This window comes from Equus asinus, chromosome 20 (assembly GCF_041296235.1).
Source record: "Equus asinus isolate D_3611 breed Donkey chromosome 20, EquAss-T2T_v2, whole genome shotgun sequence".
NCBI classification, from domain to species: domain Eukaryota; kingdom Metazoa; phylum Chordata; class Mammalia; order Perissodactyla; family Equidae; genus Equus; species Equus asinus.
The window spans coordinates 43,278,661-43,506,209 of record NC_091809.1 but is presented as its reverse complement, the minus strand read 5'-3'; the positions used below and the strand labels follow the sequence as shown (position 1 = coordinate 43,506,209).

Sequence of the window (227,549 nt, the reverse complement as noted above, 5' to 3'; positions counted from 1 at the left end):
AAGGGATTTCTAGGCAAAGGGTACAATGTAGGGAAAGGCACAAGGGACTGCATCTGAGACACCAGCAAGCAGTGAAACCTTCCTGCAATTTTCTGCCATTTCGAATCCCTCTGACTTCTAATCTCCACAGCCCTCCCCCCTTTCTTTTCTTTCCAGGTTCCCCCAATTACAGGTTGTAGTACTTGCTACTCAAAGTGTGGCCAACAGACCAGCAGCTGTAGCATCACCTGGGAGCTTGTTAGAAATGCATATTCTTCAGTCCCACCTCAGACTTGCATCAGAATCTTCATTTTAACAAGATCCCAAGATGGGTCATATGCACAGTAAAGCTTGAGAAGTGCTTCATTATAACACTGGTATTAGGCGGAGGACTAATAACTTGCCTTATAACTTAATCAGCCAGATGAACCTTTTAATAGTAAGTTTTTCAGAATATAAGTTCACCAGCAGAAAGTTTATTGCTTGCACCATCTACACTTTTAGATTGCCTTCTAATAGCGCTATTTTTCTTGAAGATGTGTTTTATCTCCCTAATTCGACTGTAATCAAGGACTATGTTTCCTAGATTCATGGCTCTTGAGCACCTCGGGCAGAAAGGAGATGCAGAGATGACAGACAGAATCTTCCATTTTGGAGCCTGTAATCTAGTAAGAGGATAAAGTTTACTATGAGCTGCAACTCCGAGCCTCAAGCCTTGCTCTGCTCCTCGCCAAGGGTATCCCTGCACAAGTTTCTTGATGTCAGTGAGCCTTAGTTTTCTTATCTATAAAAAGGAGCTAACAGCTAAATTGGAGGTTCATCGTAAGGATCAGAGATGATGTATACAAGCTGCTCAGCACAGGACCTGGCACAGGGTTGGCATTCCATGAATGGGTGGCATAAAAGAGAGATAAACACTCCCATCAGAATGAATATAATTAACAAGACAGGAAATAAGTGTTGGAGAGGACGTGGAGAGAGGGGAGCTCTCACACACTGCTGGTGGGAGTGCAAACTGGTGCAGCTGCTATGGAAAACAGTATGGAGATTCTTCAAAAAGTTAAGAACAGAACTACCATATGATCCAGCTATTCCATTGCTGGGTATTTATTCAAAGAACATGAAAACATGAATGTGTAAAGATACATGCACCCCTATGTTCATTGCTGCATTATTCCCAACAGCCAAGACTTGGAAGCGACATAGATGCCCATCAAGGAATGAATGGATAAAGAAGATGTGGTATATATACACAATGGAATACTACTCAGCCATAAAAAAGATGAAATCTGGCCGTTTGTGACAACATGGATGGACCTTGAGGGTATTATGCTAAGTGAAATAAGTCAGAGGGAGAAAGTCAAATACTGTATGATCTCACTCATAAAGAGAAGATAAAAACAACAAACAATCACATAGAGACAGAGATTGGACTGGTGGTTACCAGAGGGGAAGTGGGGAGGGAGAGGGTGAAAGGACTGATTAGGCGCATGTGTGGTGATGGATGGTAATCAGTCTCTGGGTGGTGAACATGATGTAATCTACACAGGAATTGAAAGATAATGATATACACTTGAAATTTGTATAATGTTATAAACCAATGTTACTGAAATAAAAAAAAAAGAAAAGGGAGAGGTTACATCTAATTGAGGGAATCAGAACAGGCCTTGCTGAAGAGCTAATACTAGAAATCACAGGTAAGCTTCCGACAGGCAGAAATTGTAGAGAGAGAGTTTGGTAGGTAAAGGAAATTAAGTAAACACACTCTTAGAGATGAGATTGCACAAGGTATATATGGGAGACAAAAACTCACCTGATTTTTTTTCCCCCGGATTTGTGAATTTATTCACAGGGACAGTTTTTAAAAGGTAAAACAATTAGATCACTTTTTAAAAAATATGCGTGCATTTAACAAGTTGCCTTTACTGTAAAGATTAAGATGATGGGAAATAAGATCGCCCAGAAAATCTGGACCATATGGTTACTTCCCCTTGTGGCTGGACACGCAGATTCAGCCATTGTGCTGGCTGCCTGCTGCCCAGACTGAGCGGGGTGAAGTCAGGACAGAGCCCCAGCTTCTGCGTGAATGCCTCTGTCTTCTCTAGTGCTAACACATTCCCTCCGCCACTTAAGAATGCTCAGAGCATTTGCCAGGTCGGGATGCCTGGCTATGACAGCACTATTTGCAAAGGAAAGAGTCTATTTATGAAGATAATGGCAATACCCAGGCCAGGCCCACTGTGGGAGAACCTTGGCTCCTAATTAGCAAGAGTGGTGCATTTTAATGAGGACGCCTTGGTAGGCAGTTGGCTCCTGTCTTGACTGCCAATGAATCTGGGGCAGAGCGAGTGTTGGCAGAGAGAACACAAGCAGGTGAGGAGAAAAAAAACAGAGAAACGCACTCATCTCTTGGAAACTTCAAGCCTTACAATTATTTGATTTCCCTATTATCCTGGCTGTCATCCCATAGGCTGTTTCTCTAAGAGCAAGTGGCTCTTAGAAGAAGCCGCAGATCTGGAGTGAAGTAAGGTAAGCAGATGCATCAGTTTTAGCAACCCTGGACCTATTGCTGGTACCGGGAGCAGAGGCCTGAGGCGGATGGAGACCCAGAAACGTGGGCATTCGCTCTCTCTTGGAAGGCAGTCAAGCAGCTGCTAAGAGGCCTGAGGAGAAATCCGGATCCTTTGCATTTTTCTGATTGGGCAAGAGAGAGCAGCAATGGCTCGGGCCTCCATGAACCCTATGGAGATGATCTAATATCCTTGAAGGTAATTTAAGCTAGAACTGCAGTCTGTCAATGAATGCTGATGCTATACTGCTGTGGATGACATGAAGAAAGAACTCCTTAGCATCTGTGTTGTTTCTGAATTCTCTCTCAAGGAGAACGCTCTCCCTACTCAAAGGGTGACGGATCATTCACAAGTGGGGGTAGATGCTCCGAGATGCATGAAGAACTCCCTGGTGCTTTAAATGACGTCAGGTCTTGAGCCTCCGCAATTTACACCAACAGAACCAGTAACTCAGAGAGCTGGACTCTAGTTGACTATCTCTGATGCATCAGGGATGACAAGAGAAGGACTGGAAGACTGAATTATTTTCAGAAATAGAAAAGATTCCTAGAACTACTGACCTGTGCTTCGACAATGAGCCCAAGCAAGATAAACAACGGAATTTTCAAAAGAATGCTTGTGAACAACTTGAAGATAAAAAGGTGATCTTTAGGAATCTGCCTAAGAACATTGCCAAAAAAAAAAAAAAAAGTCATGGGAGATACCACTAATTATCCCCCAATCTCATTCTTTCCTGTTTCCATAGTAACAGAAATTTTAGCAGAGCAAATGGATCCTATATTAGTTTCCTATTGCTGCTGAAACCAATCACCATGAATTTCGTGGCCTAAATCAACACAAATGTATGATTTCATAGCTATCTGGGCCAGGAGTCTAAAATGGGTCAGCAGGCCTGCATTTCTTCTGGAGGTTCCAGGAGACAATCTGTTTCCAAACCTTTTCTGGCTTCTAGAGGCTGCCTGCATTCTTTGGCTTGTGGCCTCTTCCTTCACTTTCAAAGCCACCAACACAGCATCTTCAAATTTCTCTCTCTCACTCTCTCGCCTCTGCCTCCATCCTCTGCCTTCTGACTCTCCTGCTTCCCTCTTAAAAGGACCCTTGTTATTATGCTGGACTCACCTAGGTAATCAAGAATAATCCCCCCATCTCAAGATCCTTAATTTAGGGGCCAGCCTTGTGGCCTAGTGGTTAAGTTGGGCACGCTCCATTTCAGAGACCCAGGTTTTGTTCCCGGGCACAAGACCTACACCACTTGTCGGTGGCCATGCAGAAGTGGTGACCCACATACAAGACAGAGGAAGACTGGCACAAATGTTAGTTCAGGGCAAATCTTCCTCAAGCAAAAAGAGGAAGATTGGCAACAGATGTTAGCTCAGGACAAATCTTCCTCAACAAAAAGAAAAAAAAGAGAAAATCCTTAATTTAATCATATCTGCAAATTCCTTTGCAACATAAGGTAACAACATACTCACAGGCTTCAGGGACTAGGACATGGGCATTTTTGGAGGCCGAGGAGCATTATTCAGCTCACTTGCTACTAGATTTAGAACATGTGACCAAGTTCCGCCAACGCATACAAGGAGAAGTGAGTATGCCCCTTCTGAGTCATGCCCTAAAGCAAAGATGCACGTTATTTGCTAAAACGTGGATGAGTAAGTCCTTCTGGACAATGCAGATGGGTGTGGTTCAGCAACAAGAGCCTACGGTCTCTGACAATGTTTTGAAGCAGAGCCAGCATACCGGCTTGGACTTTTACGCTTGAGAAAAATAAACTTCTGTCTTGTTTAAGCTGTTCAGGCACAGTTACATCCTACTTAAATACATTATTTTGGTAGACCAGGGAGCTATAATTGACAGTGTTTTGGGACTTCAGCAGCATTTATCAAGGTCTCCTATATATATGCTCAAGATGGAGAAATATGGATTAAAGCCAAAAATTAGGTGGGTTTGTAACTTTTTGAGTGACCATAAAGGTACAGACTGACGGGCTGGCCTTAACCTCTACAGAGAGGTTTTAATGTTATGGCCTTGTTACAGTCCATCCTTTGGACAGGTCAGAACACAGCTAAAACGTTTGATTTTCTTCTAAGGGCCTCACTTGAAGAGGGCTATATGGGAGGGTATATCGGGGATGGCAATGAAATGTCGAAGGGCCTTGAAACCACGTCACACAAGGAAGAGTTGAAGAAGCAGGAATAAAGATATGAGAGGAGAGCTTCAGAGATTTATTAAGCATTTATTAGGCGTAAGGTACAATGCTAAGTGACATGGGGGAGAAAAGATGAGAAGGACACATTTCCTTGCCCTCTTCTCATGGGGGATAGGAGGCATTTATATAAACGAATACAAGGTAACCCACCTCTTAGCTTGCAGGGTGGTCCATTTTATGGGGGTTCTTTCGTTTGTTTCTATTTTCTTGCTCTATTTGGTTGATCCACCAGCCCCTCTGGCCACCCCTCCATAGATGATGACTCATCAGAAAGGGTTGGAAACATTGTGTAAAACAATGTTTCTTCTGGCAGGAAATCAGGGGCCTGCCCTGTGGTGCAGCGGTTAAGTGGCACGTTCCGCTTCGGCCTCCCAGGGTTCCCCGGTTCAGATCCCGGGTGCAGACATGGCACCACTTGGCAAGCCATACTGTGGTAGGTGTCCCACATATAAAGTAGAGGAAGATGGGCACGGATGTTAGCTCAGGGCCAGTCTTCCTCAGCAAAAACAGGAGGATTGGCAGCAGATGTTAGCTCAGGGCTAATCTTCCTCAAAAAAAAAAAAATCAACTTGTATTTCTAGGAACTGGGTCTTCTTCACCCTGATGTGAGGGCAAACAAGTTTTAGGGTTTAGTTTAAGGGTTGCACAGACTTTCCAGTCTACCATCAACCATCAAGCTCTTTGAGGGGAACCAATAAACCCTTTTATGGTTAAAAAAAAGAGTGAGTGAGGAGGTTAAGGGCTTTTGAGAGTGAGGCCAAAAAAGAGAAACAGAGGAAGGGATAGGGAAAGGGGCCCTGAGTCTAGGGGTGTTTATTCCTGTGAGTTGACCCAGGTTGGCAATGGCCCAAAAAGTGCCAGGGGCAGTGAGACCCCAAGAAGCAGCACGGTGAGGGTAATGCGTGAGAGTCCTATGCATGCCCAGGAACTAGAAACTCCAGGACCTCATCCTAGAAGCCCTCCATCAGGGCAGGAGTGGGATGCTGGCCCTGTCTGTGCTTCAAGTGCTCACCTGCAAACTCGCTGCCCACAGTCCCCCAGGACCCCCATGAGCATCAAGGGACCACCATAATTGTTCTTGGTGCTGACCTAGGGTGCACATCCCTGTCGCACAGGTGATCACAGCATAGGAATAACACAGACTCCCAGAAGCAGGGGCATGTGCCTTGAAAGATACCCACAACCTAGATGAGCCGATATGTTGTTCGAGTTTCCCTTTATGAACAGGCTCTGGAGAAATGTCTGCTGTCTTTCTCTTTCCATGTCCAGTTCTTAGGAAAGTTCAGAAGAGTTTCAATTTTATAAACCAGTTGAACGGCACCTGCCTTTGTCCTCTAGTCTTTCTGAACCCTTTCCTCCCTTCCAGAACCAGTCGGTCTTCCTCTCCCTCCCTGGGAAGTCTTCAGCCTTCTTCCTGCCTCCTGAGTACGGTTTTGCCCTCCTGTAGTTAGGGTGGGATGCAGTCTGTATGAAAAGATGCTGTACACCAATTTGCCTTAGGATAAATGCTAATTAGAGACAATTAAAAAAAACTTCATGGGCAGAAAGAGTGTTGACCCCTTCTTGCTTCCCAGCTCATGAAGGCGGTCATCTGTTTACTTGATAGAACACTGGGGAAGGATGATAAAATGGGACAGGATCTCTTATCGGCAACTACTCCGAGGCCCCTGCCAAAAATTTGGGCTGAGGCTCCAAGTTGCGCAGGAGCAAGAGCTCATTGACAGAGTTAGGAAAAGCGTCTTTTCTTCAGAAAATAAATTTCAAGTGATCTCAATGACATTATCCCAGCCTACAAGTTTTGTATTGAGTCCTGCCGGTATTCCGCAAACATAACTTTAAGAGCTCTCATTAATTGGATGCCCGCTGTGTTTCAGGAGCTTTCCGTACAACACATTGTCTCTGTCCCGTAGAAGAGGAAACCGCAGCTCAGAGCACTTCATGCTAAGTGCAGTGTCATTTGGGTTAAGGTGTGAAGCTGGGATTTGAACCCAGTTTGTCTGGTTCTTTTGATGACGCCTCCCCAGTAACACGATAATAACAGCAGAGAGAAAGACAGCTGAAAAGGAGTTCCTTGAAATTTTCCACATTATCCAATGCGTTACTGTCCGTATAATCACTTCCTTCTGCCACTCTCTGCTGTAATGGCTGAGAGAGGTTTTACATCAAGCAGTTGGCCCTGGCCCATTTGCAGGCACACATTCAGAATGACAAAGATCCCAAGGGCATACATTTACCTTCACGTGTATGGTGCTTTGTGCGAAACCCAACCCCTCCCACACAAACTGTGCAACCCTGCTTTGAACAAATGGGCGTTCATTCGGAGGACAACTGCCCATTGTTCTCCTGGAGAACTGCAGTCCTCCCCAGGGTCTGGAGGGCAGGTACCTATTACTATGAACACCTCAGTCTTTTCCGAGGTACACAGAGTATTTGTACACCCTGGAAAGGGCAGCAAAGGAGTGAAGAGTCCCAGGTGTTATATAACCCCTATGCTCTCTTTCTCAAAAGGGAGAAATAGGCCCACTACTCAATCCACTCTATAACACACAAGAGAGAGGCCAAGTAAATGTTTGCTAACTCATGAGTATTAATTAAGCACCCATAGCGTGTGGAGCAAACCAAAGGACAGGATCCATGCTCTCTTACAACCCGAGCCCAAATCCAAAGCATCGAAAAAGGATACATAGTTAGAAAGTTGGGTCGCTGACAGAATTGGTTATTTCAGCATCACTACGATACTGATAGAATTCTGACCTTTCTCCCTGCCTCAGTTTACTTGGGTGTCCGATGAAGAGTCTGGATTGGGTGATCACTAAGGTTTCTATCAGTTGGGTTTTATAATGTAATATATCATTTTTAGGGGAAATAAATAACAATGCATTTTCTCACCAAGAAAACTTTTTCCCGCTGAGCTAAAACAATTTAGAGAATCGAATCTGAACTACTTCTCACTCAAGTATCTGATTTTTTTTGGAAGCAAACTGGCAGAAATGATGATTTTAAAACCTAGAACAAAAATTAAGTCATTTCGCAAAATTAGATCCTTATTTTCAGTGACACATTAATAATGGAACGACGGTACTGAATAAATTGCATTGACTTTGTCACTTCATCACAATAGGACACCAAAGGGGTGATTAAATTTACCTTCTTGACAGAAGTGATAACCCCATACCAAATGCAGTGTTATATTGGGTAGAAAATGGCATCTTTTCTCTTCCTGTTCTAAAATGTTACGTAATGACACATAAAAAGTAATTAGCAGATTCCTAAACTGGGACTTATTGGGCAGCTCAAATTCAGCCAGGTTTCTTTTTTTAATTAATGCTTGTTTTTTTAAACAAAGTAGTATATGCACTACTTAGTATTACAAAAAAAACCAAAGCCAGGTGATAGTGAATGGACAGAGAAAAAAGCTGCTGTTCCCTGCCTGCACGCCACGCCTCCTGTCCAGGGCCCCACTCCTCCAATGCATTTACTTTCAATTCTTGAGCTGTTTCTTCCCGTATTTATTTCCGTACTTGCAAATGATTTGTTTATACTATTATATCTTGGTTTGCCAATTTTAGGTAATAGCTATTCAACTTTCTATTTTAGAAGATGAGGATTTCATGCTCTTCTATTTCTCTCTTTTCATCTCTCATTTTTGTTAAATCTGTACTCAGTACTTACATTATGATAGCTCTATAAATAGCATTCATTACTATTCATTATAGTACTGTACTACCAGCATACCACAAGGAATTAGAGTAGTATACTATTATTGTTTCCTTTGTTACACAACTTTGTGTTTTTTCCAGAGTTAATTATTTTGGTTCTTTTTAATTTGTTTACTTTTTAAAAATCTATGGGGAAAGTTATAGGTAATAGTAGATTAGGTGATGAAATCCTATTGACATCCTAGAACCTTAGGCTAAAAGTAGTAAGACGAAAAGTAACAGGGATAAATGTACACGCAATGCATTCCAGTTCGTAAAATCAATTGCGTAACTATAAGAAGGAGCCCTAACTTGACCTGGGTCTGAGAGTTGTGCTCTTTCTCTGATCTCAAACTCCATGTGTCAACAGTATAATTCAGTTATTAAAACACAATTTAGGCTATATTAATTGAGATATACATACTCTCCAGAGCAGAAAAGATGATGATCCTATTCTATTCATGTTGCATACCGTACCCTCTTCTGATTCCGCATTTTGAGAAAAGCAAACACACAAGAGAGTGTATCTGTCAAGATCACGAGAATCTGAAAAACATGTCATATGAGAAATAGTTAAAGGAAATTGAGATGTTTAGCCTGGAAATGTCTTAGGGGGAAGTTACAATTATCTTCAAATATTTGCAGGGCTATCACGTAGAAAATGAGATAGATTTATGCTGCTTGAGTCCACGCAGATGCAGGACCAATGGGCAAGTGACAGGGAGGCAGACACAGTTCAGTAATCACAGAACTCTCTAGCAACTGGATCTACTAACAGTTTCGGTGGATACTGCCCTTGAGCCTCCAGCATCCATTCTCCTATTGTTTCTTTGGTAACAGCAGTTTAAGCTGGACCCTTGGTTGTCCAACTGAAGATGGCATTTTCTACCCTTCCTTGATATGACTGTGAAATTAGGTTCAGGCCAGTGGGATATAAACAGAAGTGATGTGTGCCACCACTCATCCATGCCCTTGAAAGGAAAGGAGTGTGCCCTCTTCTTCTCTCTCTTCCCCTCTACAGCCTGGAATGCCATTGTGATGAATCTTCTTTGATCTTGCGGACAAACCTAGAAATTGCAGAGTGACAAGATGGAAGGAGCTCGAGTTCCCAGTACCAATGGATACCCAACAACCTTTTCTCAGTCTTGGACTTCTTGAACTGTTAACTAAGAGAGAAACTTTCTATCTGGTTAAAATTTCTACCTGTTGAAGCCATATACGGGGATCTTTGTTAGACTAGTTGTAACCTGTATATTAAATCATAGAGATATCTTCCAAATTATGGTCTACAGGAAGTCAGCGCTGAGTCCTCTCTGTGCCTTATTTCACTATTTTTTCCAACACCAAGCAATTAACTCAGTTCTGAGACTCTCTACTTGGAGTTAGCATCAGATCCCAGAGGTTAAGGGCTCAGTCCTAAATGACTGCCTCCCCCATCCCCCACTTTAGATGCCAATCACAAGTCCAGGTTGTTACCTGTGCTTTTAAGCTACTGGCTATAGATCAGAGATTCCCACGACCCCATCCTTGGGTTCAATGAATTTGATAGAGTGGCTCACAGAACTCAGAGACACATTTACATATGTTTAACAGTTTATTATAAAGGATATTATAAACGATACAGATGAACAGCCGGATGGAAGAGATGCGTAGGGCAAGGTATGGGGAAAGAGCCGTGGAGTTTCCATATTCTCTCTGAGCGTGACACCCTTCCAGCACCTCTGTGTGTTCACCAACCCGAAAGCTCTCTGAATCCTGTCCTTTTGGGTTTTTATGGAGGCTTCATTACATAGGCATGGTTGATTAAATTATTGGCCATTAGTGATTGAATTCATAAACTCAGGCGTGGTTGAAAGGGGCTTGTGAATAACAAGACATTCCCATCATCTTTACGGCTCTGGAGCTATTTCAGGACCAAAGGACAAAACCCAAATACTGTAACAAAAGTTGTCCCCATTACTCTTATCACTTAGCAAAGTCCCAGGGTTTTGGGAGCTATGTGCCAGGACTAGGGACAAACTGAATAAATATTTCATATTATAAATCAGAATATCACACACTGTGTCAATTGCCTTCTTAATATCTCTGTAATCTGGCCACTTTTCTTCATCCCTACTGCCACCACTTTGGTTCAGATTGCCGTCTTCCCTTGTCTCGATTGCTGGAGAAGCTTCAGCAATGGTAGCCCTGTCCTGTGTCACATCCTCTCTACCTCATCTACCATATCTGAAATAAGAGTTTGTAAACCCGTGTCTTGTCATGTACCTACTCTTCTTGAAATCTTTCCGTCATTTCCCATTATATTTAAGGTAAACAGTAAATTCTTCTTTTGTTTGTTTGTTTCTTTTTTTTTTTTTAAAGATTTTGTTTTTCCTTTTTCTCCCAAAGCCCCCAGGTACATAGTTGTGTATTTTCAGTTGTGGTCCTTCTAGCTGTGCCATGTGGGATGCCGCCTCAGCATGGCTTGATGAGCGGTGTCCTGTCCATGCCCAGGATTTGAACTGGCGAAACCCTGGGCCACCAAAGTGGAACGGGTGAACTTAACCACTCAGCCACCGGGTCGGCCCCTATTGAGTGTTTCTAAGCACTCCCCTTGAGGAGTTAAACGTGAGGAGTTGGCTAACTTATACACTTTTTGTGTGCGTGTGTGTGAGGAAGACTGGCCCTCAGCTAACTTCTGTGCCAGTCTTCCTCTATTTTGTATGTGGGATGCTGACACAGCATGGCTGATGAGTGCAGTAGGTCTGCATCCGACATCCGAACCCGTGATCCCGGGGCACCAAAGCAGAGCATGTGGAACTTTAACCACTTGGCCACAGGGCCAGCCCCTAACATACACATTTGAAAGGACTGCTGGGATCTAGATGGATGTGGGGCATGTGTGTGCAGGAGTGCCTTTTGTTTCCACTTGGAAATGAGCCGAAAAGCCATTGGCATGAATGGCATGTTTTATGATTTTATTGTTTTATGGATAAGCTCCCAGTTTTTTGTTGTTGTTGTTGTTGTTTTATTGAGTTAATGATAGGTTACAATCTTGTGAAATTTCAATTGTACATTAATGTTTGTCAGTCATGTTGTAGGTGCACCACTTCACCCTTTGTGCCCACCCCCCACCCCACCTTTCCCCTGGTAGCCACTAATCTGTTCTCTTTGTCCACATTTTTGAATTCCTCATATGAGTGGAGTCATACAGAGATTATCCTTCTCTAACTGGCTTATTTCACTTGACATAATTCCCTCAAGGTCCATCCATGTTATTGCAAATGGAATGATTTTGTTCTGTTTCACAGCTGAGTAGTATTCCATTGTGTATATATACCACATCTTCTTTATCCATTCATCTGTTGATGGGCACTTAGGTTGCTTCCACGTCTTGGTTATTGTAAATAATGCTGCAATGAACATTGGAGTGCATAGGACTTTTGGAATTGCTGACTTCAAGCTCTTTGGATAGATACCCAGTAGTGGAATAGCTGGGTCGTATGGTAGTTCTATTTTTAATTTTTGGAGGAATCTCCATACTGCTTTCCATAGTGGCTGCACCAGTTTGCATTCCCACCAGCAGTGTATGAGGGTTCCTTTTTCTCCGCAACCTCTCCAACATTTGTTACTATTAGTTTTAGATATTTTTGTTATTCTAATGGGTGTAAGGTGATATCTTAGTGTAGTTTTGATTTGCATTTCCCTGATGATCAGCGATGATGAATATCTTTTCATGTGCCTATTGGCCATCCGTATACCTTCTTTGGAGAAATGTCTGTTCATGTCTCCAGCCCATTTTTTGATCGGGTTGTTTGATTTTTTTGTTGTTGAGTTGTGAGAGTTCTTTATATATTATGGATATTAAGCCTTTGTCAGATATACGACTTGCAAATATTTTTTCCCAGTTAGTGGGTTGTTTTTTTGTTTCAATCCTGTTTTCATTTGCCTTGAAGAAGCTCTTTAGTCTGATGAAGTCCCATTTGTTTATTCTTTCTATTGTTTCCCTTCTCTGAGAAGACATGGTGTCCGAAAAGATCCTTTTAATACTGATGTCAAACAGTGTACTGCCTATGTTTTCTTCTAGAAGCCTTATGGTTTCAGGTCTCACCTTTAGGTCTTTGATCCATTTTGAATTTATTTTGGTGAATGGTGAAAAAGAATGGTCAATTTTCATTCTTTTGCATATGGCTTTCCAGTTTTCCCAGCACCACTTGTTGAAAAGACTTTCTTTTCTCCATTGTATGCCCTCAGCTCCTTTGTCAAAGATAAGCTGTCCATAGATGTGTGGTTTTATTTCTGGGCTTTCTGTTTTTGTACCAGTACCATGCTGTTTTGATGTACTGTAGCTTTGTAGTATGTTTTGAAGTCAGGGATTGTGATGCCTCCTGTTTTGTTCTTTTTTCTCAGGATTGCTTTAGCAATTTGGGGTCTTTTGTTGCCCCATATGAATTTTAGGATTCTTTGTTCTAATTCTGTAAAGAATGTCATTGGGATTCTGATTGGGATAGCATTGAATCTGTAGATTGCTTTATAAACAGTAAATTCTTAAGATGGTATGATAGACAAAATAATGCTCCCACTTCCAAAATGTCTACATTCAAATCCTGGAACCTGTGAATGTTACTTTACTTAGAAAAAGAAATCTTGCAAATGTTGACTAAATTAAGGATCTAGAGATGGGAAGATTATTGTGGATTACCTGGGTGGGCCCAATGTAATCACAGGGGTCCTTGTAAGGGGAGGCAGGATGGGGGAAGCATTCAGAAAGGAGACAGAAGCAGAAGTTGGAGTGACGTGCTTTGAATACTGCTGAGGGTCCTACAAGTCAAGGAATGCAGACAGCCCCTCAATCTTGGAAAAGAGAAGGAAAGAGGTTCTGCCCTGGAGCCTCCAGAAGGAAAGCAGTCTTGCCAATACCTTGATTTTAGCCTTGTAAGTCTCATTTTGGACTTTTGGCCTTCAGAACTAGAAGATAAATTAGTGTTATTTTAAGCCACTAAATTTGTGGTGATTTGTTCCAGTAGCAATAGGAAACCAACCCAGAAGGCTTTCATCATCTGACCTTTGCTTATTTCTCTTATTCTGTCTCTCATCACTTCCCTGCTTCCACACCCTATGCTCCAGAACTTTTCAATGATTTGTGGCTCCCTGTAAGCAGAAGTCTTAGTTTACACGTTTTCTCTATGAAATTTCCTTGTCCCCTTTCCTTTCCTTTGTCTTACTACTTTTTAAGTCTGGGCTTTGATATAAATTCCTCTGGGAAAACTTCTCTGATCACCAGGACAGGGTTTGGTGCCCTTCTTATGGACAGACCCCCTTGACACTCCTGTTTATCACCATCGTAACACTTAGTTCACAGTACTTTGGAATTGTTTCGTTTACGGTTATCTCAGAGCTTAGTATATATGTTAACATGTATTTGTAGGATGATCTTTCACTAGGAGTATCTAGCAGAGGTTAGTTAACTGTTAGAGATACTATAGAATGAATGGACTTCTACAGTGGTTGGGGAAAAGGACCCTGTCCTTTGAAATACTCTCAGTGGAACACTACCCATCCCTTCCCTTGCAGCCACCTTCGCCTGATCAACGCCTATTCATCCCCTCAGCCTTTTTTTTTTTTTTGTAAATATAACAGCTTTGTTGAAATATAATTTACATACCATATAATTCATCCATTTAAACTGTAAAATGTAATGGTTTTTAGTGTACAGTAGTTTCCCTTTATCCGTGGTTTTGCTTTTCACGGTTTCAGTTACGCGCAGTCAACCACGTTTAGAAAATATTAAACGGAAAACTCCAGAAATAAACAATTCATAAATTTTAAATTGCATGCCATTCTGAGTAGCATGATAAAATCTCGCGCCTTCCCACTCCATCCTTCCTGGGATGTAAATCATCGCTTTCTCCAGTGTATCCATGCTGTGTGTGCTACCCACCACTTAGGTACTCAGTCGCAGTCTCAGTTATCAATATCTTGTTAAAGTATGTTGTTAAAATTGTTCTATTTTGTCATTAGTTGTTGTTACTCTCTTACTGTGCCTAATTTATAAATTAAACTTTATTATAGGTATGTATGTATGTATGGGAAAAAACATGGTATAAGTAGGGTTTGGTGCTATCTACAGTTTCAGGCATCCGCTGGGGGTGTTGGGACATATCCCCTGTGATAAGGGGGTACCACTGTATTCACAAAGTTTTGCAACCCTCACTACAATAAATTTTAGATCATCTTCATCACCCCAGAAAGAAACCCTGTGCCTATGATCAGTCACTTTCCATTTCTTCCCAAGTCTCCCGCCCCTAGGCAAGCACAAGTCTACTTTCTACTTCAATATATTTGCCCATTCTGGATATTTCATATAAATGCAATCATATGATCTACGGTCTTTTGTGACTGTCTTCTTTTGCATTTTACAATGTATTCATCAGTTGATGGCCATCAACTGTTTCCACTTTTAGGCTATTAAGAATAATGCTGCTGTGAGCTTCATGTACACATTTTTGTGTGGATATATATTTTCATTTCTCTTGGGAGTGGAATTTCTCTTACTAGGAGTGGAATTCCTGGGCCATATGGAACTCTAGGTTTAACCTTTTGTGGAACTTTTGACTGTTTTCCAAAGTTACTGCACCATTTTATTTCCCACTTACATTGCATGATGGTCATCATTTCTCCACATACTTGTCAACACTTGTTATTATCTGTGTTTTTCATTATAGTCATTTTAGAGGGTGGAAAGTGGAATCTAATTGTAGTTTCGTTTTGCAATTCCCTGTTGGGTGGGCATTGTTTCATGTGCTTATTGGCTGTTTGTATATCTCTTTTGGAGAAATGTTTATTCAGATCCTTTGCCCATTTTATAGTTGCATTGTCTTTTTATTATTGAGTTGTAAGAGTTTTTAAAATATATTCTACATACAAGTCCCTTTTCAGATATACTATTTGCAAGTCTATCTTCCATTCTATGGGTTGCCTTTTCATTTTCTTGATGATATCCTTGCAGGCACAAAAGTTTTTAATTTGAGGTAGTCCAATTTATCTATTTTTTCTTTGGTTGATTATCTTTGGCTGATTTGGTATTATATCTAAAAGACTTTGCCTAATGGGAGGTCATGAAGATTTATGCTTATATTTTCTTCTAAGAGATTTATAGTTTTAGCTCTTACATTTAGGTATATGATCCATTTTGAATTAATTTTTGTGTGTGGAGTGAGGAAGGAGACCAACTTCAGTCTTTTGCATGTGGATATCCAGTGGTTCCATCACCATTTGTTGAAAACACTATTTTTTCTTAATTGAATTGTCTGAAGGTTTATTTCTGGACTCTCAATTCTATTTCATTGATCAGAAAGACTGGCTTATTTCAGTACCACACTGTCTTGATGGCTTTAGCTTTGTAGCAAATTTTGAAAGTGGAAAGTATGAGTTCTCTAACTTTCTTCTTTTTCAGGACTGGATTGCCTATTCCAGGTCCCTCGCATTTCCCTATGAATTGTAGGTTCCCCTTCTCAATTTCTGCAAACAAGTCAGCTGAGAGTATGATAGAGTTTGTGTTTCATCAGTAGATAAATTGGAGGAATATTGTCATCTTAAAAATATTAACTGTTCCAATTCATAAACATGGGATGTCTGCCACTTATTTAGGTCTTTAATTTCTTTTCAGTGATTTTTTTTTTAAAGACTTTATTTTTTCCTTTTTATCCCCAAAGCCCCCCAGTACATAGTTGTATATTCTTTGTTGTGGGTCCTTCTAGTTGTGGCATGTGGGACGCCGCCTCAGCGTGGTTTGATGAGCAGTGTCATGTCCGCGCCCAGGATTCGAACCAAAGAAACACTGGGCCGCTTGCAGCGGAGCCCGCGAACTTAACCACTCGGCCACGGGGCCAGCCCTCAGTGATGTTTTGTAGTTTTCCATGTATAAATCTTGCATTCCTTTTGTTAATTTTTTTTTCGGAGTATTTTGATGCTGCTGTAAATGGAATTATTTTCTTAATTTCATTTTTGATTTTCATTGCTAGTGTATAGAAATATAACTGATTTTTGTATATTGATCAACATGGTTGAAGCCCTGTATTAGTACTAACAGTTTGTGTGTGTGTGTGTTGATTCCTTAGGATTTTCTTTACACAAGATCATGTCGCTGATAATAGAGATAGAGATAGCTTGACTTCTTCCTATCTAATCTGGATGGTTTTTTATTATTTTGTTTTTATTATTATTTTTTTTCCTTTTTCTCCCCAAAGCCCCCTGGTACATAGTTGTATATATTTTAGTTGTGGGTCTTTCTAGTTGTGGTACATGGGATGCTGCTTCAGCATGGCCTGATGAGTCATGCCATGTCTGCGCCCAGGATTCAAACTGGTGAAACCCTGGGCCGTGGAAGTGGAGCATGAACTTAACCACTCGGCCACAGGGCCAGCCTTTATTTTTTTTTATTTTTATTTTTCTTGAGGAAGATTAGCCCTGAGCTAACATCTGCTGCTAATCCTCCTGTTTTTGCTGAGGAAGACTGGCCCTGAGCTAACATCCGTGCCCATCTTTCTCTACTTTATATGTGGGATGCCTACCACAGCATGGGCTGACAAGCGGTGCCTGTCTGCACTAGGGATTCAAACCGGTGAACCCCGAGTCCCACCCCCGACAAAGCGGAACGTGCTGACTTAACTGCTGTGCCACTGGGTTGACCCCCTGCTTTTTTATTTTTAATGTTTTGCCTAATTGTCCTGACTAGAACCTCAAGTACAATATTGAAAAGAAGTGGAGACAGCAGAGATCTTTGTCTTATTCCTGGTCTCAGGGGAAAACTTTCAGTCTTTCATCATTAAATACAATGTGAGTTTGAGTTTTTCATAGATGCATTTATCAGGTTGAGGAAAAACTCTTTTATTCCTAGTTTGTTAATTGTTTTTATTATGTAAGTGTATTGGGTTTTGTCACATCTTTTTTGGTGTCAATTGAGATGATGTGGTTTTTGTCCTTTATTCTACTATACTGTATATTACATTAATTAATTTTTATGTGTTAAACCAACCTTGAATTCTTGGGGTAAATCTCACTTAGTCCTGTATATATATATAATCCTTTTTCGATAATTGTGGCTTTGGTTTGCTAGCATTTTGCCAAGGATTTTGCATCTATATTCATAATGAATATGGTTCTGTGGCTTTCTCTTCTTGTGATGTCTTTTTCTGGATTGAGTGTCAGGGTAAAACTGGCCTCATAGGATGAGTTGGGAAGTAATCCCTCCTCTTCTACTTTTTGGAAGTGTTTGTGTAGAATTCACTGGTGAACCCATCTGGGCCTGGACTACCCTTTGTGGGAAGTTTTTTTTATTGCTAATTCAATCTCTTTACTTCTTACAGGTTTATATAGATTTTTTCTTTTTTTTTTTTTGGAGTCATTGCTGACAGTTTGCATTTTTCTAGGAATTTGTCCGTTTCACCTAACTAATCTAATTTGTTGCCATACAACTGTGTGTTCATAGTGCTCTTTTATAATCCTTTTCATTTCTGCAAAGGAAATAATAACATCTCCTCTTTCCTCCCTGTTATTGGTATTTTGAGCTCTCTCTCTCTCCAGTCTAGCTACAGTTGTCTAAAGTCTAGCTAAATTGTCAATTTTGTTGATCTTTTCGATAAATCAGCCTTGGTTTTATTGGTTTTCTAGTCTGTACTTTATTAATCTCTGCTCTGATCTTAATTATTTCCTTCCTTTTGCTTGGTTAAGGTTTAGTTTGTTCTTCTTTTCCAGGGCCTTAGGGTGGAAAGTTAAGTTATTAATTTAAGATATTTCTTCTTTTTTAGTATAGGCATTTACAGCTATAAATTTCCTTCTAAGCTCTGATTTAGCTTCAATCTCTAAGTTTTGGAATGTTGTGTTTATATTTTCATTCATCTCAAAGTATTTTCTAATCTCTCTTTTGATTTTCTTTTTTGATCCTTTGGTTATTTGAAGTGCATGGTTTAACTTCCACATATTTGTGAATTTCCCTAATTTCCTTCTGTCATTGATTTTTAATTCCATTCCATTGTGGTGATCAGAGAACATATACACATATACTGTATAATTATTATTTCAATCTTTTAAAACTTACCATCTTGTTTTACGACCTCACATATGGCCTGTCCTAGAATACAGGCATACCTCATTTGATTGCACCTCCCTCTATTGTGCTTCACGGATATTTGTTTTTTACAAGACCCTCCACCAGCCCTGATGGCCTAGTGGTTGAAGTTTGGCGCTCAGCATTTTGGCAGGCAGGGTTCACCTCCCAGTCGCAGAATCACACCACCTGTCTGCCAGTTGCCATGCTGTGGTGGTGGCTCACATAGAATAACTAGAGAAACCTACAACTAGCATATAGAACTATGTACTGGAGCTTTTTAGACATAATGCTATTGCACATTTAATAGACTACAGTATGGTATAAAAACTTTTCTATGCATTGGGAAACCAAAAAATTCACAGAAGTTACTTTATTGCAATGATCTGAAACCAAACCCACAATATCTCCAAAGTATGCCTGTATGTTTCGTGTGCTTTGAGAAGAATGTGTATTTTGCTGTCATTGGTTAGAATGTTTTATAGATGTCTGTTAGGTCTATTTGGTTGATAGTATTGTTCAAGTCTTCTAATTTCTTGTTGGCCTTCTGCCTAGTTGGTCTATCTATTATTGAAAGTAGAGTATTGCAATTTCTAGCTATTATTATTGAATCATCTATTTCTACTTTTAATTCTTTCAGTTTTTTCTTTTATGTATTTTGAGACAGTGTTGTCAGGTACACATATGATTATAATTGCTATATCTTCATGATAGATTGATGTTTTTATCATTATAAAATGCTCCTGTTTGTCTCTAGTAACATTGTTTTGTTTTAAATTCTATTTTGTCTTATATTAGTATGGCCACTCCAGTTTTCTTATGGTTTCTGTTTGAATGATATTCATTTTCCGTCATTTTATTTTCAGCCTGTATCTTTTAATCTCAAGTATCTGTCTTGTAAATAGCATACCGTTGGATATTCTTGATAGTTGATAATTCACCAAATCGGGAAGACTATGGGGAAATGGCATTTCTGTACATCGTTTGTGGTTACCTTTTCTAAATAAATAATGTTTATACTATTACATAATAACATGATGATACCAATAATAGCTACCACTTACTAGTTCCGGGTGTGACTAACAAAATAAATTCCTTAAAAGGCAGCTCTAATCTTAGCACTTCTCTGCTCAAAAATTCCTTCTTCATAGGATCAATGACAAATTCTTGTGGCATTCACAAGCACTCCACTATTGGCTCCAAGTTCCTTTTCTCTGTTTACTTCCCACATTATGCCCTACGTACATCCTACACCCCAGCCACACTAGAATCTTTGCCATTTCTCGTTTTAAGATTTTAACTTTCATGCCTTGGCTCACGATATTCTCTTCCTTTAGAGAAGTTTTCACCCCACCTCATCATCCATCCTTAGCTGTGCACCAGCCCCCAATCCTGACAATACTTAACACAGTGTGGAGCACTTAAAGTATTTAAGGTGTGGTAAGTAGTTGCTGAATAAATAAGAGAAGAAAAATGGTTCATTGACACCACTCCCAGGAGAGGGAGTAAATGGACACATTTGGTTCTGAATAAAGGCAATGGGGATAAAATGTGTGTTTAAATAATGCAGGCAAATCCCCTTAATTGGCAGGCCTCTTTGGAAACAGATTGTCATAATGAGTCAAACCCACAATCATTCCAATTTTAGGAAATTCAGAGAAATCTAGTAATTGTTGGGCATTTGTTTGTTTCCTCTATTATTTACTTATAGAAGTATAAAATTTTTTAGTATATAGATGATCAGAGAAGATTTGAATTGATTTGTTGATTAAAGTATCCTCCATTATAGCCAACGGAGAATTTTGAAATTATCTAGACAAGGAGCCTCAAATCTATTGTCATAAATTTGTCCAATTGATATAAGATGTTGTCATATACTCAGGGCTGGCTTCATGGGCAAATGACCCGTGCAGTTGCATAGGGCCCCGCACTTGGTTTAATGCCCTGTTGTTGCTGTCTTGAAGTTCTCATTAATTTTGAACAAAGGCCCTACGTTTTCATTTTGCACAGGGCCCCACAAATTATGGAACCAGTCCTGCACATATCCCCTCATTCTCCTTCATTTCCTCCCTCTGTGTACCTCTCCATCCATAAGACTGGAGAGAGCTGGAAAGCATTGCATGTGGAATCCTGGAGGCTGCATCTCCTCACCTCTCCAACCTTTAGGATTCCCTCTAAGTCTTCCCTCTATGATCCCTTATAAGATAGTCTGGAGACTTCTAAGCTAGTCCAAGTTTCCAATTTCACATTGAGAAAACCAAGATCCAGAGAGGAACAATCCTCCAGCTACCACTTAAATAATTTAAAGGAACAAAATCAGGAAAGTTAATGATCAGTTGCTCAGGCATAGCAGGATACAGGATAAGGACCTGTTTCTATCTTGGACAAAGCCTGGTTCTAATTCTAGGGAGAGCTGCATGTTCCCGATCTCTCTCCCCAGCAATATTCTCACCTCCATCTCCACTTTAACATCATAGGTTCTAAAGAATTGAAACCAACCTGGTTTCAACCTGGTGGCACAGCAGTTAAGTTTGCAAGTTCCAATTCAGTGGCCTGGGATTCACTGGTTCAGATCCCAGGTAAGGACCTACACACTACTTGTCAAGCCATGCACGCTGTGGCAGGTGTCCCACATATAAAGGAGAGGAAGATGAGCAGGAATGTTAGCTCAGGGCCAGTCTTCCTCAGCAAAAAAAGGAGGATTAATGGCAGATGTTGGCTCAGGGCTAATCTTCCTCAATAAATAAATAAATAAATAAAAAGAATTGAAAGAGTCTTTGAGGTAATATCCTTCGCCCAAGAGTCCTCAATGACAACCTCTAAGTCTCTGGGAATCTCACTTTCTGAGTGGAGGCTTGTTTCATTTTCAGCACACTTTGGTTATTACAAAGTATTCTCTCTCTATAAAGAACAGAAATCAGACTCTCTATTAATTCCAGCCATGGGAATTAATACCTCTACAAAATGACAAGCAACAACTCTACTTCTTTCTCCGCATGACAGCTTTTCAAATAATTGCAAATAGTTTTACTTCCACCATCCCTTCTGCTGAGGCTGTTTGTTTGCTTGTTTTCTAGTTGAACACTCAATTGTCTGCAATGCTCCATAGTGACACGGTTTCTGAATACCTTTCTGTCTTCATCTCCTCTTTCTTGTGACTCTCAGAGCCATTAAAAGATCTTTAGGTTATAAAAAGAAAATAGGACAAAGCAAAAGCATCATGGCATGTCTTTTATTTTGTTTTGTTTTAATTTGCTGATTAAAAAGCCAGTAATGAAGTTATAGGACCAGAAAGACTATGGTCAAGATTACAGGAAAAGAGTATGGATATAAGTCAAGGCTTTTGGTTGCAAGTGACAATACCCATCTGGGAGTTGCTTAAGCAAATATGAGAATATCTTGATTGAAGAGCAAAGAGTCCTTTTCCTCTTCAATTCCAAATGGAAAAATCCAGGAAAGGGCTCTGATTGGCCAGATTGGGTCATGGTCCACCCCTAGGTCAGACAGTCAGACAAGGAAAGTTCTACTCGGATCACATGGCTGGGGGAGCGGGGCAGAGCTTTGCTAGGAGAAAGGTGAACACTCCTCCCAGAAGGGAAAGATATTGGGCAAACAAAGATAGATGTGCCCTACAGTGGGTGAACCAAAAATTCAAAGAAAGATATTAAGGATTATTATTCAAAGGAAAAGGAAAGTAGAGACAATTACAATATTATAAGAATGGAGTTGATAAGACATTAGCAATGGGGCTGCCCCGTGGCCGAGTGGTTAAGTTCCCTCGCTTCCGCTTTGGCGGCCCAGGGTTTCACCAGTTGGGATCCTGGGCGCAGACATGGCGCCTCTCATCAAGCCATGCAGAAGTGGCATCCCACATGCCACAACTAGAAGGACCCACAACTAAAATATACAACTATGTACCAGGGATCTTTGGGGAGAAAAAGAAAAAAATAAAATCTTAAAAAAAAAAAAAAGACAGCAATGCTGGAAGAAAATTGTTAATTAGCTAATGAGTAACATACAGTTTTTTTACTTTTTAAGGGAGATAAATGAGTAACGAGGAAATAGCAAAATGTTGAGTGTATTGAGATTTTAGTTGATATCTACTAAAAAGAAATTTAATATTTTGTGGTGGAAAAGAATCATAATTATTTAGATACATTTTATGTGAAGTTCTAAAACCCATGCTTATGACATGAGTTAATAGATGTATGAAGGTGCTTTGAAAATTGAAACAGAAACAACTTATGACTGCATGAAAGTGGAAAAGAGCTGACTGCTGAGGTGGGAGAATCTGCCTGAAACACCCTGTCGTTCTCCTGCCCTTGGCCACACTCCTAGGGAAGAGGCGCACAGGTCACATGCGGTGGGTGGATACTCAGACTGAATTTCTAATGCACTGTTTTCTGGAGCACTGGGAAAACCCCAAGGAAGACACTTCATTTGTCCAATTAAAGGTGGGCTGTCATGGACTGCCACCCCAGAGCCCACAGACCACAGACATATATGCATTAGAGGCTGCCCAGACCCAATAAGGCAGCTAAAATGTCAGCCGGCAAGGCCAACGAGTGGTTCTAGTTTCCTTGTGGTTGGTGTCTGTTGAGTTAACAGGCCGAATCTGACCACACAGGCCTGGAAGAGCATGCTAGGGAGCAAGTAAGGGGAAGTTAGCCAATGATGGATCCCAGCCAACCTTCTAAGAAAATGTGCCAGCAAGGGGCAGGGGAGACCCTTGCCAAGAGGAGGCTTGCCTCCTGTGACTGTTTCTCATGGAAACATAATACATTGCCTGACCAAATGCTCCCACTGGACTGGCCCAACATAAACGCTGCCTGTTTCTCCAAGCTTAGAGAGCAATTGTCTGACTATGGTCTCTTGAGCTGAAGAAAGATCAATATGGCTGCCGAATAGATAATTGTGACTTGAGGCTCTTTGGATAGCTTGTCATGTGCTCTCAGAGGGCTTTGGTTGTTTACACAAAATGGAAAAATGCTGTTAAACATCGAAACTTTTGATATTTTATTTCCAAAGGGAACCACTGTAGGCATTTTAAAATCAATCAGCAAGTATTTATCAAGCAGCTACTGTCTGCGAGGTGCTGCGCTAAGTGGTTGTAGAGTCACAGGAACGGTGTCATTAAGCTGCACGTGTGAGGTTAACTATTTTATAACCAATACAGCTCCATTTATATATCAAATGAATATTGCCTTCTTCAGAAAAATTACTTCTTAGTCCAATGGTGTTATCCATGTAGAAAGAATTTTCAGAAAAGTTTCCTTTGGGTATCACCTTCAGAACCTATGGTATATTCTTTTGAATATTTTCAATGTTGCAAAGCTATTGAGAGTAGCGGCAAGATAAAATTACGAAAGAAATGTATTTTCTGATAAACAAGAAATGAAGTCCACACAAAGACTTCTGTGTGAATGTTTAGAGCAGCTTTATTTATAACAGCCAAAACCCAGAAATACCCCAAATATCCATCAGCTGGTGAACAGATAAACAAACGTGGCACATCCATACAACAGAATATTATTCAGCCATAAAAAGGAATGAAGTACCGACACGTGTGACAACATGGACAAACCTTAAAAACATTATGCTAAGTGAAATAAGGCAGTAACAAAAGATCATATATTGTACGATTCTATTTATATGAAATATCCAGGAAAGGCAAATCTGTGGAGGCAGAAAGTCGATTAGCGGTTGCCAGGGTTAAGGGTGGGAACAGGTGATGGAAATGTTCTAGAATTGGACTGTGGTGACTATTGCGCAACTGTGTAACTTTATTAAAAATCACTGAAATGTACACTTAAAGTGCGTGAATATTATTATACATAAATTATACCTCAATAATTCCTTAAGAAAAAAGAAAATGAAGTTTGATGAGTATAAAGTATCCAAATTGAATTTGGGACTTGTGAACCAGTTCTAAAGTAAATTCAGTAAATGGAGAGAGCTAGAAAAGTCCCCCTTCCGAAAGTTCCAAAATCAACTGAGCAATGGCAACACCTTGACAATGAATGCACATCACCTCCAGGGTGACTGACAGCCAGATCTAATTTGCATACAGTCTGTGAACACCACCCCTGTGGTGCTGTACCTATGACAGAGCGACTGCCTTTCCCCAAGCTTACAGTCCAGCGGGGAGATAAGACACATATAAAAGCACTACCATCTACCAATGGATGAAGTAAAATTAATCAATGTCAAACTAGTAAAGGCACTTTTCCTCTTTCAAAGTGTGAGTTGATGGCAGAGTAAGAAATAATGAGGCTGTATTTTTCATGGCTAATTTGCAAAATCCCTACATACAGGAATAAGAAAGAGTAGTTATGAGGAGAGAAAATCATCCAAATGAGGGACATATTGTTCTCCCCTTCTCCCTCAAATGTTGCTGTAGTAATGGGCGACCTTCCACTCAAGTCCTTTTGTCCCAAGCCCAAGAGAAATAGCACCACAGTTGATATTGCGTTTTCAAAGTCACAGATACATAGAAATAACTCCAAGCTACAGTCCAAATGAATGACTGCATTTTAGATTTCAGTTGACATAGGGTTGAAATCCATCTCTCTTTGGCTTTAGTCCCCATAAATGCCCCGTAGAGCTCAAGTCGGCAGCCTGAGGCTTTTCTTTAGTGGGTGCACCAACGACACCTCTCTCCCTCTCCCTCTGTTTCTTGTCTTGACATTTCTTCCCTAAAATCCAGAATGATTTTCCTATTGCACTCTGAAGGATGAACCCACGTGAAGTGACTGTGACACCAAGCTCCACGCCAGGGTGTGGAAGTGGAATTAGGAAATTACAGGTCCAGCTTTGTGTGGTTTTGAAAAGTTTAGCACAGCAGGGAACTGGGTTTGTTAAACTACTCGGATGAATGCTAGTTGACCTGTAAAATGCAGGATTAAGTTGTTACGATCTGCTCCAACCGGCGGTATGGAAAGATGGAGGGACTTGCACTGTGGTTACAGTTCTCCTGAGGGATGAAGAGATGCATGCCGGTATGTGCTGCAAAACCAGATGGGGTTTACATGTCACTGAGGGGCCTCTTAGGGGATATCTGAAGAATATGAAACGTGGGCTCGATAAAGGTACCTTGTGGAGAATGAAGTTACTGAACACATTCTAGCCAGTTGAAACTTAGTATTGAAACAAAACATCAAGCTACCGGTCACTGAGGAGGGATAGCCAGATTCAAGCTGTCAGAGGACCAAATCTAAGACTTGGGAAGCTGTCACTGAATTCTCTCATCATTATTGGGATCAGTGTCTGAGCACCAGGCAATTCTAATGTATTTCAGTAGGTCTGCTAGGATGGGAGGTTCAGTACTTCGTTTCTAAAGCTGTAGCTCGGAAGCAATTGTGAATTAATCATTATAACACATGAGCATATTTCATGGTGTTGTGTTAAACTGTTTTGTGTCTGTGTCAGCTTTGGAATATAAATATTCAGAGGACACTAAGTGTATCCATTTGAACTCAATCGCTAGTGTTTAGCATAGATTCTACAAGGACGCTTACACGATATTATCGGATTTTGCTGACTTTGCACAGGTCAGCAAGCTCAAGTGAAGATTAGAAAAACACAGCCTCTCACGCCAATAAAATAATTTATGCTAGCAAAGAGTGCCTCCCAGCTTTGTCATATAAGTTAGCAGTAAAAATATATATCTCCCAGACAAACTGAGCCATCGAATCAAATCCCCTTGTCGGTCACCTCTTTTCTAATTATCACAAAAGTGTGACTTGGCTGGATGAACCATAGCTCAGGAGGGAGCATTAAAGCACAGACATTAATCATGGTAACTTCTCCAAGCCATTAAATAGAACGGAAACGTATCTCTAAGACTGAGCGGTGGCCTGAAGATACTCTAGATTTTCATTGAGGACTACCAGGAGCAAGAAGAACTGACGCAGTGGCCGAAAGCAAACAAGAGAGAGCCTGAAGTCTACAAGAATGGTGCTAAGGCAGAGCGAACCTCGAGAAAAGCAAATAGTTCTACCAAGAACCAACCAATGTCCATTTTCTAGTTATCAGAGGGCCTGAGGAACACGGATCAGACTGTTTGAGCAGAGAAACCACATCTCAGGCATGGCAAAGAGAAAACTAGGTAAGGAACAAAGGGAAGGGACGGACTTTCGACTCAGAGAAAGAAGGAGAGGGAGAGAGAGAAGAAGAGGGAAGAAAATTATTTTGGGTGGATGATTTGTGCCTGGCTCTTAATTTATCAAGGTGACTGAGTGATGACACGGAGAGGTTAATGCCACTGAAAGATGTTTTGTTACTTACAGTTCCTGAGAGAAGGGAGCATGGCATGGCACGGCCAAGCAGCAGGTTTGGTGAGGAGGCAGAAGAGGAGCGAGGGGAAAGCAGAGGCCACAGGCTTTACTGGGGTTTCTGTGGGAACGACAAGGTAGGATAAGGTAAACAGTTTAGGATTGACTAGTTTGAATAATTCCTGTGAACTTTGGAGCATAGAGTCTGTCCCTAGTTGTCTGGTATCTGGTCCTTGGATGATTTAAGGCAGGGGAAATATTGGCTTGGCGTGTGAGAGTTAGATAAAGGAGGTTGTTGGGAGTATGGCTTCAGGATTGGTTTGTAATATGTTTTTTGTGAGTCCACTTAAGCTGGATCACAGGCAAGATGTAAACTACTTTGATCATTAGCTTGGCTCTGTGATTAATGAATGCAAATAGACAAATACAGAATCTAAGAAAACACAGAACAGAGGAGTCTTACCCATCTGTATATATTCATCGTACCCAGTCCATCTCTACACGTACAGTCATGTGCCATATAATGTTTCAGTCTACAACAGACCACATATACGATGGTGGCCCCATAAGATTAGTACCACATAGCCTAGGTGTGTAGTAGGCTCTACCATCTAGGTTTGTGTGAGCACACTCTGTGATTTTGCAAGATGAAATCGCCTAACGATGCATTTCTCAGAATGTATCTCTCTCGTTAAGCGACGCATGACTGTAGTAGAAAATCAATAAATATTGGTTGGTTGGATGAATGGATGGATAAGCTTTTTGGTAGTTGAGAAACTTGGAGAGAGAAAAGAGGGCACTTTCCTATTTTCCGTGAATCATGCCCCTCCTGTAGCAGAAATTGTCAGCTGCAGAGATTGTATCCCAGGTTGCTCAGTGGTGAAATTGCTTGGGTAAGAGCTACGTTGATATCTTTTTGGCCTAGGCAATTTTTGCTAGAAGGTACATACACCCTTGTATCTTCATTTTATTCTTTTTGTGTGTGTGAGGAAGATTAGCCCTGAGCTAACATCTGTCGCCAATCTTCCTCTTTTTGTTTGTGGAAGATTGTCACTGAGCTGACATCTGTGCCAATCTTCCTCTATTTTGTATGTGGGGTGCCATCACAGCATGGCTGATGAGTGAGCGGTGTCTAGGTCTGCACCTGGGGTTCCGAACCTGCAAACCCACGGCCACTGAAACAGAGCGTGAGAACTTTAACCACTACACCCCTAGGGCCAGCCCCTTTATTTTATTCTTGATCTACTTTTTATGCTTCACCACAAACTGGCCAGGGATAAAACTTTTCCTCATTTAATAAGAACAAGAAATGCAAATGGGAATCTTCAATGGGTCCTCAATAAATGTAGAAATGCTCCAGTGGCTCCCCGTCTTACTCATAGTCAAATCCATATTTCTTAAAATGATCATATAAGGCCATATAAGACCTGGCCCCACTACCTCTCTGACCCCATCTCTCACTGCACTCCCCCTCCACCACTCTGCTCCAGTCACACAGGCCTCCTTCCACTCTGGGAACACCACAAGCTGGGCCTTTGCACTTATTGTGCCTTTGCCTGGAGTGCTCCCAGATATCCGTGTAGCTTGCCTTCTCACCTCCTTTAGCTTTCCAATCAAATGTCACCTTCTCATAGAGGCTTTGCTCACCATCATATATAAAATAGCAAACCATAACCCTTACACACATTTAATTTTTTATCTGTTACATTGCTTCATTTTATTCATAGCGCTTATCATCACTTGGTATATTATGCAGTAATTTTTGTGCTCACTACCCTCCAACCTAGTAGAATATAAGTTCCAAGACAGCAAGAACTTTAGCAATCCCAAACCTAGAAGAGGGTCTGGCACGTGATATATATCTGTTGAGTGAATGAATGATCCCAGTAAGAACATACATTCCCTCTTGCTTTCTATCTTGTTTTTTTTCTCAGCTCCATGCCCAGAATTCCCATTGGATAAGAGAAACTGGCCACTGAATGACACACAAACTTGTTCTGCAAGAAAATGACCCTCCTACGAACACCAATGTTTCCGCTGTTAGCCCTTATCTGGGTAAATGGCACCACCATAGAGAAACCCAGAGTCACCTATGACTCCTCTCTTCTGATCTCCCATTCTCAGTGCATCAGCAAGTCCTATAGTGTCAACCTCCAGAACATATATTGCTGTCCACATCTCCAGACTAAGCTACTATCCTCTTTCATTTAGTCTACTAACCTGTTTCTTCTCTTCCGTTCTTGACTCGTCCCCACTTCCCACCCAGTTTGTACACAATAACCAAAGAGGGCTTTTTAAAACTATCTAAGATCATGTAACTACCCTAAAAACCCTTCAACATCTACCCAAATTTCCTATCATAGGCCCCAGAATTCTGTGTGATCCTGCCTTGCTCACCTTTCGGGCTCATCCTTTGTCACTCTCCCTTGCTCCCTTTGCCTAGTGGTTTTTGTACAACTTTTTGAGGAGCCCAAGTTGATTCTGGCCTGAAACTTTCTTACCTGCTTCAGCCTGCTCCTCTTTGTATGGCTAGTTCCTAAAGACCGTTCTTTGGATCTGAGCCCAAATATCCCCTTATTAGAGAGGCAGGCACAGACCAGTCTGTCTAGTGCAGGTCTCATGTTTTTTTCTATCATACCACTCTGTCTGTTACTTCAAGTACTTCACAATTAGTAATTCTTTTACTTAGTTGTCCATGGATCAGTTCTCTCGGTTGGGCCCTGAGAAAACCTCCCTGGGTAATGGTGACATCTTAGAAAATATTTCAGGCAGAGAACTTGCACCTTTTTGCTCCTGGAGCCCTTTCTCACCTCTACATCCAGCAAGGAGTGCTTCTTTACTCTCTTCCTCTAATCTCCCCCTAATCCTCTCATCAAATCCTGCCTTTCTACAAGACGCCAGTGTCAATGAGGTCCACGTTAGCACCAGTGGACAAGCTCCAATTGATTAATGTCTATCCAGTGTCTGTCTAGACTCTAGCGTCTGTCTACAGTCCTGTGTTGAGAACTCTGAGGTCCACTGCAGGCTGAGTGGGACACTCTACTTTGACCAATTTACCGTGTCAATCACTGTAACGGACGGAGCAGTGATGGGATGTGTAGCTGTATATATATCATACCTGGCAGAGTGAACGTATTTAACTTCATTGTTACTTGCCCGGTGATTATTTACAACTTCAATCTCATTTCTAATTTGGCATAAAGGTTTTGTCTTCTGGAAAAGAATTTCAAATGTCAGCAACATATGAGAAAGACATTTCATGGACTCAGTAGCTTCTACATTGATATCACTAAGGAAACAAATGCTTTTTAAAGGATCTAAAAGCATCCTTACGTGCTTTTGAATGCATATCTTACTTAATTATCACACAAACTCTCAAGAATTTATTATCACTTTTTCAAGTAAGAAAAGTAAGCTTTTTAAAACGGGTCCTTTTCTCCACAAAGCTAGTAAATAGCAGAGCTGGAACTTCATCTCGGCTCTAGCAATTTGCAGAGCCCATGAACTTTCACTACACGAGTAAATAAGTTCCTCATTTGTCTTTGCTTAAAGCCATCCTGGGGATGAGGAGAAAGGGAAGAGGTGGATCTATGGACACAGAAGAGAAATTTCTGCCCAAGAGTTGTCACCGATTTAGGAAAGCAGGAGGTACACCCACATCCCAGAACTCGTGAAACTTTAAATCCATCTATGGACAAGAGAAAGTGGACCTAATTGGAATTGTACTCACTACTATTGTTTACACGATGAAAAAATATGTAATTAGATCTGGAAGTGATTAATCAAGGAAGACATTTCTCTGGAAAATTCTATGATGTTCTGTTTAAATGGCTGAAAATCCAGGGGGTCTGCAAAAGTTATTTTTTTTAATTGGTCATGAAATTGAAACTATCTAGGAGATGAATTATAAAAGCCAGCTGTCAGAAAACCCCCTCATGTGAAAAATAAGGGGGCATCATGGAGTTAATACAGAGGAATTAAGAACAATACGGTCATGGTCTCTTTTCATTCTGTCTTTTTGGCTTCACCCCAATGGAAAGAAAAAGCAGATTGGGGAACTGAGAGTACGAAAGAATAAACGTGGCTGTTGATCATGAGCAATCTGTGCTAAGACACTTTCTTTTTCTGTCTCGCAGGTGTGTCTCTAGTTGCTATCTGGGGAGGGAGGAGGGTAGGTCGGGGAGGTGGTGCAGAGTGACCCTTCCGTTTTTTAAAATCTAGATTGTAACCGCTAGGTAGATTATCATCAACCAGTGCTCCATCAAGAAGTACAAAGAGTTCTGAGAGTGACCGGGCAGAGATGACCTTTGACCTGTCCTTGAGGCCATCGAACCACACAGTGCTCCTTTTCCCAACCTGAATACACACCAAATTCCATAGGTGTTTAAACTGCTTTTAATTCAAGAGTTTAGAAAAATATTCATCCAAATGGAGTTAGGAGCTATAGTGGATAGCTGTTCTCAATCTTCCTTCCCGGAAACGCACTTTCTTTACACCATGTGATTATCGTGGGCACATGTCTTCAGATAAACCACCAGAATACCCCATCCTCCTGGACATAGAAAGATAGGCAAGTGACCTCACCAGGTTCCTCTTCAGAAACTGATCTTGACTGAGTGATATGCTAGAGTGAGAAGGTTCTCTCTTTTCTCCTTAGCTTTAAGGATAATATAAACCAGGGAAAAATGAAGACATCATTTGCTGTCACTTGGAGAAAATCTTATGGAGCCAACAGAACCAGCTGCCTGTAGAACTAAGAGGTGGTGAAAAACAGTCCTTATGTTGTAATTTGAACCCCTGGAGCCAACTAGGCCTGGAGTCAGGGCACCTCTTGGACTTCTTGATTATAGAAGTGTAATATTGTGATTTATAATAGGAAATATTTGGTTTTCATCCTCATTTCTGACACAGAGCTCCTAAAATCCTTGAAATTTCCTAAATAAGAAAAGAGATAGGGGCTGGCCCCGTGGCCAAGTGGTTAAGTTCGTGTGCTCCGCTGCAGGCAGCCCAGTGTTTCGTTGGTTCAAATCCTGGGCGCGGACATGGCACTGCTCATCAAACCATGCTGAGGCAGCATCCCACGTGCCACAACTAGAAGGACCCACAACTAAGAATATACAACTATGTACCGGGGGGGGGTGGGGGGGGGGGGGGGGGGGGGGGGCTTTGGGGAGAAAAAGGAAAAAAATAAAATCTTTAAAAAAAAAAAAAAAGAGAGATAAGTGTATTTTGTTATTCATAATGAGCTCTTTTCAACCACACCCAAGTTTATGTTAATGAGGTGATTTTGGAAAGCCCCTAAGGATGGGGGTTGGTTGCCCTGAGAACCAACCATGTGAATAGATTGCTGGAACTTTTAATTCCAACCCCTTGACCTCTGGGAGAGGGAGAGGAGCTGGCGGTTGAAATAATCACCAATAGCTAATGATTTCATCCATCATGCCTATGTAATGAAGCTTGCACAAAAATCCAAAAGGACAGGGTTTGGAGAGCTTCCGGGTTGCGGAATAAGACCTGACCAATGTGCTGTGAGGGTGGTGCATCCCCAGCTCCCTGGGGACAGAGCTCAGTGCTTAGGACCCTGGCAGACCTCACTCTACATATCTCTTCATGTGACTGTTCACATTTGTATCCTTTAATATCCTTCGTAATAAACCAGTAATCTAGCAAGTAAACTCCTTTCCTGACTTCTGTGAGCTGCTCTAGCAAATTAAGTGAACCCAAGGAAGGAGTCCTAAGAAACTCCCATTTGTAGCCAGTTGGTCAGAAGTACAGGCAACAACCTGGACCTGTGATTGGCATCTGAAGGGATGGAGGGGCAGTCTTGTGAGCCTGAGCCCTTAACCTGTGGGATCTGATGCCATCTCCAGGTAGACAGTGTCAGAACAGAGTTGAATTTTAGGACATCCAACTGTGTTGCAGAATTGCTTGGTGTGGGAAAAGTGCTGCCCCCCCCCGCCAACATTTGGTGATCAGAAATGTGGTAGTAGTGGTGAGCAGAGGAGGAAAACAGAGAGCTTTTCCTTTATAAGAAGTCAATAAATTCTCTTTAACACTTAAGCTAGTTTAGTTTCTACTATTTACATCCCAAAGTCTCCAGACTAATACAAGGGGAGAGGGAGAGTGGGAGAGCAAGCATTGTGCCTATTCTAATTTGAAGCTTTGTACTATTGTCTTAATCAGTTTGGGCTGCTATACAGAATACCATAGACTGGGTGGCTTATAAACAACACAAATTCTTTCTCACAGTTCTGGAGATTGGGAAGTCCAAGATCAAGGAGCTGGTGGATTTGATGTCTGGTGAGATTTCACTTCCTGGTTCCTAGACGGCCATCTTTTGCTGTGTCCTCACATGGCAGAAGGGGCAAGGGAGCTTTCTGGGATCTCTTTTAGAAGAGCACTAATCCCATCATGAGGGTTCCACCCTCATGACATAATTACCCCCCAAATGCCCCGCCTCCTAATATGATCACATTGGGGATTAGGGTTCAACATATGAATGGTGGGGGGGGACCCAGAAACATTCAGCCAGCTCCACAAAGAGTTGGACCTTATTGCTTAGGCTTCCAGAGGGTATCCCTCATGGACATTCCCTTGACCCTAACTTTCTCTCTTCTCTCTCATTTTTATTAGCCTTGTTCCTTTAACACTTTTCTCCTTCTGGTTCCCCATCCCATCCCCCTTTCTCTTGGAAGCCACCATCTTCCCTAGAGAAGTAGTCAAATTTCAGTCCCCTGAAGTTTTTTCTGGTACATAGTAAATTTCACATCCTCAGCCATCATGGGCTATGAGTGGTTTTACTCACATATTCGGTACTGCTGCTCTGCAGCAAGGAGGGGAAGGTTCCTGAGTTAGAGCTCACTGCCTTCCCCAGGAAAGGAGGCAGGGTAGCATCAGTCCTGAGGATGAGGGGATGGAGCAGGAGAGCAACATTCCACACTGGGCTATGGGTGCCTTTGTCCTAGAGTATCTTAGCCAAATACAGGTCATGAATTCCACAATTAATTCAGTATAAAAACTTTCCTATGCTCTAAATAGGAAATTCATATTACCCTATTATCATAAATTTGACACTTTGAGAGCAATAATCCTGGCCTCATTTTATTTAGAAAACATTTATCCCTTCACTGTCCTGAGTTATATCTCAATTTAGTGGACAAAAATCCCCAAAATAAACAGACAATAAAAATACTCTGGGCCCAGACGACTTCTTCCTCACTGACACGTTCCGTTGCTGGGGTAGGGTAAAGGCGAGAGGCTGGCCTGGGAGGGAAAGTCTCAGTTGTTCTACCACGGTGTTAAAAAGATATCGAAGATCTCATGCAGGAGTATGAGGAATAAAATATTCAAGAAAACTTGCTTGAAATCGCTTTTGACCCTAAGCTGACCCATGCTTAAAAATCAGAACTGAAAACAACCATGCATGTGCTCAGGAAGGCTTTTGAGTTCAAAAATAATGTCAGGATGGAGTTAGAAGATTCTTTTCTACCTAAGCTTGGAGGAGATCTAAAAGGAGTTTGAGAAGAGACAGAGAATAATTAAAAGGAAGAAAGAAAGAATCAAATTATACCTAGGAATTCACACTTAAATATTGTTGATGTGTTAACACTTACAGCTTGTAGCTATGTGCCAGGTACTGTTCCAAGCACTTTAAAAATATTAACTCATTTAACCTTCATGAAACCTGATGAGATAACTTACTTTAAAGTCAGTATATCATTATTCTAACAACATTTTACTACTATTATTTCTTTTTTTTTTAAAAGATTTTTTATTTTTTCCTTTTTCTCCCCAAAGCCCCCCAGTACATAGTTGTATATTCTTTGTTGTGGGTCCTTCTAGTTGTGGCTACTACTACTATTTCTAATAGCTGGCATTTTTTGAGTGCTTACTGTACTCATATTTTATGTACACTATCTCATTTAAACTTCACGACAACCATAAGAAGTAGGTACAGTTATTATGACAGTTTTATGAATGAACAAAAGCAAGACAGAGAAGTTAAATGACTTTCCAAGCCACTCAGCTAAAAGGTGATAGATTTGAATCTCTGCTGTCTAACTTTAAAGCCTGTGTTCTGAATTACTATACTCTAGCCTATCAATATTTAGTTATTCTCAATATTTTACTGTTTCAGTACAGTTTTGGTTTTATATTCTCACACAACTCAGTAAAAAGAAAAAGGAAGCATTTCTAATACCTATACATATCTAACAAACTATTACCTGGTACTACCATCCATCTGAAAGCAGCTTATTCAAATTGGAGGCATAGTATTTAGGATAAAATGAAGAGCTTTTGACAGTTCTCTTTGCGATAATCTAAGGTAATAAAGTTCGAGGAAAAAATCCCAGGCAGTATATAAACTTTCCTTGGGGCTGGTTATTCTGATCTTAATTTCCAGGCAATCAGTTTGACAGATGTTGATTGATTCTCAGAAGTGTTCTGACATGGCACATGTAATTGGATATTTTAAGGAGAGTTTAATACAGCTACAATTTACAAAGCGTGGAAAATTTGTGAGGAATAGTGCAGTATTCTGGGGTAATCACATTGGGAAACTCTTACCTCCCTTAGGCCTGAATGGACAAGAAGTGGATACTGGCACCCAGAGAGGAGAGCTGTGTGGAAGAGGGCTGCCCAACAGAAGCGGGGACTTCGGTCCAGGGACATGGCTTACCCACAGCTACCTGGAATGTAGGAAATTGTGGGAATAACTACGCTGACCTCTTTTCTTTGCCACACTATGATCTCCTGCCAGTGCCTCCAATTGGCCAAAGACAACTGAAAGCCAGGAGGTCAAGGATTCTATTGACGTGGTCCAAACTGCCTGCCTCTGGGAGCACAGAGCAAGGTGAGAAGGGAAGGACACTGTCTTAAAGACAAATGGATGATATCCAAGAAATTGATAATGTCCCAAATCAGTACATGTACCTTGATAAAACTGAATTTCTGGGGCTGCCAAATTAAGAACCACTTCCTGGATCTAGAAAATCCCCATTGAGTGTGGATCCCTGGACCAGCCTAAGTAATCGGTCAGTGTGACTATGGTAATCCTCTCTCAATCTCTCTGCCCATATCATTTAAACTCAAAAAGGCCTCTGATCCAAACTGGACCAGCCCATGGCTTTGGTCCCATTCATGCTCTTCCTAACTAGCTGGCACAATGAAATGCAGAGTGCTGAAGGTCCCTCTGAGCTCAAATGCCAGCACAGCATTCACAACTTGATCTAACCTCCGGAGTGGCCCTGTTTGTTGTTCTAGTCAAAGTCTTCCTCCAGAAATTTCACAATCCTGTCCGCTCAACAGATATCTGCCTAGAGGTAAGCTGGAAAGGTTACAAACTTAAGCAATGGCCAGAAAACTTGGTTCCTGTTTCTGGACATGTGCAAAACACATGTGGTTATTGCATCAGCAACAAGAAGAGAAGCTGGAGCTGGTGTATTCGTTCAAGCTGTCAGGGGAGAGAAATGTCAACATCTTGGTCCAGTTCTGTTTCCTTTCCTTAGGCTTCCTTAGAAAACACTTGAGGCAGGTGTTATACACAAATGGCTCATCCTTTTTGCCTTCACTTGTATGTGATTTTCTGTGGCTCACCTTCACCAGGATGTCCCACTATAATGCTCTGCTCAGCTTTGCTCTCCTGGGTAAAAGTCTATGCACTGGCTATTTCTCTCTGCTCTTGTCTCTATAAAAGTATACTTGTCCTGAGTCTCATTTCTCACGTCTGGTTAAAGGAAATGGAAATTAGGTTAAAGGAAAAAACTGACCAAGTAACTGTTGCTAAGGTAGCAATGTAGTTCTCAGTGTGTACTCTGCCCCTTACCAGCCTTTGGATCACAGCTTTAAAACCTCCCACTCACTAGCTCTGTGCTCTGAGACATGTTGGGTTGCAACTTGAGGACTGAGGTCAGTCTCTTGAGCAAGGAGGCCCCATATTCTGGGTTCTCACAGCACCGTTTTTGAAAACAAGGATTTCCCTGAAATAGTCACATGCACTAAAGAGAAGGAAGCAAGAAGAGGAAGAAATGAGTTCCTAGTAAGTACTAAATATATTTGACATGGTTTTAGTTTATTTAGACCAAGGAGAGAAGACTATTGCAAAGCTTCGGCGTAACATTGCTACAATTTCCTGCTCCCGGTTCTCACGTCTGCTAGATTAGTTCCTTGTATTTTCCTTGGTTAGACCAGAGCCTCATGCTACAATGTGCTCTACGGCCCACCGTGCTTACACCTTAATGAGAAGGAACCCATTTCCCCATCCCTTTAACGAACATCTGCTTCTTGCCTCATCATGCCCCCTTATCAGTCTCCCTTTATATGGCTCTGGACTACACTGCTATAGAAACCTGGCAAAACTCAGACAAATAGAAGATGCACCAGAATATTTAAAGTTCTTATTCCAGCAGTTTCTGCATCCTTCTGCTTCCACTGAAATTATAAGTATAAATGGAGCCTTAAACTCATCTACTAATGATAAAACAGGAGTAGGGAGGACTCAGATTAAATACAAAGAAGAGCGCCCTGGCTGAAGATGTTAGAGACACTGGAACAGGTTACTGAGGAATGCTATAGACTCCTCCTCTTAGATAACCTGGAAATAACGGTACAGAAGATTGTCAGTTTGGGCAGGTTGAGACCTGGAATCAAGAGACAGAGCACAATAATTTTGGCAATTCCTTTCCAGGACATGGTAGAGCATGGTGATTAACAGCGTGGACTTTGGAATCAAACAGACCTGGAAATGAGACCCAGTTCTATCATTTACTAGCTGTGAAATCTTGGGCACACTACTTAACCTCTCTACAGAGAGTTATAATGAGGATTAAATAAGATTAATGGATACAAAGTGTTTAGCATGGAATCTGGCACCAGAGAAAGTACTCCATAAATATTGGCTTCTGCATTAAGCCTTGAGTTTCATTCATCTTTTTCTTTCAACCCCACATGCCTGTGGCACCCACACAGACTCATTCTCGTGGAAACACAGAGCTTGGTCTCTTCATATCCAGCCCTGAAGCTGCAAGTCTCCAACTCTACACAAGCTTGACAATCTCAGCTGGCTCTTATCAGGCAGCTGAGTGCCCACAGAAACGTGTCCCCGAGGTTATATTCTTCATTTGGTTCACCTCATGTAGAACCTGATGAAGATGTTACTGCTGATGGCTTGACTGCTTCTCTTCATTCTTCAAGTCTGGAGTTCAAGGAGCTAGAATCTTTGAGCTGGAAGGAACCTTGCCATGGTTTAGCCTAGGGTAAACTTAGGATGGGCACAGAACTCAAACTGCCGGGAGTAGTGTTCACAGGGAAGTCATAGGTGGTGTGCTGTTGATTTCTGCATAGAATCTTCAAGAAGGGGCAGAAGTTGATGAGAAGTGGTGGTGGGGAGGATGTTTAACAAAGGAAATGTGCAAACACCACATGTTCTGAGATACAGGAACATAGAATGGCTAAGGGCTTGGGTGTCAGGAGGGAAGTAGAGATAAGGCTATATAGGGGAATAATTTCAGAAAAGAAAAAGAAACAAAAACATTTAAAAACCCTTTAGGGGCCAGCCCAGTGGCACAGCAGTTAAGTTCCTACATTCTGCTTCAGTGGCCCAGGGTTCGCTGGCTCAGATCCCGGGTGCGGACATGGCACCACTTGGCACGCCATGCTGTGGTAAGCATCCTACATATAAAGTAGAGTAAGATGGGCAAGGATGTTAGCTCAGGGCTGGTCTTCCTCAGCAAAAAGAGGGGGATTGGCAGATGTTGGCTCAGGGCTAATCTTCCTCTGGAAAAAAAAAAAACCTTTAAAGTTTTTGGTAACATAAATTTCCTTACCTATGTTGAGTGCTCTAAAATAGAAGATGAAGACAGGTATTGCCTTTTCTGAAATATATGATTAGATCAGTATCACGTATATCAAGGTCTTAAAATCTCAGTTTTTTTTTTTTTAATAACTTAATCTGAACCCGCCACAATACCTCTGACAAGCATTTAGTCTAGTCTGAATACTTCCAATGTCAAGGAGCACAATACCGGGAGAGGCAACTCATTTCGTCTTTTTATTCATTTAAATTCATTTTTAACTCAGGTACAATTACATACAGCAAAAGGCACAGCCCTTGAAGTGTACGCTTTAATGAGTTTTCACAAATATACTTGTGTATCCAATGACTTAATCAAAATGGAGAAAATAGCCATCACACAGAAAATTTCCCCACGCCCCTTTCCAGTTAACCACCCTCCTTCCTTCTTCGCATAGGCAACCACAATTCTGATTTCTATTCCCATACGTCAATTTTGCCCGTTCCTGGACTTCACAAAAGTGGAGTCATTCAGTGTGTGTACTCTTTTGTGTCTGGCTTTTTTCACATAACATAATATTTTTGAGATTCATCTATGTTGCTGTGTGTATGAATAGTTTGTTCCTTTTTTTTTTTAAGATTTTATTTTTCCTTTTGCTCCCCAAAGCCCCCTGGTCCATAGTTGTGTATATTTTTAGTTGTGGGTCCTTCTAGTTGCGGCATGTGGGATGCCACCTCAGCACGGCCTGACGAACGGTGCCATGTCTGCACCCAGGATCTGAACCGGCGAAACCCTGGGCCGCCACAGTGGAGCACGAACTTAACCACTTGGCCACAGATCGGCCCATAGTGCGTTCTTTTTTATAGCCAGGCAATATCCTACCGTATGAATATATCTCAAGTTGTATATCCATTCTCTTATTGATGAACATTTGCATTGTTTCCAAAGTCTAGTTATTAGAAAGCAAGCCACAGTGAACATTCTTATACAATCTATTTGTAAACATATGATTTTATTTCTTTTGAAATTCTTGCATCACAAAACAGGTGAATATTTATAAGAAAATGCCAGTTTCCCAAAGTGGCTGTACCATTTTATACTTTCACCAGCAATGTATAAGAGATCCATCTGCTCCACAGCTTCTTCAACACTTGGTATTGTTAGCATTTAAAAATTTTAACCCTTCTAGTGGGCGTGTACTGGTGTCCCTTTGTAGTTTTAATTTGCGTTTCCCTGTTGACCGACAATGCTGAGCATCTATTTTATTAGCTTATTGGCCACACATACATTCTCTTTTGTGAAGTGTTTGTCCAAGTCCTTTGCCCATTTAAAAATATTGTTTGTATTTTTATGATTGATTTTTAGGAGTTAATTTACATATTCTGTTTATGAATCCTTTGTCAAAGATAGATATTTCTCCCAGGCTGTGTCTTGCCTATACATTTTATTAACAGTCTTTTGATAATTAGAAATTTTCATTTTAATAAAGTACATTGAATCAGTTTTGTTTTTTGTGTCCTAAAAAATCTTTGCCCACCACAGTCTTTGCAAATATTGCATCTCCTATGTTTTCTTCTAGAAGATTTATAGTTTAGTTTTTACATTTAGGTTTATGATCCATCTCAAATTAATTTTTGTATATGATGCAAAGTAGGGGTTGAGGTTCATTGATTCCTTATAAATATCCAATTATTCAAGTCCCACTGAAAAAATAACTTTCTTTTCCCCACTGAATTTCATTGGTGCCTTGGCAAAAGTCATTTGACTTTATATGTATAATTCTATTTCTAGACTCTCTATTTTTTCCCATCTATCTGTTTATCTGTTTATATCAATACCACATTATCTTAATTACTATAGCCTGGCAGTACGTCTTGAAATCATGTAGTATAAGTCCTTAAAATGTGTTCTTTTTAAAGATTGCTTTGACTATTCTAGGTCCTTTACATTTCTGTATAAAATTTACTATCAGCTCATCGATATGTTTCTTTTTTGAATAACTTGATTGTTTGAAGTTCTTTTTTAGAGGGCTGGCTCAGTGGCACAGCGGTTAAGTTTGCACATTCCACTTTGGTGGCCCAGGTTTCACCAATTCAGATCCTGGGTGTGGGCCTACACATCGCTTGTCAAGCCATGCTGTGGCAGGCATCCCACATATAAAGTAGAGGAAGACGGGTACAGATGTTAGCTCAGGACCAGCCTTCCTCAGCAAACAGAGTTCTTTTTAAATGTGAACTTATCTTTCCAGCTCTCCTGTAATGCCTCAGTCCTGCTCTATAGACAATACGAACATGTCGACCTCCTCTTTCATAGAGTAGGCAGTATGGTACTGTGAAGAAAGCTTCCACTTTGGAGCAAGGGTTTGAATCTTGACTCTGGTTGTATGTCTTCTGCAAGTAATTCAATGTCTCTGATCTTCAGCACCTTTGTCAGTGAAATAAAACTAATTCTCACCACGTAGGATTGCTTTGAGAATTTGAAAGAGTACATGTAAAGCACTGAGCCCAGTTCAGGTCTTGGCACATAACAGACACTTAAAAGAAAATTTAAAGGTGGTGATCACTCTTATAAATGTTTAAAGATGATGGCTGAGCTGTTCCCTCTGCCAAACACCCTCTATTTTGGGTTCAATATCACTAGTTCTTCAACATTTTCATAAAATATGATTTTAAGACATTGCTCCCATGCGTTATACTTGAAATATTTAAAAATCAATTAGGGGCTGGCCCCGTGGCAGAGTGGTTAAGTTCATGTGCTCTGCTTCAGAGGCCCAGGGTTTCACTGGTTCAAATCTTGGGTGCAGACATGGCACTGTTCATCAGGCCATGCTGAGGCAGCATTCTACATACCACAACTAGAAGGACCCACAACTAAAATATACAACTATATACTGGGGGGATTTGGGGAGAAAAAGTGGGGGAAAAAAAGAAGATTCGCAACAGTTGTTAGCTCAGGTGCCAATCTTAAAAAGAAAAAATCAATTAGACAAGGGAACTGACCAATCAGAATGGACACAGGCCACTGGGCAGGGGCAGGGTCTGGGAGACCCTGGTAGACCAGGCATTAATTAATCTTTTAGTTATTGGATCCCAGGGGAAGTCCATGTTGTCCTGTGGCAGCATCAGGGAGGCTGGGATAGGGGGACACCAGTGATCAGGGGCTAAAGCAGTGACTATTACCAATGGATATGCAAGTATTGCAATGATTTTAGAACCAGAGCACCAGTACTGGAGCTTTCCTGCTGATTCTCAGCCCTGTTCTATCCATTACTACTCTCTGATTTTGGAAGGGACGATTGGTAGTTTCCCAGTTTGTTTTCCCCTTGGGAACAAAACCCCTGATTTGTAGGTGGGTACACCAATGCTCAGAATAGCACTTCTACCTCCCAGCATCATTCGTGGTTAGGTGTGGCCATATGACTGAGTTCTGGCCAAGGGGATGTGAGCAGAAGTGAGGCGTGCACTTTGGGTTTGTGCCCTTTCTCTTTCCCACTGTCTTGAATGAAGATGTGCTTGTGAGCCATCATGGATCATGCAGACAAGGGAGGCACCCTGGGATGGCAGAGCAACAAGAGACAAGGAGCCTGAACACCTGACAGTTTTGCAGAGCAAGCCTGAGATACTAACTTAGGTGAGAGAAATAAACTTCTGTCATGGGTCAGCCACCATCATTTTGGGGCTCTGTGCCATGCAGCTGAAATTTTACCACAATTCTTGCACTGATCCTGAGAACCTATGACCTGCTACCTCCCACATGACCCTAGTTTTCCAACAGAACCACTCTATAACCACGTTAAAATTGACCTCAATCAGTTTGGTTATGCCTAATCATTAGTTCTTTTTGATAGACAAGTGTAACTGACAAGTTAGAGCAGGTACAGGTTAGTTACTCCATTAAGGGCTGAATTGTGTCTACCTGCAAATTTGTATGTTGAAGTTTGAACCTCTAGTACCTCAGAATGTAACCATATTTGGAGATAAGGTCTTTAAAGAGATAATTAAGTTAAAATGAGGCCTTTAGGGTGAGCCTTAATCCAATACGACTGGTGTCTTATAAGAAGAGGAAGAGACAACAGGGGTGGGCATACACAGAGGGATGACCATATGAGGCACAGTGAGAAGGCAGTTACCTGCAAGCCAAGGAGAGGGTTCTAAGAAGAAACCAACAAACTAACACACTCCCCATAACCTCACTGCTGGATTTTAATGACAGCAAATCTCATGGCAGACTCTGCCACACACATAAGCATTTATTAAATGTTTATGGAGTGACATCAGCATCATGACATGGTAGATTGTTCCCTTAGTCTCTCCCAATTAAGTTACAACCAAATGGATATTCATTAACCAGCAGAGGATTACCCACAGATAACAACAGGACATCTGAGAGATCCACACAGCTATACATGTGAAAGTGGGTGGACATGATCCCCAGGAGGCAGTGGAACTAGGTGAGTGCACCCTGCCCCCTCCCCAGTGGCAGGAAGCCAGGCCATGGATCCTTACATGGCAGCCAGAGCATCTGTAAGAGGAGGCGAGAACAATGCTTTCAGAGTTGCAGCCTAGCCTGCAGGAGTGCTACTGTGCTGCAGTGGCCCTGCTGGTGGGAATGCTCTACACCAAGTGATGGGGGCTCAGCACCTGTGAATACACCTTCCTGCTGAGAAGAGTGTGTGAGAAGGCACCCCTGCCCACAGAGCATAGCAGCCTGCAGGATCCACCAAGTGGCAGCTCAGCCCCCTGTGGGAGCCCCTCCTGCCTAGTGCAGTACAGGTGAGAAGGCGCTCCAGCTGCTCAGAAGGTGACCTGCTAGTGAAGCACAGCAGCCCACAGGACCCACCAAGTGGCAGGCCAGCCACCACATAGGTGCCCCTCCAGTCTAGCACACAGCAGCTCAGCTGGTCCCCTGCTGAGCATAGAGACCCCACCTATAGTACCCAACCCACCTGCCCAGCACAGAAGCCCCACTCACATTAGTGCAACCTGCAGAGTGGCTGCAGCTAGCCCAGGCAAACACAGAGTAGCTCTATTTGAAAAACTTCAAGCAGATGGGGTAGGATCAGAAAACACAGCTCCTGCTCCCCCTCAGAGGTGGCAGATGGAATCTATGATGTGACACTACCACAAATGCTCCAGCAAAGGATCACTTCATGAAACACCATGAAGAACTACATTAACACTTCAGAACAGAAGGAAAATGAGAAATCTCCAGAAACCAATCCTGAAGTCACAAAAATTGACAATCTAAATGACAGAGACTGCAAAATGGTTATCAAAAAGTATCTCAACAAGTTACAAAAAACTCAGAAAAAACAGTTCAATGAGCTCAGGAATAAAATTAAGGAGCAGAAAGAATACTTCAACAACAAGACTGAAACTCTTAAAAAAAAATCCAAACAGAAATCAGAAATTCTGGATATGAAGAACACAATTAATGAGATAAAAAATAATCTAGAATCCATAAAAAATAGATTTGACATAATGGAGGACAGAATTAGTGATTGAGAGGATAGAAATATAGAAATGCTTCAGGTGGAGGAGAAGAGAGAACTAAGATTTTAACAAAATGAAGAAATTCTTTGAGAAATATCTGATTCAATCAGGAAAAGCAACATGAGAATTATAGGTATTCAAGAGGGAGAAAGGAGCAGGGAGCTTGTTCAAAGAAATAATAGCTGAGAACTTTGCCAAACCTGGGGAAGTAACTGGACTTACAAGTACATAAAACAATAGAACTCCTAAGTATATCAATGTAAAAACACCTTCTCTAAGGCATATACTATTAAAACTGGCAAAAGCCAATGACAAAGAAAATATATTAAGGGCAGCAAGGCAGAAGAAAATAACCTACAATGGGACTCCTATCAGGCTTTCAGTGGATTCCTTGGCAGAAACCTTACAGGCTAGGAGAGAATGGAATGGTATATTCAAAATACTGAAAGCCAAAAACTTTCAGCCCAGAATGCTTTATCCAGTGAAACTAACCCTCAGATACAGTGGAGAAATAAAAACTTCCCAGATAAACAAAAGCTGAGGGAGTTCATTGCCACTAGACCTCCTTACAAGAAAAAATGAAAGAAGCCCTCCTACCTGTAACAAAAAGGCAAAGGTTTACAAAATCTTGAGCAAGGAGATAAATAGACAGGTAGCATCAGAAAATTGCAGCTCTAAATCAGAATACGTCAGTAAACAATTATAACAGAAAAGACAAAGGGAAGGAAAGCATCAAAAATAACTATAAACATTTCAATTTATTCACAAACTCACAACACAGAAAAGAACAATTTGGCATAACAATAACTCAGAAGGGGAAGAGTAAAGGGAGGAACATGCTTAGGCTAATGAAGATAAGAGGCTATCAGAAAATGGATTATTTCATCTGTGAGATGTTTTGTACAAACCTCATGGTAACCACTAAACAAAAAATCAGAGTAGAGCCACAAATTATAAATAAAGAGAAAACTGAGAAAACCACCAAACTGAAATGGCAGTCAGAAATACAAGGGAAAAGAAACAACAGAAATATGAAGCAACCTGAAAACAAGAGATAAAATGGCAGTATTAAGCCCTTGTATATCAATTAAATGGATTGAGTCCCCAGTCAAATGATACAGAGTGGTTGGATGGATTAAAAAACAAGACCTAACAATATTCTGCCTCCGGGAAACACATCTCAGCTCTAAAGAAAATCATAGGCTCAGAGTGAAGGGATAGAAGCTGATACTCCAAGCAAATGGCAAGTAAAAGAAAGAAAGTGTTGCCATACTTATATGAGACAAAGCAGACTTCAAGATAAAAAAGACAATGAAAGACAAAGAGGGGCAGTCTTAATGATAAAAGGGACATTCCACCAAGAGGACAAAACACCTATGAATATATACACTCCTATCACAGGAGCACCAAAGTATATAAAACAACTATTAACAGATCTAAAAGGAGAAATTGACAGCAATACAGTGATAGTAGGGGACCTCAACATTCCACTGACATCAGTGGATAGATCATCCAGACAGAAAGTCAACAAGGAAACAGCGGCCTTAAATGAAACACTAGACCAGTTGGACTTAATAGATATATATAGAACATCCCATCCAAAAACAGCAGAATACACATTCTTCTCAAGGGTACATGGAACATTCTCAAAGATATATCACATGATGGGAAAAAAAGCAAGCCTCAATAAATTTAAGGAGACTGAAATCATAGCAAGCATCTTTTCTAACCACAATGCTATGAAACTAGAAATCAACTACAAGAAAAAGGCTGGGAAAGTCACAAATATGTGGAGACTAAACAACATGCTACTGAACAATCATTGGATCAATGAAGAAATCAAAGGAGAAATTAAAAAAATACCTGGAGACAAATGAAAATGAAAACACAACATACCAACTCTTATGGGATGCAGCAAAAGTGGCGCTAAGAGGGAAATTTATGGCAATACAAGCCTACATCAACAAACAAAAAAATCTCAAATAAACTACACCTAACAGAAATAGAAAGATAAGAGCAAACAAAGCCCAAAGTCAGCAAGAGGGAAATAATAAAAGTCAGAGCATAAATAAATGAAATAGAGACTAAAAAAAGAGAAAGGATCAATCAAACTAAGAGTTGGTTCTTTGAGAAGATAAACAAAATTGACAAACTCTTAGCCAGACTCACTAAGAAAAAAAGAAAGAAGGCTCAAATAAATAAAATTAAAAATGAAAGAGGAGAAATTACAACAAATACCACAGAAATACAAAGGGTTATAAGAGAATACCATGAAAAACTATATGCCACAAATTTGATAACCTGAAGAAATGGATAAATTCTTAGACTCATACAACCTCCCAAAACTGAATCAAGAAGAAATAGAGAATCTGAATAGGCCAATCACAAGTAAGGAGATTGAAAGAGTAATGAAAAACCTCTCCCAAAATAAAAGTCCAGGACCAGATGGCTTCTCTGGAGAATTCTACCAAACACTCAAAGATTTAATACCTATCCTTGTCAAACTATTACAAAAAATTATAGAAGGCAGAATGCTTCCTAACTCATTCTATGAGGCCAACATCACCCTGATCCCAAAACCAGGCAAGGACAACACAAAGAAGGAAAATTACAGGCCAATATTGCTGAGGAACATAGATGCAAAAATCCTCAACAAAATATTGGCAAACAGAATACAGCAATACATGAAAAGGATCATATACCATGATTAAGTGGGATTCATACCAGGGATGCAGGGATGGTTCAACATCCACAAATCAATCAATGTGATACACTACATTAACAAAATGAGGAATAAAAATCATATGATCATCTCAATAGATGCAGAGAAAGCATTTGACAAGATCCAACATCCATTTTTGATGAAAACTTTCAATAAAATTCGCATAGAAGGAAAGTATCTTAACATAATAAAGGTCATATATGACAAACCCACAGCCAACATCAAACTTAACGGTGAAAAACTGAGAGCCATCCCTCTAAGAACAGGAACAAGACAAGGGTACCCACTCTCACCACTCTTATTCATCACAGTACTGGAGGTTTTGGCCAGAGCAATTAGGTGAGAAAAAGAAATAAAAGGCATCCAAATTGGAAAGGAGAAATTGAAACTTTCACCATTTGCAGATGACATGATTCTATATATATAAAACCCTAAAGAATCCACCAGAAAACTATTAGAAATAATCAACAACTACAGCAAAGCTGCAGGGTACAAAATCAACCTACATAAATCAGTTGCATTTCTATATACTAATAACGAACTAGCAGAAGGAGAAGTCAGGAATACAATCCCATTTACAATTGCAACAAAAAGAATAAAATATCTAGGTGTAAATTTACCCAAGGAGGTGAAAGACCTATACACTGAAAACTATAAGACATTATTGAAAGAAATCAAAGACACAAAGAAATGGAAAGATATTCCATGCTCATGGATTGGAAGAATAAACATAGTTAACATGTCCGTGTTACCTAAAGCAATCTACAGATTCAATGCAATCCCAATCAGAATCCCAATGACATTCTTCACAGAAATAGAATAAAGAATCCTAAAATTTATATAAAACAACAAAAGACCCCGAATAGCCAAAGCAATCCTGAGAAAAAAACAAAGCTAGAGGCATCACAATCACTGACTTCAAAATATATTACTCAAAACAGCATTGGGGCTGGCCTGGTGGCACAGTGGTTAAGGTGGCATGTTCTGCTTCGGCAGCCCGGGGTTCACCAGTTCCAATCCCAGGTGCGGATATGGCACCACTTGGCAAGCCCTGCTGTGGTAGGCATCCCGCATATAAAGTGGAGGAAGATGGGCACGGATGTTAGCTCCTCAGCAAAAAGAGGAGGATTGGCAGCAGATGTTAGCTCAGGGCTAATCTTCCTAAAAAAAAAAAAAACAACAACAACGACAGCCTGGTACTGGTACAAAAACAGAGACACAGATCGATGGAACAGAATTGAAAGCCCAGAAATAAAACCACACATCTGTGGACAGCTAATCTTTGATAAAGGAGCCAAGAACATACAGGAAAGTGTCTTCAATAAATGGTGTTGGGGAAACTGGACAGCCAGATGCAAAAGAATGAAAGTAGACAGTTATCTTATACCATACACAAAAATTAACTCAAAGTGGATTAAAGACTTGAAGATAAGACCTGAAACCATAAAACTCTTAGAAGAAAATATACTCTGACACCAGTCCTAGCTACATCTTTTTGAATACCATGTCTACTCAGGCAAGAGAAACAAAAGAAAAAATAAACAAATCGGACTACATCAGACTAAAAAGCTTCTGAAAGGTGAAGGAAACCACGAAAAAATGAAAAGACAACCCACCAAGTAGGAGAAAATATTTGCAAACCATATATCTGACAAGGGGTTAATTTCCAAAATATATAAAGAACTCATACAACTCAACAACAAAAAGCAAACAACCCAATCAAAAACTGGGCAGAAGATATGAACAGACATTTTTCCAAAGAAGATATACTGATGGTCAACAGGTACATGAAAAGATGTTTAACATCACTAATTATTAGAGAAATGCAAATCAAAACTACAATGAGATACCTCCTTACACCCATCAGAATGGCTATAATTACCAAGACAAAAAATAACAAGTGTTGGACAGGATGTGGAGAAAAGGGAACCCTCATACACTGCTGGTGGGAATGCAAAGTGGTGCAGCCACTATGGAAAACAGTATGGAGATTTCTCAAAAAATTAAAAATAGAACTGTCATATGATCCAGCAATCCCACTATGGGGTATTTACCCAAAGAACTTGAAGTCAACAATTCAAAGAGATTTCTGCACCCTATGTTCATTGCAGCATTATTCACGATAGCTGAGACTGGAAGGAACCCAAGTGCCTGTCAATGGAGGAACAGATAAATATGTGGTAGATATATACAATGGAATACCAATCAGACATAAAAAGAGACAAAATTGTCCCATTTGCAACAACATGGATGAAACTTGAGGGTATGATGTTAAGCAAAATAAGCCAGACAGAGAAAAACAAACACTGCACGATTTCACTCATATGTGGAAGATCAGCAAACACATGGATAAAGACAATAGATTAGTGGTTGCCCGAGGAGAAGGGGGTTAGGGGGTGGGCAAAAGGGATAAAGGGGCACATGTGTGTGGCAACGGATAAAAATTAGACTATCGGTGGTGAGCCCGATGCAGTCTATACAGAAACTGATATACAATACTGTACATCGGAAATTACACAATGTTATAAACCAATATGACTTCAATAAAATAATTGGAAAAACGCCCAAAAACCAAAAAACATTTATTAGTGACAGGGCATACTATGACTCATCTCTCTCGTAGGTGCTCTCATCGCACCTTACTTGAATGTGCTTTACTAGATGCAGAGACAACATCGAGTGGCAACATTTGTTTAAACTTAGGGTTGATGACAGGCAGCCAGAGTCCTCAGACCCCTGGACAGAGGAGGAGTTAGAGAATAAGGTTCTGCCGCCATCTCTGAGGCTAGAGGACTCGCATTCCTACACCCGGTTCATGCAATGGCTGGGTGTGTCTATAAGGTATTTTTGACAAGCCATATGTCTTGAGTACTTCTGAATTCACTGAAAGCACATTTCTAATACTCATGAAGCTAATTAACAAGCCACTAACGAAAATCCATTTTTAACATTTCTTATGATAATTAGTAAAAGATCGCTTGTATTGATTGAGATTGGAATGACCAAAATACTTGTAATAGCTACATCTGGACTGTGGGCTTTCTGATTAGAATGCTAGCTGACCACCCCTGAGGTGTGAATTCCTGATCAGGGTGCAGGGGAGGAAGACATTTCCTCTACCATCTCTGGGTTTGTCTGGCCGGACAAGGAATTAAATTCACATGAGACAGAATAGCAGGAGAAACTTAAACAAAGCTTTACGAGGACCATGGCCCGGGGCCTTTCTTCCTGAAGGAAGAAAGGGCACCAAAGAAGTGGGGTGCACAGAGTGGTTATATACCCCCAAACAGGATGTTTCACATATGATTGAAATGTCCCTCCCACAATAGTCACAAGATTGCCCTGTTGGCACAGCGCTTGATGGACACAGCAGGTAGTGGGTCTGCTCTCTCGGAGGGGGTAGCAGGAGGCAAGTCTATGGTCTCAAACTGGGTGGTCACAGGTGAGCACAGCAATCAGTTTCTAGCCTAAGGAAAGATGCTTAATCCTTAAGGAAATGCCAATGTTGGGAGGGGGAGGGAAGTTGCACCTTTATCTCAAGGGCCTTTGTTCTTGCCATAGGGAATGTCTAAAGCAGACATACAATGCGTGCTCAATGGCCACAGTCAGGCCCTTTTGGAAAAAATAGCAAAGTCAGGGCGAATTAGGTTTACACCAAATGGCTTCCTCATATACTCCAACATATCCTATTGCTTGCCATTTCTATTTGTCAATATATACATGGGAGTTGCTCAGGCAAGCTGAGCAACTCGCCAAAATGGCTGAAACCACCACAGCTGAAATATCATATCCAGCTGAAGAGAAAGGAGGACGTTGGGGGTGGGGGAGTCAGTTACAGGAGGTTACCAGACAAGCACAATAAACAAATGCAAATTTAAGTCCTTGCCTTCCCCACTGATTAAGGGTTTCTAGAGATAAAGTCAAAGAGACACATCTTGGGGTGGCCAATTCCAGGCCCCCACAAGGGCAAATAACTGCCCTAGGGTGCTGCCCAGATTCATACGGTAATATTCACTGCCCAGGCTGAAGAATCTTAAGTAAATTACAGGCACGAACATTCCTGCTGAAGGAGAATCCACTGTTCTAAAGGAGAACCACACTCCTCGTGTGTTTCACTTTATATCACATACTCCGCTGCAACACACTACACTTCTGACACCAGATATGTGGGTTTTCCACACACTGAGCAAATCCGTGACACCAGCTGGGTGCCCTACAATTTAACTCAGTTCTGGAACTATCCCTCTGGAGATGGCATCAGATCCCCTAGGTCAGGGGTTCAGACTGGTCCCTCTCCACTTCAGATGCCAGGAGCAAGTCCCGGGTGTCACCTGTGCTCTGACCCACCGGCTATGGATCAGCTGTTCTCACAATCCCTTCCTCAGGTTTGATTAATTTACTACACAAATTTGTTTATTACAAAAAGGATATAACTCAGGAACAGCCAGATGGAAGAGATGCACAGGGCAAGGTATGGGGAAAGGTACAGAGCTGCCACACCTTCTCTGGGTGTACCTGCATCTCTGCATTTTCACCGCTTTCGAAGCTGCCCAAACCCCAACCTTTTGGGTTTTTATGGAGGCTTCATTACACAGCCATGACTGATTACCTCATTGGCCACTGGTGATTGACTTAACCTCCAGCCTCTGCCCTTCCCAGAGGTTAGGGGGTGGGACTGAAAATTCCAACCCTCTAATCTTGGTTGCTTCCCCTGCAACCAGACCTCATCCTTACTTACCTAGGGGCTTTCCAAAAGTCACCTCATTAACATAAACTCTGGTGTGGTTGAAAGGGGCTTGTTATGAATAACAAAAGACACCTTTATTGTTCCTATCTCTTAGGAAATTCCAAGTGTTTTAGGAGCTCTGTGCTAGAAATGGGATGAAGACCAAATATACATTTACTATAAATCACAATACTTTACATCGCACTCCTGCACCATGGATGCTGGAAGCTTTTCCTTATCCATAGTTGCTATATTGTCTGTAGTTGACTTTTAATACTTTAATATAGGGGCTGGCCTGGTGGGGTAGTGATTAAATTTGCACGCTCTGCTTTGGAGGCCCAGGGTTTCACTGGTTCAGATCCTGAGCGCGGACCTACACACCACACATCATGCCATGCTGTGGTGGCATCCCACATAGAAGAACTAGCACTTAGAACTGGGATATATAACTATGTCCTGGGGCTTTAGGGAGGAAAAAGAAAACCTTAATATAAACAGTGTCGTGTACCTGTGTAGATACTGACTTGAATCCATGCTGGGGGCATCCAGTTAATTTGAAAGGTCTTAGTCAGGAATCTGTGTGCTCTGTGTGCCTAGCGTTTGAAGCACTTTGCTCAGGAATCCATTGCAGAGGTGGCTCGCTCCACCAAAAACGTGCAACATCATTGTCTAAATCTGAATCAAATGATGCAGGAATTAGCATAAAGGATATTGGAAATAACTTTTCATTGGTGAAATCAGTGCTGCTTAGCAATCGTGGTTGGCTGGGCTTGGTTTGCACAGACAAACTCTAAGAATCCAGCAGACAGCGGGCTGACTCCTCCTCCAAGGCTGTGCTCAAGGGGTGGCGTTCATCTGGTCTTTTGTCCCTCTGCTTAGTGGGAAACTGTGGGCCTGATTTGACTAGGAGTTTGGTGGATCCCTGGCCTCAGGACACTGCTACATCTTCTAGGGGTCCAGGTTTTCCTGCAAGGGGCTTGGGGGTGACACCAAGAAAGGCCGAGAGTAGGGCTGTCTGGAGTCGCCAGGTCCAGGCTGTGGGACTGCCTCTCTGTTGTTTGCTGAGAAATGTGTGTGTGTGTAGCAGAATGAGATGCAAGACTTGCTTTTATAGCAACATGTCACCCAGTAGTGAGGTTGAAGGGTCACATACAAACCTGAATAGGAACTGACAATTGACGAATGGCTAAATTGATTTAGCAACAATATCTCACCTGAACTTTCCACAAAAACCATAGGTATCATTTAGTGGACAAGTTTTATGTGCCAGGGTTTGTTCTAAATCCTGAGCATGTATAATCTCATTTAATCCTTTGAACCTGCAGAGGCAGGCAATGCATTTACAGGTGAAGAAAATTAGGCATGGGGCAGGTGCCTGAGATGATCCAGCTGGTTGGCAGCAGAGCTGGGCTATAAACCCAGGTCACTCGCTCGGGAATGTCAGGCCTCTAGTCGCTCCACACTGTTCCCAGGTGCAGGTTAAGCCCATATCAACCTCTTGTTCTGTTTTAGGTGATTAAATGATCTTGGCAAGATTAAATCCTGAGGAGGAAGAGGGATGGAGGGTCGAATCTGACTTTAGTGGGCAGGAAAGAGCAAGGATGCAGCGCGTGCCCCCCTGCTGGGAGACAAACAGGGCAGATGGGGGAGCAGGAACCACACACCGTGCTTGGCAGACTGTGAAGTATTCCATGGCGTCATTATCACAGAATAGCAGGCTTTGAGAATTAAGAATAGTCTTAATTTGCACTTCGTTGGGTTTTTCATTTACATAATGTTAGAATGCAAAGAAAATTCATACACAAAATCCACTGCTAATTTAGCATTGAAATTCTTGTTTAAATAAACCCTGAAAGGAAAAGGATTTTTCACTTAGCCCTCAGTTTAGGTGGTTGGGCAGTTTTCTGACTCTGGCGCTGTGTCAAACCCCAAATGAGAACGTATTTGCCTCTGAGTAGATCTGTTGGTATGATCCAAACCCTAATCACCGTTTCAATAATTTATTCGGTGTTGGAGGATTTAATATAATTTGTTTAAGGGCTCTGAGAAAACGTATCCTTGATGCAGGGCCTCATTAAAAGCGCTGGCAGTTTTGAGTCTGGTGGGAATGATCATTTTAACAGGTGTTAATTCAGCCGATGACACCATGTAAAATTTCCAGCGTGATGGGTTTAGGGAGAAGCATGATCCGTGGTGCCCTGTAAAAGGGCCCAGGCACGATAAACATACTCTGGGTGTTGGAGCAGGAGAGGGACAAAAGGGGCAATTTGGAGCATGTGTTTTGTTTTTGGGTGAAATGGCTGACTCCTGAAGAAGTGCTTTCGGGCCCCCCTGGGGCTGCACAGTCCGGCAAATCACCCTCCATCACAGTACTGATACGAATTAGATGAGGCTCTCCATTCCAGGTTCCCCCTCTCCACATCTTGCCCTTTGCCTTCCCCGCCTCCCGCTCTGGGCACCACCCTACCTATTTGCTCCCACACCCTACCTCGCTGCCACCCTCCTACCTTGGAGCCTTTCCTCATTCTCCTGACACAGAAAACACCTTCCTGCTCCTCCTGGACACAGAAATTTCAGCCTCTCTCCTTCCATCTCCCCTCCTCCCTGGTACACGCACTTGAAACCACTGCTCGAAAGATCTTGTTCTGCAGAAAGGTTTCCCCAGTTCACCTTCCCCGAACCCATTGATCATCATTTTTTTCCCCCAAAACAGACCTCTTTCTGTTGTTAAAAGATAAACTGGGGCATATTACAAATTTTAAGAGTTTATTTGAGCGAAAATTGATTCGAATGGGGCAGCACCAAACTTGAAATGGTTAGGAGCGCTCCCCAGACAGGAGCCAGGGAGAGACTTATATAGAGAAGGTATGGAAGCAAAGAAAGGAAACTATTTGATTGGCTACCGCTTAAAGCCTAGTTGGCTATTTGTGATTGACTGTCCTTAGGTTTGGATTTCTTAACCTTGGGGCAGAGACACACGTAGATTTGGGTTTGTTTAAGTAGGCCGCCACTGCCTTAGAGCCACTTCAATCTAATCGCCTTCTTGTCTAATTAACACTACGTTCACATATTTCTGCTATTTTTGTTTATCCGTCTTCACTTTCTTCAAGTTCCTTGCGGGTCGTGGCTGGATGCTTTACAGACACCCTATTATCCCTATCATCAGGCAGTCGGTTAAGACTAGGTCATACATAAAAGGACATTGCAACAGAACGACTCTCTTCTTGGCTAGGCTGACTGACCTGGTGCTGCCATGACCCTCAGCCTTCTTTCTAGCATCCTTTGGCCAGGCCTCTAGGATGGGAAATTCAGTCTCCCAAGAGCAGTGATTCAAAATCGATCTTCCTTATAGAACCAACTGCCAATGGGTGTGAGTAACGGGGGTGGGGTAATTCCACCCCCTAGCTGTTCCTTTCAGCCCAACAGGATATAATCTATTAAGTGCAAGACAGGAGAATAGATCCATAGATTTAATCATAATTTAGAAAAGAAGCTAAGTACCAAGATAAAGGAAGGCAGAACCTCATCGACATCTCAAGAGAGGCATAAATCAAGGTTGCAGGGCTTGGAGGGGGGGTAGGGGGGAAAATGGGCAGAATCAAGAAGTGACCTTTTAGTTGAAGAGTTAACAATGGCCAGAGGGGGGAGGATTTTTATGTTCGTTTTTCCTGGGGGCAGGAAAATGGAAGGAGGGTTTCTGGGGATTCTGGATTTGGCCCAGAGAGAGGTGGGCCCAAAAGCCAGCATGGGCATCTACTACCCTGTCTTGCTGGCTGCAAGAGTGCTTCGGGCATCTGTTGAACTAAAGTGAGTCTTGCCCCAGCTGCCTGACAGTGCTTCCCGTCACTCCACTGCCCAAAGCCGTGCTCACTCAGTTATTGTATTGCAAAGACTCCAGGGGAAGGGTACATAGCCTTTGACACGTAATTATTCAGGGGTTTTCAAAGAATCTCTAGTTTTAGTTCCTCCCATTCACTCCAAACTCAGGAGGGAGAGTCCTATTCTTCTGTATTCACACGGAAGGAGATCATTTCCTAGCGACCCTCCGCAAGCCATTATCTCACATCAGGAGGTTTTATCCTTGCGTCTACATAACAACAGACGTTTCTAGGTTTTTGCTTCACACACTTTGTGAGAAAGGTCTAAATACTTTCTTGTTACAGAAGTTCAAGTTGATTTTCTGAGAGATCATGGCGGGACACCCAGGGTCAGCAGTGCAACCAAGACTCGCGGGCAGCCTCTAAAACCTGTGCTTCTTCACAGATTTTAACCCAAATCCTTCATTTGAAAATTTGAAACCAAATCCCTCATTAAATTGATCTTCTAGAAAAGGACAGAAAACAGGATTGGATTTGTGAGTTTTGTGACATTCTTCCCCACTTGAGCATCACACCTTGGCTAGGCGCCCAGGGCAACAGTGGGGTTGAGGCTGAGGACCTGGACAACTCAGTCTCTCCTTCCTGGTTTGGTTCACACTGCCCCACCCCACACAGGACTCAAACACCAGCTCTTCTCTCTTCCTAAGGGAGGTAGCAGATGTGGTAGAAAAAGTCAGAGAAGGGGCCGGCCTGGTGGCCTAGTGGTTAAGTTCACGAATTCCACTTTCGTGGCCTAGGGTTCGCAGGTTTGGATCCTGGGCGTGGACCTGCACACTGCTCATCAAGGCACACTATGGTGGCATCCCACATACAAAATAGAGAAAGAGTTGCACGGATGTTAGCTCAGGGACAATCTTCCTCAAGCAAAAAGAGGAAGATTGGCAAGAGATGTTAGCTCAGGGCCAATCTTTGTCACTAGAAAAATAAAAAGAGAACCTGGGTTTGAATCTAAACTCTTACACTTACAAACTGCAGGACTTTGGGCAAGTCACGTAATCTTCCTATCTGAGCCTTAATTCTCAAACTCTGTAAAATGGGGGTGTCAATAATGCCTGCTTTGGCCCACTTCGAAGGGTTGCTGTGAGATGAAATCTGACAGACACTGCTGTTAGAATGCTATGCAAATATAAATCATTGCTATGCAAAAGTAAGTTACTACTATTTCTAGAACCTCCTCTTTGAATTTAATTTATTCAAGAGTGAGAATATAAGTTACTTGTTCTATGTTCCGGGTACATCTGTATTTAAACCTCATCAGTGATCCTAGGCTTTGCCCTAACTAAGGAATTTTTGGCAACAGCAAGAGAAAGAGTTATTTCTTTGGGGCAGGGGGGGTATTCCTGTCCTACCCTGGTTGGTGAGGTCAATGGTAGTTACTTGGCTAAAGTGATGTGGAAGAGGGAATAAAGTTCACCGCCAAGTGCTGGAGGGCCCCTTTTCTGAATTTCAGTGACTTAGAGGTCTGGTTGTGACTCAGAGAGGCAGCTTTGGGAGAAAGAAGTGGAGGGCATAGAGCAGTAAGGAAAGTTCTGAGATTCAACTACACTGGCCCCTTAACCACGCCCCAGCCCTCACCACAGGGCAAAAGGAGGGGTCACCCCTCCCCTTCATTCATATACACACGTCCTATAAAAATCACGGAGCACCCACCATGGCCAGGGTTATGCTGGGCACTAGGAACATGGCTGAGCAAGACAAACTTGGTGTTGCCCTCCGCTGCTTGCAGTTTAAGCGGAAGATGGAGTGAAGTAATGTGACCAGAGAGGAAGTATCAAAGACTGCAGGGGTCTTAGAGTCTTAGAGGGAGGGGGTGCAACCTAGGCTAGGCGCAGAGGGAGGCCTCTGGGAACCTGAAGGATGAATAGGAGTTGCCAGGCCAGATGCTGGGGGGAGGGTGAGCAGAAACACCCCGGCATTTAGGAAGGCCACGAGGGGAGAGAGAGGAGAACAGAAAGAAGTCCAGCCAGGTTTTGGGATATTTTTTTCCCTTCTCTTCATGGCTGTCCTTTAAATGTGACTCCACCTGAATAAAAACGTGGGATGCTGTGACCTCTGGGTGGTTTTTCCCTAGCCTCATCTCCAGCCCTAGCTCAGGATGGCCTGGGATGGGCAGAAGGACAGGGGGAGGTGGTTTAAAGTCTGACCACAGGCTCAAGATGTTTGTAGACACAGCTGTGAGTCCAGTATGAAATTCCTATGCATGTTGACTTTCCTCGTGATGTTGGGGCACATCAAGAGCCAGGCCACGCAAGTTGGGGTAGAGGGAGAGGAAGGTCCTGCCTTCTCTCTGTCTACATTCCCACCCCAACGCAGATGTTACTTTGGAGGCATGGAGGAAGTGTTGGCTTGTTTACAACCCAGATCGGGTTTTGAAGCTGGGAGGAACACCCCGCTCAATTGCACAATTCAGCTCCAACCCCTCTCCTGGGCGGCCTGGCCTGTGGCTGCTCCCATCTCATGCCCAGGTGGAGGGGTCCTAAAGGGGGTGGGGAATGATCAGGGCTGCAAGGTCTCTTTTCATTTCACATATGAAGAAACCAATCCCCAGAGAGGTGAGACGACCAGGACAAAAATCGCACAGTAACTTGGTTGCAAAGCCAGGACCAGAATCCATGTCTCCAATGCCACCTGCATACGCAACTCCTATCTGGAGCCTTCACGATTTGCACAGTTATTTCATTTTACATATATTATCTCATCTGGTACTCTCAGTAGTCCTTTGTGATTGGTAGGGATTAAGATCCTTATGTTGCAGAGGAGAAACTAAAGCTTGGAGAGGTTATTTGGCCAAGTCCCCAGAGTAAATGTGGACCTTCTGACTCAAAATTCAGCATGCTTTCCACTGTGCCCTGCGGTTAGGAGGCACACACGGTCTCGTGGTTTGCTGATTATCCACCTGGGAACGGCTTGGCACGTAGATAATGATTACAAAGGAGGGCTTTCAAGGAATAAATGAACTATGTTTGAGCATTCTTGCCAGTTCTCCAGCATCAAGTTGCAAATCAAAATCAAAATCAGCGAGTGGCTGGCCCTGCTCTAGGAAGGCTTCCCCGCAGACTGCCATCCGAACCTCAGGCCAGCGGTCTGTGTGGGAAAAGCAGCTCCCTGTCTTTAAATCCACACTTAGGGTGCACGTATCTCTGTTATCTGCTGGGACTCTGACACTTGCTCTTGTAGAGAAGGTTCTCATTAAATACGTGTTGGAAAAAACAATAATTGAACCATCTACAAGGTGTTCTGACTTGAGGCATGTGCCTCTCATTTTCCTTTGGGGATTAAATGGCGCTGGAGGCGTCTCTGCTGCCGGTCTCCGGAGGCCACAGGGTGGTCCACTCCCGGTATGATGATACTGACGAGACGGTGCTGGTCTAGGTGGAGAGTGGCGGCTGGCAGCGGTTTGGTGGCTTTCCCAGAGTATAAGTGATTTGCTTGGTGGGGAGACCTGGGTGGTTCTGTGATTATGCTGGGATGGACAGAAAGACTGCAGGAGATCTGACTGCGGGAGGAAGTGGGGGTGGAAGGAGGTGGGGACTGCAGAACCTGAGGCCAGTCTCCAGCAAGTCTTGGTATGGGGTGGGGGAGGGTGGTAGAATGTCGGATTTAGGGAGGTGAGGCAAGGCTGTCCCTCCTTTGGCAGGCTGTCACCCATGGTGCTGGGTAGGGGAAGGGGGCTATGTGAGCTAACCGGAAAGTACTAGAGACAGCAGGGGTAGGAATCAAGCTACTGTGGTTTGGTGAGGACGTGGAGCATTTTGGGGGCCCTGAACTGGCCACCCCCTCCTCCCTCTAAACCAAGGGCTTGTATGCGGGGGTAGACGTAGTCTCCTTCAGCCCTGCTCCCTGTCTTTAGTCTTACCAGAAAGCAGGATCTGAGTCCAGAGCGCAGTGAAACACAAAACGAAACAGAGGAGGCACGGTGGATAGGCCTTGACTGCTCCCACAAACCTGCAAAAAAAGATTTACCTTGGGTGTGCCTCAGCAGTTCCAACTGCAGAGGTTTTATCTCCTTGTGTTTCAAAGAGAGACTGGATCTCCAAGCTGAATTTAGGGTTAAAGTGTGTCCTCCCCACTCTTTGGGTGTCTGTCCTAGTGGCAAGCCTTATATCCCTGGGGTAGAGTACTTGCAGCAGTGTTGGCTGCGGGCTGAAGGGATTGGTATATATGCCCATTTTCTGGCTGTGGTAGGGTGGCTCAGTGCTTGGTCACCCTGGAGGGGTCACCAGCAAGCCACTGTGCTGCCGGCCCTGTGTCAGGCACAGGTATTCATATGTGCAAGCAACCACTGTATAGCTGTTTAATTGTCCAGGCGTGGCAAGTCCCCGGTCAACTGTACCCTTGCTTTTACTGCCTCCGTGCAGGGTGTATATTTACTGTGCTTGGGGCAAGGGCAGTTTAGCTCGATCAAGGGTAGTTTTTGGCTGTGGCCACTTCAAATGCGTTCCGGTGCCCGGAGTAGTTGGAACTCTGTGAGTTTCACAACGGGGAAGGGTTCATCTGGACTCTAATTTGCACTCTGCTCTCTTGGGCTCTCGGCTCTCACTGGGAGCTGGGGATGCAGCAGGAGGCGGGGACGGTCGTCATGTGGCGGGACAGGGGGCCGTGGAGTCAGGCAAGGAGCCTGGCCACGGTTTAGGATGACCTCCACACGACCCGGCAGGGCAGGTAACTAAGTCCAGCGAAAACGAGCAAGCCGCACGTAACTCTCGATTGCCCCAGGGCGGCCGACGAGGTGTCCCGCGGGCGCTCGCTGCCTTGACTTCCCCATCCCCAAGTGGGGGAGGGGCCGGAGTCGCCGCCGAGGCGGCCGAGCGGAGAAAGTGCGCGAAGGCGACGCGGCTGCGAACCTCACACGTGACGGCGCCGCGCCGAGCCGAGCGGGACCCGGTGGCGGCGGTGGCGGCGGGCGCAGCGGGGCGGCCCGGAGCGGCGCGGGCGGCCTGGAGTCCCGGGAGCGGCGCGCGCGGCCCCGGCCCGGCCGCTCTCTCAGCCTCGCGCTGCACATTCTCTCCTGGCGGCGGCGCCACCTGCAGTAGCGTTCGCCCGAACATGGCGACACGGAGCAGCAGGAGGGAGTCGCGACTCCCCTTCCTATTCGCCCTGGTCGCGCTGCTGCCGCCCGGGGCTCTCTGCGAGGTGTGGACGCAGACCCTGCACGGCGGCCGCGCGCCCCTGCCCCAGGACCAGGGCTTCCTCGTGGTGCGGGGCGACCCGCGCGAGCTGCGGCTGTGGGCGCGCGAGGCTGCCCGCGGGGCGGACGAGAAGCCGCTCCGGAGGCGCCGGAGCGCTGCCCTGCAGCCGGAGCCCATCAAGGTGTATGGACAGGTGAGCAGTTTGCAACCCGCCTTCCCCCTGCGCCTTCCTCTCCCTGCGCTTCCTCACCCCCGCATCCATCCTTTGCAGTCGCCTCCCAGGTGCAGGCACCACTGGGGACTTCCCGGCTTGCATTTGTTTTTTCCCCCTCACATGAGTACAACCGTCAGCACTTGAATTGCATTGATCTTTCCTTCTTCCTGTCGATTTTAGCAAACGTGTTCCAGGTAACTCGTGGGGTGCAGTGCCTGTTTCCCCGGGATCTGTGCACTCTGGTGTAGTTTCCGGCAGGTATAGGAGGGCTGCAGCTTCATTTTACATATGGATACAAAACGGATTTTCTTTAGTGTATCATCAGTTGGCAGTAGGGGCGAGCGCCCTGCGGTTGCAGTACACTTACACAGAACAGTGAGAGGAGGGGGTTTCCACACTTAGCATTTTTAACCACAATTAAGGTGGGCAAACCTGGAGTGGAAGCTTGCCTGTCTTGGTATAGCCAAAGCAAGAGGGGAGTGTGTGTGTGTAAGGGCTGAATTTTTTGGGGGGGGGTGGTGGTGAGGTTCTATCCTTTCCTCCCTCCCCTTCAGGATATTGACATTATGTTGGACAGGAGTATCCCTTATGCCACTTGGATATGAAAGACTCCAAGAATTTGGTGGGCATTATTATTCAATAAGTGATTTATTTCTACCCAGGCAATAGGTTTATTATCTCATAAGTAATGTGAATTTCACTTTTATGGCCAGACTTACTGCTAGGAATTGCAAGCCGAGTTTGTAGGTTAGTATCAGCTTTGGCAAAATTAATTTGACCATGTTATTGCCTCACAAGACTCCCAGTCCGGCGGTTAAGATTGACATCAGCACAACCAGCAGGTTGGTGGGGGAGAGAAAGGGGGACCACTGGAGGTGGTAAATTGCACCATTTTTAGAGTCAAAATGCTCCCTTTTAAAGTAGAAATTAAAAGATTAGTCTGGGTTCTGCCTCTCTTCCCTATTTTTCTTTTAGCCGTTTCTTCAGGAAATATATAGAGTTAAATTTTCAACCCTGGGAGCCAGGAAGAACCTTATAAACCATCTTATGCTGCTGTGTCATTTTGTTGATGAAGAAACCAAAGCTGGGAAAGGTGAAGTGACCAGCCCGAGGTCACACGGGGCAGGGTTGCCTGCTCTTTAGTTTTTGTCTGCATTGTCTCAGTGACCTTTGGGGATCAAATAGTTGCCCTGGCTTTATACAATGCTTCTTAAATACTTCATTTTAACGCCTATGAAATATATATATATATATATATATAAATTATAAGTATTATATAGATATATAAAGGGGGAAAGGATAGTGGCGAGAAGCTGGCAGCATTTGGCGCCCATCCGCTGTCAGCCCCTGGGCAAGAGCGTGTGCCAGTGGGCATGGAACTGCTGGTGAGCATGGGCTGCTGGAGCCTGCATACTCTCTTCCCTTGCAGTCCAGATCCTTGTCCCCCACCCCCACCCTACCCCATCCCATCAGAAACTTCTTTTTTGTATTGTTGAAAAGAAGTCGGCAGGTCCTCGCTCTCATCAGGGATGCCAGCATCCCGATGGAGGGGGAGGGAGCAGAAGAAGCTCTCTTGTTCACTGAGTCTTCAAGTCAGCCCCGCTCTGCTGTGGGCTTGAATCAGCTCTCTGGGGTCTGGAGGTGGGGAGGGATGGGAGACAGTCCCTTCCAGAGCTCAGGTCCCCCACAGCTGTAGTTTGGGCTGAGGGAACAGCTTCTTGGTCTCAAAAATAGGCATACAGGTGCTATATCTTCCTTGGGTTTGGTTTGTGAAAGACCCTGGGGATTTGGGGCAAGATAAAGATGAACTGCGTTCTCACTGGGAGTGACTCCGAAACCCTCAGCTTTTTTATTGTGAGCCAGCCAGATTGAGTTTGATTCAGATGAAGGATGGAGAACCAGCAGTCAGACTCAATGAGGAATTCCTACCCACCCTTCCAAGGGTGAAGACACAGGGCAGTATTTTTTCTTCTCCGAGGCTGCCTCCCTAGCCATTGTTCTCTGTTGCCCTGAGGTTATTAAAAGTAGGATTAACTTGAATCTTTAAGGATTTGAGTTAGATAGAAGGAAGAACTTCCTGGTACTGGGTTTTCTGCTACAAGCACTATCAGAAGTAGACCCTTCAGACCACAGGCACAGGAATCAGTGACTGAAGGGGCTTGGCGCGCCCCTCCTGGTGCTCCGGAGGAACTCACATCTATTTGGAATGACCTTTCTAGCAAGGGTGACCATTTACCTCTGCTTTCCCTGGGACCGACCTGGTTTATAAATCGTCCCTGCTGGTTAGGAAAAGCACTGCTTTCACTCTCAAAAGTGTCAGGATGTGGCGTATAAATTGTGGCCCTTCTACGCCTAGCCCTAAGCCAAGCTCCAGTTTATACACCAGCCCCCTGCCCTTTAACTTTTAAACCTAAGGAATTGCAGTGTTTTTCCATAGTATCGCTTGAGTTGAGTGTGGTTTTATATAGGCTTGGGGGTGCAGATGGGGGCAGGGAATTTTTCATCCCTGCTTTTAGAAAACGGTTTAAGGAGACGTTAAAGCAGATGCAAATACAGGCATGTAAATGTGCCGGACGGGACAACCACAACTCTACAGTGAGGTGTTAGTGGGTTGTATGATCTTGGGGGGCATGGGAGATGGCGCGATAAAGGGTCAGTGGGCTCAGACACTCTGCAGCTTCTTGCCCTCTGACCTTTGAGTGGGGTTAAGAGGATGCCTAGCAGCACAGATTAAGGCTGGAAGCAGATGCTGCCTGATTGAGGTAGCCCTAGGGGTGATGCTAAGGCCATGTGTCAGAGATGGAGCTTCAGGGTGAGGAGCAAGGAGAGCCTTTGCAGGGAGGTACCTGCATCTGAGAGAGAGCCCTGTGCTGGAGTCAAAGTGGGTTCTTTTTGTCTGGCTCTGCTAACCTATGGGGTAAACTCGGCTTAGTAGTTTTGGTCGTGTTCATCCTCGTGTTGTCCAGGGTGGGAGACTAGTTTCTGCCATGATTATTTAGAGGCATCTTTGTAATAATGAAATACAGTAGTAGTGGTGAAAACAGTTTGCTATCAGATATTAGAACTTTTCTGCCCAAGTTCAGAGTTCAGAAGTTGAGCCCCTTTAAAAAGGGCCAAGTCCAGGAAGGGGGATTCCATAATTCTTGCCACACTGAATTTCTTCCTGATTTTATGTCACCTTCCTGCCTCTGTGCCGTCATGCTTGCTTTTTCCTCTGCTTGAAATGGCCTTCCCCCGCTCCTGTCTTTCCTGTGAAACTCCTATTCCATTCGTTAGCATCTAAGGAAGACCCCCTGGCATTCCCCGGCTCCAGTGGGCAGAGTTCTCTGGAGCTGGGTTCCAGCACTTAACGTCTTGTGTTGGAACTGCTTGTTTCACTGTCTCATCTCCCTGTTTGCTCCTTGAGGGGATGTGTCAAGTCTTTCTCTTCTCTGTGTCCCTGGCTCTTGGGAGCCCCTTAGAGAATATTTGTGGACCGACTGCCCACCTGGAAGAAGAGAGGCCAGGGGGTAGGAAGCACATCCAAGTGGTAGAAAAGGTATTCAGAGCCCACAAATGGCGAGTGAAAATGAGTTGGCCCACTTGGGGGTGAGGATGCGGGTGGCAGAGCCCAGATTTTCCTGTGCTGTCCTGGGGTTATTTTTAAAGAAAAGCTGGGATTCTGTTGTGCAGAATCCTCCCTTTTAGGGCCATGATGGTATTGCTAATGGTATTGTTTTGGGGAAAAATCCTTTGGAATGGAAGATAGAGCCTAACAGGATTTACAGGTTTATTTTCCTTCCAATGAGCTCTCTCTTCATAATTCCTGCTTTTTAGAGGCCAGGGAGTATTCAGTGTCCTGATTTGAGACCGAAAATAAAGTGTCAGTTACAGCACAAGGCCCTGGGACAAAGAGCCTCCTTTGGGCATGGAATTCTGTTTAGCTTTGGATCTCTTTGGAGTAAGTTCTCGCATGATACACTTGCTTGGGAAAGAATTGGCTGGTTGATTCTGAAGTTAGGATGTTTGACCTGTATGCTTCCAAAATATGAGAAGGCCAAGCGTTTGCTGTTTTTCAAGTTGGCTTCTACGGAGGTGAAGAGTTGCTTGGCTTGTTGGGTTGGCTCGATAAGGGATGTGACCTTGGAAAACTTCCTGGTTCCACTTGGCATCTCTTGTTGTGTGCATTCTTTGCCCGGTCTCTGGTCACTAGTTCCTTATAGCTTGCATGTCTTGGGGCATGGTGGGTGGAGGCTTTGAGAGGTGGAAGGAATGGGGCGAAAGGGGATATGGAGAGGATTGAGGAGATGGAGAAGTAAAGGGATGAAGTGAAAAGCCATCCAGTTTGTTTATTTAGCCTTCAGTAGGTAATACATGCTTACAAAACAAAATTCGTACAAAAGAATACGTAGCGAGAAGTGAATTTCCCTCCCTCTTGTGGCTCCCATTCACTTAGTGCCCCTTCCCAGTTGGCAACCACTGTCATCAGTTTTTCCTGTGTCCTTCAAGAAACATTCTATGCGTATATAACATATATGTACATAAAATTTGAAACTTGAAATATCGGTGGTTTCTGTTATCCCTAGCCCCTGATATCATGAGTAATGAGATTAACTCTAGCTCCAAAATATATTTATAGCATTATAACTGTCAATAGGAAGGGAGTCACCTAAGTGTCATAGTATGAAATAGATTGTTACTTTTTTCTTCAGGCCAAGTGAAAGAAAACTCATTTTCATTCCACTTTGAGGGTTCCTGCGGGCCAGGAGAGCAACATTATGTAGCCCTCTCGTAACTTGAAAAGATGCTAGGGGGCACTTCCCTCGAGATGTAGAGCCCAGATTTGTGAGAATGTCAGAATGTAGAGATTATGGATCTTGGTTTTAACTCATGTTGTTTTCGAGAATGTTTTCTTTATACTCTGTAAAATGAAGTTAATGGTATGCTTAATAAATTGCTTTGAGACCTGGGATCCGGGAGAAAGATGCTAACAGCAACTAACATCCCAAAGCAAAAGACAGATGTTGCAGGAACATTGCATTGTCGTGTTTTGGTCTGTTCCTCCTTAGAGATGACAGCCATCTTTGTATTGTCATTGTTTAATCCCAGGGCCAGAGATATATAGAGCCATCCTTTTTCTGTCCACTGTAATGGACAGACACAGGAGCATTCTAATTATCTGGAGAGCAAGTAATCTAAAAAATAACTTAATTGTCTCTGCTATGTAATTATTTAGTCTCTCTTTTTTAAAGCATCAGTTTACCTTCCTAATTAAATTTTGCTTAAGTGAATATTAAAATGTTTGCATTCTTTGAGCATCTCATATGTGAAATGGCTGGCATAAATGTCCTCAGGGAAAGCCAGTGTGGAGTTTAGAATTTTTGACAATAATTCAGATGCAGATAATTGATAGTTGGCTGCATAGAAATATATTAAAGCTGAGGTATTACATTAACTTTTCCTCCATTTTTTAAGATTTGGTTGTGATGGAAAGTAAAGGAGAGCTCAGTGCATTTTGGGTTTGAATATTCGTTGATTAGTATTTTTCTAGAAGTGGTCTGGGCTGCAGGGGTAAGGCGTTGTCTTTGTTAAGCACAGAACGTTCCTGTGCATTCTCTAGGTACGCCAGAATCCATTGGCACGTGGCATATTCAGTCCAGCCACGTAGATGCAAAAATCAATTTCCCTCCGTTTAAAATGAGCCGCAGTTAATTTCGACCTAATTTATTGGTTTATCGACCTGTGAACCTTGGGCCTTCGAAGAAGTGGCATAGGCAGCCTCCTAGCATTGAAGTGGCTGATGGTGCTATAAATCAGAGAAGGCAGGGTGGGTTGCTGATCAGGATCAAGATTTGGGATTCATCCTATGATATTATGAGACCCTCATTTTTTATTGCAACGTGAGGAATGCTTTGTGCATTTTGGGGTGGGTTCCGTAAAAATAGGACTTTGTGACAATCACGACTACTACAGTAGCGAGTTAAAAATAATTACCAAATTCTGTTATCCGCTGGCTAATTGTTAGTAATAATGGTCACAGTCTTATCATATCACTGCTACTAGTCAAGAGCCGGAAGATCTGATCTTCCCGGCTTCATGACAGATCTAATATAGCGCCGTTTGATAAATCTTTCTGCGATGATGAAAATATTCTATATCCGTGCTGTCCAGTGTGTCCACCAGCCATATATGGCAGTTGAAATGTGGCTGGTATGACTGAAGAATTTATTTTCTTTCATTTAATTTTGATCAATTTAAATTTAAGTTTAAATGGCCACATGTGGCCCTTGGCTACTGTATTAAATGACTTTGACAGGATGTGGGAGGCCTCCTTTTCCCAGTGGTCAACAACCTCTGCTTCACTCAGGAGATAAGCTGTGGTTACAGCCAAGGCGTGCATTTGTTCCCACCACAAATGGAGGAGGGAAAGCAAGAATTGCGGGTGGTAGTCTGAACCCCAGGTTTTGGCGGTTGCTGATTGCCAAATTGAGTATTGGGAGACGGCGGCCTTTCTCTTCTAGGTAGGAATGCATCAGGGGGCCGTGGAGGGAGCCGTGGGTGCAGTGGTTATCTCAGGGGATGTCTCTGCACTGTTGCCTCCTTCTGTCAGTGACTTGGGTGATGAAGGCTGACCTCTGTGCCTTCACTTCTGATGTGGCCTCCCACAAACAGCCCACTTGTACCGGGCTTTGCCGAGGGGTTGTGCAGACCCTGCACGTCTGTTTAGCAGTGAAAGATGTAAACAGTGCCTTAACAGTGGGGCCATCTCACCACCCCTGCCCTCCGCTTCCTGTGTTCTTGTTGACTTACCTCCATGTGGCTGGGTCTGTCTTTCATCCCTGCAACCCTGCAGGCTGGCATGAAGACAAACAGTACAGGCGTGTGGTCTTCATCACTGCATATAACCCCCCCTTCCCAGCTGGCCCTTTAACTTAGCATGCCATTGCTGTTGCTGCCGCTGCAGGCTCTTGGCTTGGAAAATCGGGACCTTCATGATGATTTATCTCCACTCCCCTGAATTAGATTAAAAACACAGCTACGGATTCTCAGAAAGGCAGGCTGATGTGATTACGTCCCAGATCTGAGTGGCAGACAAGGGCAATAAAAGATGTACGTATATTAGACGCATTTTGTGCCATGTTGGGGCTGATGTGCTGTTTATTATCTCCTTCCCCTTTTTTTGTTTTTAAATGAGGAAGGTAACTAATATGGCTTCTATTATTTAGAAAAGAGACTAGCCTGTTGAGTAGAAACCCTCTTCCCTCATACAGCTGCGATTGAAGGGGATCTAGGGGGAAGATGGCTAGAGTGATTCGTACGTGAAATAAACATGGGTTTGAGCCAATGAGTGGGTCCTGAATCGAATGGGTCCTGAATTGGGATTTCGATGTCATAGTTGGTACTGGGGTGAGATCTGTCCTACTTGGATGGGCTAGAGAGGTGAATAGTGTCTTGATGAAATGTTTTAACTCTTAGGAAACCTCTGTGCCCAGAAGAAATTGGGAAAAGCTAGGATGACCTGATTGAGCTTGGAGGGCCTGGGTTAAAAGCTACCTTGGAAGACAGGCTAGTTTAGGGGCTGTCCCTGGGGAGACGCAAGTGGGTGCTTATGAGAGGAGCCATATGTGGGGTTTGGGACCCGGATAAAGGACCCTGTTTCTCTCTCAGCCATGGGGAGACTTTCCAAACAGGTCCCTGTGGGTCTGCCTAGGGACATGGGGAGAAAGACTAGCACTGGCCTGCCCAAAGATGTCCGCAGAGGAACCTGCTGATGGCAGGTAGTGGGGATGGAGCAGAGATGGTTGAGTGGTCCATGAAACTGGGAGTGTGTTGGAAGAGACTTGAATATTTTAAACCTATACTCAATTAATTGAGTGACATGAGACTGTGTACCTATTCCTTACCTCATCTGTGTATATTTAGGTCCCTGAAGTTTTCTTACTGAGTACAGTCATTTGTCACTTAACGATGGGGACACATGAGAAATGCATCATGAAGCGATTTCATCATTGTGCGAACATCGTAGAGTATACTTACGTAGACCTAAATGGTATAGCCTCCTACATACCTAGGCAATATGGTGCTAATCTTATGGCACCATCGTTGTATATGTGGTCCATCATTGACCGAAACGTCGTTATGCGGTGCATGACTATAGTTTAAAAAATAAATCCTGCAGTTAACTGTGCATGTGGTTTGCTGAATTCGGCAAGGTGTGCTGCTGCTGGTGGTGATGGAGGGTGACTGCAGAAACAGGGCCTTGAATCTTTAGAGGAGAAGAATTAAGGAGTGGATGTGGAGAGTTGGAAAGAGGCGCAAGGGTCATCAACTCAGAGTTGGGGGAGTTAAGCAGAGGGGTGACCGGGGGCCTCCGCTGGGCGCCTTGCCCTCCTGGGAGCTGAGAGGGCATCTCATGTGCCTGAGAAATCGGCTCTGCTGTTGTGTGTGAGGTGCTCTTTCCTCTCTGTTCCCTTCCCTCACAGTGTGGTAAAGATGCCACTGGTAAGGTAAGGTCCTGAGGCTTTCTCTTCTGGGATGTAATGTTTAAATTCTTTCCCTTTGGGGCAAGGAGAGTGCTAGGAATCTGATTACCAATGTGCTGGGGCCTTGGGAACCGGCGCTTGTGTTTCCCGGGTTTCTGAGCTCGGCCATGGAATGCAGGGCAGGCGACCTGCGTCCATACTTGGCCATGAGTTCTGAGCTTGCTTCAGGCCTGCAGGGTTTCATCATTTTTACATGTGTCATTGTTTGCTCTTAGGCCTCAAAGTCCCAACTCTGGTGATGCTTGTGTTATTTTTTTATATGGAGCCATTTTGTGAAGAATGGTTTATTTTGGTATAAAGAATATACCAGTAACAAAAGGAAATAATATATTAGCATTTTGAAGTTTATGAAATATATTCATCGACAGCATCTCATCTGATTCTTATAATAGTTGTGTAAGATCGGGAAGATAATTATGATTATTCTCCTTTCACAGATGAGTATCTTGAGGTTCAGAAAGGCGAAGTGACCTACCCAAAGTTATGCAGCTAGTGAGTCGTGGAGACCAAGACTCAACCCCAAGCCCCTGACTGGTCTCATTTACTCTGGCGTATTTGCCTCTTGTAAATATTCCACTGAAACCTTGCTTTCGGCCGCAGTCCACAACGTTTTTGCTATGAACTCTTTTTCCCCCCTTTACAACCTAGAGAGCTCATATAATTCTGCCCTCTCCTTGGCTCTCCTGGCTACACTAATTTCCTTTTAACTTTTCAGCTGTGACAAGTCCCAGGTCCGTCCCTTTCCTGGCGTTTGCCCCTCCCCTGGATCTCTCTCCATCCCCTTTTCCCTCCTTCCTCCGTCTTCATCCTTCTGGGACCTCCTGTAGCTCATGTCTTCAGCGCAGCCATGCTCTTTCCCCAACACGAAGTTATGCACCTCCCCCCCATTTAACAGCTGTAAGTTAACCATTATTCGGGGAATTAATTGTTTAATGTTTGTTTCCCCTACTAATTTAAGAACCAGGAGGCAGGACCTGGAAGTCTGCTGTTTTCCTAACACGTAGCTTGGCATCTGGTATATAGTAAGTGCTCATATTTATTGAATGAATGAAGTGGGGGGCTATTCATGGTGAAGCTGCAGAGCCAAAAAGGAGCGTCGGGGAGAGTGGGTGGTCTGGAACCATCCTAAAGAGCTCATAGAAATGGCTTTGGGTTCATGGGTGAATCCTCATTTAGGGCTAGTCCTGGCTCAGGTGCTCAGCAGCCAGTTAACACCAGTGAGGGGCCTTGCTGTGCTCTCTCTGCCTGTGGGCTCTGCCAAAAAGCAGCGTGTGGAATGCCGCCTCTAAGTCTTCATGTGGGCTTAACCTCATCTGCAGAATGTGGAAGTTGGTTTAGATGTTCTCCAAGGTTCCTTCTGGCCCTGATATTTTCTTCTTTTTCTTACTTACCAACTGGTAAATTAAAATGTGATTATTTTCGGGGCTGGCCCTGTGGCCGAGTGGTTAAGTTCGTGCACTCTGCTGCAGCGGCCCAGTGTTTCTCCACTTTGAATCCTGGGTGCGGACATGGCACTGCTCATCAAGCCATGCTGAGGTGGCGTCCCACATGCCACAATAGAAGGACACACAACTAAGAAAATATACAACTAAGTACTGGGGGGCTTTGGGGAGAAAAAGGAAAAAATAAAATCTTTAAAAAAAAAAGAGGTGATTATTTTCATGACAAAGAGATTTTTTTAATAGGTTCTTTTTAATAGGGAGCCCTCTTGGGACAGTGAAGCATGTCTTTTGCTAAATGACAAAGTGAGGTTCGCTAGGAGGGAGTGGCACAGAGGGGTCAATGGTGGATAGATTCTACTTGACAAAGCTCAATCAGAAATAAAGATAAGGGGGCCAGCCCTGTGGCTGAACTTAGCTGAGTGGTTAACTTAGCACACGCCGCTTTGATGGCCCAGGGTTTCTCCAGTTTGGATCCTGGGCACAGACCTAGCACTGCTCATCAGGCCATGCTGAAGTGGCGTTCCACATAGCGGAGCCGGAAGGACCTGCAACTAGAATATGCAACTATGTACTGGGGGGCAGTGGGGAGAAGAAGAAAAGACAAAAGGAAGATTGGCAGCAGATGTTAGCTGAGGGCCAATCTTTTTTTAAAAAAGAAAAGAAATAAACATAAGTCTCACTGAACTGTTATTGTAAGTCAGAGAAAAGATGATTATCGCTCTTTCTGTAAAGAGAAAGGAAAATGTGTATATCCATCTGTCTTCTACAGAGCTCATGACTCCAGTTAAGGAGACTGTAGTGAAATGCTGTGTCTTTTGGTCCAAGGTCATTTCCCTTTTGTGTTCTCATCTGTAAAATGGGCAGTCTGAATTTATCAGCAAAGTAGTCAGTGAGTTCTGTGGGTGAAGCATCGTGAGCAAACACAAAGTCAAATGAGTGAGCTGAGACTCCACGAGCAGGGGCTCTCTGCAGGGAGCTCTTAAACTAGATTTCAGCTCTCCATGCGAGGGGGGCGTCCAGGGAGCATAATGAGTTTACTAAATATAGTGAGGACACAGTCTGGAACGGGGACACGGAGGGGCGATTTGCATACCTAGCATTTAGGTCGTGCAAACGGATGGTTTGAGAAAACCTTGTTATTCTTGGACCTCTCTGTCCGTCTCTGGTTTCCTTGGGCCCGTCCTTTAGTTCACGGGATTTAGCAGTGCCTCTGTCCTGGCAGTTGAAGGACAGGATATTTGTTTTATTCTTCACTGTAGAATTTTAAAAATGCTGTCTTTGTATTTCACTGCTAGTGAGCCCGAGAAATGAACCAGATTGCCTTATTTGTCCTCCTTGTACTGTGTTCTGGAGAGAAGCTGTGTAGGAGAGATGAGGACGACAGGCTGTAGGTGTCGAGGACATCCTGATCTCTGAACAGTTTGAAAGAGGTGATGGCAGAAGAAATGAATGGAGACGATACGTGACTCATTCTGTTAAGGGCTCCCATCCTCCTGAGTAAGCCTCAGTGACTGCACAGATTTTGGTGGTTTTATTGTAAATTTCTTATTGCCGTCAGACTTGCAACACTTGTTTCCCCCAGAAATGCTCTGTATACTCTTGACAGGTAAGAAATGAATAAAGAGCCTCAAAGGGTGCCTGGCACCTGGTAGGCCTCAGTGCAAACTTACTCGGTCAGTGAATGCAGGAGCAATCAGTACCTTCATTCAACAAGCAATTTCTTGGTCCGTCCTTCTATTGATAACAAACCAGGGCTTGGAGCTTGGGCAGCCGCAGATTCTTCCCCTCGCCCTGAATAATGAGGCAAATCGTATAACCTCTTTTGAACGCCAGGGCAAGCTGGGGGGCTGAGAGTCAATGTGGGATGATGTAGGGGGGGTGGTGGCGAGTGTTGTGAGCTGGGAGTAGACGCTTGCCTGGAGCACATGGCCATTTCTCCAGCCAGGGACCGGGGCCAGGGACTGGGGACCCGGAGGCCTGGGGGGATGCTGCGGCTCTGCAGATGCTGCTGACAGCTCTTGAAGGATTGCTTTGGCCAGAGACCCACTCCTCAGCCTGGCTCCTCTGACTCATTCTAGCTGCATGTTTTGGTAGCATGAAGGATGGAGATGAGATGAAAGAAGCACTGAAGAGTGGGAGCTCTTGGAGCAGCACCTGAGAAGTATGGTTCTTTACACGTCATAGAGGCTTTGTTTTTAATGGAGATGAAATTCACATAACATGAAATTAACCATTTGAAAGTGAACAATTCAGTGGCATTTAGTAATTTACAATGTTGTGCAACTCCTACCTCTATCTAGTTCCAAACCATTTTCACACTCCAGAATAAACCCTCTTACCCATGAAACAGTTACTCCCTACTCCCCCCTCCCCTAGCTCCTGGCAACCACCAATCTGCTCTCTGTTTCTATGGATTTACCTGTTCTGGATATTGCATATAAATGGAATCATGCAATATGTGACCTTTTGTGTCTGGCTTCTTTTACATAGCATAGTGTTTTTGAACTTTCTCCTATATATCTATATATATCAGTAGATATACACTGGCGTATAGCAGTTATATCTAGTATATATCTATGTATATAGATATATACTGGCATATATCAGTATATACAGTGTACATATATATATAGGTAGGTAGATAGATAAGTACTGGCATGTATCAGGCATATATCAGGAGATCATAGAGTTTTAACAGCTACCCAGAATACCCAAAGACAAACCCCCCGCAAAGAGTGAGTCTTCTAGCCGCTATTATGTCCTGGATTCTGCCAGGAGGAAGGGGAGTGGACTCGAGTCATCGTTCCCCACATAAGCTGCATTAGAGACACTGGGGGTGCAATCTTTTAAAAGTGCTGATTCCTGGGCTCCAGTCAGCGGGATTCTGAATCAATGGGTCTGGAGAGGGGCCTTTCTAGTGATTCTGACCATTAGCCGGGTTTGGGACCCCTGAACCCGGGACCTCTTGGGGTGGTTATCTTGACTCTTAACGACCTTCCTGTGAGCCCAGCAGAGCCCGGAGTACCCCTGAGACGCTGTTGTTTATGATGCGGTTTCTGTGGGCAAAGGTCTCCGTGGCATGGGATTTTTCTCTTTTTGCCTTCTGAGGGGAGGCGTTTGGCCCCTCCCTGCTGCTTTGATAGCTCCAATTAATTGTGTTTCATTTGTCAAGCTCCAGCTACGTCCTGTGATCTAGAGATGGGAGAGGGAAGGTTGTTCACACCCCGGGGTGGTGGTTATAACTGACTGCACATCAAGGTTATGTTCCTGGAAAAGCCACCCTTGCAGCCCCTCCCAACCCAGCGGCTTCTGGGTCTGTGTGCCCGCTCCTGTCCACAGCTGTTTGTGGCACTTGAGTGAGCAAGGCTCTTAAGAGTGATCTGGAAACCTGCAGCTGAGGGCTGGTGAGGGGGAAGGCTGGGGGTCAGGCCAGGGGATGGAAAAGGAACCAAGCAAAACGGAAACCACCCATTAAGTGAGGAGACCTAGCTGAGGGACCTGCCAGTGTTCTTGATTGCTAGGGGCTGGCCTGGGCCTCTGGTTTCCTAGTCACTTTCCATGGAGAGCAAGCTTTGACGTCTTCCTCTTTCCCCAGGAGAGGGTGAGGTGGGGGGTGGAGATGAAGACAGAGGGGAGATGGAGAGGAGGAAGGTGAGGCCAGAGAGCAGAATGACGTCTTTGCGTTAATAAAATTGCCAGCCTGCCTGCTGGCTCCACCATCCTCTCAGTGGTGTGTGGATTCCTGTGGCTGACTCTAGGCTGGTGCTTTGGGGGGATGGGCACCTGGGCTGCCTTGGGGATCAGCGGTGACTCAGCCACTGCCGGCGCTCCCCAGGGAGTTACTCCCATGACCAGGATGTGCCCAAGCTGACATCTGGCCAAGCGAAGGAGCTCAACTGTTTGCATGAGTTGCCTAGTGGCCCTCTGACAAACCATTTCTTGCCAAGGATTTTTTTTCCTCCACCCTGGGCTGCCCTTTTCCAGTCGGCTGCTGTTAGGAATAAAAGGGACATCTAATAAAGTAAAAAAGTCTCTCTGTCTCTTTTTTGAAAGGTGTTTCACCAAGCTTCCCTTCTCGGCTTCCTGTGTGAAAAAGCCCTTGGATGTTCGGAGGCTCGTCCTTCATTTTGCTCTCACCCCGTCACCTCTCTTAGGATTGGTTGAGGGGCCTCATAAATCTCCTGTCCTCTGAGTGGAGAGACTTCAGCAGGCTGTGTTCAGACCTCTTCCCCACTCTGAGCACTGATGGCTTTGTGACCTGCTCAGAGCGTCATTTGATTGTTACCTGACAGAGGGGCCGTTTTGAGGTTGCCCACGTCGAATATCGCTGGACTTTTTCATCCCAGACCCCAGATGATTCTTCTAGGGCAATTCTTCTAGCTTCCAAATGCTTTATTGTATTGATGTTTGCAAAAGTTCTGTTTAGCCCCCTCTGGTTCTAAGGGTGACGGTGTTTTGGAGGGGAAGAAGAAGAAGAAGACTTTAACCTGAATTCCCAGGGCACTGGGCTGCTGGGCGTCCGATCCACAGATGCTTCCAGATCCTTCCGTGAGGCAGGGGCTCGAAGGAGAGGAGAGAAAAGGGAAGGCTGGAGTAAGGTGGCAGCGGTTGGTGGAGAGTCTCTTAGCCACATTCTCTCTGCAGTGTTCTAGGTTAGAGAATTTATTTATTTCTATTTTGTATTTGCACTTCTCTTTCACTGTTTGTTTGGACTTATCTCTCCGGGAATGAGAAGGAACATTTTGGAATGACACATTTTCCTAAAAAATATCTACAGTCTTTTTCTTTAAAGATGTCTTATTTCAAATATTTTCCCAGAGAGTTTGGATGTCTGATCAAATTAAATGCAGGTGCTTAAGACCCAAAGCAGAAGAGTTAAGGATTAGCTCCTTTGTCATTCTGTTGGCCAAGTTTGTGGCACAGGTGTTTCCCTTCTCCCTTGTGACATCTGAAAGCACCTCAAGGAGTTGGTGGGGGAAGTGAAGGCGTGCTGGGATGGGGAAGGGAAAGAAGGAGAGAGAGAAGCTGCTGGGAGGGGAGGGTTTTCCGCGGCAGAGCCTTGGTAGGAAGACAGCTGCGGGGGGCAGGTGAGCTCAGGCTTGTGCGTTGTATCAGTTTGAGACTGAGACGGGAGGGTGGCTGGGTGGGTGGGGGAATGTGCAGGCTGGACCATGCAGGGGCTGCTCAGAGCCCAGAAGCTCGATTTCCTTCTGTGTGTGCCTGAAACAGCTGAGGTTGAGGAGGCTGATGGACTAGGCTTCTCCTAGACTTTGCTCGGCAAGAGGCAGGGCGCATGCTCCTGATTTGAGGGGGCCTTGTCCTGATTCCCAATGTTAACATGAGCTATCAGAATTTTTGTTAGTCGGGACATCAGTTTGCTCTTTACCCAGGAAGGTGAAGCGTATGGCTCAGGTGTCCTAAAATGCCAGCCTGTCCATCAGTGACTGATGAAATGGGAAAAATAAAATTAATGTAGTTTTTCATAAAGCAGAAGCTATGTAAGAGAACTGTTCTTCATTCCGAGATTATATCCTGCCTCAGTTTTTGGTGTTAAACTTTCCTTTTTTTTAAAAAAATGACAGTGATTATAGATGGTGGTCATATTGTTTAGGTGGTCATATTGCTACTAGCTATGTAACAGGTGAATCCTGGAAGCTCCGGGCTGTAAATTTATCTCCCAGTTATGGGAAGTTCAAAATGAGTGGTACTGGTTGGTGGAGGGCCTTCTCCTCTGGGACGTGGGCTCCTTCCATCTGTGGTTCTGCTCTCCTCCTGACCCCGGAGTCCTGAATGCAGCCTGCGGATAGAAAAGAAAGCAGAGGCTATATGGGGCCGGTGCTAGTGGCACTGACCACCTTCTCCCTCATTCTGCTGGCTGGAACTCGGTCCCAGGGCCACATCCCACTGTGAGGCAGCCTGGACAAGAGTCTGCTGTGTCCTCAGGAAGCAGAGGAAACATTCAGAGTCAGGGTCTGCCCCAGTAGTTGTTTTTGTTACAGTCCTTACCTGGCACAATAGACAGTGGCCAATCAATTCTCTGTTGGCCTTCCTAATTTATTTCCATTTTACTGGTTTATAAAATCCAGAAGTCTGGAAACTACTGTTAGTGATAATCCAAAGGTCATTTCTGTGGAGTCCTGGAAAATACTTCCTTACTTGAGACACTTCGAAACTACCTAAATGAAAGTGCACTGTGATGTTCTCTTTTTCTCCCTTGTGACGAGCTGAGGGTGAGCAACGTCACCTGTAGGCCAGAGAGAGCACCAGTTTGAACAGAGGTGTGAAAGCGTGGCGTCTTTCTGGCCTCTGCACTATTTTTGAATGAGGAAGATGTTTCAGGGTTTTGTTTTCCAGCCTTGTGCGCACATGTCCCATATATGGAGTGAAAATGAGATTAACCAGAGATTCATTTCACAAAGGACAAAAATAAGCAAAATAATTGGTTATGCCAGTGAGAGCCTGAGAAGATTTTTTTCAATCCAGTTGTATCCAAAATAGCAGAGGACTAGTGTTTCTTCTAGGAGACGTTGAGTCTGGTGGCATCTGCACAGAGGGGAAAAATAGGCCACCGTGACCTAATGCTCCAGATTCAAGAATCTTTAGTCATTTCTGAGTGACACAGGAGGAGAGAGAGTCTTGCTTTAGGAGGTTTATGGCATCACTCCTCATGGGTCCTAATTCCTGTGTTTGATCTCTTTCAGGTTAGTCTGAATGATTCCCATAATCAGATGGTGGTGCACTGGGCGGGAGAGAAGAGCAACGTGATCGTGGCCTTGGCCCGAGATAGCCTGGCGTTGGTGAGGCCCAAGAGCAGTGACGTAAGTATTGGTGTTGCTCTGGGCGCTCCAGTGTGCCGACCGCATGCCCTTTTCTAATCCGCCGGAGTTATCGTGCCAGAAAAAACAGTGGGAAACTGGAGAATGGATGGGATGAATTAGGCGATGGGGAAGAGAATCGAGAGAATAATACATCTCCCTGATTTACCGAACACGGGGTGGTGCAGTCGGTGTTGCAAAGAGCTGCGTACAATGTGTGCTTATTTTTGTGAAGTGATAGGGTAGGAGCTGGATCGTTGTATCTGCTCAACAGAGTGCCAGAAGTGCGCTACTGGGCAGAGCTGCCCCTCTGCAGCGGAGCCCGATGGCAGTGCCCTGGTCTTTCCCACGTGCTGGTCGCTTCTCACCGGTCCCAGTGGGTGAGATGTTGAATCGGATTCAATATTGCTCATAATTCTTATAGCTCATATTCTTAATTTCCACGGCTGCCTTCCTACGATGTTTAATACTTTAGGTGCTTTGAAGGCATGAGACCAAGGGTCACAAACTCAGAGGCCTGTGAGAGGCCAGGTGGGCAATGGGCAGGGTGAAGCTGCCTCCACATTTACCACCCTCTTTACCTCCTCGAAGAAAATGGTCTCTCCCATTTTTCTTGGAGTGTGTGGCCCTCTGGGACAATATGTCATTTTCCTACTTTTAACAGAGGTGCAGGTTTAAGAAACCTTCACCTGGCTCTTAATTTGAGGGTGGTGGTTGGTAACTTGGTCTCAGGGTTTGAGAGACGCTAGGGAGTGGAAGGGACTGACAAACTGGAGAATAACCGCCTCTGAGGGCGCTGCTGTTAGCTGCTCTGGGCCCTGGTTGCCATGCAGGGCCCAGTGTTGCCAGGTCTGATTTATCAAGAGAAGCTCCGAAGTCTGGATTTTTATGTGAAAACTGTTGAGTCTTACAAGTTGGCAGCTAATGTATAATTTTTACAGACACCGTGTGGGCCAAGTAAAACATCCATGAGGGCCAGGGTTGGCCGTGGAGTCCCAGCCGGCAGTACCTGCTCCAGAATGCCCTTTGTGGGAGCAGGAACAGTCTCCGCCTTGGATCAGGGTCTGATGTGGTGACGGAGTGAGGCTGTGGACCAGAAAACATGCTATGGGCCTTTGGTCACTGTGCTCTGGCCGGAAGAAACCTGATGAATTTGCTAGCACTGTCACATCATCCTTAAGGACGCACTTGTAATTCGTGGGTGTAGATTTGGTCTCCGTGAGGTCCCTCTCTGTGTCTCCACGATCTGGGCTGGATGTGCTCTGAGGCAGGTGACTGGAGGGAGCCTTAGGGGCTGATTTCTAGTGGGTAGAATCGGGGCAGCCACAGACAGGGAGGGCTGAAGAAGGGCTCTGGTGATGTCTAGCTTTGCCCAGGGCGGTGCTGAGCAGTGGCAGGTGGGAAACCGCTTCAGCTGACAGTAGTCTGGGTGTAATGCTCTGGAGCAGGGCTAGACTTGTTTGGGGCAGTGACTTTGGCCCACTCGTAAGTGCAATCAGGGTTTGCAAGCACAGATGGCAGCACACGGATGCCTGTTGGCCCTGTGTATGTATTCAGCATAGTTATTGCCCATAGGCATCCCTTCTGAGCACAGGAGACTGCTCTATGCCCTACTGTGTTGAGGAATCCCCAGGGTTTTTATGCACTTAAAAAAATTATGTTTCCAGATAAAATTTTTTGCAAGATAGGTAGAAGACCCTAACCATTGTTTTATGGTTTTTTGCTGGACAAACAGGAGCCTAGAGAAATTAAGTGACTCAGCATGTCTGTGGGAGAGTGGGGGCTTATGAGAATTAAGACCCCATCACAGACTTGGTGTGTGAGGATGTGGTGTTGCTAGGGTAACCGACTTGTCTGAGTTTTAGCCCTGAAAGTCGCACATCCTGGGACCTCCCTCAGTCCAGAATGGTTGGTCATCCTCAAAATTGTCAGTCTACCCAAAATGAATTCTCACTGTGTGCACATATTTGAGCCTAACTTATTAAGAATCCATTGAATATTAGAAGTGATGAACTGTTCTGGAATGAAATATATGATAAGATTAAATAGGAAAGAAACTTCATGCTTGGAGATAATAAGTGAATGGCAGAGATTTCCCCCATTTGTATACAAGCTACATTGAAGAATTGGCTCGTGGAACTGCGATGTTCTGATATGAAAAGTTAATGCAAAAATAAATTATGACTCAGGCAGGAGTTGGTGGTGCCGGAGTAGTAACAGTCCAAATTTTCTTTAAAGAAGAGGGGAAGCGTGGTTCCTAAGGCCCCATCAGCAGTCCAGAAGGGAGAGGACCTATACAAATAAGGAGCTGTGTGAGTGTTGGAGAATGGCCAAGTCAAGCATACTCAGTGCATAAAAGAGGGATGGATCTGGAAGCTGAAATTCCAGAAGGTTTGCTCTTACACAGAAAAAAAAAAATGAATAATGTCCTGATGAACTTGTAGCCGGTGTGATTCTTTGAAGAATGGCTCCTGCAGGACCCGTCTTTTTCTGTGATGAGTCTGGTAGATGAAAGGAAACAATAGGTGTTATTTTGACCCTTCCCACCTCTGTCTCTGCCCTCTCCTGACATTTTACCATGTAATCAGGTACAGAATTGGCCAAAGGGCTGTCCAGAGATAGTGTCCACCAGAAGATCAGAAGCAGCCAGGGAAGGTATCAGGAACGGTAGGACTCACTGCCCTTGTACCCAGAGTGAGGTGACATTATGATGGGTGCCTCTCAGGATTGACTGGGCAACAGGACCTATACTTGCTAACAGTGCAGAATTTGGTAGTCTGTGGAAGCTCATGTCTAGCTGAGCCTTGGCTCTGAAATCAGAATGCCTGGGTTTGAATCTTAGCTCTGCCATTCATTAGCAGTCTGACCTGGAGCCAAGTCATTAACCTTCTCTTGATCTTCTTATCTATCAACGAGATGGTAATTGTAGAACCTTGCTCCCTGGGTGTGATCTGTGGATCAGCAAGCAGCCATGGGTATTTTCTGGCAGCTAATTAGAAATACAGAATCTCAGGTCTCACCCCAGACTTCCTGAATCAGAATCACCATTTTGACCTGTGTCCTGCCGGGTGATTGGCAGGCGTATGACAGTTTGAGAAGCACTGGTGTAAAGCACGTAGAACAGAACCGGATACAGAGAGATTTTCTGTGCATTTTAACCCTCTTCCTCACCGCCCCCTCTCCCTGCTCTTTCCCTCCCTCTCATTTCCTCCTCCCTCCCATCCACCTCCTAATTATTATCATACGGTTTTGAAGTACAGTGGGAGAGTTGAAAACTGGTCAATTCGAAAGACCATCTTTGTAGGTAAGACAGTGGTCTAACTAGCAACCTAGCAACTGTTGGCAGTTGAGTAACTCCTCTGCCCTGTATTTCACTCGTTAGGGACTAGTGTCATATCTAGATCAGAGACGACTGATTAGCGCAGAAACCTGGGTCTGGATGAAAAACCAACTGTAGAAGCACAAGATGAGCGAGTACAGGGTGTTTGGCCAAATTCACCTGGAGGTCACAGAGGGCAGTGAGTCATAGCCTAGTGCCGCTGTGAAGAACAGCCAGCCCGAGCCAGAACGTACCCGTGGGGGTGCCAGGTGGAGACCATGAGGCATCAGCCCACTTGGCATTATTGAACACTGGCCTTTTCTGGGTTCTTCAGTGTGGAGGAAAGTAGATAGCTGTGCATGGCCCTGAACTTTGCCCTGTGGAGCTAAGGGTCTATGTTAATCAAATAGGAATAAGAATTAAGATTGGATAAAAGTGTTGTGTTGGAATTGTTCAACCTGGAGAAGGGAAGGAAGGTGGATGAGTAATTTACAGGAGCATTCAGGCATCGGATGGACCCTTACATACTGACTCCACGTCTATGAGGTGTAAGACCCAAAGAGATGGGTTTGGTTTACAGGTGAGAATTAAGGAAGAGCTTTTTGGTCGTGAGGGTTGTCGTAGCTCTGCGTGTGAGATGGGAGAGGTATGGCTGAGGATCTCGGAGAGGCTCTGTGCTCTGTGCAAGTCAATCTTTTGTCCCTGCCATCCAGCACTCCTTCCACTGCCTGGCACGTAGATTTGGAGTATGACCTTCCCCTTTAACAGAGAATCAGAGCACATAGAGGAGAACATTCTCCTAGAAGGTTAACTTGCAAGAGGAGAAAGACAACTGGACTTGGAGTTGGAGGAGCCTGTTACAGTTTTGTCACTTAGTCGCAGTATGACCTTGGGCTAGTCATTAACTTCTCTGAGTCTTAGTTTTTATTCCCTCTTAATGGAAATCATGATTCACTCAGCCGCTTACTGAGTCATTCCCTTCACTCTCTTATTCATTTATGGGACACACTCATTTACTTGCTCTGTGGCTTATAGTGATATTTATTCATTCCTGAAATCTTTACTGAGTGTCTCTGGTGTTTCAGGTACGCTGAGGGAGGCAAAGGAGAGACTAACTCAGAGTTTTTAAAGATGAAGAGAGAGAATGTATACAGAAGAGTGTTGCATACTGAAAAATGCTACCCTAATGTGAATTTAAGATCACATTTGGGCCTCTGCAGGGGTGACTCACAGGGGAGTGTGTCAATTTATGAGATGTTAGAGCCAAAAGAGGCCCGCGTTCCCTTTTCTAGAAGCCGTTAGTTTGCTCCGTATGACTTCTGAGCCTAAAAGGGATGCTTAATATCCAGTCTCAGCCGGGAGAACGGAAGTGAGAAGGAACCACTTTGACTTTGTACCCACTCCGATTGTCTGCAGACTCTCAGCTGCTGGGTTTCTGAAGCCTCGGCTGTGGCTGCCCCTCGCTGCGTGTTTGGTAGCTGGGAACACAGGCCATGTTTAAGCATTTTTGTTCGTAGCAAGGTTTCTTCTGCTGTGACCTAGGTTCTATCTGTGCTCGTCTCCAACCTTGACAGCTAATAAATATTAGTGACCCGCGTGTGTTCTCAGTTCTCTTGGTACATACCTTGTGTAGTTCATTGTTTACATGAGGCCTTGTTTACAAACATTTACATGTTTACAGTGTATCTAAAGGCCAGGTCTTTATCACTCTGGTGCCTCACACAGGACCTGGCTCCTGTGAAACCCTCAGCACACGTTTGCTGTTGAGTCAAGGGGCAGTGGTGGCAATGCCCTTTCTGGGATTAGTCCTGTAGTTCCTGTTCTTCTTGGGATTCACCTGTCATTTTTCTTTAATGCTTACCCCACTTCTAACTAAGTATTGGTAATATTATATTCACCTATCAGGCTTGTTTTTAACCCTCTGATTCTGTTAATTTCCTATTGCATATAGTAAAGTCTGGGTACAAGATATCAGACCGCTTCCATGCTACCTTCCATTACCCGAGGTGCAACGGTGTTGAGATTCCTGCTTTGGAGGCGGGTGGTTGGGCTGGACTCCCTGCTGCTACTTACTTTCTCTGTTTCTTTGGTGCATAACTAAGCTCACACACAAGCCCCTGTTGCTTTATCTGTAAAATGATTTTAATAATTGCATTTGCACCTGAGCTCCTTTCTTTGGAGAGGTTGCTGTAGTATCTGGCACCTGGTAAACAGGCTGTGAATGACAGTTATTGTTATGTTTCAGTACTGTGGTTACTACATGGCCAGAGACCCGGAAGCAGGAGAGAAGTCGACGCCGTTGGCATGTGCCTGGCTGCTGCTCTTCTCTCCCACACTCAGGATCTCCTGTGCTGTAGAATTAGGGGACGCGAGCGCTGGAGACGGGATTCTGGTGCCCATCTATGTCACCTCTGTGCATGTTTAGTCACTTAGCACTCTTTCTTTTTCATCTCTTGGGCTACTCCATTGAGACCCAGGAGGGTTTTCTTTTTTCAACTTCTGGAATGCTGTAAGATCAGAACTTCTCAGCAGAGGGATGAGGAGTTAGATTACCTTTTGGGACATGTCAACAGATGGCCAAACAAATTCTCAATTCCTTCCTCTCAGACAACCACATTCTCTCTGCCTCTGGATGTAATTTGTTAAACACTTAACCCGGCCATGGTCAGGAGCTTATCACTGTTTCCATCCGTTTGTCTCCCCCTCCAGGGACTTGTCCTGGCTTCAGAAGAGAGGCCTGTGTATTCCAGGCAGCAGTGGCTGTGGGGCTCTCACGCTGTCTGCCCCCACCTGTTTGGGGACAGGCATAGAGGTGCCCTGCTCCTCTTTGTGGATTATCTTTCCACGTCTGTCATTTCATGGCCTCCGGGACCTATTGGGAACCATGTTCAGGATCTAGGGCAGGACCTTTCGAAGTGAGAGATCTTTCTGCCGCATTTCTCACCTACTCTTCTCCTTTTTCCTCCCCTCCTCTGTATTGCAGGTGTACGTGTCTTATGACTACGGAAAGTCATTCAAGAAAATCTCAGAGAAGTTGAACTTCGGTGTGGGAAATAATAGCGAAGCTGTGATCTCTCAGTTCTACCACAGTCCTGCGGACAACAAGCGTGTAAGGAAGCAGCTGTGCTGCATGGTGTGACTTCGTGGGGCTGTGTTTTGGGAAGATGGCTGTACTAAAGGGGGCCTGGGAGATGGAGCCCTTTGTCGTCTCTGCAGCTGACTGGTGACTTGTGGCTGGTGACAGTTTTTCTGCTAACCTGGGAGTTTGTGACAGAATACAGTTCTCAGGGTGGAACCATATATAACCAAGCAGGTCCAGTACTGGCCAGGCAGGATTTCTAGACAAAGGGTGACAAGTTAAAGCACAGGAAATCTGCCAACTAATAAATTGCCTGACTCATAGGTGGCAACAGTGTTACCAGGTCCACGGGGACTTAGATTGCAGTCTAATGCATGTCTTCCAGGGTGGCTGCTGAACTCCTGTCTCCACTGGCATCACTAGTACGTGTGTGTGCGCACGTGCGGGGGCATGCTCGTGCGCTCACACACCCCCCTCTCTCCAACCTATACCGTATAGAAGTGAACCGTGGAGTCAGATGCTCTGTGCTTCCGGATTTGTTTTCCCAGCTGCCTGGCCTGGGGCTGTGTTTCTGCGGTAGAACCTGGCAGTTTGATTTGGAGGAAGCATGGACTTGAGATAGCCCTGGGCCCCAGGGAGGTGCGGGGGTTTGGGGGTGGGTAGGAATCAGGCAGCCTGCAAGGCTTTCCTGCTGGTTAAGAAGGGAGCATTGCATCTGATTGCTTTCTTCCCCACTCTGGTGATCCCTGGCTCATTTCCAGGGTGGGAGGGCTGCCTCGAAGGATGCCGAAAACTCCTTGGTAGCAAGAGTTTTCTGAGGTCAGAGTAGGGGCTGCTCTTTGCTCATCCAGAGTGGACTAAGACAGGGAGACCCACAGGGTCCTCTGGCTAGGTGCCTCTCAGTGCTGGCTTCTCAGGTTGCCTGTGGTCTGTTAGCAGGAACTGTATTCAAAATATTGAGCCACTGGAATGGCACTGACCAATCGGAACAGCCCCAGTCTGGAGGGAGCTGGTCCTGAAGGCCACCCTGCTGGGCCAGGCATTAACCTTTTAGTTGCTGGATGGTGAGGAAGTCCTGGGGAAGGGGCCAGGCCTTTGGGGTCTTAGGAGGGGCCCCTCAGGGTTTCTGGGAAGCAGCTATTCACTAACAGGTACAGGAGCAATTGTTTTTTTAACAGCTAGAATAGTTAGTACTGGTACATACTGGTTAATACCAGCCCTGCCTAATAATCTCAAAATGGAGTGGGAGATAGGAGCAGACTCCCTCTTAAGTAACTCCAGGGTGACAGAGCAACTTTTCCTCCTGTGATGGAAAGGAAAGAAAAGGCGTTGGAGGGGATTGGCTCTGTAGACAAGACTGCCAGCCTTTGCGCCACTCCCCACCCACTGCGCCGTGGCCAGGCAGGTACTCAGGACTCCCAGAGCTGGGGGGAGCCCCTGTTTGCTTTGCTCTTGGCTCCTGTGAGGTGAGGAGCCCTACCCCGGGTTCAGCTCGCTGGCTGTGTTGCATCTCCCGTGGATCATTCTGTATGCCCCTGCCTCCCAAGAATCAGATAACACTGGGGTTACTCATGTCGGGTCAGGTTGTACCTATCTATTATTATCGTCATTATCTTTACACCTTGTCCCCGGGCTAATGCTTGCTGAAGTTGTGGCCTTGAAACCCCTCTGTTGTGTCTCTGCGGTCTCCCTCTTTGGCTCCATCTCGCCCCTTCTCACCTCCTACCACGCGGCACAGATGTCTGTAAGCAGGTTCTGTCTTCCTTCCTGCTTGTCATGGGTTGTGGTGAGCAACTGCTAAAGCCGCACGTCGGAATAGTCAGAAGACAGGAAAGATGATGTGATGAACTTGCAGGGGGAGGTTTGGTGCAGGGAGAGGATGTGGGGCTATTGGAGCATTGGGTCTGGAGAAGGAGCAGGGCAGTGGCCAGAGCGTTGGCAAGAGGGAAGGAGGATGGGGGATGGTTGCAATGGGGAGTTTCTAGGTGCTGCAAGGTGAGACGGGAGCAGCTTGCATGCAGCCTGAGTGCCGTCCACCTTGAGGAGTGGTGCATCTTGGGTTTCTCACAGTGGAGTTGCCTGTGTTTTACAGTTGGTGGAGAGACTGAGGAGTCTGCCTTGTTGGAGAACTTAGTGGCGGTTGCACCTTGGCCCTGGGGCAGGCTGAGTGAGGTTAGGGATGCAGCATTCTCTGAGTTTTTTTTTTTTTTGAGGAATATTAACCCTGAGCTAACTACTGCCAGTCCTCCTCTTTTTGCTGAAGAAGACTGGCCCTGAGCTAACATCCGTGCACATCTTCCTCTACTTTATATGTGGGACGCCTACCACAGCATGGCGTGCCAAGCTGTGCCGTGTCTGCACCAGGGATCTGAACCAGCGAACCCCGGGCCGCCAAAGTGAAACGTGCGCACTTAACCGCTGCGCCACCGGGCTGGCCCCTCTGTTGAGTTTTTAATTCCCCGGAGGAGGCGCCTCGTCCTCCCCAGACTTCTCAAGAAGGAAGTGATGCTCTTATTGTGCCGCTTGCTTTGTTACCTTTGTCTGCTGGAAGGCAAATTGCCCCGCCAGACTACCACTTCCTGAGAAAAATCACACAGGTGCTGGCCCTAGGCCGGTCACCTGTGTGAAGTGTTAGGTAGGCTGTCAAGGAGCGTGATGTGAAATGACTGTTAGCAGCTGCTCTGAAAGGTTCCGATGTCACAAAAGGGCCACATGGAAGCCTGGGGGGTGTGTGCCTGTGAAAGGGGAGAGAAGGTACAAGTTAGTCAACTAGCTCTGGTCTAGTGGCCTTGCCATGTGATGGTGGCGTGGTTGTGGGGTCTGGTGCGTGTTTGCATCTGTTTTCTCCTTAAGCAGTGTCTCACTTCCTTCTCTGTCCTGTGTGTGCTGTCTCCTGAACCAGTGTGCAGCTCTAGACACCTGGCAGTTCCACCCGCCCCCTAGCACACCCAAGATCAGTCAGGCACTGTCTAAATGTCTGGGACTCTTTTAAAAAGGTCACTGAGTGTATAGTTGGCTTCATAACCTCAGCAGAAGCAAGAGCTGATCCTACATTTTTCCAGGCAGAGATTGGTCCTGGGTCAGTCTGAAAGACAGCTCTCTCTTTTTCTGTTGGTTCCCACCGCCTAGAGGTATGGTCCTCCATTGCCTCCGCTGCCCTTCCTCCTCTCATTGTACTCTTGGTGTCTCCACTCAAAACTGGAGGATCCCTTATGCTAGCATGGAGATAAATTCTGTAGCTTATTTTGTTATCTTTCCAGAGGTATTTGTATTTTAAGAGGAAACATAGCTTTAAGCTAAAGGATGAAGCTCCTCTGGAATATTATGTGATTGTGCATGGGGTGGAGATGTGGGGGTCGGTGAGGATGCTCCTGAAATCATACACTTTAGGAAGCACCTAGTAGGCCAGGTCTGGTCTGCTGGCAAATCTGTGGGGTTGGCCTTGAGTGGATTTGATAGCCAGGCAGTCTAGGGACTAAAAAGCAGAGTAGGACCTTCTGTGCCTTCCTGGTATGTGCGTATATGATGTGGTTCCATAACAGCATGAAGCAACACATTCCTAAGTGATGGATGGAAGCTGACATGATGAGAGCTGGAGGATTAAACGAGGTTGGTTGAAAGCAGTGAAGTCTTCATGGGGTATTTGGGATTAGGGATGGAGCTTCAAAAATGGGCCCGATGTCAATAGCTAGAGCACAGTTGGTGGGAGCCCTCGAGGAGGAGAGAGGCGTGGGCAGAATTCAAGGCACGTGTGTGGTTTCTTTGTGGGCAGTGAAGAGATTCACTGGAGGGGCTGGAGGGTTGGCACTGTGAAGCTTTGTGATACCGGTCAGGCCCCGTCTGATGGAGGAGTTTTCTATTTGCCTCGAGGTCTGTAGGGAGCCATGGAAGATTCATTGAGTAGAGAAGTTGCTGTGAATAATGTCTTTTAGAGAAATGTTTCTCCTGGCATATGCAGGATGGACCGGAAGGGAAAGATTACAGAAAAGTCAGAAAAGGAAGCATTGTGCCAATAGAGGCATGAAGTTGCCCAGTCACTCAACCAACCATAATATCACCCTGTAAATACTTCACATCCTGCTGGAGCCTAGAAGATGTGAGGATGAATAAAACCCAGTGCCTACCCCCAATTTGCTTATAGTCCCTAGTAGGGGCATGGGCCACATTAGCAGTCTTGGGAATAAAAAGGAAACAGATTGTGAAAACATTTTAAAGGAAACCGTAACAGGGTAGGCGGCTGATTGAAATCGAGGGCTGGAGGAAGGCAGTGGAGTAAAAACCCAACTCCGTGGGTTGTGAGGCCGGGAGAAGGTGGAGCATGGCTAGACGTGGGATGTGGGAGGGAGAGTTGGGTTTTGGTGGGAAGGTGTTGAAGAATTTGGTTTTGGATGTGGTGAAATATCCTGGCATAGCAGGGTGGAGATGCTGAGAAAGGTAAAGAGGTAATGAAACTAGACTCTCCGGGAGAAGTCAGGGTTAGACTGTAGATTTGAAAGGCATGGAATGCTGGTTCTCGGAGGCACTAGTTGAAGCTGTGTGGAAGGATAAACCAAGTCAGCAGCAGAGGATGGAAGAGTAATGAGGTTACGGGAAGGTGAGGAGTGGACGAAGACAGAGGAGCCAGCAGATGATAATCAAGGACAGAGAAGGTCAGGGGTGGGGGATGAGGGCTGAGATGAGTCAGTGTCTCAGAAGGCAAGGGAAGAGAGGGTTTCCAGTAAAAGCTTACAGAGTGGATTAATGAGGAGCCCAATGGTACAATGTAAGACCTGTGAGTTAAATTCAGGAAATGCTGCCTTTTTGTTGGAGGGAGAGAAGTAAGGATTGATGAACTGTTAAGAGATGGCTCTGAACCAGCCAGACACTCATGTCAGTGCTGCCTACTCCTGGGTCACTGTGGGCAGTTAACCTCTCTAAGCTTGTGTCTGCATTAATAAAAGAGGAGATAATATGTAACGTGTTGAGTTGCTGTGAGTACTCGGTGGACTAAATGAGATGCACAACTTTCAGCTCAGTGCGTGGCACATGCTAAGTGCTCTTGAAAAATTTTAGCCAAAAAGTCATAACAATACAAAGCCCTGTGACTGGGCACATCGTTTTTAGATTCTCAAATGTGAGACTGCAGAAAGCCATGGAATAGATTTCAGGAGAAATCTTTTCAAACTGGGAACACTCCCTTCCCTGATAACCAAGATGCTTTCAGAGCAGGAAGATGGGCTAAGTTATTTCTAGGGAACACTTTTATGCCAAAAATGATGATGGTCCTCTTCTCATCGTAATTGTTTTTATAACATTGCATTTGCTTATAGTAGCTTTTGCTTTCAAAACATTTACTACCCTTTAGAGTTAGATTTAATTAGGCTCCTACAGAGTTTGGGGTTTTATATTAGATGCTGTGAAGGAAACACAAGAGAAAGGACACGTAAAACATGTTCCTGGGAAGTTTACAGTCTAGATTTGGGGGGAGAATGAAAAATGAATGACATGAAAAGGAGCAAGAACATATGAAAGCAGGATGCGAACAAGTGCCAAGTATTCGTGTCCGCCGGAGCTGTTAGACGTGTGGAAAGGGGTCAGCTGAAGGGTGAGCTGCATTGGGTGGAATCAATTAGGGGAAGTGTCCTTGCACTGAGTCCTTTGGTTATTGGTTTCTAGGATTTCAGTGATAGGTTGTTGCTGGAGCTAGGTCCTGCTTGCTCTGCTTTATGGTTCCCAGTGGTCCAGCGAGCCACTCTCGTTCTTCTGGGAGCAGGGGCTGTCCTCCAGATCTCTCGTGTGCATTCAAGGCCTGCCATCATCTGTGCTTTGCAGCCTTATTTTCCAGTCATTTCTCTCAGGCCCTCAGATGTCATCAAACCCACGCTGTATTTTTTTTTTTTTCCCTCTTTTGTTCCCAAACTCACACTGCTCCAGACTTGGAATGTTCTTTCCCTGTGGAAATCTTACTTGCCCTTCAAGGCCCAAATCTGCCATGGAGTCATTTCTGATCTCCCAGCCAGAACTAATGTGTAGTCTCTGCTTTCACAGGACTCTGTCCGTGGTCTCTCATCTAATCTCATTTTCCCTTGAGTTACCGTTACTTGTGAACCTCTTTCTCCCACATTCCATTGCAAGCTACGTAAGAGGAAGGAGCCTGTGTTTTCACGGTGGCGCCCCCAGCGTCTGGTCCGTGGTGAATATTCAGTGCATGTTCGTTAGTTAAGTTGAGTTGCCACAATCCTTTCCCCTGGAGAACTCTCTCGGTCGGCAGTCGCTCTCCAGCCAGGCTCGACCACAGTCACTCGCCTGTGTGGAAGCAGAATAAGGTGAGGGCCCTGCTCTCCAGTGCTGCTTCCTGCTGTGCCCCAGAGTGAGTCTGCCAGCCCCAGGGGCACCTGGTGTAATGGCAAGAAGGAGACGCCAATCTTCCAAGATGGGTGTGGTCTTAGGGGTTTTCCTGGAAAGGCCTGTCAGGATGCAGGCATAGACATCAGTCCCTTCCGTGTGCAGCCAGTCTGAAGAGCAGGACTTCTTTGACCCTGCTTCCAGTAGCCACCCTGTAACTGTGACCGAGGGACTCCCCAGAGGGTGAGAATGGCCAAGTCAGTTGAAAGAAGAAGTAGACAGGCTTGACTAGCTTCATTATACCTGGTTAAAGGAGAGTACCATGTGGCTCACCCCAGCCCATTGCTCACCTGTCCCTTGACTTCACTGTGCCTCTATGAGTGGACACCAGCATCTCTTCATTGTCAGGAGGTGGTGAGAAAGCTTTGTGAAAGTCCTGCCAGCCCCTGGCACTGCGTTGGTGGCGGTTGGCCCCCTGCATGTGCGTGCACTCAAACACTGTTGGGGGGCATGAGCTGGGAGGCTCTGGCCAGGTCCTGCTCTGAGCTCACCTCTTTTCTCTTTGCAGTACATCTTTGCAGATGCTTATGCCCAGTACCTCTGGATCACGTTTGACTTCTGCAACACGATCCAAGGCTTTCCCATCCCATTCCGGGCAGGTGATCTCCTTCTGCATAGTAAGGCTGCTGACCTTCTCCTGGGCTTTGACAGGTCTCACCCCAACAAGCAGGTAAGAGAGCTTCCGGAACACAGTGGGAGGGGGCTCCTGGAGTTTTCTGTTCTGCCTGTGTGGACTGTGTGTCCTTTGAGTGCCCTCCCCCCTGGTCTCCCACCACCGGCTTAGCCTTTTTGATTACTGTTTCATTTCCCATGGCTAAGGAAAAATAGATCCCCTGGCACTCTCAGCCTGTATCCCAGCCGAGGAGCGACACCGAGCACTTGGTGGGCCCTGTCAGTTAAGCATCGTGGTCTTCTCGGTGCACACGCACCTGTGTTAGTCCTGGGGGTGCATCGAGGCTCTGGAGTTTAATCAGAGAGAGGGAGGTAGAGAAGTCTGGAGCCTGAGTTCTGCTGGGACCTCTTGTGGAATTTCCGTTCTCCCTTCCCCATCCTCCACTTTAAACATGCTTTTGCCTTCTGTTTATTTGAAGTTACCATTAACTTTAATATTCTTCCTTAGTGTGTGTGTGCACGTGCATATACTATAAATGTGTGTATTTTCCTTCTTTAATCCCTATTCGAAGGAAGGGTGAGAGACTGAGGAGGATTTATATCTCAAGGTTGAAACTTGCCAAATCCAAGACTGTTGGTCTGGCATCATCCTGCGAATCCTGTAGATCCTGTAGGATTGGATTTATGATGGGTTTTGAATGGCTTTGCTCCGAGGAACCTGGGAGCATTTTTTTCTCATTTGCAGGTCCTTTAACCGAAACATGATCTGGTTACCTTCACTGCCTTGGGGAGTAACCTAAGTATGGGCTGGGTCAGTTTACCAGTGTAGGTGGATTATTGTTATTTTTGGTCTCCTGCTTCTCAAGGCAGGGTCTCTAGGGCCAGAGGAACCTCCGGTTATGTCTTTGGAAGTTGAGGGGCTTTGGCCGAGATCCACAAGTTAATTCCTCGTGGTCGCACCCTGTGGACTCAGTTGGTTCCCTTTGGTAGTCTTCTGCACTTAGCCGGTGTCCTCTCCATTCAGCTTTAATCACCGTGGCCTGCTCTGGGGTTTTGAAGACACTGTTTCCCAGGCAAGAAGTTCCGAGTATAACACTTTTCTTTTTACTGTCATCAGAGGGCTAGTCTTGAATGAAATATAATTTCTAATAATCTGTAAACGGAAGACAAGTCACAGTCATTTTTCCTTCCATTTGCTATTGAGACCTCAGTAAGTTTGGAGAAGAACTCAAAGGTGCACATCTCTTCTTCCCTCCCTGCGCTCGTGTGCACTGGAGTAACCCAGCCGGCTCTGGTGACCTCGCTGCCTGTCTGCACAGGCAGCCTGTTGTTTAAGGTGGGGCTTCAGAGGGAGTTTGATGGCGATGCCCTTCAGGTTGTGCAGGCCTCTTGCATCATGACCACGTCTTGTCCTTGGTCTTTGCAGCTATGGAAGTCAGATGATTTTGGCCAGACCTGGGTCCTGATTCAGGAACATGTGAAGTCCTTTTCTTGGTAAGTCGTGCCAGCTAAGAAATATGCATGACATAATCTCCTTTCTTCAGTCCTAGCTCCTTCCTGGAGGACAAACCTATCCTCAGCTGAAATGTGAAGCATTTGGTTCAGGAAATACAATTTCCAGACCTGGGAATTAGAGCTGCAAGTATAACAGACTCCTGGGGGTGGGGGACGAGGGTGTGAGGAAGGAAGGTGATTTGTGAGAGGAGTGACAGAGCTCTTGCAGTTTTCAGTCCCTCAGGGAACCCAGGGAATCGTGAAGCTTTTGCATGTGTTAGTGTTTCTAAAGACGATCATTTTTAGAGCATCATAGCAGGAATGGGGATTTTTCTCTCTATAAAATTCATTCATTTGTTCATTCACAACATTTATTTTAGTGTCTGCTGAGTATAAAACATGCTAGATGCTTTAGGGTGTAAGAAGTTGAATAATTTATGGATGTAGTTATTAAGGAGATTGCAGTGTAGGAGGGAAGAAAAGACGTTTTCTGCAGATAACACACATTAGGAGAGAAGCACGGAAGTCGTGGACCTAGCGTGAGAAGCCAGAGGAGGGACGTATTCCTTCCAGGTGGGAGGATCACAGACAGCTCCATGGAGGAGGTTGCTCGTGATCCAGGATGTGCACAACAGGTAGGGTGTAGCTGTGTGGAGGTGTGCAGGACAGGAATTCAAGATGAGAACAGAACGACCAGAAGCAGGGAGAAGGTGGCGCTTGGGCGGGGAACACTGAGTCTTATTTTTGGACGGTGTGTTGGGTGAAGTTTAGAAAGGGACGTTGGTATCGGAATCTGTAGTGCCCCATAAAGGAATTTGGACTGAATTCTGGAAGCAGTGGGGAGCTGTTGTAGGTTTTTGATGCAGTCTGTAATCTTGAATCTGAGTTTGTACGTGTGCAGGGGAAGATGTGGAACAGACTCCAGGAGCGGACTTGCTGCGTCGGTGGGTCACTCAGCCCATTCACACATAGCAAATTTGGTCTTCACCACCCCACATCAGCTCCGCCCATATCTTCCGCGTTTCAGTTTCTAGTTGCTCAGGCCAAAACCTTTGGGTCATCGTTGATTCCATGTTTGCTTCTTGTTATCAGGAAATACTGCTGGCTCCACTTTCAGTGTATATCCAGGATCTACTGCTTTACTCCAAGCACCATTGTCGCTCGGTACTCATCCAACTGGTCTTTCTGCTCCACTCTTGTGCTTCTATAACTAATTCTCAGTACACGGCCCAACTGATCCTTTAAAACAGGTCAGATCGTGTTGTTTCTCTTCTTTGAACCCTTCACTATCCATCATCATTTCTCTCAGATTAAGTGCCACGTACATTCCTACTACAGGGCCTTTGCACTTGCTATTTTCTCTGCCTAGAATGTTCTTACCCAAGATAGACTTATTGCTACTCTCTTACTCATTTGTCTGCTCAAATAACACCTTCTAAAGGAGGCCTGTCCTAAGGATCATATTATATTTTTTTAATTTTTATTTTTTTGAGGAAGATTAGACCTGAGCTGACATCTGCCACCAATCCTCCTCTTTTTTGCTGAGGAAGACTGGCCCTGAGCTAACATCTGTGCCCATCTTCCTCTACTTTATATGTGGGACGTCTGCCACAGCTTGGCTTGGCAGCAGTGCATAAATCCATATCTGGGATCCAAACCTGCAAACCCTGGCCCGCCGGAGCGGAATGTGCAAACTTAACCGCTGCACCACTGGACTGGCCCCCTAATGATCATATTAAAATTGCAACTACTCCCCTGCCAGTCCCAATTTGCTGAACTTTGATCTATTCTTTTTTGCACAGTACTTGTCATATTCTAATATACTATATTATGCTTATTATTGGTTTTTCTCTCTTCAGTAGAATAAAAGCCCCACAAAGGCAGGGGCCTTTGTCTGTTTTGTGCACTGATATATCCCCCGTGGATGAAGCATTGAAATTGTAACTGTGGTAGAGATTGCCACATTTTCTTTTTTTTTTACTTGTGTTTTCTTTTCCAGTTTTATTGGGAAACAATTGACATCCATCACTGTATAAGTTTAAGGCATGCAGCATGATGGTTTCATTTACATGTATTGTGAAATGATTACCCAATAGTTTCTGCTAACATCCATCTTCTCATATAGATACAATGAAAAGAAGAAGGAAAGAAAAATTTTCTTCTTGTGATGAGAGCTCTTAGCATTTACTCTCAAAACTCTCCTGTGTATTACACAGCAGTGTTAACTGTTGTCATCATGTTGTGCATTACATCCCGAGTACTTATTTATCTTATAACGTGAAGTTTGAACTTCTGGCCACCTTCCTCCAATTCCCCCTCCCTCGACCCTCCACCCCTGGTAACCACATGTCTGATCTCTTTTTCTATGAGTTTTTATTCTTTTTTAAGATTCCAGTTATAAGTGAGATCATATAGGATTTGTCTTTTTCCAAATTTTCCATAGAAAGGGTCAAATTTTGCACTCATCTCAACAATATAGGATTGTGCGTCTCTCCACAGCCAGTGTGTTAGGTAAGAAGTAGTATCTCAGTGTTGTTTTAATCTGCATTTTTCTTATTACGAATGAGTTTGAGCATCTTTTAACCTGCTTACAGGTCATTTTTATTTGTTTTTTTTTTTTTTTGTGATATGTCTGTTCATGCCCTTTGCCCTTTTCCTATTGGATTGTTAGTCTTTTTTTTTTTTTTTTTTGAGGAAGATTAGCCCTGAGCTAACATCTTGCTGCCAATCCTCCTGTTTTTGCTGAGGAAGATTGGCCCTAGCTAACATCTGTGCCCATCTTCTTCTACTTTATTTGTGGGATGCCTGCCACAGCATGGCTTGACAAGCGGTACATAGGTCCGCACCTGGGATCTGAACCGGCGAACCCCGGGCCGCCAAAGCAGAATGCACAAACTTAATCACTGCACCACTGGGCTGGACCTTGGATTGTTAGTCTTTTTATTGTTGATTTCTAGCAGCTCTTTATATGTTTGAGGTTAGCCCTTTGTTTGAGGTATGAGATAGCTTGTATATGTGTATTCATTTATATTTCCCAGTCTCTCATTTGATTTTTATGTGTATTTTTAGTCCTCATTAAATGGCCCAACAAGATAATAGATACTGTCTGTGCTTTTTTTAGCTCTCTGAAGAGGAATGTCTCTGAGTTGGTCTTGCTTCCTTAGTAATTGGGGACAGTGAAGATGGAGGGAGCACAGGGAGGAGCCTTACAGCTGAGTGTCTTTGGGCCCCAAAGGACTTCCTTTTCGTAGAGGGCAGCTGTTTCTGACCCTTCTGTTATTTTCCTTGGGCAGACATTGTAGAGTCTTAGTGAAATTATAACCACAGTCTTATCCAAGTATAACTTCTACCCAAGGAATACCATTAGAACTTTCTTTTGTTTTATTTGAATTTTAAAGGGACAAATTGCTCTTTTATCTGTTTAGGGAACCATATATTAAGAATGCAAACCAGCAGGATTACTGAATAAGGGAACTTCACATTTGGGACTTTGTATGTTGTGTTTTCTGCCTCTGTGTAGGCATGCAAATCTCTTAGGGGAGAGGACTGGCCTATCTTATTTTATTTTATCTTTCTTCTTCTTCTCCCCAAAGCCCCCCAGTACACAGTTGTATATTCTAGTTGCAGGTCCTTCTGGTTGTGCTATGTGGGACACCACCTCAGCATGGCTTGATGAGCAATGCCATGTCCGTGCCCAGGATCTGAACCGGTTAAACCCTGAGCCACTGAAGCAGAGCATGCAAACGTAACCACTCGGTCACGAGGCTGGCCACAGGCCCATCTTATTTTAGATAATTGCATGTCTAGTGTCAGGGAATTTCAAGCTGTGTGGGGGATTTTCCCCTAGGATTCCTCATAATAAGTGAGAGTGTTGTCTAACTTCTCAGAGAGTGATGGCATACATGTGTTCAGCAGCGCTTAGAAAGCAGGCCAGTGTCAGAGCTCTGGTTGAGGGGCTCAAGGATGCCCTGTGGAGCATCACTGAAGGCTTATGAGGCGGATGAGCCCAGATGAGAACCGATGACTGTGCTCAGAGATAGAGCAAGCCCTGGAATTCCCAAATGAGGGCAAAAGAACAGGAAGTAGGTGTGAACGAGTATAAGAAGTGGAAGGCTAGCGATTGCAAAGTTCAAGAACTTGGAGGTGGAGTGGCTCTCCGAAATGGGAGGTCCTAGTATGGATTATGGAAGAGAATTGGGATGAATGTCACAGCTCTTTCTACCTCTAGATGTTGGCTGCTGCTTTTGGCAAGGCAGGAATAATAGAGGGGAACTTGGTCTCAAAATATCTGAATAAAGGTCCCTTCCTCTCTGCCTTTTTAAAAATATCTAGCAGCCTCGTTTTAATTTGCATATCCTCTGGGGTAGAGGAAGCACTTTAATCAGTACTTCTAATTGTGGAAAAGAAGAGAACATGCCACCACCCCCGCATACGTGCACACAGAGCATCTGACGACGAACACTTAGTCTCCCACATTAGAACCAAGGCCGATGGTTTCTCCAGCGCATTGCTAAGACTCCAGATTGAAGGGCAAAAGTCAAGTCTTTTGTTTTCCTATTTCTTATCTCCGTTCTTCCTTCCTTCCTCCCTTCCTCCTGCTTCCCACCCTCCCTCGTTGCTTTCTATTTTTTTTGAGAACATGTTCTTGACAGTACATCTTTGAAGGAATTTTATATCATTACCTTCATTATCCTGAGATCCAATTGTGTTTGTGGAACTGGACAAAGACAGTCACGTGAATGAGTCCTTCTGCCTATCGTTGGGTCCGCACTGCGTCCTCACTGAGAAAACTCTTCCTGAGTTTTCCAAGTACTTTTCCCTCTTGCTGACTGGTCTGCACGGCCTTGCTGTTCTTAGAGTGTTGGGAAACCTGGGGCCGATTAGTCATCCTCCAAACTGCTGTTTGCGGCCTTATTTAGGGGAACATCAGTTCAGAGATCCTTCTTCAAGGAAGTTTGACCTAGTCACTCTGCAGTTTTTGGTTTGGAAGCGCGTCTGCGATTATGGTCCAGGGATCCAGTGCGGCAGGGATCCATCAGCTGGGATTTCTGGAGGGTAAAAAGAAATACAAGACATGGCCTTTAAAGGCATCTGTACTCTCTCTAGGAAGCTCAGACAAACATGTACGGTGAACAGTCTAACACTGAATAGGAAGCACCTCTGTGGAAAGTAACGAGAGTGATTCAATATCCACTCATCCAAAGCAGTTTTCTACCTTCGTTAGAAACTCAGAAAATTCATATAAAAACCTTGAAATTGAGTGCTGCAGAGAAGCATCGCTAGTGTCGGGAGAAGGGAGAAAGAGCATTGGGGGAGGCTTCCTGGAAGAGGGGACCTTGAACTTGACCTCGGAAGATGAGTGGGATACAGGTGTGCACGTGAGGGCCTCCCTGCAGAGGCTATAGTGTGGACAGAAGCGCAGAGGGAGAAGTGAGCTCTGCGTTTCTGAAGGACAGCAAGGGGGTCTGGCTGTGTGAGAAAGACTTTGTGAAGGAGCCTCGCGGGAGATGAGTTTGCACTGGCAGAGTGACTCCTGACTGCACACATCGGTGACAGCAGCATGAGACAGAGAAAGGGCTGTGTCCGTTAGAAAGATCAGGCTCGCTGGTTCCTTGTGTGGTTTCCTGTAGAGCTGTTCTTCTGAGAATGTAGCATCCTGGGGAAACACTCTCCTTTATTCCTCTGAGGTTCAGAACTTGAGGCCAGAAACTTGCTGACAGCCTCAAGCAGTTCATTGCTTACTGATCCTTTTTGTTTTTTTTTTTAAGATTTTATTTTTCCTTTTTCTCCCCAAAGCCCCCCGGTACGTAGTCGCATATTTTTAGTTGTGGGTCCTTCTAGTTGTGGCATGTGGGACGCCGCCTCAGCATGGCTTGATGAGCGGTGCCATGTCCGTGCCTGGGATCTGAACCGGTGAAACCCCACGCCGCCAAAGCGGAGCACATGAACTTAATCACTTGGCCACGGGGCTGGCCCCATGCTTACTGATTCTGAAATGTTCTGCCTTTTACTTTCTTTTTCTTTTTGTTCTTCTCAGGCATGGCCAGAGCGTGCCTTGAGTGAAACCCAGGATGCTTTGAAAACAGCAGGAACGACGCAAAACACTTTATAAATGGCCATTCCTTTTCTCCTGTATATATGTTTGTGGCACAGAGAGTATCATTCATAGCTCCCCCCATGGTGGCCCTGAGTTCTAGCTGATTGTCTGCAGGGCAGCACCTCTGTGCCTCCGTTGATTAAACATGGATAAGATAGCAACCATCTTTTTCTTTCCAGGGGAATCGATCCCTATGACGAGCCAACCACCATCTACATTGAACGCCATGAACCCTTTGGCTTCTCCACAGTGTTCCGAAGCACAGACTTCTTCCAGTCCCTGGAGAACCAGGAAGTGATCCTTGAGGAAGTGAAAGACTTTCAGCTTCGGGACAAGTACATGTTTGCCACGAGGGTGTTGGTAAGTGGAAGGCACTAAGGAATAATAAACTGCTTTGAGTTTCCTTTCTGAGGTTTGGCATTCTGTGATCAAGCAGGTGAGTTTCCCCAAGAGGAACTGGATCAGTGTGCTGGGGGAGCTTGACTGAAGGGTGTGGACATAAGTGCACCTCCCAAAGGGATGTGGACGGTCCTGGGAGGTCGAGGAGTGGAAAAGCTTAGAGAAGCATTCAGGATATCTGTGCGCTCTGGGAATTTGGTTGTTTTCTGGTAGCTAAGCATCCTTGACAAACACATATGTCTTTGAAATGCCAATTAAAAGAACACGGAAAGGAGGGAGAGGGCTCAGTGGCTTTTTTCTTTAATCCCACTGCCTGATTTCCTTTCCTTTCCTTTTTTTTTTTTTTTTTAACACTCTCAGAGCACTTTCCAAGTTTTACCAATCATTTTCTCTCTCTTTTTTTGTGGGGATGATGGGCTCTGAGCTAACACCTGTTGCCAATCTTCCTCTTTTTTTTTTCTCCCCAAATCCCCAGTACCTGGTTATATATCCTAGTTGCAGGTCATTCTAGTTCTTCTATGTGGGATGCTGCCACAGCATGTCTTGATGAGCAGTGCATAGGTCCGCGCTCAGGATCTGAACTGGTGAACTCCTGGGCTGCAGAAGCGGAGTGCGTGAACTTGACCACTCGGCCACAGGGCTGGCTCCCCTGATTTCCTTTCAACTTAGGCTGATTTCTTTGTGGATTTTGGACACATGCTAATTTAAATGGCTAATAGAAAGTGTAGTCATTGGCTAGTGGGAGTTAATGCTCTAAGAAAAGCAGTAATTAAGCTTCCAGCTGTCAGTAAGTAGCTTAACTCTCAGCCTTTGGGAAAATCTTCCCCTTGATTTGATGTGTTGGAGCCAGATGCTGAAATGGTGGGCTTGCTCATTTAAAACCAGAGTTGATTATTTAGCAGGACTTGCCTTGCAACTGTATCAAGTTGCAACTGTACTGCCCTTGTGTAAAGGAACAAGCCAGGCCCTGCCAAGAGCAGGTTGGGCTGCTTTTCCTGGGGGGCTGTAAGCTTGCCTTCATGTTGGCAGCCATTCCCTCATTGACCTCTGGCTCTGTTGAAGGCCCCTGGACACTGATAGGTTGCGCTTCTTTCTGTTACTGTTAACCTTAGGGACCAAAATCAGATGTAATATTTTCTTCCAGGTTCTCATGTAGCCAGCCGGGTAGAAGCAGGTCAACCCCCTTGGTAGGATTCTAGGATAGAGAGAGGATCTCCCCAAGAGGGGAAGCAAGGAGTAAGGTTGGAATGACAGAAGTGGATGGCTAAAGGCAAGAGGAGTTCCCTATTATGTACCTTGCAAGATGTTTATTAAAGCCACTAAGCTATGGCGATTGGTCTTATGTCAGGCTATTTGCATTGTCACTCCTGGATCCTTTTTTCCCTGCCTTGCCTCTTTCTGTTTATCTGACACCCACACCCACCCACCTACCCTCACACACATACACACACACACACACACACACACACACACAGCAGCCCAAGAACACAAGCATCCTTGAATTGTCTGGGGCGGCATGTGATGATGGGAATGCAGAATGGCGAAATCAGGCCTGAGGACTGGTACCTGGTGACACCCTACTGGGCAGTCCTGAGTTCCAGTACTGTCTCCAGTCCTCCAGTGTTCATAGGTCTTTTCTGTTTTAGGTCCTTGGGCCTGAATTTGTTTGTATGATTTTAAGACGCAGCGGCTGATTCCCAGGTTTGTCCTACTGACTGAGTTGGGGCTGAGGTAGAGAGCGGTTGTGCGTTTCCCTTGACCCTATTATTTCTAGATCCCACACCCAAGAGTTTAAGTTATATCCTAGTTAGAGCTTTCTGTGCCCTCTCTTCTGACCTAACAGCTATGGCTGTTCTCTAGATGTAGCTGATTTGCAGAGTGCCAGTGGTAAGTGTTTTTTTTTAAATTCCTGGCCAGTGGTAAGGTCAGTGGCCATGTCTGTTTTGATCATCACTGATTTAGTACCCAGGATCTTATATAATAGCCAGCCCTGATGGTCTGGTGGTTCAGAATCAGTTCTCTCATCACTGTGGCGCAGAAAGGGAACCACACCGTCTATCTGTCGGTTGTTACGTGGCAGCTGCTTGTTGCTTTGATGCTGAAAGCTCTGCCACTGGTATTTCAGATACCAGTAGGGTCACACATAGTGGACAGGTTTCAGCAAAGCTTCCAGACTAAGACAGACTAGGAAGAAGGACCTGACCACCCACTTCTGAAAAAATTGGCCCTGAAAACCCTATGAATAGCGATGAAGCACTGTCTGATACAGCACTGGAAGGTGAGAGGATGACGCAAAAAGAGTGGGCAGGGTTCTGCTCTGCTGTACACAGGGTTACTAGGAGTCGGAATGGACTTTGTCGGCACTAACAAATGTCTTGCACAATGCTTGATACATAGCAGATGTACAATAGAGTTGAATGAATGCCATGTTTGCTTGCCTAATTTAGACTAGGAGATTTTTTTGGGGGTGGGTGGAGGATATTGAATTATTGGTACTTTTATTGTCAACTCTCTCAACTTTCTGTGTGGTTTATTTATGTGGTATTGGTGACAAAATTGTAGTTATGTTTTGGCTTCTTCCTTTAGGACGTGGACGGGCCACCAGATTCCAAGGTCAGTGGTGTTAGCTTAGCTAGAGGCTCTAGGTAAGATGAGCTAGGCCACCACGTGGAAGTGTTCTCAGATTGTTGTCTGAGGAGCACCTGCGGTACCATCGCACGTGGCACTTCTTACAGATGCAGATTGCAGGGCCCAAATGTGTTTTTTTTCCTTAAGCATCCCTAGGATGCCTAAGAATCTACAAAATTTGAGAAACTCTTACCTGAGGCCTTCCATAGGCAGAAGGTTTTGATAATAGTCCATTATTTGATCAAAGGAATGTTTCTCAATGGATAGATTGATGAGAGAAAAAGCGCAACTGCAGTGGACGATAAAATGGGTGTTTTCCTCCTTTTTATTAGATTAGACCACCAAGCTATGAGGATAAGCAACATTGGCCCTGGTTGGATGGCCCTTTCAGCAGGAGTGTTGAGGCTTGCCACTGTAACCTTTTACTTATCTGCGGTGTGCCTAGCCCTCAGGCTGCCTGGGTTTGGGGAATTCCGACTGGCTTTAATGTTAAATGGATTCAAATCGAATTAGGGAAGTGAAGGACCTATTGCAAAACCACAGAAAAGAGTGATTAACTCTATTGCTTTCTACCAGCACCACGAATGATTACAACTGTTTGCAAGTTAGTTTTTTTAGACAGGAGCTGATAGCTAAGTCTTCAGAACCCCCCTGCTGCACTGTTGGCCTGGCTCTTATTTCATATATGCTTTGTGTCTGATGCCTTTTGATTTTTTTTTTTTTACCCACGTTTAAGTTTTTTTTTTTTTGAGGTGAGTTCACTCACTTGTCTTAATAGTTCATATCAAAATGATAGGGCCATTAAAGCAACAATGAGGCACCTCTGCAAACTGACATCATGCTGTTAACTTGGTAATATATAGCTGTTAGGTTCTTCCTGGTAGATAACAATACTTGCCAAAAAGTTGTAGGCATGTGAGGGTTAGCTGCTCCTCTCCGGCTTCACTACCAGTTTATTATGAAAGCCAGCTCAGACATTTCTTGCCCAAATGTGTATCTGTAAAGCAAGGACCTGATGTGTGCGCTTGATGATGGAGTCTCCTCTCTGTTCCTGCATGATGCAGATAGAATGTTCTAGGGCAGGGATTGGCAAACTATGGTCCTTCACTTGTTTTTGCTGATAAGTTTTATTGAAACACAGTCATGCTCATTTGCTTATATATTGTCTATTGCTGCTTTCATGTTACAGTAGCAGAATTAAATAGTTGTGTAGAGGCAGCATGGCCCACAAAGTAAAATATTTCTATACAGACCTTTAAAGAAAAAGTTTGCCAACCTTTGTTGCAGAGGCAGGATTCTGTTAACCTTTCAGTTGGCATCAGGCAGCCAGAATCCTCTAGTGCCGGAGCTTGACGAGTCTTAGGCGTTACCCCTAAAAGTTCAGGTTGCAGACCTCCCTAAGTTGTTATGCCCTGTTCATGTTATCTTTAGGACATTTCGGCCACTTCAGGTATCTTGCTTGCCACGGGTCTCCCGAGACAGCTCCCTTGTACTTCACTCTTCTGACTCACCAGCCAACCACTGATTTCACTATTGAAGACCAATTTCTGACCTTCATTATGCTAATTTAAAGTCTTTAATGTGGATCGAGATAACAGGAAAACTTAGAAGTTGCCTCACGATTATGGTGTTCTGTATGAGAAGTTAGCTGATGACGATTAGGGTGTGAATTTTAGGATAGCTGACCAAAACTATTGATAAATTATTTTAATTATAACATTACTTAAGTGTATGCAAACATAAAGCTACGTATAAGCACCTAATGCTTATTAACCCCTGAACAACAATAAAACCAAAACATATTAACAGATTAAAAATAAAACTATAATGCCAATAAATTTAAAGGTATTTTTTATAATACCTATATTGAGATATCATTCACATACTATAAAATTCACCCTTTTAAAGTGTACCATTCAGTGAGTTTTAGTGTATTCACAGGGTTGTATAATGCTCATCACTAGCTGATTCCAGAACGTTTTTATCACCCCTAAGAGAAGCTCCATACCCATTAGCATTACTTCCCATTCCGCTCTCCTCCCAGCCCCTGGCAGCCATGAATCTACTTTCTGCCTTATGGATTTGCCTATTCTGGACATTTTTTGTAAAGGGAATCATGTAATATTCCCTTTTGTGACTATTTTCTTTCATAGTGTACGGTTTTCAAGTTTCATCCATGTTGGAGCATGGATATTCAGAATTAATGTGTTTTCAAGTTCATGCTTCTTTTTCTGCCAGTTCAAATCTCTTGTTGAGCCCCTCTAGTGAATTTTTCTTTTGAGTTATTGTACTTTTCAGCTCAAAAATTTCCCTTTATTTTGGACTGGCCCCGTGGCTGAGTGGTTAAGTTCGTGTGTTCCGCTTTGGAGGCCCAGGGTTTCACTGGTTTGGATCCCGAGCGTAGACATGGCACCACTCTTCAGGCCATGCTGAGGCAATGTCCCACATGCCACAACTAGAAGAAGCTACAGCTAAAATATACAACTATGTACTCGGGGGCTTTGGGGAGAAGAAGAAGGAAAAACAGAAAAGAAGATTTGCAACAGATGTTAGCTGAGGTGCCAATCTTTAAAAAAAAAATTTTCTATTTATTTCTTTTCCTATAATTTCTATTTCTTTATTGATATTCTTTATTTGGTGAGACAATGTTCTTATACTTTAATTCCTGAGACATGGTTTTCTTTAGTTCTTTGAACATATTTATGATAGAGGATTTAAATTTTTTGTCTAAATAGTCCAATGTTTGGCCTTCCTCAGGAACAGTTTCTGTTGACTTGTGTGTGTGTGCACGTCATGTGTGTGTTTGGGCCCATACCTTGCTGTTTGCTTGTTTGCATTGTTTTGTTGAAAACTGGACTTTTTAAGTGATATAATATGGCGACTCCTCATAGCAGCGTTTCTCCTTCCTAGGACTTTTTTTGTTGCCTTGTGTTATTGTTTTCTTTGTTTTGTTTTGAGGGTTTCCTGCATTAATTTTGTAAAGTTTGTATTCTTCATTGTGTATGGCTACTGAAGTGTTTGATAATTTAGCTTAGTGGTCAGCTAACGATTGAATGGAGATTTCCTTAAATGCTTTGAACCAGTGAGTCTGGCAGCCTTTGCTGAGGGCCTCTGAGTGTGTGTTGGGGGCATGCCTGCAATGCAGCCTTCAACTCTGCCTTAGCCTTCACTTCATGCTTGTGCAGAGTCTCAAGGTTATTAGCCAGATGTGAGAGCGTGGGCCCTTTTCAGGTCTATCCTGAACATACGCACAGGTGATACTTGTGTGACCTTGTCGATTCCTGGGAATATTTCAGAGCTTATCAAAGCGTCTTATGGACATCTTCCCCAGTTTTTCCTTTTTATCCTTCTTATGCTTTTAAGTTAGCCTTTTGTTAGCTCCAAGGAGTCGTGCTTCTCCGGCACCTGTGATGTGAAATATTTGCCAGTTGTCCCTGTTGTCCATGAATTGTGGGTCTGTGTACAGTGTGCTGACTCAGGTTGTGTAGACAAAAGACCTGAGGACGCAGCTTTGAAGCAAACCACCAGGCACATCGAATAGTGACAGTCCTCTGGCCGTGGCGCATTTTGGAAGCTCCAAACCTGTTCTGTGCTCTCCGGTGGCTGCTAGGCTGCTGATTTTCACAGCTGTGGAGTTGTGAAGCTGTGGGCTTCCAAGGCTCCCGCCGAGCTAGAGAGAAAGGCTGGGATTAGGGCAAGTACAACATCACCAAGTTGACGGTTCTTGCTGAGCTTCAGTCCTTGTTCTTGAATAAATGCTCCTTGGGTTTTTACAAGCCTTTATTTAATTTTTAGAATTCTGTAAAAGTTAATTTTGAGAATTTTTATCAGTATCGTTTTTGCTTTTATCGATGAGTGGATTTTCAGAGTTCTTTACTCTGCCATTCTGGAAATGCTTCTGATTAATGTTAACTTTGTAAACTTTTTTACTATGTGCGTTTTCACATCTGCATAAAGGAACAGTTTATACTAATATGTCCTCCCCATGTGCCCTCATTCAGCCTTAGTATTATCTGTTTGCTAATCTCTTTTCAGCTGTCTAACCACTGCTTATATTTTTCCCAGAATATTTTAAAGAAAATCCAAGATATATCATTTTATCTATAAATATTTAAGTATAAATGGTATTTTCTCCTTCTTCTTCTTCTCCCCAAAGCCCCTCAGTACATAGTTGTATATTCTAGTTGTGAGTGCTTCTGCTTGTGCTGTGTGGGACACTGTCTCAGCATGGTCTGATGAGCAGTGCCGTGTCTGCGCCCAGGATCTGAACTGGCGAAACCCTGGGCTGCTGAAGCGGAGCATGCGAACTTAACCACTCGGCCACAGAGCCAGCCCCTAAGAGTAAACAGTATTAATGTGGATGATGATGTTTTGCTAAAACTTTGTTACTGCTTCAGAGGAGAAGATGGCAGTGAATGCTGTAGCCGAGGTGCTTCTCAACTGGTATCCTTGTCCACCAGGTGCCTTGGGGGCTCTCATTCTCCCACCAATTTTCTCTGTGGAACTTTCAGTTGAATAGCTTGGTGTGATGTCCTTTGGTCTTCACTTGGCAAGAATGTGTCATTTATTTAGTTTCTTTCTGTGCTTTTCTCTGTGACCTCTCTTTTCCTTTTGCTGTTGACATAATCTCAAACCTAAATGTAAATGCCCTCTCTGAAATTCAGATTATTCAGATACTTATATTATTTGTATTTGTTAGAAATGGAAACACCAAATAAAAACAATCTAATTTGTAAATTCTCAGACTCCATAATATTGGCATAGGGTAAAGCATTTAAATAATTCCTAGTGGCTGGTGAAGGAGGGCTATTTATATTATCTATCAAAAATGAAAATTTTCAGGGGCTGGCGTGGTGGCATTGTGGTTAAGTTCACACATTCTGCTTCAGTGGCCTGGGGTTCATCGGTTCAGCTCCTGGGCATGGACCTAGTGCTGCTTATCAAGCCACGCTGTGACAGGCATCCCATATATAAAGTGGAGGAAGATGGGCACAGATGTTAGCTCAGAACCAATCTTCCTCAGCAAAAAGAGGAGGATTGGCGGCGGATGTTAGCTCAGGGCTAATCTTCCTTAAAAAAAAGAAGGAAAAAAAATTTTGACCTAGCACTTCTAAGAATGCATCCTACAAATACTCTTGTGTAGTTATGAAAAAGTTAATATATATCCATTGAAGAGTGCTTCTGGAAATAACCTTAAATGCCCATCACTAGCTGTTAAATGAAAGATGTCTAAGTTATACTGTTAATGGAAAAAGTTAACTTGTAGAACAGCATGATATTCTGTTAAGGAAAACGTTGAGTTGCACAACAGTATTTCTGTTGTGATCTAATTTGTATGTGAAGAATACAATTGCATGCATCACTTTGGCATTGTGTTAGTCTACTGGTAACACACTACAAATAAAAGTGGCTTAACCAAGATGGAAGTTTATTTTTCTCTCATCAGTGCTGCCTGGAGGCGGGCGGTCTAGGGCTCGTATGTTGGTACCCTCGTGTTATTGGGGGCCCACCCCTCTATCTCTCTGTTTTACCATCCTAACTAATGATTTCTATTCTCAAGGTTCTCTCATGGTCCAAGACATCTGTACTAGCCTTCGAGTCTTCATTGTAGTTAGCAAGAATAAGGACGAACAGAAAGGCCAAACTAGGACCCCTTCCAGCTGGTTCAGTCCCTTTAGGCAGCCTTCCTAGAAACCGACCACAACACTTCTGGTTGCATTTCAGGGACTACTACTCAGTCACATGACCATCTGTAATTGTACAAAAGGTAGAGAACTCTATTCAGGTGGCAGTCCGGGTCCTGTTGCTAAGGAGGAAAGGGATGATGGATGTTGGGGTGAGTGTAGCAGTGTCTGTCATTATATAAGTATGCTCATATGAGATGGCACAGACCATTTCTGAAAGAATGCACAAGAGCCTGTCACCAGTGGGCACTCTGGGGAGCCGAGTGGGAGGAGTGAGTGGAGAGGAGGGAGCAGAACTTCTGCATTTTATTTTATTCCCACCTGTACTGTTGGATGTTTTCCATGAGCATGTTTTACTTTTATAATAATGGTAAAGAACATCTCAACAACAAGAAAACCTGTGGCTTATTAAGAAAAGTATTAGGGGCTGGCTTTGTGGCCAAGTGGTTAAGTTGGGGTACTCCGCTTCGGCGGCCCAGGGTTACACCGGTTCAGATCCTGGGTGCGGACATGGCACTGCTCATCAAGTGATGCTTAGGTGGCGTCCCAAATGCCACAACTGAAAGGACCCACAACTAACATATACAACTGTGTACTGGAGGGATTTGGGGAGAAAAAGTGGCAGGGGGAGAAAAAGAGAAAAGTATTAGGGCCTTACAGTACATCCTACAATCAATAGTGTGTCATGGTTGAATTACTAATATTTTTCTTGATGGCAGTAAAATATTGCAAAACTCTTCATGACTACATTAAGAGTGAGCCTGCATTGTCCAGGTTTAGGGATAAGTCTCCCAGAAGCAAGTGGGCTGGATGTGTTTTGAGGCTTTTTTATGACCTTTGTATTCTGTGATTTTTGCATTTATGGAGTAAGGCTGGTCTTGGTATGTATTCTCAATTCTCAGGCCTTCCAGCAACAATCAAGGACATTGAACTATGATGGGCCGGGTGGCACTGAGATAAATGGCGCCTTTCTAAGGCATAACCACAGTAGGAAGTAGTGAAAAAATATAAAGCATAAAAATACATGTTTCAGTGATATCTGTATATTTATAATATATTCATAAGGATTTATACAGGGTGACTTAAACGAATCATCTGACCTTTATACATAGCTATAAAATTTTATTGACTTAAGGAACGCTTTTGGAATTTATACGTAATTTTGCTGGGACCTGTTTTCTCATTCAGATAACACATTCTACATTTTTAATAGATCGATCATTTCCTATGGCCCCATACTGAGTACAAGCTATTAACATGGATTTCAGGCTGCCACTTTGGGAAGGCAGTCTTGTATAACTCTCTACCTGGCTTCTTCAAAACAAGCTACTTTTAACCATTTTGTTCAGTGGTGGTTAAAAATATATATATATATATACACACACTGTTCAAATGAATCAAAAACAACTTTGTGTTCATCACCTTGCCTTTCACATAGTATTTGTTGAACGTAAGTGAGCACAGGGTATTCACTGTTGTTACATTACAGTTAGGAGAAATTGGCATGTTCCTTACTCTATAGGAATTTAAAATCTACGATAAATAGTAGCAACATAGTCAAGGTAAATGAAGCCGAGTAAACATCTTCTGGCTGGGGATCCCAATGTTCGAATACATTTAATAGTCGTGGGTGCCATTATGTCCACAGGAGAGTGTGCCTTCTTGTCTGTCCTCATCGATTTTGCCTTCAGTTCCCAGACATGTATTTTTAGACCTGGAAAACATCACATAGAGCCTTTACCGTGGTTCTTATCATTTTTTTGAACATCAGCCCTTTTGAGAATCTGGTACAAGGTATACACCCTCCCTAGGCGAGTGAATGGGTGCATCTACACAAAAACTTTGTCTTTATATTTACAGGGTTCCTGGACCATTTAAACCCATCCACAGAGAAGTCCTGATCCACCTCAGCTTCTCATTTCGTGGGTGAATAAACGGAGACCCAGAGAGATTTACTGATTTCCTCAGGTGGTAGAGCCAGCTCTTAATCTAGGGCTTTGGTACACATTTTCAAGATTCCAGCCGTGGTTTAATATCTCTAAAATGCAATGTGATGTGGTCACCATCATGTGGAATACTCTATACTCTACCAAAGAAAGCATAGTCTAGCAAAAGACCTTAATCAATGAGAAATAGTAAAGGTGGAAAAATAAGATCAATGAAAATTCCCTCAAATCTTGGTGTAGATTAAAGCCCCGTAACTCGAATATCCTTGTAATCTGAAACTAGGAGTAGAAATGCGAAGAGAATATGTTTTGTATGCAAGGTGTGTGGTTGATCTTACCCTTCAGTGGTTTGGGGCTGTAGGCTCTGCCCCTTGCTCCCTCTTCAGCCCCATACAATCCTCTCCTTCTCTCTCTGCTTCACCTTTGGCAGCCCCCATCCTGCTTCCCAGACCCAGGTTCTCCCATCATTCCATTGTCCTTCCTCCTTATCTAACATCTGTATCTAGTATCTATTGCACACCAGGTATCTAAGATGATGCAGCACAGCGCAAGCTGTCCTGTTATGGTAGATGCTGCAAAAATATGCATTTGCCATCACACTCTCCATTTGTGTCTTTAGTAGAATCTGAGGGGTCTGACTTGTTCCGTTTCCTTTTTTGCTTATTTTGAGTGGCTGTAATGTGGCACAATTGATTTCTTTTCTCCTCTTCCTTGGCAGCCCTTCTGGGAGAGTCCAGAGCCGTCTTCTGTCCAGCTCTGGGTCTCTTTTGACCGGAAGCCCATGCAAGCAGCCCAGTTTGTCACAAGACATCCTATTAATGTGAGTGGGGTCCTCTTGGGCTTGGGAAGAAGTGTTATTGTCCCCAAGCAGGGGTCAGGGTAAGGGTGTCCTGCTGGGGTGGGTATTCGACGGAGGCTTCCTGAAGTCACTTTCCACATAGGTCTCTAGAGAGAGCCTTATGCTTTGGGCATCTTGGTCTGTTTTTTCCCTCTTTGCTGTTTGAAGTAGAGCTGAGCAGGAGGCTTAATTTGATTTTAGTGGAGAGGGATTGGCAAGTTTAGAGCTAGAGTCAATGGGCTCAGTGGGCCAGTCCTGAAGGAATGGCAGTGAGTGACAGCAGCCATTATTTATTAAGTACCCGCTGTGTTGCTCACAGATGGCTAGGTTCCAAAAGGGGCTAAGATTTGGGTCCCACCCTTTTAGCAACAGATAGGTTGGAGAGATAGAGAACTGAGCAGAGGAAGAAACCACATATAGTCCACTGCTTGACTGTGCAGTACGTATTATAACATGGAGATGGATAGGAAAGATCTGTGGGATGGTGTCAACAGAGAAGTGGCCGCAGGGACAAGGTGGCATTTGGAGGTCTCCACGCTAGCAGTTTGGTGTGGTGGAAGGTGAGTAGCTTAGAGGAGTATGTGATGGAGGACACTCGTGTCACATCTTTTCTGTCGGTTCCACCTTAGAGAAAATGAAAGGAAAGGAAATGCACATAATCCATATTGTACTTTGTACTGTGATAGGTCTCATGGGAAAAAGAGGGAGACATTATTAACTAAAAAGAAGTTTTTAGGTCATTTATGGAGTTCAGTGGCCCATTCTTATTTTGTGTCCCATTTGCCAGTAAGGGGCCTGCTTCAGCTACAGGGCAGCCCCAGATTCTCCACAGAGAACGTCACCCAAATCTTTACCAAGATTTGGAACTTTTTTGTGGGCTCCAGGCCCACAGTCATCCCTGGAATAGAATTGGAAGTTGCTGCTTTAGTATGCAAGGGGGAAGCCCACAGAGCGGATGTGTGTTTTTGACTTGTGTGTTTTTTCACTTTTGATTCCAAAGGAATATTACATCGCGGATGCCTCTGAGGACCAGGTGTTTGTGTGTGTCAGTCATAGTAACAACCGGACCAACCTATACATCTCGGAGGCAGAGGGGCTGAAGTTCTCCCTGTCCTTGGAGAATGTTCTGTATTACAGCCCGGGAGGGGCAGGCAGTGACACCTTGGTGAGGTAAGGAGACCACGAGTCCTCCTCGGCTTTCGTACATCAGTGCAACCACTAACCTCTAGCCGGATGGTTTTTATCATTAGCTGCTCATATGGATGCATCTGGGGGCGTTTTCGGAAGCCCCGATGTCTAGTTCACATTCCCAGAGATTACAGTTTAACTGGTTTAGGCTGTGGCCAGGATATGAGCATTTTAAAAAGTTCCCCGAGTAATTTTTATGTGACACCGGGGCTGAGCACTGTTGCTCTAGGTGACATTTAGGGTCACAGACCCTGCGTCAAACACTCCCTTGAGTTCCTCTCTTCCACTTATCTGATTTTGTGGTCTCTGAGCCAGTAGCAAAGAAGACTTGGAAAATGTCGTCAACTCGGGGTGAGCTGGTGTATGTGGCCGTGGGGCCTTGCCTCTAGGTGACTCAGGTTAATTGACATCATCAGTCTTTTTCTTATAGTAATTGCAAGATACTGTTCCGTGGGCATCTGCAGGAAGACACCAGCATCACTGATCCTTTATCAGTAAATCATGTACTTGTCGTTGTTTTGCAGGAGAGGGCGTTCTCTGGGCTGTGAGGAACCCGGGGTTCAGAGAGTTGAATGCCGTGGGTGGGTGGCACTCTGATCCATCAGTGCCGTGAGTCCATTTATTCTCATTCGTTGTGTGAGAAACCAGACTTTTGTGAGGTGTCTGTGATTAGGATCCCTCTCTGCTCTTGGAAAGAGCCGTGTGGTGAAGCTGACTGACTGCCTGGTCTGCAGCGAGGTCTGGTTCTGAGGCCGTGACCCCCAGGTCAGAGTGCCCGTCATTGCTGTCCACTGTGTCTCCTTGTGCTGGCAGTTCATTCGGTCATCAATTCATTCATCAGTGCGCTGCTGCTCTGTGCCAGATGGTGCTCTGTGTCCAGCAGTGAAGTAACACACACAGCAATGAAAAATCAGAACGAGGTTCCTGTTCCATGGAGCTTTTGTTCTAATGGGGGGAAGACAGAATATAAACAACTATGTAATCTGCCTGGTGATGCTGAGTGCTGAGAAGAAAAATAAAGCTTCAGGGGCCAGGGGATTACAAGGGTGTTATTTTCTCTTGGCTGGTCGTGGAAGCCTGCTCCAGGAGGGTGACTTTTGAGCAGGTGCCTGAATTACGTGAGGGAAGGAGCCAGGCAGATACCTGGGCAAGAGCACCATAGGCAGAGGGAACAGCAGGCACGGGGACCCTGAGGTGAGGTTTATTTTAGGAGTGGTGAGGAGGCCGGGGGGGATCACCAGCTACAGGAGGGGAGAGAGAGGACCCAAAAGACCAGATCCAGGAGAGCCGGGCTCAGATCAAATAGGGCCTTCAAGGGCATGGAAAGAACTTAATTTTTTCCTTCTAAGTGGGATGGAGAGTTTTAACCAGAAGGTGGACACCATTTGATTTAAGCTGTTAACATTTTTTCTTTTTTACCGTTTAAAAAATTGTGAATTGCATTATATAAAGAAAAATGCATAAAACATGAATGGACAGTGTTATAAATAATTTTAAGTGCACACCCATGTGACTTATCTTTTAAAGAAGCCATGCTCAAAACATTAGGCTACTGGAGGGGACAAGAATTGAAGCCGGAAGACTGGTTGTGACAGTCTTGGAGATATCCAGGCTAGTGGAGAACGATGTTTGCGGGACCCGGGGTGGTGCAGTGGAGATGATAGAAATGATCCAGTTTCTATCTGCTGATGGATTTGCTGATGGATTGGACGTGGAGTGTGAAAGGAGGAGGAGTCAAGGGCCCACTGCTTGGTCTGAGCAGCTGCTAGAATGATGACTATGTACTGAGTCAGGACGGGCTGGGCGGGGTGCGAGTGTTGGGGGAAAGATCAAGTTTGGGTTTGGACTTACTGAGTTGGAGATGCCTATTAGTTATCCAAGTGGAGAACTTTTTACCGGGTTTCTAAGACTGCTTTTCCACTTCCTATTTCTTCTTTGAGATGCTGTCATCTTTTATTCCTTACTTTTTCCCCCCAGTACAGACTCACAGGTTATTTATTATTCAATGTGTTGTAAGCCATTCCTGCCATGATTCAGCATCAGGTTTGTTCTGGTTTGTTCAGTGGCAGCCTCTTTGGGCTAGTTCCTGTGACCTTTTGTTTTTTTTTAAATAATTTATTGAGGTGAAAGTTGCGTAACATAAACTTAACCATGTTAAAGTGAACAATGCCAGTGGCGTTTAGTACTTTCACAGTGCTATGAAACCACCAGCTCTCTCTGATTCCAAAACTTCATTTCCCCAAAAGAAAACCCCTTTGTGTTAAGCACTTTCTCCCCACTCTTCCCTCCCTTTGGCCCCTGGCATCACCAATCTACTTTCTCTTTCTGCGGATTCAGCTTTTCTGGGTATTTCATATAAATGGAATCATATCATACATAACAAATGACCTTTGTGTCTGGCTTCTTTCACTTTGCATAATGTTTTCAGGGTTTATCCACCCATAGCCTGTGTCAGTACATTCTTTTTAGCAGGTAAGTAATAGTCTCTTTACTTTTTTTTATAATTAAAATCGTGAACCGTTGTCCCTCAGGCCTTTCACTGACTCTTTAATTTATTTTTCACCTTTGGACGCCTCTGGCTATGGGGTGGATAAGTCAAGCTTGCCCAGGGTTTCATTGTCGGATATTCAGGATGAAGATCTCGTCATGGGGCAGAGAGGAGCCGAGGCTGCAGAGGGCGGCTCCCCAGGAAGTAGTAACCTCAGTTACACGAGCATATGGCCACCTCCCACGTATAGGTGGCCTTTATGCAGTTTCAAAGGTCCCTCCCACCCGGCCTGAGCATACAGTCCAGTTAGGAGCTTGAAAGTACTTACATCAAGATTCGATGCCCAGCGTCCTGCTGGGCCTTCTTCTTTTTTTCCTTCAGATTTTATCTCGGGAGGGGAGATGTTCAGATGTGCTCAGCTGAGTGACCTTTTGTCATCTGCATCTCCGTCTCAGCAAGATGAAATGGGATAACGGCAGATTACGTAGGCAGGCTGGTTTAAAAAAAAAATCTCTGTGGTATTTGAAATGAGCTGTTCTTTGAATTCAATAGGAAAGTGTGGTGCCAAGAAACTGGTTCTAATTTACTTAGAGAGCCGGGGAAAGAATTCTTAATAAGGGGTGACCGTGGCATTGATGAGATGTGCCAAGTGAAAATCTCATGGAAATCGGTGTCTAGAGGGAGGAACAAGTGTGGTGATGAGAGAGATGTCAGGCCTGTGGGGGAACCTTAGGAAGACCTGCTCGATGGGCTGCGAATGGCTAGGAGGGCTCTGATTGTGCACTTCAGGGCCCGGGGGGGACCCAGTGAGCTCTCTGGCCGGTTGCGGCCCAGGACACTCTGAGAAGCTGGGGAGCAATGCTGTCATGAGGGCCAGGGAGAGAAAATGAGAGAAAACAGACTCTCAGGGAGAGGGCTCAGGGTGAAGAGGATTGCTGCAGGGCCGGTCACAGCGGAAAATGACAGGAAAGCCTGGGCTCTGAAGGCAGCGGAGCGTGTGAGGTACAGAGGACAGGTTGCTGCTTAGAACTAAAAGATAAAACTCCAGGATAGTGACCAACAGTAAGAAACAGGGCTCGTGGAAATGAGAGAAACTCAGACCTCCTAGGGATATGAAAGAGGCCAATAAACCTGAGGATGCAGGCTTCATGATGACAGAATCAAGAGCAGTAGGACTGAGGTAAATAGAGAGCAGGAGGGTGGTGGACCTTGGGCTGATTCCTCAGGAAGCAACTGAGAAATCACTAACATAGAACTAAGGAAGCCACATGTCGGACTAATTTGCTCTCAGCTCGGTATTTTATGTAGGATTCCCTCAGTCTCTCTGTCTGAAGGAGCTTTGCCAGTGCTGCTGATTTTCCCTTTCTGTTGCAGAGCCTGTGGTATGCGTCTTTGTGTCTGAGGAGGCAGAGCAGTCATCCAGCTCGAGATTTGTATGGTGGATAATGGAAAAAAAGCAGTTCTATGTTTTGTTTTTTGTTTTTTTTTGAGGAAGATTAGCCCCGAGCTAACTGCTGCCAATCCTCCTCTTTTTGCTGAAGAAGACTGGCCCTGGGCTAACATCCATGCCCATCTTCCTCTACTTTATATGTGGGACGCCTGTCACAGCATGGCTTGCCAAGCAGTGCCATGTCCGCACCCAGGATCCGAACCAGTGAACCCAACCCCAGGCTGCCAAAGCAGAACATGCACACTTAACTGCTGTGCCACCTGGCCGGCCCTGAGTTCTGTGCTTTTTTACAAAGCCCAGTGGCTCAGAATCCTCTAAATAGAGGGCATACTTCCAGTTTTAAAAGCCATGTGTGAACTATGGTTACCGTTTCTCAGAGATCTGTTATATTTGTAAGATGTGTACCATTTTAGTGAAAAACTACTTTCCAGCGAAATCACCGTGTCCTAGCATAGCAGTGGGAGGGCCTGTGAGGGCTTTATTCTCTGCTTCACTGTTAATAAGCATAACCTCGGGGCCGGCCCCGTGGCCGAGTGGTTAAGGTCGCCTGCTCTGCTTCAGCGGCCCTGGGTTTTGCGGGTTCAAATCCTGGGTGTGGACATGGCACCGCTCATCAGCCATGCTGAGCCAGTGTCACACATGCCACAACCAGAAGGACCTACAACTAGAATATACAACTATGTTCTGGGGGCCTTTGGGGAGAAGAAGAAAAAGAAGAAAAAAAAGATTGGCAACAGTTGTTAGTCCAGGTGCCAATCTTAAAAAAAAAAATAAGCATCACCTCAGGGTTTCCAGTGCCATCCTTACTGTGTTTACTGCTTCTTTAGGAAAGGACTCAGCTCTGCTTCCTGACAGAAACCCTGTGGGCTTCTGTCTGACCAGGGTGTTGGCTAATTAGTTTTAAGTGGACAGTGGCTGTAACCCTTAGCTATATTCCTACCAATTGGGTTAAATTGTAAGCCTGTTATTAGGGTCTGGCAAGTCTGGCTCATTGCTCCCTGTTTGTCTTGGCTCTCTGGGGGTATTTGGGGTCAGTTTTGTTAGTGAAGAAATAAACGTGACTCTCATGTCAACTTTGCTGTGTTGTATTTATTCATCATTCTGAACCCTGTGTGAGGAGTTATTGATCAGATAAGCATCTTGGCCCTCGAAGTTAAAAAACAATCACTTTTTTTTAAAAACGAGCACATTATTCAGCCATGTAAAGGAGTGAAGTACTGACACGTGCTACCATATGGATGAGCCTTGAGAACGTTATGCTAAGTGAAAGCAACCAGATGCAAAAGGCCACATAGTATATGATTCCACTTATATGAAATATCCAGAATAGGCAAATCCATAGAGACAGAAAACTGGTTAGTGGTTGCCAGCATCTGGGACGGGGAGGAGAAGTGGGGAGTGACTTCCAGTGGGCACTGGGTTTCCCTTTGGGATGATAACAATGTTCTGATGGTTGCATAACTGTGAAGGTACTTAACGCCACTGAATTGTGTACTTGAAAATGGTTAAATTTTGTGTTATTTAGGATAAAAACAGACCAAGCAAATAATCAATTCCGGTTCACAGCTGTTTATTTTCTCATATTGTAGGTATTTTGCAAATGAACCATTTGCTGACTTCCACCGCGTGGAAGGGTTGCAAGGAGTCTACATTGCTACTCTGATCAATGGTTCCATGAGTGAAGAGAACATGAGGTCCGTCATCACCTTTGACAAAGGGGGCACCTGGGAGTTCCTTCAGGCGCCAGCCTTCACGGGATATGGCGAGAAAATCAACTGTGAGGTAGAGATGCTTTAATCCTGTTTGGTTTTTTAAATACCAACTTTTATCTGTAGGTCTGCCCTTACAGTTCCCAAACTCTGCAGCAAGACACCTTGGGGTGTGTAGTGAACTCACAGGGCTCCACGGGATATTTTAAATTTTTGAGGGAAACACTGTGATACTTGACCCCTGTTGGTCACCATGTGAATTACTGTCTTGACTTAGTTCACAGTTTTATCATCAGCTCATGCTTTATTTCTTTTGTTGACATATCTTTGTGTAGCTGGATTTTCAGCAGTTGGCATGATAGAAAGAAGGTGAGAAAAACGGAGTCAAACAGGAAATGACAGTGGTGGTGTAACTAACGTGATTCCAAAGTTTGAGAAGTTGTGCAGTGCCCAACAGGTGCACACATCTCATTATTAAGTAATTGTGGTTATTTAAGAATGAAATAAAAAGTTTGTTTGCTTTCAATTTATATATACTATTTTTTCAAATGGCTATTAAGTTATTACGACATATAGGCTTACTAGGTTGTTTAGACTTAACTACGTAGAAAAAACAAATGTTGGTGTTTCTTCTGGCCTGAGGCAGCTATAAAAAAATTACTGACTTACCAGTTGTGCTGTAAACCAAGAAAGTTTGGGAACTTCTGCCGTAAGTTATTGTTTCTGTGGAACTTCCTTTAAAATTCCTCTCTGAATATAATTTAAGATTGTGTAATTTTTCCTATCTGTGACCTCATCTGAAAAGCTCAGAATATTAAAAGTATTATGTGGTCTCATTTAGTGTTCCTATTCACCTAAGCAGCTCCTTTCTTTTCTCACGGAAGAATGGTCTTTGAATTGTGATCCCTGGCTTTATGTGGCATTCCACATCCCATTGCCGTGTCACCTGAGGGATCTAGGGTGTGTAAACTAGGTGGGCAGAAGGAACTGAGAGAAAGAACAGTAAGACTAGTTTTTGGAGAAAGTGTAACATTTTAGTTAGACAGTTACCTGGTCTTTTGGATTTTTGAGTTTTGTTTGTCCGTGGTTAGATATGTTGACTCTACTATATGCTATGTCTGTGGTCTTTGGGAAAATTCTTTTGGAGACTCTTGCACAAGAATGTACTTCTTGATTTTTCTTTCCTATTTGGTAACAGGTCTCAACTTACCACATCAAATCTAACTTTGAAAGAGGCAGGATATAAGTACAGTAATATGTCGCTTAACGACAGGGCTACGTTCTGAGAAATGCATAGTTAGATGATTTCGTTGTTGTATGAACATCATAGAGTGTACTTACACAAACCCAGGTGATACAGCCTATTTACACCTAGGCTCTATGGTACTAATCTTATGGGACCACTGTCATATGTAACCCATCGTTGACAAAAACATTGTTATGTGGCACATGACTGTAGATAGAGACAGATATCTCGGAGAGGGCTTGTCCTTCCCTCAGTAGTGTCTTCTAGATCTTGAGCTCTGCACAAGCCTGGTGTGGATGAAGGCTGGGCGTTTTTTAGCATGCGATGGGGATCCAAGCCTTGGTTAGATAGAATTAGTGGTATTGTTAAAATTCAGCTTCTTTGTTTCCCTGATTGATTAATTTCTTTAGGAACCGTACAACAATGAATCAGCTTTTAGTTTCTACTTCTGATTATAGGTGGTGAAAGAAAAGGAGAATTGTCAAATATTTCTTTGACACCCAACCCCATTTGCTCCAGTTTTCATTTGCTAAACTATGAGGCTAGCAAGATGGATATTTGTTAGACCCTTTGATTATAAAAATAAGTATATCTAGCTAATCATGTCAGTTTTTACCTGTAACAGAAACACATATGGAGTTACCCTGTCTAAGAACACTGGACAAGGCTAAATACCCTTTGACAATCACTTGTTACCCAAGAGAATCAGGCATGACCAAAACAAAAGGCTGCATTGGCAGAACTGTTAAAATCTGAACATAAGTATTAGAGACCCATTTGGATAACTTGTTTTATGGTGGCTACCCACAGACCTTGTACCTTGTACAAATCTAGACTACTTAACACAAAATTTAATGTGATCCTTTGGTGTTTATATCTCATATGCTGTACATCTGGGAGCTTATCAGTGAGACTTTATGACTTCTGATTACTGGTTTTTCTTCTGACAGAATTGCTTAAATCATATTTGAAATATGTCTGCACTGACTTAGAAAATAAATACCATGAAATCATTGCATTTCTCTTTAGTTCTGGGTCACATGAGAGAATTTCTAGGTAATCTGGAGAGAGCAATAGCTCTCCTGTCTACTTGAGTTGATTCTGACTTCTAATTGCTGTTCTCTGAGAGCCTCAGAAGGAATTTTTTTATTGAAGTAACATTGGTTTATAACATTATATAAATTTAAGGTGTACATCATTATATTTCGATTTCTGTGTAGATTGCATCATGTTTACCACCCAAAGACTAGTTACCATCCATCACTATATATATGTGTCCAGTCACCCCTTTTGCCCTCCTCCCTTCCCCCTTCTTCCTTTCTGGTAACCACCAGTTTAATCTCTGTCTCTATGTGTTTGTTGTTGTTTTTATCTTCTATTTATGAGTGAGATCATACAATATTTGACTCTCTCCTTCTGACTTATTTCGCTTAATACCCTCAAGGTCCATCCTTGTTGTCGCAAATGGCAAGATTTCATCTTTTTTTATGGCTGAGTGGCATTCTGTTGTGTATATATACCACATCTTCTTTATCCATTCATTCTGTGATGAGCACCTAGGTTATTTCCAAGTCATGGCTGTTGTGAATAATGCTGCAGTGAACATAGGGGTGCGTGTATCTTTACATACGTGTGTTTTCATGTTCTTTGGATAAATACCCAGCAGCGGAATAGCTGGATCATATGGTAGTTCTATTCTTGATTTTTCGAGCAATCTCCATACTGTTTTCCATAATGGCTGCACCAGTTTGCACTCCCACCAGCAATGTATGAGGGTTCCCTTCTCTCCACATCCTCTCCAATACCTGTTATTGTCTTGTTAATAATAGCCATTCTGCCAGGAGTGAGGTGATATGTCATTGTAGTTTTGATTTGCATTTCCCTAATAATTAGTGATGTTGAACATCTTTTCATGGGCCGTCTGTATATCTTTGTTGGAAAAATCTCTATTGAGAAGGAATTCTTTTTAGTGTTTCTCTCTTTTCTTCAGTGAGAGGCATTTACATGGTTCAGATGATTGTGTCCACCCGGGGGAGTGTGGGGACAGCCGGGCTGTGACTGTGGCTTCCTTTGGGCTAGGTCTCCTTCCTCTGTGTTTAGCTGCAGTGCCCTCACCCAGGCCTCAGTGTTTAGAGGGAGCTGTAAGCATCGTATCACGTGCTGACGCTGCCTGGAACTTGTGTTCTGTAGCTCTCGCAGGGCTGTTCCCTCCACCTGGCCCAGCGCCTCAGTCAGCTGCTCAACCTCCAGCTCCGGAGGATGCCCATCCTTTCCAAGGAGTCGGCTCCCGGTCTCATCATTGCCACTGGTGAGTTCACTTTGCCTCTTCTCCCTTACGGGTTAAGCCTTGCATTCTGTGCAGCCGAGTACTTGGTGACCACCCACAGTGACTGCTGTTCGTGCTCTTGAGACGTTCTTAGTTGCCAGATACTACTCAGAATTCTCGTTGGGCAAGGTGAGTATCTGATGTATTCTTGAGATTAAAATAATTATTCCTCTTGCATTTTAGGTTCAGTGGGAAAGAACTTGGCAAGCAAGACGAACGTGTACATCTCTAGCAGTGCCGGAGCCCGGTGGCGAGAGGTCAGCACTCCACACCCCCGCCCGGGCCCCCCGCCCGGGCCCCCCGGCCCGGCCTGGTTCTTCTTTGCATGAGAACGTGGACTGTGCTTTGACATTTCAGGGACACCTGTCGTCCATAGTGGAGGCCAATAATGCCAAGTATGACTATAAAATAAAGAGAGGTCCCTGGGCCCCACCTAAGGGTCGCTGCACTGAGGTTGCATTCACACCTTGTCTCGTGGGCTTCTGGTTTTGCCGAGAATGTTACGTTGAATCAAAGACAGAGCTCTTTTTCCACAGCTGTGGATTTGACTAAATGTTCCAGGATTGTAAGTTCCATGAGGAGAGAGCAATGTCTGTTTTGCTCCCTTCTCCCCTAGGACCTAGCAGTGTCTGGCACAGAGTGGGTGCTCTGTCAATATTTGCTTAATCTATTAGCAAATGACCATGTAGTTGTAGTGGTGTTAGAACTGAAACTGGTTATTTATTTATTTTCTGTGTTATTGAAGTTGAAGTCAGGCCTCCCTCACTGGGCTGTGCTGTACAGGGACTTTCCTGTCTTTCTGTGCTATGGAAGAAGCCTGTTTTTGCCTTAAGGTTGCATAACTAATTTGCGTCCTTAGGTGCTGATTATACCAATTCTGAAGGTGGAGCTAGTTCTCTGGTCTTGAAATGCTAATTTGGCCTTGGACATTAGAGAATTCTCAGACTTGTAAAAAGAAAAATGGTTTTCACCAGCCTCCCGTGATGTAGGAAGGCCAAGGGAAGTGTGTCCGTCTCCTTCGGTAGGAGCTGCTTTCAGTGGCACTGGGCTGTCTGTGCAGGGAGCCACGAGGACAACTCAGTGGGTCACTTGACAAGAATTTATGAGCACCCCTCGCAGGCCGAGTGGATGTCAGGAGGATCGTGGAGTTCTCCAATGAGCTAGCGGATAGTTCCCATCCTCATGGTGCTTCTTACTGGGAATGCAATATGTACACTGTCGTCTTTAAATGTATAGTATATAAAGCAGTAATAATACCCAATATTTGTTTGGCTCTTTGCAGTTTACAGAGACCTGTCATGTACCTTATCTCATTTGAGGTAGGGCTCACCATCCCTCCAGCTCAGAGATCTGGGACACAGACGTGTGTGTGTGTGTGTGTGTGTAAATTAAGGATACATACAGTGTGGTAGAGAACCTAAGTATGTATTCAGATGAAGGACGTTGTTAAGGCCAGAGCAGTTGAAATGTGTGAGCAGTTTGGAATATTTGGGGCCTCCTTGTCCTGCTCCCGTAGGAAAGATTAAGCAGCTGCCGTCCTCTTCCTTGGAGCTGGACATTCCTCCTGAAATTGGGTGTTCTCTCCTCTGCGGATAGGCTGTGGTTTGTCTGTACCTTCTGATCTTGGTGTAATCTGGGCTTTGAACATCTGCAAGTGATTTCCTTCTGGGTAGAAAGCAGTGTGTTGTTCCTCCTGCAGTGAAGTGGTATCGCCTGGCTAAGGCTGGGGCAGCTGTCGGAGCCTCCCGCCAGGCATACTTAACGCCTGCCAAGAAGCAGCCGTCGCACAAGGGACCTTATTTTTGGAAGGAGCAGAGGACTAACTAAGGGATGAAAAGGTTGAGACTGTGTCTGTGTGAGTGGGCACCTGAGTCTCCATGGGCAACGTTCACTTTAGAAGGGCAGTCTGGGTATGTGAGGGGATTAGGTGGTGGCAGGGGAGGAGGAAGTAGGGGCAGTGGACAGATGCTGCCTAGAAAGCTGGTAACTGTAATTCCTGTTCCTCTTCTCCTACTAATTAGTTCTGCAAATTCTCTGATCCTCAGAGCTCCTTTTTGGTGCTTTTTTTTTTCAACAACTTTATTGACGCATATGGAAGCACAGTCAACTGTGCATATTTAAAGCGTACAGTTTGATAGAATTGATCACCATCACTACACTGTCACCAACACCACAATTTAGACAACAGACATTTCCATCACCTCCCAGAGTATTTGTGACCTCTTGTAATCCATCTCTCTCTCTCCCCTCACCTCTGCCAGATTATTAGTTAATCTTTTCTAGAATTCTGTGTAAATGGACTCATCCACTATGTGGTCTCTTTGCCTAGCTTCTGTCGCTCCTCATGACGATTTTGAGGTTTGTTCATCTCATTTCACGCATCAATGGTTCTTTTCTTTTTTATTGTTGATTAATATCCCAGGGCAGGGATAGTCCATAATTTGTTTATCCATTCATCTGTTGATGGACATTCCAGTTTTTGCTAATTACAAGTATAGCTGTTAGAAACATTCAATTAGGTGGGCATGGTTTTTTATTTCTCTTGAGCAAATACCTCGGAATGGAATGACTAGGTAGCATGGTGGTGATATGTTTAACTTTTTAAGGAATTATCAAATTGTTTTCCAAAGTGGATATACCATTTTACACTTCCACCAGCAGTGTGTGAGTGTTCTAATTGCTTCGTATCCACACCAACACTTAGAATGGTTAGTCTTTTTAATTTTAGACATTTTAATAAATGTGTAACGGTATCTCATTGTGGTTTTAATTGGCATTTCCTTGATGACTAATGATATTGAGCCCCGTACTGTCCAGGAGCCCACCAGGAGTCTCCTCTTTAGAACAAAAGGCTCTCCTGTCACCCAAGGGATATAGGAGCTCTCTGTAAGTCTCTTGTCACCCCTATCGGTTAGAAAGTTATAAGGGTTTTAGGAGCTCTGTGTCAGCGACTGGGGTCAAAGACCAAATATTAGAACAAAAGCTGCTCCTATCACTCATCACTTAGGAAATTACAGGCGTTTTAGGAGCTCTGCCGAGGAGCTGGGAACAAAGACCAAAATCTATATTCTTATATCACAGTATCATGTATGTAATCTGTAATATGGTATATTACATTCATTGATTCTTGAATATTAAACTAACCTTGAATTACTGGGATAAACCCTACTTAGTTATGATGTATCACCCTTTTTATATAAGCTTGGGTTTGATTTACTGATAGGATTTTAAAGATTTTTGCATTACTCATGAGAGATATTGGTCTGTAATTTTTTTTTGTTTTTTGGTAACGTCTTTGTCAGGTTTGGTGTTAGGGTCAGATTGGTGTCATAAAACAAGTTGAACAGGGGTCCCTCCTCTTCTGTTTTCTGACAAAGTTTACCTAAGGGTGGTGTTACTTTTTTTTCTTGAATAATTTGCAGTGAAACTATCTACCTGGATAGTTGGGAATGTTTTGATTAGAAAATCGATTTCTCTGGCAGATAGAGAACTATTCACATCTTCTACTTCTTATGTCAATTTTGGTGAGTTGTACGTTTTAAGAAATTTGTCCTTTTATATAAGTTAGTGAATTTGTTGGCCTAAGATTACTTAAAATATTTTCCCTTTTTTTAAATGTCTGTGGGATCTGTGGTGATGACCCATTTTTCATTCCTCACATTGGTGATTTGTGTTTTTTCTCTATTTTTCTTGATTAGTTTAGTTAGTGGTTTGTCAGTATTACTGATCTTTTCAAAGAACATGCTTTTGACTTTAATTTTCTCTCTTGTCTGTTTTCTTTTTTGTGGATTTCTATTCTTCAATATTATCTTTTCTCTTATTTACTTTGAATTTATTTTGCTTTTCTTTTTCTAGCTTCTTATGGTAGAACTTTAGGTCATTGATTTTAGTTCTTTTCTAATATAAGCATTGAAAGCTGTTTTCCTCTAATTACTGCTTTAGCTATATGCTGCAAATTTAGATATGTTGTCTTTTTGTTGTCATTCAGTTTATATTTTCAAATGTCCTCTTTTAAAATTGAGATGTAATTCACAAACCATAAAATTCACCATTTTAAAGTGGCTTTTAGTATTTCACAAGTGATCTGATGTACAACCTTCAATACTCTTTAATTCCAGAACATTTTTATCACTTCATAATGGCCCTTTTGCTTTTTGTCTTTGACTGATAAGTTATTTAGAAAAGGGTTGTTTAGTTTTCATGTATTTGAAATTTTTGTAGATAGCTTATTATGATTGACTTCTAATTTAATTTCCTTGTAGTCAGAGGATATACTTTGTATGATTTCAGTCCCTTTAAATTGATTGGAACTTGCTTTGTGATCCAATATGTGGTCTGTCTTGGTGAATGTATCAAATGCGTTAGAAAGGAATGTGTGTTCTGCAGTTGTTGAAGGCAGTGTTCCAGAGATGGTATTTATATGAAGGCGTTCGATACCTTGTGGTTCAGATCTTCTATGTTCTTACTGACCTCTTTTTTTTGGCTAGTTCTGTAAATTGCTGAGAGAGGGGTGGTAAATTGTGGAGTTCTCTATTTTTCCTTTAAATTTTGTCAGTTTTTGCTTTATGTATTTGAGGCTTTGTTATTAAGTGCGTGCTCATTTACAATTACCATCTTTTCTGATTAATTGTCCCTTTTCTCATTATGAAATATACTTCTTTATCTATGGTAATACCCTTTATTTTGAGGTCTATTTTATCTAATTTTGAAATAGTCCCTCTAGCCTTCTTATGTTTACTGTTTGGATAGTAAATCTTTTTACTATTCATTTACGTGCTGCCCATCTGTGTCTTTGTATGAGAAGTATTTCTTATAGGCAGCATATGGTAAGGTCTTGCTTTTTTATTCACTCTGCCAACCTCTGATTTTTAAATGAAACACTTAGACCATTAACATTTAATATAATTATTGATGTGGTTGGATTTAGGTCTAATTTTTATCTATTTATTAATTTATATATTTACACATATTTAATCTTTCGTAGTCTTTTTTGACTTTATATTGCACTTACACAATATAACACTTAATATAAAGTTTAGAAACCTTGCAACTGTATAAGTGCCTTTTCTCTTTCCCTGACTTTTTTGTTATTCTTGTCCTGTGTATCACATTGACATACATTGAAAAACCCACAAGGTGATATTTTTGTTTTTGTTTTAAATCATAGCAACTTTAAAGAACTTAAGGGGAAAAAGTCTTTTATGTTTACCCAGGTATTTACCATTTCTCCTGCTCTTCCCTCATTCTTGAAGATCCCTCTTGTCCCCTGGTGGATTTGCCCACAGCCCAGAGAAATTCCTTTAGCGTTTCTTGTAGAGCAGCTACTGGCTGTGCATTCTCCTGGTTTTCCTTCAATTTGAGAATCTCATCATTTCACCTTCAGAGGATATGTCTTTTGGACATAGAATTCTGGGTTGATAGAGATTTTCTTTCAGTCCTTGAAAGATGTGCTGCTTTCTTCTTGCTTCCCTGGTTTCTGATGAGAAATCTGAAGTCGTTTCACTTATCACTTTCCTGTGTGTAATGTGTCATTTTTCTATAGATGCTTCCAGACTTTTTTTTCCTTATCTTTGGTTTTCAGCCGTTTTGGTATGATGTCTCTAGGTGTGGTTTTCTCTGTGTTTTAGCGTGTAATGAACCTACTTAGATTCAGACTGAAGTTCTGTGGATGGCAGTTCAAGTCCCAGTTCGGTTCACCAAGCCTTGGCTGTGCTGGTTGGAGTCTTTTCCACACATCTGTGCTTTAGAAGTTAGGCTGAGACTTACGTGAGTTTGCATACAGAATTAGAGGGTTTACTTCTTGAGCATTCCACCCCCTGGGCTTCCCTCCACATTCTCTCTGGCCTGCAGGAGCTTCTTTGCCTGATTCCTTGGGCAAAAACCATGTCTGTTGAAGTTTTAGCTGCGTGGCTGGGACTGAGGTATTCCACAGCTGGGGTTTTCCCTCAGGGCAAAGACGGACCAGGAAACCCTAACCGGTCGGGGTAGCTTCTCCAGGTTTTAAATCCCCTCCACAAGCTGCCTGATTTTGTTTATTTTTCAGCATCCTCAGGTAGCTGGTTTTTGTATTTTGTCCAGAGTTTTTGGTTGTCACCAGCAGGAAGGATGGACTGTAGTGAGCTTTTACTGTTCATAGTAGAACCAGAACTCCAGTTGGTTAATTTTTAATTGCTGGTTGGTGAGAGTCAGATTTGGGTTTGACTCCTGCCTCTGCTGTTTATAGTCTGCCACTTTAATAGAAACTCTAATTTCTTTATTTGGCAAAAAATTGGGATGCGAGAACTCTCTCTGCCCATCCCCAGGGTTGTGTGGAGCGGATGAGATGATGGATGTGAATGTGCTCTGGAAACAGAAAAATTGGTTTCAAGTGGTTGGCATAGCTGCCTTTTGTGTGTGTGTGCGAGCATGTGTGTGTGCACGTGTGTATGTAGTGTGCGTGGTTCCTGCCCAGTTACCTCCACAGCAGTGGCATCAGCACTGGCTTTTCCTCCTCAGGCTCTTCCGGGACCTCACTACTACACTTGGGGAGATCATGGCGGCATCATCATGGCCATCGCCCAGGGCATGGAAACCAATGAGCTGAAGTAAGTTTCTCTGATGAAGCTTTTTCTTTTCCTTTCTTTTCTTTTGGTGTGGAAGACTGGCCCTGAGCTAACATCTGTGCCAGTCTTCCTCTTTGTTGTACGTGGCACACCACCACCACGGCATGGCTTGATGAGCGGTGTGTAGGTCCGTGGCCAGTATGTGAACCTGTGAACCTCAGGCAGCTGAAGTGGAATGTTCGAACTTAACCGCTATACCACCAGGCCAACCCATGAAGCTTTTTCTTTTTTCATCACACTGTTCTCCCAGAAATTGAAGTCTGTGTTTATAAGTGGATTCTCTCTACAGCACTAGGTTGTTGACAGCACAGTTTGTGACCTTGGGAAATTGCTTAAACTTTCCTTATCTGTAAAGTGGGGATAATAATGTGCCTTTCCTATCTCAAAGGGGGTACCATGAGGAACACATGAAATAATTGTATTGATTTGAAAAGTACAACTCTGTATAATTATAAATTAATAATGATGAAAAAACTAACTAGAGACTAATTTGTCTTTCATTGTTTTTTATGTGATACACATACACAGATTTACTCATAGAATGAGTAACGGTTAATAAAAAGAATACATGAGTAATAGTTTCAGAATGCATGTAACTTGACAGCCACTTGACTTTTGCTGTAATACATTTGGTTTGGGGTGTTCTTACAAATAGACCGGGAAGGGACATTTGGGGTTAACTGCTTCATTTTACAGATGAGAAAACATACTCAGCAAGGTAAAGTCGGTTGCCCAAAGTCTCCCCATTATTTAGTGACAGGCAAGACTAGCCCCTGCGTCTCTAAATTATGTTCTGTACTCTTTGCAGTAGATTGCTCTGAAAAGCAAAAGCGTCAAGAGTTTTGGACCTCTGCCTCCTTCAGTCTGATTTTATCAGAACTGGTCTTTTGATTGCTTTTGTCCAAGTAAGGGCAGAAGTTAATTTTGTTAACGGTGGATCAGGGCAGAGTGGCCCTCACTTCTCCCTGTTGTTGAGCTGAACCCATGAGATGGATTACTGAAGGAGGCAGAGAGGGCTTCTGTAATCATCTTGTTTAGTGCAAGGAAGAAAGCCTTTTTCTTTGCTCCTTTTAGAAACAGGGCCAGCAGCAAGAGAGAGGTGGGTGGTGTGAAAAAAGAGTTCTTAGCAGCTGATTTCCCCTGTGGTTAATTTGACATGTGTTGAGCAGCCTGGCCTCAAGGAAGCAGAGAGAAGCAAAGTGTTGGCCTTTGGCATTCCACCTGGCTCTTCTCTGGTCTGCGTGGCGCTGGTCAGCTGCTGCTTTAGAGCCAAGAGTTGGAAGAGGCTGTTTGTACGCAACACTCAGTAGCCACTTTCAGACTGGCGTTTGCTGAAGTGAAGACAGTCACAGAGCATAGTGCTTCCTACCTTTCTATGCTGTCACTTTTTTATCCATCAATTTATTAATTCCCATCTCACACATGTAGCAAGCACTAATTCTGCATGGTACCGTGTATCTAACAGAAAACAGACTATTTTCCCCCACGCCTAAGGAGTCCGTCCTCTAGTGGTAAGATACACGAGTCAACCGTGTGATGTGTGGGACACTCCTACGTGGGAAATAGGATAGGGACGTAGTTGGCTTCCTAGCGATACATTTCATTCTTTGCATGGCAGTCAGATTGTAGTCAGTTCCCGATTTTCCTTGTTTAACTCTTCTACAGATTACATTTGCATTCCAGGCTGGCTTCTCTGAAGTCGTTAGCATGATTCCAGTCCTCTTACACCATCTGTCGGTGCACATGTGCACAGGGAATGCAGCGTCATTGCTGCACTAGCTGGAGCAAAACCTGATCAGGAAGATAAACCTGCTGCCAGAAGATCACACTGCCCTCCCCATACATTTAAAAATGACTTTGGGGATTATGGACACTATAGCATTCCTCTATTTGTGTAGGGCATTCGGAAGTGTCTGTATGTATGGTTCAAATAAAGCATTTGCAAACGTGAGAATATGTTCAGGCCTCCTATTGACAGGTGCATGTGTCCTGAATATCAGTCTGAGCTTGGCCTAAATCCCTAGCCACCTGGCATTTACTCAGGATGTTGCTCAGAGTTTTTTTTTTGCTTCTCCTGCTGCTTCACTTTTGACCTGTCACTGTGTGCTGTCAGCTGCATCAGAAGAGAAGCAGGAAATAATACTGTAGGTAGTTCATATCCTCAAACCCCAACGGCGATTTATGGTGACACCCAGGCATGAGCAGAGGCTGCTTCTGACCGAACTGGATTTCTTTTGCTGGTCTAGGGCTTCAGGCCCCTTTTAAGTCTGTTCTCCCACCACAGTGATCGCTCTCTCCTTTGAGTCTCGTAGAGTTTATTGGCTGTCTCGTTAATTTGGCAGTGATCACATACTGACTCCTTTTGTTAGTTTCCTTTTCATTATATGCCTGAATTCCTTAACTCATTAGCAATGTCTTTGAAAACAGGTATTTCTATTCTATGCAGGCCAGCAGGCACTTAGTAAGTGTTTGATTGTTCCATAAATAGGTCATGCACACTTAGTCTTCCAAGATTTTTTTTTTTTTTTTTTTTTAACTGATTTATAAAACTAGAAGGGGCGCCATAGCGTGGCAGTTTCTCTGCCCCAGGGGTGGGAGCCACTCACGTTGTGCTCTATGTAAATAACAATCTCTGGGGTCTTGTTGTGAGCAGGAGGGGGTGTCCCTGAATGTGTGCAACCCAGTGGTGCCCAGAGGTACCAGAGATGATGCCATCCACCTTCCTTGGTTTTCACATGAGGAAATAATGTAACTTGTCAGTAGTTAGGACCCAAGCTGGAACACAAGCATATTTCTGTTAGGCATCATTTCAGGTCAGCTACACAAAAGTTTGTTGAACATCTACAGTGCACCACATGCTGTCCTAGGTACCAAGGATGCAATGGTGAGTGAGTCATCATCTGGGAGTTGCCCGTGCTCACTGTGGCCCTGTTAGGTTTCTCAGCCAGCTGGAGGGAGAGACTGGGGAAGGGCTTGTTTGCAAAGGGAGCTTCCTGACCCCAAACTTACCTGGACTTAGGAAGGAAGGCCAGGCCGAGGAGCATCAGTGAATTTAACAAGAGCTTTAGTGGGGACAGAGGTTGGAATGTTGGTTGAAGTAAGAGTTTGGTTTTTGCTTTGCTTTTTTGGTTGTACCCCTTTTAAATTATTCATGCCTCTCTCTCCCTGATTAGCACAGATAACTAGGAACTGACGGTTGTTTGTTTCAGCATCTGCCCTGATTGTCCGCGTGGCTGTTCCCTTGTTATTGTTAATTGAAATGGAGAGCAAGAAGTGGAACGCTTTGTGTGTTCTTGTGTCTACATGCCTGAAATGAGTAACTAAGGACCTGTGTTGGGAATCACTTAGTCATTCATTCGGCACGCTGTCCCCGTGAACCTGCTCAGGGGCTGCAGGCTTTTCTTGTCTGTAATCCGTGTTCTTCAGAGAAGGGGCTGTTGTGTTTTTGCACCCTGACCAAAAAAAGACCCAAACACAAGTTTGTCGGCTTGATCATGAGGGATGAGATCAATTTTCGTTCCTTCTTGGCAGTTTGCCTGTCTGCATAATGATATTATTGGTAGTTACTAATAATCCTTTGGATTTGCCCCAAAGCATCCTTCCTCATAGGAGATTTCCATTTCATAGGGCTTCCCTGTGGGAGTCCTGAACAGGCGCTGCAAAGACTACACCCAGCAGAGCGGCTGTTTTTTCTGGACCTGAGTTCTGGAGGCAGCCTCACAGTTCCAACATGTGGGAGGCAGCAGTTAACCTATTCACTTGATCACAGCACCTAATGCTGGTAGAAACACTTAATGAGACAGTTGCAGAGACAGCTGCCCCCACCCACTTCATTCCAACCCCCAGGTGGTTTCTTTGGCCCCTTGAGTGATAGAGGAGCAGGTGTTCTTAGCACCTTTTAATAAGAAACTGCAAGAGAGAGAGAGTAAAAAAGAAAAAAATTCAGTGCAGTTCATTTAATTTCCTTCAACAAACATTAATTAATGTTCCTTTTGTGTGCCATGAAAGGTGCCAATTGCCATGGGGCAGAAAAGTGAGTTAGAGGTCATGTTCCTGGCTTCCGGCAGTCTAGGAGAAGACGCTCACCAAATCAGGTCACTTAAATATAGTAGGTATAAGATAGAGGTGAGCACAGGGTGCCGTGGGAGCAAGAATGAGGGCCAGGTGGTGATCTGGGAGGCAGGAGAAGGCTTCTGGGAGGAGAGGAAACTTGAGCTGAGACTTCAAGGACAAAAAGCAAGGTTTGGAATGCCATTCCAGGGTTAGAAAGAGCTTGAGCTGAGACGCAGCATGAATCGGCACAGAAGGTGCAGCTCTTTAGTATTAATGGGATGCAAATTAAAGGTGGGGGTGGTGAGAAATGGGGTTTGAGGTAGGTAGGTAGGGGCTGGGACCTGGAGGACTTCACATGAAGCACTGGAGAGCTCAGACTTTGCTTTTGAAGTCATGGGATCCTTTTGAGGATTTTAAATGAGGGAATGACGTGGCTAGACTTGCGTTGCAGAAAGACGGCTCTGGAAAGTTGAGGAGGGTGACTTTAAGAGGAGCAAGACTGGAGGTGAGAGATGGTGCTGAGGTGGGTTTGAGGACTGAGACTGCAGGACTGACTTTTTGGTTAGACTGAGGGTGATGGGGCAAGAGGATCACAGCGCTCATGGAAGAGCAGAGGAAGAGGAGCAGGCATGAAGGCCACAGGATGACTGCAGATCTGGATGAGTTGAACTGAAGCGGCTGTGGGGTGTCCAAGGGGAGAGAGATCCAGCAGGAATCTGGACATATTGCCTCATCTGGTTCAGCCTTCCACCACTTCTTGCAAGGATTTTCTCTGTGTCATCTGTGGTAGATGATCATCCAGTCTTTACTTGAACAATTGTGGCGATGGGAAGTTTTTCCAGATCAGAAGTACCTTCCATTTCACTTTCAGACAATTGTTCATTCATTCACTCATTTATTCATTCATTCCGTTATGAATGAAAGTTCTTGGGGCAGAGAAAGCCCAGGTTCTCCTCACTCCAGTTTCTATTCGGTGGGCTCACTTCTGCTCCCAGGAGACCCGCGTAACAGATATTTCCTCTGTAACCTGAAAGCCTTTCAGATAGTTGAGGCCGCCTTCCCTGTCCTCCTGGGTCTCTCCCACTCCATGGTAAACAGCCCCAGTTCCTTTCCCCCTCCGCCCTAGGACCCTGAAGCTCCACCGTCTAGGTTCTCCTTTAGGTCCAGCTCATGATGTCAGTGCCTTAGAATGCGAGGCCTGCATCTGATCCCAACAGCCTGAAACATGCGGGGATTAATACCCGCATGATTCTGGACACTCAGTTTCTGTTAATAAAAAACCCAAGGCTGTTTTTATGCTTTTGACAGCCTCTTCAAACTGGTAGCTTCTACTGATTGGTTTTTTTAATTGAGGTATCATTTACATGCCACAAGATGCTCAGATCTTGAATACACTATTTAATCAGTGCTGAAGGATGCATGTCACGATGTAGAACGTTTCCATCAACCTAGAAAATCCCTGTGTTCCCCTTCCCAGTCAGTGCTACCCCTTCACCCCACCGCCTCCCCAATTAGAGGCAACGGATGTTCTGATTATATTTTTATCACCGTAATTTAGTTTTGTCTGTTTCAGGTTTCCGTATGTTTGTATTTGGCTTCTTTTACTCAGCGTAATATTTCTGAGGTTTATTCACGTTGTAACCTGTATCAGTAGATTAAGTTCAATTTAACTAAAAAACCCAGAAATTCTTTTTTCTTACAGATCTTATCAAAGACCAGATTATCTCCATCCTATATTTGAGCAGGTAGATTTTTGAAACTACATGTGGAACTTGATTTTTATTCCCATTGTTTGCTTATTCTTTTGATGTAACGAGAGCGTTTTAAATTCCGTTCTTGGCATTTATTGTATTATCAGTATAATTAGCCTTGTATCCTTTGCAAATTTGATAGATTCGCTTTCCATATCCAGCTCATCAACAGATTGTCGAGCTCTGAGAACTTGAGGTCTTATTTTGGGTTGAGATCAAACCATATATCAGCACACTTAGGATTTGTTTCACTGGCAGTGAATTTCACCCAACTGTGTGGTTCACAAGGATCCTTACATAAAAAAGAACGTGCTATATCATTTACCCTCTTCTTCAAATCAAGAATTACCATGAGAAGGGGAAATGGGGTTAGTTTGTTATGACTTGTGTGTGAAACCATTTGAGCTCCCAGCCCTGACTTCCTTCTTTTCTAAGTTCTCTCAAATCAGCTGTTTCATAATCCCTTCTGGAAATCACTCTTTCTTTTTTAGGGAAATATAACTGTCTTTCCTCATCTAGACTTCAAGATCTCTCACTGTTCTCCATGATTCTTTGCAAGATTATTAAAAGGAACTCGCAATCGTATCTTTAATTCCTTCAGTTCCCTAGAATGTGTTTTGTTTTGTATTGTTTCCCTTAACTTCCTTGTTTTTTTCTGCCTTGTCCAGTTTGACCATCACTCTCTTTGATAAAGATAAAGCCAAAATAGAAATTGAGTAGTTCTGCTTTTTTCTATTGTTACTATTTATACCATTGCACATCAGAAGGATGATTCTATTCCGTTCTAATTCTTTATAGAACTTATTAGGTAACCAACCCACCATACCACTGACACACTAATCTACTGATTATTTTGGTAATTTGAAGCATGATCCTTGACTTATTTTGAACTTGAGTTGTCTGGCCACGGTTCCTACATATTACTAGCTGTAAGAACTACGGGTAGAATTAACTAGCAGGTTACAACTGCTCTTTAAGTTTTTGCCCTTGGTTATGTTAAATAATCTTCCCCTCCTATTCAGAGTTTTTGGCCATGGGAACGTGTTTATATTTTTGTCAGAACATGTCGAATTCTCCATTCCTAAAGGCTAGGGCCGTATATCCTCTTCCGTGGTTATTAGGACTACAGAGATGACTGACTTTGTTTTCTTGCAAGGTTCTTGTCATTTTCACTTCGTCAGCACAAGTTCTCCTTTAGGGGTCAGAGTTCAGAATAGGTGGACTTTGACTTTAACTACTGCAGTTGATAATGTGACTGCCCTGTCCCTGAAATTCTGAAAAAGCACCGTTTTCTAAATGTGCAGTTTATTCTCGGATGCAAGGCTGTGCTTGGCCATGCACCTGCTTATTAGCCTCATTAATGCGTTATTGTCAGAGTCCTTTGGGAACCTCTCAAGAAATAAGATGATTCATTTCCTGAGGTTATCTTGGGCTTGAGGAGCTCTTAAATAGAATTAACTAGGCAATGTGCAAATGGATGGACTTCCAGATTTATCACAGAGCGGATGGATAGCGCCCATCATGTCTGGTTAATAGGCCAACTCTGCTGGTTCACTTTACTTTAAAAGTGGTACCAAGCCTTTGGCGCCTCACGCTGGTACATGAAGGAGATTGAATCAGTTAACTTATGCCCATATCTGCTTTCAAATTAGCTTAAACCGAAAGCATATCAGCCAGATGAGAGTTTCTCCTCTTTGGAAGATCTGTAGAGGAGATCACGTAGTCCCCATTGATGTTCATTATGCTGCCTTGTAACCCCATCACTTGGTTAACCTGTAGCCTTCTGGCAGATGTGTCAATTTTAGTAATCTCAATACGAGAGGAGGTGTTTGGATTGAGCGATGTCGTGAAAAGATTTATGTCAAGCATTAGGGTGCTGAGGGAGTAAAACTAAAATCTCAAAAATATGGGAAAGGTGAAAGAAAAAGAAATATATATATGTAAAATTAGGATTTAAGAGAGAACCAATAGCTCTGAGATCCTAAGGAAGCTCTAATTGAGCGGTTTCTCCTGTTCAGCATCTCACCACTCACTGGGTGATGAAGAGAGTGTCAGGCAGAATTCCTCCTCCCCTTGCTCCTCTTCAATACAAAAGATCATTTAAAATTAGTTTAGTCAACTTCAGTGCCGCTTACTTTTTCAAGGGCTTGCTTGCTTCTGATGTAGTCTGGCTTGGAGACTTTTCACAGGACATGCTTTTCCTCCAACTTTTTAATTTTTAAGACCATGGGAAAAGTTGGAAGAATTGTCTAAAGAGCAGCCAACGTGACCTTCACCTAGAATCACCAATTGTTATCATTTCGAAAATTTGCTTTACTTGTATGTGTCTATGCATTTATCCTGTCTGTCTATCATCTGTCTATCTATCATGTATCTATCTGTCTGTCTAGCATCTACTTATCCTACCTATTCATCTGTCTATCTATCCTTTTTTTGCTGAATCACTTGAAAGAAAGTTGTAGCCATCATGTCCCTTCACAGCTAAATCCTTAAACGTGGATCTTCAAAAAATAATGACAATAAGAATGCCATTATCACACCTAAGAAAATTAAAATGAACTCAGTGTTATTTATAGACTATATTTTTTCTCAGTTGTCTCATGTTATTTATAGCTACTTTTTTTTCCAATCCAGGATTCAGTCATGGTTTACACATTGCGTTTGGTTGTTATACCTCTTCAGTCTCTTAATCTATAACAAGGCTTCCGCCTTGTTTGTTTTTCATGGCCTTGATTTTTTTTGAACAGTCCAGACCAGTTGTCACATAGAATGTCCCACATTCTGGATGTGTCCAGTTGCACAGAACAGCACATAGATGATGTCTTGCCCTCAGTACTCTAGCTAGGAGGCACCTAGTGTCAGGTTCTCCCACTCTTAGTGATGCTGTGTTTGGTGAAGGTTGCGATTCTCAGATTCCACTGTAAAATTACATTTCCCTTTCATCTGTGGGTTGATTTCTTCAGACCACGTGAACATCCTGGTCCCCTTCATTCTTTCACCCAGTGGTTTTAGCATCCCGTGATGATCTTGTCTGATGATCTTGTCGGTTATTACAGTGGGGGTTACAGAATGGCCATTTATCTCATTCTGTCATTGTTGTCAACATTTATTAGGTAGCATTGTAATATAAGAAAAAAATTTCCCTCCTCCCCTTCTCTTTCCCCTTTAGTATCATTTAGAGACCCCTGCCCTATTTTCGTCGTTTATAATCTGTTACCATCTCTTTTCTTTTTTATGTTCAAATTTTCCCACATTGGTCAGTTGGAGCCTCATCAGGCTGGCTCCTGTGTCCTTTTGTGTTGACTGCATTAGTCTCTGAGCACTTCCTTGCTTTCTGGCACAGCCTTAAACTTTCCCTGCTTTAGTCCAGGATCAGCCATTTCTCCAGGGAGCCCTGATTCCCATTACTGGTGAATGTTATCTGGAAACCACGTCCTTGCCCTAGAGTCTTTAAATGTAGGCTTCTCTTGCTTACTTTTGGGCAGATATAGTACCAATGAAGGGGAGACCTGGAAAACATTCATCTTCTCCGAGAAGCCTGTGTTCGTGTATGGGCTCCTCACAGAACCTGGCGAGAAGAGTACTGTCTTCACCATCTTTGGCTCCAACAAGGAGAATGTCCACAGCTGGCTGATCCTCCAGGTCAACGCCACGGATGCCTTAGGTAAGCTGCTGCCTCCTTGGCCCTTTCATGGAAATATTTATTGATCAAAGCATCAGCTTATATACTCTGTACTCAGAAGACTTGGTGATCCATTGTAGGAGATGAGCATGTATACAGTGAGTGAGTGAAAAATATAGAGGCAAATACTCAGGCAGTTATTGCTAAGACCATGTGTTATTTTTTTGTATCTTCATTGCCTGCACAGTCACTGGCACATAGTAGGTTTAGGTTTATGTATGTTGAACATATGAATGAATGAAAAACGTTCTTCCAGATCAGCAGTTCCAGCTTGACTAATTTAGCGAGTAACTACTACGTGAAAGGCAGTGTGCCAAATGATGCAGGGTCCTCCCAGAGCTGTCTAGGATCTCATCATGATCCGCTAGCCTAGGTACGGGATGTGTAAATAAGGAGGGAGAAGTGAAACTCCTCAGCTGTCCTTCCTCCCCTGCCCTCCACGTGACCCTGCCCTGTCCTCCTCCCCTGCCTTCCATGTGACCCTGCCTTGTCCTCCTCCTCTGCCTTGGCTGACTTTATTATTCCAGTGTCCTGGAATGCCCCCTGTGCCACCCATTCAGTTTCCACCAATTGAAATCCTTTTCACGTTTCAGGATCTAAAGCACTTGGCTGCTTATATCCCAACCAGAAGCCCTCTCCCTTCTTCTCTGTGTCCAGAGCATAGGCGGACTCAGCAGGCCTTGAGTTAAAAATTTGCATCTGTCGCTCTGTTTGTATCATCTCCCATTAACTGAGTTATGAGGTCCTGAGAATCAAGAACCTGTCCTGTGCATATTTACTCTCCGCCCACTGGACAGCCTGGTAGCCTTACAGTCAGTAAGGGTTTAATAAATACTTGCTGATCTGAATGGCATTGAATTGACAGTTCATCAGTTTCAGGCAGCATTTAACCTGACTGAAGATACATATATAAAAACTACGTAAAGTCCCAATATATAGACAGAGGTATACTTTGGAATTCCTGTAGAAACCACCCTACTTAAATTTTAAGTGAATGTGGGTAGATATGGAGTGATCCTCCAGGGTGTCTTACATTTCTCAGCCTCCTTCCCTGAAGATCCTGTACCTTCCAGGCAGTGACAGTGAATTCTCTGTTGCTCTTGAGCCATCCTACTGGATGCGCCCCTATTACCCCAGGGAACAGGCAGGGAATAGTAATCCTGAATGATGCCATGTATCGAGGACTCAACCTTTCCCTGATTCCCTGGGAGATAAACACCTCTGAGTACCTGTTTCTAAAGGGAGCTGCAGAATCTGCTAAAATAGTTCAGAAGTTTGGATAGTGCCAGAGGTGGCTCGCTTCTTCCTGGCTTTCTCAGATGGATGCCTGTGTTTCAGGAGGTACCACTTTCATTTCTTTGGGTGCCGCCCGGCCTCAGAGCAAGCTGATAGAGGCTGGGGACAGCTCCAGAGGCCTGTGTGCCTGCTGGGCAGGAAGTGGGCGACTGGGCTGAGGGATGGTAGGACAGGGAATGCCATGTGCGCCTGCCTCTAATGCTTCCTGCCGCATTTCCTTTTCCTCAGGGGTTCCTTGCACAGAGAATGACTACAAGCTGTGGTCACCGTCTGATGAGCGGGGCAACGAGTGTTTGCTTGGACACAAGACTGTTTTCAAACGGAGGACACCCCACGCGACGTGCTTTAATGGAGAAGACTTTGACAGGCCAGTGGTCGTGTCCAACTGCTCCTGCACCCGAGAGGACTATGAATGGTTGGTCGACCAACTCCATCGATGTCTGGGGATTGAGTTGTGTTTTATTCACTCAGCGGTGTGGGAGACAGACGAGGCCACGGCCCTTTCCCCTGAGGAGAGGAAGGGAATCACAGGAAACAAATCCTTATTAATCATCTTTTATGTGCCAGGAACTGTGCTCAGTACTTTTTGCATAGGTTATTCCATTTCATTCTTGCGGCTGTGTAGTGCGGTGGAATTGTTACAACCCAGGGACGCTGCAGTAATTTTATTCAGGAATAGATCTCTCTGGGATTTATTTCTGTGAGAGCTACCCCAAACAAGAACATACTGAAGCTTCCATTGCAGGTAACTCCTTTATCTTAGGAGCCCTGTTCTCGAAGGAATCTATTTCTTTATCCGAAATGAGGGGATGTTAGTATATATATTTGTATATTCATTAGTCCTTGAGCAAAATAGCTAAAGGCACCGCAGAGGATGCTAAGGGTAGAAGAAACGACATGCACACAAATAATTGTAACAGGAGGTGGAAAGCTGCAGGTACCTCGGAGGAGGAACGGGTGCTCATACTGTGCTTCTTGACAGGAAGGAGGAGACTGTGATGTGCTCGTGGGGAGTCAGGAGGTTTCTGGAGGAAGCACTGTTTGAGAGGGGCTTTGAGGAGGAATCTGGATTTGTGGACAGGAGCTTTCTAAGAAGACACAGCAGCCGTGTGACGCTATGGAGGCAGGGAGTGTAGTTGGTGGCTTAGTTTGGGGGCCTTGTTGGCTGTATGAAGTGGGATCAGTGTGGAGATGAGGCTAAAAAGAAAATACAATAGGGGCATGAGGGTGTCTTTGAAGGCTTTTGAGGGGAGTCGATGATCAGAGCAGAGCTTAGCTTTAGGAAGATGATTCTGGCCATAGAGCACGTCAGCAGTCCCTCGAGTCTATACTCTAGCGTGATGTCGTTCCAGGTCAGGCAGGGCTAGCAGTAGAGCAGGGTATTGAACATAAGCGCATACCTCATTTTTCAGTAGTTGCTGAGGCACAAAGAAACTAAAGTTTGCTTTGGAAAGCCGCACTTACCTTGACTAAAGCCAGAACGCTCTGATGTGTTCCCATCCAGAGGTTAAAACAGGGCCCTGCAGGATCGTCTGAGGCTCTGCAGGCCATGCGCTCTCTCTTGCAGCTACTCAGCTTTGCCTGTGGTAGCGTCAAAGCAGCCACAGAGGAGCGTGCATGGCCGTGATCCCATAAAGCTTTATTTACAAAAACAGCCAACCAGATTTGGCCAATTCCTGTCCTGGACCAGTGCTTCTGAAACTTGACTTTGCGGGTGAATCACCTGGGGTCTTGCTAAAGTCAAGTTCTGACTCTAGTTCTGGGCATCTGTGGTTCTGCCAGGCTCGGAGGATTCTGGGCCCTTATCTGTAAGCCCGCCCCCCAGCAGCAGGGCTTTAGACGGCACAAGATATACATTCTCTTTGAAAGCTGTGTGGTCCTAAGGTAATGGCAAAGATGCTTCCACAGCAAAACCATAGAGCTGTCTGATGTGCCCAGTGATGTCGGTTCAACGCCCCTTTGCTGCCTTCTGCTCTCCTTTAGACACGCCAAATTTGTAATTCTAATCTGAGAGCTTGTGCTGGCCCGAGGTAGTTTCCCTAACTGTAGAGGCCCTAATCCCAGAAAAGATCATGATGCCCTCTCTCTTCCCTTATTTATCGCCATTAAGTATTTCAAAATAAAATGAATCACAAATACGTAAGAAAATCCAACAAATCTTTGATTTTTTTCTTTTCTTTTTTGGAGGAAGATTAGCCCTGAGCTAACATCTGCCACCAATGCTCCTCTTTTTTACTGAGGAAAATTGGCCCTGAGCTAACATCCGTGCCCATCTTCCTCTACTTCGTATGTGGGATGCCTGCCACAGCATGGCTTGCCAACCGGTGCTGTGTCCGCACCCGGGATCTGAACTGGTGAACCCTAGGCTGCCAAAGTGGAATGTGCAAACTTAACTGCTGCGCCACCAGGCCGGCCCCTGATATTTTTTTTCTTGATGACCACTATTAGGCTTTTTCTCTAAAATCTGCCCCTCCCAACAACAATAACAAACAAAAACCAGGAACTGGTGTGCCTTCCTGGTAACCTGGCCCAGCTCCCACTGGTCTCACCCCAGCTGACTCATGGAAACCCGCTGTGGGGCTGAGTCTTTATTATAGAGCAGGAAGACCACTGCTTGCCCCTCATGGAGTTCGACTTGAGGCCACAGGAGATCATGGGGGTGAGGACCCATCAAAATGGTAAAGGGTGTATTGATTTCAGGCCCTCCTACTGTTGTTCCTGTTTGCGTAGCTACCAGAAAGGAGCCAGCCTGGCTGTCTGGCTCTTGGAGATGTGTGGTGGCCTTAGACGGTGGCAGTGGAAAGGGAAATGGTCTGAAGATGGGCAACAGGAGAGGAAATGAGAACGAGAGAGCTTATAGTTTCTGTCGTTTAGTTCAGCTCCTGAGTGACGACTGCATTTGAAGGTCAGGTTGCTTCTTAACGTCCTTTCGGACCTCGCTGAGAAGCCCAGCTATTGGCCCAAAAGTTCCCTGATTTCAGCGTAGTTTCTTTTACACTTTTATATTTCCCCACATTACCCGTAAGTGTGCTTTTCACACTCCTTACTGAAACCCCTAGTATGCAATGCATTTGATAGGACGATCCTGTACCTACTCATGTTTGTTTAGGTAGACACATACACAGATATCATTAAAACAAATGTTGTATGAGATAACATTTACTTGTAAGTGTGATGAACTTTGCAATCTCCTGTTCTTTCCGGGAGGGGAGGAATCTGGTTTTGACCCTCCAACGTGCTTTCATGGCCCAGTAGGTCGTGACCTTCAGTTTGAAGAAACGTGCCTAAGAAGGGGCCTTTGCCATTGGAGGCAAATAAGTAATTAGCCCATGTTCCACCTCGTCCCAAAAACTATTTGAGCAGCCATTCAGTAAAAGTTACCTGATTTAATGAGTGAGACCTGTTTGATACAGTAATAAAACTCTACCTTCTGAACAATTCTCTACATACTGCTCAACGTGGATTATGACATAATAGACGCACAAACCACTCTGCCCTATACCTGTTAATACTTTCCACATAGAAGGTGTTTGATAAATATTTGTTGAACTGAATAGAGTCAGTGAAGCCCTTTGGGCAGAGCACATCAAGAATGGAAGATCCCTTTGAATTATGAGTTGATGGTTTGGGCCGGGCTTTGGGAAGTACATTGTGCAGCTGCCTCATCTTAGAGTTGTTAAGTGCAACCTAGAGAAGTCACTCAGTGAAGGGCAGGGCCAAGACACGACCTAGGATGCCTGCTTCCTATTCCAGGGCTCTGCCCCTTGAGCTGGGCGGTTTGGCAGAGATGTGGTCCCCAAATTGCAGAAGGTCTTGTCCCCAAAGCACTGTGTCCTGAAGTGGGGCATGAGGCACTCAAGGTGATTGCAGGTCGTATGTGGACACGATCTTCAATAACATTGAATCCTTAGTTAAAAAAAAAAAAGATTATTCTTTTAATTTCACTTTTAATCCTTGCAATCATGTCAAGGAGAAAGGTCTCACTGGGTGTTAGTAATTCTTTAACATTTGCTCATCCCTTTTAACAAGGAGAGGGCAGGCCCAGAGTCTTTGGGTAGGGAACTGGATCCAGCTAAAACATTTGCTATTATTTTGTTTTTGACATAATGATTCGTATCACTTTTGTCTATTTATACCATATGATGGTGGTCTTCCAATTACGGTTCTGATATAAAGTTTCTTTTGGAAATGTATTAGTGTGAAAAAGTGAGCTCCTTTAAAGGGACGTGTTGAGTAACTCATAATCCGGGTGGTAGGCAGTATGGTGGCATTCACAGGGGTTGGTACTGAAGTGCCTGAGCTGTGTAAACCAGTGGCCTTAACAAAACCCGTTTGTCTTTGCAGTGACTTTGGCTTCAAGATGAGTGAAGATTTGTTGTTGGAGGTTTGTGTTCCAGATCCTGAGTTTCCTGGGAGGGCATACTCCCCGCCTGTGCCCTGTCCTGAGGGTTCTACTTACAGGAGAACAAGAGGGTAGGCCTCGCGAAGATTGCCGTGTCGGGGACACCTGGGGCCTGCACTTGGTGTGAGGGAGCATAGAGGACCACGTGGGTTCCTTTCCTTCTCTAAATGCTAGTCCCGGTTAGCAGGTTTCAAATAGTTTGGGTAAGATTTAAAATTACGATGGTCACAAAGTCTTCTACCGTCTCTGAGACAAAAAAATGTAAGTTTGTAAGCTTTTCTGCAGCTCTAGTTGTATCTTAAGTCATGAACTTCAGCAAGGACACATCTTCAGGGGTGTTTGTTGAAGAGATATATGTAAAACTCTTGCCCAGGACAGCACTCCAAATGGTCTGGGCTGCCTAATCTAACTGCAGGCAGAGCCGATTCCAAATGGCTAAACATCCTCCCTCTTGTTCTATAGAGAATGAATAGATGAATTCTATTGTCCGTGGATAGGAAGTATGTTCCTCATTATGAAGCCTTCATGACCATCCTTTGATGTTTTTGACCTCTTGTTCTTGGGGTGGGGGGGTGACAGCTATCGGAAGATTTCTGGGGACACTTGTAGTGGAGGAGATGTTGAAGCGCGACTGGAAGGAGAACTGGTCCCATGTCCCTTGGCAGGTAAGAGGTGGTTTCTTCCCTTTGACTTCTCGAGACGTCATTGAAGCGTTATTGTGATCTCAGGCCCAGTCTTGTGGCTCTTCTAAGTTCGTGGAGAAAGAAAATGGAAATTATAAGCATCACAGAGCTCCCATTTTCCCATAAGCTTGGTATCCAAACTAAATTTATTTCCTATGCCTTTATAGGAATAACAGTTATTTTTTGAGGGAAATCCGTTTGTTCATTGAAAAATGTTTATTCGGCATCTGTTGTATTCTAGGCCTGGGGGCTTAGGGCGCCCGTAGGTCTTCTGTGTGTTGCTTGATCTGTTTGTCATAGTTGGAGTAAAAGAGACTTATGGTTTTTGGAAGTAGCTAAGTGGTTTACCTTAACTTTTATAATAATAATTATAACTAATATTTTAATGGAATTTTACGCATTGTAATGTGCTTTTCCATGTGTTGTCATTTTAACCCTTATCCCTACCCAGTGAAGCAGATATTATTATCAGCTCCATTGTCTTTTTTTTTAATATGATGAAGCATGTTCAGAGGAGAGGGTTAAACAACTTATTTAAGGTCACACGTCTGGTAAGTGGCAAAGCCATAATTCAGACTCAAAGCCTGATGCTGTTACGTGGACATCACCCAAGTGGCAAATAAGTGTCATTCTCATTATTTTAAATTTTTTTTGAAGAAGAAGATCAGCCCTGAGCTAACATCTGCTGCCAATCCTTCTCTTTCTGCTGAGGAAGACTGGCCCTGAGCTAACATTCGTGCCCATCTTTCTCTGCTTTATGTGTGGGATGCCTCCCACAGCATGGCTTCCCAAGCGGTGCCATGTCCACACCCAGGATCTGGGATCTGAAGTGGTGAACCCTGGGCCGCCAAAGCGGAATGTGCGAATTTAACTGCTGCGCCACTGGGCAGGCCCCGGTCTCATTATTTTAGATTAGCATTATGCGTGCTAATTAAGAAAAACTTCTTTGGCATGGGTGCACATGCTATAAAGGTCTAGTGTGTTCCAGAACATGGTTTAAATTGATTAAGCAGTGATGGCACATGTCGAGGTATTTGTAATATAGACATGAAATTATGATCCCTTAACAAATAGTTAATCTCTTAGCATCTTTTCTTTCTTCACTGAGGTTCTGGTTCTCATTCATGTAGATTTTCCTTATTCCCTCTGAGCCCTTGCTCCTGCATACCTCTTGCTGGAGGTGGATGATTGGAGCTGACTTCCATCAGCGGTGGTGGTGTCTAATGGAACCACCATCAGCGCCAAATGAATCAGGAGAATCAATCGCGTTGTCTTCTGTGCGCAGGGCAGGGCGGCCCTCTCGTTCACTCGCAGCTTGCCAGCTTGTCCTGGTGTTTTTCATGCTAAGCTCATTAGTCCCTTAATTTAATCTTCCATCATTACCAGAGTAATTAACATACCTCACTGTGGAGACTTAAAAAGAACCCAGCTTCAGCAGATTCCCACAAATGAGCGGATAATATTCATATATTCCCCTCATAAGAGCTGTTATTGATGAGGGCTCGAGTGAGCGGGGTTTGAGTGATTGCTCTTAAGGGGCTGGAGTACATACTTTTGTAATAAATATTTCCGAAGATAATTCAGCAAGGGACAAAACAGTTTGTTTAAAGCCATCTAAAGTGGTAGGAAAGCTCTTTTCTCTTCTGATAGGAGAAAGTAGAAGAGGAAAGAAGTGGAAAAATCTCATTTGCAGTGTAGGCCCCCTCCTAAATGTTAAAAAAAAAAGGCATGGCACAGAAGGCACGGATGGACCAAGAAGGGAAACAAAGATGGTTTCAGAGGACTGATGGGAACCATGACATCTTTGCAAAGATGAGGTAATCTGGGCATCTGGAAGGATTTTTAAAAATGAAGTAATTTTGGGCCTGGCCCTGTGGCCAAATGGTTAAGTTGGCACGTTCTGCTTCTGGCGGCCCGGTGTTTCGTCAGTTCGAATCCTGGGTGCAGACATGGCACTGCTCATCGGGCCACACTGAGGTGGCGTCCCACATGCCACAACTGGAAGGACTCACAACTAAGAATGTACAATTAGGTACTGGGGGACTTTGGGGAGAAAAAGGGAAAAAAAAATTAAATAAAAAAATCTAAAAAAACAGTAAAAAAAAAATGAAGTAATTTTTCTTCCTTTATGATTGCTGAAATAGCAGATTTCTCGGCTGTGCTCATGTATGGCTGGGCTTGGCCAAGAATTCTGTTCTTCTAAGTTAGGTATTGCACAAAGAAATGCTGCATCTTCCCCTATGCCTGATCCTAAGGCAAGTGTTTCTGGACTCAGGCTCTGCTGTAAAGACATTAGTTGGTTAGAAGAAAAAACCAAAGCTACCGGAATGAGGTTTATAGATGTTAGAGAGAGATGTGGCGTGAAAGGCTCACTCCTGTAAGTATGTTGTATTCTCCATGAGCACGTGACAGCTTCAACGGGAGTTCTTGATTTCGATGTTATTTACATCAAACTCGGCAGGTTTCATCTTGACTGTCCCCTTCCCTGGGAATTATAGTGGGAAGGTTTTCTTGAGAACCGAAAGGAAAGATTAGTTATCATGTGGCAGCTTAGATACTTTTGAAGTGAAGTGAAACCAAAGGAAAAGAAGAACCTTTATTATAAATTATAGGTAAATTTATGCTTTTGATGCATTATCTATATTGAAGCCTTTTTAAAGCAGGTGGCTAGTATATGTTAACTCATTGAATGAATAGAATGAGAGAGAAAAAACAACAATAATTTATGCAGGCGTGCAGCAAAGGGCTTCAGATTTGCTTCTTGGTCCTATATGCAACATGTTATCAAAATGGACGCTTTAGACATGGAAGCAGGTGTATTGGTCATCTCTGTTCCCTTAGAAGAATCTGGATGTTTCCAGGCCATTCCCTAAGTGGAAGAGAGAGAGCACTAGCTCTTCCACTGCTAGTTGGCTGACACTGTCTCGTAAGCACTCTGGGCCTCTATTTCTCTATCTTAAAAAGTGGCAGCATTAGTAGCTACATTGTAAGAGCCTTGTGTAGTGTTAAAACATAGACTGTGGATCTGAACTGCCTGAGTTCAAGTCTTGGTTCTGCCATTTACTGGCTGTGTAACCTTGAGTGAGTTACTGAAATTCTCTGCTCTCAGTTTTCTCCTTTGTAAAATTGAGTTAATAATAGATCTTCCATTGTACAGTTGTTAGGCGGATTAAACAATGCCTGGTACATGGCATGTACATGGTGTATTTGTTACTTACAAATAGAATCTTTGTGATGATTATGTTGTAAAACATTTTGTAAGTAGTCTAGAACAAAGGTATTATTATTGTTTTGAAAATACAATAGAGTGATATAATTGCCATCTGTCATTGTGAAAAATATTGAATGGGTGAGCCAATAGATTAGAAAACTTATCTACAAGTCTTCAGTGACTAGTGGTCTCAGGTCAACCAGATTTTGGTGCTGTGTGATTCAGACTTAGGATGAGGGAGCACATGCAATTATTTAGTCAAGTGTGATTGAAGACTTAGCCTGAGCTCAGAAGTGTGGACGTTGGAGCATGCCTACTGGCGGTTCTAGGTTAAAAAAAAAAATCTAACAAGTAAGACACTTTGCAGGCAAAGAAATTAAGTTTCACAGGGTTAACGTGCCTGAGGCAGAAATGTGCTTCCATTACACACCTTCTAAGTCTGGATTCTTTTGTTCTTCTGCTTGATCCATGCCAATGGCTCTGAGGTTTATGTGAGAAAAAATAGGTCAGACATACTAGATCTTCAGCATCCCCCAGGTCTGCCCTCCCTGTTGTTTTGTGTTTCTGTGCAGAGGAGAACGAATTCATGCTGTACGCCCTGCGGAAGTCCATCTACCGCTATGACCTGGCCTCAGGAGCCACCGAGCAGTTGCCTCTCACGGGGTTGCGGGCGACGGTGGCCCTGGACTTTGACTATGAGCGCAACTGCTTGTACTGGTCTGACCTGGCCTTGGACATCATCCAGGTGCGTCAACCCTTGGTCTGGTCGTGGGGCTGTGCCTTGTGACCACCCGAGCCTGGTAAGCTTCTTTCAGGAGCTTATGGCCTGATGGCCTAAGGAAATGGGTGTTAGAGGTTTTTAAGTCATAACTCACCTCAGCGCCTGCTGATGAAACTTTTCAGTTTTCCGTTTTAGCATTTTCTTTCCCTACCTGCCTCTGTCCTTGTGGGAAGGTCAAAGGGAGCCCCAAATATGTGCTCTTGCTTGTAAGTGAGGTCTCACTTTTCCTGCTAGGATAGGACTAGGAGTATAGGATTGTTAGTCACTCTATTGTTCCAGCTGCCTCTTTAGCATCCTTCTTCCCAGGCCACGATATAAATTATCCACTTCAGCTCTTCTGAACACAGTCAAGAACCAGGAAATAAGCTGTAAAGATCCCCACACAGGCCAGATAGACAACCGTACGCTCCACCCCAAGCATTTTGAAGGAGATCTATTTGATCTTTATTCGTTGCCTAGTTAATCCTTTTACGAAAGCAGTTTCAACAGGTTCTATCTGCACTTCCAACTCAGCAGAGGTTTTAGAGTGCCTGGGTGTTTGAGGGAGGGTGGGGATGGGGGCAGGCATGAACTGCTGAGTGGAGCTGTCCCAGCAGTAGCACCTGATGGCTCAGAGCCTCCCAAGGAGGAAGACGTGAGAACTTAAAAATAACTGCAGTCTGGTTCCTTTTACTTTAAAAGCAAACAGACTCACGCGTCTTGGTCATCTCCGCTTCGTTATTGTCATCCGGCACAGTTCACTGACCAGTGTTCGTAATGATAATGCAGAGTCGTATAAGCGGTTAAGTTCTGTTTAGTTACTGTGCTTAAAACAGGGAACCACAGTACAATTTAGAAATGCTTTTGTTAAAAACTGGCTTCATTCATCTGGAAAGTTTACTAATACAGAGCATCTCATCCCTTGCTGGTGAGGCCGGTTGGGTAAAGGGTGACCATCCTTGGGACTGATTTGAAGGAGGTCATTTGAGCATTTCACAGCATTTCTTCCTCTTTTTCTCTCCTCAGCGCCTCTGTTTGAATGGGAGCACAGGGCAAGAGGTGATCATCAATTCCGGCCTGGAGACAGTAGAAGCCTTGGCTTTTGACCCTCTCAGCCAGTTACTCTACTGGGTGGATGCTGGCTTTAAAAAGATTGAGGTATGTGTATACCATGCCGTCCTTAACTGAGTGAGGAGGGGGAGCACCTGAGCTTTGAGCCGGATTTGACACAGAGGTAGGAGCCAGCGTGTTAAATTACTCTGGCAATTCTCTGTGAATTCCAGAGAATGGACCAGCAGAGCCTCTGGAGGAGGAAGAAAAGAGGGATAGTCTTGAATTATTGCTCACAGCCTTGAAGGTCCCACATGAGAACAGGACGCCTGAATCTATCAAACAGATTTCATTAAGATCGCTGAAAGTTTATATTTTGGCTAGCAGAAGCATAGAATAGTAACAATAATGATGATAATGATACCATAGCATTGTTCTAATGCTATAAAATCAGTACTCTGGTATTATAGTACTCAGAGCAATAACGGCAGTACTTGATCAATCATTATCGTTAATCATTAAGCACTCACCATGTGCCAAGCCCTGTTGGAACCAGCTGGCAGGAATTATTTGATTCACTTCTCACAACAACCCTTTGAGGTGGGTAATCTTATTATTACCACTCACCTAACTGCAACTTAGCTACCCAAGGCCACAGGAGGGTAAGAAATGGCCTCTAAACCGCCAAAATCATTGTCTCATAGGCACGCTTAACTTGCAGTGCCTGCTGAGGCCCTGGGGAGCTGTCTCAGTACCTCTTTATACTGACTTTCTGTGGAGGTATGGCAGGCGGGTCATGTGGACAGCACAGTGGAAGCAGGGAGGCATAGATTGCCGAGAGATTGGCAAGACAGAAGGCAGAAACGTGAGAGACAGCCCTGGGTTCAGTCTCTATTCTGCTAGCTAAGGGACTCGGGCAAGTTTCTTATCCTCTGAGCTTCCATTTCTTCATCTGTAAGATGAAGATTCATTTACCCGCTCAGCCCTGGGTTCAGTCTCTATTCTGCTAGCTAAGGGACTCGGGCAAGTTTCTTATCCTCTGAGCTTCCATTTCTTCATCTGTAAGATGAAGATTCATTTACCCTCTCAGTCATTTGACAAGTGCTTTCTGAGCACATGATAGATGCCAGGTGTGGTTTTAGGTTGTGATGATCCAGCAGTTGGCAAGACACACAAGTTCCCCTTCTAATAGAGATTAAGTTTTAGTGGAGGAAGCACAGTAACGAAGAAATAAGCTGATCAGTTCTGTTGGTGTAAGTGCTGCAAGGAACATCAAGCAGGCGGTGTAATCGTGTGATTTGGGACGTGGGACAGCATTAGAAAAGGCGGGCAGAGGAGGCTTCTTGAGGATGTGACATCTGAGCTGAGCCCTGACTGGGAAGAGGATAATTAGAGTGTTCAGCTCACAAGGTGGCTGAGAGAAGTGAATGAACACATGCACAGTGCTTGGCACACACTGTCCATGTGTCAATGATCTTGTTATGCTCTTTCTCTCCTTTCTTTAGTTGTATGTGGTCAGCACTTTGCTAGGTGCTAGAAGGATACAGGCAAAGCCTAAGTGTCCACACTCTCACAGTGGACAACTCAAATGCTGTTTGTGCAAAATGGTGTAAGATGAGTCAGTGATGAGAACTACAGATGCTCATTGATCAAGGTGGGTCAGAAGAGTTAGCAAAGGAGGTGGGCCTGGAGGTGAGTTTTGAAGGAAGGATATGATGTGATTAGAGAGCAGAGGGCAGGCCTGGGAGGGGATCTGGCTAAGAGCAGACAGGAGTGAGGATGTCAGGCCTGGAGGATAGCCATGAGAAGACCAGCCTGGCTGAGGTTGTAGGAGCTGAAGTGGAGGAGAGAGAATTAAGAGTCTGTGGAGACTTTTTTTTTTTTGAGGAAGATTACCTCTGAGCTAACATCTGCCAATCTTCCTCTTTTTGCTGAGGAAGACTGGCCCTGAGCTAACATCTGTGCCCATCTTCCTCTACTTTATATGTGGGACACCTACCACAGCATGGTTTGCCAAGTGGTGCCATGTCCACACCTGGGATCCGAACCAGCGAACCCTGGGCCACCGAAGCGGAACGTGTGAACTTAACTGCTGTGCCACCCTGCTGGCCCCCGTGGAGACTCTTATTGCAAGGCTGTGATGTTAAGAATTTGTTTTGTGGACAATGCAGAGCCATGGGTGGCTTTGGAGGCTGGAGCAACATAGGCAGGTTAAATTAGTGAACCATATCGAGGTCTTACTTTGTGCAGATCGTCATGCCCCTGGAAGTGGGGGCACAGGTGGTGCTGGCTTCTCTGTCAGACTGTGAGAATTGTCACATGAACCAGAGGAGGGGAAATCAGGGCAGGTTTCCCCGAATGGTCTGTAGGGAAATCAGCTGGCTGCAGAGGGGCGTGTCTGTAGGCAGGAGCTGAGTAGGAGACTTTGCAATGTGGGCCTTTTAAGGAGCTCAGATTCATCTTGTCTCTCCCCCACCCGACCCTTGCCCCCTCCCTGCCCTTTTTTGTCAGGTAGCTAATCCAGATGGCGACTTCCGACTTACCATCGTCAATTCCTCTGTGCTCGATCGGCCCAGGGCTCTGGTCCTCATGTCCCAAGAAGGGTAAGTGTGGCCCCAAAGGAATTCAGCATGTGTCAGATGCTGCAACAGACAGATTCTGATGGGAATGCAAACTGCTGGACAAAGACTTGTTTCTGATGATGGTGGTTGGAATAATCTCTTAACTGCAAGTCTTGAAACCAGAGCTTAGTCATCTTGGTCAGGTGACTCCATTCCCTTTTCATTTGTAAGCATCGGAATCACCTTAGGCATCCAGATGTCTCACATCTGTGGGGTTTCTCTAATAAAAGGTAATATTAGAAGTCTCTCCATAGGCATAGTCAGGACTGGTTGGATGTTGTAAGCATTCTTTATCTTGGGTTTCATGCTCAGTACAAACATTTAATCCATCCCATCTTTTCCCTGCCCCCACCTCATGTTGGTTTTCTTACTAGCAATTTGTGTGCATTGGGGAAATGCAAAGGTGCTTTTTATTAATTTATTAACCTAAGGAAGCGTAACTAAAAGGGAAGTTCTGGAATATCCTTTCTACCCTTTCTTCTCTTATAGCATTTATGATTGAGAATTACATCCACTTTTCAAAAGAAAATTCTGAAAGTAATGTATATAATTGATTAAAAATGTTAAAAGGGATTGGAAATTTATGAAATGAAAAATATTTGTTTCCTCCTTTCTCTTTCTCTCTTAACCCTTTACTCTCACATTTCCTAGCAGTAATCATGGTTAATAGTTTCCTGTGTATCATTTAGAGTTTTTTTTACCCATCTACAAACATGTATCTGTAAAACACACAGACACACGCACGCTTGCATGCATCAGATAGAATCATGGGATATATAGTGTTCTGCATGAGTTTTTTTGGTGAGGAAGATTGCCCTTAGCTAACATCTGTGCCAGCCTTCCCCCATTTTGTATGTGAGATGCCGCTACAGCATGGCTTGAGGAGCGGTGTGTAGGTCTGTGCCTGGGGTCTGAACCCACGAACCCTGGGCTGCCAAAGTGGAGTGTGCGAACTTGATCACTCCACCACTGGGCTGGCCCCTGTTCTGCATGTTTTAAAAGCATTTAATATGGTTTAAAGATAGTTTCACGTGAGCGCATGTAGATTTTTAGGCTTCTTGATATTCTTTTTTATATACCACAGTGTATTTTGAGGAGTATACGTGTTATATACACCTAAATATATATTCTGTCAGCGCTCTCTCTCCACGGGCTTTGTGTCTGTGGATACAGAGAGCTGCCTGTATTCATTTTAGTATGGTGTCCTCAGGGGTTCTTGGAACCAATCTTTCCTGGATATCAAGCGACACCTGTATATATATGTATATATTTTTGCTAGTATGAACAGTGGTGTGATGAACATCTTTGTGCGTTATCTTTGCGTGACTTGGTTATATCCATAGATGTATTCCAGTAAAGGAATTTCTGGGTCAAGGAATTGAGGGGTTTTAAGTATTATAATTACAGATTATAATAATAATGCTGAAATAATCGGCCGACTTGTTCTTGAGGAGCTTCTTAACCTCTTTGGAGTAGTATTTGAGCTCCCGTTTCTCTAGTTCTGTTGTGAGTGTGCTCTTTCCTGGTTTTAACCAGACTGATGTTCTGGACTGACTGGGGAGACCTGAAGCCTGGTATTTATCGGAGCAATATGGATGGTTCCGCTGTCCATCGTCTTGTGTCAGAGGATGTGAAGTGGCCCAACGGCATTGCTGTGGATGACCAGTGGATCTACTGGACAGATGCCTATCTGGACTGCATTGAGCGGATCACTTTCAGTGGCCAGCAGCGCTCGATCATCCTGGATAACCTCCCACACCCCTACGCCATTGCTGTCTTTAAGGTGGGGCCTGCTGACTCTGGGTAAAACTCTGGGTTTTTACCCAGAGTACAAACCCATCTAGGTGAGAGATGCTTGTCTCACTTCTAGGAAATCAGCTCATTTCTGAATTTGAGACAGTTTACTTCAGCGCCTATGAAGGGATGCCAGATAGAGGTGCCATGGGTCCAGGGTGCTCACTGTTCACATTTCAGAGGGTTAAAGGTTGAGGTTACTTCACATGAAAATTCCCGGTTTGCCCTTCGGTGTTTGGTAGCCTCATTTTGGGTCCGGTCTTTGTCTCTTGTGAGGTTTGCTCACTTTCTTCCTGATGGCTTAGCTGAGCTCTGCACCACCTCTGCTGCCTGTCACTTCTGCTTTGACTTGAGAGAACAAAATGGTTCTTCCCAACGTTGGGAAGCAGATTATGAACTGAGGGGTTGGGCTTCTGGTCAAACTTGAATGCTTATTGGATAGATACACTTGGGCAGTTCCTTCTGTGTGGATATTTGGTGAGGTTTGGATAAAATCCCTGACTCTTACATTTAAGTGGAGCCTTGATCAGGCCAATCATTCAGCCAATGAATGTTAGGTGTCCTCTGCATGGCAGAGCTCCTGTTCTTACTGAGGGCCCGCAATAAGGGACTATAGAGCTGGACTAAAGAGCAAGGGCTTTCTTTTCAGAATGAAATCTACTGGGATGACTGGTCACAACTCAGCATATTCCGAGCCTCCAAATACAGCGGGTCCCAGATGGCGATTCTTGCAAGCCAGCTCACAGGGCTGATGGACATGAAGATTTTCTACAAGGGGAAGACAACTGGTAAGGCAGCGTCTCCTCCTTAATCTCTATCAAGTTGATCTCTAGAAAGGGGTTGGGTGTGGGCAATCTCTGCTCAGAGCAGGATCTGGCAGCCTGCATCTTTGTTGTCACGACAACATGCACATTATTTAATTTCTTCCTAATGACATCTTAATTTCTTTTCTAATGATACACAAACAGCTGGAAGATGGCATGTTTTTGCCTGCTGGAGTGTTGGTGCTTGGTGGGTAATTACACCCTCCTCCTGCCTTTGGCCCCTTACTGATTGGTGGTGTGGTTTTCTTGCAGCTGGAGAGGCTCAGCATATGCTTAATCCCCACTGGCACCCTTACAGGGAGTGACGCTGTGCTGGGTGCACAGCCAGTTGCTGCTTCCTGACAGGGGTCCCATCTTGTTCTCTGTTTGCCCAGACGACCTATTGCTCACTGAGCATCTATCTCCCTTGTAATACTAGGTGTCGTTATGTGAGCACTTACCTAATTTGTCCCCACCATGGAGCTCTAAACCCCAGGAAGAAGGAGATTGCGTCTTTTTTTGCTCAACAATTTTATGAGTGCCCATGTCTTAGTGTGTGCTCAATTCATATTTGTTGAAAGCGGAAGGGATGAAAAGGGAAGGGAAGAGTTGCCGGTGAGTGTAGCTGGCTTTAAGGTTGTTGGGTAAGGCTTTGAACCTGCTGGTCCTGGAGGGAGACTATTCAGTAGAAAGCCTTCTTTCTTACTTGACTGCCCTTTCTCTTGTCTATCTCCCAAACATCCTATTGATTTGAGAGGAGAGAGATCAGGGTACTCCCAAGAAGAATAGTCCCTTTAATAAGCACCCTCTTTATCTCAGCAGGATTAAATAGCATCCTGGTCAGCTGACTCTCCTTTATTGACAAACTGCTGGGTTTCCTGTTTTGAACTGGAATGTTGACATTGCTTTGTGGGTTTTGGCTGGCCCTGTGCTAAGAGAAAATTGACAAAGGGAAATAATATGCTTATAATAAAGGAAACTCAACCAAATCAAAGTCGGGAAGGCCTGTATGGGGAGCTCTCACACCCTATCCTACATCGTCAATTACTCCACACAGGAGGAGAGGTATGCTTGCATCTCCACCAGGAGGGTGCTGATCAGGAGGAAGGAACATTTTCCTCCCTGCCTGCAACAGTTCAACCAATGAGAAGCCACCACACTCGGCCGATGAGAAGTTGCCACCACCCTCAACTCTCTCTCCAATGGACTTTCCTTCTAAGCAGCCTGACTCAACTCCTTCTTTTCCTCTGTGGAAGCAATCCCCTTCCTTTGTTTCTCAGTGTTTGTCTGTGGTTTGCTGTAGCATGCAGATCCCAAATTGCCATTCTTTTGGCTATTCCCCAATAAACTCGTTTTGAGGGTAAAATAACTGGCGAATTTGCTTTTTTGGTTGACAATGTCACTGTTATCCTTTCGGGGCCAATGAAGATAGCATGAGAAAACTATAAAGTATCCTAGAAATGTAAGTCTGAGTTATTGTTATGTCTTCACAACTGACCTGTGAGGTGGGGAGGGCTGGTATTATCATCCATGTTTTATAAATTAGGGAATAAAACCTCAGATATGAATTAGCTTTCCCAAAGGTTTTTTGTTCCAGTTCTGCCACTAAATGGAGAAGTCACATTCTTTCTTAGAGGATGTGCCTGTTTTAAAATAGGGAGAGATAAAGGAAATCGTGTTTCCCAGCTCCAGTGGCTGAAATCTCAGAGCCTTTGGTGGAGGACACCCACCCCTACTGATCGACCTTACTAGCAAGCTGTGTGAATTGTCAGCGTTTCTCTAAGTTACTACCCAGTCCAGAAGAGCAGGTCTTTCTTTTGACAAGTGCTTGTACGCATTTGTTTGCTGAGTACACAGCAGCTTGTGAAACACAATGTCCAGATGAGCTGGTGGTCCCTGGGCTCCCCACTCCCCAGTCTTGGCAGGTCACTTCATCCCAGCTGACCTGCAGTCATAGCCATGACCTGGGGAGTTACTCTGGCTAATTTAAATGAAGGTGACTCTTTTATGCATGCAGGGGAAATCACAGCCTATCTCCTACTTCTAGGAGACAACCTGCATGTAGACCCAGGGCCAGAGAATCAAGTTTGTAATCTCTGATTGTGTTACATCGAAGCTTTTGCAATGGCATTTAGTTGCAAGCACTCCTTGTATGCATTGGGTGCCTCTTGGCCTCGAACTTGTTTGCTCTAACCTGCCTGCTTGTTTGGACACTGCGAGAAGATTGCAAATTCATGATGCCTCTTGGCAACCCTTTGTGCCATTTAAGGAATTGCTTTGTCATAAGCACCACACTAATGTGTTTTATGGGTTTATGTAACCTCAGTTAATCTGCCCGAAATGTGTACTAAGAATGTTCCTATCTGATAGATGAGAAAGTAAAAATTAGGTTCAGTAATTTCTACATCACACATTTCGTAAGTTGTAAGAATTTGAACCATGGCCTGGTTGACTTCAGAGCTTGACTTCAGTAAAGCCATCAGGCTGTGCTCCCTCTATCATCTGTTGTTGGAATAGCAGCGCCTGGTATATGACAGTGATTTAGAAGTACTAGATTTTGATTGATTCTTGTTTATGATAAAAATTTTGTTCACTTGGAACATCTGTCAATTTGGGATATTTGGTTATAAATAGGTGCAATTCTTGTCTTCATACCTGGCTGATTTTTGAGTAGTATTACTAGAATTAATTCCTCATAAAGAGTGTTTTTTCTTCAAATGCCTTACTTTGCAAGGTTATTGATGTATTCAGTTGATGCTGCAATGGGTTAAAATATTTTACAGCTCTTGTAATTCTCCTTCAGAGCCTGCAGTAAGCACATGCTTTTACATATCTATAATGAGATAGTTTGATTTTGATAGTTGCCAAGTGTATAGATAATTAAGCAAGATAAGAAGAGCCTTTTTTGTTCATAAACTGGTTTGGAGGAGTTTTCTAAAGAGGAAATCTGAAAATGTTCTGAATATGCCCAAAGCGGAAATCTGAAAATGTTCTGAATATGCCCAGTGAAGACATCTTGGGACTAAGTGTTTGGTCTTCTATGGGGATATCATTAGAGATGATGGCTGTCATTTGTCCAGTCTTCATGTTGGGATGATGCTCTTCATAATGCCCACCTTGCCCACATGAAACCGGGGCATCCTGCATGACGGGTGTGTGGCTATGTTCTGGAGGAACTCTGCTGAATTCTCCCTCCATGCCCTCCCAGGTTCTCTCTGACGTGGTGACCCATTTTCTGTTCTGTGGCTCTGTACCATTCAGCACACTCCTGCTTTGCCTAGCTCTTGGGGTCAGTGACTTGGCTGGCTTGATTTGGCCTTTGCCCCTGGATCCTGCCTCTCAGACTGCAGTTTCAACCATCTCTGTCTAGACCAGCCTCCTGAAACTCTGCATCCCATTTTGGGTTCTATACTTCTGGCTCTTGTTTGATTGGGTAGGAACATTTGCTCTGCATGTGAAAATGTTAGTCACGTTATTTTACAGATACAGCCCCAGTGAAAATATCATCCTGTAATTAAGTATTTTTCAAATATTCTATTGTTTAATTTCTTGGAACGTTGAATGATATGTTGTCCTTTAAGTATACAGAACGTATTCCAGATCCTTTTGGAGTTGTTTTTCATTAGTGGCATTCTGCATTTCCTCCCGTAGCTGCTGGCATGTGTGTATTTGAGATAAAGGAACAGTGTCTGCCCACGGAATAGATCAGGCTGAACTGATTTTTGGCATTTCTGTTCTAGTCGGCTAGTTATTCTACTATGATAATTTCAATCTTTAGAGTTGATCGAATTATTTTTGGAAACTTTTGAGTGTTTCATCATATGGATTTCCCTCTGTGGGTGTGTGTATTTTGTCTATTTGATAACATCTTGTACTCCTTGGTCCTTAGCATCAAAACAACACTGTTGCCGTATCGTTGTGAATTTTATTTTATATGGGTAATGCCAATTAAACACTAATGAAGGGCCAGCACATCTGAAGCTACTGCATGAATCATCATCCATGTCAATACTGGTTGTCATTAATGAACCCCGTTTTCCAGCTGCAGGCCAGGATAGTCATAGCTCGAATCTTGGCGGGGTGGAAATGGATTCCTTGGATGTGATTCTGTCCGTGAGGTGGCACAACTGAAGGATCATCACCAGTTGAGTTTTATCACAGCATTTGTTTCTCCCTATTTTCATGATCAATAGTCATAGGCAAAAGGAAAAACATACCTTTCAGAACTTGCGTGGCTTTTATGTTGCTCAATAGTTGTATCATGTTTTCAGTTGTTACAAAATGGTTTTTGTATCCTCTCCCTTCCTTCCTGGAAAGTTGTAGGGGATAGGAAAACACCTTTTCTATCATTGTTCATCCACAAAGGTTCTCTCTCAAGAGGCAGTGAAGGGTTGTATAGACTCTATCTGGCACTCTCTTTGGAGAGCTGAGCCAGAGAAAAGATTGGAAATAGTGGGAGAGATCAACATTAACTAGTCCTTATGTGGATTTATTGCTTGACAGACAGTGGCGAATGAGTCCTGTGGCTGGTTCGTCCTTTAGCTCAGCAGCTGTTCTCTGGAGCAAAGGAATTGAGAAGGGGAAGCCCGGAGTTTTGTCGGGGTCGGGGTGGGGGCCGTCATGACTCAGGTGTGTGTTCTAATTAAGGGCTTTAGGGTCATAAGGAACAGAAACCCACTCAAGCTAACACAAGTAAAAAGCGCTATTGAAAGAATAAAAGGAGATAGTGAGGAACCCAAAGATAGGAAGTACAGGGGAGCATTATGGAGACTGGAGCTAGGAATGGCTCTAGCCATTGTCTGTCTGTCTGCTCCCCTCCCCCCACCCTGGGTCCCTGGTGCCCTTCTTTTCTCCATAAGTCTGATCAGGCTCCGACTCTGCAGACTGACCTTATGTGCACACTCTGACTTTGTTTCTGCGCAGCTTCTGGCTTGTCCTCCATCACCTTTGACACCCAAACTCTATGACTTTTCTTCCAGCTCCAGCTCCCCGATGACTTATTGGTGTTTCAGTATCTCAATTCCACATTCCCAGGATGAACAGCTGATGCCTGGTATGGGTCCAGGGCAGGCTGATCTTGCCGAGGCCCCATGTGGGTCAGGCCTTCGCTCAGGGCTCTGAGCAGAGGTTGTCGGCGCTATAGCTGCCCCAGCGCTGGCCACTTCACCTTTCTCTTTTGGAGCTTCATGTTGTCGTGTCTGTAAAATGAGGCGGTTGCTTTGGCTCTCAGCCCTCCATTCTCTAGCTCCTCTTTATTAACCTGGGTGCTGCTGTCTGTCTTCTCTCTAGGAAGCAATGCCTGTGTGCCCCAACCGTGCAGCCTGCTGTGCCTGCCCAAGGCCAACAACAGTAAGAGCTGCAGGTGTCCAGAGGGCGTGGCCAGCAGTGTCCTCCCATCCGGAGACCTGATGTGTGAGTGCCCTCACGGCTATCAGCTGAGGAACAACACCTGTGTCAAAGAAGGTAATGTCCCTTTTCTTTCCTGCTCATTGTCCCCCTTCCCTTCTTTCCTTCTCCTCTCTCCCAATCTCTCTATTCCCTGATGTTTTGGGGTTAACAAAAATACCCAAGGTGAAAATAAAATCCACTGGATACTTAGAGACAGCCTGGGTTAGGTTCTAATGCTGGTGCTGCTTCAGTCCTCATCCAGAACAGGCCTAAGCTGTTTATTTAGAAATAGTAGCTGTGCCTTTTTTTTTTGTTTTAAGATTTTATTTTTTTTCTTTTGCTCCCCAAAGCCCCCCGGTACATAGTTGTGTATTTTTAGTTGTGGGTCCTTCGAGTTGTGGCATGTGGGACGCTGCCTCGGTGTGGCCTGATGAGCAGTGCCATGTCCGTGCCCAGGGTTCGAACCGGCGAAACCCTGGGCTGCTGAAGCGGAGCACGTGAACTTAGCCACTCGGCCATGGGGCCGGCCCCTAGCTATGCTTTTTGGTTGAATGTCAGATGATACGGGCTTTCCTCAGAGGCCACCTTCTTTTCTTCTGCCTCTTCCTCTCCCCATCCGGCCCCCAGGTCTCAGTTCTCCAGCCTTTCCTGCTTCCTATAAGTTGACCCACCATGTCTTGGCAGAAGGACTGGTTTGACTACTTCATGGTTCACCTAGTCTCACCTAGAATTTTCCTCCCTCTTGCCTCCCTGGCAGCCTGGAAATGTCCTGAACTTTCAAACTGATGTTGCAAAGGGCTTTGAGCCTCCACTTCCAAGCTGTGACCAAGTGGTGGCAGCAGCCTCGTCCCACTCCTCCTTTGAATCTGAATACACGATTCTAAAATTCCTCCCCTGAAAACCTGTTTAATCCTTTCCTCCTGTCTAATTTTTACCCTGACCACCTCTGTAGTCCACGGGCTCTCCGTTCTGTCCCTGTGGTGAAGCCGTGGAAGAGGGCCTTGCCACGGCAGGCCCGACTGATGGCCCGAATTCCAGCTTGTCCTTATTTGCAAGGTTGTTTTTGCTTTGTAATCATAACCTCCCTTCTCACGGCAGCCTCTGAGTCCAGGGCAGGGAGACACACAGAGGAGCCTTATGTTCTCTCTTCCTTAAGAAATACAAATGGGATAAAGAGGAGCCTTCCCTCCTTAGAGACAGGAGCCTCTCTTTCAGGCTCTGGATGTTGTCTTAAAGCTATTTGGAAAGAAACAGAGTTAACAATTCCCAGAGAAGGTGGAAAAGGCTTTTCTAGATTCCCTGTTAGAATGCCTCTGGTTATGCAAGCAAGAGGCCAACCATCACGTGTTCTTGACCCAGTTTACTCAACAATGCATTTTTTCTGTGTGAGGGATTATAACTGCTTGTTTTAAAGAAGTCACGGGGTCGGAAAATCCCTCAGAGTATATAAAGAAAATCTTTGTAACCCACATGGTTGAAAATTGAATATATGTGAGTATGTGTAACTATACATATTATATGTATATAACTATAGATAGATTGAATATGTGTGTTTGAATGCTGTTTAGACACAGTCTATGAAGGAGTTCTGTGTGTAGCTAGTGGTTTTAATGTTGATGTGTGTTATCTGTCCCCGCTGGACCCAATTGGCATCCTCACTCCCCTTTTTCGTCTTCGTAACCACCTCTGAGGCTCCTCTTCTCCTTTAATTGTAATTAAAAGAGGGAAGAAGGAGCCTTCTGTCAGATGCTTCCTTCCCTGCATGCACGTGTGCTTGGCGTCCTCTTCCCCTTTACCATCTAAGGCATGTTATTTGAGGAAGAGAAATGGAAATGCGCAAGAGAAGGTCTGTGGTGCAGCAGTAAGAGTGACACTGGTGTCGTTTCCTCCCCTGGTGCTAGAGAACACCTGTCTTCGGAACCAGTATCGCTGCAGCAATGGGAAATGCATCAACAGCATTTGGTGGTGTGACTTTGACAACGACTGTGGGGACATGAGCGATGAAAGAAACTGCCGTGAGTCCTCCGCCTCGACCGAGGTTTCGGGATGTTAAACATTTACTGTTACTCAGAAGGCCAATCAGCTCCTCCTGGGTGGGACCTACAGTCTAAGGTGCTGGCCAATGGCCCCTTGTGATTGGTGATGCCCGTTTAAGTGGAAGGGGCTTGGAGAAAAGAGAGAACACATTTCCATACCCAATTAGATATATGTTATTACTCAAAAACAAACCCACATAAGTTAGGGGACTACTCATTACAAGAAATTCACAAATAGGCATCACAGGGCTGAAACTGAACCGATTTGGGAGTCAGGTGATGTAGGCTCTAAGTGTGGCCCTACCATTGTGATAAAGCTGGTGACCTGAGGCAGGTGACCAGGTCACAGTCCCTGATTTGTAAATTCAATATTTAGCCTTTTCAGAGATGGGAAACAGCTTTTACCTTGTATGGCACTCCGCTCAGTTGATGTCACTGCCTGCCAGGCTCAAAAGAGATTGTTCTAATTGATTGGTGATGCCTAGTTTGGCTTGGAATGTGGGGTATGTGTGCATGTAAATGCGTGCCAGGTCTGTGCTCAGGATCCGAACCTGTGAACCCAAGGCCACTGAAGCAGAGCATGTGAACTTAAACACTATGCCACCAGGCCGGTCGCTCTTCATTTAATTTTTGATAGCTTTGACTTCATCTTCTAAGGAGGTGCTTTGCCCTCTGTCAATCAATAATATGTTCATACATTCACTCAATAAGTATTTATGGAGGACTCTTTGTTCTAGGCTCTGTGCTGGGCCTGGGGACATTCTGGTGATCGAGGTGGACACAGAGTTTAGAGTCTGAAGGGGGAGTCAGAAAAGTAAACAGCCAGTTATGTTACAGCAATGAGAGCTGTGATGGGGAAGCCCCATAAGCACACAGGAAGGGCACCCAGATCAAACCTGGGTGGGTGCTTTTGAAGAGCCCTGAAGGGTGAGTAGAGGTGAACCAAGCAGAGGTGGAGGGAGGAAATTTCTAGGCCAGGGAGCAGTCTGTATGAAAGCCCAGAAGTGAGAGTGTTGCCTGGTCAGGAAACAGGTGTGGGCATTGTGAGCTTGAGTGGCAGCAGTGGGGCAGTGGAGGGTTGGACTGGTACGTGGGGCCCAGAGCAGCAAGGGCCTTTGAACGTTATCAGAAGAGCAGTTGGCAACCAGTGAAATGACATGATAAGATTTAGCTTTGGAAAGATAAGCTGTGGGCAGAATGAATTGGATGGGAGAAAGGCCAGAGCAGGGAGGGCAGAAACCAGTCTGAAGGCTTCTCTTTCAAATATTTCCCCTTTGGAAATCCAGAAGCCCATTTATCATATTGTGCTGTAAGAAGAGATTAATGGGTGGCTCCTGGCTCCATATACTCCTCTGACCTCTGGCGGATGTATTCAGCCAACTGTCTGTAGAGCCTGTGCCAGCTTCCCATGCCACTCCACCCAGAAAGCAACTTGAGAAGCAATCAACTCATAAAATTCGTCTGGGCCTTGTAATACTAGGTACTGCCCTTTCTGGCTGACAGGAGATTATTTACTAAACCTTTCTTCATCATATTTCCTTGGCTTCAGTGGATGCCGTTCACACCAAGGGAGAAGAGCTTGCCAAATGGCAGGTTTGGGGGAGCACTAGCTTCTCTGAATGTTGCTTTTCTGCAAAAAAGACACTGATTAAACCTTCTCTGTCTACCAGAGTCTCAGGAAGGTGTGGTATCTGTGAGGGAACAGCCAGAGCTCCTTAAAAACATTAATAAGTATTAACAGCATTGGAGCAGATCCTGGGAAAGACTTTATTACAAAACAGGGTGGGAAAGGAGTTGCTTCTTAGAATTAACATGTTGCAAGAAAATTGTCCAGACATGATGAGACATAGTGGAAGCAGAGAGATATAAATAGATGACCTCGTGTCCAGTAGCTAGTGATTCCTCCTTGGGCTTTGGTTTCTGTTACATGACAAGCTGGGACCTCATATTGGTTCAGTGTTTTGAGAGAAAGACCTCCCTCCATCTTCAGAGAGTGCTGCCCTCCCATCAGCCCCTGAGCTCTGCTGCCCGCCTCAGAGGTCTCCACGCAGAGTTGAAGCTTCTCCTCTGGGTGAATTATGCAGCTGGCTCTGCCTTGTCCTGGCTTACTGTAAATGCAGCTGGGCTTGACCTGAGACTTGCTTTCTGCTCTGCTTTCTTGCAATTCCAATTGGCTCAGGTCCTGACTAGTCAGATGTGGCAGAGGTGAGGCCGTGAGGGATGCAAGTGTTAAAATGTGGAGCCTGGGAACCAAGAAAGAGGTGCTTATCTGTGCCTTCCTGAGTGTATCCCTTATCAAGGGGAGAGAGCAGTGTTTCTCATGATGGCGGGATGCGCCCTGTCCATGGGCAGGGTGCAGGAGGGGGACAGTGACTGCACTACTGTCTGGGAAGTTAAATGAGGCATCCTGTCAGCTGCCAGGAAAGAGGAGTGATGACAAAGGGAGACGCGGGAGGATGTTGTCAGCAGATCTCCCGCCCTCTTAAACAGACTCCTGTGCCGGGTAGTTGTCAGGCGCTCAGGGTTTTGACGTGAATCCCTGCGGTCTTGTCATTTTTACATTCATCCCCTGCCTCCCACCACGAGCTCAATTACAGAGAAGAAATGGAGCCTCAAACAAGAGCCGCTGGGAATGCCTCACCGCGCTCTTGCTGTTAGCTTTTCACTTCGCGGCCCACCCCGCCCCCTCCATCCCAGAATTCTGTCCTGTCACATCACACCTCATGTTTCACCTGCTCCTGAGAGTAGCCTTCCTTCCCAAAGCCTTTCCTAGAGGGTCTTTTGTTGGATTTTGGAATTGTACTTAAGCCCAGATAATTTCTCTTTAGAAGAGGGAGAAAAATCTAATTCTGTACTCATTCTGGTGCTGAAGGGCGTGAGGAATGATGAGGAAACGAAGTGACATTTATTTAGAGCTCATTATATTTACATCCTATTGAATGAGTTCTGGTCCCCAACTTTTCTTATTTACCTTCATAATAATGCCATGGGGTAGATATTATCTCCATTTTACAGTGGAGGGAAGAGAGGTATTGAATGGTTACATAAGTAAGTTGTAGGTGGTAGAATTAAGATCCATATCTAGTCTTTCTGACTGTCATCACAAATGCTTGGCCACATTGCCTTATTCTCCTTATTCTGTGGAGAAAACAGGTTCAGGGAGGTTAAAATTAATTGCTCAAGGAAGAGGCAGAGCCAAGATTTGAAACCCAGTCTTGACTGCAGGGCCCATGTTCCTGCTGCAGAATTCTACCTCCATGCCACCTCTGTCATCTTTATGATGAGGTGCCAGCTTCCTGTATGAAATTGCACTTCCTGATGGTAGTTTTCTAGATAGAGATATTTCTGCCACTTATTTAGAAGACACCTTCACGTCTGAGGGGATCTCAGGAGGTAATCTGTGCCATCACTCTCTCTCAGCCAGGTGACAGTTTCTCACTTCTCCCAGCCCTGTGCCAATCTGGATGCTGTCCATGGAGAGAGAGGTCTTTATCTCCCTTGGTTGTAAATTTCAGGTTCTCACGCAGTGTGTTTTTTCCATAAACCTAGGTTTTCTGTTTCTTTTGCTACGATTAAAATCTGCTTCCTTCTTTTTTCACTTGGCTTTCCAGTGGGATGTTTGTGTTGAGGGGGATGAATTGTACCTAACGATTATCATCTCTCTTCCCCATTTTAGCTACTACCATTTGTGATCTGGACACCCAGTTCCGTTGTCAGGAGTCTGGGTCCTGTATCCCACTCTCCTACAAATGTGACCTTGAGGATGACTGTGGAGACAACAGCGATGAAAGTCACTGTGGTAAGGGGACATGATGTCCAGGAACCCCGTTCCAGAGGGGGGCAGCACCCTTGCTTACTGTGCTGTACTAGTGGATGGGGTGGGTTGGATGTGGAGGATTTCTGAAAGCTGTTTCAGGATTTATGGTGTCCAGCTGCGTGACCACCTCCATCCACATGGCAGGGTTGATTCATTCATAAAGCTGTGGACCCTGCTTTACCTTGCAGAGATGATGTAAGCATCAATGTGATGGTAAGAAAGACTTCTAAATGAGTTCAGACAGTTATTAACAGCTATACAGACTTGGCTCACACCTCTAGGAGGCTGTGAGAAAAAGATACAGAGACACAGACTATACCTTTGTGAACTGGTTTTTTTTTTTTTAAACCAATCTAGTTCACTAAGTTCTGTTAGTCAGCAGATGGTACAAACATTGTTTGAACATCTGTTTTGTCAATGGAATTTTTATATTTAGAAAAATAGCGTGTTGGAATTGCAAGGAGTGATGGATTCTCTAGTTCAGCCCTTTTAATGTCCAGATTAAATGACTGAGGTCCGTAGAGGTCAGGGGGCTTATGCAAGGTGACACAACGAGTTTGAATGGGGAAGTGGAACCCTTGTTTCCCATGCCTTTCTGTCGCACAGTCCTGCCATGTTTCACGAGGCCTGTCTTAGTTCCTGGGCTCTGGTACCAAACTCAGAGTTGCTGATCATCGAAGGAGGAAACATCATGCAGTACACATAGTTCCCCAGGTTGGAGGGATCGTAGTGTGAAAGGGAAGTGAGAATGGAGGCCAGACGCTGACCCACATGTTGTGATGAGCTGGTGTGGCCCTGCGGGCTCTTTCTGCCTGTCCGCTGGGACAGGTCCAGACAAGCTGTGCGTATGCTCCTGGACAGGGCCTGCTTATCCCCAGCGGTAGTGTGACTCACAGGGACTGAAACAAGAGGAGCTGGGCAATGCTTCTTGTCTGGCTCTCAGAGGAGTTTTTTTGGAAGGTTACATAATTTTCCTTCATCTTTGTAAAAATGTGAAGTTCCAGAAAACAGTCTTTTGAGTTTACAACTGTTTTCCCTTCCTTCCTCCCGTTTCCTCCTCAGCATTCTCCGAGGGTTAAAGTGCCCAGCTAGGTTTGCTTGAGTAGGAAGGAAGCTCCACATGGTTGAGGGTTTCTGGTGTTGTCTTGCTCAGTGGGCACGCTCTTGACCATTAAGCAGTTTCATTCCCCTCAGATTCTCCATCCGTGGCCCATTCACGCCAGTATGTCCTGACTCCATCCCAAGCTCCCTTCCTCTTCATAAGTGTCCAGACTGTTTCCTCATAAATACCTGAATCACCAACTTCACCATCAGCCTGTCTTGAGTGAGACGACCAAGGCAGCCACCCTGGGCCCCAGGCTTGGCTACTCCTTTTTTTTTTTTATAGAATCTTTACAATTCCATCTGAAAGTTCTGCTTTAAGGACACAGGGCCTACAGCCAGTGTAGCCTCCCTTCACGTCCTGGTCAGGCCTCACTGGTTCATTTGCCATGGGCCCCTACCCTTCTAGAGACAGCCCAAAGCCAATCCCTGGAACTCCACCCACAGAAAGTCCCGAGCTGTGTCTTCTGTGTTCTAGAAGCTCAGCACTGAGCTCGCTTTCCCTGAGCCGAGCATCTCCTATTGATCAGCATATTCAGAGTTCTCATTACTCCTTTTCTGAAACCACAGGCTCTGTCTCTAGAAGTCTTCTGTTTCTTGAAAATTCTACTTTCTGGGCAACTAGAGCATTGCTTCCCAACCTCCTTCCCATCATAGCAAGCTAGAGAGTGATAGTATTTGTAAAGTGCATCAAAGGACGAGGCTGCTCTTGCCTGGAGGCAGCAGTGGCAGGAGTCCGAGGATGTCAGTAATTCGGCACTCCTACCCTCCATTTGCAACACATTAGTTGGAAACCATCCTTGATGACCTCACATCCCTGGTTAAAGTGTCTTCATCCATGCTGTCTCTGGGTGATCAGCAATAATGGGTGCATCTCTAACCCTCAGGAGCGTGGACACCAGAGACAGAATTCTGAGCAAGCTTTTGTCCTCACGTCTCTGTCTTTTTGGTCTCACCTGTAGAAATGCACCAGTGCCGCAGTGACGAATACAATTGCAGCTCCGGCATGTGCATCCGCTCCTCCTGGGTGTGTGACGGGGACAACGACTGCAGGGACTGGTCTGACGAAGCCAACTGTACTGGTCAGTATTTCCTGGACTCCCTTAACAGCACTCATCCGTTCGTGTGCGGGTTGGCATTGCAGCCCTCCGTGATCATAGAATCTGGCCTCTAGGAAATAGATCTGAGAACTTAGGTAGTTCAGTGCTTCTCAAAGAGCCATCTAGGATAAGGTTGACTGAAATGTAAATTGATACCCCGCTTCCTTCATCCAGAAATTTTTAGTGTGAAGAAATGTTAACTGAATTAAACAGTGTCCTGAGTGATATAATTGATTTACGTCTGGCTCAAGCTTCTCATTTCTTCAGGACCAGTTTACAGACTGGCCCCTGGTCTGGGGACCATCCATTGAGTAGCACTGAACTAGCTCATGTTCTCGAATGGAGCATCAGCGGCTTCTGCAATCAGTGAAGCCTTAAACTGTGCTTCTAGCTGTTTAGGGTAAGATGTCATTAAAAATAAAGTTGGAAACAACATGAGGATACAAGGAAGGCTTGATGGTGTAGAGGTAATGTTCTAATTCTTCTGTTGGGTGATAGCTTCACTCATGTTCCTTACACTTTTTTATGAATGAATGAATGAGAGCAATATACATTATGGTGGAGCTGGGGAGGGCAAGGAGTTGGGGGAAATTGTGGCAGAATAAAAACAAATTCCACTACCTGATGAGTAAATTTTCTCCGCAGCCCCCTCTAGAAATTGCCATTCAGTTCTTCCTTAAACCCCTCCAGTGATGGAAATAAATATGTTTCGTGTAACCATTTATGATGAGGGCAGATCTGCTTTTACACCGTGATAATTCGGCCTTCTTTTTGCAATTCATCATTAATGAGTCATCTTCTCAATCGTCTGGTGTGGATCATTACTCTTATGATTAGAGGAGTGACTTCTAAATCTGTGTCTTAATCTACCTCACCCCGACAGTACCTACACTGCCCAGCATATGGGAGCTCAAAGCATGCCTACTAATTTGTAAAAGCAAATAAAAGAAGGTAGATCTGTTAGCATATTCCAAACTTAAATACAAATAGCTGTGTTATGGTTTGGTTTAGATTTAGTTCCTCAAGGGCGGAAATGAGCATGTACTCCTTTGTATCCCTCAGTGTCCAGCGCCTGGCAGAGTACATGCGCACAGAACCCTTCTTGTTTGGGTAATTTTACACAACTGCTTCTCTCCATTCATTTTAGTTTAGAGGGGACCTTATGCGGCCTTAAGGAGTAAATGGATCTCCTCAAATGTCATATACGTCATGCAGGATGATCTGTGATAGTGCCAAATTCCATCCCTGTGTAAACTTCCCCCATGTCCTTTCTGGTGCGGTGTCGGTGTCTGCACCTCTTCTTCTGGAAGGATTGCAGGAAAGTGCTTCTCCATACGCAAGTATGGCCTGCAGAAGGAGGACAAACCAAGGTCCCTGAAGGAACTGCTATCAGCCTAGGAAACACATGAATGCTCTTTGAAAGCTTCGGGTTCGAGGGGATAATTGGTTATAATTCAGTGCACTTAGGTTTGTAAATTGCAGGATGATTGAACATCTTGTTAGCATAACCATATTAGTCAAACTTGAGCTTCAGCAGTGTGCCGGTCCTCCGGAATGAATTAACAGCTTCATTTCTGTGGGTGGGCTTGCCATAGACTCCTGGTTTTATCTCTGGCTTTCTCTGGCAGGGCTAACTGGGGAAAATGTAGTGTTTGCACCTGAACTGCAGCCTGGTTGCAAAGGCTGGTCTTCCGAACCTTTTAAAGATGATTCTCCTTCCCCGTCATCTCAAAATAGTCAGAGGTCAGATGTGAACTCATTAAGATGTGTGGCGTGTCACTTCATTTCCTGACCTAATAAATTAAGTCATGTGCAAAGCCAAAGAAAATAGGTTGGACCAGCTGACTTCCTGTTGGCCTTGGCTGGCACGCATGGTCTGTGCTGGGAGTTTTCTTTGCTCTTCTCCTCCCCACTTTTTGCTTTCCACGGGGTTAAGTTTTCTTTATTCCCTTCTCTTCATCCCCTTGCATTAGTTTTGAACTTAAACATTTGCCTTCTGTTCTTGTAGCTGTTATCCTTTGACATCTTGTGTGTATTCTTTTTTTTTTTTTTTAAGATTTTATTTTTTTCCTTTTTTCTCCCCAAAGCCCCTCTGGTACATAGTTGTATATTCTTCGTTGTGGGTTCTTCTAGTTGTGGCATGTGGGACGCTGCCTCAGCGTGGCCTGACGAGCAGCGCCATGTCCGCGCCCAGGATTCGAACCAACGAAACACTGGGCCGCCTGCAGCGGAGCGCGCGAACTTAACCACTCGGCCACGGGGCCAGCCCCTCTTGTGGGTATTCTTAATGTCTTTTCCCCTTCCCTAAACCTGCAAGACTTCATAATACTGTGACTCCGATCTCTGTCCACGGTTCCAAAACTAACATGCTCAGTAAATACTTGGTATTTTAAAACACGAATTTCTTGCTATTTTAGTTTTACATTTAAAAAATTCTAAAATGAGTCATTGTTATCTTTTAGTAATTGAACTTATTTACAGGTACCTACCTATGTACCAGTTGCTGCTCGTATCTGGTGCTTCCTCTTAATGTACATCCTTCAGTCTTTCTTACTGCGGGAATCTGAGTGCTAAACTCTTTCAAGATTTTGTTTATGTAAACATGTCTTTATTTCACTGTCAATCCTGAAGTCAGATGGATCTGGGTTTCAGGGTTTGTAGTAATTTTCCATAAGTATTTTGAAGGAATTACTCCAGTTCCTTCTGGCTTCTTTTGTGTTGATTTGAATTCTCCTGTCAGGTTATCAGTTCGAAAAACAATGAGACATTCTTTTCTCTCTAGTTATCTTTAGGTTTTCAGTGTTTTTCTTTTTGTTGTTGTTAAGCAGTTTTACCTACCTAGGTATGGAATTATTTTTATTTATCCTGCTTGAGACTTGTTTCCCTTCTAAAATCTGAGGATTTATGTTTTTCATCAATTCTGGAGAATTACAGCCACTATCTTTTCAGCTATGTCTATTAGCTAGTTTCGCTGGTCTTGTCTTCAGCTGTTACTATCACCCATTTGTTGAACTGTCTCATTCTGTTGTTCGTGCCCCTTTTTTTTTATATTTGCTGTCTCTTCATGACTCTGTGCTAGAATCTGAGTTACTTCCTCAGATTTCTCTTCCAATTCCACAGTTCTCTTTTCAGCTGAGTGTAATTTGCTGTTTCACTCATCCACTGAGCTATTTTTATTTCTATAACTATATCTTTTACATCTAGAATTTCTGTTTGGTTCATTTTCACGTCTGCCTTTTATTTTTCAGTGCCCTTTCTTTATGCTTTATATTATTTTGTGTCATTAATCATTCAGATTGTGTTGATATTAACATTTCCCCCCTCATTCACTTCCTAATAGTCCAGTGCTTTGTAATAAATGAGGCACTGCTTTCCTTGTCATAGTAATTAATTCATCTCTTTTTGCCCCACTTTTATTTGGTTAAGGCGTTTGATCAGATATTACAGTGGGTCTTGCTGAGTCAGGAAAGATCTGTCCAAGTTGTCAGATAATGGCCTCTATTAGAAACCCTGAGATTCTAATTTGATGATCATTTACCCCATTAGCTTTTCATTCTTGCAGTCACAACGAATTCTGCCATGCAAAAGATTCTTCTTTTTATTCCCCAAATTCTTTAGTCTGTATTAAAGTCAATCTCTTCCATTCTCATAATTTAAAAAATTATTAATTGAGCATGTATTATTTACCAGACACTCTGTCACAGAGCTAGTAAGTTACTCAGAAGACAGGAAAATTCAGAAAAAGAGGATATGTTAAGCATTCCAGTCATACCTGGCTACTTGAATGAAACTGTGCAAACTGGTTAGTCCTTCTGAGCTCAGCTTCCCTGACAGAATCTGGAGATCTCAGACGTGCCTCCCAGAATCGTCATTTGGAAACTCCATTAGCATTCTGAAATTGTTCTCAATTAAAAGTGAAATGCATAGGCTGAATAATAGCAAGTAGATCAGTAAATATGGCAATGAGTTTAGGCAATAGGATCTTTTATGAAAGTGAACAAAGCTTCGGTAAAGAATTTCTTTCAGGGCTGTCAGGTTGTAAAACCAATAGACCAAAAGTATTGCAGGCAATAGCTGTTAATAGGACAAATGCTCATGCAACCATGTAGGATACACTTATTCCTCTCATCAGAGATATACATATATTTAAAAAAGATGTTTAAGGATTCTGAGTTCCAAAGATTGTAAAGTATTGAAACTTCCTATAGACTTGTTTACATGCTACCAGATAGAACCTTGGTCTTCAGAGAGATAAGACAACAGATAATGGACCACCGCTTGTTTTAAAGTGGTTTGAAAAATTGAGTTTTTCGTATTTCAGACTATTGCAAAAAATAGCCTCAAATTCGGGAGGAATTCTGGAGGGCGGTGGAAACCAATTTTCCCAACCCTTGAGTAGCTTATTGCCAACCATCTCGATTGAATAAGTCACTATAGTTTGCAGTCAACAACCCACTTCTGTTTGTTTTGCCTCCTTCTCTTGGGAAGACATCCTGTCCACGTAGTTAAACTAACACAGAGCCCGTTTATCTTGGTGATATTATTTTATGCCGGTTGTAAACAAGGCCACTCCTGGCTTTCATTCAGTGATCAACAGACAGAAACAACTTTCCGTTTCAGAAAGGAAGGGGAAATCTGATGGAAAAGGTGGTTAGAAGTGTGGTTGGGTTTGAGGCAGATATTATGCATTTGAACTAGTCTTTGACTGAGGTTTTGAGATGTTTCTAAATGACTTCCAGGTGGCCTCAGCCTGTGTATGCAAATGAGCTCTCTTCATTTGTAACAGTGACTCTGTTTCAGTTACCTCTTTTTTTCTTTGCATGATTGTAGTGGCTGCCATGTATTGTTGGCTGGTAGACGTCATTCCTGATTGTCCAGAAAGTTAGACAATTCTAGATTCTGGGGCCTGCTTTCTTTGTGATTTTGGATAAATCTTTTATGCTCATTGAACCTGGGGTTTTCCACATTTGAAGTTGAGTAGTTTATTTAGAATTATAAAATCATGGCCTTTCAGAGCTTACAAGGGTCCTAGATATCAACATAGGTGATGAAACTGAGACTCCCAAACAGTTGCTGGACCAGGTCTAGAACTCAGTGTCCTGATCACACATCACCTCTCCTTATCCTACAGAAGCTGGATGAGTGAGAGGATTTATGTGGGAAGATAGAACAGCAAGGTAGAGTAAAAAAGGCACCGCCTTTGGACTTGGACAGCCCTGGTGCTATTACTTAATTATCTTTGTGAATGTGGACGAGTTTCTTATCTCTCAGAGCCTGTTTCTCATCTGTAATCCTTAACTCATAGGTTGTCGTGAAAAGATAATGATCTCTTAATGTGTCTATCTGTGCTTGTGTGACATTTATAAACCCATAAACTCAAGTCCTCGCTCATTCAGGAGGCTGCACTCCACCATAAGGGCAGCCCCAGGTGCCTACCTCCTTGCCAAGGAGAAACTCAGACCCTCTAGTTCCTACCTTATTACCTAGTACAATCCTTCTTTTCAGTCAGCCCCTCGATGGTTGATGGGAGTGAAGACACGGGAGGCATTGACAGTTTCTCTTCTCTTTTGCTGGCAGCCATCTATCACACCTGTGAGGCCTCCAACTTCCAGTGTCACAACGGGCACTGCATCCCCCAGCGGTGGGCGTGTGACGGTGACACAGATTGCCAAGATGGTTCTGATGAGGATCCAGTCAACTGTGGTAAATGCAAATGCTTTGGCCCCACCCGCAGCTTCTCCACTGTCTGCTGTTCAGGAAAAGAGGCACAGATGGGCCAGGAAATGAAATGCTGTTCTGCTGTGCCCGTGTACCCACTCTGACAACTAAACAAGCCTGCCCGCTTTCTCTGGGGCCTTGCCATAGGATATATAGGGCTGTGTTATGTAGTCTGAATTCTCAGGCAAGCAGTTTGCCTCACTGCTTTTTTATAACAATTTGAAGAGCAGGAATAGAAACCAACTAACCTACCCAGAGTACTAAATACAGTCACATTCCCAGTGTCCTGCCAGAAACCAGCCAACAGTTCCTGTATAAATGGCACACTTGAGTTCTCTATTATGGTCCTTTGGGAAAATGGCTCACTACCCCTGAGGTGGAACTGTTTCACTATAATTGATTTAAAGAAGAATTCTGAGATAATCAATCACCTTCACAATAGAAATTAACCACGAAATAGCTGCCACACAAATACAATATATAAAACACTTTTTTAGACAAAATGTTTTTAAGGTTCTCTATCCCTTTGCCGTATGTCTGTAGGAAAAACTCCCTGTGTTTCTCCTCCACTATCAATACTCTTCTTACAGAATACTTGACTTCTGACACTTCTTGGCCACCAAATGTGTATTTTCCACACCAAGCAGCTCTCGGACACCAGCTGGGTGTCCTACTATTTAATTCAGTCCCGACACTGTCTTCCTCAAGATAGCATCAATCCCACAGGTTAAGTGCTCAGTCCCACAAAACTTTCCTCTACTTCAGATGACAGTCACAGGTCCCCAGTTGTCACCTGTACTTCTGACTGAGCAGCTATAAATCTGGATTCTCACAACTCCTCCTTGGGTGTGATAACTTGCTAGAATGGCTCACAGAACTCAGGGAAACAATTACATTTCTTGGTTTATTATAAAAGGATGTGATAACGGATAGAGATGAACATTCAGATGGAGGAGAGGCGTAGGGCGAGGCATGGGGAAGGGCATGGAGCTTCCACACGCTCTCCAGGCACGCCACCCTCCCAGCGCCTCCATGTGTTCAGCAACCCAGAAGCTCTCTGAAACTTATACTTCTGGGATTTTTTTATGGAGGCTTCATCACATAGGCATGATTGATCATTAGCTCAGTCTCCATCCTTCTCCCTTTCCTGGAGGATGTGGGCATGGGATAGAAAGTTCTAGGCCTCTAATCATGGCATGGTTTTCTTGGTAACCAGCTCCATCCTCAAGCTATTCAGGAGCCCACTGAGCATCACCTCATTAGAACAAAAGACACTCCTATCACCCAGGAAATTACACGGGTTTTAGGAGCTCTCTGCCTATAACCAGGGTCAGAGACCAATATATATTTTCTATTATTTCACATCATATATTCCAAATTTTCATGAGGTTGTAGTCATTGTCTACATGTTGTTATGTATTCTACTCCTTTCGTGTTACAGTAGTAAACAAAGATGTTTCCATATATCTGTATTTTTCTGTTATTAGTGTTTTTGTCACTTTATATTACCTTAACTTACTTAGTCACTTCCTGTTTGGGCATTTGAGTGTTTTTAGTTTTACTCTGTTTTACTCTGTTATGCACAGTAATACTATTCATGTCCTTGGAAAGGCTTGTTTTTCCTTTGAGATACTTCCCGGGACGTGTTCCTCAACATGGAATTGCTGGGTTGAAGGTTCTGATCGCTTTGAATGATTCTCATTAAGTGTTTCCAGATTTCATTTTCAAGTGATTCTACCAAAAGCATCTCCATCAGTCATACGTTGTATATTTCCCCAGGTCTCCGTTGATGTTACGTTTTACCTTTTTAGTTGTTTTCACTGATGTGATAAGTGGGAGTTTGTCTTGTGTCTTAATTTTATACTGTTTAAAAAACTTTTTAGAGTTAGTGACATTAAATATTTCCCCAACATGTGGTACTCATTTACCATTTCTGTTTGATGTCCTTTGAATAATTTCCTAGGAATGATGACTTTCTACAGGATTAAAACATATTTTCTTGCCTTACAACTAATCCTTCTGGAAGTATTCTGCTGAGAGTTGGGTTTGCGGCGGCCACGACTGACCTGCTAGAACTGATTTTTAAGCCTCATGTCTGGCAGTAGCTCTCTGTTCAGGAGAAAGAGTGACCTCATGCTAAGAATTCTATACTAAGTGTGAAGTCTAAAATTCTTAGCATATCTAGAACAAGTGCCCAATTCCCACGCTGTCCCCATAGGAAACCGTGGTCGTACATCCTTGCAGAATATTTTTGTGCATATATGCAAGTTTAAATATATTGCATATTCTTGTCCTGTTTTACACAAGTAGTATGCTGTGCACATTGTATTGTACTTTGGTTTTGCACATAACTATATATCCAGGCCTTATTTTTACACAGTGCTGCTTCATTCTCTTTATTCCAGTGTATAGTAATTTATTACAAAGACCCTTTTTGATGGACATATGGGTAGTTTTTAGTTGATTGCAAACTGTTGCAATGAATAACCTCGTATTTATATTATTTTTCACTTGTGTAGGTAGATGACATTTCTAGAAGTGGCATCGCCGGGTCAAAGGATATACCCATTTGTAATTGGGGTAGCTGTTGCAAGTTGCCCTCCTTGGCTGGTACACATTTATACCCCGCCACCGTGTATGAGAGTGCCTGCCTGTTTGCTCTTCCTCATTCTTCTCTTTGACTGAATTACATTTCAGAGAAGAAGTGCAATGGGTTCCGCTGCCCGAACGGCACCTGCATCCCGTCCAGCAAGCACTGCGATGGTCTGCGGGACTGCTCCGACGGCTCGGATGAACAGCACTGTGGTGAGTCCTCTCCGGCCCGGGGAGGCAGCTGGCGGTGTGAGGGAAGGGCATAGATGGGACTAAATCCTTTCATTTCCTCAGGACCTGCCTGTGGTTAGCTTTGAACCGAGTTGGCTCTGAGTGCTTCACCAGGACTCTGAGAGGCCGATCCTGGCAGGGCGAGGGGCCATGGGGGAGCGACTGTGGAATTAGGTCATAATTCAGTGAACATTGTCGTTTAGCTGCGGTATGTTCTGTGCATCCACCAATTGTTTTGAGCTGGACACTTATTTCTCCTACTTTATTGTTTTATTAGTGTCGCTGATGATCACTCAGGTAACAGTTTTAGGCCAGGTGACCCTTTTTATCCCCATTTTTCCTTAGACCCAGAAAGGTTGTCTTGGTCAGAGGGCTCATCCTTGAGTATGCATAGGAACCACGTGGGGAGCTCTACGGCTCCTGGAGCCTGGCTCTCACCCGCGGAGTCTGATTTAATCACTCTAGAGTAGGCTTGGGCACTGGGAGTTTTCAAAGTGCTCCAGGTGCTTCTAATGTGCAGATTGAGAACTGATGCAGTCGCGCAGGGGTTGGCAGAGCGGCTTGTGGGGGGAATCCAGCCCATCACCTGTTTCTGTTCACTGGAGTTTACTCTGAGCACAGGCACTGCCATTTGCTGACTCGTTGTCACTGACTGCTTCGTGCTGCAGTGGCAGAGTTTGATAGTTGTAATAGAGACTGAACGACCTGCAGAGCCTTGAGCATTTGCTCTCTAGTTGTGTTACGGTGCTCTAGAGAAGCAGAACCAGTAGGATGTGTATGTCTCTAGAGAGAGATTTATTTTAAGGAATTGGCTTGTACGATTATGAAGGCTGGTAAGTCCAAAATCTGCAGAGTGGGCCAGCAGGCTGGGACCTAGGGACAAGCCTATGGTGCAGTTCAAGTCCAAAGGCTACCTTCTTGCTGTGTCCTCACACGGCCTTTTCTCAGTGCTTGCGTCTCTGCTGTCTCTTCTTTTAAGGACACCGGTCCTATTGGATTAGGGCTCCACCCTGATCTTTTTAACCTTAACTTACCTCTTTTACCCTTATTGACCTTGTTTAACCTTAATTACCTCTTTAAAGGCCCTGTCTGCAAATAGTCACGCTGGGGATTAGGGCTTCAACTGATGAATTTGATGGGAGTTATAATTCAGTCCATAACACTGATCCTTTACGGAAAAAGTTTCCCAACCCCGTATTAGGAAATCAGTAGTATGTTAATAGTGGTTAAGATGGGCTTTGATGTCAGATGGCTCTGGATTTGTTTTGGCTCCTCCCTCAGGAGCTGTGTGCTCTTGGAAAAACTTAATGCTGCCGTTCCCCTCTGTTTCATTTTCAAAACAGGACAGTAAAATCTCTCATAATATCGTCTTGAGAGTTTAATGATGTACTTCTCTGTCAAGTGCTTCGGTCAGGTCTTCGCACAAAGCAAATGCTGGGTAAACAGTGGCTGTACTGTTTCCGGAGCACACATCTGTAACGGGGTGCTCGCTCAGGGTTAGCGAGGGCCTGCCAGCCCCGAGTGCTCACAGCCTTTTCTCCTCCCTGGACTCCTTCAGAGCCCCTCTGCACACGCTTCATGGACTTCGTGTGTAAGAACCGCCAGCAATGCCTGTTCCACTCCATGGTGTGTGACGGCATCGTCCAGTGCCGTGACGGCTCCGATGAGGACGCGGAGTTTGCGGGATGCTGTGAGTGGGGCCGGCGGGGGAGGGAACTCGAGGTCATGGAAGAAACTGCAAGGGGTGGGCCACTCTGGGGATACACCTCCCCCTAGTTTACAGTTCTGGATGGAGTGCGTTTTCTGAGAAAGACTTATGTTTGTTGCTTCAGAAGTACTGCTTATTAGTCATTGGTGTGTCACAGAGAATGACCAAGATCTTGGCTCCAACGTCACCTTCTCCGACAGGCCTTTCCTGCACCTCCATCCCTCTGTAGCCCCCTTGCCTTACTCCAGGGTCTTCACGGCACTTACCACCACTTTGCACACCACATGTTTATTTTCCTGCCCCTCTACCCCTGCTGGAATGGGTGCTTCCCAGGAGCAGGTCTGTCTCCTTCCCTGCTATAGCCCGTTCCTAACACAGTGCCCTGCGTGGAGTGAGTACTTGTATCAATCTGCTCGGGCTGCCATCACAAAGGACCCAGAATGGGTGGCTTGAACAACAGAAATGTATTTTCTCACAGTTCTAGAGTCTGCAAGTCTAAGGTCAAGGTGTCAGCAGGGTTGGTTTCTTCTGAGGCCTCTCTTCTTGGCTGAGAGATGGCAGTCTTCTCCCTGTGTCTTCACATGGTCTTCCCTCTGTGCTTGTCTGGGTCCTGAACTCTTCTTAAAAGGACACCAGTCCTCTTGGATTTGGGCCCACCCTAAGGACCTCATTTAACTTATTTGCCTCTTTAAAGGCCTGATCTCCAAACACAGTCACCCTCTGAGTCCTGGGGCGTAGGCCTTCAGTTGCCTTGCTTTTAAGGGGTCCTCCTTGGTGGAGGCCACTTGCTCTTTCCTCTTGTTTCTAAGCAGTGTTACTGCTTCGAGGTCTTCTGTCTGTCAGCAACCCGGATTTTATGGATGTTGGTTCCTTCTCTAGCCCACGACCCCGAGTTCCGCAAGGTGTGCGATGAGTTCAGTTTCCAGTGTCTGAATGGAGTATGCATCAGTTTGATTTGGAAGTGCGACGGGATGGATGACTGTGGCGATTACTCCGACGAAGCCAACTGTGGTAAGAAGATCTTAGATCTGCGTCCTCTCGTCCCCGATGGTCAGGTCCTAGTGGCTCCTGTACTTAAGGAGGGGACGCTCAGCACACTCTCAGGCTGGCTGTGCCTTCTCCTTCCTCAGCAGTAGTTCCTGCCAGTTCTTGAATCTCCATGTAAGGAACTGAGTCTTGAGGTGGGAACCTGATCCCAGGGGATGTGTATTCCATTTCGTTGTCTTTCCCTAGTTGGGAAGTTCACATTATGTATAGGGAATATGGTAAAGGAATTACGGTAAATATTTTGGAGTGTGCTTCCCCCTCCCCACTGAAAGTTATAGATACCACAATGTAATAAAGTCCTTGTCACCATTGGATTTTAATCAATATTAGGTCATTTGTTTGGTAAAATGTCAAAATTAAAAACCTTGGGTGTCTTCTGCAAGATGTAGAAGTGTAGGTGAGAGCAATGTGAGTTGGGGCCTGGGAAGAAGAGGATGTGGTGTTTGTCTCCCACTGGGTCCAAGAAGCTGCCTTATCTTTCTCTGGGAGGGACGTGTAGGCTGCCTTGGGGCTTGGGTGTGGAGGAGGCTCTGTGTTGCTGGAGCTTTATGTTCACACTGGTGCAAGGCAAACAACTGATGGTGTGTTAATCTCCCCAGAATACCCTACGGAAGCCCCAAACTGCTCCCGCTACTTCCAGTTCCAGTGTGAGAATGGCCACTGCGTCCCCAACAGGTGGAAATGTGACAGGGAGAACGACTGTGGGGACTGGTCTGATGAGAGGGACTGTGGAGGTAAGGGTCCTGGTCAACTCCACAACCAAGACGACAGTGTCCTTGCACCTGTCTGTACAGAGTATCATTTGTCTCTTCAGTGCCTGGCTTATTCAGTGATTTTTGGTGGGGGTAACTCACTGAGTTCTTTTCTATCCCCCTCCCAGTTTGAAAATCAGTGTGGTTGGTTTCTCCTGTTTCTAGGGTTTTCATTCCCTGTTTTGCAGGGCACAGTGAGAACTCTAGACCCTAGCTACTCTAAGTGTGGTCTGCAGACCAGCAGTGTGCGCATCTGCCCGCTTGTTAGAAATGCAGAGTCTCTGACACCAAGGCCTCCCTCCAAGTCGGAATCTGCATTTTAACCAGATCTCTCGGTGATGCGTGTGCCCTGGTAGATTTGAGGAGCGCTGATGTGGAATGCGGGCTCATACCTTTCCTTTTTGGTATTCTCGTCTCTGAACCAGGTCTGAGGGTAGCTGCAGTTGAGTTAACCACAACAGTGTTTAGCCTCTGCAGGAATTCTCCCACCCACCCTGTGCATTCTGAGTCACCTTCCTTCCATCAGCCTGTGTGAGCCCCCGCAAAAGCAAACCCATCTGAATATTCGCCCATGTCAGGTACAATACGTAAGGTGAATCTGCTCCAAAAAAGAGCAAGGAACACATTCTATTCTGACACCCCATTATAATGATTTTTAGATGAGCTGTTATTCAGAACTGTGCCTGACACTGACCCCCCTGGGCGGGTGCCGCTCACACTGGGACCTCCATCCTAGGTTTGTGACCTATTTTGGTCTGAGATCAAGCTTCTTATAACACTGTGGGTTTTCTTGCTTGTTTTTTTCCTTCAGATTCATATCTTCTTCCCTCCCCTACTCCTGAACCCTCTACGTGTCTGCCCAATTACTACCGCTGCAGCAATGGGGCCTGCGTGATGGACAGCTGGGTGTGTGACGGCTACCGAGATTGTGCGGACGGCTCGGATGAGGAAGTCTGCCCCTCCCCTGGTAAGTGCTGGCCCCAGTCCTCTCCCGTGGCACCTGCTTTTGTGGAGAGGACCTTATGGAGGTCCACCTGAGGCACTGCATGGCCAAGCCTGGTGCCCTGCCCTCTGGGACTCTGTGCTCTGTGGCCAGGCTGCTTCTCACCTCCAGAGTGGGGAGACCCATGGGAACTCAGAACTGGAGTGTCTCATCTTCTAGAACTTCCCTCTCATCTTCCTGCGAGAAAAGGTCAGTCACCCTGCTTTCCACCCTGGCTGCGTTGGGCCACCTTTGCTTTCTTCTTCACAGGAAATTACAATGGGAATTATAGAGGAGGTGTTTGTGTGTGTATTAAACTCTCAGGGGAGACAGCCCAATTTTCCGGCTTACTAGTTGGTGGCCGTCCTACTAAAAGAAGGGTAAGCACTGCCATCTAGTGGCCGAACACAGAGAGGCATCTGAAGGTCTGTGCAGTAACCCTATTGGTGGAGGCCAGGGTAGACTTGAGACCCCATCTAGTGTGTGCCCTTAACTGCAGGCAGAACAGAGGTAAGGACGCTGTGTCCTTTCGTAAACAGGATTCTGTTTCAAACGCGGTTAGAGTAAGAGAATAGACAGTTGTTTCCCTTGCTTTCCATAATCCTTTTCCTAGCAAACTTCTAGGTCAACAGTCTGATTTTCCTCCTTAAAGACTATTTTCATTCCATCACTTCCCTGTTTAAAATCATCTATGGTTTCCTCTTTTCCAGAAGATAGATCCTGACCCTTGAGTCCTATTCTCAAGGTCCTGTGTGAGCTGACCCCTCCTTGCCTGCCATTGCCTATTACATCCACCAAACGGGGCTCCTCATGTGCTCTGGACACACCTGCTTCTTCTCTGCTTATAATCCTGCAGCAGAGTTTTTGCCTTATCAGAAACCTCTGCCCTCCTCGGGTTTGTCCTCCTACTTTCCCTCTCTGAAGCCCACTGGCCATGAGGGCAGACAGAGGCATGGACTGTGTCGTTAAAAGAGACCTCGATAGGTCATCAGTATTTCTCAAAGTACGGCACAAAGAACACCTGTGATGGGATCATGTGGGGTGTTTATAAAAAACATAGAATCAGAATTCTGGATGGAACCCAGGAGCTCCCTGTATCATTTGTAGGTTCACTGAAGTTTGAGATTCCCGCTTCAAACAAGTAGGGTGTTATTCTCCCTCTCAAGCCCCACCTCCGTAGAGCTTTCGTTGAGTCCTGATGTCCATCTTGTTTCCAGTCTCATTGAACTTACCTATTGTCCTTTTGATTTTTAACATGATCTGCCATATTTTGCTTCCTAGTCATTCTATATGGATCAATCTTTCTTTCCCATGTATGGACCTCATCTTTTGGGATCATGCTGCATCCTGCTTGGAATCCCCCACTGTGGCTACCCCAATAATAGGCAAATAGTCAGTGTCCCATAAATGTGTCTCAAGTTATAAAACATCTTTTATCTCTGCCTTTTTCCCTGAGCCCCACCTATCTATTTAGTAACTTGACTACCCTTCTCTCAAAATTATTTTTTGGTTATTGAAACTCTGAGCAGGGACATTCTCAGACTCTTAACAAATCCAATGAGTGGATTCTTGTTTCGATGTTGCGTTCAGCTTTTGTGATTTCTTTTTTATGTGCGTTGTCTGTGCAAATTTAAATTGGCGTTGTCTCTGGCTCTCAGATCTTATTTCTTCACTGCAAAAGTCTCCTAACTGGTTTCTCTGCCTCATGTGTCTCCCCTTTTTGATTTGTCTTCCAAGAAATGAGCATATCCTCCCCCAGTACTGGAACCTTCTGATGGCTCCCATGTTGCCCAAGTGTAATTGCTGTGATGTGCCTTGGCCTAGCTTTCCAGCCTCATTTTTCACCACTCTTCTCCATGCACCTTGTGTTAGCTGCGGTTCTGGGCATTGGAGAGGCCCCTTTGGAAATCCAGTTAAAACTATAGCATATACACAATATCCCGAAGTTAATAATTGCTTTTTTTGTTTGTTAGCTCAGGTTATTTTGTAGCATTTGCTAATGCCTTCCACCTGTCAATAGGCTCTCAGAATACCTTTGCACAAGGTCACCATATCACATGATTTTTCAACTCCAGTGTTTCTCTTGGAGATACCTGTTCCAACTCCTTGGATTTTCCTCTCTAGGCTGATTTTTCTCTAGGCCTACTGCATGCCCCTGACCCTGGGACTTCACTGCCCTCCTCAGAATTCTCTTTGCCATTCTCCTGAGTTAGATTTCCTATCTCTTGGATCTTGTATCTTGCTTTTCTTGCTTTACTCCCTTGTTTTGGTGGATCACACCCTCCAGGAGCTTTGTCGGGTGAATATGATGAATACAGTGGGCAGGGACGCAGTCATGACAGCCTTCAGCGTGCTTGTCTCTGGAGTTTGCTGCTCTGGTTGTGCCCGTTGCCCTCTATACCTGGGGTGCAGGTCACTGCTGGGATGCTGCTCTCCATCATCCTAACGACTCGCTTTACAAACTCTCTCTTACGTTGGAGCTTCTGTTTTCTATATCCCAGGTTTTCTCTTTTTTAGTTTAAAAGTTTTGATCTTTTGTATGTAACCTGGTTTTTCTCTCTGGAAGCTTGTAGAATCTTCCCTTTGGCTCCAGTGTTTTGGAATTTCACCATGATGTGCTTTGATGTGGGTCCCTTTCCATCCAATGTGGTGGACACTGATGGGCTCTTTTATTCTGGAAATTTATGTATTTTAGTTTTAGGAATTTTTCTTGAGGTATTCCATGAATGGTACTTTCTCTCTCCTCTCAGAACTCTTGTCATTCTTATTTTGAATCTCCTAATCTGATCCCTTACTTTTTTTTAAAAAAAAATCTTTCCTTTTTTTTTCCTTTTTTTTTTTCCTCTTTCTGGAAGATTTACTCAACTCTGTCTTCCAACTCTTCTACTGAGTTTTTAATTTCTGTTACGGTTTTAATTTTAAGAGCTTTTAAATTTTTAGTACTGTTCCTTTTTTATGGCATCTTCTCCTTTTTTCATGGATAAATATATATTCTTTCTTAGCATATTAAGAATATTTATTTTTGAAGTTTTCTTCTTACAAGGTCTCTACTTCCTCCAGATTTCCCTGTTTGAGGTGAGGCGGTCTGCATGTCATAGGTTTTCCTGGGATAATCCTTGGTTGCTTGCTTGTGTTTAAGGCTGGGGACTGAAACGCTGCTAAGAAATTCTGCACACATGGGTAGGCTTGTCACCTTTGAGTTTCATGGTTAGGCTGTTTGGGGAATTCTTGATCTGGGTTACTTTAGGGTTTGTCTCTGAGGCTGGTCAGTTTCCCTGGGGAAGATTTTTATGATTTCCTTCTTGGAGAATATGGGTTTCACTGCCAGGGTTCTCGAGGAAGAGGAATAGGGTCTGTACAACAATCTGTACGTTCAATCCCCTGTTTTCAGTACGATATTCGTGCTCTCAACTCTGCCTGTCTTAACAACCCTTGTTATTACCCTCTCCATTAACAATCCTCCAGCCTTCTGTTGGGGTGACATACGGGTGATTGTCTCCTGGGGCCAGTAGGGGAAGGGAGGTAGTAAGTCTAGCTGCTTCGTACTCATCTTTCAGTGAGTTCCCTTATTGTAACTTTCCCCTCTTCTCTCCCAGTTAAGAGACAGCATTTTCCAGCTTTTTGAGGATTCTGTGATGTTGATCTTTTTGGTTCTTAGCTTTCCCCCCGACAGCTTAGGATAGAATACAACCTGCTCTGGTCTCTTAGTCACTCACCACTGTCTGGCTGCTTTCCAGCTTCGAAAATTTTATTGCTTTTGTCTCCTTTAGTGGGGTCCTGTGAAAGAGCAAAATTAGATGTCTGCGTCTAGTTAATTTTCCGTCTTTATCCAGAACTCACATTTGTCTTCAGATCCCCATTATAATTCCTAAAGAACTCTCGTCTCCTAATGTATCCAGTTAGTTGCTATTGCTGGCCAGCTCCCTCAATACTAAAAAGTGAATTTTAAAAATCTTTTCCAGCGAATGTCACTCCTGCCTCCACTCCCACCCAGTTTGGGCGATGTGACCGATTTGAGTTCGAGTGCCACCAGCCAAAGAAGTGTATCCCCAACTGGAAGCGCTGTGATGGCCATCAAGATTGCCAGGATGGCCAGGATGAGGCCAACTGTCGTGAGTAGTCAGAGGGAAAGTCACCCCCCGGGGAAGGTTTCTTGAGAGCATGATATCCCATTACTTGTGCTTCATTTCTCGTAATAACTTTGTGATTTTCCTATTATGTCCACTTTAAAGATGGAAGATCACCCAGTCAGTAAGAGACTGGGGTATTTATTTAGTTTTTTTTTTTTTTTTTCATTAATGTTGTGTTCTTGTCATCATGCCATGTTGAAAGTTCTTACAGGGTGGAATACTCCAAAATAACACAGAGAAACTACGAAGGAATTAGTGTAAACTTCTACACTTACATTAAAAGAATGAACAAGAAATGGACTTTTGGGACATTAAAGTAACAGGGCAGATTGAACCCACCTTACCAAAATAATAATGAGAACATCTGAGCCAAATAAGTAACCACAGCATAAGGTGAACATTGAAAACAGTTAACAAAGAGGAAATGGAGTAGGACTTTCCTCCTAGGTGAGGTGAATTCATTAACAGGTGTTCTTTAAATAAGTTTCTTGAGCCTGTTTCAAATCTGCCTTATTCATAAGGATGTTGCTTAGTTAAGGGTCTTAAAATCAAGATCTGCTCTAGCTACAATTTTTCTCAATCCATCGATCTGATAACCCTCTCAAAAAAGGAAATGAGATTAGTGTGGCATGATCCTTCTTAGAGAAGCTGGCCCCTGAAGGACACTGTATTCTGTTCTAAGTGCCCATTAATCATCTGTTTAATAATTAATTTACGAATTTTTGAAGATTAATGACAACCTTTTCGTAGTTTCTAAAACTTATGTTTTCCTGCTTGTAAAATATTGAGACATATTTCATAAAGAAACCTCAAAAATCCTCTAGCTTCACTACTCACCTGTTGTTTATTAGATTTTAGCACATTCTTACCATGTGGAATGATTCTTTGGTGGGAATCTTGGTCTTTTCCATAATAATCCCCTTCTGAGCAGAGTTCCTCCCTGACCAGCTATGTAAAATGGTGCCGCCCCTTTTGCCCCCCCATCACTCTCTTTATGTTTCTTTGCAGTTCTTATCATTATCGAAAATAACATATTTGTTTGTTTACTTGTTTACTGTTTCTCTCAATAGCAGGTAATCCCTAAGAGGGTAGGTCCTTTGTCTGTTTTACACATCATGATATTCTTAGCATCTGGAACAGTACCTGACTTCTTGATAGGACCTCCATAACTGTTCGTTGATTGGATGGATGGGTGGATGGATGGATAGATGCATGGATGCATGGATGCATGGGTGGATGGATGGATGGGTGGATGGATGAATAGGTGGATAGATAGATGCATGGATGGATGAGTGGATGGATGAGTAGATGGATGAATTCCATCTTGGGCTTCTGAGACTGTGACACTGGTGGTTCTCAAAGCTTTTCTAAATACTCTAATGCCCCTTTATCTATAACTGAGCTCCTCCTTCCAAACTCTCCAAAGCAAATCAATTTGAGCTCAGTATACAAAAGAGTTCTCTCATACAATGATTTTCCTGGAGACGTGGGATTATAGTTTGTAAAAAGCTTCACAAGTGCTTTTGATATTTCTCTTCTCCCATTGATAATTACTATAAAAGGACAGAGTTCTTTTTTTTTTCTTTTTTGTGAGGAAGATTGTCGCTGAGCTAACATCTGTACCAATCTTCCTCTATTTTATGTGGGATGCTGCCACAGTGTGGCTTGATGAGCAGTGCTAGATATGTACCTGGGGATCTGAAGCTGTGAACCCTGGGCTGCCGAAGCGGAGCGTGTGAACTTAACCACTAAACCACCACTGGGCCAGCCCCAAGAGCTTTTTTTTTTTTTTGAGGAAGATTAGCCTTGAACTAACATCTGCCACCAATCTTCCTCTTTTTTGCTGTGGAAGATCAGCTATTAGCTAACATCCATGCCCACTTTCTTCTATTTTACATGTGGGATGCCTACCACAGCATTGCTTGATAAGTGATGCATATGTCCGTGTCCAGGACCTGAACTGGCAAACCCTGGGCCACTGAAGCAGAGCACACAAACTTAACCTCTACACCACCAGGCCGGCCCAAGAGCTCTTTTTTTTGTTCTTAAAGATTTTATTTTTTCCCTTTTTCTCCCCAAAGCCCCCCGCTGTTACATAGTTGTATATTCTTCGTGGTGGGTCCTTCTAGTTGTGGCATGTGGGATGCTGCCTCAGCGTGGATTGATGAGCAGTGCCATGTCCGCGCCCAGGATTCGAACCAACGAAACACTGGGCCGCCTGCAGCGGAGCGCGCGAACTTAACCACTCGGCCGCAGGGCCAGCCCCAAGAGCTCTTTTTTTTAAAATATATTGAACTGAAGTCTGTGCCTCCATCCCTGAGACTCATGCAAACAAGTCTTAATTCTCTTTTACATGAAAACCCATCAGTTAAGGACAGTTGTTACAGCATTTCACCCCCACCTCCAACCCCTGTATCTGTTCATCTCCAGGAAAAGGATCTCCCGGGATCCTTTATGCACTCCTCTTGACCATCTTGGTTGCTGTCATGTAAACATTATCCAGTTGTATCTAGCCACTTCTCAAAGTGTGGTTGTCAGAAATGGATGCAATGCTTCAGATAGAAAACAGGATTACCTGTTCTTGTTCTAGAACAGAAGTTCTCAATCCTGGCCGATTCTGATGAATCACTGTGGAGCTTGTAAATATTGCACGTGTTCAGCTCCCTGTTTCTGCTTCAGTGGGTTTGGGACAGGTCCTGGGAATCAGTGTTTTAGAAGTCCCCCAGAAGACTGTTCAGAATCAGTGTTGTAGGTTCTTTATTCTGAGATTACTACAATGGCCTAGTGGTTTCTTCAGTAATTTCTTTTGGTATTGACATAGTCATTGTATGGAATATTGTGTGTTTATTTGCGTAGGATGGGGAGCAAGAGCTAAGAGGGGTTTCCTGAATCTCAATGGAGAAATTTTAGTTTGAAGTCAGGGTGGAATTCCCAATAAAAGATCTGGGCAAATACAGAGGCTCAAGTATATGTTGGTTTTTGGTTTTCTATGGTGCTGTAACAAATTACCACAAACTTGTCTTAAAACAGCACACATTTATTATTTTACAGTTCTGTAGGTCAGAAATTGGACATAGGTCTCAGTGGCTAAAACCAAGATGTGGGCAGAGCTGGTTCCTCTGGAGGTTCCAGGGCAGAATCTCTTTCCTTGCTTTTCCAGCTTCTAGAGGCCCCCTTCCTCCATTTTCAAAGCCAGCAACACTCCATCTCTCTGATCCTCCTTCTGTCTTCACATCTCCTCCTCTGACCACAGCCAGTAAAGGGTCTCTGCTTTTAAGGGCCGTGTGATTGCATTGGGTCCATCTGGGTGATCTAGGCTAACCTCTCTACGTCAAGATCTTTAACTTAATCATATTTGCAAAGTCCCTTTTGTCATATAAGGTGACATTTAACATGTTCCAGGAGTTAGGATGTGAACCTCTTTGACTTGGAGGAGGAAGATTAATTTTAGACCCTCCTCACTGGTGGGGTGGGTTCTGATGTAGTCCTTCCAGTCCAGGATTGGGCAGGCACATGTGAGTCTGTATAATGAAGGCCTGACGTACCTGATCCAGGTACGTCCAAGACTGCTGGTCCAAGACAGCAGATCTGGTTTCTATAGCCATTGCCTTCTTTCATTTTTCTAGAATCATTGGCAATTATATTGTCACTGCTTGCTTTTTAGAACCTGTCACACAGTTATAACTCTACTTTCAGAACCAGGGAGAACATCAAATTATGGTGTGTAGCCATAGCATTGCATAACTCTTAATTTACCACTGCTCTTTATTTGTGTTGTCTCATTTTCTGGTAAGATACTTTAAAACCTATACAATTAAAGTACTGCATAAAGTGGACATGCCTCTTAATATTGTGATTCACGTCATTATTATTAGTATTACTCAAACTGGAAATCAGAATATTATTCTAGACTGCACACTAATATAGTAACAGAATAATTAGTCATACTGTAGAGAAATAGCTACAATTTGTTGACGCCAGTTATCAGCCAGGCACTATTCCAGGTGCCTGACCTCACTGGATCCTTGTAGACATGATAGTGATGGAATTGTCACCTTAGTTTTATATAGGGGGGCTGAACTTGGGCTCTGTTCAGCAGCTTGCTCAAGCTCACACGGTGCCAGGATTTCAACCCTGGTTGGTTTGACTCCAAAGCTCACTCTTCCTGAAGGCAGATTCCAGTGGTTAACGTCAAATCGGGAGGTCTCACTGTGCCAGAGGGATGCTCCTCACTCCAGAGGCATGTTGTGAAGGAGAAACTGATTAATTCAAAGACTTTGAACCATGTTTCCTGAAAATGATAAACCCGTGGTACGACACGGCCCCTCCTCCATGCGTTCAAGAAGGTTCTTTGTGTTTCAGCCACACACAGCACCTTGACCTGTATGAGCAGCGAGTTCAAGTGTGAGGATGGTGAGGCCTGCATCGTGCTCTCTGAGCGCTGCGATGGCTTCCTGGACTGCTCTGACGAGAGTGACGAGAAGGCCTGCAGCGGTGAGTGCCTGGCTGTGGGGGCTGGGCTGCTCCCGGTTACCCCAGGGCTTCCCCTCCCCGTCCTGTGTGGGCTCACCCTCCCCCTCCTGTGTGGACCTCGAGTCCTTTGAATTTTTCCTCAGTCTGGAATTGGAACAGATTTTTGCTCAGTTTTGGAGCACCAAATGAGCTGAGGCTTGTCCCTCCTTTGGTAGAGCTTCCAGCTAACCTCACTGGGGAAATGCTCATCTTAGATTTGTTTTCAGTGGACTTCCCACTTCATGTTGATGCACCATTGCTCCCATGGAGCCTCAGGCTTTGTGGTGGGCTTGGCTCAGTTCTTCTGTCTGGAATGCATTTAGTAATGGTCTTAGTCCTTTGGAGCTGCTATAACAGAATACCACAGACTGGGTGGCTTATAAACAATAGAAACTTATTTCTCACAGTTCTGGAGACTGGAAAGTCCAAGATCAAAGTGCCAGCCAGTTCAGTGTCTGATGAGGGCCTGCTTCTTGGTTCAGACATCCATCTTTGTGTCCTCACACAGTGGAAGGGGTGAGGGAGCTCTCTTGGGGTCTCTTTTATGAGGATACTGACCTCATTCATGAGGGCTCCGTCCTTACAGCCTACTCGCCTTCTAGAGGCCCCACTTCCTAATACCATCACATTGGGGGTTAGGTTTCAGCATATGAATTTGGGGGAACACAAATAGTCAATCTGTGGCAGTAACAGATCCTGCTGTGACCTTGTCCTTGGACTTGTAGCATTCTCTGTTGAGAAACAGGCTTAATGTCACTGCACACAGGAGGGAAGTGAACCACAAGGACAAATAGCATGACTGGAAATTTAGGAGACCTTAGGAAAGGTTGCATAGGAAGGTTCAACTCTATTTTCTGGGATGTCTTTTAAGATGACTGTGGCTTGACAATCTAGAGCATGGTAGGTCTGCCTATAATTAAGGGACGTCTTGGGTCCTCTGAAATTCAACGATTTGTAAGATATCACTTTCTTTTCCTTTTCCCCCTTTATCTCTCTAGATGAGTTAACTGTTTACAAAGTACAGAATCTTCAGTGGACAGCTGACTTCTCTGGGGATGTGACTCTGACCTGGACGCGGCCCAAAAAAATGCCCTCTGCTTCTTGTGTCTACAACGTCTACTACAGGTGGGTCCCCTCTTTTCCACGGGAGAAGAAAATGATGTCCTCCTTGCCACTGGATGTTCTGTAAACTTGTGCTGTGCACGGAGTGGCTCTTTATTAACCAGTCAGACATCTCAGCCACCCCATGCTGCTTTGATGTGACAAAGTCTTTATTCTCTTGGCCAGGGTGGTTGGAGAGAGCATGTGGAAGACTCTGGAGACCCACAGCAATAAAACAAACATGATATTAAAAGTCTTGAAGCCGGATACCACATATCAGGTTAAAGTGCAGGTCCAATGTCTGAGCAAGGTGCACAATACCAATGACTTCGTGACTCTGAGGACTCCAGAAGGATGTAAGTGTTATAGTTTATTTTTATGGCATGTACGAGACCTTATGTGGAATTTTCAGAGTTTCCCAGGGATGCTCCGGATGTGGGAACATGGCACATGAATATTCATATGTGCCATACTCACATGTACAGATGATTGTGGCCAAGTTTTATCATCCTGCCTTAGTTGTTGAACATGTATTCTCATTATGTCACTTACTGTTCTTGTACCTTAACAAGTTAATTTCAGATTCTGTCCACCATTCCCCTCTTTTATATTTCTTGTCTAGTTTCTGCCTCTACCTTCCTTCTCTAGGTATTTCCCAGTACTTGGTACGTAGGAGCTCATCATGGTTAAAATTTGAGGCAGGTCAGAAAAGTATTGTGGCTAAGTTTTGAAGAAATTTACCAAAACTTATATGTATCCGGGAGAGTTCCCTGCTTCCTCTCCCCTTCAGAGCAGTTGACATTGGGCACCTATGTGCTTATGCCAAGGTTGGTTTGTTCCCAAGGTTTTGTGAACTCCTCTTTGCAGCTACCGCATCAGAACCTCTGTGTTGTGACTTTGTTAAATTAACGTTTGTTGAGTAGAGCCCTGGTGTTGAATGGTCAATGAAAGCCCACAGTGGAAATGGAAACAGAGAAGTTTAGAACTCCCATGTCCTGGAGGAGGTACACGCATGCCTAGGAGGGCCCTATAGGGAGGTCCAGGTAGGATGCAGGCAGAGAGAGAAGCAGGACCTGGGGCACATGCCTCTATTAGGAACTTAGATTTTCTTGAGACTCTGCGTGCTGTTATGTAGGGCCCTTGCATGAGGAACTAATGTCAGTTTAAGGCCCCTGTAGGCCGCTTGGCCAAACAAAATGGATGCTGAGGCAGCAATACCATGGCTAAACTCTTGACACTCTGGAACTATCTTTGAAATATCCCATTCATTGATTTTCTTGCACACATATTAGCTGAGCACCTACTATTGCTCAGAGATAATGTTAGACATTAGAGATAGAGAGATGGATAAGACACAGTTCCTGCCCCTGAAGGACTTACAGGTCACTGATTGTTGACGACCAGTCATTGTATTATTTGCTCGGGCTGCCATAGTACTGCAGACCAGGTGGCTTCAACAACAGGAATTTATTGTCTCACAGTTCTGGAGGCTGGAAGTCTGAGATCAAGGTGTTGGCAGGGTTCTTTCTTCTGAGGCCTCTGTCCTTGGCTCGTAAGATGGCCATCTTCTCCATGTGTCTTCACATGGTCTTCCCTCTGTGTGTTTCTGTGTCCTAATTTCATCTTCTTATAAGAACACCACTTATGTTGGGTTAGGCCCCACTCCAATGACCTCATTTTAACTTAATTGCCTCTTTAAAGACCCTGTCTCCAAATCCAGTCACATTCTGAGGTACTGGGAGTTAAGATTTCAGCATGAATGGGGGGAGAGGGGTGGGGAAGTGGTATGACAAAATTCAACCCTATCACATTCATCTTCTGTGGATTATCAACATGGATGAACACCCTGGAGTCAAAATGAAGCTAGACTTAAAAGTATTATGACTAGTTTTCGTGTGTGACTTCTAACCTGGCACTGAAGGTAGTCACAAAAGAAAAGATCTAGAAGTGTCTTGAATATGGGAGCACTAAAGTCATTTAAGGGTCTGGTTTGAAGGTGATCCCATTCTGTCGATAAAGAAGTTCTGTGATGTTGGAGACTAAGTCTTACTCCTTGGTAGTCATGCCCACAGTCCTGTTTTGTTGTATGAGAAGTTGAGGCAGCAGGCAGTGTCCCTGACAAGTAAGATCTCAGCATTGAAGTCCCAGGGCCAGTGGAGACGCAGCCTGCCCAAGTGATTCCCCCCTGCAGCCCTTGGGAGCCACAAACCTGCATCAGACCCCGCTAAGCCGTGATCTGATGTGTAGACGGCGCACCTTGCATTCTGGAAGAGAGAAGGGTTTTTTTGTCAGTGTGAAGACCAAGCTAACGGCCTTTTCTAATGGATGGGTCCCAATCCTGGCCCTCGATTCTCTCTTATCCTTATTTTAAGCTCAGAAATTCCTCCAGTTGACTAGTAGGCAGATGGGTTTTAACCTCGAGTTAACTCCTTTCTAGTGCCAGACGCCCCTCAGAATCTCCAGCTGTCACTGCACAGGGAAGTGGAAGGTGTGATTGTGGGCCAATGGACTCCTCCCGCTCACACCCATGGCCTCATCCGAGAGTACATTGTAAGTATCTTCCTGGAGTTGGCCATGTGTGTTGGGGTGCGTAGGAGATTTCTGGGTCTGTTAGAGCAGAAGTGTGTTCCGTATGACGAGGACTTGATTTGGGATGATCCATCCGTTAGAACATTTTGCACCTCCTTTTGCCCTTTCTCCTCTGGCCTCTGTATAATGTATTAGGGTGCCTTAGACCTTTGGGTACCTTTTACTAATATTTTTTTCTTCTCACTTTAGGTGGAATACAGCAGGAGTGGTTCCAAGATGTGGGCCTCCCAGAGGGCTGCTAGTAACTTTACAGAAATAAAGAACTTACTGGTCAGCGCTCAATACACTGTCCGAGTGAGTATTGTTTATTACCACCATTCCAGCCTTCAGGGCGATCTTAGACCATATGGAGATGGTTGCTGTTTCCCGAGAACCCATGCTTACCTTTAATGAGATGCTTATTAGTAATCTGATAAATATGCAACCCCTTGCCCTGGGTGGGTCATCATTTCTTTCAATCTCTTTCACCATTGCCACAAGGAACTTGGAATCAGACTTCCCTCAGATAACCGAGAATTCCTGCTAACGCAGCTTTACCTGCCTCGAACCCAGAAATTCTGCTAGCGTTCCAGCTCCTGCACTTGTGCAGCCACCTCATTTCTGCTTATCTGGAGCTGCAGAGTGATGTGAGCTATGATAAGTGGCATTTATAAACTGAAATTGTGTGGTTCTTCTGAAATATATTATTCCTTTAGCAGAAAGAAGATAGATTTTGTGCAAAATGTTTGTTGAAACCATTAAGTGCATACACAGACTCCCTTATGCTGATAATTTCCTCAGTACCCTTTTGCATATATGTGTGTAGTTTGTGTGTGTATATGTGGTCACACAAACACACACTCTCACACCCCGCCCTTTAGAAGAACCTTGACATCCGTCAATCAGTAGAAATTTCATAATCTCAGCACTGTCACAATTCCCTTTCCTCGCATTCCCTCCCCTGTCTCTTTTGCCCTCTTATCTCATTGCTGGGGCCTCTGAATATCTGGATCCCTCTGTATATAATTTTTTCCACCCTCGTTTCCAAAGTCTCACCCCTTTAGCTCATTGAGAATTCTCGCTTTATGATATATTGCCTTTATTTCATACTAATTCACACTCTGATTTGAAAGGTGGCTGCCGTGACTAGTCGTGGAATAGGAAACTGGAGCGATTCTAAATCTATTACCACCATAAAAGGAAAAGGTAAATGATTCCAGCATTTGCAGATTGAGAGAAGATAGAAACCCTTGGGAAATAACGTTTAGTCTGACTGGAAAGTGGGGAAGCATAGATTAGAAAACTTCACACAACCGCCTACCCCCAACACGCGCACATTTCTGGGTGTCTCCCTAGTGCTGTAGATACAGACGGTTTTGGGGTGACTGTTGAATGCATTCCGCCTCCTGGAATTGAGCGTTTCTTAAAATGCAGGTAGCCAAAGGGCTTTCCAAAGGCCATCGTGCTTGGCCCTTCGGGATCATGCACACTATCCAAAATAGAAGGAGTCTCTCCTTATTAAAAATAAAGATGATTTTGTACATGTTCATTTATGGTGTTTTTAAAAGAGTACCACCTGATGCTTGTTACTTCTCCCAGCAGCACCAGTAGATGATGTGTAGGTGGTGTTTTCTAGCACGGGGGCTGGTATTAGTAGTGGCTGATTACCTGCCAAGGACTGAGCCGTCTGGATTGCTCGCTGCCTTGCATACATCAGCTCATCTCATTGAACCCTTAGAACAGCTATAAGAGCAGATAAGGAACTAGAAAGAGATTATGTCACTTGCCACACACTCAGTAAGTGGCAGAGCTGGTATTGGAACCTGATCCACCTCACCCTGAACTCTATGCCCTTGACCCCTGTGCTTACACTGCTTCCCCCTAGGCTGACTCACAGGCAGCCCCCTGGGTCGCCCTGCTTTCTGGGTGGCTCGCTCATCCTCTTGCATGTGTGCCTCATAATGGCAGAGATCTGGTCTGGTTTCCTCCACTCTAGCACTGGCATCAAGTAGGAACCAATGAAATAGCTGATGAAGGAGTGAATTGAAGCAGTTAAATGAAGGCCTCCGCTCGCTTTGGGAGACAGACCACAACCCCTCTGTTGAGTGGTTTTCCTGATCTTAGCCTTGGCACTGGGGCTTTCGTTTCTGGACTTGGAGGTGTTAGAGCCAGAAGTGTTACATGGAATGTGACAGGAGATTTGACTTCGACCTGAGCCTGTGAGAAGGAGGCTCTGGGTCGTGGAGAGTCACTCTGATTGCCTGTGATGAGATCAGGGCAGGAGGCAGCCAGACTTAGTGAAGCCGGCCAGTCTTTGGAGCAGGGTGCCACTGGGTATTGGAAAAAGTGTGCCGAATTCATACTACCTTAGAGTTTTTATTGTATCATTTCCCTCTAGAAAATCAGAGTCAGAATACACTGATGGTACATACTGAAACGAAGGGACTTTGGATGGTCAACAAAAAACATGTACCTTGAATTCCATAGGCACAAGTCACACCTGCATTTGAAAATCTCAGTGGGTGGTTACTTCACTCAAACTTCTTTTATACGATTTTGGTGAATCTCAGCTCCTTGCATGGGTTTTGGTTAGGGTATGTACAGAGGGCAACTGGGTGCCGAGTCAGCAAGCATTTGTTTGAAATATTCATGACCTTGGATCATAATAACATAAGCAGACGAAGGACGAAAGCAGCAGTGGCGTCAGCCAGAAGCATCAAATTAATTAGTGAGTGTAGTGGGTTAATAACAACAAGGAGCAAAGCCACTGTTTGTCAAGTACTTCTTGTGTTCTAAGCACCGTGCTTATTGTTCTACAGAAATTGATCTCTTTTAATCCTTATCAATCCTGTAAGCATCCTTAGGCTCATTCTGTAGCCAAGGAAATTGGATTTTGGAGAGGATTGTGACCTGTCCCCAGTCGCATGATTATAATTCAGGTCGGCTTTACAGCAGTACTCGCGCCGTTTGGCTCTGAGTTGGCTGCCTGAAACCCCGAGTGTCCTTTCTTCTTCTAGTTACTGCGTTTTCCTCAAGCCCATTTTTATGTGGTTGATCATCTGGAGGGACTCCTCCAGATTTTCCTACATCTCTTGTCGTCAGATCTTGTCCTCTCCTTTGAGTCTCTCTTCCTTTGCCTCCATAAGAGGTGCATGTGCTGAGAGTCTAATATATAAGTTGTCATTTAAATATTATCTTCTGATAGTATTTACCCCATGGATCCCTTTTAGATTACGCCTGGTGAGCACCGTCAGCTCTCTTGTGGGCACACCTTCAAGATGTCAAGCACGATGCTCATCTCTCAAACTCGAGGGGTCTTTTGTCTCAGCTCCTCTCTCCTTGACCCCTCAGTGTTCAGCTTGAGCTCTGGTCTTTTTGAGAATGCCCATGGCCTTACCGGTTCTTTAATCCATCAGGGGTGGGACTTTATTGCAAAGGAAGAGAAAGGGAATATTAGCTCCGTGCTAGGCACTTTACATACCTGATTTGAGTGAATTTGCCCACTTCCGTGAAGTGTAGATAGCATCTCCAGGCTTAATGAGGATCAGTAACTTGCCCCAGGTTACCCAGTTCTTACGAGTCTGAACAGGAATTTGAACTCAAGTTTGCCAGACTCCAGAGGCCACGTCCTTTCCATGTTGCCACACGTACATTTACAATTTATGACTTACGATTTGTCTTGTTGTCAACCTTCAAAAAGGACTTGAGGCCGCTGGGACTTTGTTGGTGCCAGTAAAGGTGGCACTCCCTGGGATCCAGCATGGTTCAGAAGCAGGCTAAAGCTGGGCTGTTTGGGGCATTTGCATCATGGAATTTTTCTGCCCAGCCTAACTGCCAGGGTAGCTGAGAGAGCCAAGATAGTTATGTGTTCACCAGGCAACTCTGGACCCAACCTCAGCTTCAGGACAGCAGTGGTCAAAGAGACGGACAAGTGAAAACAGCCCAAGAAATGCCCTTTCTTCCCCAACTGAAAGAGCGCTTTGTGTGTGGAATTGAAAACTGTTAAGTCCTGCCTTCCTCACTTTTCATCACGAGGTTTCTCTTTTTGACTTCCTTTTTGTTTCCAGTGATCCCACCACCAGATATCCACATTGACAGCTATAGTGAGAATTCTCTAAGCTTTACCCTGTCCATGGATAATGACATCAAGGTAATGTTGAAATTTCAAACTAGCAGTCGGGTGGGGTGTTAACTTTGTAAGGGAACTCATACAACAGAGTACAGTAAGATTAAGAAAAACGAATGACTTGATCCAGTGAAGCCAAAATACCGCAACTGGGTTGGTCCCTCCCTCCACAAAGAACAACTTGAGTCTTCACATGTAATTATTCTGCCTCAGCCTGGTGCCTTTTTTTTTAACCATATAATTAAATGGTTCACAGCTACAGTGCAAATAAAGAGTTGGTGTTAACAGAATATGTATGCCCTGTAATTTTCAGCTTTATTGGATTTCCTGGTGCTGAGCGCTAATGCAGAGGTTCCCACACTGGAAGGGAGTCTTGTAAGAGTCAGATACCTTGGAAACATATCCACTTATACCTACCCAATATCCTCCTCTTCCAGCACCACCGGCCTCTCCACTTGGCCCATCTGCATAGCCAACTTCACCGTAGTTCCCTGTGTCCCTGTGGTTTCTCAAGTTGGGATCCACCTTCCATAGTGTTCTTCTTGTTTTTCTCCTCATATTCCTCCCTGTCTGTGAAGTTGTGGCAGGACAAACAGCCTTCAGAGTCCTGGTGCCATTTACTGAACTACAATTTGATGTCATGCCCTTGGCTTTAGAAACAGTTGATGCAAGAAATGGCCGTATGTCATCCTTGTCTATATAATCTTTTGTCTTGAAAACATTATTTTTTTTATTGTCCCGTATTTAAAGATCTATAGATCAAATCCTTCTGTGAGCTCAGGACTTGGTAAAGGTAGTCTTTCTTGATGCATGGATATATTTGCTCCTGTTAGACAATGAGATCTAACCAAGCCCCCTTTGTATTGACCTCATGGCCTTCACTGCAAGGACCACTTGAGCTAAGATTTATCGTTAATTACCATAACCTAATTATCTTTTCAATTTTTCCTCTTTCAGCCTTTGTTAATTGGTTCTTGTCCTTTTATTCTGCATTGATTTTTTGTTTGTTTCTTTGAATCTGTATTTTGTATTATAAATGGTCTCACATTTATTTTTAGAAATAGGTGGAGTATAAATATTCAATGAAAGTACAATTGGAACTAGTTTAAAGATCAAAAGAAACAATCCGTCTGTTGTAAGAAATGAGATACCCAAGGAAACAACAGAAAAGGGGTGCCTTTTGTGTTTGGTGTGCTCTGTGACTGTGTACTGTTCATGTAACATATTTCCTGGTTCTTGGCAGGTGAATGGCTATGTTGTGAACCTTTTCTGGGCATTTGACAGCCACAAACAGGAGAAGAGAACGTTGAACTTCCAAGGGAGCATGTTGTCACACAAAGGTAACACCTTGGAGCTAGGCAGTGTGTGAGCAGGAAGGAATGAGGCTGGATCCATGCTGTCCTAGCAGTAGAGCTTGTGTGGGGTGCCTGGGAGAGGTGGGGGGTCTTCTCCAACTGCCATTCTCGCTGGGCAGAATGAGGACACTGTAAATGACTCCTGAGCCCACGCGAGGGATCTGCTTGGTGGTTCCTCTAGCCCCTTCTAACCTGATGGCTCTTAATGGAAGTTGGAGGCTTAAAAGGAGGAAAGACTGGGAGGAAGCCAGATTAACCCTCTACAGATGATTTTTGAGTTCCAAAAGAAAGAGTTCCTAGATTTAGTTACCCGTCTCTCTTTTCTGGCCTGGTTTGCTCCTCCTTTGCAGGTGTGAGGTGGACAGGGCCTGGTGCGTAATTGGTGTTTAATGAATATTTGTTGAAAGAAGGGACAAACAGACTGAGTGAAGGAAGGAAGTGGTCCAGTCTCTCTTATATCTGGGCAAATAGTGAGTCTCGAATGAAAATTCTCATATCTGAAAATGGGCTAAAGGATGGATTATCATTTATTTCCAAGACAAAACCTTCAATGGCAAAGGCTGTCTATGAATGTTGAGAATGACACAGGAGCTCCTTCCTTTCCTCTTGTGGCCTGTCTGCAAAGTACTTTCAATCATATTTCTATTCCTAACAGGTATTATATTATTGTCTTTTTTTCCGGAAGCCGAATGTTGCCCAAGGAAGTTGGCCAAGAGTAAAAATAACGTTGAGCACTTCCTGTGTTCAGGCATTTACCCTGGCACTCTGTGTGTATTGTTTACATAACCTCAGTAATAATTCTGTGGAGTATGCTCATTTTACGGATGAGAAAACAAGGTTCAAAGATTAAGTAATTCCCTTGGGAGGTGGGGGAACCAGAATTGGAACCTACATCTTTCTAATTCCAAAGGCTGTGATCTCATTGCCTCTATGTCGCACCAAGAGAAATTGGCAGTCGGGAACGAAAGTCTTATAAGCTGTTGCCTGACGTATATTAAGGGCTAGCTTGGTGCTAGGCATCCTGCCCAGCACTTTATGAGCATTTTCTTCTTTAGTCCCTGCGACAGCCAGCTGCTATACATGTTATTTTTCCCCATCTTACAAACAAGGAGATGGCTTGCAGAGTTTGCATACTTTATACTAGGTTATACAGCTATAAAGGGAACAGTGAGTCCTTGAACCCAAGTCCTTCTGATTCCAAAGGCTGTCCTCTTAGCAGATTCTCTCTTTATTCTCTGCTTTTTCAGTTTTCTTTTCTTTTCTTTTTTTTTTTTTTTTTTTGAGGAACATTAGCCCTGAGCTAACATCTGCTGCCAATCCTCCTCTTTTTGCTGAGGAAGACTGGCCCTGAGCTAACATCTGTGCCCATCTTCCTCTGCTTTATATGTGGGACACCTGCCACAGCATGGCTTGCGAAGCGGTGCCATATCTGCACCCGGGATCCGAACCGGTGAACTCCAGGCCACTGAAGTGGAACGTGCGCACTTAACTGCCGTGCCCCCAAGCTGACTCCTCTGCTCTTTTAGTTTTTGATAACATTTCCCCTAATTAGAAAGGGAGCACTTGTTTATTATAAAAAATTTAGAAAACAAAAAAGGTATAATAAAAATTTAAAATTTCCTATAATTTCACTTGCCAGGGACCCCCTTTACATTTCAGATTTCTCCTAAATTAGTTTTTTCCCTCTTCATTGATCTCTTTATATCTTTTTTACAAAATTGGAATAATACTATATATAGTTTTGTATCCTGCCTTTTTCGCTTAACATAAAACTGTGAGAATTTTCTAGTCTTATAAAATTCTTGGAAACAACTTTTACTGGCTGCATAATAGTTCATGTAACACACATGAAAGCACATGAAGTTCATGGAATGCACATTATTTAACTATTTCCCTGTTGCTGGACAATCAGTTTATGTAGTTTTTTCCTTTTCAACAAACACTGTGATGGACATCCTCACTACATAAATTTTTGAGTCTCTCTCTTGATTTCGTAGGATAACTAGATTAAAGGTTGTGAAGAATTTCAAGTCTCTTAGACAAGGCCAAATGGCTCTCCCAGAGTGTTGTACCAATTTATATCCCCAGGTAGTCAGTTTTAAAAGAAATTACCTGGTGCCCATGCGGTGTGTTACTTGAATAGTCATCAAAAAATAACGCTGGATCGGGGCTGGCCCCGTGGCCGAGTGGTTGAGTTCGCGTGCTGCGCTGCAGGCGGCCCAGTGTTTCGTTGGTTCGAATCCTGGGTGCGGACATGGCACTGCTGGTCAAGCCACGTTGAGGCGGCATCCCACATGCCACAACTAGAAGGACCCACAACGAAGAATATACAACTATGTACCGGGGGGCTTTAGGGAGAAAGAGGAAAAAATTAAAAAAAAAAAAAAATCTAAAAAAAAAAATAACGCTGGATGAATTTGTAAAATAGTAAAAATCCTACAACATGTGGGACTCACTTAAATTGAGAGAGTACATTAAAAAACTAGGATGTGTATATCAGGACACAAATTCTTGACTAACACCCCCAGCTCCCTCATGGCATCTCCTTGTCCCTGTTTCCGCAGTTGGCAATCTGACAGCTCATACGGCCTATGAGATTTCTGCCTGGGCCAAAACCGACTTGGGGGATAGTCCTCTGGCATTTGAGCATGTCACGACCAAAGGAGTCCGCCCACCTGCTCCCAGCCTCAAAGCCAAGGCCATCAATCAGACTGCCGTGGAATGTACCTGGACTGGCCCCAGGAATGTGGTAAGTCAGCCAGAGCGAGGATGGACTCTCCCCTGAGGTTAGGCCACTGGGCAGCCCCAAGACTCTCTCCTCTGTTGCTGCTTCCTCCTTACTCACCCCAAACACAAGCTACCTTCTTGGTAAGTTCGGAATTACCTTCTAGAGGCCCCTGACATCCCAGCCCCAGCATCCCTTGCCTCACCCTGGCCTGTCATCTGAGAGAAAGTGTCGTGTGCTGTTTGCTGTCAAATAGATCGTGAGAGTAAAGAGGGTGGCATATTCCTCTGCTTGGGGACTCACCTTGGGTCATGTGGGCTTGGTGAGAAGTCAGCAGCAGTGATGATGAATACTGCCTCTAAGTATCTTGCCTGCAGCTCCTTCCCCCTTCACATGATCCCCACGTGCCTGCTGGGGCCAGTCTTCTCAAATGTGTCCCCCGTTCATTCCAGTGTCTCTGCTGCACTTGTATATAGGTCTTTCTTTTTCTTTTGTTTTTATATCTGCATTTGGATTCACTATGATTAGATTTGTGCTTCCTTTTGAGTCTGGTGTTTTATTTTCCACCCCTCCCCAGTATGTGCCTGCCTTTGCTTTTAGGGCAGCCTTCCCGAGGTTCTTGGCACATTCCATCCCCCTCCTGCCTCTGTACCTTGAGTTATGTTCTTTCCCTTCCCTGCTTCTGCCGAGCCATCAAGTCCAACTCTTCTCCTATTTTATCTCTTTCCCTCATGAGCTCTTGAAATATTTATAGTCGGTGCCATACAGCATACTGTTTCATTAGACACAGCTTTGTCCTATTTGATATCTTCTGTTATTCTTACCTAACTAGTTTGTGAGTCCCTTGAAGGGAAGGATTGTTTTCTGAGGCTTCCAAGTGGGAAGGCATGTAGAACTAAATCTATATTATGACTTAGTGGATCCTCAGTGACTGATGAGGGAGGAACTGGCCTTTGTCTTATCTTCTGAGGGTATCTCCAGTGTGTATTTGGTACAGGACTGGTTCATGGGGAAAAACCAAGGCTTGCAAGTGCTTGTCTGTAAGATTGGCAGTGAAGAAGAAAGGAGACGTGAGATTTGCTGAGTACCCACTGTGTGCCAGGCAAAATCCTTTGTACACATTCTCCCATTTTATCCTTCCATCAGCTCTGTGGGCTAAGTGTTCCCACTTGACCAATGAGGAATCTAAAGCTCAGAGAGGTGAAGTAACTTGCCAAAGCTGAAGCTCTAGTAAGTGGGAGACTGAGTTTGAGCTCAGGCCTGGCTGATCTAACAGCCTCCATTCTTTGGGGGCTCCAGAGCCTGATTCTGAGACAGGGATAGAGATGAGAATGCGCAGAGCCATCCCCAGCATCACTTTTACCTTGAAGTAGATGCCAAGGGGCCTTTCTCTCCGTTTATAGACCCAACTGAGAGCATGACCACCTTGTCAGACCCAGCTGTCTTCACAGAGTAGGGCATAATGTATAGAACACTGGAACGTTGCTTGATTTTAGGGTCTCCAATTGCGTGTGAACTTGAAGAAGTAGGCTTGCTCTTCCTCATCCTTTCTGGTAGACTGGTTACTCCTGTCAGAGCTTTCAGAGGGTGAGCGATCCAAAGAAATCACCGTAGGACGTTCTCAGCTTCTACCCGTCTTTGGTTCACTGAGAACTCTCCATCTCACTCATACTTCTCCTCTCCACCATGGGGACTGCCATTGTCACTGTCCATGGTGGCGGGCTTGTTACCCTCTGGCTCCCTTGGCTCATGGTCCCTTTTCTTGGCCCCTGGCCAGAGCCAGTCCACCCCATGGCACATCCTCGCTGAGATGAGGCCTGCTTCTGAGCTCTGAAGCCCCTGCTCTGGCCTCCTCGTCCCATTTCATGTTTTGAGCCCTCAGTCCCCTGTTCCTGCTCCATTCACATTTTCTTTCTGACCCCTTTGTGTCCCCTAATTCTCTCTTTCCTCACCTCCTCCCAGTTTATCACCGGCTTCAGGGCTTCCCTTCCTCTTTCCTGTCCACGCTTTCCCCTCTCCAGTCCTGGCTGCTGAGTGGTGCTAGAGAAAAACATACTGTTGTCTGCTACTTGGAAATCTCTATGCAGATCTCCATCAGTTCCCTCCATTCCCACGACTTCTCCAGACTTGGACGGTTTTCTTCAAGTCCCTTTTCTTACCCACTCGTATGCTCTTGCAGAAAATGGTCTTTGATTCTGCCTTACAAAGGGAGCTTCCTCCACACTTAGCCTCCCATTAAAAACTCCCTCAGCTTCCACCCTCCCTGCTACAAGCACCATCAAATTCCCACTTCCCTGCTTTAAACGCTCTCACTGTCCCATGTGTATCAATTAGGGTCAAGCATGGCTGCATATATCAGGAACTGAGAGTAATAGTAGCTTTAAACAGTCTGTTTCCCTCCTAATTAAGAGAAGGTTGGAGTTCAGCAGTCCAGGGCTTCATGGTGGTGGCACGGCTTGATCCAGGACCCAGGCCCTGCACCTCCACCCTGTGGCATCCATATTCAAGGTCACCTCATGGTCCAAGAGGCCTCCGGGAGCCACACATCATCTGTATTCCAGTCAGCAGGAGGGCAGGAAGAAGGGCTCGTCCCTCTGTTTTAATGGGCCCTCACAGAGCTCCCCAGTGATGCTTCTGCTTACATCTTATTGACCAGAACTTTGTCATGTGGCCTCTCCTAGCTTTGAGGGAGGTGGGAAATGTAGACTTCTTTCCAGGTCGCGGTTCTCACTAAGAACCAGGATTCTACCAAGGAGGAAAGGAAGGATGGATGTCTTCTGGGCAGCTACTAGTGTCTGCCCTGCTGCCTGCCGTCCATACGCTCCCTCCACAAACTCGCACAGCTGCCTGCCCCACCCAGCACATCTGCTCAGCTCCCCATGTCCAAGCTTCACACTGGTAGAGTGCCACCCTCTCTCTGGGAACCCCTCTCTTTGCCCTGGCTCATCATGCAATCTTTTAGTATAGCATCTAACGTTTTGTATTTGCAACTTGTTATTTATAATCATGCCTGTTTTTCTTCTCTGCCCGTCCCTCCTCAAAAATGAGCTCTTTGAGGACAGAGACCCCACCGTATTTATCTTCGTAGGTGTGAATAACATGCTTTCTCTGTAAATACGGATGAAATAAATGTTGAATGAAGACTTCTCTCTGAGCTCTTTTGAAGCAGTTCCCAGGGCCTTAAATTAGGGATTTCAAGAGAATGAGGTCACTGGCCACTGAGCTGACATCCTTTTCCATTCTCTCTTTTTACCAGGTTTATGGTATTTTCTATGCTACGTCTTTTCTTGACCTCTATCGCAACCCGAAGAGCTTGACTACTTCACTCCACAACAAAACAGTCATTGTCAGTAGGGATGAACAGTATTTGTTTCTGGTAAGTTTCCTGTGCCAGAGAGCCCAGGAGGGTTTCCATTTTTTAAGGATGTCTTCATTCCTGGAATCCCAGCTCAGAGCCAGGACCTGGGCAGCTGGAGGCATGGATTCCAGGATCCGTGTGTGTGATGGGAGGATAGTTCCTCTTCTGGACAAGCATCAGGTTCCTGCCTGAAACACAGAATGAATGGCCACTTAACCAACTGCGGGTCCATCGTGGAGGAGTGAGAACTTGGCAGACGGGTCACGGAAATAGAGAAAAAGCTTTTGTCAGATTCCACTTGTAGGAATTTAGCCTTCGTACTTTTACATGTGTGCTGAGATATATGGAAATAGATGTTTGGTATACTATTGCTTGTGATAGCAAAAGATTTGAAACAAATGTCTACCAAGAGAAGACTGGTTAAAAATATTAGAGTTTAGGGGGCCGGCCTGGTGGCGCAGTGGTTAAGTTCGCACATTCCACTTCTCGGCGGCCCGGGGTTCGCCAGTTCGGATCCCGGGTACGGACATGGCACTGCTTGGCACGCCATGCTGTGGTAGGTGTCCCACGTATAAAGTAGAGGAAGATGGGCACGGATGTTAGCTCAGGGCCAGTCTTCCTCAGCAAAAAAGAGGAGGACTGGCAGTAGTTAGCTTAGGGCTAATCTTCCTCAAAAACAAAAAACAAAACAAAACAAAACAAAAATATATTATAGTTTATCATTGCAATGGAATACAGGGCAAACATACAAAAGAAATACAACAACTCTAAATATACTGGTATGGAAAAATCTCTAAGCTCTGTTATTAAGTGAAAGAAGTAAAGAGCAGAATAATATGTGTAATGTTTTCTCATTTGTGTAAAAAAATTTTAAGAAAAATAGGCTATGCATAGGTACATGAATATATAAGTGTGTATCTATATACGCATACGTATGTCTGTGCTAATACAGTAGTACCCCCTTATTCATGGGGGATACGTTCCGAGACCCCCAGTGGATGCCCGAAACCATGGATAGTGCTGAGTCCTATATGTACTGTTTCTTTCTATACATACATATCTATGATCAAGTCTGATTTACAAATTAGGCACAGTAGGAGATTAACAATAACTTCTCTTCGGCATATCTGATTTGCCAGCATCACTATTCTTGTGCTTTGAGGCCATTAGTAAGTAGAATAAGGCTTGCTTGAACACAAGCACCGCGATATCGTGACAGTGAATCTAGTAACCAAGATAGCTACTAACTGACTAATGGGCAGGTAGCATATACAGCATGGATACTCTGGACAAAAGGATGGTTCACGTCCTGGGCAGGATGGAGGGGGAAGGCGTGAAATTTCATCATGCTACTCAGAACGGCACTCAATTTAAAACTTATGCATTGTTTATTGCTGGAATTTTCCATTTAATATTTTCAAACTGGAACTGTGGAAAGCAAAACCACAGATAAGGAGGGACTGCTATATGCATAGGATGTTTCTGGAAGGAAACACATAAAACTGTTAGCAGTGATACCTCTGGGAGAATGGATTCGAGATCTAGGGTAGGTGGAGAATTATTTTACATTTTATATCTTTTTGTACTGATTGAATTTTAATTGTGTATGAGCATCACCATTTTGTTGAAAAAAATGGCTTAGTGAAGACTGCATGCATCCATGTGGTGTTTGTTCCAGGTCCGGGTGGTAGTGCCCTATGAAGGGCCGTCCTCTGACTACGTTGTGGTGAAGATGATCCCGGACAGCAGGCTGCCCCCCCGTCACCTGCACGCGGTTCATATCACTAAAACCTCGGCTGTCCTCAAGTGGGAGTCCCCGTATGATTCTCCTGACCAGGACCTGGTGAGCAGGCCGGGTGTCCAGGCAGCCTGGCTTATTCTTGGCATGGTTTGGGAGGAGGCAGGGGGTCCTGTAATAGGACAAGAAACCTGGGCCTAGTGGTTGGAGCTCAGCAGGCGGTCTCTCCCCGATTTCTGTCTGGCCAAATCGCAGTCCTTATAGGTGCCTCTTCTTAGTTGCCACTTCTCCATTCCCGGCTGCTATATTGGTTTGTCCCTTCTTCTCTGCCTTCTCACTTTCCCTTCTCTGACCCTCTGAAATTGGCACACAAATGCCTGCAGGCCAAATCCAGCCCATTGCCTGTTTTTATAAATAAAGTTTTATTGGAACAAAGCTAAACCCATTCATTTGCATATTATCTATGGATGTTTTCATGCCACAAATGGCAGAGTTGAGTAGTTGTGGCAGAGACCATCTGGACTTCAAAGCCTAAAATATTTACTGTCTGAACCTTTACAAAAAAGTTTACGTGCCCCTGGTCTAGAAGAAGAGGCATTGATTCTAGTAAAAATGTGCCCCTTTTCCCTTGCCCCTGGCTGCTTTTACCTCCATCTCCTCTGCCCCCTCCCCCATTCCGGGGGGCGTGGTTTTAAATGCTTGGTTGCAAAGACTTCTTGGTTCTCACTTTCTTCCTGATAATTGAATTTCCTGTACTTACTCTCTGTCCCTTTATTTTCCCCTTCTCCTTATACATGTAAGAAGTGACCTGGGGAGAGTAGAATTTATTGTCCTTTAGAGCTAGAATTGAACACTTTAATTCATTATCTCTCCTCTCAAAAAATCCCGAAACTGTTACAATGGTGGAGATTCAGAAGTTGAACGCTGAATTTGGATTTTTCTTGCCTATTCCAGTCTACCTGCTGCTGCCACAATAAGTGTGGCTTTCCCTACAGTCGTTTTTTGGATCAAATTCGTAATTCTTTGCACAATTCTGGGAGTGAATACTTGCTATAAAGTTGGACCTGATCAACCAAAGAACAGAGTCAGACTGTGGGGCTCAAAATGTTGTGGCTCTGGGTCACAGTCGCTGATACAGTTATGTTACGTCTACCATTGAACTACAAAGAGTACAAAATGCCAAGTTTCTGATTACCATTAAGTTGTCTTTTTCTTGTCCCAGTTATATGCAATTGCGGTTAAAGATCTAATAAGAAAGAGCGACAGGAGCTATAAAGTGAAATCCTGCAACAGTACTGTGGAATACACCCTTAACAAGTTGGAACCTGGAGGGAAATACCATATCATTGTCCAGCTGGGGAACATGAGCAAAGATTCCAATATAAAAATCACCACAGGTAAGGGGCTGGCCCCGTGGCCGAGTGGTTAAGTCTGTGCACTCCGCTGCAGGCGGCCCAGTGTTTCGTTGGTTCGAATCCTGGGCGCGGACATGGCACTGCTTGTCGAACCACGCTGAGGCAGCGTCCCACATGCTACAACTAGAAGGACCCACAACGAAGAATATACAACTATGTATTGGGGGCCTTTGGGGAGAAAAAGGAAAAAATAAAATCTTTAAAAAAAAAATCACCACAGGTAAGCAGAAGAGAGGTTAGAGGCCTTCTCGCACAGCAAGGCACGCTGCTAGGACGCCTGTAGACGTGGAATTGCTTTGAGGAATTGCACAGAAAGTGCAGACAGCACCCTTCAGTATCCACACTGGGGCAGAGCAGTGCAGGCTTCCAGCATCTGAGCTGCAGTGTGGTGGCCAGGGCACTGTAGGCTGGGGAGCAGCTGTCGTTTTCCATATTTCTGTCTCTTTTAGTCTTCTCACCCTTAGCTGGTTTCTACATTTCCAGGGGGGAAGAGGAGGAATGCCCAGGAGAGTTAGGAAATAAACCTGAATGTTTGCTGCAAAAACCAAGCACTGTATCTGGGGACCTGGACTGAAGCCTCAATGGTTCCTTGTGGCAGTGTGATATGTAGAAATGGAGGGACACCAATAGCTGGGCAGTCTTTTAGAGGAGGACTGGCTGCCAGCCCTGGGCTGGCTCGACAGGCTCAAGTTCAGAAAGCAGGTACGAAGGTCAGTTATTGGAACAGCAGAAGATGGCGTCAGGAACGGAGGCTCAGCCGCATTAGGCTGGCGGTCCATACTCCCGGCCATACTCCGTGGTCACTCTGGGGCTCTGCCTTCAGGCTGAGCTCCCTGGTCCCTCACTGAGCTCTAAGGCCCCGCAGGCTCTGGGGGTGGGACTAAGTTGAGCAGGAAAGCGACTGAAACTGGAGCAGAAGTCCAGGCAGGCTTAGAAACCACGGTCGCATCCCGTCCCATCCCTTCCTCCCCAACCCCATTTGTTTTTGGCCATCCTTGGGTCTTAGGACTACAAAATTAGGTACTGTCCAAATTTTCTGGCTAAAGATTTTATAACAGCAACAAAAGAGATGCTAGTTGACGAGCATCTACCACGTGCTAGGCTCTATACTAAGCAGTATTTGTGTTTTATTTCTTGCTTAACCTAGCCCCTCAAGGTTAATATTATTTAATCTCTTTTTGACAGACAAGAAAACAGAGATTGAAATGTATAGCCACTAACTGCATCCTATTTCATCTTTAATTTTCAGTTTCGTTATCAGCACCTGATGCCTTAAAAATCATAACAGAAAATGACCACGTTCTTCTGTTTTGGAAAAGTCTAGCTTTGAAGGAAAAGTATTTTAATGAAAGCAGGGTGAGTTCCTCCCTCCTCCTGAATGACTTTGGGAATCTAATTGAACTGCTGTTTTAGAGATGAACTCGTTAACAGCATGCTGGCATAGATAGAGTAAAAAGAAAGAACAGGGCAAGGGAGCGAACTTGAGAATTAGAGGACCATTTTCTGTGGGATTGCTAATTAGTGAAATGTTTATACTGCCCATTAAAGATGAGAATCTCTGCACTAAGCACTTTTGCTCCTGAACTTGCCTTCCCCTGAAAGACAGGAAGATGCGCTGGAGGCCTCACTGTGCTTCCTGAAGCCGGACTGGGGCTCAGCATTGGAACCAAGGGCCCCATCCTTCCCGAACAATCTGAGGGCAGGGCTGTGGCTTCAGTCCCAGGGAGCTGAGCTACACGCTCAGCCTGGCGTCTCATCAGTTTCTTTCCAGTGAAATTCGAGGGAGAAGGAAGTGCTTGCAGATGGCCTGTTGACATAGGAAAACACTTGTTTTGTTTTGTTATTGGCAGACCCATTACTGTATTCACAACAGGAAACGGGAGGAGAAAGAGAGCAACACCTGGGAATAGATTTGCAACCCAAGGGTGGGCAGGTTCTTCAGTGGAGCTGGGTTGGCCCCCTTGTCAGTATACTTGAGCTAAAGAGAGCCCCAATAAATCATCTGTGCTGCCTTGAGGTAGTCAGCAAAGAGCCCTAGGGTTCTAAATCATCACAGTGCCATGCTAGGAAGAAAGCTAAATTAAAATTAGAAAATTCTCACCACTCTGACATATAAATGGTTAATATACTTAAATATAAAGAAACCTTTCAAAGCAATTCAAAAGAGAACTCTTCTAATTTTGAAAGAGTTACAGGTAACAAAGTGAAAAATTCCAACAGCAGTAAGCAAAAGAAGAAAAGGTTTGGGGCTGGCCCAGTGGCCGAGTGCTTAAGTTCATGCTCTTCCACCTCAGCCGCCCGGGGTTTGCAGATGTGGGTCCCAGGTGCGGACCTAGCACCACTTGTCAAGCTACACTTTGGTGGCATCCCACATAAAATAGAGGAAGATTGGCACAGATGTTAGCTAACGGCCAATCTTCCTCAAAAAATAAAAAAAGAAGAAGAAAAGGTTCAACCTCACTAGTAACCTAAACAGCAAAGATAAGGCACAGGTTGGGGGAAGGGCACTACCGTATGAGTCATGGTTGGGGAGATTACTGCTTTGGGAATATGAATTGGTTCAGCCTTCTGCAGGGCACTTTGGTAATATGTATCAAAAACATGGACAGTGTTCCCACTCTTAGACCCAGCAATTGTTTTAGGATTTTACTCTGAGGAAACGATGTGCATAAGGAATTTATGTACAAGGCTGTTCAGGGCAGTTTTGGTAACGATAGCAAGAAAGGGGAAGCAACCTAAATGCCCAGCAGAAGAGGACTGGTTCATAGATTCTGGGTGGTTGATGTTTGTGTCATTTAAATTTTTTTCTGTATACCTCTTTGTATTTTGCAAATGTTCTACAGTGAATATGTATTAGATAGAAAATAGTAAATGCTTGTTTGTAAAGAAGAAAGCAGGAATGACATTCCAGGCAAGTAGTATTGGGAGACCCAGTTTAGCAGTCAGTTGTCATCAAGAGATCCTTCCTGGGTGGCAGAAACCAGGTCAGTGTTGGGGTTGGGGTCACAGGTCAGTGTTCCCTTCCCAGTAGAGGGTCTTCCTTCCCTCCCCTGACTTAGAGTTCAGAGAATAGACAGGTCGATGGAATGGGGACCAAGAGACCATGAGTATGCGTGGGGCCCCATAGGTGGAAAGAGATAGCAGGTGAGGCCTTTTTTTGGTGGTAGTATTTGTAGCTTTGACACTGGACCACTCAGAGATCAGTGGAGAAGTCCAGTAGTCAGTCGTGATCTCAGCCAGCATGTTGGGTCAAGGCTGTCCCCAAGAGTGACTTTCCAGCAGAGGAGTCCCAGGGTGTTCCTGAGCCGGTCTAAGTAGCGAGCTTATTTCCTGCTCTCCTCCAGTGAATAGGGGCCTGAGCCTGCCAAAGCGCCTCTTATTTAAGGCCAGGCTGATCTGGGGCTACCATCAGCTTGGAAAAGCTAGAAAACAGGAGATAGGAAGTGAGCTGTGGGCTGACAGTGGAGTCCCCACACGTTTTTCTAAAGAGAAATGTCCTGTCGTCTTTTCTAATCCAAGTTCTCTTTTCTTACCCCCTTGCTAAAGTCCACTGTGACCTGGATTTATTATTAATCAAATTCTATTATAGCAAACTATTACTGAATTGTCCAAATTTTTTGTGGCATTTAAGACTGCGTGAGACAAGTGGACTGCTGACCATGCTTTGAATGTGTACCAGAATATTTGTTCAAATGGCTTTCGTTAGGGCTACACTTTTCAAAACTTCCACTATTCAGCTCATAAGTGGGCGTGGTAGTGATTTGACATATTTGAGATGGGAACATTCACATTTTCTGAATCCAATATCTCAATGGTAATGTAAAAAGAACTATTAAGAAACCAAAATGCTTTGGCATCTATAAAAGCCTGTAATAAGGGGCTTACATAAAGTTGGAACCAGTGATAGGAGCTGTCAGATTGCTTATTTAACTTCCTGAGCATCTCTTGTGTCTGTTTTCAGGGCTACGAGATACACATGTTTGATAGTGCCATGAATATCACAGCTTACCTTGGGAATACTACTGACAATTTCTTTAAAATTTCCAACCTGAAATTGGGTCATAATTACACTTTCACTGTCCAAGCAAGATGCCTTTTCGGCAGCCAGATTTGTGGGGAGCCTGCTGTCCTGCTGTATGATGATTTGGGATCTGGTAAGTTGCTGTTGTTGCTGGTTTCCGCCTTCAGTTCTGGGGAAATAGATCAAGGATGTAGCGTGGTTTGATGAATATGTGTCTTTCTAGAATGCGTTTCAAAAATATTCTTTCACTTCAAAAGAGTATCATTTGCGTATCAGTTTAATCAGGCACCCATTTATTTACAGATACTTCCTGAGCCAGGCGTGGTGTAAGGAGCTGGGGTTACGAGTTGACCACATTCTAAATATAAAGCCCAAGAAAGGAAAGGCTAATTGGTTTTGTTTCAAAAAGAGAGTCTATTTGGGAAACATGACATTAATAAGAGTTTCGTTATTTGTTTTTTGTAGGACTTTTCAGAGCCTCCAATAGGCTAATGTTCCCTATGATTCTCCAAGTCAGTAGATAATCTCCTTGGCATGGAGTAACTTATTTTACAGCCTCCCCTTCATCTGAGCTGTCAGCCTCAGATCAGAAGCTGAATTTGGCCGGGATCTCTGTCTTATGGACGCTCACAGATATCAGTGTTGCGCCATACTGATGGCAGAGGAGAGGAACCTTCCATTTGTACAGAAATTCTGCTTATATCATCATAGCTTGGCCAGGATTTCAACAGGTGTTTTGCCACTGGGCTTTTTAGTTCCATTTACTCCCAGCCAAGAACTAACCAGTGCTCAAGCCAAAACCGTGTGTTACAGAGGTTGTAAGTTCTGTCACGTCGTGCTTCCCAGGGTGTGTCCTGGTCGAATGCTCATCCTTGGCACCTCTGTAAAAGAAGGAAAGCTTGCGTTCTGTCTTCCTTTGGAGACTCGTAATAGTAGTTCTGAGAAGGTCCTACAGAAAACAACAAAACTCCCGTGACCCTAGTGTTTCCTACATAGAGCCTGTTTTTGAAGTAAAACCAGTTAGCAACCTATGAAATAGACTTTGGGAAAAGCTGTTGTGAGGACATCTGGCAGCTGCCTTTATAACACCAAGACGGTCAAGCAGGAAGTACCTCTCGGTTAGACCCCTCAGTCTTGGTCTTGCCCCTTGATGTTTGCCGTCCCCTTGGAAGTGGGGTGGGGGGCGGGAGCTCACCCATTCCTGTCACTTCCACTGTGCTGGCTTCCTCTTTCTCTTAATTGCTGCAGCCCAGAGCACTCCCCTAATTGACCACTTCACAGTTGGGGTTAGGTTGGGACACAGGAAATAAGATTTTGCTACAGTTTTTTTCCAGTGAGTTGATAAGGGAAAGAAATTAACGACATGAATCTTGAATTGTTAGATTAAACTCACAGGAAATGGCTGCTCTCTGGCCCATCTTTATGAGTACCTGTCGGGATGAATCCCTGGGTAGCTACCGAGCTTTCTCCATGAGGCAGAGGCCTGGTCCGTACCACCTCACTCCACACCAGGGAGCAACCCTAAGCCTAGCGAGGCTCCTCATGGAGACTTCGAAAGTCTACTTGGCTTCCTTAGCCAAAACTGCCTCCCAAGTTCCATTTTCCTGCCTCAGGCCCCGATTTTCCCCAGTATTTCTGGCTTAAAAAGTCTTCTTTCAGAAAGTCCTCTTTCAGAAAGACTGGCCCTAACTCAACAGGTGGATGGCTTTGCCCTAGAGCCTTATTGGTACAAATCCATCAGTAGGTCATCAGAAAGCTGGTATTTGTTTAAGACAGTGGGAAGGAGGCGTCCCTGTTAGGTTACAGACACCTAAATGACTTTGCAAAGAGCTTTTAAAAAATGTTAAATGTATATGGAAAGGTTCTCTCTCTTTCTCTTTTATTTAAGTAAAAAAACCTCATAAAACTTCATGAGCTGTTAAGTCAGTATTGCAGTAAAGGAATCTCGTTTGTATCACTTAATGGAGCTTCAGGTAATTGCAGTTCAGAGTGACTTTGGTGCCAAGTAGGGGGAAATAATTGCAATCTCGTTAATTAGTGGTCTGATTTCACATCCTCTTATGTAAGGCAAGCAAGTGGTCTTAAGTAATAATGCTAATGAAATCAATGTTGATACCCCAACAAAGGTCTCCCTTCCAAGAGATTATCTAAATAACCAACAAGGCAGTGATTAGGAGTCTAATGTAATTACCGTATTTGCATGCACAAGGCCCGTGGTCTATCAGCTCATGGCAAGGAGTCGGGAAACTTTCTGGTGTCACATGCAGGAACGTGTCGCACCAGGCAGATGGTTTGAGTAGCTGTTGCAAACTCCTAGCTTTTTTGGTGGGTGGGGCATTGAGGAGTTTCTGGTCCTTTCTCCTGCCCTTACATAGGAGGCTTAGGGGTTGGCATCTTGCCTTGGCAGGTGGGGATGCGTCCGCATTTCAGGCTGCCAGATCTACTGATGTTGCTGCCGTGGTGGTGCCCATCTTGTTCCTGATACTGCTGAGCCTGGGGGTCGGGTTTGCCATCCTGTACACAAAGCATCGGCGGCTGCAGAGTAGCTTCACTGCTTTCGCCAATAGCCACTACAGTTCCAGGCTGGGCTCGGCCATCTTCTCCTCTGGGGATGACCTGGGTAAGTGGGGCAGGGCACAGTGGTTCTTCCTCCCGGGGCAGACTCCCACAAAGCCAGTGACTTGATTAGGAAATATCCACCTTAAGCTCATCTTTTGACACTAGAAGAGTTCCTCATTAATCACCGATCCCGCTGCTTTGGGTTAAACGAGTTGGAGCCCTTTGCTTTGAACTTGCTCCTAAATTAAAATACCAGTATTCTCTTCAATAGTGTGGTTCTGGCCTGAGCCAGGGAGCCGTATTTTGTGGAACAACTGGTAGGAGCTTGCCTGGTCCCGGAAGGATGGGTAGGCTCTGGGCTTTGGAGACTTCCAAAGTATTGGCAGATTCTCAAGAATTTCCAATCCCTCTCTTATCCTTCCCAGATCTCTGGAGATCCTAGTTGAGATAAAAAGTCATGCTTCCCCAATTGGCCTCTGTCCCCAGAAGCCCGTTCCATCCTGCTGTTTCTGTTTCCGATTGCTAGTGCAGCCTCCGCGGCCATTCTTCTTTTGTGTGCAGATAACATATGGCATGGGGAGAAGAAGGCAATGTCCCCTTGATGAATGTCTGCATGTTCAAATTACTAAATACTAAGAGAGCTGGTGGAGCACTTAATAGAATAAAGGAGGGTGTTTGGAGGCCTTCGCCAAACTCAGACTGCTGAGGCTGCATTTACATATCTGTTTTTTCTGTAAACTAGTTATCATTTTTTTTGTTCATAAAGACATTTAAGTATGCCCATTCTCTGATCGTTTGATATTAGCTCTGCTCCTTTTTCTTCACAGTTTCCTTTCTGGCTTTATTACAAGCTCTTGGACCGCCTTGCATGAATGGGGTGGCTTCTTTGCTTCTGTTACTGGGGACAAAAGGAATTGGCCCATTCTATTGCCGTGCAATGACCACTGCATGTGGATCAGCACTTAGTTGCACAGGATCGTAGCAGGGGCCCTGAGGGAGCAGTCGTTAGTCTGGGAAGCTGTCCTCCAAACGCGTAACCCCTCTAAGATCCTTTTCCTCAGCGCAGTGTGGGTTCAAGGCAGAAAACAGACAGCGAAGTCCACTGTGCTGATGTAGGGTGTAGACAGCGCAAATCGGGAACCTAAACCACCCAGTGGACTTTTGGGTAGGTGTTAAGATTCTCCTTCGTAAAAGATTTACTTTCTTTCTTTGGTTAAGTTCAAGCTACCATTAAAATAAGCTTGGCTACCCGTTGATGGGAAGAAGGTGACCCAAGAGTGTCAGAGGGAAGCTGGGCTAGGTTTCAGCATCGATTATAGTGCATGGCTGGCTGTGGTGCTGACTTTCCTAGCTGGGGCTTGTGATGGAGCCAGGTGGGAGGGTGGGAGGGAGGGGCAGAGCGGAGGGAGGTGGTGTCTGGTGGAAGTGTGCTGGAACTCACCAAGTGCTGCCTGTTTTGCCTTTAGGAGAGGACGATGAAGATGCTCCTATGATAACTGGATTTTCAGATGACGTTCCCATGGTGATAGCCTGAAAGAGCTTTCCTTACTAGAAACCAAATGGTGTAAATATTTTATTTGATAAAGATAGTTGATGGTTTATTTTAAAAGATGCACTTTGAGTTGCAATATGTTATTTTTATATGGGCCAAAAACAAAACAAAAACAAAAAAAAAGGAAAGAAAGGAATGAATAAACTTTGTAGTAATCAACTGTGAACTTCAAACCAGGTTGATTTTAGTAACCGAATTGCTTTGATTTGATATTAATGTAGTCTTACAGGGCTGTGCTTGCTGGGCATGCTTTTAAGTCTGTGAGATAATTTTGGTTCAATAATTGGCCATTCTTTTTATTTTTCTAAGACACAGAAATGTATTTAATAAAAACTTCAAGAGGGAGCGATGGGTGGTATCCCTCCTCCTTGAAAGTATGCTCAAATGTTAGATTTTGTTTGGATTTAGTTTGTGTGAAAGTGTTTGGGTGTATTCTGGGGCAAGGTTCTTTTATGTTATCTTGTTAATTTATTGGGACTCTGTAAAGGCAAGGCTGAGTGGTCACCTGATACCGCACATGTTGTGAAGCCCCTTGCCTGTAGGGTTGAGGAGTCGGGAACAGAAGCAGTTCTGTTGCCATTCTGGAAACAATCCATTTTTATTCACTTGTGTGTCACATAATGGTATTTGGCAGGAGAGCGCATTGAGTCATTGCTCCATTTCAGCTAGACAGAGCTGCAGCCTGTAGGCCCTGCAAGCCACAGCTTTCTCTCTCGTATTAATTGATGGGATCTCACTGTATACGCCTCTGTACAAGATGTAGCCTTCAAAGCTACAAAATGATCGCACTGCTTTGTTATACACTGGTGTCATTGTCATTGCAAAAAATTACTCCAGTTGTGGGAGAGACTTCTAGATCTGTGCCGTGATAGATACACTGGCAAAGATGGTATCTAATTTTTCCTTTTTCGATTTTGTGTTTTTACTTACCACTGAAGAAGATCGAATGTAAAGTTTTGTATTTGTGTTGAGGTGGCCACTTATTGTCCTTAGAAGTCCACACTGATATATGCAGTCATTTTGAATTGGGTCAGTGCCTTCTCTTTTCTTTGCTTCCCCCTCCCTCGCCCGTACCACTGCCCGGTTTAGAGAGAAAGTGCTTAGAGAGATGGGGGAGATCTGTGAATTTGAGACCATTCAGTCCAGTTCACAGGAGCAGCAACAGGAGAGTTTATTCTCTTTGTAAAATAAGCTGGGCTTTTTTTCTTCTGCCTTTAAATGCCACCCCTGTATTCAAATCACGGCCACTTGATAGGTATGTGGACTGATGCCCACCCTTTAGACTTAGTGTTGTAGGCACCAATGTCGAGCCTTGTTGTGACTCCTACTGTATGAACCTCGCTGCAGGACATCTTCCCAGCCGAGAAGCAGTGAGCTCTGGGGATGCTCCAAAGTCCTGCTTCTGCGTATGTGTCCTTTATATGCAAGCTTTGTAGGGCCCCATCCCCTCTTAGATGCAGTGCATCGCCTCCTTACAAGTATTTGCTTTCTTTTAACCAAAAGTATCATTCTTGGGTCATAATATAGTTTTGTTTTACTTATGGACTGTTTGGAAAACCAAGAGTTTAGTTTAAATTTTTTAGTTTTAAAGTTTTTTATTTATATATATATTTTGGATGAGGAGTATTTTAAACGGTAGACATTTAGTATGTCGTGTGAGTAAGGCTCCATTTTATTTTAACAAGTGGTGGGCATGATGAGCCTCCTCCCAATGTATTTTCTCTTCTTTCTTATCTCTCTCCTGTGTTATTTTTTTAAAGACTGGAATTTCTTTGGCTTTATCTCGTCTTACCTTGGAGTTTTACTCAAAACTCTAAGAGCCCTACCGCCTCCCCTTTAATAAGCTCTTTAAGTAGCTGAAAGATTAAAAGTCTAGTGGGAGGCAAGTCATGTAGTTGAACCGCTAGAAAGTATATTTTCTTCTTTTCTTTTCCTGCCAGCGTTTTGGTGGCATTTGTAAACGCTCATCTAAAAGGCTCTGAGACTTTATTTTCAATTTTGCCATAGGCAGGCCTTTTTACAGAGCATATGTCTCCACTTGGCAACTTGAGATGTTTCTGAGCATCCAGTCCTAGCTCCCAGTGCCTCCCAATGCTTAGTGCACAGTACTGTACGGACCGGCCATCACCCCTCTCCTTGGAAAATGCCACTGTGCTGTTTGAGAAAAAGCAGCCTTTTAGGGCTAGAGTTTTTTTATATAAACAGAAGAGCTAAGTTCCTGAAGACTAAGCTAGATAGACGCAGCTATGTGTAAATTGTATATTTTTATGAACTTTTGAAGCACGCACTCTTATTTCCCTCCGCCTAGCTTTGTGGGGTTTTGATGTATATATGCTGTCTGCAAGAGTCCAGAGGCTGCAGTGACATTAGGAAATGAAAACAAAACCTACGTGCAGCCTTTGAAGGTGACCAGATAACTGTCTTCACTGTGAACAATTGGAGCCCCTGGTTGTTTTTGCAGAAGGGGCTTTTGTACCTCGTTGGAGATGCCACCTCAGAAGTCCACACTGTACAGGGAAAAGGTTTTATTTTCTCCTGGGATACAGTAGAACGTCAGAAGCCCACATCCACTGGACCATGATGGACCGCTGTTGGACTGCTAAAATTCAGCGGACAGGGGGACTGTGTGCAAATTTTCTCTGGAAGCTAATTTTTGTCCCTTTATCTATTGAATGCCCCTTGAGCCTTATGAGACATGGGTCCATGTGGATAAAATGTCAAGAGTTCTGCAGAGGATTCTGCAGAGAGAGAAGCCATGTCTATGTGGACCTATTGCCAGACAGGTGAGAAGCTCCAGTAACTACTGGTACCCTGGCACCTGGGTAAATAGTTATGAAGCTTGGTTAGCTGGTTGAAACATCTGACTTTGGGAAGAGTGGTTCTTGAAGTTCCATCTCTCATAGTCTCACTGGGGTATTTGGGTGGAACAGATGTGGGGCATACGGCTGCATGTTCTCTCCTGCCCATCCTGTGTGGCCCACTAGATTAAGCTATACTTCAGCAGTTTAAGGAATGTAACCCTTCTCAAACCTGTGGCCCTTGGGGGGTAACTGGCGAGAGCTGTGGTGTGGTGAGGCTTTCTAGAGAATCACTCACTTCCCCTGGGAGAATCCTGCCTTCAAATATCCCAGCAGTCACTCCATCTAGTCAGATTATAGTCCCGGTACTTCCTTAAGGGCAGAAACCCCATCCTGTCAGGTTTGAGTGGTCACTTTCCCACTAAGGGGGTCATGATGAATCCCTGAGAAGATTTTTCTCTTCCTTTGGCCAAGAGTTGAGAGGTCTCCCGGAGAAGGGATCCAGGTATGTAAGCAACCTGATTACCGCCTCTATATTGATTTTAGGACTTGACTCAAACTCTGTGCAGAATCTTACTTGCGTTGGGATTGTATCTTGACATTCCTATTATGTTCTTTTTCTTAACTGGAGTGTGTGCTGCCTTTCAGGTACAATTTTTGTGTAATAAAAGCCAGTGCATTAAGTTTATATAGACTACTTTCTATGCAAGACTGAGATATGGAATAAATAGCAAGAGATATGTACTGTCGGGTACATGGACAATAAGCATGTTTTCAGAAGGGGTGCCATCACTGAACATGGGTTGAGGGAGGGTAGTTTGTATATATGTTTCTGCCCACTAATTTTGAGCAGCCATATTATCATCAGAGCCAAGTAACCCAAGAATGGTATTAGTTTCATGTGTAATCGCTCAAATGGAATAAGTATGAGTGCTGGAGTGGAACATTATTCTCAGATATTCCATGTCATTTTTAATTTAAAGAGTCTTGTTATGAATTATTAGAAACTTTAGGCAAAATCAAAAGTATTCGCAGCAAAATAAAGGCCTACTCTGCTCTTATTTAAAGTGAAACACTGTATACTTGTTTCTCTCCAAAGTGAAATTAGGTATTTATGATTTCAATTGCCTTGATAAGTTTCCAAATCACTGATTTATGCTGAGGATTTTACTATATTGTCGCACAATTTTAAGATAATTTTTGTCTCAATGTCAACTTTTTTCACTGAATAAAAATTTAACTGGGTCAAGAAAACACCTATTTGAGAAAATCCAATCTCTACACGTGTCTTGAGTTGTTCTTTTGAGTGCAATAAAGATGGTTGATGCAGTCTCCAAACACCATTTGATTTGTCTCTTTTAAAAGGATGTTTATTTCATAGATGAGGGAACACTAAGACCTGGAATAATTTTGTTATTAACAAGCTGGTCTCAGATGGTGGATCTTTGAAGAACATGCTGTCTTTGTGTTGGCTAAGGAGTGGGGAGATGTCGTGGTGGCTGTTTTGAAGTAAATAGATTTATTCCGCAGAGGCAGTGACTAAAGTGGCTCCCTTAAAGCTGTAACTACATTTGCTAAGAGACAATTTGCTAAGAAGGCAATTTTCAAATCTAAGAGGAGAAAGCACAGCAGTGTGGTGAGCTGTGTATCAAAGACCACTTTCAGGAGGTTTCTAGAGGCAATGAGGTCTTGTGAAGAATGCCACGCTTTCCTCTGGTTGGTAAGTAAAAGGCAAATGGACCTACATGCAAGTCAGGATTGAAGAATGTGGAACAGGAGGGTGGGGGGGGTGGAGGGAGGAGGAGGTGTTTTTGATATAACATCTTCCAGTTTGCTGCTTTTGTTTAACTGCTGAGCCACAATAAAACTGACATATTATCATCCTGTTCCATAGATAAGAAAAAAGAGGCTCCGAGAGGGTATGCACTTTGCTTAGGGGAAACTAGAAAGTAAATGGTGAAGCCAGCCTCCAATGCCAGTTATTTCTGATTCCAGGTCCTATTCTGTATCACTGTACCACACTGCCTTCTGTCACCATTCAGTGTCAGAAAACACTCAGTCCAACACATTGCACCCAGAGAAATCCCAAGGGGGTACCTACCACCTGGGGGAATTTACCTGGTCAGGGCCTAGCCCTTAGGTTTTCAGGCTTAAATGACTTGTTTTCTCAACACATGATAGTGAGTTCATCTCTTCTGGGCAAAACACACTTTAACCAATCTCGTGAGACCAGTAATGCAACAAAATAATGCCCATTTATTAGCTCACCACAGGGAGTAGTCCTGTCGCTTAGGTTAGCATGGCCAGTGCATTCTTCCCCTGTAGGGAGCTCTTCCCAGGAAGCCAGTTACAACTAGAACGTGGCTTGGTGTGTGTAGATGCAGAATAAAGGAAGTGGGAGGGGTCCCGGTGACAATCCTGGCTGCCCAATAAAAATGAGTGAATCAATGTTTGACGCCCCATGACAGGAATAATCTACTCCATATGAACTTAGTATTTGAAACCTTCAGGTTACAACTCCCTGTATCCATTTCTATTTAAGAAGCTCTTGCCAATGGAGTTGTCATCCCCGAAGTTCGTTGGCTAAAGGTCCCCCTGGACAGGGCTTGGGCACTGCCCTTGTCTGCCACTGACTCATCTTATTCTGTGTTTTGTGTTTGCGCACATTCTTCAGGCTGGGCTATAATAAAAGGTTCCTGGTTTGAGAGCCATTGTATCTGTAAGATTATTCTGCCTATTATGTGTTGATTTTAAAGTTTAACTCTGGGAAGACACTGTTTTTGGGTCCTAGAGGACACCTCAATATAGCTGCCCAATTCTGACTACATCTTTCAGCTCTGAGTAGCTGGTTCCCCACCCCCAGCAAATTAAAAATGGAAAGAGACTGCTAATGGCAGAGGTCCGGCAGAGGTCCGACAACAGTAAAAGAAAAGCTAGGAACCTTGTAGTTAGGCTATCAGAAAACCTCTGTTACAGATCAAGGAACTCTACAAACAAGTTGGGGCCATTTAGCACAGGCCTTATAGGCCCCATAGGGGCAGAGTCCTACATATTGAGTAGTCCACGTGATTAGAACAATAATAGTTCCCTTCTGCTGAGCCCCTATGCTTTGCCAGTCGCTGTGCTAAACTCTTTATAAACATTTTTTAATTCTAAAAATGATCCTGTGATTTAGATATTAACCCTTGTTTTAAAAGATGAGGAAGACTGTCTGTTTAGGGAGTTCAAGGGCACAGGTAATATGTTTTTAAAGGATTTCCACCAGAAACGTTTAAAATGACATTTGGAGACATAAAGAAGTATACTTACATTTCTTTGCAAAGTCATTTATGTGGAACACAATAATTCCCTACTGATGGTAGATCAATGAAGCCTTTTTTTTTAATTGGAAAATGTTTTCGTAAAGAATTCAGTAATTAGGAACACGGAGGATTCTTTTGCTTTGCGACAACCCAGTTAGATTTTATCAAAATCCTTTGCATCTTGGAAAGAAAGATTTTATTCACCTGTGTTTACATACACGGTGGAGCACACCATTGAAACATGTCCTATTAGGGCGATAATTGGGCTAGCACAAGACCATTAGGGTCTCAGCAAAAGGAGGTGGCTGCTGTTCTTTTCAAACAGCCCAAACTGGCTTTGATGCCAGCGCCCCATTAATTTTTTTAAAAAAGATTATGTGTAGGGTAATTTGAGCCTGCAACAATTTACAGAAGAATAATGATGTTACGCTTTTAAAAATGCTAATGTTATCATTGTAATGTCGCAACCTATTTAATGCCAAAATGACAACCGGTAATGTTTGGGAATATTTGTATGAAAACAATGACATTTCATACTTAAAACTTGGCATCAGCAAACTTTGAGGAAGAAAAAAAAGGCTTGGATTTAAATGTAAATCAGCCTTTTATGAAATTTGCCCTGTGGTTGTACGCTAGGCCATAAAGCTTTCAAGATTGATTGAATGAAGAGGTCTCATAATTAAAACTTATTTTTCATTCTTTAGCAGCAGCAGAACCTGTGAGTGACCCAGGGATTGATCAAGCCCTCAGTGGTGCTGAACTGTCTGGGTATGTGTGTGCATGTGTGTTTTATGGAATTCCTCATAGACAGTAGATGACAACCCAACAACAGCATGCTCTTGACTTAAAATAAGCACACCTTATCTCGAACCCCAAACAGCTCGACTGCTCCCAAGAATTAGCACATCATAAAGGAGGAAATCATAGCCACACTGAGATGATTCAACGGAATGTGTTTGAGACCTTGAATACAATGCTCCCAAAAGGTGGTCCAAAAACATTTTGAGTAATTGTTGTATTGTGGCAATAAAGTAATAACAGCAAATATGTAATTGCTACATGCCAGGCATTGTTCTAGGGGTGTCATATATTAATTCATTTAATCCTCACAACAATCCTTTCAGGAGGATACTATTGTTCTCATGCTATAAATAAGGAAACTGAAGCACAGAAAGGATAAGAAATTTCCCCAAGGTCACAATGGTTAGTAAGAGGCAGAATTGGGATTTGAACCCAAGTAGTCTGGCTCTGGAGTCTGTGCTTTTAATTATTTCACACAGCCACTCCAAGTGATCCTTTTGATCCCGATTTGGGTGTATACATTTGGAATTTACTTTAACCATCTAGTTTACCTTTTTCAATAACATTTTATTTTTTGGATTATAAAAGGAATTTATATCGACTGTAGAAGTTTTGGGAAAATAAAAGCACCAAGAAGAAAATGGGATTTCTCAGTAATCCCAGAGATAACCACTGTTAATATTTGGTGTGTGTCCTTTTATCACTTTATACCATATGAGCAGTCGCATCTGGTTACAGTTCTGTTGTTGTGAATATGAGCAAGTTCATGTGGGGGAGTTGGCTAAGCCTCTGCTACTTCTGTTAGTTCCTGGTTCCAACCACAAAGGCAAATTCAGATTTCGGAATTCAGATCTCGGAAGCGACAGAGCGATATGCTCTTCTCTTTTGTCCCTAGTAGCAGTTTCGATATAGGCTTACTCTGAAGACCAGTGGAACCAGAGGACTGTCACCATGCCACCAGCTGCATTTCTACTGTCATCACAGTCAAGTGCTTTGACTCATCCTCCACACTAATGAAACTCATAGGAGGATTCACTTGAGTCAGTTCCTTAACTCTGGCTCACTGAGTTTCCCTGTTGAGTGTTTTGCTGCTTGGAAAATGGGAGGAACAGCTATCGATGCATCCCACTAAGAAAGTAGAGAGCAGAAGACAGATGCATAAGCAGAAAATGGATTGCCAACACTGTTGTCACATTAAGCACGTGTGGTACAAAAGTAAGCTGACTAGCCAAGATGGGTGTGTCTGAACTCTAAGGAAGACAAGCGGGTGGTCTCATGATTGCTAACGGCTAGGTGGTGGGATCAGTTTGTGTGTGTGTGTGTGATGCAGTGGGAGGAAAAGAAGGAACTGGAAGGAGCTTTGCAGGTATTTAGTGTTGAATAGTGAACACTTTCTCCATTTCAGCTGGGCAGGGGATGTGTTAAATGGCACAACAGATTCCCTAAGTATTAAATTGCAGCACAGATATGCCAGAGCTGGAGGGTAGAAAATGTGGATTACGTGTGAATAGATGTTGAGCACCCTGTTGGAATCTCTTAAACACGTCTGCAGTCTCTAGGATAGAGAGGTATTGAGTAGGAAGAGAGAAGTCTGAGGATTGGGGCAGTTCCTGAAGAAATTCAAGATTGATGTCAGGTCTCAAGCTCTAGGTTGGCAAGATTCAAAACTCCCCAGTCAGTAGGGCACCTGATTCACGGATCTCAGAGCTCAAAGTTCAATCAAGACATACCTATTGGGCACTTCCTCTGTATCAGGTCCTGTGTTAGCCATTGGGAGAATCATGTAGAATAAGACAGATATGATTCTTGCCCTCCAGAGCAATAGAGAATAAAACCTCAGGGTTGTGAGGTCATTTTGAATCTCATATAGATGGCAGAAATGATTTTATAAAAGAGGAAACTAAGGTGAAGGGTGTTAAGTGACTTACCTAAGAGATCAGCTGATCAGTGAGCTAACTAGTCTTCACTCGAAATGCCTGAGGTCAAGCCTGGGCCAGTGGATGCCATGATGACACTGTGGGGAGGTAAGAGGCTCCAATTCAATTTTGAGCCTAAGCCAGAGGCTCCAGTTCAGCTTCTAAGAGAAGCCCTCTGTAGGGTAGAAGAGTGTGTCATTGGCTGCTTACCCAGATTTTACTAATAATGGGACACTTTGTTTCCTTTTGGCTATTGTGTGTTATATATAGACTTTCTGAAATGGAAGGAAGGATGAATGGAAAAATCCTAGTACCAAAATACTATTCTATAACCTAACACTACTCTTTATACTCAAGAAATGAAAGCTGATTGTAATAACTTCATCAAAATGTATGAAAAGCAGGCAATCTTTTTTGTTTACGAAACATACCTAATAAATTTTTTAATAACCCTTTATTAGATGACTTCTCAGATCCCTTTCCTTAGCACAGATAATGGAGTCCGGATGATGCGTCCATCTAACCACTTCAACCTGAACTGTACAATTCATACTAATTCATACTGAAAACGAACCTCCAAACATAAGTTAACAAGTTGCTTTTTCCTCCTTGCTCTGAACCCCAGGGGTGGGATTCCTTTCCCTTGCCTCATCTTTTAGACAGCCCTGGAAACATCGGTGCAAACAGCTGCATCCTAACACCCATATGGCTTGTTAATGTTAACGTAGCATCATTCCCCACAGGACCACAGAAGAGCTATGATGGAGTCCTTACCTGAGTGCTTGTATTTGTCAACTTCTGTTACAGGGATCTAGCAGGATGGAAAGTGAGAAATGCATCCTCAGGTCCAGGCGAGCCCCTTGCCACATGCCATTCTTCATTTAAAGGGCAACCCTCTTCTGTTAATCTCTCAGGTAGGCCTGTGTGAAAGAATGACATATATACACGTGGCCTGAGACATGAAATAGATTATTACTGAAATAAATCGCACTGCAGGCTTTATTAGAGAATTAATTTTCTGATTGCAGAGATCCATGGGTATTGGAACCCTTTGACAGGAAATCCGTTTTACCTTCTTATTTGGTAAAAATTCCCATAACTTCTATTCTGGATGGCAAACCTAAGTTCTCTAAAATTAAAGGCCATATTGTCTACTTCTTTTCTATTACCCACACCTACTACACTGCTCTAAATTTAAGGTTATTTTGGAAAAGCTTGTTGACTGAACAGCTGGAGGAGTGGATAATAATATCTCTTCTTTATTGAGGGCCGATGACAGGTCAGGCACTACCATTTCATTTAATATTAAACTTCCTTTGAAGTAAATATAATCATCCTATTTTACACAGAAGAAGATAAGGTCAGTTTTTGAGCCTAGTTCTGTCTGACCCCGAAGTTAACCCCACTACCTAGACTATGATGGTCTGATGTATGGAATCATCATTTTTTAGTGTTTTCTGTGTTCAGAACCCTAGAAGGTCCAGGGGGAGGTAGAGAGAAAGAAGAAGACAGAACAATTGTTTCTTAGAGGAGACAGCAAGACATGGATGGAAGAGTGAGTTCAGAGATAGACATAACTTCCCTATATCCTCAGTGAGATAGAGAGAGAAGGGGAGAGAGAGACAGAGACAGAGAGTGGTTGACTTATGTATTTTGTAATGTAAAAGGCATTCCGAGCTCAAGTGAATTTGCTCTTCATACAGAGGTATATGAGCCAGAAGTGGCTCTGATAGTCAGCTGGTGGGAGAGACTGCACAAAACGTGACCTCTCCATTTCAAGAGCACAGGCCAGGCCTCTCCATGGAGGCTGTTTGCTTGGAGGGGAGAACACAAAATTGAAGACCGGTGATCTCACCAAAAAGTGGGTGGACTGTTGTGAAATCAAATCCCGTCATTCATCACCTGGGTGAAGTTTGGGGCAGGATAGAGGGGTCAGGCAGCAGAAAGAGCTCCTCATTTCTTATGTTGCCAGAGAGGCTTGAACAATCCTTGACACTTAGTAAATTTGTTGGATGACTAAAGGGTTGAGTTAACCTGTTCTTGAAGAATGGATCAGTTAGTATGAGGTTCAGCTGCATATCCCCTAAAACTCATGACGGTGGTTTTAAAAGAGGGGTTGTATGTTTGTTTTCATGTAAAAGAAGTCCTGTGCTGCTATGGAAGCTTCAGCCATTAAAGATCCAGAACTTTCCCATGTTTCTACTCTGCCATCCTGTGCATGGCTTCTTCCTTTAGGTGCCCTCATGGTCTGCAGGCTGCACAGAGCTCCCGGTCCAGCCATCATGCCTGAGGTCCAGGCATCGAGAAGGAGGAAGAGGCCAGGGCAGAAGAGAACCTCACAGAGAATAATGGGAGATATTAAAGAGTTTCCCAGAATCTCCACCTTACAACTGCTGACTGTGTTTCCTTGGCCACCCCTTTCTGCCAACAGTCTGGGAAACGTAGTTCCTTTGGCCCGGCTCATTGCCATTTCCAATGACAGGGGGCTTTTGTAGGAAGGAAGAAGTGGGGAATAGATACTGGCCAGGCAGCTCGTGATCTTTGCCGTACAGAGTCTTTGGTAGGTAAAAGGAAAACTAATGAAAAGTTAGGGAACAAAGCCAGACAGCTTAGGTGGAGGGCCCGGTTAGACAGGTCCAACTCTGAGGGAGGCCCAGGGCAGAGCACATGGGCGGAGGCAGCAGACTAGTTCTGCAGTTCTGGCTATGCGACCATGGAGACAATCTGCCATCTCTCTCCAGTGCCTTAGTTTTCTGGGCCATAAAATGGAGTCATACTAAAGCTGACACCACGAGGTGTTGGGAGGTCTGAAAGAAATAGATGTACAAGAGCTTTTAAACTGGAAGGAGCTGTATGAATACAGTTTCCGTCAGCGTTCAGAGAAAGGAGATGGCATTCAGAGAGTGGTGATTTTAGCCCAGGCTGATTTCTCTTGTGACTGATTTCACTGCATTCACCATTATCTGCAGCACACATTTCATTATCTAGTCTTACACCATTCCTCAACTGTTTCATGTAGGAAAAGTTCTCAACAAGGTTGTAAGGGATCTCCTTGGGCATAGAGAGTGCTGAGGTACACCAGCCACAAAGAACACAACACCGCTAGTGCTGTCCCCATAAGAGGGGGCGCGAGGGGGACAGCATGGTTCAGGGTGTCTTCCCCATTCCCAGGCTGAAAAAGCACGTGGTTGGCTGATGCTCTTAACCAGGGTAGGAAAGGCAGCGGGGAGCAGGAGCAGTGACGGTTGGTGAATTCTCTTGAACATGTTGAGTTTGAAGGGGTGGTGGCACATCCAAGCAGAGGTGACCAATTGAGAGTTGACTTCTTTCACTTAGTAAACATTTATTGAGTGATTACTATGTACCAGGCATGCTCCAGGTGCTGGAGACACTGCAGTGAACAAAACAGACAGAACCCTTGTCTTGGGGAAGCTTAGACTCCAGCAGAGGAGACAAAATAAACAATAAATACAAGCTATTACTAAGTGACATAGTGTGTTTAAAGGCGGTAAATGCTATGGGAAGAAAAATAGAGCTTGGAAAGGAGCGTAGGACATGTGGGAGGTGGTTTAGGTGGTTTCCAGCGTTCCGAGACAGAGGTGGGCTGGAGATGTTTGCTGGAGATCGCTATCTCAATGGTGCTAGTCAGAGGGATGGGTGGAGATGCAAGCCCAGACAGAGAGATGTCAGGAGTGACAAGAGTTCTCAAAGCAGCACCCGTATTTCAGGAATTTCCCAAAGTGGAGGAGCCTGGGACGAGCCAGAGGGGTAGGTGGAGACCTGGCGTACAGAGGCACAGTAGATCCCAGGGGCACTGAGATCTGAGGAAGGAGTGTTCAGTGCTGTCAAATATGACAAGGGAGGAACCGTGACTACTGTCTTCGGAGTACTTCCTCTGTGCAAGGCAGCCTTTTGTGCAGAATTTCACTGGGTTTTCATGCAGAATCTCGTGTGGTC

At 44.2% G+C, this 227,549-nt stretch overlaps 1 protein-coding gene across 1 annotated transcript; it reads left to right on the top strand.

Moving 5' to 3' along the window:
* The first annotated feature begins 60,073 nt into the window (after nt 1-60,073).
* Nucleotides 60,074-218,911, top strand: SORL1 (sortilin related receptor 1). Its single transcript, XM_044751649.2, has 48 exons — nt 60,074-60,748; nt 77,435-77,551; nt 83,851-83,976; nt 90,839-91,000; nt 92,369-92,436; nt 98,713-98,893; nt 109,909-110,010; nt 111,029-111,198; nt 116,744-116,936; nt 120,300-120,417; nt 120,619-120,692; nt 126,931-127,019; nt 136,327-136,505; nt 138,048-138,234; nt 142,164-142,292; nt 142,801-142,886; nt 146,688-146,860; nt 147,902-148,033; nt 150,437-150,528; nt 152,083-152,329; nt 152,990-153,128; nt 158,433-158,606; nt 160,433-160,546; nt 164,244-164,366; nt 166,448-166,567; nt 172,163-172,288; nt 175,001-175,108; nt 176,685-176,816; nt 177,714-177,845; nt 178,481-178,615; nt 179,445-179,600; nt 183,578-183,727; nt 188,108-188,239; nt 189,256-189,382; nt 189,545-189,714; nt 191,796-191,908; nt 192,137-192,241; nt 193,060-193,132; nt 195,994-196,076; nt 197,296-197,392; nt 199,972-200,156; nt 203,389-203,508; nt 205,169-205,333; nt 206,451-206,625; nt 207,893-207,999; nt 210,605-210,797; nt 213,072-213,284; nt 214,690-218,911. The coding sequence occupies exons 1-48, from the start codon at nt 60,473-60,475 to the stop codon at nt 214,755-214,757; spliced, it is 6,636 nt and encodes a 2,211-aa protein (XP_044607584.1). The 5' UTR covers nt 60,074-60,472; the 3' UTR covers nt 214,758-218,911.
* The last annotated feature ends 8,638 nt before the right edge of the window (nt 218,912-227,549 follow it).

Coding starts and splice junctions, on each gene's coding strand:
- SORL1 (XM_044751649.2), top strand. CDS start 60,473: ATGGCGACACGGAGCAGCAGGAGGGAGTCGCGACTCCCCTTCCTATTC. Junction 160,547..164,243: donor GAGCGATGAAAGAAACTGCC/GTGAGTCCTCCG, acceptor TCCCCATTTTAG/CTACTACCATTTGTGATCTG. Junction 200,157..203,388: donor GGACTGGCCCCAGGAATGTG/GTAAGTCAGCCA, acceptor TCTTTTTACCAG/GTTTATGGTATTTTCTATGC.